The sequence below is a fragment of the Pongo abelii genome, chromosome 4 (genome assembly GCF_028885655.2).
Source record: "Pongo abelii isolate AG06213 chromosome 4, NHGRI_mPonAbe1-v2.0_pri, whole genome shotgun sequence".
NCBI lineage: Eukaryota > Metazoa > Chordata > Mammalia > Primates > Hominidae > Pongo > Pongo abelii.
In genome coordinates this window covers 16,474,085-16,762,442 of record NC_071989.2, presented here as the reverse complement: position 1 = coordinate 16,762,442, position 288,358 = coordinate 16,474,085, and the positions used below count along the sequence as shown (strand labels likewise).

Below are 288,358 nucleotides of genomic sequence, written 5' to 3'. Positions count from 1 at the left end.
CCATCCAGGGGCTCTGTCAAGAGTCACCTCATTAACATAAACTTAGGTAAGACTGAAAGGGGCTTATATAAATAATGAAACATGTTTCTATCACCTCTATCTACCCAGGAAATTACAAGGATTTAGAACCCTGTGCCAGAAACTGAGGATGAAGACGAAATGTACATTTCTTTTTTCTTTTTTTTTTTTGAGATGGAGTCTCGCCCTTGTCACCCAGGCTGGAGTGCAGTGGCGTGATCATGGCTCACTGCAACCTCTGCCTCCCAGGTTCAAGCTATTCTCCTGCCTCAGCCTCCTGAGTAGCTGGAATTATGGGCACGCGCCACCACGCCTGGCTAATTTTTGTATTTTTAGTAGAGACGGAGTTTTGCCATGTTGGCCTGGCTGGTCTCAAACTCCTGACCTCAGGTGATCTGCCCGCCTCGGCCTCCCAAAGTGCTGGGATTACAGGTGTGAGCCACCATGCCTGGCCAAAATATACATTTCTTAATATTACCACATCACAGTGCTCCTATCCCTCTCCTTTGTTTTATTATTTTCCTTAGATGTGCATGTCAAAAACTGCTTCAATGTTTTCCTGCCCCATTCGCTGATGGTGTTCATCTGTCCACCAGCTGCTAAACATCAAGAGTTCCTCAGAAGCACATTGTGACAACTTCTGGGATCCAGAACTTAGTTAAATGTGCTGAAGGAATACATTGAACAATAATGGCCTATCAAAAACCTGTGTGTGTATGTGTGTGTGTGCGCTCGTGTGCATGTGTGTAATTGGCAATGGACAAGGGATTGTACAGGGTTCTGGAACTGAGGCATTCCACTATGGAATGTTGTTGAGATTCTCAAGTAGGTAAATATTACTTAGGCACTCATGAAGCCTATAATGAAATCAAATGATGTCCTCTTCTTACTTCCTCAGATAAACCAGTACCCCTTGAAGCCTAGGACTTTCTCTCAATTTTCACATCCACTACCTTTTATCTAATTGAATAACTCCCAAGAAAAATTGAAAATATCTATATATATATAAACAAAACTATAAAATACCTGTACATTGTATATGTTATGGGTATATAGCATATATAATTTATTATATGTATATACTTATATGATTCACAGTACTTATGCACATAATATACAACTCTTTTTTGATATGAATACGTGTATGTGTTTGTGTATGTGTGTGTGTGTGTGTATACAGAGAAAAAACTGACTCCATCTTGGATGCCAATCCACCATGATGACTTCTGATTAACCTGTCTTGTGAATGCTTCCTGATTTCTACTTTATTTACTGTCCTTAGTGTAAGAACATGTACTCGCTATAAATACTGCCTGTAGATCAAAGCACCCCTGATGTGTGCACAAATTATAGGCTGTGACTCATCTGGCACTCTTGCCTGTTTTGGAAAGTGGCCCTTAATTGTCTCACACACAGCGTGTATTCCCTTTCCCTGTGGTCTGGGAGTAACTGGAGTGGAGGTCTATCTGTCTTGCAGTTGTCTAGGCCACATTTTTGTGTGTAAATTCCCCCAGTAAGACACTCTACCAACAAACTGGATTTGTCTGCCTCGTTCTTTGGTTTCTTGGCTCCTTTCTCATTTAGGGGCTGCTTTGCATATACAGCCTCTTCAGGGAACAACATGACAGACTAGGTATTAGTATGTTTATAAGTCTGATGGGATTCAAGACATACTATCCCAAAATACGGTGCTTTGGCATATTGCATATTTTAAGCTGAAGAAATCTGATAAAAAGCTGGTGCAGGAAGGACTCTGATCCTTCCCTGAGCGGGTCATAAGATTGTGAAAGTTATCAGTATCAAGACAGAGACACTAATGTCAAATCCTAACAAAAGGGAGCTGGGAGGCCATGAATGAGGAGCCCTCATGCACCTCCGCCTATGATGGGACCTATGCAGGAAAATCCACAAAACCTCAGGATACCCAGTAAGGATATTTTCCTAACAATTATTGTTTCCATTGATGAGCTAATGTTAATTTCTGCAACAAGTCCCTAAAACCAATGGTCTTTGTTTCAAAACAGTTTACAAAGACTTTTGTCTTTAAAAGCTTCCCCTTGCTCCAACATTGATGCGCCTATCATCTGTCATGGCACACGTAGCCCAGATTGCAATTCTCTGCTATTCCTGAATAAATTCTTTGCTTTGGAAAGTTAGTCTTTGTTGCTTATTTTAGGTTGAAAAGACCATTATGTGAAAGGTGTCCCTCTCTATACCCAGAGGAAAAAAAAGCATTCTTATCTCTGAAGAAGGAGGGAGGCTGAGAGGAATCTGAATAAACAGGACTTGCTCAGTCTCCCCTGGTTTACTCCTCTTAGCTCATACTCCTGTTTGTCCTATCATATTTTCCCACAACTTTCTACTCTTTATCAAACCTAGTATAAAAACACTCAGGGTTAACTGTTTCTTCTGGTCTTCACTTCATTACAAAGGCTCTGATGCCATGTGAAACTTGTATTAAATAAATTTCCATGTTTTTCTCTTGTTTATGTCTTTTGTTACAAGGGTACCATCTAGCTACATCAGTTGGTTGTTTCAAAGCTACAATCTACTGGCTCATTCAATTTTTAAAAAATTACCTTTAAAAAATACAAATGTATGTGTCTTTGTGCAGAAAACTTTAGAAACAAAATAAGCAAAAAGAAAAACAAACAACTCAGATAAACCACTGTTCACATTCTGATGTATCTAATTTTATATAATTTAAAAAGTCATTGATTATAAGATATACCACTAAGAGAGATAAAAACAATCAACATGAGGAATCCAATTGGAGCTCCTCCCCAATAAATCTGGGACACAAAAAATCCACACACAATACAGAAAGGAACAGAAGGAAACTTTTATGCTTAACTTAGTACAGGCAGAAGAAGAAAAAGGCTATCCCTTGAGAATTTGTATCACAAGCTGGTACTTATATGCAGGTTTGTGGTCTGAATTTACAGCTCCTATGTGGTCCAAAAGTGTTAAAGATAATTTAATTTAATTAAAAAACTCCCAGGAGCAATTCCAAATCTTTGGAAGAATTCAATGTCTTTACTCCAGACTGTCAACAATTGTACGACACACTTGGTTTTAAGATGCAGCCAGATTGTAAAAAAGGTGCATCTTTGAGTAGATGAAGCAGTTTACTTTGATTATGTATTTAAAATTTTTTTCTTAAAAATTATATTCTGTCTATTTTTCTGTACAGTGGTTTAGGGCGTGAATCAGACAGACCCCTGTTCAAACCATAGCTTTGCTTCCTTCTTACTGGGTCTTTGACTTTATACGAAGTATTTAATCACTTCTAGGCTCAGTTTCCTTATGCAAAATTAGGTACCGATACCATGTACACCCCAGAGGCTTGCTATAGGGGTTACAATGAGAAAAGCCCAGTAACCAGCACATAGTAGGCACTCAGGACATTTTGTAAAATATTATTATTCATTCTGATTTCTTTCTGATTTGGTAATGGGTCACAAACATCTTTTCATTACAAGATAGGTAGATCTAGATGTTACTATGTGAGAGCTGCCTGATATGCTGACAGGGAGAATAGGATGTTCCTCTTGTTTACTATTTAGAGGGTTTCCAATTTTGTAAATGTATAATCAAAGCTGGAAAGAAATCCTCATACACGCATTTTGGTATAATGTAACTTTAAAAAGTAATTTCTAGATGAATGCTACTCACTTTTAAAATGATCTCTATTTTAAATGATTTTTGTAGCCACATGCTTGACTGCTCTTTTTTTATTTTTTTAATTAAAAATTTTTTTGAGATAGGATCTCGCTCTGTCACCAGGCTCTGGAGTGCAATGGCATGATCACACTCACTGCAGCCTCTACTTCCAGGTGTCAAGCAATCCTCCCATCTCAGCATCTTGAATAGCTGGGATTACAGACATAAGCCACCACGCTTAGCTATCTATATATTTTACATTTTTTTTGTAGACATGGGGTCTCACTTGTCATCCAGGCTAATATTGAACTCCTGGCCTCAAGTGATCCTCCTGCCTCGGCCTCCCAAAGTGCTGGGATTACAGGTGCGAGCCACTGCACCTGGCCCTGCTCTGCTTTTAAAATTGCTCCTCATTTCCTTTGAATGGAAGCACATACCCCTCAATTTGTTCCTTTGTTTGAGCTCTTAGAGACCTTCTCTCCAACTTCCTCCAGAATCAGGCTGCATTCACTATCTTCAAACAGTTTTGGTGGGACTTTGTATTCAAAGCTTTCTTTCATTTGCAAATTTTCATTTTTATCCCTCCAGGTTTAATTTGCTAACCCTAACCCTAACCCTAACCCTAACCCTAACTAACTCCCAGCCTAACTCCCAGGCATTCTTTTCTACTGGACTGAAATCTGCTTCCATCCTGCCCAGCGACCTTCCTCTTTGCAGCTGGAGATCCTTGTACAAGAGAATCTTAAGCGGAGTTTTGTAGCTCGCAGAGGCTGGTCACTCTGTTTGGAAAGAAGAGTTAATTTTCACAGAGTTCAGGTCATGCATCATGATGAAAGTTTTCTAAGAGATCCTGATATTTTCATATTTTACTATGATTGAGAAGTAAGCCACACATTGTAGCAGCAATGACTACCAGATTCCAATAATGATTGTGAGGCTGCCAATGTTCTTCAACTTGCTGATGCTGCAATCTACCAAGTATCAAAACAACAGCTAATTTTATACTTAAAACAGTAAGTTATGTGAGGAATAAAACAAATTCCACTGTTAGTTTGACTGCTTTGATTTATTACACTTTGGTTAAAATGGGAGAACCGTAGATACAGGCAAAGATTGCTGAAAGAATGGTAGGACCAGGCTAACAAGATTTCAAGCATCCTCAGCTAACACAACAAACAATGCACCCAGTAATGCAGAGCACAAAATGACCCCAAGAAAATGTCTGTCACTAATTAATGGATACGGTACCAGCACAAGGAAAGAACAACAGCCCCACAGAAAAGACAAAGTCAAAGTAATAGGAAGAGAACAACACTGTTTTCAATACTGTGATAAGCGGTTCAGTTGGGTGAATCCAGTAGAAACAGTCTTAATAACAGAAACTGAAACTGTTTAGAAACATTTGCCATGGCGCAGGATAAGTGGGTATATTAGTTTTCTTTATGCTGCCTTAATTACTTATTGCAAACTTAGGGCCTTGGAGCAATACTATTAATTAATTCTCAGTTCTGTAGGTCAGAAGTCTTGGTGGGCTTGGCTGGATTCTCTGCTCCAGAATCTCACAAGGCTAAAATAAAAGCTAGTGGCTGGTCACAGTGGCTCATGCCTGTAATCCCAGCACTCTGGGAGGCTGAGGTGGGCAGATCACCTGAGGTTGGGAGTTCGAGACCAGCCTGACCAACATGGAGAAAGCTTGTCTCTACTAAAAATACAAAATTAGCCAGGCGTGGTGCCGCATGCCTGTAATCCCAGCTACTGGGGAGGCTGAGGCAGGAGAATGGCTTGAACCCAGGAGGCGGATGTTGTGGTGAGCTGAGATCATGCCATTGCACTCCAGCCTGGGCAACAAGAGTGAAACTCTGTCTCAAAAAAACAAAAACAAAAATAAAAACAAAAACAAAAAAACAACTAGCAACATACCAAGGTTACTTTCTTTCTAGGGGTTCTGGAGAAAAAACTTGCTTCCAAGCTTCTTCAGGCTGTGGGCGGAATCCAGTTCCTTACAGTTGGATCCAGTCTTTACAGGAATGAAGTCCCCTTTATGCAGCTCTCCATCTTCAGCCAGTGATGATGGGATGTTAAATCCCTCTCATGCCTCAGATATCCCTGAATGTCCCTTCTGTCTTCTGCTTTCCTCTTATGCCACCATCAGGAGAAAGTTCTCTGCTGTTAAGGGCTAATGGGATTAGATTAGTTTCACCCAAATAATCTCCCCATTTTTAAGGTCAACTGTGCCATACAACATAACAGAATCATAGGAGTGACTTCACATTCTCAGGTTCTGGAAATCAGGGTGTGAAATCTTCCAAGAAATTCTGCCTAGAAATTCAGTGGGGGTACTGGAAGCACACAGAAATCTCCAGCCTTATGGACACAGAAATCAGAGACTCCTTTAAAAAACACATTTGTGTAGAGATTTTGTTGTAGGACTTCCTTTTAAAGAATATTCCTACTTGAAAAATAACTTCAAGTTTTCATATTATTTCAGAATTTTTAGTTTATTTCTCCTTTCTGAGTATTTAGCCACTGGACTTTTCAAACAATATTTTTTAATATCAAGGTAACTATGGAGTCAAAAAAGAAGGGGCTAGGCTTTTAATGAATATAAATTTTGTATATAATAAGATCTTGGAAAAAATGCACATACATGCAATTATTATTATTAGAATGGATAGCTAGGCTGACATGAGCATGGCAGGAGAGCCTCCCACCCCCCTATCCCGCCCAACCTCAGGAATGTCAGGCAAACATCAGGTGATGTTCAGGTGGTTGTTAAACTGTCTCTCTAAAATAATAACTGGTCATAGGTGACGCCAGGGAAAGGCAGTCTCCCAGTGCGTAGAAAACACCTGAAGCCAGTGATCAGCAGCTTCCCACTAGGATCTCAGGAGTTGGGCAAGTGGGCTCAAGCATGCACACTAAAGGGCAAAATGATGGTGTTTAACTGGTCTGTGACCTTCCTCTAGGAATGCTTGACTGGTAAGGGAAAAAAGCCTTAAATGAGCATGTACACAATTTCAGTAAACACACTGCACATGTAGCCCCTCCCAAGTGCTGGGATGCCACTGTGCATGCAGACAGCTCCCCCTAAGGGAGAAAATCAAGGGAGGAGAGACACAAAATCCCAGAAGCATGCCAACATACAAAATTCCGAGTCAAAGGTCAAACAGCGCACTTGGATCTCTCAAGTCACCAGCTCTCAAGTCATCCTCTTCCCAGTGTACTTTACTTCCTTTCATTCCTGCTCTAAAACTTTTTAATAAACTCACCCCTTCTTAAAAACTTGCCTCAGTCTCTCACTCTGCCTTATGCCCCTTTCCTTCAAGGAGGCAAGAATCAAGATGCTGCAGGCCCATATGGATTCACCACTGCTAACATTACTGTAATGTCTTCATACTCATAAGGATAACATCTCCTTATGAGGTAGCATGGTCTACTAGAATTTTCTTATATGTAAGCTTTTGTAGTGGTCGTGATTTGACCTGAGAAATACCTGAATATATGTGATGTTGTGACAAAGTTTAATTATAGAACTATGGGATTTTTATTATTTGGGAAACCACCTGCTATCTTCTCTGGTCATAAATACACTTTCCTTTATTTTTCTCCTTGATTTATATCTTCTCCTGACATATATTTGTTTACTGTATATCTCTCCCCTGTTCCCCAGCTAGAATGTGAGTCCATGAGAGCAGGACCTCTATTTTATTGCTTCTATAATCTGTCTGCCTAGAATTATGCCTGCTATGTAGTAGGTACCCAATAATATTTGTTGAATGAATGAATAAATGAAAATTAGGTGGGACTCCAATTTTCCTAAAGGTAGTTCAAGCACATGAAACTGTTTTATTAGAAGCTTATGTTAGTGTAGGGATGAGGGGAATTTTCCTTCTACCTTCTGAAGGTTTGATAATTTAAGTCTCTGGAATAAACTAGCAGTTGGCAGATTAACAGGAGAAAAGGCATGTAAATTGATGACATGCATACTCACAGGAGTCTTGCAAAATAAAACTCAAAGGAGGGCCAGATGGTTGAAATTTTTATAGTATCCTGAGCTACAGAAATAAACAGGGGTTGAGGTTTCTCAGGGGAGGTGGTGACAAGTTATAGGAGGTTGAGGGAAAGCAAAACATGGTAAACAAAGTTTGTCTTGTTATTCAGATAAAGTCTGTCAGATAGGAGTCCTCAGAAGGATAGGTGGTATGAGCCTTCCCTTTAGTCTCCTTTCCGGTGAGTTAATCATCCCTGTTTGATGAGATTATAGGAAGGGGTATCACGACAACTGCATTTCTTCTGGAGGAACTTTCCTTAGGCAGATAAGGGAACATCAGAGTTCTGCATTTGCTGCTTCCAAGGTGTTCTCAGTTTGAAGTCCAAAGCAACATTTTGGGGATATCATTTTCTGACCCCAACATTAGGAAAAGTGAGATGTTTCTGATGACTTAAGTGCCAAATGAGGATGTATGTGAAGTTTGACTCTTGGCAGCTGAAATAAGAATGGAGCTGGAGGACATTATCCTTAGAAAACTAACACGGGAACAGAAAACCAAATACCGCATGTTCTCACTTACCAGTGGGAGCTAAATGATGAGAACCTGTGGACACATAGAGGGAAAAACACACACTGGGGCCTTTTGGAGGGTGGGGGTGGGAGGGAAGGAGAATCAGGAAAAATAATTAATGGGTACTAGGGGTAATACTTTGGTGATGAACTAATCTGTAAAACACCCCCCACCTTGCCGCCCACGTGACACAAATTTACCTGTGTAACAAACCTGCACTTGTACTTGTACCCTGAACTTAAAATAAAAGTTAAAAAAAAAAAAAAGAAGAAGAATCACCTCTACAGGATACTTAAGGGAAAGAGGCAGAAAGGTTTTCAGGGAATTGCAACTTTAAGACAGCCAGTGGGCAGCCAGAGGTGGGGGCCACCTGGCTGCCAGGACTAATTACTCAGGACATTTTTAGTGACCCAGAGACATCGATGAGCACCAAGATTAAAAGTACTCTAGAATCAACCAGTCTAGATTCAAATTCCAGTACAGCTGTGCATATTTGGGTAAATTTCTCAACTATCTTGGGCCTTGATTTCCTCATCTATTAAATAGGGGAAGATAATAGTATCTTCCAAAAGTATTAAATGAATTGTCATACAAAAAGCTGTTAGACTAGTGCTTGGCACAGAGTGAGAAATTTGTGTTACCTACTGTTGCTGTTGCTGTTATTAACTTCTGTTTTACTGGGTCTTGATCCTCCTGTTAGGATGTAGAATCTGAGTTTCCTGCACAGAAATACTGCAAAGTATTTTTCAGTGTTCTGGACACCATTTTAACTCCACAGGTACAAAGGTTGCCTGGTCTTCTATGATGTGCTTTCCTCTTCTTTGTCTTCTATCCTCTTTTTGCTACACAAGGCACCTTGTCTTAGCTTGGGCTGCTATGCTATAATGCTATAGCATAGGTGAGTGTGTTAACAGAAGACATTTATTTCTCACAGTTATGGAGCCCTGGGAAGTCCAAGATTAAAGTCCATCAGCATTCAGTTTTTGGTGAGGGCTCTCTTGCTGTGTTGTAGATGGCTGCCTTCTCACTGTGTCCTCACGTGGTAGAGAAAGAGGCTTCTCTCTCTCTTTCCCTCTCCTTCTTCTTATAAAGCATTGATCTCATCATGAGGACACTATGCTCATGACCTTATCTAACCCTAACTACTTCCCACTGGCCCTATCTCCAAATACAGTCACACTTAGAGTTAAGGCTTCAACATGTAAACTTCTGGGGTCCACAATTCATAGCACACCACCCTGTCAGTGGACATTGTGCTGCTGGTGCTGGTACTTGGGATGCTACTAGGCACTGCTGTCATCTCTGCTGAGAACAGTCGTATCTGTCTCACTCTGTCATGCATACAAGAACCACCATGTCAGCCACCATTTTTGAGATGCTACTATCTGCCACTGAAACCCTGGACATCGACCTGTTTTCAAAGTTGCAGTCTGCTATGATGCAAAACACAACAAAAAATGGCTCTTTCCAGTTCATCATGTTTCTTTTACCCAATGCCCTACAGAGTTTAGAGGTAAATAGTTCACATTAGGCAGGTTTAGCCACCAAATGCTGTGTGTCAAAGAACTACCAAATCTCAGAGGCTTACAACAACACACATTTGCTCATGCTTATGGGTCTACATGTCAGTTGTGATTTAGTTGATCTTGTCTCTACTTGGTTGGGCTTGGCTAAGCTCCATGCTCAGGTTGGATTCAAGTGTTCTTCAATCTGGTACCCACGCTGGAGGAGCAATGGAGAGTAAGACATGCTTTTCTTACAGTGAAGAGAACAGGCAGAATAAATTGATGCTTAAGGCTAGAATCTAGACTCCAATGCCATAGAAAAGAACAGTGACAATAAGAAACTAGGAGCCTGAGCAGATGGCCAGCAAACCACGTTGAGGGAAAAGCTCATAGCACATCACTGAGCCTTGATCCCTTTGAATCAGGACTTGATTGGGGCTGAATCTACATGTGGTCCAAGGGACTGGACAGGGAAGGGATTAATAATGGCAGAACAATAAGAGCCCAGGAGAAGCCATCTGATAGCCTAAACATTAAGGATATGGCCTTAGTCCATTTGGGCTGCTATAACAAAATGCCATAGACAAGGTGGCTTATAAAAAACAGAAATTTATTTCTCACCATGTTGGAGGCTGGAGAGTCTAAGATTAATTGCAGATTCATTACCGGGTGAGGGTCAATTTCCTTGTCCATACACTGCCATCTTCTCACTGTCACCTCATATGGTGGAAGGGGCAAAAGGAGAAAGAGATCCCCTTGGAGTCTTTTATAAAGAGGTACTAATCCCATTCACTAGGGCTCTGCCCTCATAACATAATTACAGGCCCCACCTCCAAATATGTTCACATTGCAGATTAGATTTTAACATATGAATTTTGAAGGGGACACATTCAGCCTATAGCAGGTGCTAAAAAAACCAAAGTTCAACAAAGATGACTCAGAAAGCAAATTTTTTTCAGCAACAAAGACTAGTTGGTAGTTAGATTATCAGTAACAATTAACTACTGCAGTGGGTTCTCAGATGGTTCCTCGGTTCCCTTCCTAATTGCTGCAGTTTTTCTTTACAACAAAATCAATCCAATTTGTTTAGAATAATCTAAGTGAGGAATCCACAGACTCCCCATCCATCAAGGAGTTTATGAATGAAATTCAGGGACCCTGAACTTAGATGAAATAAAGTTTATATCTTTATTTTTATTAACCTCTAGCCAAAATGTAGCATATCCTTTGATTATAAATATAAGCAACAATCACAGTAGTATTAGCTTTACTTGTGACTTTATCACCAATAGAAATCATAGATAAGTTTATACAATATTACATCTGTTACAAATATCTTAAAATACTGTTGATAGTCATTAGTACACTGAAATTTTTGTTATTAGACTTGTGATTATCATGTTAATAAAGAAGCATATACATTGCTGTATCATGAATTTATTTTTAAAACTAGTATTTTTTTAATTTAAAAAACTATGTATTTTTATTGTTTCAGACCAGTTTTAAGTTTACAGAAAAATTGAGTGGAAAGTTTAAGGAGTTCCCATATACCCCATACCCCCACACATGTACAACCTCCTCTGCAATGGGCATCCTGCACCTGGGTGGTACATTTGTTAAAATTGATGAACTTACATTGATACACCATTATCACACAAAGTCCATAGTTTATATGAGTCTTTACTCTTGATGTACATTCTACAGGTTTTGACAAATGTATAATGGTGTATATCCATCACTGAAGTATCATATAGAAGTTTCACTGCCCTAAAATCATTGTGCTCTGCCTGTACTCTTCCCTCTCTTCCCACTAAACCCTGGCAACCACTGGTCTTTTTATACTCTTCACAGATATGTCTTTCCAGAATGTCATATAGTTGGGATCATACGGTATGCAACCTTTTCAGATTTGCTTTTTTCACTTAGTAATATCCATTTAAGTTTCTTCCATGTCTTTTTATGTTTTGATAGCTCATTTCTGTTTAATGCTGAATAACATTTCATTGTCTGGATGTGCCACAGTTTATCTATCTACTCACCTATTGAAGGAGTCAGTGGTTGCTTCTAAATTTTGTCAATTATGAATAAAGATGCTATAAACATTTGTGTGCCAGTTTTTGTGTGAACATAAATTTTTCAGTTCATTAGGTAAATGCCAAGGGACATGCTTGCTGCATCATATAGTAAGACTATGTTTAGTTTTGTGAGACGCTACCAAACTGTCTTTTGAAGTGGCATTTTGCATTCCCACTATCAATGAATGAGAGTTCCTGTTGCTCCACACCTTCACTAGCATTTGGTGGTGTCAGTGTTTTAGATTTTGGCCATTCTAATAGATGTGTAATGGTATCTCATTGTTGCTTTAATTTGCAATTCCCTAATGACACATGATATTGAACACCTTTTCATATACTTACTTGCCATCTGTATATCTTCTTTAGTGAGGTGCCCCTTCAGGTCTTTTGCCCTTCAGGTCTTTTTCAATCCAGTTGTTTCTTATTGTTGAGTTTTAAGAGTTCTATGAATATGTTAGATAACAGTCCTTTATTACATATATCTTTTGCAAATATTTTCTTCAAGTCTGCAGTGAATATTTTCTTATTCACTTCACATTGTCTTTCACAGAACAGAAATTTTAAGTTCTAATGTAGGCCAGCTTGTCAACTCTTTTTATTAATGGATCATGACTTTGGTGTTGTAGCTAAAAAGTCATTGCCTTACCCAAGGTCATATACATTTGCTCTTATATTATCTTCTAGGAGTTTTATAGCTTTGTGTTTTACACTTAGGTCTATGATCCATTTTGGATTAATTTTTGCGATGGGTGTAAAGTTTGTGTCTAGATTCTTTTTTTTTTTTTGCACATGGATTTCCAGTTGTTCCAGAAACATTTGTTGAAAAGACTTTCTTTGCTCCATTGTATTGTCTTTGCTTCATCGTATTGTCTTTGCTCCTATATAATCAAAGACCAGTTGACAATATTTGTGTGTGTCTGTTTTTGGGCTTTCTAGCTTTCTATTCTGTTCTATTGATTTGTTTGCCTATTTTTGGCCACACTGTATTGATTAGTGTAGCTATATAGTAAGTCTTGAAGTGGGAAAGCGTCAGTCCTTCAACTTTGTCTTTCTCTTTCAATATTGTGTTGTCAGAGATTTGTAGTTTTCCTCTCATAGATCTTGTACATTATTTTGTTAGATTTATCCTAAGGATTTATTTTTTGAGGGATGCTACCATAAATGGTAATGTGTTTTAAATTTCAATTTCCACCTTTTCATTGTTAGTACAGTCAACCCTCTGTATCTGCGGGTTTTCACATCTGCAGACTCAACCAACAGTGGATAAAAAATATCTGAAAAACAAAACCCAATAATAATAATAACAATATACCAATGAAAATAGTACAAATAAAAAGAATGCAGTACAACAACTATTTTCCTGGCATTTATATTGTATTAAGTTATAGGTAATCTAGAGATAACAAAGTATATGGAAAGATGTGCATAGGTTAAATGCAAATATTATGTCATTTTATATAAGGAACTTGAACATTGTCACATTTTGGTATCTTCGTGGGGTCCTGGAACCAGTCTCCTATGGATACCAAGGGATGATTGTATACAGGAAAGCAATTAACTTTTTAATATTAATCTTACATTCTGCAACCTCACAGTAAGTGCTTATTAGTTCCAGGAGTGTTTTTGTCAATTCTTTTGGACTTTCTACATAGATGGTCATGTTACCTGCAAATAAAGACAGTGTTATTTCTTCTTTCTAATTTGTATGCCTTTTATTTCTTTGTTTTGTCTTTTTGTATCAGTTAGGACTTCCAATATGATGTTGAAAACAGTGGTGAGAGGGAGCATCCTTGCCTTATTCTTGATCTTAGTGGGAAAGCCTCAAGATTCTCACCACTCAGTATGATGTCAGCTTAAGATTTTTTGTAGTTGTTCTTTGCCAAGTTGAGGAAGTTCTCCTCTGTTCCTAGTTTTCTGAGAGTTTTTTTAAAAACCATAAATGGGTGTTGTATTTTGTTAAATGTTTTTTCTGATTGACATAATGTGATTTTTCTTCTTTAGCCTATTGATGTGGTGTATTACATTAACTGATATTCTAATGTCAAACCTGCCATGCATACCTGGGATAAATCCCACTTGGTAATAATTATTTTTATACATTGTAGAATATGATCTTTAATATTTTGTCAAGGCTTTTTGCATCTATGCTTGTGAGAAATACTGGCATGCAGTTTTCTTTTCTTGTAATGTCTTTGTCTGGTTTTGGTATTACAATAATGTTGGTCATATAGAATGAATTAGAAAGTATTTCCTCTGCTTCTATGTTCTAAAAGAGATTTTAGAGAATTGGTATATATATTTTTAAATGCTTGGTAGAATTCACCACTGAACCCATCTGGGCCTGGAGCTTTCTGTTTTGGAAAGTTATAAATTATTGATTCAACTTAATAGGTATAGGCCTATTCATTTTGTCTACTTTTGTATGAGTTTTGGCAAATCGTGTCTTTCAAGGAATTGGTTCATTTCATTAAGGTTATGAAATTTGTGGGCATAGGTTTGTTCATAATATTCCTTTGTTAACCTTTTAATGCCCATGGAATTGGTAGTGATGTCACCTGTTCCGTTATTGATATTAGCAATTTGTGTCTTCTCTTTGTTTTTTTTCTTTGTAAGCCTGGCTAGAGGCTTATTGATTTTATCCATTTTTTTCCCCAAAGCATCAACTTTTTTTGTTTTGTTGATTTGGTCTACTGATTTTATGTTTCCAATTACATTAAGTTCTGCTCTAATTTTTATTATTTCTTTTCTTCTGCTTACTTTGGATTTAATTTGCTCTTCTTTTTCTAGTTTCCTAAGGTAGAAAGTTTTATTAGTGATTTTAGATCTTTCTTTAACATATGTGTTCCATGCATATATTTCTCTCTAAGCACTGCTTTCACTGCATCCACAAATTTTGGTAAGTTGTATTTTATTTTAGTTCAAAATATTTTAACATTTCTGTTCAGGTTTCTCCTTTGACAAATGTGTAATTTAGAAGTGCATCGTTTAATCTACAAGCATTTGGGGATTTTCCAGCTATCATTCTGTTGTTGATATCTAGTTTAATTCCATTGTTTTCTGAGAGCAGGTGTATGACTCTTATTCTTTTAAATTTGTGATGGTGTGTTTTATGGCCCAGGATATGGCCTATCTTGTTGAATGTTCCGTATGAGCTTCAGGAGACTGTGTAATCTTCTGTCATTGAATGGAGTAATCTATAGATGTGAATTATATCCAATTGTTTGATGATGCCTTTAAATTCAATTATATTCTTAGTGATTTTCTGCCTCCTGCTGTCCATTTTTGATAGGGGTATCTTGAAGTGTCCAAGTATATTAGATTTATTTATTTCTCCTTTTACCTTATGAATTTGGATGCTGGATTGTTAGGTGCATACACTTTAAGAATTGCCATTTCTTTTTAGAATATTGACAGCTTTATTTTTATGTAATGGCCTTTTTTTAAATTTTTTAAATTTTTTTTTAGTTGCGGTCTTACTGTCTCCCAGGCTGGAGTGCAGTGGCATGATCTTGGCCCACTGTAACCTCTGCCTCCCAAGTTCAAGTGATTCTTCTGCCTCAGCCTCTGCAGTAGTTAGGATTTCAGGCATGCACAACCATGCCTGGCTAATTTTTGTATTTTTAGTAGAGACAGGGTTTCACCATGTTGGCCAGGCATTGTTGCTATTACTATTCTGAACAAATTGTCATCTGTTAGATCAACAAAGAACAAGAAAAACTGAATTTTGGGCCAGGCGCAGTGTCTCATGCCTGTTTCACCATGTTGGCCAGGGTTTCACCATCCTGACTTCAAGTGATCTGCCCATCTTGGCTTCCCAAAGTGCTGGGATTACAGGTGTGAGCCACCACACCCGGGTAATGGCCTTCCTTATCCCTGATAAATTTAATTGCTCTGAAGTCTGCTTTGTCCGAAATTCATATAGCTGTACCTGGTTTGTTTTGATTAGTGTTTGGCACATCTTTCTCTATTACTTTACTTTTTTTTTTTTTTTTTTGAGACAAGGTCTTGCTCTGTTGCCCAGGCTGAAGCACAGTGGCACAATCACAGTTCACTGCAGGCTTGACCTCCCAGGGAAGGGATTCTCCTACCTTAGCCTCTCGAGTAGCTGGAACCACAGGAACATGCCACCATGCCCAGCTATTTTTGTATTTTTTGTAGAGATGGGGTTTCTCCATGCTTCCTAGGCTGATCTCAAACGACTGAGCCCAAGTGATCCACCAGCCTCAGCGTCCCAAAATGCTGGGATTACAAGCATGAGACACCGTGCCTGGCTAGTCATTACTTTACTTTTAATTAGTAAGTGTCTTTATATTTGAAGTAGATTTCTTACTGACAACATATAGTTGCGTCTTGTTTTTTTTGTTTTCTATTCTAAGAATATCTGTCTTCTATTTGGTGCATTTAGACCACTGGCATTTAAAGTAATTAGTGATATAGTTGGATTAATATCTACTATATTTTTTGCTTTCCCATTTGTTGCCCTTGTTCTTTGTTCCTATTTTTGTCTTTCACACTTATTCTGCCTTTTATGGTTTTAATTGAGCACTGTATGATTCCATTTTCTCTCCTTTCTTAGCATGTCAAATATATTTAAAAAAACATTTCAAATAGTTGCTCTATAGTTTGCTGTATACACTTAACAGCTAATCCAAGTCCATCATCAAATAACACTATACCACTTCATGGGTAGTGCAAGTACCTTATAATAATAAAATTTCTTAAATTCTTCTCTCTAGTCCCTTGTATCATCGTTGTCATTCATTTCACTTGTACATAAGCATACACAGTTGAATGCATTGTTGGTATTATTATTTTGAACAAATTGTCATCTGTTAGATCAACTAAGAATAAGAAAAATATAATTTTGGGCCAGGTGCAGTGTCTTATGCCTATAATCCCAGTACTTCAGGAGGCCAAGGCAGGGGGATCATTTTGAGCTCAGGAGTTCAAGACCAGCCTGGGCAGCACGGAGAAATCCTGTCTCTACTAAAAATATAAAAATTAGGCAGGCATGGTGGCGGATGCCTGTGATCCCAGCTACTTGGGAGGCTGAGGCTGGAGAATCACTTGAACCCAGGAGGCAGAGGTTGCAGTGAGCCAAGATCACACCACTGCACTCCAGCCTGGGTGACAGAGCAAGACAGTCTCAAAAAAAAAAAAACCAAAAAAAAAAAACCAAAAAAAAAAAAAAAAAAAAGAGAGAGAGCGAGAAAAAGCCAGGTGCAGTGGCTCACGCCTGTAATCCCAGCGCTTTGGGAGGCCGAGGCAGGTGGATCACGAGGTCAGGAGATTGCGACCATCCTGGCTAACATGGTGAAACCCCATCTCTACTAAAAATACAAAAAATTAGCTGGGCATGGTGGCATGCACCTGTAGTTCCAGCTGCTTGGGAGGCTGAGGCAGGAGAATTGCTTGGTCCAGGGAGGTGGAGGTTGCAGTGAGCCAAGATTGTGACACTGCGCTCCAACCTGGGCAACAGAGCAAGACACCATCTCAAAAAAAAACAAAAAAAACAAAACCAAACCAAAAACAAGAAAAAAGAAAAAAAGAAAGAAAATTTTGTGTTTTATCTTCACTTATTTATTCTCCAGTGCTGATATTCTTTTCTTATGTGGGTCTGAATTTCTGACCAATATAATTTTCCTTCCTCTGAAAACTTATAGCAAGTCTTACAAGGCAAGTTTACTGGCAATAAATTCCCTTAATTTTTGTTTGTTTGAGAAATACTTTATTTCTCCTTCACTTTTGAAGGATAATTTTTCAGAGTACAGAATTTTAGGTTTTTTTTTTTTTTCTTCTCTCAATACTTTAAACATTTCACTCCATAGTCTCTTACTTGCCTGGCTTTTGAGGAGAAATTGGATGTAATTTTATCTTTATTTCTCTACAGGTAATGGTTTTTTTCCTCCTTCTGGCTTCTTTTAGGAGTTTTTTTTTTCTCTTTATCTTTGGTTTTCTAGAGTTTGAACAGTATATGCCTAGATGTAAAGTTTTCTGTTTTCTGTTTGTTTGGTATACATCCTCCTTGGTGTCCTCTGAGCTTTCTGGATCTGTGGTTTGGTGTCTGACATTACTTTTCTCAGTTATTATTGGTTAAAATATTGCTTCTGTTTCTGTCTTTCTTCTTCTGGTGTTCTTGACATGGATAACTTTTGTCTTTATCCCACGGTTCTTGGATATTTTGTTCTTTTTTTCTCTGTTTTTCAGTTTTGGACATTTATATTTTCTTAGCCTGAAGTTCAGAGATTCTTTTCCTAGCCATGTCCAGTCTACTAAAAGCCCGTTAAAGGCATTCTGCATTTCTCGTATAGTGTTTTTGATGTCCGGCATTTCTTTCTGATTCTTTCTTAGAGTTTCCATCTCTCTTCTTATTATCCATCTATTCTTGCATGTTGTCTACTTTTTCCACTGGAGCTCTTAGCATACCCATCATAGTTGTTTTAAATTACCACTTTGATAATTCAAACATCCCTGCCATATCTGATTCTGGTTCTGAAGCTTGTTCAGTGTCTTCAAACAGTGATTTTTTTTTTTTTTTTGCCTTTTAGTGTGCTTTGTCATTTTTTGTTATAATCTGGACATGAGTTACTGGTAGAGAGGAATTCTAGCAAATAGGCCTTTAGTTGTGTGGTGGCAAGGTATTGGAGAGGGGAAGCATTCTAGAGTTTCATGAGTAGGTCTCAGTCTTTTGGTGAACCTGTGTCTGGGACTGTGAATTCACCAGTGCCTCTCAGTTTTATTCTTCCTTAGATGGGACAGAATGGCTAGAGGGGGCTGGAGATTGGTATTTTTCTTCCCCCTGGTCAGCTAGGCTCTAATAAAACCCCAGCAGGTTAGGCTCTGGTGAGACAGATTCTTCTAAGGGCAGGCCTCGTTAAGAACAAAATATTATAGTGTATTTCAGAATGGCAATTTTTATCCTCCCCAGCTGGAAGCATGAGAAGATTTTTCTCTGATAGTCACTGTGAGGACCTGGTAGAACTCCTGGAGGTAAGACCCACAGAAGTGTGGGGGCCCAGCTATGACTGGGTTCCACTGGAGTTTGTAACTCTCTGACTTGTCCACACTGAGCCTCCAGCAGTTCATCAATTACAATTATGGTTTTCCTGCTTTTGTCCTGGTTCTTGCAAAAGTTTTTGGTCATAGGTTCTTGCTCTGGAATCTCAGTTGTGATTCTCTGTGTTAAGCTGTCTGTCTCACCAATTTTGTGGGAAGCAGTTTTCCCTGTGACCTTGCTTCTCCAACAAATCTAAGGAGAGTTGTTGATATTCAATCTGTAAAAAGTAAAAAGTTCAGCTTTTTACTTGTTGCTAAGATGGAGTGGTGGCTTCTAAGCTCCTTACATGCCAGACCGGAAACCCAAAGTATTACACATTTATTTGAAAATATTTCACTAGTGATATTTCCATATTATTGGTTTCCTCTACAATACTGTTTATTGTGTTTTATATTTACAAAACCCCCAAAGTATTAATCTGGGTGCTCAGACTTCACGAAAATGCCAGAGGGTTTCATAGTATACAAGAGTTTAAGAAGCCTTGATCTAAATGAACAGGAAATGAAGGAAACCTTATGTTGGATTCGATTTTGCTGTGTTGTAGGGTATTTCAAGTTTGGTAGAGATTTCATTGAGTTTTAAGACAATGGGCGACAATCAATATGAAGCAACTTCTCAAAATAAATTAATTCTGTAGCAACAGATAGTTGCTAAGCCCTTTTGTACATGAAGCTTACTCTCCACTCGTGCTGAGGCCTGGCTCAGAGCTGCTATAGCCTGACCAGGATCTCTCTCAGAGAACCATTGGAACATCAGTGAGAATGGGAAGAGAAAACAGTGGATGAAACGAAACATGATAAAAATCTGTTAAAGTAAACAACCCATTCCGCAGCCTGGGTTTGTAAGCCATTTAGCAACAGTTTCCAGATAAAGAACAGAACACTTGATCTTTCCACAGAAGCCACTCCAATTTTAACACAGATTCTCACTTGATATAGTCTGAGATCCAGAGTGCTGTTTAAAGCAGTTTTTTAAAAGCTCATTGCCAGAATAGGTGCTCGGTTATGAATCTGGCCAGCGTCTGTTTCCCAACAGCTGCTCCCATCTAATGAAGAAATGAAATGTCTCAGTGTCGGCTAGAACCTGGAGAGAGGCACACGGTGGAGAACTCAACACAGGGAGTTTTCATTGTTGGAAAGCCAGGGATCCTCTTTGTTTTTGGCAATGCCTGCTGCTTCTGTTGGTGAACCTGATGGCATGCTACAGGGGCATTGCTCCATTAAGGCTGCAGGCAGAGCCCAGGATTATGCCGCTTTCTATAATGGCCAGAGCAAATTAAATGTCTAGCAGGGAAGAATGTGTGTTGACAAAATGGCCCAAGCCCATTTTTCAAAGTAAAAACTAAAGCTGCGCTGTTGGAGGGATATTGATGTGGATCACTGAAAGAAGGTTTAGCTTCAAGGGAAAAAATGTAATAAAAGGGCACATCCTGTTTCCTGCTTTAGCTTGTCTATTTCTAAAAAGACTAATACAAGAATACACTCTAAGGAAATGGCTTAGTTCCCACCCACCCCCAACTACATAAGTTATATAACAGTGAGGCTTGTATCCTTTGTGAAAAAGAAGTCACCAAAAAGTTTCATGATTTCTTTATTCAAATTATGTTCTTGTTAAAATAGTTGGGCAGAAGAATTTTAGAGTTTTTTTTTTTAATCAACAACGTCAATAATCTTCAGTCTTTCAGCTCTTCTTCCCCACTTACCCTTTGTTTCCTGGCCATACAGACAGAAGTCAACGGAGCTAAAAAGGTCCAAATGATTCTGAGATCTTCTAGCATATTCTCAGTCTATGATAAAAAGAATTTTTTCCTAAGTGAACCTGCCTATGTTAAAAAGAAAGAAGAGAAAAACTGAGGAACTGATACACGCATGACTAAAAGATTGTACTTAAGATTTTGTTTTGGTTCAGGTGTGTGGTTTAAGCACTTTTGTTGAGGAAAGGCCAAACAGTTGCTACAGACATAGAGTAATACTATGGTTCATCATTCTACTTCCCCAGCTCAAAAAGTGTGGCTGATTAGAGGAAAAGGAAGGGAAAAGCATAGAGGTTCGGGTACTCAATAACTTCATTTTCATCTTACTTGCATGAGAGTATTCTACCTGGTGTTACCAGTTTGGGGAAAAGACCATATGAAGTTATTTAAAATTAGTTATTTATGGGAAATTTCTATTTTAAAAAATATTTGGAAGAGTAGAAGAATTGTGTGCAAGGCAGAGGGGAAAATATGCAACAGATCTGAAAAATTGTTTAAAAATTAAAAAGCTAGAATAAGGAGAGAACATTGCCTGCTTTGTAGACATAATGTACACACTTCAAATTGGTTTCATCAGGGCTTTATGTGGTGCCCACGTACCATAATATTCAGGGAAACTACAAACACGGATAGGAAAAAATGACCTTATTTTATCAAAACTCCAACTGAAATTTAGCTTTTCCTTCAATTATGAAGGTGGGTTTTATTAGGTTTTTAAAGGGATTTATGGCACAAAAGGGTTAAAACCTCTGGAATATTGGCATCTTCACCAACAAAAGGGAAAATAAGAGTTTCTCGTGTTTGCGTCAAAATATCAGTGTATTGAACTAGTAAATACATGAATTTAGTAAGACATGTTTCTAAACATCTGATAATGTTACTCACTACATCCTAAATATATATCATTTTAATCTCTACAAATGATGTTTTCAATTTTATTCTATTTGTTTACAGTCTACTATAAAGCAGGCATTATACAAAGCTTTGGGGGCTACAGTGATTGCAAAAGCTTCAGCGTTTGGGAGGATGATGCTGTGTACATGGTGATGGATAAAAGAAGTGATTTTTTTTTTTTTTTTAGAGATAAACAGCAATGATTCAGTGACTGAATATTTGGCAGGGAGCTTAGATCCTCATAATAGTCATGTATACTTTCCATTTTTTATAGACACATTTTTTTGAGCACCAACCTTATATAAGGCATGAAGCTGAGGTAGGGGATAGTATTTTGACAGTTAGCTGGAGACACCCACACTCACACTTCCTCACACTCCCCAAAACTAACACACTCTTCCTGGAAATCTCATGCAACCTTACCCAGGTAAAGTAATTTTATCTCCTTGAATCCCTCATCCAATTCTCCAGGTCACTTGCACCAATGCACAGGAGACTGTAGAGCAATTATCACAACCTGTTCAGTCTTCCAGACCATAAATACAAGCTCATTTCCCAAAAATGGTGGGCTAGAAGTATCATCTGGGTCTTCATTATATGCTGCTTTGAAATATCAAGACTTTGTCAGGGTTGGGTAAGGATGATTCATTTGATTCATGGTTCTTATTCAAAAAGGCATACTTAATGGGCAGATATTGGACATTTCACTTGATATGCTGAGTCTCCTGACTTACTGCTGAGACAACTACTTTAACTTAATTTTCAAATGAAAGTATAAAAGTTGACTTTTTAAAGTACCAGTTCAACTATGACAATATTTTCAAAATAATCAGCTGAGACAATAGAAACTTAAGGTCAATTACCATTTAAGCCATATATAAGCCAAGCTAATTTCATGTTATGCTTGTTTGCAAATGGGATACTTTTTTTTAAGTCCTTAAGTTATTTGTCACTTAGCATCCCTTGCCCAGGTGAGGATTTACATCTTTTTTCAATACCATAAGGAAGTTCTCCAAGCCCTGGTTCTCATATTCTTTCTCAAGCTAAGACATAGATGAGTGGAACAAGGCCTCTTGTTGCCTTCGAGTTTCAGTGTTGTGCTGATTACTAGGCCCTTATCAGTTCTTTCCTAGCCACATGATCTTAGTCAAGTGAATTTATCTAAACCTCAGTTTTCTCATCTGCAAAGGGGCGTAATGATAATGGAATTTACTTCACGGTGTTGTTAAGGTTATCAAATGGGATAATTCTGGTAAATAATGAGCAGATTGCCTTCTGTTTATGCCTTATCATAAACAATTGCCTTCATTATTGTCATCATAATTGTTATTATGCACTCCAAAAATAAAGCCATCAGCATACACTTTACCACTTTCCCAGTCTTTTCCCCATCTGTAAATTTATTTTCTCCATACCACACTAACATTATTCAGTTCAGTACCAGAATAAGGTGTATTTCCTCTTGATGAGGTTCATCTTTCCATCTGTGTACTTGATTTTATCTTTTCACCTCTCTTTTCTCTAGATCTCATTGTTTTCTGCCTTTTTGCTTTCTTTAGTTTATAAACATAGGCAAATCCATTTTAATTTGAACAAAATAAAACAAAAACACCTCCTCTGACCCTATAGCCTATATTCACATGCCCAACTGCCGTATCTCCTTTTCCATACACATTTCTTAAATTTTGGGGCACATAATCACTGTGTCTTAACTATTTTGAGCTTCTCACTTTGCCCTGTGAGCACACTATCTTACCTCGAGTATTTGCACAAATTCTTTTCTTGGTCAAGAAAGTCCAGACTTCACTTCTTAGTCTGAGTATCTTTTCCTCACTATGAAAGATTCATGTGGGTGGTTACACCAACAAGAAGTACTTCCTGACTCTTGTGGGCAGTGGGCATTGGAACCTCCTTTGTGAATCTATGTGCTTCCACCTCTCTGCTACAGTACTTATCCAATGTCTTCTAGCCCTTGTGCCCCTAAAACATGTTTTCTAGAGTTAACTGACATAAAATACCAAATTGAAGACCTAACCTTAATGATATCGTTTCTAGGGTGTCAAATTCAGTAAAAACTTCAATAAATGGACGAGGAAAAATTCCCTCTCTTTTCTTCTTCAGAGAAAGTACCCATTGATTAAACATGAAAACCTTTAGCTGAGAAATATTAACATAAGTACATTTCATCAATATGCTCATCATTAATAAACAAGTTATTACATATGTCAAAAGATTAATTGATAAATGGATGGATGTATTAGATTGATAAATGGTCTGCCAAAAAGGAGAACTGAGTTCTAGTCAACTGTATGAGTCAACTCTGCCATCTCAGAGAATATATTTTCTTAACGTGTTAATTCATTTTAATTAATATCTTAATGTCTCCTTACTAATTCCTTTCTTAATGTCACAATCTACAAATACAGAAATAAAACCATTTGCCCTATGTAAGTGACAAAATTGTTAAGAGGTTTAAATGAGACAATATATGTGAGACCTCTGTGTAAATGGTCATGTTGTCTATAATTGCACAATATTGGTATTAGTACAGATGGTTATTATTCCCAAATAATTTTATTCTCTAAAAATTTATAATTAATTGGGTGGTTCTTTCTGTCACTACAGTGAAATCATACCAAGACCTGCCACTGCTTCTGTGCTATATTTCCCTCTTTATATTAATATTTTCAGGGTAATTTAAATCCATACCCTGTATGTCAGAGATATCTGGGCTATAGATTTATTTCTAGTCCCACTCTTTACTATTCTTAGGTATAAATAAATACCTATTATGTTTTTCAATTAAAATTAAAATTAAATTTGAACCTCAATTTAGAGTTGTTAATGGATTTTTTTTTTGGTCTCATTTTACCCTCAAATCTCATCACTTGGAAGGAAGTAGATGTGGTTGGTTGCCTAGCCAACAGCCATTTTCCTTTCTTTATTCTTGGTCCTTATTCTTTATTCATGGTCCTTACATACAAAATACTGTTTTTTTAGGAACATAACCCAGCATAATTTGCTAGTCCCTTCCCTAGCCCTAGGAGCTGGATCATGATTGTTCTAAGCCAATCATAGCAATCCCATTTGTCTTTGTCAGTGATTGGTTTAAGGCTCAGCTTGTGACTCAGATCTGGATCATGAAACCTAAAAAGTCTGTTGTTGAGGAAATTGAGGGTATTCTGAGAAATATTTTCTTACCTGATAAAAATAAATAGACATGCAAGGAGAAGCCCGCTTCCTCATTCCTTCTTGTTTTTGGATATTGCTATGAGAGGATGTCTTGACCGGCACTGTGGCAGCCATCCTGAAACCAAGAAGGAAAAGTCAAGGGACTTCAGAAGAGTTGACATTGGCAAACTGCTGACTTAAGCAAACCTGGAACTGCTTACTCCTGACCTTTTATTATTTTAGACAATAAGCCCCTATTATTTAACAGGAATAATAATGTAAATAATAATAATAGCATCAATAATAGGAATAGTCTCCTATTTTCTAACAACAATTCTATCACAAGCATCTGAAAACATCCCAACTGATATAGTCAGGTTAGCAAGGTTCCTGTCAGACACAGTCTTCCAGTTTTTGTAAGATTCACTTACCAGCTGTCCATTATTTTAGACATCTCAAACCATAATTTAGAAATAATTCAGAACATTTTTACTATCATTGATGTAATTTGTTACTCACTTCTAATACCTTACTTCATTGTTGAAAATTGAGATACTCAGTAGGATAAAAGAAATGGATATTAACATTGGAAATGATTTTTGTGTATTAATTATTATGTAGCCTTAACCCTGAGTAGGAGAATCAGTATTGTTTTCAACAGAGAGTGGTAACATGGTGTAATGACTCTAGTGTTCGGTCTAATTGTTAAAACACAATTTTTAAAATTTTTGTTCCATAATTTAACAAAAAAATTATTGAAATAAGTGATACTGGGGCAATTGGACATTCACATAGAGAAAAATTAATACTGACCTCTATCTTACACCATATATGGAGTGTAGATATAAATAGAAAATTATGAACCTCTTAGAAAAGAATAGAAGACTTTGTGGTAGGTAAATATTTATATAAAAGGACACAAAAAGCAATAATCATACAGAAAAAACTGGATAAGTAGACATTAAAATGTAGAATTTCTCTTGAGCAAAAGACACATTACACGTGTAAAAAAGCAGGCCAAAGTGTGGGAGAAGATATTTCCAACAAAGATTATAGAGAATTCTTAAAAGTCAACAAGAAAAAAGAGAGATGAAAAATGGGTAGAAGACTTTGAATAGGCATTTTGCACAATAGCATATGCAAATTGCCTACAAATATATGAGATAGTGGTCAATATCATTAGCTTGTAGAAAAAATGCAAGTTAAAACTGCAGTGAGATACCACTGTATACCCACCAGAACAAGTGCAATTAAATAAGACTAACAAAATCAAGTGGTAGTGAAGATTTGGAGAAACTAGAATTCTCATAGACTGCTGCTAAAAGGGTAAATTGGTAACACAACTCTTGGAAACTCTTTGACAATATCTACTAAAACTGAACAATGCATACCTGTTGAACCAGCAATTCCACTCTGGGGTGTCACCAGCAGAAATGTAGACATATGTTTACAAAGAATATTTTATAGCAGAGCTCTTTGCAAAACACTCAAATTGGAAACAGCCCAGATATTCATAAGCAGTAAAATGGATGCATACATTATAGTGTATTCATACAATGGGATACTAAACAAAAATGTAATATACAAACTACAGCTGCACACAGCAACAGAGATTAATTTCATAAACATAATTTTGAGCGAAGGAAGCAAACATACTGTATGATTCTATTTATATGAAGTTCAATAACAAGCAAAACTAATCTTTGGTCTTAAGAGTTAGAGTAATGACTGGGAGGGAGCACAAAAGAGATTTTCAGGTGTAGGCAATGTTCTTTTCCTTGAGGTGGGTTTTGATTACGAAGAGTCGCAGAATATGCCACTTCAAAAATATGTCACTTTTGCATAAGGATTGTTTTGGGCTGAAGGCAATTGAGAAAAGGTAGATATAAGAAGAGCTCTCTGTCTTCCCACTACTTGCCTAAAATCAGGCCATAAACTTACAAACGTGTCCTTTCTCTCCACTCTACCAGGAAGGACAAAAGTTGATTACTAGAGATGACCTTAGACACTTGCCAAACTAGAAAAGGCACCAGAGGAATCTATATAACAAACATTTTTTACCATTAACTTCCCATATATTTATTTTCCCACAATTTACTACCCCTAGAGACTCAAGATCTTTTTCCATTGTCTAATTGCTCTCTAAAAATGTATTGTTCTTTATTGTAAATGGAGAGTAAGCCGGGGTGCTAACTCATATGTTTGACAGTTACTCTTTTCCTAAATGTTCTTCCATGCCTATAGGAAATATACATGTTAGTAAACTGTCTTGTTAATGTTTTTTCTTTTTCTTTTTAAAATTAATTTATATCTTAATTGAAAAACAAAAATTTTATATATTTATGGTGTACAGATTATAAAAAATTATGTACACATTGTGGAATGGCTAAATGGATCTAATAACACAGGCATTACTGTATATATTTATCTTTTTTTGTGGTAAGAACATTTAAAAATCTACTCTTAGTGATTTTCAAGGATGCAATACATTGTTATTTACTATAGTCACTATGTTGTACTCCAGATTTCATGAACTTATTTCTCTTGTCTAACTAAAGTTTTGTATCCTTGACTAACAGCTCCCAAGCAAACTCCACCTCACCTGCACCCACGGTTCCTGGAAACCACCATTCTACTCTCTGCTTCTATGAGTTTGACTTAGTTTCTAGATTCCACATATGAGTGAGATTATGCATGTCTTAGTCTGTTTTGTGCTGTTATAACAGCATACCTGAGATTGGGTAATTTATAAAAGAACAGAGATTTAGTTCTCATAGTTCTGGAGGCTGAGAAATCTAAGGTCAAGGGGCCTACATCTGGCGAGGGCTTTTTTTGCTCTGTTGTCTCATAGTGAAGGGTAGAGGGCAAGAGAACATGGGAGAGAAAGGGAAACAGGTGGTCAAACTCATCCTTTTATCAGGAATCCACTCCCACGATAACTAACCCACTCCGTCAATGACAGCATTAAGCTATTCATGAGGACAGAACTCTCAGACCCTAATCACATCTTAAAGGTCCCATCTCAACACTGTTGCATTGGGAATTAAGCTTCCAACATATAAACTTTGGGGGACACATTCAAACCACAGCAATGCAGTATTTGTGTTTCTGTGCCTGGCTTATTTCACTTTACATAATTTCCTTCGGGTTCATCCATGTTGTCACATATGACAGGATTTTCTTCTTTTTTAATGCTGAATCATATTCCATTGTGTTTATATATTATATTTTCTTTATCCATTCATCCATTTGTGGACACAGATTGATCCACATCTTGGCTATTGTGAATAATGCTGCAATAAACATGGGAGTACAGCTATCTGCTTGACATACTGATTTTATTTCCTTTGGATATGTATCCAGAAGTGAGATTACTGGATCATGTGGTAGTTCTACTTTTAAGGTTTTCAGAAAATTTCATACTGTTTCCCATTGTAGCTCTACTAACTTACATTCTCACCAACAGTGTGCAAAGGTCCCCTTTTCACCATGTCCTCACCAATGCTCATCTTTCATCTTTTTGGTAATAGCCATTCTAGCAAGTGAGAGGTGATATGTCATTGTAGTTTTAATTTGCATTTTCCTAATGATTAGTGATGTCAAGCATTTCTTCATATACCCTTGGCCATTTTTATGTCTTCTTTTGACAAGTGTTTATTCAGGTCCTTTGTAACTGATTTGTCTTCCTACTGTTGAGTTATTTGAATATCCTATATACTTTGGATATGAACTCCTTGCAAATATTTTCTCCCACTCTGTAGATTGTATCTTCACTCTGTTGATTGTTTCTTTTACTGCACAAAAATGTTTTTGTTTGATGTAATCTCAATCATCTACTTTTGATTTTGTTTCTTGTGCTCTTGGAGTTATATTGAAAAAATCATTTTCCAGATCAATGTCATGGAGTTTTCCCCTATGTTTTTGTCTAGTACTTTTAGAGTTTTAGATATCATATTTAAGGCTTTAATCTATTTTGAGTTTATTTTTGTATATGGCACGAGATAAGGTTCTAATCTCGTTCTTCTGCGTGTATATTTCCTTTTTCCCAGCATCATTTATTGAAGAGACTGTCTTTTGCCACGTGTGTGTTCTTGGCATTTTTGTCCAAAATCAATTGACTGTAAATGCATGGATTTATTTCTGGGTTTTAAATTCTGTTTTAATCTGTGTTTTGTTACAGAGATCCCAGCTAAGAACTCAGAAGAGTAGCAGAAAAATTATTCTCTCCCCTACAATTACATGTTTTGTTCACTTTATATATGAAAATTAACTGATTTATTTGTTTACATCCATATACTTTTTCTGAATGTATGTTTAGTTCAACACAAATAACATTTCAAAAATAATTGGAATAGAAGGAAAATAAGATAGAAAGGAATATCAGCATTGAAAAAGGAATGGGAAGTAGTGGAAGAGTGTCAAGGGAAAGTAGTCTGGGAGGGGGATACTTGGCATCTAGGGATCTGCAATCTAAGCAATGCTGTGTGAGGGCTTTATGGTATCACTTGGTACCTTTCATAGCCTTTTGTAGATTAAATGCTCCCAGAATTTTCCACCCAGACTTCGGCTGTATTTTGCTGTTGTTGAGAATGAAGTTACTTTATTTACTCTAAAGAATTAGGACAATTTAGAGCTATTTATCAGGCAGAAGTAGTCAAATTCTTGACTTACTCTGGTTCTTGGATTGTTTTATGGTTATAAGTCCATTTTATCTCTAGGTAGCACATACTTCTAGATGCATAAATTTAATTTGTAATGCTTGGACTAATTTGCTAACAAAATGGATGCATTCTCCTAATATATAAAAATACTGTTTTAGATACAGCATATATAATCTATTTGGAATGTAGATGAAGACTTTATTAATAACAAGTTTTTTTTAAAAAAAGTTGTCATCTCTTGATAACTGTCTTTTCTTTGAACTCCCCCAATGTTAGTCTTTAACTCACATTATTTACCAATAATTTATAGTCTATCTTGAGTTGTTGGCTAGTTTTGTTTTTTCCCCCCAAAACAAAAAAGTATCGTAGTCTTGACTCCCCATCTAGACCATGAACTATTTGGATTTAGTATCCATGTCTTAAAATCTTTCCAAAAATTCCCTAACCTTGGATTTGACTTATAGTAAGTGTCCAGTTTTCAGTGATTAGTGGCTGGCTACTCTCATGCTTAGGTCAGATGAGGAAAGACTGTGGTCTTGGACAATTGGAAGGAAATTTTTTGGCAGCATTTGAGAATAAAACAGGCATTCTTCTACTTATATTTTTAAAGAGAATAGAAGAAGTGATCTGGAAAAATCATGACAGTCTCTATGGGTTCTATGGCCTGTGTACGTGACAAAAATAAATGATTTAAATAATTAGGCAAATTATTGTTTGGCCTATCCAATAGCAAACAACCCATTTAACTTTTTAAAAAAATTGACGAAATTACCCAATTGTTTCATCTCTGTGTAGCCAGAGCCTGGGTTTCTATTGATGAAACTATATTTTATGCTCATGCTCTGAAACAGCTGTAGTTCAGCAATTTGAAATAACTTAATGAGGTATTGATTGTGTCTGTTCAGCATGTACTGAAACAACGACTGTGGTGGAAGGCAACATCATAAACGAAGAGGGAGAAGGAAAGGTGAATTTCTAATGAATACACTAGATGAGTTCCTATCAACTTGACTATTTGAATTGGATGCTTTAGAATTAGAGAAATGAATTAGAGAAATGAATTATTTAATTGTAGATGAAGAATATGAGTTCATTTTGCTCATTTGGAATTTGGAATCAGAACTGAATCACGTGCAGCTCAGGAAACACAAAAGAAAAAACTAGTTCAGAGATGAATCGTAGTGGCAAGTTTTTTCAAGCCAATTTTTAGTTGTTCAAACTAGAAGAAATGGGGAATCTTAGAGTAGAAATAAGGCTCTAGGGAAAGGAAATAAAAGAATTGTTCCTTTTGCATGTTTCCTAAATACTCCCTGGTGGCTCTTAATGAGCTACTTGATTGCACGTTGGCTCTGGAGTTGCATGGAGGTCTGCCATAAATTAGTGAGATGGAGAGAATTTGAATGAGGGCATTGCAGAAGGTGGCACACTGGAAACCTCTCCCCCATATTCCATTTGGCTAAACTCTGATTCTGTGGATGCATGGTTGGCATTCTCAGGGCTATCTCCAAGTTACCCAATTTTGCAAATAACTTTCTACAATCACTGGGCCAACAACTATGCTAAACAGGTAAATTTATGTTGACTGGGTACATTTACTTAAACAACTTCCCCACTCCCTTCCCAGTCACTGCCCTCTTCTTTCATTAAGAAAACCCAGCCATTGATTATTTGTCTGAATGAAATAAATATGGTGTTTCCTATGAACATAGAATGAAATAAATATGATGTTTCCTATGAACATAGAGTGCTTCTATTACAAAACAGATGAGAAACAGAAATGCTGGTACAGTGGACCACCAGAGGAAATAGTGCTAAAGCAAAGCAGCAGAGATTAGAGGGTTGTAAGGAAGAATTTCCAGAGATGTGCATATAAAGAGGCCATCTGGGTGAAGGAAATCGTTGAGGAGAAAATAAACAGCTAGTCCTGTTAGGGCTCTTTAACTTTCAGTGACATGGGAGGGTTCCCTGGTCCCCCTCACAACAGGGGTGTGGCTCTCTGTTCGCCTGCCATGAGCTCAAACCCCTTATGGGAGGTGGAGCATGCAGATGGGCAGGCACAGGAACTGTCTAGGGCTGCGAGTCTGTGACTCCCAAAGCCCAAGTGGGCACGTGTTACAGTGTGCTTAAGTGTTGAGCAGCTCAGTGGACCCTCTGCATTTTTGCAGGTGCAGAGAGCAAGTGTGACAGCTTTCTGTATCCCGAGTTCTTGTCCAGCATACTGGAAGAATTGGGTCACACAGGGACTTGAAGGACAAATGCAGGGGTTTTATTGAGTAATGGAGGTGACTCTCAGCAGGATGGATGGGGAGCTGGACAGGGGATGGAGTGGGAAGATAATCTTTCCCTGGAGTTTGGCCATCCAGTGGCTGATTCTCCAACAGTCCCCAGCCAAACCCCTCCCAATGTTCCTTCTCTCCTCTCCTTCTCTGCCACACCATTATGCCATTAATCTGCTAGTCTCCTCATCTCCCCATCTGCTTGTCTGCTTCTGGAGGGTTCAGGGTTTATATGGGTACAAGATAGGGGGAATGGTGGACCAAAAGGCAACTTTTTGGGTGCAAAATCAGAAATACCTGTTCTCACTTAGGGCCCTGGGTATCCAGGCTTGGGGGTGGGACCTTTGTTAGGGAACCACCCTCTTCTACCCAATATTTCCCTGTCTCCTGTCCATATCATTGGCTACTTTCTCAAATTTAAATTTAATTTAGCTTCTTGCTTTCTGGCGGCTTCCTTTAAAGTGGTTATGCTCCACTTGGGACACGGGTGATTTTTTGCCTCCCAGAGATATTTGAGAAGATCTAGAGACATTTTGGTTGTCACAGCTGGGGACGGAAGAGGCGCTACTGGCATTTAGTACAGACCAGGGATGCTGCTAACATGCTAGAATGTACAAGACAGTCTCCACAACAAAGACTGATTGTGCCCCAAATCTCAAGAGTGCCAATGTTGAAAGAAAGAGCCAATTTTTATGGTCATGAAAGGAAGGACCAATTTATATGGTCATGAACAAACTAATAGGAAATTAGGAAGGACTTAATTTCTGCTGACTAAAGGGAAAGAAATACAGGAAAGGAAAGGCAAAGATGTGACAAGATGATTTAATGTCCTTGTCAGGTATGTGTGGTCACATGACATAGATGTCTGGTCTGTGTGGCTTAGAATCACTTTGGCTACCTGCCCAGAGCCTCAGGGTGGTAACTGATTTGCATAGAATGATATGTCTACATAAAATGTGTAGTTGTAATAAATACAAACAATGATGGGTTTTTAAAATTTTTTTTAAATGCACCTCTTTTTTCCTGTGCTGGATAATTATCATTTACTGGGTACTTACTGCACTCTGGCACTGTGTTCAATACATTTAAAAAAATATTTACATTTGATTTCTTTTTGTTTTAAAACAGCAACCTACATCAGCTATCCTCATAAGGATAGGTCCATTGTTCCAGAAATAGAAGAAATTTATATTAGGTCCCTTGCTTTTCCACAGATATTGTAAATGAGTACAAAGGAGGTACAGCTTTGGGATGGAAAGACTTCCGGGTTTCTGCATGAGGGAAAATGGGCCTTATGCACTTAAAATATTAACAATCCTAAGGAGCTTAAAGGGATTTGCACATCACGACCTTAAACAACTTTGTTAGAGGTCTATTTCCTTAGTCTAAAATTAGAATTTGTCTCTAATGAGCTCTCCCTACTTAAGGGTCCAGATTCTGTTCTTTCCTGCCAATCAGCTCGAGGTGAGGCTGTTGGGTCATGCACTCATCTGAACAAGATGCAGGATTTGTTGATCATTTATTTCAAGGGAACTGGGTAACCTGGTAAAATTGGATGCTAAACTTTTTGAATATGGTAATAGGTGCATCTTTCTGCGATGAGTTTCTGTATCTTCATGATAATCAAAGTAGTCTATGGCTCTGAAAATGTTAGGAACCACTGCCGTGGTGTGTGATGCTAATAAACCCAGGATTACAAGTTTCTACTTTTTATGGCTATCTGCTGTAAATAGAAGAATCTCCATCCTGTAATCCTGGGCCTCACAATTGACCCTGAGAACTGCATGCAAATGTGCGTGCTATTAGTCACTGAGGGATCAAGAAAAACAGTATACGTGAATCAGAATCCCCCACTGCCTCCCCTTCACATGGTAATTGCCAACAAAGAAGAGTTGTTATGAAACCTCATCAATCAGAGCTACACGTGGAACTTCAATAAATGACACTCATCTTTCTGGTCAGATGTTGGAGCCAGTAGAGAGATGGGCTAGAGAAGACAGATGGGGAATAAAAGGAAAGCTGGCTTTATTATTGATAAAGCTGATGGGAAAACATGGTTTTAAATGTGGACTGAATTCCTCCTGAATTCAAAAGACTTACTCCAGCTGTCCCAGTTTCAGCTGAACAATCACAGGTGAGCTTCTTTCCTTAGCTGATTAGAATGTCTGATTTGCAGAAGGGGACCTCATCTCTGAGGGGGCTGAACCTGGCATTGCTTCCTTCTAATCTGATCTCATCCACTGGCTATTTTCTCCTCCCTGTAGGAGCAACGAGTGAAGGGTGGAGGGCAGTTTCCCTCAATAATTTCCTTCTGAGGTGTTGGATGCATATTCTCTGCTCTAGTGAGAACATAAACAGGAATAATTTTGTTTCCCAAATTTAAGTGAATCTCTTAATACGATCTTGGTGGAGAACTATCTTGAGTGGCTTATTTCAAAAACTAGAAATAATAGTCTATCAAGACCATGCAAAACACAAAATGTATTGATTAGAGAGGTTTCTGAGAGACTGCCCATAGAAGGGTGGATCTCTTTTGCCAATATCTCATAAAGCCAAATGAGGAGAGCTAGACCTTTGTAAGGAGAACTACAATTTGCTAGAAGGAAGGGCCTCAAAGTGAGAAGTGTGGGAGTGAGCCTCAGAAAAGTAAACCCCCAGGAAAAACTGTGAGCTGAAGATGGGTCACATTCTGGGAAGGACTTTCATTTGGGTTTTTCTTCTCTAATTTTATCTCTCTTGACTCTACAAAAAGTTCTCTGGATTTCTGTCAAGCACCCTGTGAAATTTAAATGCTTTCAAATTGTCACCCTTCTTAAATAGTAACAGTAATTACCTTTGGGAAAGGTCAGAAGAACCAGACTTTGGAGGCATGGTGTTCTCAAGAGGCATTGTAACACAATGTCCCAATTTGTCTGACCTGTCTGTCTCAGTTTATACCCGATGTCCTGGTATAACTATTAATATACTTTCATTCATTCTCAAGAGTGTCCCAGTTTGGGTAATAAATCATATAGTCATTCCACTTTTTCTTTAATGTTTAATTTTTTTCTTTTTTAAAAGAGGAATGGATTTATTGTTACTTGTATAATTAGAATTAGTTTTATCAAAGGCTATAACATGATTGTTGCCTCACAAGGGAATCAATTGCCTGTAGTAATAAAAGCAAGCATCAATATGGTGCTTTTCAGCTTACAGAAGACTTCTGCAAGTGCAGTTAAAGAGTTAAATGGAAGGGGTTCAATATATTCTGAATAGATGAGTGAACGGGTGAAACTAGAGTGACAGGTGTATTAGCTACACAAAAATTGCCAACATCATCTCATACTCATGTACTTTTGTTCCCACCCAACCTAGTGACTGTATTGTGTGGAACTTTTTCTTTCTTACCTTTTTCTATATGCACAATGACACTTGGAATTGTGCTGGTCTGAACACAAAAAGTTGGCCCTTCTCCCCAACTCCTAATTTGTACTTTCTTTAACCTCTAAGTTAAGCTATTTTTCCAGCTTCTATTACAATGCCAATTATCATAGGCATTACTATAAGAAGTAAGATAAAACATCACCATTTCCAAAGCAAGCTACTGTGGGGGTTTCTTTTGTTTGAATGGAGTCACTGAAGTCTCTGTTTGTATGAGACCCTCCAGCCCATCTTCCCTGCCATGTTTTGGGGCCCTGCCTGTTGTATCCCCATTTATTAATATGTCACACAGAAGAGAAGGAAGAACCCGGAGAAGTCAAAAGAGATTGCCCCTTTTCCTTCTTTCTGTTCAAACTCACTGTGAAGAAAGAGGATTACTGTGGTGGCAGTGGTGGTATTTGGATTCACATTAGTAGTTGTTTCCAGGACTGATAGCCTACCCATAGTCTTCAATTGTGGTAGTGTTGCTTTTTAAAATTAGAAAATATTTTTGAACCAGTTGATAGATAGCCATTGTCCCCAAAGTGCTGTAAGTTGTCTTGTGCCCATTTTTTTTTTTTTTTTTTTTTTTTTTTGGCTCTCAGGCACCCGTGGATGTCCCCGGATCTAGCAAATAAGGGTCAACATTTGACACAGCAAGGGCTACTGAGATCTTGCTCCAACCTGTTCTGATTAGCTGGTGCCTGTGCCATGTAGGTTGTCAAATAACCACCCCACTTGTTCTCCTGAATCTCCTCGTTAAGGTGCCTACACATGAATTAGGCATGAGTTTCCCTAACTTTAAAAGTAGGAAGCAAACTAGTACTTTCAGATCAAGCTTAATTCTTTTCTGGGGGGTGTGTGTGTGAGAGAGAGAGTGTGTGAGTGTGGGGGTGTGAGTGTGTGTGTGAGTGTGAGTGGTGTGAGTGTGGCCCTCTGTGTGCATTCATGCATTCAATGGCCCTGACATTGTCTATCTTTTAGAGTGTCCCCAATTAAGATTGCTACTCAACAATTTGACTGTTTTGTTTTCATTGAAAACACGCTTTAGAGGTAGATATTCCCTTCAAACAAAATATGATCTCCTATTTGACAGATGGTCATCCAAATTTTGGATAACTTTGGTGATGGAAGGTCACTGCCTCGGAGGTGATATCCCCTTCTGAAGTAAATTACACAGCACAGCCTACACTCATTTCTCAGAAATGTTATTTATTACAAAGAGCCACATATGATTACCAGCAACAGGATTAGTCTGTCTTTGCTTAAAAAATATTTCTCTCAAAAATCTTCTCTTAGCCAATCTTTCCATATTTGTATGCATGAGCACTTCATAACATTTGAGAAATGTTACAAACCTAAGGAGATCACATGGTGAGATTCCTATCTTGTGACTGAAAAGTATGCTTTGTACATATTTAGGTAATCTGTTATTGAGTAAGTCATTCCTGTAAAACGAATGAATGAATGAATGAATGAATGAATGGGTGAATGAACAAACAAAGGACCCCAGGCAGAGCGTTTTTGTTTTTTTTTTTTAACTTTTAAAGAGAATTTCCAAGGATAGAAACTGCATGAGCTCTGATTGGCCTATTTCTGTATTTTATTATAGTAATGATGATGAGTTTCTCCTTATGCCCAATTGAAATCTCTCCAGCTTTATAATAATTAAATTTCTTCCTTTACAGTACTCCAGGTAGGTTTCCTTTGTCTGGTTCCATTCCAAGATCAGCCTTTGTTATTGACATGGCAGGGGCAGAAGGAAGAAAGATCTAATATGTATTACAGGAGTCTAGTGTTCTAGAACAGAGGTCCCCAGCCCCCGGGCTACAGACTGGTATCAGTTCATGGCCTCTTAGGAACCAGACTGAAAGTAGGAGGTGAGTGGCCAGTGAGTGAGTGAAGCTTCATCTGTATTTACAGCCTCCCTGCATCACTTGCATTACCTCCTGAGCTCTGCCTCCTATCAGATCAGCAGCAGCATGAGATTCTCACAGGAGCACAAACCCTATTGTGAACTGTGCATGCGAGGGATCTAGGTTGTGTGCTCCTTATGAGAATCTAATGGCTGGTGATCTGTCACTGTCTCCCATCATCCCCTTATGGGACTGTCTAGTTACAGGAAAAGAAGCTCAGGGCTCCCACTGATTCTACATTATGGTGAGTTGTATAATTATTTCATTGTATATCACAATGTAATAATAAAACAATAAAGTACACAATAAATTTAATGTGCTTGAGTTATGCTGAAGCTATCCCCCTGACCCCTGGTCCATGGAAAAATTGTTTTCCACAAAACTGGTCCCTGGTGCCAAAAAGGTTGGGGACTGCTGTTTTATAGAATGCTATTACCAAATTTATCTTCCCATATAACAAAGGGGAGCATTTTCATTTATCATTCTAGATCTCTGATTGTTTTAATAAACAAAATGCTATTCACTTTCCCCTATGGCAACTAAGGCCAACTTTTTTTCTATACCAGGTGGTATTTCAGTTTGGGATATTCAGAAGAAAGGAAAAGGTTGTCATTATAAACATATAGGGAAAATTGTTTCCAAATTTTCTAGAAAAGCTATATGTTATAATTAGTGCTCAAACCTAAAAGAAAGAATAATGTATTTTGCCTCTTGACACTCTCACTTCTAATTAAGCCAACTAAGATACTCATGCTCACCTTCCCAGAGTATAATCTGAAAAGCACAGAAAGAAATTCTATCATGAGACTTCTAGTGACAGGACTTTTTATTCTGGTTGTCTAGAGAAATATATTAATAAATTATTTAATGGCAAAGCTCATGATTTTTATTCAACTTTTAGCTTCTACTACTTTGGAAAGGATGCCTATCTAAAAGGCTTTAGAGAATCCATAGCTTATTCTCTTGCTTTGCGGAAGAGGGGACTGAGGCTAATGCATTGCCTGTAAACAAATATCCTTCCGCAAAGGAGTGAGCATTGAGGAACAGTGCCAGACAACATTATTCACCTCTTTATCTATATGTGGGTCAAATCAATTTCCTGCCACCCCACCTCCATGGCTCGCCTCCATGGCTCCTTCAGTTAGAAAGGAGGACTACAAAGCATACGATGACTCTGACTTGGTGGAAGTGGCCCCTAAGGCTTCCAACACTTTTTAGTTGAACTCTGTGGTTCAAGAGGTTATTCTTGGTTTCTCAGCAGGTTTGCCTACTAGGAGAGAATTTCCTAAGCAAATGACAGATGTGGATCATTCTCCTGGTGCAAGATAACAAATAAATCATCACCATTCTGATTTTTAAATGTTCCTGTGAATTTGATGGTTTTGAGGTTCTTTAGAAAATACAAAAACCTCTGTGTAGATTTGAGTTTCCTTCACGGATTCTTTTTAGCATTCCAGGAGTAACAGAAGGTATGGGGTGTTAGAAGAACAGAAAGCAGGGGCTAGAGCGAAATGAATGGATTTGAGTAACATTTAAGAAGTAGAGACATGGGTGAGAAGAACAATTAGAGTGAGTGATTAAACATATGCGAAAAGGACAATTCAAGGGTGACTTCTTGAACTTTGGCTTCTGGATTCAGCCAACAAAAAATCTGAAGGCCAGACCCTGGACCTGTGTAATTCCTGTCCTCTGTTTTTATTCCTTTACATAAAGCCCCACCTCTAGAGCCACTTTGCTAGCTGGTCAGGTATCTCTTGCAGAACTTCATTCAGGCCCTACATCACAAGAGGGACTGTGTTCCAGTGAGACTTTTTGTTAATAAAGCCATTGAACCTTCTAGATAGGTTTCAATGTGGGCTGACCATCTTCTGGGTTTTACTCAAAAGTGAATATTGCTAAACTGAACATCTAGGGATGATTCTGTCAGTACTACTAATGGCTCTGTCTACATTATGCTAACAGTTGATCACTTAACTCATTCAAACAATTGCTCCACTCCAATAGTGGGCTTGAAATTCTGTTATCTCTTTCTGAATCGCCTGTTGTTTGAGGCCGAATTGCATGTTGCCCATTGCTTTTGTATTGCGAAAACTCAATATATCTATTCCCTACTGAGTCAGAAGGGGATAATTTGGATTAATATTTTATATTTTAAAATGCCTCCAAGATACTATCTGATTCATTCTCATAACAATTTTGAGAGACAGGGAGGAATCAGGTAAATGCACATTTCATGTAGTTTTCACTTAGTGGCAAATTTAGTGCTGTTTGGTCAAAGATGAAAAATGAAGAAATTATTCATGTGGAATCTAATTGAAGATCATCATTCTTGGTGACATTTATGACTTGCTTCTGGCAGGAACTTTGTTTGTTGTAGTAATATGAGGAATACTCCATATTTGAAGGTGACACCATTATCTCCCCCCATTAGTTGTGTGTGTGCTTTGAGATGTTTTTGTAATAGAAAGGACAGATTTTCATTAAGCAATTTGCACTCTCTCTTGACATCGTGACGGTTGACACACATTTCTGAGGCCTGACTTGGGATAAGTATTACAGCTATCACCACAAGCAGAGAAAAACAAGTTTCCTGCCTAGGGATTTGAACTTTTGCCACTGGCCTCATTAATATGGTGTCCTAACCAACTGAGGTAGCCAGGGGCCATGCAATTATAAAACAGCATGAATCAAACCTGGTCTAGGGTTCTGAAATTTAACCTTTGAATATATCCATTAGCTGTGACATATCTCTATGGAAGAATGTGGCCTTTCTCTAAAGATATTTACGGCAAAACGGTTTGCTGTGATCCTTCATAGAAATTTATTTTTCAAATTTAATAAAGACAGAAACATTAGTGAATCTTGAGGAAATAAAACTTAGTGCTTTGGTAATATTTTTGAATGATATTTATAATATGTTATTCCTCTATGATGATTGATCTCAATAACTTTTTAATGTTAAGAGCATACTTGAATGACATCTGAATTTATGTTCAGCTATTTACATCTCATTCACATGTAGGAGGGACTAACATTTTAAAATTAGGTCACAAATACCAAAATACTTCTCAAAATGGCAGCTTCATAGAAATGCTAGAAAGTGGAAAAAGATCCATGAAGTTTTTGTAGCCAACACATTTCTTCAAGCTACTTTAAAAACGAAGCACTTCATTACATTATAATTATTTAATTATATTAAATAATTTAATTTAATATAAATTAAATTTATAACCAGTGGAGGTTATATGGATATAAAACCATTCTAGGAAGTGAAGATGCTATTGGAATGATGTTATTTTTATAAGCTGAAAGCAGCTTGACTATTTTGACTGGCAAACAAATTTCTGTGTCTCCCTCACTTCCCTTATTCAATTGGTTATCAGGTCTGGCTGATTTTACCATCCAAATAGTTCTCTAATGCAAAGCTGGTGCCAGGGCCTCTGTGCTGGTCCAGACCACTCCCATGTCTCATGCAAATAATGGCAACAGCTCTCATCTTGTCTTCTGTCCCCAATCCTGCCTCCCTTTAGTCAATTTTCTATAATTTATCAAATGCAAATGAAATTATCTTACTTCCTTGATTCAATTCTTTCCAAACATTTCCAATGTTCTTATGATAAAGTCCCCCATTCTTATCATTCCTTCCAAGGAAGGCTTCATACATGGGTGTTGTATGGGCAGTGGGTGTATGTGTGTGTCTGTGTTTGCATGCAGTGTTTTGGGGGAGGTGGTCTCATATTAATAAAAGACCTCATGTTTAGATTTCTTTATTTCTAAAAAGATTACTTCCATAGCCATTGAAGTTTATATACTTGTGTTGAAGCATTCATTTAAGTGCAAACTTTTAAAATATCTAATTATTATAATCCTCTTTTGACTTTTCTTCATTTTTTAATGTCCTGATAGCCTAAGGGACAAACAGATTGAACTGGCCTTGACTTCTCTCAAATGAGAGGCCCTGTTCACAAGCAACTGCATATTCCCCAGACCTCCAGGAGGATTTCTTGCTTTGCTTTCCAAATACACCTGCACATCGTCAGCTCTACGTTCGTGAATGTGTTTTGTTTTCATAACTATTTGATGCTCTCTCTTGTCTGTGGAATTTCCCACAAAAGTGTTCTTAACAATGTTTTCTCTTTCCTAGCTGAATTCTACTCATATTTTGATCTTTCAGGTCTTAGTTTGACTTGAAGCTTAAACTAAGACAAAAACTTTCTCTTTCTGGAACTTTCCTTGATAAAGATAGGTGCTGTTCTCGGGTCTTCATGGGATAGAAGGTTGGGCATGCATAGCTTTATCACCTCCTTCAATAACCATTAGGCTTTCTTCCCCAAGGGCTAAACAGAAACCATCCCTTTCAAAAAGCTGTGCCGCTGATATCAAGCAACTGCCTGATGCTGCTCCTCTCTTTCCAGTTTTGGCACAATTTACCAGCATTCTTTCCTGATGAGAGATCACCGACCACAAAGTGGGTCTGGCCAGTCTACCGACGATGTGCAGTGAGGGCTTTCACGTCCTCTACTTCACATTTTGACATCAGAAGGCTGAAAGCTCCACCCTTGGATCGTGTTAATGCTGTCATTTTTTAAACATGGGTCCCAGGGAGAGGCATGAAACTCAATTGGGCATGTGTGTCTTTCTCCTTTCACAAGTATCCACGACTTCTCCTATAGCTGATGGAGTACGTACATTCAGCCACTGGGTTCAGCATAAATTCCCATTTCATTTTGCCCTCCCTCCAAGTGTCTGTTTCCAGCTTCTGGCCAGGAACTACACTTCCCAGCGTGTCAGAATGGTCACCCTGCTGGCTGCAACCCTTTATGAGAAATAAAGCTCTCCTTTCCACATTTTTAAAAAGATAAGTGCTATTATCACATGCCTCTCACTCAACCTTTGGAATCGCCTTACCTAACACCCTATGCTGGCCAGTTCTTACATACAGACGGTTCATGTTTCCCCCATCTAATTTGCAAGCTCTTGACATCCTTGCTCATTCTGGTATTCCTGAAGTCTAGCAGAGAGCTAAGTATCTCACAGGCATTGAATGTGTGTTGATTCCATAGGAGCTGCATGGGGGCAGGGAGTTTGTGTAGTTCACTGCTGTATTCCCCATGACAATGCCTGGCACATAGTAAATGCTCAATAAACACTTTATGAATAAATCTCACCTACATAATGGGACACAAATGACACCACTGAGATCTTTGATAAGTACTATAAATGTACATTATTTGTGTCAGGAATCAGAGTACAAATGTCGTCCCATTGTAAACATTGACACAGGAAGGGACCAACCCGCCATTTCTCTGGTCTATCCTTAGAGCCTATCTGTGGTTTGTCCTCAGAAAGCGGAAGCCATGCTTGTCAGCCACCAAATTTTTGAACTTTTTTTTCTTTTTTAATAAATTCACAGTAACTTGCTTCAGTGGGAAAAAATAATTGATGACAATTATCAACAAAAATGGATAGTCTTTAAATTTGTCTCATGAAAACTTGGCTGCATTTTTGCCTAGATAACAAAACGTTCAAATTATTGAAAAGACAGCCGACCCTAATTAGCTAAGAATACCAGTACAGCTTCATGTTTAAATTTTTCTACCATAGTTCTGAATTCGTAACTATGAAAAGAATGGCTTCTCACATGGCTTTTAGTGCATTAAAAATGGGAAATAACACTTACATGTTTAAAAATGTTTTCCAAGGCTCAGTTTTCTGATCTCTATGTCTATGATTTATAAAACTAGGAAATAAATCTAAATATTTTTCCATAATAGGCTGTAACATAGACTTTCAATAAAAATTGTCCAAGTTCTTAGAAGTTAAGGTCCTTATTGTGTAAGTGTTTAACAGGAATAACAGCTCATAACATCTACTAATACTTGCATCTCTGTTTTAATTTACTGTTATTTTTACATTTTTACATACATAAATATAATTTAATCCTTATGCTATTTTTAAGCCAAGTATAATAATTATTTTATTTTATTTTATTTTTGAGATAGAGTTTCGCTCTTGTCGCCCAGGCTGGAGTGCAATGGCATGGTCTCAGCTCACTGCAACCTCTGCCTCCCAGGTTCAAGTGATTCTCCTGCCTCAGCCTCCTGAGTAGCTGTGATTACAGGTGTCCACCACCACACCTGGCTAATTTTTGTATTTTTAGCAGAGACAGGGTTTCACCATGTTGGCCAGGCAGGTCTCGAGTTCCTGACCTCAGGTGATCCACCCACCTTAGCCTCCCAAAGTGCTGAGATTATAGACATGAACCACTGCACCCAGCCTATTTCAATTTTATAGAAAAAGAGACTAAAGATTAGAATGGTGACGTGGCTTGCCCAAGGGCACACAGGATGTTGTAGTAGTGGAGAATAATATCCTTTTTGTAGCTCAGCCCCTCCCTCTGAGTGTTTCTTGGACTCCAGATAATGACTCCAAAAAGCTGTCTGAATTATTGTTGTGTTACTATTATTTTGCTGCATCAGGTATTCCAGGAGACAAGTGAGCTGTCAGGGATGTAACCATCCCTGAGTAGAGTTTCTCAACTCCTATTCAGCTTTCATGTCAATGTCTTTACCAGTTTCATGATTGACCTCCAGATTGGCAAATTTGATGAGAACATTCTCTTTTTCTCTAGTGTTTGAAATTGCCAACTCAACTTCTTTGAAGAAATTTTCCCTCCCGCTGGCACAATCCAACAACACCTCTGTGATCTGCAACAGCCATATATCAATTCCTTCCCTCACAGCTGTTTTGGCTGTTTCACAGACATTTCCAACTCAGCGTGTCTGAACCTGAACTCATGTCCTTCTCAAGTGTTTTCCTTCCTGTGTTCTTGAGCTTAATGATCAGTGTCATCGTCACCTTAGTTGCCTGTGTTGGTTAATGTTATGGTCAGCCTGGCTAGGCTATGATGCCCACTTGTTTGGTCAAACCTTAGTCTTGATGTTGCTCGGAAAGTATTTTGTAGATGTGATGAACATTTACAATCATTTTAATTTAAGTAAAGTAGATTACTCTCAATACTGTGGGTGGTCTCATCAAAACAGTTGAAGACCTTAAGAGTAAAAATTGAGAATTCCCAGAGAAGAAGAAATTCTTCTTCAAGGCTGTAACATAAAAATCCTGCATGGGTTTTCAGCTTACCTGGCCAGCCTAATAGATTTCTGACTAGCATCAACTCTTACATGAATTTCTAGCTTGCAGTCTGCTCTACTTAAAATCTTTCTGTCTCTTTCTGTTCAATTATTTTCTGAACCATTGAACCATTGGAGGGTAAGTTAAAGTTTTAGTTTACTACTAGATACTTCATGTGTATTCCCTATGAGCAAGGATGCTCCAACTACCAAAATCACTGATGCAATACTGTTGTTTAAGTCACTGTCCATTTACCATTTTCTAATAGTCCCAATAATGTCTTTTGTAACTATTTTTGTTTCTGACTCAGAATCCAATCCAGGGTCGTGCATTGCTTTTTAGCTGTCGTGTCTCCTTAGTCAGTTCCTCAGCAACCCTTTGTCTTTTATTACCTTGGCAGTTTTTAAGAGTGCATGTCAGTTATTTTGTAGACTATTACTCAATTTGTTTTTGTTGTTGTTTCCTTGTGATTAGATTCAAGTTATTTGTTTTTGGCAGGAACATGACAAATGTGGTATTGAGTATGTCCCAGAACATTGCGATAAATAGTTTGGAGCCCAGCACATTAGGCTTCTTTGACATCCCTGACTCCTACATCCCTCCTACTTCCCCATCCCAACTTGGAGATAACCATTGTTCAATATGAAGCCTCCAGTCCTTTTAAAATATATTTATAAACCTATGTATATATTAAGAGACAATTTATAGTATTATTCTATACCCCTAAAGTTATACAAGTAGCTATACATACAAAATGTCTGCATGTGTCTGAGGCCCATCCTTGACGATGCATATAGACCTTATGTGATTCCTTTGACCAGCCTCCAGATTGTACAGTTTCATGTGGGCCAGGGAATTTTTCCAGGTGTCTAGAATGTAGATTCCACAAAATCATATCTATTTTGTTTGTTACTATGTCCCAAATCCAGGGTTGTTCCATTATAGGTGCTCAATTAATGTCTGCTGAATGGACTGGAATAAAGTGCTTTGATCAGAGGAATCTTCCAGGCCAAGTCTGGGGCAGCTCCCTATACAGAGTTCTGTCAGCAGCCAGAGGACTTATTGATCCCAAAGGTTGTGATGTTTGCTTTTGTATTCTGATGATTACAAGAGTTCTGATAGATAAAATCATCTTTCTGAAAATTTCCTTAAAAATTTATTTTTGAATTCACTGTGAGAGGGCAGAATTGGTAATCAAGATTAACATGAGTTGTTGGATGCACACACTTCTTTACTGTGATAAAAGAACATTATTAGTATTTGAGAACAGCAAGTCTCCATATATTGCTGCTATTAAAACTTCAAAACAAAGCTTTTTCAGGATGTTATAATGATCAGTGAATGACTTAATGAATGTTGAGCTGCGGGCTATTAACCCTGACTCTGACCTCTATTAGCTATGAATTAACGCAGAGATGTAGGCTGCTAAGAAGGGATCAGAGTAAGTATGGGGAGTAATGAAGCTTCAGCGGGTCCCTAGATTTTTGCATTTCTCATTGTAGTAACCTGTGTAATTGCCAAAGAGAGTTGATCACTCTGAACTTGGGAAAAATATTTTTTATTCTTTGATTCTTAATTTGCATGTGAATGAAATGGGGCACATTCTTCCTTTTCACTTTGAAGATAGTAGGAAAAGAACCAGGCTTCAGTAGAGGTAAAATTGATGATAGGGGAAAGAAAGCACATGCTTTCAACCATGTAACAGAATTGCCTGGGGGAAATGACTTAGTATTTATGTTTTCCCCATATAGACTTCTATAATTGGCCAAGTGCAAACACAGACGTTTTCACCTTCCCACAAGAAGCAGGCAAAGCATATTTCTCCTAATCAACAGAATATCAGATTAGGTAGTGTATTGTTCAACTCCGACATGTCATCAAACGCAATACTCTTTGCATATTTATGAAGCATCGGGAATTCTATTGGTCAACATATTTACTCTGTAAGATTTTACATTTGTAGTTTGTAGATTTTGAACAAAACAAAAACCACTCTCCAAGGGTGATTATTTGAAAGCAAATTTCCCTGTTTTAGGAACCAACTCTAGTCATTTTGATGACATTTCCTAACGTTTATTTGGTTTTCCAGTGTAGGATTCTAGCATTCTGGAGACTTTTTATGCCATTTTTCATTAGGAAGAAAGGAAGGAAGGAAAGAAGGAAAGGAAAGAAAAGAGAAAGAACAAAAATAGTTTTTTTCTGATTTTATAACTTTTATTTAAGTTCAGGGGTATATGTGCAGGTTTGTTACATAGCTAAATTTGTGTCTTGGGGGTTTGTTGTACAGATTATTTCATCACCCAGTTATTAAGCCTAGTAGCCATTAGTTATTTTTCCTGATCCTCTCCCTCCTCCCACCCTCCACCTTCAGGTAGGCCTGAGTGTCTGTTGTTTACCTCCATGTGTCCCTGTGTTCTCATCATTTAGCTCCCACTTATAAGTGAGAACATGCAGTATCCAGTTGTCTGTTCTGTATCTGATTGTTCCTGTGTTCATTTGCTAAGGAAAATGGCCTCCAGCTCCATCCATGTTCCTGCAAATGACATGATCTTCTACTTTTTATGGCTGCATAGTATTCTATAGTGTATATGTACCACATTTTCTTTATCCAGCCTACCATTGATGGGCCTTTAGGTTGATTCCATGTTTTTGCTATTGTGACTAGTGCTGCAATAAACATACACATTCAGGTGTCTTTATGATATAATGATTTATATTCCTTTGGCTATGTACCCAGTAATGGGATTGCTGGGTCAAATGGTAGTTCTGTTTTTAGTACTTGGAGGAATCACCACACTGCTTTCCACAATGGTTGGAATAATTTACATTCTCACCAACAGTGTATAAGTGTTCCTTTTTCTCTACAACCACGCCAGTATCTGTTACTTTTTGACTTTTGCCATTCTGACTGGTGTGACACGGTATCTCATTATGGTTTGGATTTGCATTTCTCTAATCATCAGTGATGTTGAGCTTTCTTCATATGCTTGTTTGCCACGTGTATGTCTTCTTTTGCAAAATGTCTGTTCATGTCCTTTGCCTACTTTTTAATGGGTTTGTTTTTTTCTTTTAAATTTGTTTAAGTTTCTTATACATGCTGGATAGTAGATCTCTGTCATGTGTATAGTTTGCAGAATTTCTTCCCATTCTGTAGGTTGTCTGTTTACTCTGTTGGTAGTTTTTTCTGTTGTTTAGAAGCTCTTTAGTTTAATTAGATCCCATTTTTGCTTTTGTTGCAATTGCTTTTGGTGTCTTTGACATGAATCTTTGCTGTTCCTATGTCCAGAATGGTATTGCCCAGATAGTCTTCCAAGGACTTTGTGGTTTGGGATTTTACATTTAAGTTTTTAATCAAGCATTCTTATACACCAATAACAGACAAACAGAGAGCCAAATCATGAGTGAATTCCCATTCACAATTGCTTCAAAGAGAATAAAATACTTAGGAATCCAACTTACAAGGCACGTGAAGGACCTCTTCAAGGAGAACTATAAACCATTGCTCAATGAAATAAAAGAGGATACAAACAAATGGAAGAACATTCCATGCGCATGGGTAGGAAGAATCAATATCGTGAAAATGGCCATACTGCCCAAGGTAATTTACAGATTCAATGCCATCCCCATCAATCTACCAATGACTTTCTTCACAGAATTGGAAAAACTACTTTAAAGTTCATATGGAACCAAAAAAGAACCCGCATCGCCAAGTCAATCCTAAGCCAAAAGAACACAGCTGGAGGCATCACGCTACCTGACTTCAAACTATACTACAAGGCTACAGTAATCAAAACAGCATGGTACTGGTACCAAAACAGAGATGTAGATCAATGGAACAGAACAGAGCCCTCAGAAATAACACCACATATCTACAACTATCTGATCTTTGACAAACCTGAGAAAAACAAGCAATGGGGAAAAGATTCCCTATTTAATAAATGGTGCTGGGAAAACTGGCTAGCCATATGTAGAAAGCTGAAACTGGATCCCTTCCTTACACCTTATACAAAAATCAATTCAAGATGGATTAAAGACTTAAACGTTAGACCTAAAACCATAAAAGCCCTAGAAGGAAACCTAGGCATTACCATTGAGGACATAGGCATGGGCAAGGACTTCATGTCTAAAACACCAAAAGCAATGGCAACAAAAGCCAAAATTGACAAATGGGATCTAATTAAACTCAAGAGCTTCTGCACAGCAAAAGAAACTACCATCAGAGTGAACAGGCAACCTACAAAATGGGAGAAAATTTTCGCAACCTACTCATCTGACGGAGGGCTAATATCCAGAATCTACAATGAACTCAAACAAATTTACAAGAAAAAAACAAACAACCCCATCAAAAAGTGGGTGAAGGATATGAACAGACATTTCTCAAAAGAAGACATTTATGTAGCCAAAAGACACATGAAAAAATGCTCATCATCACTGGCCATCAGAGAAATGCAAATCAAAACCACAATGAGATACCATCTCACACCAGTTAGAATGGTGATCATTAAAAACTCAGGAAACAACAGGTGCTGGAGAGGATGTGGAGAAATAGGAACACTTTTACACTGTTGGTGGGACTGTAAACTAGTTCAACCATTGTGGAAGTCAGTGTGGTGATTCCTGAGGGATCTAGAACTAGAAATACCATTTGACCCAGCCATCCCATTACTGGGTATATACCCAAAGGACTATAAATCATGGTGCTATAAAGACACATGCACACGTATGTTTATTGCGGCACTATTCACAATAGCAAAGACTTGGAAGCAGCCCAAATGTCCAAGAACGATAGACTGGATTAAGCAAATGTGGCACATATACACCATGGAATATTCTGCAGCCATAAAAAATGATGAGTTCATGTCCTTTGTAGGGACATGGATAAAACTGGAAATCATCATTCTCAGTAAACTATCATAAGAACAAAGAACCAAACACCGCATGTTCTCACTCATAGGTGGGAATTGAACAATGAGAACACATGGACACAGGAAGGGGAACATCACACTCTGGGGCCTGTTGTGGGGTAGGGGGAGGGGGGAGGGATAGCATTAGGAGACATACCTAATGCTAAATGACGAGTTAATGGGTGCAGCACACCAGCATGGCACGTGTATACATATGTAACTAACCTGCACATTGTGCACATGTACCCTAAAACTTAAAGTATAATAATAATTAAAAAAATAATAATTTTATATATAAAAAAATTTTTAATCCATCTTGAGTTGATTTTTGTATATGATGTGAAGAAGGGGTCCAGCTTCAGTTTTCTGCACATAGCTACCCAGTTATCCCACCACTATTGAATAGGGAGTCCTTCCCCATTGCTTGTTTTGTCAGCTTTGTGGAAGATCAGATGGTTGTAGGTGTGTGGTCTTATTTTTGGGCTGTCTATTCTGTTTCATTGGTTTATGTGTCTGTTTTGTCCCAGTACCATGCTGTTTTGGTTACTGTAGTTCAGTAGTATATAGTTTGAAGTCAGGTAACATGATGCCTCCAGCTTTTTTCTTTTTGCTTAAAATTTTCTTGGCTATTCAGTCTCTTTTTTTGGTTCCATATGAATCTTAAGATAGTTTTTTTTGTAGTTCTGTGAAGAATATCATTGGTAGTTTGGTAGGAATAGCATTGAATCTATAAATTGCTTTGGGTAGCATGGCCATTTAATGATATTGATTCTTCGTATCCATGAGCATGGAATGCTTTTCTATTTGTTTGTATCACCTTTGATTTCTTGGAGCAGTGTTTTGTAGCTCTCAGTGTAGAGATCTTTCACCTCCCTGGTTAGCTATGTTCCTAGGTATTTTATTATTTTACAGCAATTTTGAATAGGATTGCATTCCTGGCTTGAATGTTGTTGGTGTATAAGAGTGCTAGTGCTTTTTGTACATTGACTTTGTATCCTCAGACATTGCTGAAGTTGTTTATCATCTTAAGGAGCTATGGGGTTTTCTAGATATAGAATATGTCATCTGCAAATCAATAAATGTAATCCAGCATATAAACAGAACCAAAGACAAAAACCACATGATTATCTCAATAGATGCAGAAAAGGCATTTGACAAAATTCAACAACTCTTCATGCTGAAAACTCTCAATAAATTAGGTATTGATGGGACGTATCTCAAAATAATAAGAGCTATCTATGACAAACCCACAGCCAATATCACACTGAATAGGCAAAAACTGGAAGCATTCCCTTTGAAAACTGGCACAAGATAGGGATGCCCTCTCTCACCACTCCTATTCAACATAGTGTTGGAAGTTCTGGCCAGGGCAATTAGGCAGGAGAAGGAAATAATGAGTATTCAATTAGGAAAAGAGGAAGTCAAATTGTCCCTGTTTGCAGACAACATGATGGTATATCTAGAAAACCCCATTGTCTCAGCCCAAAATCTCCTTAAGCTGATAAGCAACTTCAGCAAAGTCTCAGGATACAAAATCAATGTACAAAAATCACAAGCATTCTTATACACTAACAACAGACAAACAGAGAGCCAAATCATGAGTGAACTCCCATTCACAATTGCTTCAAAGAGAATAAAATACCTAGGAATCCAACTTACAAGGGATGTGAAGGACCTCTTCAAGGAGAACTACAAACCACTGCTCAAGGAAATAAAAGAGGATACAAAGAAATGGAAGAACATACCATGCTCATGGGTAGGAAGAATCAATATCGTGAAAATGGCCATACTGCCCAAGGTAATTTACAGATTCAATGCCATCCCCATCAAGCTACCAATGACTTTCTTCACAGAATTGGAAAAAACTACTTTAAAGTTCATATGGAACCAAAAAAGAGCCCACATCGCCAAGTCAATCCTAAGCCAAAAGAACAAAGCTGGAGGCATCACACTACCTGACTTCAAACTATACTACAAGGCTACAGTAACCAAAACAGCATGGTACTGGTACCAAAACAGAGATATAGATCAATGGAACAGAATAGAGCCCTCAGAAATAACGCCATATATCTACAACTATCTGATCTTTGACAAACCTGAGAAAAACAAGCAATGGGGAAAAGAGTCCCTATTTAATAAATGGTGCTGGGAAAACTGGCTAGCCATATGTAGAAAGCTGAAACTGGATCCCTTCCTTACACCTTGTACAAAAATCAATTCAAGATGGATTAAAGACTTAAATGTTAGACCTAAAACCATAAAAACCCTAGAAGGAAACCTAGGCATTACCATTCAGGACATAGGCATGGGCAAAGACTTCATGTCTAAAACACCAAAAGCAATGGCAACAAAAGCCAAAATTGACAAATGGGATCTAATTAAACTCAAGAGCTTCTGCACAGCAAAAGAAACTACCATCAGAGTGAACAGGCAACCTACAAAATGGGAGAAAATTTTCGCAACCTACTCATCTGACAGAGGGCTAATATCCAGAATCTACAATGAACTCAAACAAATTTACAAGAAAACAAACAAACAAACAACCCCATCAAAAAGTGGGTGAAGGATATGAACAGACACTTCTCAAAAGAAGACATTTATGCAGCCAAAAAACACATGAAAAAATGCTCACCATCACTGGCCATCAGAGAAATGCAAATCAAAACCACAATGAGATACCATCTCACACCAGTTAGAATGGCAATCATTAAAAAGTCAGGAAACAACAGGTGCTGGAGAGGATGTGGAGAAATAGGAACACTTTTACACTGTTGGTGGGACTGTAAACTAGTTCAACCACTGTGGAAGTCAGTGTGGCGATTCCTCAGGGATCTAGAACTAGAAATACCATTTGACCCAGCCATCCCATTACTGAGTATATACCCAAAGGACTGTAAATCATGGTGCTATAAAGACACATGCACACGTATGTTTATCGCGGCACTATTCACAATAGCAAAGACTTGGAACCAACCCAAATGTCCAACGATGATAGACTGGATTAAGAAAATGTGGCACATATACACCATGGAATACTATGCAGCCATAAAAAATGATGAGTTCATGTCCTTTGTAGGGACATGGATAAAATTGGAAATCATCATTCTCAGTAAACTATCACAAGAACAAAAAACCAAACACTGCATATTCTCACTCATAGGTGGGAAGTAAACAATGAGAACACATGGACACAGGAAGGGGAACATCACACTCTGGGGAGTGTTGTGGGGTGGGGGGAGGGGGGAGGGATAGCATTGGGAGGTATACCCAAAGTATAATAATAATAATGAAAAAAAATGAAAAAAAAAAAAGATACAAGGCAGAGTATTTGTCAAAGTCACCACCACTTACATTTGATAGTGCAGCACTTGGCCCAGTGGCTGGTCAGTCTACTGAATTTAAGAGAATGCTTTTCCTTTGTTCTTATGAAAGTAACTACTCAAACAGCAAAGAATTAATATTAAATCACATAAAAATTTTATTAAACTAAGGATAAAAATTGGACGTATCAGTTAAAGTCTGCAGGGATAAAGTAATGTTATAATCAGAACTTCTTCCTTTTTTTTTTTTTTTTTTTTTTTTTGCTGTCACCTTTGATTTTCAAAAAGCAAGGAGCATCCCAGTGGCAAAGAGCATAGCCAGCAGCCAGAACTTGGTTTCTAATAACATTCAAATGAAAGGAACCAAGGCTTTGAACTGGCTAATTCTAGGACTGGGGCAAGAAATATATGAGATGAAGCTAGAGCATCTGGCAGCATTAGAAATCAAGGAACTTTCCTCCCTTCCCCACCAAAACCCCACAATAATAGGATATGTCAAAGATGCACAGGAACCAACTGAAAGAGTTCCTAGTGGCCAAAACTGGGACATTTTGAGCAATAAAATAAATAAAACAATATTTGATTGTAATTCAAAGTATGAAATAAGTATCTGTGAGTCCATACTGGTAAAAATAAAATGATCAAGTAAATTAACAAATGGGGGAGAAGAGACAAATCTGTGCAGAAGAATTCCAAATAATTTACACGGATACTTCACCTTCAAGGAGGGATAGCATAGCTTCCCATTCCTTAGGTGTAGGCTGCAAATAGTGACTTCCTTCCAGTATGGAAAGTTTAGTATGGAGAGGAATGGGGTAAAAGAGCAAATTTACTATGGACAGATCTGGTGATCAAGGTCAATATCAATAGTAGGAAATCATGTTGATGGTATGTGATGTGTTAAAAATGGCACTTTACCTCTGTGGTCTTCCTCTCTCAAACCCAGAATCCCAGTCTTATTATAAGAAAAATATCAGACAAATCCCAATAATGGAGAGGTCTACAAAATATCTGTTAAGTGTTCTCAAAACTGTCAAGGTCATCAAAAATAAGGAAAGTCTGACAAATAGCCACAGCCAAGGGGCGTTTAAGAAGATGTGATGGCTACAGGGGATGATGTTTTCTTGAACAGGAGAGGAACAAGAGGTTAAAACTGAGGAAATCTGAATAAAGTATGAATTTCAGTAAATAAGAATGTATCAATATTGGACCGTTAATTGTAACAAATCTACCCTACTAACGTAAGATGTTAATAATAAAAAGAAACTGAGTGTGGTGCATGCAAAAGTCCTCTACTCTTTTTCATTTTTCTATACATCTAAAACAGTTCTAAAAATAAAGTCCATTTTTATAAAAGGCAGGAAAGGTGTTTGTTAAATTGCAAAATGACAGAAAGGCTGGGACTAGGGTGAGACAAGGGAAGCACTAGCTTCAAGTGTAAAATTAAAGTCAGCACCAAACTCCCATGAATCAGCATAAATATTTCACTGTGATATTTTCAAAAACAAAATTAATGCAAAAAATTATGATGAACCAAGTGTCAAAAATTTAAATGAAGACAGATCAGAATCAGTGGCAGGGACCCACAGTGGATCCTGAAGCAAAACGAAAAAATTAGTAATGCAGGTCAAATACTAAATGTGTTTTCATTTGAAATTTTGATATTTTGTCTATCCTGGCTGTTTTACAATTGTTTGAATTGTAAAAATATTGCCATAAAGTATTACTTATGTTGATTCCTGAGTTTTTCTTTCTTTTTTTTTTATTATACTTTAAGTTTTAGGGTACATGGGTACAACGTGCAGGTTAGTTACGTATGTATACATGTGCCATGTTGGTGTGCTGCACCCATTAACTTGTCATTTAACATTAGGTATATCTCCTAATGCTATCCCTCCCCTCTCCCCCCACCCCACAACAGTCCCCGAAGTGTGATGTTCCCCTTCCTGGGTCCATGTGTTCTCATTGTTCAATTCCCACCTATGAGTGAGAACATGCGGTATTTGGTTTTCTGTCCTTGCAATAGTTTGCTGAGAATGATGGTTTCCAGTTTCATCCATGTCCCTACAAAGGACATGAACTCATCATTTTTTATGGCTGCAGAGTATTCCATGGTGTATATGTGCCACATTTTCTTAATCCAGTCTATCGTTGTTGGACATTTGGGCTGCTTCCAAGTCTTTGCTGTTGTGAATAGTGCCGCAATAAACATACGTGTGCATGTGTCTTTATAGCACCATGATTTATAGTCCTTTGGGTATATACTCAGTAATGGGATGGCTGGGTCAAATGGTATTTCTAGTTCTAGATCCCTGAGGAATCGCCACACTGACTTCCACAATGGTTGAACTAGTTTACAGTCCCACCAACAGTGTAAAAGTGTTCCTATTTCTCCACATCCTCTCCAGCACCTGTTGTTTCCTGACTTTTTAATGATTGCCACTCTAACTGGTGTGAGATGGTATCTCATTGTGGTTTTGATTTGCATTTCTCTGACGGCCAGTGATGATGAGCATTTTTTCATGTGTCTTTTGGCTACATAAATGTCTTCTTTTGAGAAGTGTCTGTTCATATCCTTCACCCACTTTTTGATGGGGTTGTTTTTTTCTTGTAAATTTGTTTGAGTTCATTGTAGATTCTGGATATCAGCCCTTTTTGCTTAGAGTTTGTGCTCAGATGAGTGCCTCACTCAGCCTTAAGTGTCTGTCATGCTTAGACTTCATCCCCCTCTGCTCCTGCCACAATTGTTCCTTTGCCCTCCCTGGAACATCCTAGGCGTGCTCCTTCATTAGGGGGTTTGCACTGGAATCCTCTCTGTCTGAAATGCATTTCTTCCTGAAAAACACATAGCTTGGTTCCTCAGCTCTTCTCAGTTTATTGCTCAAATAGCACTTTATCTGAAATGTCTCCTGTGGCCACTCTACTCAAATATAGTGTCTCTCGTGGTTCCCAGTTTTTCTTTTTTTTGCTATCTTTCTCTTTTAATCTCCGTGGACTAATCACAATGTAAACTACTTTATATTTTACTTACTTTTAAAAATTTATTGTCTGACATCTACTAGTTTGTAATCTTAGTGAAGGCGGAAGTTTTGTTTGTTTACTATTTTTGTCTATTCTGTTTCCTTCCTGATGCATAGTAGTTTCTCGGCAAATATTTGTTGACTATTAAACGAATAAGTAAGTAGTTTAACCACCAGCAGTTCCACTGAAAGCCTTGAAGGGGTCATATTTGACTCAGATAGACTTGAAATGTAAAACATTTAAGAATCTAGTAGAATAGACCAGTTTGACAGACTAATTGAAGTTAAGGAAAGTTTCTGCAAAATGATGTTGGTTGTCATCATTAATTTTTTTTAATATTGAAAGTCTTTATTTGTAATGACCTTCTGCAAGAAAACAGTATCTGACCAGGATGCTCCCAAAATAACTTGAAAAAAAAGATGTCAATATCGATACTATAGAATTCCAATATATCTGAAATCTGAAAATACACTTAACTAATAGCATGTGAGGAAAATATTGACTTATTTTATTGCTATTGGTGTTATTGATTTTACAGAACGTATCCAGCAAGGACAAAAAGTTGCTAGAAATGTGAAAGTATCTGATTCTGTTGACTTAAAAAAAGTCTCACTGATTATCTTCTTCCCCCCCAACAATAACATATTTCAAACAATTAAAAAGTATAAGTTGTAATGTAACGAGCATTTAGATTCTTCCCAATCAGTATGTCAAATCATACTATTTTTCCATATTTGCTGACGTTTTCCTTTGTGTTTGTTTCCCCTAAGAAATAGACCCTAATTGATGTGGTAGATCCTGTACTTCTCATTTTCCTGATCTTTACTCACTGTCCAGTTTTCTTTCCTAAATTTGCTTTTAATCATACCCCTGTATATTATTATACTTTTATTACTATGTATGTATCCATAAACAATTTATAGTTGCTTTGCAAATTTTAAAACTTTGTATTAATTACATCATTCTGTATATGTTCATCAGAAACTTTTTTGTTGTTAAAAACTATGTTTTTTTTAGAATCATCGTGTTGTTACATGTGGTTTTGGCTACTGTCAGTTTATATTGTATAAATACACCTTTTCACCATCATAAGCCATGCAGCACTCATGATTCCTTATACATATCTCCTTATGTCCACAAATGAGAGTTCTCTAAGATTGCTGCCCAGGGGTAGGTCTGTGTATCCTCCACTTTATTATAAATTGACTGATTGTTCTCCGAAGTAGTTATGTCAATAATGGGCATTTTACATTAGATCATGACATAGTTTCTATGAATTTGCTTTTTGTACAAATATGATACCATCCAATCTGATTACTCACCTCATACTCCACTGTTTTTTTTCTCAGTGACTTCTGACTCTATCCGGAAAGCTCAACATACTCAAAGGTTAAAGTTTTATTACAACTAACCAGTTTCTAAAGAATTTGACATAGGTTCTAAAAATAATTTCATCAGAGGAGCTCAACAAATATTTTAAGCAATAGTATTATCACTTGAATAAGTATGTATTTCCATTGCCTATAACTCTGATAGACTATGTCTCATGTTAAGGTGCAAGTGTGTTGTTTGTTTTAAAAAGTCATCACTTAACAGACATATTAGTAGAGAAAGATATAGAAAAAGCTTGGAATAGAAGACAAATGAATATACCTTAAAACTGATTTAATCAGCATCACCTGCAGATCCTTCTTTTTACCTTTAAACCTGAGAAAGGGAAGAAAATGATTCTTGGGGCTCCAATTAAAACCAAGTTTATTGGGAGCATTCTTGGGAGAATTGGCAAAGCAAGAAGTTTATCATTTGGTCAGTCTTCTTTGCCTCTGGCAACCTTCCCCACATCCCCCTCCAGCTGCCCATCCACTGATGCTTGAGGTGGAGACAGGTGGGAAGAAAAATAATAACAATAATAATGGTAATGATAACAATAATAATAATAACCAACTGTACACTGCTTTTGGAGGGCAACTTTTATTATATTTCTTCATTTCAAACAAAAGTAAACTTTCTGATTCCTCTTTTTAGCCCCACCCCATGCCATTTTTTCTCCCACTGTTCTCTGATTCTATCATCTTTCCCTTCTTTTCACTTTCCCCTCTGTCCTCAAAGTGAAAAATGACAGGCATAGGACAAGCAGGTGGAGGCACACGAGGATGGAGAGATTATATCCATGACCATGCTTGAATGAGGCTTGGAGAAGGACACAGTCTTTTCCTTCATCCCAGTGTTTGCTCCTCTGGAGGGCTGCAACATCCTTTGTCTCACTCCTTTTAAATCATTCAGCCTTATTTCACCCAGTGTCTTTTTGGGTTAAGCAATAACTATTGCCCTCCGAGTCTTCTCTTTCCACCTACAAGAGTGTGTTACATTTCTTTCTGTGCCTTTCTGTAGTGGGAGACAACCTGCTTAGACAGCTGCTAAGAAAAAGTCTTTGAAATAATTGGTCCTCAGTACAAAAGGCCTATTAGTGAACAAAGTACTATGGTAAAAAGCATCACTTTAATTCAAAAGACCAGAGTCCAGCTGTCAACCTACAGCTGCTGCCATTTCCCACATCCAGAAAGTGAGATTCAGGAGGTCATTTGGTAGAAAACGACTTTGTCAATATCATGCTTAATACCACCACTGCAGCTGAGTTCTACTCTCCTGTTCTAAAGTTCAAATGGAGTTTGTAAAAATGCTCAGGTGGATGGATGTTCACATTTTTCAGGACTTTAATTGAATTCCTGAACTCACTTTTCTCAAAGTAATAAGAGCACTTGACCTCAATGGACTAGCTGTTTAGAAAAAATATATGCAGGCTCCCCAGCTCTGCAAACACTAATGGGAAGAAATGGGGTAAATTAAGGGATTTATCTTTGTGTGTTCAAATGATTGAAATGATGTTGCTGAACTTTATGTCACTCACATAATGAGGAGGGAAATCGCTTAAAATGGTTCCCTGAATTTTTCTTAATATGAACAATATAAGGGGCTTTGCCTCCATAGACTTGAAAGTGGTTGGGTTAATCAACATACGTTTATTAATTGCTGACCTCATGCCCTGCATCATGGGTGACTCTCAGACAAAAAGCAACTCTGAAATCCTAGTCCTTTTACCTAGTAAGTGTTTTACCAAGTGTATTACTTTCCTAGAATGGAAGTAACAAATCAGCACAAACTGGATGGCTTAAAAAAACAAATGTATTTGTTCAGAGCTCAGAAGATCAGAAGTCCTAGATTGGTTCTTTCAGGAGGCTCTGAGGAAGAAGCTGTCCATGCCTCTCTCTTAGCTTCTGGTGGCTGCTAGCAGTCCTTGATATTCTCTGGGTTGCAGATGCATCACTCCAGTCTCTGCCTCCATCTTCACGTTGCCTTCTTCTCTTTGTGTCTTTGTGTCCTCTCCTCTTATAAGGACACCATTCATTTGGGCCAACTCTAAATCCAGGATGAAATCAACTTAACTTAAACTAATTATAGTAGCAAATATCCTATTTCCAAATAAGGTCCCATTCTGATGTTCCACGTAGACAGGAATTTTGAGAGGACACTAATCAACCCACTACAACAACCAAATATGCAAGAAACAACCTCAACAACACTTCCTAAAATACAGCCTAGGGGCCAGTTGTAGTTCATAAAAATGCTCTGTGCATTTGCCGTCTGCTGTTCTGTGAGCCGCTTGTGTTCATGGGAAGAACACACAATGGTATCACCTCTGCCATTTGTACCAATGCCAAGCTCAAGCCCAGGGGAGCTGAGAAGGAGACTGGATCATCCATATACTTAATGAGAGCATCAGGTCTAATTATGATGCATTACAAGCCACCAGAGATCTAAGTGTCGCAGGACACTGATTCCCATACATCTCCAAACCTGATGAATCACACAGTTCTCTGAATCTGCAACCCACTGGTATTAATGATCAGCCATTAGCCATATCCTGTACCTCAACATTTCTCTGTATGACCCTTCACCTTCTTGATTCAACTGAAACTCATTGCCTAAGGATTCTTATTCCCCTATAAACTACTCATATGGTGCTTTTCTTTTTTTCTTGTACGTGCCATGTTCCATGTGGCCTGAGGTTGTGTTTGATTGCTGCTTGAACACAATTTCTCCTCTCTTCTTCAAAATCCCTAAACCCCTCATCAGAATCCATCACCTGCTACATTTCCTAGTTGTGGTCATCCACCAGGATGTAGACATTTACATCCTCACTGAAATTTTTATTCCCTGGTTCATAGTCTTTTTTTCCAACACTGTTCCTGGTTATCTCAACATTCATATACATGATCCACCTAACATCCTAGCATCTCACTACCTTCACCTTACTTCCAGAGATCTTTTCCCCAGCCTCACTACAACTACTCTTCTGAGTGCAGTACAGTGGAAATGAAACGTGAGCCACAAAAACAAGCCATATATGTAATTTTCAATATCATAGTAGCTGCAGAGAAACAGGTAAAACCTACTTTTAGTGGAATATTTTATTTGACTCAATATATCCAAAATATTATTTAGACATGTAATAAATATGAGTATTAATGATACACTTTAAATTTTTGTAGCAAGTCTTTGAAACTGAATGTGTATCTTACATTTGCAGTGTATCTCAGTTTGAACTAGCCATATTTCAGTTCTCAAGAGGCACATGAAGCTGGTAGTCACAATATTGTGTAGCTCAGCTCTGGAGAATGGTCATACACTAGGTCTTTTTATAACTGTTAAGTGAACACCATCATCATCCTGACTTGAAGGGGCTGTACCTGGACTTACCTCCTAACTTCCTCACTTGTTAATCCTCGAACTCCCAGCCCAAGAATTTTTATACTCAATGAAGACCTCCCTTGTCTTTCTAATGTCCATACTTTTTCTGTTCTTTCCACTCTATCTACTCAATCTATAGAGAATTCTATAGATATATACAGCTATATATACCATTTTAACTATTCCTTTTTAATCTATATTCTGTCTATTCTAATAACTCTTTTACAAATAGCCTGTCCCTTGCCCCTCTCCTTTGCACTTGACCAGTAAAACGCTATCTCTAGTTAGACCCAACTCTTGACCTATTTGCTGTACGCCTGCACCAGAACAGCTGACTGTGGCTAGAGAAAACATATGACCACAAGAATCTCAAGTGGGAATTCAGAATTGCCTTGAAATATGCTGCATTTACCTGTTCAATGGCTTCTCCCATTCTCTGAGACAGCTGTTGACATGTTCTCCTCTCTTCTCAAACTGATTATCTAACTCTTCATTTTAGTTAGAAAATAGAAGCAATCAGAGGAGAACAGCCTCATTTTGCTACAGCAAATCTATCAGTCTAATGGCATCTAAATCCTGCTACTCTGCTGGTTCTCCTGTTGACAAGATGGAGACAGCCTGCTCCTATCTCAGGCCAGCCTCTCTTCCTGTGCTTGGATTCTATTCTGTCTCACTGACTCAAGGACTTTGCTCCTGCAACTATTGCCCCTCTCTTTCCTGCATTATAACAGTTGCTACCTCTCCATTGGATCCATCTCAGCCACATACAGAAAGGCTACAGTGAATCACAAGTTAAAGCAAAAATTCTTCATAGACCTCAGAATCTCCTCCAGCAACTGTCTCACTTCTCTGCTTACCTTTTAAGCAAAATTCCTTGAGGGAGTTGTCTGCATTTGCCACCAAGAATTCTTTGCCTCCAATTTCCTTTTTAGTCTCCTCTATTTAGGCTTTTGTCCCATGTTCACTCACCATTCCCACTGGAAATTCACTTGTTAAAGTCACCAAATGACTTTTATCTTGCCAGAGCCAATGCAAAACTCTAGGTCCTCATTTTACTCAAACATTTGGCACCTTTGACACCGCCACTGTACCCCTTCTTGAGACATTTTCTTTATTCGCCTTCTATGATTCAACTTTCTCCTTATCTCTGCATTGACTGCTTCCTTTTCACTTTCTTAATGGATCCATTATTTCTTTTTTTCCTCTTAATTTTGGAGTTCCCCATGGCTTAGTTCTCAAAACTCTTCTCTCTAGCTGATCCCATTAAATCTCTTGAATACCTATACGTGGTGATGTTTCTAATATTTTTTTCCTCTCTCTGAGCTCTCTCCCGAGCTCCAGACTCTTAAGTCCAACCCCCCATCAACATCTTCTCCTTGAGGTCTGAAACATATCTCAAACGCAACCTTTTCAGCTCAAACTTTTGATTCCATCTTCCCCAAACCACTCTTCCTTCAATGATTCATGTAAAAAAAGAGAAATCCCTACAATTTGACTGATTCCTTATTTTCCCTCAGATTTCATTTCTAATCCTTCAGCAAAGCATGTGTGTCTACCTCTAAAATATATATAAATCCAGCCCAATTCCTATCATTTCCCCCTTTAGTTCTCTGGCCTAAGGCACCGTGGTCTTCCTGCCCTATTCCCATAACTCCCACAAGGTGAACCTTTGAAATATAAGTCAGATTTCTTCCAACCCAACCCATGTCTTTCTATCACACATAAAATAAAATCCCAACACTACAATATGGGCTGTAAACCCCACCCATGTCACTGACCCCATCACTTACTATTTTTCTCCTTTGCTTGTTCCAGTCCATCCACACTGATTTTCTTGCTGATATTTGCATGTACCAAGGTTACTTCTGGATCAGGGGTTTATACTTTCTAGTCCTTCTCACTTGTTCTCAAATATTTTTTTAGGTCTCCTCTACAGTGTTACCTTCCTGACCACCTTAGCTAACAAGTAAACAAATGGCCACCCCCAGCACTGATCTTTTTATTTTAGTCTTGATTTATTTTGACTTGTAGCACATATTGGCACCCAAGGTTACATTCTATATTTATTTGTTTACTTGTTTATGTTCAGTATCCTCTTCTAAAATTTTAGTTAGATACATGTATGGACTTAATCCATTTTGTTTATTGATATATCCTTAGGACCTCGAATGAGACCTCAATGCTTGGAACATAATGGATGCTCAGTAAGTAATTACAGAATAAATGAATGACTCTAAGACATATTTTTCTCATAATGGTCCTTAATACCATAAATTATCACAGTAAAGTTTCACATAATTTATATGTCAAATCATGTTTGACAGAATTATAATTCTATAAGTCAGAAGCTTGTAATCATAAGGTTAGCAAGTAAGACAGGCATAGGCATCACTCTTCGCTTCAATTCAATCTAAAATTCTGTATTCTACTCGTTAATGCTTTTAATGTGACAGTGCCCATGTTTTAGTTTCTGACCAGAAAGAACAATGGACCAGTGATATTCCCTATTTTTTAGACAATAAAGTTACATTGTTGGTTGTGTTATTTGACCTCATTCAAAAGGAAAAATTACACCAACAGGGGAAAATTTAGTTGCAGGAAAAATTGTTCAATGGCAAAGGAATGGCAAACTGTCGCTATTTCTAGTTTTTTTTTTTTTTTTTTTTTTTGGTGGAGTTTCATTCTTGTTGCCCAGGCTGGAGTGTAATGGCACAATGTCAGCTCACAGCAACCTCCTCCTTCCGGGTTCAAGTGATTCTCTTACCTCAGCCTCCCGAGTAGCTGGGATTACAGGCATGCGCCACCACACATGGCTAATTTTTTTTTTTTGTATGTTAAGTAGAGACGGGGTTTCTCCATGTTGGTCACCTTCTAGTTTTTATATTTGAGACAGAAACACTGAAATATTTCAGTGTGAAGTTACACGATTGCCTAAGACTTGCTTTAAAATAATCTGGAGCTCTGGGGTGATGGTAGTGGTTATGGATGAAACAAAACTGCTGAAACAAAATATGCATCAAATTATTTTCCCTACTTTTGTGTATGTTTGGAAGTTTCCACACTAAAAATGTGTAAATAGCAATAATAAAAACATCTAGGAATTAAACCAAGTTTTCATGATACCCACAAATTAATACTTTAAAAAAAAACCTCCAAAATAACAAAAAACAAACTCCTCTTACCTTGCATGCACTGTCTTCCAGAGAGGGCCTTAGACCCTGTTTGAGGTCTAACTGTCCCTCCTGTTCAGACATAATTTTGGCACCGTCATTGTGTGGCCTTGGAAATGGTCCTCACTGGAACCTGAAAAGTCTGACCTGGAGGTGTTTGCAGCCAACTTTCTGAGTCTATCTCTGTGTTTGTTGTTGTTGGTAGTGATGCTTTGTTTGTTCATTTTTTGAGACAGGGTCTTGCTCTATTGCCAAGGCTGGAGAGCAGTGGTGCCATCATAGCTCACTGCAGCCTTGAAAACTCCTGGGCTCAAGCCTTCTTCCCACTGCAGCCTCCTGAGTAGCTGGGATTACATGTGCAAGCCACTGCCCTCACATCTTTGTGTTCTGGCTTCTGATCAGCTGTCTCTCTTCCTCACCAAGTTGTTTTCTCTAGTGCAAACTTTTACCTTTCCATCCCAAGGTCATTTCTACCTCAGAAAGGCCACTTCCTTTCAACTGTGTCCCTGATAAACTTCTGGTTTGACAGACTATTTGCTATGGTTTGGCTGTGTCCCCACCCAAATCTCAACTTGAATTGTGTCTCCCAGAATTCCCATCTGTTGTGGGAGGGACCCATGGGGAGGTAACTGAATCATGTGGGCCGGTCTTTCCCATGCTATTCTCATGATAGTGAATAAGTCTCATGAGATCTGATGGGTTTATCAGGGGTTTCCACTTTTGCTTCTTTCTCATTTTTTCTCTTGCCGCCACCATGTAAGAGGTGCTTTTTGGGGCCGGGCACAGTGGCTCACACCTGTAATCCCAGCACTTTGGGAGGCTGAGGCAGGCAGATCACAAGGTCAGGAGTTCGAGACCAGCTTGACCAATATGGTGAAACCTCATTGCTACTAAAAATACAAAAATTAGCCTGGCGTGGTGGCAGGCACCTGTAGTCCCAGCTACTTACTCCAGAGGCTGAGGCAGGAGAATCGCTTGAACCTGAGAGGCGGAGGTTGCAGTAAGCTGAGATTGCACCACTGCACTCCAGCCTGGGTGACAGAGCGAGACTCCATCTCAAAAAAAAAAAAAAAAAAAAAAGGAGTGCCTTTTCCCTCCTGCCATGATTCTGAGGCCTCCAAGTCATGTGAAACTGTAAGTCCGATTAAACCTCTTTTTGTTCCCAGTTTCAGGTATCTCTTTATCAGCAGTGTGAAAACAGACTAATACACTATTCCTCCACGACTTTGCCTGATGTCATCTTAGGCAGCCGACTTCTCACCTCTCTCTGTTGCCTGGGTGGGAGGGGAGTATACATTTGCAGGTTTGTTGTCATTCACTCCATATTTCCAGCAGCTAGGACAGGAATAAAGCCTTATGGACAACTCTACATAAAAGAGGTTTCCCAAAATACCTAGCAACCAGTACCAAAGGACACCTATCACTACTTATCACTGGAACAGATGCCCACTGTCAACACCTGATCAGGCCCATCCACTGGGGACCCCCATATCAGCCCCACTACTGGGATGCCCTAGATTTTCAAATGTAAATCCCTACTGGAAACTGAACTTCCCCTTTCAATTTGTTCAACAGAGGACCTGAAGAAGATATAAACAATCATAATCATATATGGGAAGGTAGCGATTTACCTTTGAGTAGGTTTAGCAGTGCCTGGGGGGTTGATATATTCTAAATGGAACTTTCCTTTATTTTTATTTTTATTTTTATTTTTTATTTTTTTTAGAGTGAAGCAGTTTGGCTTTATTCTTATTTTCTTTTATTTTTTATTTATTATTATTATTTTTAATTTTGTTATTATTATACTTTAAGTTTTAAGGTACATGTGCACAATGTGCAGGTTTGTTACATACGTATACATGTGCCATGTTGGTGTGCTGCACTCATTAACTCATCATTTAGCATTAGGTATATCTCCTAATGCTATCCCTCCCCGCCCCGCACCCTGCAACAGTCCCTGGTGTGTGATGTTCCTCTTCCTGTGTCCATGTGTTCTCATTGTTCAATTCCCACCTATGAGTGAGAACATACAGTGTTTGGTTTTCTGTCCTTGCGATAGTTTGCTGAGAATGATGGTTTCCAGCTTCATCCATGTCCCTACAAAGGACATGAACTCATCATTTTTTATGGCTGCAGAGTATTCCATGGTGTATATGTGCCACATTTTCTTAATCCAGTCTATCATTGTTGGACATTCGGGCTGGTTCCAAGTCTTTGCTGTTGTGAATTGTGCCGCAGTAAACATACGTGTGCATGTGTCTTTATAGCAGCATGATCTAAATGGAACTTTCAGCAGATTTTGTGTGATTATGAAGAAAGTTCTGACATTTTGGGGCCTCAATCTCCTTACCAATCTAATGGAGGTGACCTGAATTCCTGCCTACCTCACCTGTTCATAACAGGCATTCTAATACAGGTGTGATCAGACATGCAATACACTGTTGGTCTACACTGGCTGAGAGGTGTCACTACCTATATAGACAAAAAGGAGTACAACTCATTCTTTTTAAACACATGCTGACATGCATATTTCCACATATCTACTGTTCTTTTCACATGGGTAACAGGTAACACAGTTCAAGAACTCAAGACATTTCCTGCAGCTCTGTTTTGGGAATGGTTTCCCATACTTTCTTTGGAATATCTGTGATCATTGTGTCAGGCTGATTTACCATGAGGATAGATTCAATTATTTTAAACTACTCTATTAGGATTTTGGCTTGGCCTTAACTGAATCTGGTCATGTGACCTGATATGGTTTGTCTCTGTGTCTTCACTGAAATCTCATCTCGAATTCTAATCCCCACATGTTGAAGGAGAGACCTGGTGGGAGGTGATTGGATCATGGAGGCTATTTCCCCCATGCTGTTCTTGTGATAGTGAGTGAGTTCTCATTAGATCTGATGGTTTAAAAGTGTGGCACTTCCCCTTTGTGCCCTCTCTCTCCTGCCACCTGTGTAGAAGGTGCTCGCTTCTCCTTTGCCTTCCGCCATGACTGTAAGTTTCCTGAGGCCTTCCCAGTCATGTGGAACTGTGAGTCAATTAAACTTCTTTTCTTTATAAATTACCCAGTCTCAGGTAGTATCTTTATAGCAGTGTGGAAATGGACTAATGCAGACCAGTCCTAGCTAGCTCTATGGAAGGCAAAGAAATTTATTCTTATTGTCTGTGGTCATGTACTATATACCAGCTAAATATCAGGAAGTTTATTATCACAGAAAAAAGGGTGAACTACAATTGGATGATGACAATGGGCTTGCATCATCCTGTTGTGTATTATAAACTTGGATAATATACATTTGGTGAAAAATAATTATACAAAAATATCTAGAATAATAATATCATAATCAACTGGCTCTCATATACAGGTAGGGGTGTGTTTGTGTGTGTGTGTGAGAGGGAGAGAGAGAGAGAGAGAAACTCTTGAATGACTGAAAAACTCCCCCCAAAGAAGGATTCAAAAAGGTTTGGAGAGCATCACTGAGGTAAGTCCATAACCTCTCAGAGGAATGCCTTTAAGGAGGACATCAACAATCTGAGTTCTTAACACCTGCCATGTTGCACTTCATACAAATGCATGATGATGAACATCACACTTTGTGTACTAGGAACATAACATGATTTCATACCTGCATAATCAGATATGTGGTATAACAAATACCTTTTAAATTTTCTCATTGAAATAAGTGATCATGACTGTAAACAGATACTGGTATGATTGCAGGCTTTGGTAATAACAATGGATGATGCTGGGATGATTTGGGATGTAATGATTTCTCCCTCCTTCTCCCCCATCAGCTTTGCCTCTGCTGCTGTTAAATGCTATCCTTTTAATCAGTCTTGATTGCTTTGCCTTGCACTGAGACTTGCTTAGGGACTCCTCAGAGGCACATTGTTTTGTAGGAGACAGCTGTTCTTTACTAGCTCAGACTGACTGGAGTTATATATAGTGACGATAATAATAAATTGTCTACACGTACACACACACCACATGGGGACCCACTGATGAAAATTAGTATTTTATGTGTATGTGATGCTTCCTTTGCATTTACAAATATTCAGCTTAACTCTCCCCCTCCAGCTGCTGCAATGAACCCGGTTAGCTCACAGAAGGGTCAAAAGTTGCACCCTCAACTTCCAAGATTCCCCTGCAATTTCCTAACGAAAATATTTACTGTTTAAGTTCCCCCTTCCAGTTCTATTTAATAGGAAATGATACAGATTTCTAGGTTTTTAGTTCTTCTTTTATTCTGTGAATATAAAGCAATCCCCACTTCCAAAAATGCATTATGTGTGAAATTGCTGTTTGTAAAGTTCAGCTGCATTTTCTCTTCCTATGAGGCACTAGTGACTGTAGAAAATAAAGGAGCCCTTAGTTTAAAAACATTGATTCCCATTGGGAAGAAAAGTGGAATCAGATCCTCACTAATGTGTTTGATAATAGTTCTTCTTTGTTTAAAATTGCCAATCAAAGTTTCTTAATGGATTATATAGTAATTGAAATAAACGTATACTAGAAACAGATCACTTATTTGAAACAACATATAATAGAGTCTCATTATAATATAGTCTCATTTTAAAGCCCCCTCTCATGAGCCATGTGTGCCAGTCTCATCAGATCTCTTAGTTACAGTGACTAACATTCCCTCTCACTGCCGTATGGAACATGTAAAGCAGAAAACACAATTGTTCACACACTGGCATTTCAATAGCAATATATTTTGACGTTGACAGTGGTATTAAAGGGCATGATATTTACATGACAGCAAGTATTCTTCAGGGCTCTGGCTTTTATTTATTTTTAGGTCTTTATATAAATGTTATTTTTTCTCTAGTTTTGCATATCCTTATGCTAACTTTTCATTGGCATTGAAAATCCCATTGTTTTTCCTTTTGTTTTTTTCATTTTGGACATTAGCATACGATGTCACAGCTTCATTGCAACCATAATTTACCCTACAGTGTACAAGAGGAGTATAAATTGCAGCTATAATTTCTCTTTCTCCTGTCTGATTCCCACTGGGACCATTACAGCAGAGTGAACTAGATGGCCTTCCCCAAAAGAGGGAGCAACTGGTATCTCAGTCTAGAGGTGATTGCACTGGCCCCATTGCATATGGTGCCCAAGGATGATGTGGCCAGTAATGAAGGGGAAAGTTGCTTCTCCTATTGAGAGCCTTCTCACTATTCTTCCAGGCTGGCCTTCTTCTTCCTGTATCTCTAGCATGTACCTGTACCCCTGGCAGTTTTCTCTGGATGTGGTGTAGTAGACTGCACTGGTGAAGGCTTCTGCTCTGGGTTCCATCTTTTCTTATGCCAATTTTGATGTGATAGATGGCATCTCTGAGCTCATTGACTCATCTTTAAAATGGGTGTAGTGTAATGGAAAGAATCTTGGGATTAAGCAGACTTAGGCTCTAATTTCGGTTTTACCTGTGACTAGCTGTGTGACCTGGAGTAGTTTCCCTCCTCTCAGGGATATGGACACAATGTAGGAAGAGGGTCCTTGAAGGGCTGGCCTCCTTTCAGAGGTTTACATTTCTCTTCTGCTTTCTTGCCTTATTAACCTTCCATCACTTTTGTGAGTTTGGTGAAAATGTTAAGAAGATAAGAACTAAAATGGATAAATGGTTTTTAAAAATTGAGGGGAATAAATATCTATATAACATTAAACTCAACACAGAATGAAAAAAGTTTTCATAGTTAAAAAATAGGAGGAAGAAAGAAAAGGGTAATATAGATGCTCAGAGTTTTACAAGATCTCATAATTTATGCTAAGTGGCCTCCCAACCTTTGAAAAACTGAATGAGAAAAAAAAATTACCCAAGGCTTCAAGGAGAAGTTAAAGATAGATGAAAAAATTTCATTAAGTGAAAAAAAAAGACAAATATTGGTGGTTTTCTTTTTTTAAAAAAGACTAGAAATTGGCCAAGAAATTAAAGTTTAGAGAGAAAAGGGTAAAATATATGTGGTTAAAAAAATTAGAACACTAACATAAACAAAGTGGTTTCAACAATTTGAAAGCACTTCCAATAATAAAGTTAAAAAAAGAAGAATCTTCAGAAAAAAGCAGGTATGTTAATAAGTGAGACATAATTCCATAACCCTTTTTCAAATGGCTTGGTGAAATCGATATTCAAAGTTTTTATTGTTTGTTACAAAAATATCTGTTTGATATAAAAAAGTGAAAGGATACATGCTCCAGTAAATTGCCACTAAAAAGGAACTAATATCTCAAATGAATCATCTGTAAGGTCAACACAGAGCGACCCCAATGGATCCTGCCACTAAAAAAAAAATGCAAAATATTTCACAATTAATAAGCACTGAGAAATTGTCAGCTTCTGTATTGGGTTGAATTGTATCTCCCCAAAAAATAGGTTGAAGTCCTAACCCCAGTTCCTGTGAATGTGACCTTATTTGGACCTAGAGATTTGCAGATATAATCAAGTTAAGATGAGGTCATTAGGGTGGGCCCTAATCCAATATTACTGGTGTCCTTATAAGAAGAGGAAAATTTGGACAGAGACAGGCACCCACATGGAGAACACCATGTGGTAACAGAGGCAGAGACTAGAGTGATGCACCTGCAAGCCCAGGAACCCCAGGGATTGACGGCCACTGTCACAAACTAGAAGAAGACAAGAAAGGATTCTACCCAGAGCCTCAGAACTTAAGCCACCCAGTTTGTGGTTCTTTGTTACTGTAGCCCTAGCAAACTCACATAACTTCCTTTTCCTTTTTCTTGTCTTTCATGACAGTGGAGTCCTGAAGGCAGGGTGGTGAGTGGTAAGTGTGCTCTCTTCTGGGTGCAGGCAATAAGGGGGTGCATTGTTTACAGAGAATTTGTAAACAGTAGTAAAATTGGACTAAGAGGTGGCCTGCCCTTCATTATCACTGTGTGTCAGCAATTCTAAACCACATCACTGATGGTCAACTGCTTCTCCCCTCAATGGTGTTGTTGGTGTCAGATCTAAACATTTGCTGCAATTGATGAATTTTTAAAATACATATGTAAGCTTCAAATTGGCACATTTACATTCCATGTTCTTTAATAAAAAATCCATTCTACTTGGAAGTTAATTTGAACTCCCAGATACTCAGTTGGCCTGCAACCCATACAGACTTGGCCACTCTCATTGCTTTTGGAGTAAATTTCTAAAGCTTCAGAATTGCTTGAGTGCTCGTCAGGGCCAGCTTGTGTTTTCCACTCCTCTGATGCTACATATTCCCGTGTTAAAACACTAGATTTACCCTAACCAGGCATAGTCCTCTAATTGTCAGGATGAAACTTGAGCTGCTTTAATTCTACCTCCTATGTAACCTTGGAATTTTTATTGGTATTTAAAAGTTTTTAATGTCAGGGGAGGAGGAGAGGGAAAAATGGGAAAGCTGCTAGAAAGGTTAGAAAAGACATGGATACTGATAGCATCAGGAGGCAGGGAAATATTGGATAGAAGAGGGCAGCCCCTGATGAGGCCCCCACCCTCAAGCCTGGACCTGCAGCCCAAAGTGAGAACTTTACATCCCCGTTTTCCCTCTCAAGTGTTGCCTTTTCCAAAACCACCCTGGCCTGCCCTGCCCCCTATTCTGTACCTATAAAAACCCCAGGCACCACTGACAGTGGAGCGGCAGAGAAGGAGAGAAGAGAAGAAGCAGACATCGGAGAGAAGCAGCTTGATTTCAGAAGGACTGCTTGATGGTGGGACCTGAGGATGAGTTTGGCTAGGGATGGCCAAACTCCAGAAGAAGAATACCTTCCCACTCCATCCCCTTTCCAGCTCTCCATCCTGCTGAGGGCCACTTTCATTGGCAATAAAATCCCCACATTTATTATCTTCAATTGGTTCATGAGACCTGATTCTTCCTGGATGCTGAACAAGAGCTTGGGATACAGAGGGCTGTCATACTGAGCTGTTAAAAACTTAAGCAGTCTGTGGATAGCAAAGCTAAAAGAGCACACATGCCCTCTGGGTCTCCAGGGGTCATGGGTACCCCCAGATGCTGCTGCGGGCCGCACAGAGTTCTGCTTCTGCTGGCACTCAGAAGCCCTCATCCGGGCCCCTGTACTTGCTCACCTGTGTGCTCCTACTCCTGCGAGGGGTTGAGAGCTGAGGGCTGAGTAAATGAGCTACGCTGTTTGCAAGTCCCGCAAAGGGGTCAGGGAAAATTTCCTGTTTAAATACTACTGTGATTTCAGGAATTTATTGTGAAATAGGACTTTTATATGTCTCCACCAAACTTATTCTTGCATTTAAGATTTTTTAAAAACAACTATTTGTAGGTCTGTGGCTTAACATGAAAGAAGCTTTTCTAAAATAAAATAAAGTGTGATTCCATCAACTATGATTGTGAATAGATGAACGAATTTGATCATATTGTGTATTGAACATGAATATGTGAAGATCAATGTTGACTAAGTAATTGACAGATTTACAAAGTTAAGGCTGGAAATGTAGAAACTGTTATGTTATTATTCATTACAGTGACAGACCACTACATAGGCAATTTTTTGCCCTTTTCAAAAAAAATACTTTCTTTGTAATTTAAAAGTACCAATCCATTACTGTATTAGTCTTCTAGGGCTGCTATAACAAACTATGACAAACTGAGTGGCTTAAAACAACAGAATTATTTTCTCTTACATTTCTGGAAACCGACAGCTCCAAATCAAGGTGTTGGCAGGGTTGGGTCTTTTTGAAGGTGCTAACAAAGGATTCCTCTCATGCCCCTCTCAGACTCTGTTGGCAGCCTGCAGTACTTGGCATGCTTTGTCTTGTAGACACATCAATCTGAAACAAGAGAGTTCCCTGATCCCCTAGAGGGACTTGAGACAGGGATATGGCTCGTTTATTTGACCACTGCATGCTCAAACCCCTTATGGGAGGGGGAGCACACAGACAGGCAGGTGCAGATTTTTGGGCTCCAGTCCCACAGTAGCATTAACTGTAACAGTGTTACAATTAATGCTCTTTTAGCAGTTGCCATCTGTGAATACTTAAGTGTTAAATCAGGTCAGCGGAGAGTCAGGGTGACAGCCGTTAACACCCTGCCCTCTTGGTACCTGGGTCTTTGTCTGGCATCCAGGAAGAATCAGGTCACATGGACTTGAAGAATGGTGAATGCAGGGATTTTATTGAGTGGTGGAGGTGGCTGTCAGTGGGATGGATGGGGAATGGGAAAGGGGATGGAGTGGGAAGATGATCTTCCCTGGAGTCCGGCTGTCCCACAGCTGATCTCTCCAAATGTCCCCAGCTGAACTTCTCTCAATGTTCAGACACTTCTCTTCTCTCCTTCTCTGCTGCACCACTCTGTCACTCTGCTGCTCTGCTGCTCTGCCACTCTGCTGCTCTTCTGCTCATAGAGCCAGGGGTTTGGGATTTATTTGGGTACAGGATAGTGGGGCGCGGTGGGCCAAGAGGCAACATTTGGGCATGAAAACAGGAATGCCAGTTCCCATTTAGGGCCAGGGGTTTCCAGGTTGAGGGTAGGGCCTTTGCAAGGGACCTGCCCTCTTCTACCCAGTATTTCCCTGTCTCCTGTTTGTATCAAATCTGTGCTTCCATCCTCACATGCATTCTCCTCTGTGAGTCTTTCTTCTCTTCTTATAAGGACAAATCATTAGCTTTAGGGCTCACCCAGTTAATCCAGGATGATCTTATCTCATGATCCTTCACTTAATCACATCTACAAAGACCGTGTTATTAGGGTGAGAAATGGGACATATCTTTTGAAAGGCCACCATTCAACCCAACACAATGACTGTTTTTCTATTTTTAACTCTAATACTTATTTTATATTTTATTATTTTAATTTTTATTAGCATGATTTTTTATACAAATTCCATAAAAGAAAAATTTCACTGTCTTTTTCATTTTGAGCCATTTTTATAATTTTAGTTTGTAATTATTACTAAAAATATTAAAGCTAAGTATGATATACAGAGGAGAGGGGCGTTATAAAAGTGTCTGGTCTGAATGTCAAATAGCTGGGTGTGAATTGCTGACAGGCTGCAAGGTCAAAAGAACAAAACAGAAAGAGGAGCACAAGCTGGAAAACGGAGAGTTGAGAGAAGCATCGAAGAATTCAGCAGTGTGTGAAATGTGTGTAAGGTCTCGCTGTGTAGACCTTACAGGACAGGCTTTAGAGTTGGCCAACTTGATTCATAACCCCAACATGCTGTCCTTACAAAAAAATCTGACATTAGCATCTGTGACAAAAATTTAAATGCCTCTGAGTTCAACCAAGCACAGAGACTTTTCAGAAGAGGGTACAGCATAGGAAATTCATAATCATTTTTGTCTTGTGTATGTAGGTGTATTAATCAGGATTCTCTAGGAAAACAGAACCAATATACATATATATATAAAAAATATATATGCAGACACAATCATGTGTCACTTAACAACAGGAACATGTTCTCAGAAATGCATCATTAGGCAATTTCATCATTGTGTAAACATCACAGAGTGTACTTACATGAACCTAGATGGCGTAGACTACTACACACCCTAGGCTATGTGGGGACAGCCTTTTGCTTCTAGGGTAAAACCTATACAGCATGTGACTGTGCTGAAAACTCTAGGCAACTGTACCAGAATGGTAACTATTTGTGTATCAAAAGATATTTAAACCTAGAAAAGACACAGTAAAAATATAGTATTATAATCTTATGGGATTATATATGCAAACTTTCATTGACTGAAAGATTGTTATGCAGCATGTGACTGTATATAAAAAGAGATTTATTATGAGGCATTATTTCACATGATTGTGGAGGCTGAGAAATCCCATGATTTTCCATCTGTGAGCTGGGGACCCAGGAAAGCTGCTAGTGTAGTTCTAGTCCAAACATGAAGAGCTGAGAAGCACGGGTGCCAATGTCTGAGGGCAGAAGAAGATGCATATCCAGCTCAAGCACAGAGGGCAAATTTGCCTTTTCTCCACATTTTCTATTTGAGCACTCAATGGATTGGATGAGGCCCACCACATCAGGGGTGGTTTTTTTTTTTTTTTTTTTTTTTTTTTTAAAGAAATAGGGTCTCACTATATTTTTCTGGCTGGATTCAAACTTTTGGGCTTAAGTGATTCTCCTGCCTCAGCTTCCTGAGTAGTTGAGACTACAGGTACACTCCAGCTTCTTCTTTACTCAGTCTACTTGTTCAACTGCCAATCTCTTCCAGAAACACCCTCAGAGTCAGATCCAGAAATGATATCCTACCAGTTATCTGGGCTTCTCTTGGCTCAGTCAAGTTGACACATAAAAATTAATCATGAGAGTAGGTCTACAAATGTAGGAACTGTGTGGGCTCCAGAGTCCTGGCAACAACAAAATCAATCCTGGCTGTTGAAGGCAGAGGAACATTAGGGTTGAGAAAAGTGGTCATGAAAAAATAGAAGATATGAGGGCATTGGGGTGAAGAAGGAAGGAGCCAGCTACCTTTTCTTATTGTAGCATTTTTCACCTATGATGAGAAAGATGGAAGATGAAAGAACAATGAATGACATAAACAATTAGTAAGATATATCAGTGACAAATGGGCCTTTAATGAAGAAGTCATCCAAAATCCTTCATTTTTAAAGTGGAAATGGGAAGTCCACAGAGGTCAAAAGTGTTACCCAGGAAGGCTCATTGCCTTGGTATGGAAGCCAATATCCCATGGTGCTGGAAAGAAACTTTCAGTGCTTGTTCAGTATATTGTCATCAACTTACTTGGAGATTTCCCTTAACTCTTTACTAGATATTTATAAAGAATACCTGGCCCCAAGCAAATATACCTATGCAAATATTTCATTTACAGTCACAAATTTTACTGTAGGAAAAAAATCAAAATAAAGAAGAAAAAAATCAAATGCTAACTTAGTCATATACCATACTATTCTAAAGAATAGTTACCTCCTGTAAATTTAGTCTCAGATATGTTAAATGACAACCACTTAGAAATGCATTACAGAATTCTTTTAATAAAATGTAAAATCCAGAGTTAATAGCTATATATATTTTAAAGACACACATTTATTGCTACACATAATTCATTGCATACATTAAGCATGAAGTTTCCTGCGGGCAATAATAAATGTGATTTATAAGGTGCAAATTAGTGTGAAGTCTATTTCTTATTCTATTGAGGACAGTCTCAAAAACCATCCAAAATTAGAAAAAAAGTTAAAAAGAATTGAAGATTTATTTATTAGTTGAATCATCTTTGTTTTAGTTCTACAAAATATATTTTAAAATAAAATTTATGTTTACATTCCCATCATAAAGAGTTTACTAAAATGAAAGGTGTAATTTTAAGGCTTTCTTCATTTTAATCACCGAAGTTTATTGTCATTTTTTTTAAGGTTTTGGGTAAATAACTTCTTTCTGTATTTTTTAAAATTAAAAATGAACTTTGCCTACTATAAAATCAGTGAATGTATATTATAAAAAGCTTAAAAATCAAAAATTAGAAAATTAAAACATTTGCAACATGAATAGCATTTTAGTAAATGTAGCTTAAAATTTTTTACATAAACATTTTTTAACAAATGAAATAGTATGTTACATAATGTACAGTAATCTGCTTTTTGGTTAATATTTTCTCTTTTTTCATATAAATAAAATTGTGTCCCATCTAGTATACAAACCATATTACATTTGTCCCAATTATAACCAAAATGTCTTTACAGCTGGTTTGTTCCAAGATGAATTTACTTCAAGACCATACATTGTTTCTTGTCATCATGTTAATTGTCTGTAATCTAGAACAAGGCCTGCAGGCCCAATCCATCAGGCTGCCTGTTTTTGTAAATACAGTTTTCTGAAAACACAGGCACTCTTATTTGTTTAAATATTGTCCATGGTTGCTGTCTCTCTACAAAAGCAGAGTTGAGTACTTGTGACGGGGGCTGTATAGCCCACAAAGTCATAAATATTTACATCTTGGCCCTTTGCAGAGAAAATTTGCTGACCTCTGATCTAGAGCAGTCTTCCTTTTTCATGACACTGAATTGTTGATGTGTCTGGGCCAGTTGTCCGTCAAAATGCCCCACCTTGTGGATTTATTTGGCTGTTTCTTGCAGTATTTTAGCATATTCTTTTTATTGAATATTTTTGCTCATTGTACTACAAAAATTTCAATACCTTTCTTATAGACTAAAAGGACACTTTGAATGGAATGAATATAGGCAATTCTCTGGTCTTGCCAATTTTTTTTGTTTTAGTTTTTCTGTGAGATTTCTTTAACTGGTGTTAAGTCTTTTCAATTTATTAATAACAACAAGAGTTTTAGCATGAAAATGCCTTGGGAGAAAGTGTAATGGAGGAGATAGCATGAGTAAATGGCTTGATTTTAAAGCAGGGGATGTTGGGGGATGGAGAAGATAGAGCAATGTTGGAAACTCAATCATACTAACGTGTGAATGATTGATAAAACCCAACTCTATGAGCAATAGAAGCCAGCAGCCTACAGGATGCTTTTGGTTTCCTGAAAGAGTAGAAAGAAGAACAACTATAAGGAAGAGAAAATGGGAATTTCAAAGACAAACTTGCCTATTTCAAAATTTTCCCAGGGGCCAATTCTCAGCAGTTACTATTGAGCAGGTAAGACGATTGTCCAGACATTTCACACATGTTTCTATCTTCTCTGTAGGTGGCACTGAATAGTCATATAGAGAAATAAGGAAGCTGTATCACTTGCCTGGTAAAATTGTGATTAGATTTTTATAGTCCTGATATCTATAAACTCCAAGTAACTTTTAACAGTCTTTTTTCTCAAACTCATAACATGCTGTATTCAATAAATAATTTCAAAACTATCATAAAGTGTGCTACAACACTAGCTTTATGAATACTAGATAATTATTTTGTGATCTTGGATTATGGTATGTTGACTGACTTCTGCCCAAAGCTGAGTTTATTAAACTTCCTGCAGCAAGAGACATCTTCACTTTATCTTAAAAGGAGGAAGTTAGGGAAGAATTTTTTTAAAATAGGGTTTGGAGGTCTGAGCCAAGTGGTTTAATTGGGCAATGTCAATGGCGTAAAAATATAGGTTTGGTGAACAGAACAAAGCCAGGTCCTGACGATGAGCTGTTTGCATAGGTGAGCACATTGTTGTTCTGATAGGAGAGCTGTTTGCCCAGATGAGCCAACTGTTTGTCTTGATAAATTGGCTTGCAAGGATTTCCTGAAGCAAATGGTGCAGTTAATTATTGGCCTACAGTCTTATCTTCCTGGGTATGAATTACCTGAAACAATCAGGTCATATTGACATAGGTGGTCCCTGTTCTCAGTCCCAATGGCTGAGTTTTGTTGACTCAGGTGGTCTTTTATCTCAAGCACTTCATAAAACCTGAAATTAAAAAAACTATGATGTTAAATTATTGCCTTAATTGTTTCTATACACTTGTCAGAGTTATTTGTTTTGTGTTTACCAAAATTATGTTGTAAATTCTCCAATTTACTCTCTCTATAGCTATTTTATTTTGAGGGACCTGATTAGTTATTTACAAAAACAAATTTTAAGGTATGAAGATACTGGATCTTTTTCTTTAGTAATAAGCATAGCCTCCTTAGACTTTTTAATTTTTATTTTTAATCTTTTTGGGTACAGAGTAGGTATATATGTTTATGGGTACATGAGATGTTTTGATACAGGCATGCAATGTGAAATAATCACCTCATGGAGAGTGGGGTATCCATCCTCTCAAGTATTTATCGTTTGAGTTACAAACAATCCAATTACATGCTTTAAGTAATTTTAAAATGTACAAGTAAGTTATTATTGACTATAGTCCTTTTATTGTGCTATCAAATAATAGGTCTTATTGATTCTTCATATTTTTTGCTACCCATCGGCCATCCCCACTCCCCCACAACCTCCCAAATACACTTCCCAGCCTCTGCTAACCATCCCTCTACTCGCTATGTCCATGAGTTCAATTGTTTTGTTTTTAGACCTCACAAATGTGTGAGAATATGTGATGTTTGTCTTTCTGTGCCTGGCTTATTTCACCTAACATAATAATCTCTGGTTGCATCCATGTTGTTGCAAATGACTGGATCTCATTCTTTTTATGGCTGCATAGTACTCCATTGTGTATACGTACCACATTTTCTTTATCCATTCATCTGCTGATGAACACTTAGGTTGCTTCCAAATCTTAGCCATCGTAAACAGTGCTGCACAAACATGGGAGTGCAGATATCTCTTTGATATACTGATTTCCTTTCTTTGGGTTATATACCCAGCAGTAGGATTGCTGGATCATATGGAAGCTCAATTTTTAGCTTTTTGAGGGACCTCCAAACTGTTCTCCATAGTGGCTGTACTAATTTACATTCCCATCAACAGTGTACAAGGGTTCTCTTTTCTCCACATTCCTGCCAGCATTTGTTACTGCCTGTCTTTTGGATAAAAGCCATTTTAATTGGGGTGAGATGATATCTTATTGTAATTTTTATTTGCATTTCTCTGATAATCAATGATGTTGAACAGCTCTTCATATGCCTGTTTGCTGTTTGAAAAAGATTTGAATAGACCTTCAAATCTTTTGCCCATTTTAAAATTGGATTATTAGACTTTTTTCCTATAGAATTGTTTGAGCTCCTTATATGTTCTAGTTATTAATCCCTTGCCAGAGGGGTAGTTTGCAAATATTTTCTTCCATTCTGTGGGTTTTCTCTTCACTTTGATGATTGTATCCTTTGCTGTGCAGAAGCTCGTTAACTTGATGTGATTCCAAACTTTTTTAAATTAAAAGAATATAACAAAGCTAACATGCTCATCGAAGGCTTCTGAAGTGTTGTTCCTAGTAAAATATGAAGATGAAATCTGTTTTTGAAGAAATATTCTAAAACAATTTTGCCAACTAAACTACTTCTTAATATACTTTCTACAAAAAAGAAGCAGTTTTTCCTTCACCCTTTCTGTCACATTTTTATTTATTTATTTATTGGGTATCTACCATTTGCAAGGCACTGTATAGAGTCTCTAGAGAATACAAAGGAGAATTTTTCCAGGGCCCTGCCCTTCAAGAGCTGATAGTTTAACAAAATGTGTGGCACAGAAAATTCTGAATGAAGTGGGTGTTAGGTAATTAATAGGAATAATACAAAGTACTTCCAAATGATGGTATTTATGCATAATTTTCAAAAATTAAAAAAATTCAGGATTCTCATGCAAATATAGAACAGCATGAATCAGAGGTTTATTAACACATTAATGAGGGAACCACTCAGATGCACTCAGATGAATAAGGTGGTCCAAAGAGCATTTTGAAGAATTGGGTTTTATAGGCACTCTGAGAAAACAATGTTAGAATGTAATGGGTAGGTTAGATACAAAACTGGTTAATGTCCTACAGGGCAGCAAAGTCATAACCTTGAGGATGATCTTTTCTACCAGAATAAAGTCAACAAGTACACATGTAATTTCACAGAGCCTAAGTCCTTAATTAATAGTAAAGAGTAAAGTCAAATGTAGGCACTCCCCAGAGATAATTAAATAATCTTTTTATGAGCCAATTATATGTGGCATTGAAAGTAGTATTTTCATGTGGGAATTCCTCGACAACGTTTCTTGGAAATGTTATTCTAAATCCTCAATTCCCCCCAAAAATCAACCAAGATAATGGAAACAGAGAAAAGTATTATAATTCTCCTACAGGAATTAGAGCTAGCCGGGCACAGTGGCTCACGCCTGTAATCCCAACACTTTGGGAGGCTGAGGCCGATGAATCACTTGAGGCCAGGAGTTTGAGACCAGTCTGGCCAAGATGGTGAAACGCCATCTCTACTAAAAATACAAAAATTAGCAGGGTGTGGTGGTGCATGCCTGTAACCCCAGCTACTTGCGGGGCTGAGGCATGAGAATCGCTTGAACCTGGAAGGAAGATGTTGCAGTGAGCCGAGATTTTACCGCTGCACTCCAGCCTGGGAGACACAGTGAGACTCTGTCAAAAAAAAAAAAAAAAAAAAAAAGAATTAGAGTTTAACAATTTGTGTTGAGACATTATTGGTTCAAAAGAATCCGCTGACATCAAGCAGAACAAAAGTGCACTGAATGATTGATTATAGGCAGAGTAGAAGGTTAAGGTCAATGCTTCCAGGAATCGGCAAAGTTTTAGACAATTTTCCTTAACAGACATCAGCACGAGGATCAGAGCCTCAACAGTGGAATTTCCCACACTTGGGTTCTCTTCAAGCTTGGCTGTGACTTGGTCAATACCTATTGGCCGTTGGCATTATGAATAGGCAAGGCGGGAAACAGGGGATCTTTTAGAGATAGGAAGAAAATTGGTAGTGGGGAGGGAGAGTCTTGGCAGAATAATTGTTTTTTCCTGAACTTGGACAGCATAAGAAGAAATAGATCAGACCCTATTATATATCCATGAAAAAACCAACACGCTAAAATCAATACTAACCCTATTTACTAATGAATTCATTCAGTCCTTTGTAATCAATTCTTATTCTCTAGAATCTTGAATCAGTAATTTGCTTTCATGAAGTTTTTTTGTTTCTTCTGCACTAAAGAGATCCCTGGATATCTTGACTGTCCCGGTCTCTATATATCTCCTGACTCATACATATATAAATAAAATAAAGAGTAAAAGCATTTATATACACACAGAGACTCTCCATTAATTAATTCAGTTTCATTGTAGTCTAAGGTGTAAAGCTATCTAGGGACCTTGGAAATTAGGTTCCAGCTGACATAGTACAAAATATCATTACTGCTATAAGAATGTTTGTTAGAATTTTGTTTAAATTTATTTGAACACATGATTTTGTTTTTTCACATCTTAAGTATTATGTAGAAGTAATGTTAGCTATGTAATCAGTAGACTAATATTAATAGTTTAGAAAATAAGATTAGTCTCTGCATGAGAAAACAAAACAAAATAAAACATATACTTGAATTACGTGTCACACTGATAACCCCAAAGAAAAGATATAGAGTTGCTATTTTTAAAATTAATGTTTTAAATTGACAAAAATTGTATGTATTTATCATGTACAACATGAGGTTTTGAAATATGTGTATATTGTGGCATAGTTAAATCAAGCTAATTAACATATCTATTATCTCATATACTTAGTTTTTTTTGTGGTGAGAACACTTAAAAATCTACTCTCCTGGTGATTTTCAAGAATACAACACATTGTTATTGGTATAGTCGCCAAGTTGTACAGTAGATCTCCTGAACTTATTTCTATTACCTAGACCAAGGAACTGAAATTTTGTATCCTTTGTTTTTTCAAAACAAAATTATTACATCAGTCTGGCTTGTCCAAAGATTCACTTTAAATATGTTAACCTGGATTCTTGTTTCAGAATAGCTTCTAAGTCAGCAGTTTTTGACATGAGTTATTTCTTTAATTTTCAATAGTTAAGTAATCAAAATATTAGAACCTCAATTTCTTTATTTTCTGGGAATTAGAGCAAATAATTTACGTAAGTACCTATTTTTATAAACCAATCAGAAGTCCTTTAATTTAAGAGGTGTTACAATCTAATTTAATAATAACTTCTGGAAGTAGGAGGGTATTTAAGAAGAGGTGAAGGTCTTTCTTAGTTACAGACACCCCAGTATCCAAAGAGCTTGTGGCTGCGGTCATAAAACTAAAGGGCTCACAGGTCAGGGTGAGCACAGAAATGTGAAGACTCACCTGTCTGGGTCTCACAGAGCAATTTTTTTTCTGGATTTGAGTTACATATAGATAAGAAAACAGAAAAGACCAATGAAATGGAAACTCTGTCATGTTTCACCAGCTACAGCTCATCAAATGGTCAAACCTCAGACCAAATTCCCAATATTTATTCTCCTAAAGGGAGTAATTTATCAGCTATGTGCAAACACACAGCCACATAGACACAGTGAAAGCTTGCAGCTTTCTGCACAAACCAGAAACAGAACCAAATTTAGCCAAGAACTGGAAACAAAAGGAAGTATACAGACAGCATCAGGTTAAAAAGAGAGAGGGAGGCCATGCAAGGTGGCTCACACCTGTAATCCCAGTAGTTTGGGAGGCCAAGGTGGGCAGAGTACCTGAGCTCAGGAGTTCGAGACCAGCCTGGCCAACATGGTGAAACCCCATCTCTACTACAAATACAAAAAAAATTAGCTGGTGTGGTGGTGCATGCTTGTAATCCCAGCTATTTGGGAAGGTGAGGCAGGCGAATTGCTTGAACCCAGGAGGTGGAGGTTGCAGTGAGTGAGCTGAGATTGTGCCACTGCATTCCAGCCTGGGCCACAGAGCAAGACTGCGTCTCAAAAAACAAACAAACAAACAAAAAACAAAAAAAAAAAAAAAAAAAAAGAGAGAGAGAGAAGAAACAGCAAAAGTAAGGTTCTAGCATTGCTTGAGAGTCACTCTGGGTCCTAGAGAGGAAAAGCCCAGGGGGAATACTTTTTGGACAACACAGTTTAATTGGCTCTGGCATGGGATTCCACCTGGGCAGCTTGAACTATCTTCAAAGCAAATTTTATTTTCTTTGAAAAGTCAAAAGTATTATTTTCCTTCAAACATAGAATAAGTACACATCAAAAATTGCAATTTTGTTCATGAATGAGACTACCAGCAGGATCATAAGGCTGACTCAAAGAAGGATTCATGGAACAAAGATTTATATAATCAGAAAGTCAAAAGAATGTAGAAATTATTTCCTAAAAGACACAAAATTGGTTAGTGTCCTATAAGACAATACAAGTATAATAATTGGAGTTATGTTTTCTACTGGAATGAAATCTACAAATAAAATTCTAACTTCATAATGTCTATGCTTTAATCAAATAGTGAACAGTGAAGTCTCACACAGGGGCATTTCCCTAAATAATTAATTCTTGGGTAGGCCTGTCAAAGAATGACATGTGGGCCTCAAAGTCCTTGTATAGACTTTGGATTTTACCCAAAGTGCAATGTTTTCAAGACAGTGATGGTGGTAGCTTAGATCAGGGTATTGGCAAGGGAAACTGAGAATTCTCTGTGGATTCAAGATATATCCAGGATGATTGTCAGGTTACTGGCGTGAGTGACTGGGGTATGTGGGTGTCAGTTACTGAGATAGAACGGGAGGGAGAGCAGATGGAGAGGGGGTGAAGGGTGGAATTTGGGAGGCAGCAGGTTAAAGATTTCTATGAAAAAATCAAGAGGTTATTTTAAGTAGACAGTTGGAAATTTGGGTCTGGGGCTTAAAGATGGCAGAATAAGGGATAATTGGCAGACTGACTGGAAATGTTTTGGGCCTAGTTGACCTCAACAAGGAGGGACTGCAGAGTGAGATATGTGCTCAGAACGGAGACCTTGGTGCTCCAATACTGGGAAATCAAGTCAAGGAGGAATAGTCAACACAGGAGAGAGAGAGCAAGAAGCTATTGAGGTAGGAAGAGAACCTAGAGAAGAGAGTGGGTTTTGAGGGTTTATCAAAGAAAACTGAAACTCAGTCACTGTTATGGGTTGAATTGTGTTCTCCCAAATGTTATGTTGAAATCCTAACTCCTGGTACCTTGGACTATGAGCTTATTTGGACATAAGGTTGTGCCAATGTGATTAGTTAAGATGAGGTCATATTGGAAGGGTGGGCCCTTAATCTAATATGACAGGTGTCCTTACAAGAAGAGGACAATGCACATGAAAACACAGACGCAGGGAGAATGTTACGTGACATTAAAGGCAGGGACTGGAGCAATGTAACTGCAAGCCAAGGAATGCTGAGTTTGGATAGCCACCATCATGAACTAGGACGAGGCACGAAGGATTCCACCCAGAGCCTCAGATCTGCAAGAGTGCATTTCTGTGGTTTTAAGCCACTCAGTGTGTGGTTGCAGCAGCCCTAGGAAGCCAGTAAAGTTGCTTCTGGCTTCAAATCCAGCAAAGGAAGGCAAATGCCCATTAGAGTAATATTACGCTGAGCATTAGGGACTTGAGCAAGAGTGGCTTCGCTGAAGATAAGGCTGAGTCAGGACGGAGTGAGTGGAACAGTGAGCAAAGACAGGTGAGCAAGTGGAGGCTGCCTCTGTAGAGCAGAGGTCCCCAAACTTTGTGTGCTCACATCAGCTCTAAGAAGACCTGGGAGCTGTGTGCCCCAACACAGTTGTAAATTGATAACTTTTTGCATCATAACTTTAAGTAATTTTAAAATTTATGTATTTTGGCATACTATAACGACTGAAACTTTCCAATAAAACTATTATATGCTTCTTTAAACTATACCTAGTGGAATCAATAAAAAAAATCACCATCTGATATCCAATAATTCACTTAAAATATTCATGAACAAGTTCTTAAACAGTTGGAAATTCTATGCCATTTTTTCTCCTTGTAATCTTATTTTCATCTGATTTCTTCTATAGGATTTCATTGTAATATGTGTCTATGTTTAGAAATCTTTTTTTTGAGCAATCTATGCAATGAAATATAGAAATTAAAATTACATTTAAAAAAGTCTTCTGACCATAAATTTTAAGTACTCAGTATTTTTTTCTGGACTGGATTTGTTATTATTAATATTTGCATTCAATTGGTCAAAACAATATAGTGCATTATAAAATGATAAATAATTATTAAACATATAAAAGTTATTGGAAATACATCTGTTAATGAGATAGAGTTTTTAAAGTAGTTTAAGTATTCAAGGATCAATATTATTTTTTGCAAGGATGAGACAGTTTCATATCAATGCTTTTCCTACTTTTTCTTTTTGTTAATATGCTGTCTGATGTTCTCACTTATAAGTGGGAACTGAATGATGAGAACACATGGACATACGGCAGAGAAAAACACACACTGGGGCCTGTTGAAGGGTGGGATGGGAGAGAGAGATCATCAGGAAGAATAGCTAATAGATTCCGGGCTTAATACCTAGGTGATGGGATGATCTGTGTGGCAAACCACCACGGCACACATTTACCTATGTAACAAACCTGTACATCCTGTACACGTACCCCCAAACTTAAAATAAAATTTGAAAAAATTTTTTTAAAATGTTGTCTGAGAAACTTTTTCACACAAATAAGTAGATAAGAACAGAAGGACTTCTAGTAATGCCATTCAAAAAAATTTTTAAAATGCTCTTTTAGAGACAGAGTCTTAGTCACCCAGGCTTGAGGTGGCATGATCATAGCTCATTGCAGCCAGGAACTCCCAGGTTCAAGAGATCCTGCCACCTTAGCCTCCTGAGTAGCTGGAACTATAGGCACATGCCACCATAGCTGGCTAATTTTTTAAATTTTTATTTCTGTAGAGACAAAATCTCACTATGTTGCTCAGGCTGGTCTCAAACTTCTGGGCCCGAGCAGTCCTCCCCCATGGCCTCCTAAAGCACTGAGATTTTAGGCATGAGCCACCTCATCCAGCCCATTCAATTCTTTAAATGCCTTTGAGTATATGGCACAAATCAGAGTGTATATTATAAAGAATCATTAAGTGACCATTGATTGACAAAAGAATGAGGTTCTCCTTTAGTTGTGGCAAAAGTAATAATTGGAAAAGGATCTGTTACCCAGTTACTGCAGTTATGCCCTTTCTCCACACCTATAACATTTGGAATTGTCCCTTTGCCTGGCATGGGGGAGAGGGGTATTATGCCTGAAGGCAGTGAAGCTAATGAGGTTTAAGCCTCATTGCTCACTTGCACCTGCCCCAGAGAGTGGCAGGAGTCGAGAGCTTTGCTACTTGGAGTGTGGATTGTGGCTGGGCAACACCAGCATCACCCAGGCTTGCCCTGGGTGTTATCAAATATGTACAATCTCAGGTGCCTCTCAGACCAACTAAATCAGGATCTACGTTTTAATAAGTTCCCTGATATTTATATGTATTTTAAGGTTTGAGAAGCACTGCTATTGGGTATTCTAGGTTAGGAAGAAACACCAGATTGTAGTCCATAAACGTTTCTAGTAAATTGCCCAAAGATATCTCAGAAGAAAGGCCCTGGATTGCCAAGACTCTAATATTTGGTGTTTTGTTTGCTCATTCTAAGTGCATATTCACTTTCGTACCAAATTTTATACTTGTAAATTTTTTCTTAAAGGGGACTCCCCATATCGTCTAACCTCCAGGGCTTACAAAACCTGCTGCTGTTGCTGGCTAAGGCTGTATGCTACAAGTAGAGGGGCAGGGGAAGGTGAGGAGAGGCCCAGACAGAGAGGAAGCTCAGCGGGAAGTGCACCAAGATTGAGAAAGTTAACTGCTGACTTGAGCTTGGTGACACCAATATGGCTGTGGGGTTTTCTTTTTTTTGAAGTAAGAACTGGAGGCAGAGAAGAGGAAGGTGGGCGGGTGCATCCTTCCTGCATAAGAGTTTTCCTGGGTAGATGCAAGAGAGGTAGAAGAGGGATGAGAAAATTAAAGTTATGCTTCTCATTTTATCTCCAGGTAATTACCATTTTACAGCTGAAGAAACTGGGACTTGGGTCAAATAATTTTCTAAAATACCACACTGTCCCTGACCCAGTTTATCACCTGTGCAGATTCACCTTGCCTTGCCTGCCTCCAGGGATGTGACGTCTCACTCAGTGGAGAGACCGCTCCCCTGTGAGCCTGGAGGGGCAGGGGGTGCTGGTCTTTGGCATGGCCTCCATCATGCCTCTGAGGGAAGAGCTGCTCCTTTGTGACGCTCAACCTGGCTTAGCAGTAAGTTCCACATCCTTCAACCACCTCTAGGCTCCTGCAAGACACTGTGCTGTGGGCAATGCAATTGGGCTTCCTAACACCACTTAAGTGGTGTTTCCTGGCCCTGCTGGGAAGCTGTTGGGAAGCTCCATTGCACTGAGAGGCCACTGCCTCCTAAAGGGATAGCAGGAGCCACAGCCCATGGGGTAGATTGAGAGAAGAGATACAGGTAAGAACTGGCAAGTGGATTCCTTGCCCCTGATGGGTGGTTCTGAGGCTCAGGGCTTCTCCATGGTGCGTCTGGGGAGCATCCTGTGCTGAGAACCAGCTGTGTCTTTTTTGGATGCTCTGGCTCTCTCAGGAGCACACCACCTTCAATTTGCTTTCTACCCTTTCTCCACCATTCCTGATGCTTTGGGATTGTGCCTCTCAAGGAAGCCTTAGCACACAGCTCTGCCTCAACTTTTGTTTCCAAGAAAGCCTGGGCTAGGACACTTTTCTGGGAGGCAGCAGAGCCAGCAGTAGAAGCAAGTCCTCATTTTTGAGCACCCACTATATGCCATGCACGGAGCTAAGCTCTAGGAATGCACAGCAAAATAACAAAAAGATCATCTCTTTTTTTCAGGGGACACAAATCCAGGTTTTCTCATCTCCTGATCCTGCGCTTTCTGGACTATATTATAGTGATTGAAGTGGATGATTTTTCTCTGAAAACTGGATGGAATGGAAACTTTCACTAGACGGATCCTACTAGCAAAAGTTAAATTCTTCCCTTCACACTTTTCAGAATTCATAAATTTTGTTTTCCTAGTAGAGTGGATATGAAAGTACAGCTTTCTCTTTCCGTGTAAATATAAAACAGAAAGAGAGCAGTGAGCAATATACCCCACAAAAATAATTCACCTCAAATGGGGAGATTCTTCTTTCCCTAGAAAACATGCTGTTACTTCACACTGTTGATATATCTGAGAAGCCTTATGGTAATGTAGGTTAGAAGTCATTTTAACAATGAATGAATACAAATCAGGCTCTTCATTTCTTGTCTCCCACATAAGTGTCGTTATTTGCCCTTGATTCATTTCTTCACTTATTTATTCGTTCAGTAACTGAGAAAAGGTTGTGGCACTGAATTCAATAAAATGAACTATTGACTTCTGAAGTCATCTCGGCCTTTGGTGAAGAATTAGCAGCCTGCTTTGCACAAAGGATTTGGACATTTGGGAGAATTTGAAGCTGGCATAGAATAAGGATCAACATTTTACACAGGAGGAAACTAAGTCCCAGGGAGGTTAAGAGGATTTTCCGATATTAGTTAGCAGTAGAACCAGGACGACAGCCTACTCAGGCCCTCTTTCTATGGTGATGGTTGTGATCAGGAAAAAATTTTCTATTTTGATGTTTAAGTATTTATCCACCTACTACAATCCTCTCTTAAAAGCGAGCAACTGGAATGAAGTCTACTTCTTAAAGAAAGGGCCATAACCTTGGACTTAAACATTTATGAGGAAAGCATTCCTATTTGCAACTGTTATATAAGAATTTGGGAACAGCTGTAGCATAAGACCAGAGCATGTCATGCCTCTTCCCTCACTCTAATGGCAAAGCCAAGACTATCTTCACTACATTTTCTAGGTATTTCCTTGGCCTTATATTTTGTCCAGATTAAATATGTCCAGAACACCCTACATTTAATTTTGAAGAACTGACCATATTTAATGAAGATAGCATCTTGGTCATCATTACTTTGACAGTATACACCTAACTGCCTGATCTAAATTATGGAAAACGTTTGCCTCATAAGAACATTTAGTGGATTTTAGAAGTGGTTCGATCTACCACTTAAGAGTTTATATAAAATGGTTGTTTGTTTGACTCCTTTAAGCTAACTTTTTGAAATTTGCTGCATAAGAATAATGAAATGAACTCAATGAGATTTAGTATAATGCTTTCTATAATTAAATCTCAACTTAAGATTAGTACTGCAAATATGAGTGAGCAACCAAATTAAATACATTTTAACCAGGTCCTAAGAGTCTAAAAATCCAGCTGAACAAAGAACTCAGCTATTATGCAAATTGAGCATCTTTTATATGATATCAAACTATAACATGGAAAACTTTGTAAAAGTTTTGATAGAAATCTAAATACTTTACAATCTTACATTCTAAACCCCCACCCTCTGCAATTTTTAGTACTGACTATTTTAGTATGAAAAATTGAGTGAATATATTCATGTCAGTGTGTAGTTAAAAGAACCCTAGATTTTGATTTAGGGAACTTAGGTTCTAGTCCCAACTCTGCCACAAAACAGCTTATTGACAAAGCCACATACTTTCTGTTTCATTATCTGTAAAATAAGGGCTTTAGTCTACCAGACAATGTCTGTGTATCCTGTTCAGTTCAATGACTCAAAATGAATATCAGTCTTTGCTCTCATATTTAAATACACATTTAGCTGTTGCTGTTATTTTTATCATTACATGTTTGGGGAGCTTATACTGACTGAAGTAACGTTGAGAAATAATGCTATACAAGAAAATCATTTTACATATACACATATTTTGTAATCAATAATGGCCCTTGAAATTGTTCAATGTCAATCAGATTCTAAACGCTTCAGAAACATCATATTCTCAAATTATAGCGAAGTGTCTTCCAGGGGGATATTTTCAAAATGAAAGAAAATATTGAATGTCTGCAGTCATTTGCAATTCCTGAAGAATGCATCAAGTCTCTTATGGTTTACCACACTCAGGTGAAAGACTTAGTTGGCTAAATTGTTTATTTGGAATACACTTCATGATACAGCTTTCCAAGTTTTCATGCATTCAGTCAAAGATCTTGGGGGTCAAAGATACTCATGAGTAAAATATCTTTCTGTCAAATAAAACATGGTAGAAATATCACATTTGGTCATTGACCAACTGTGAATTACACAGGATCCATATTTGTATCCTAATTTTACAGAAGAAACTGAGTTTTTGAGAATTTGAGTACCTTGGCCAATATTACACGGTTATTGAGCTGAGACCAGAATCTAAGCCTTTTACTCACTTCTCTGTCCCCTACACAATAGGTTCTTCTGAGTTGCCTAAAATGAGAAAAAAAAGTAAATTTGGAAGGTAAGAAATGCCATATTATATAAATGGATAAAGAGAGCAACAAAGCGAAGATGGATGGTTTGCCCAATGAATCCCAGGGAATTTGAAAGTAGTCAAATGATTTCTCTCACATATAATTTATATTGCTTCCCTGGCCCTTAATAGAGATAGAATTTAATTGTTGAAATGCTAGCTTGCAAAAATCGCTTTTTTTTTTAATTTTTCTTTTTGAGACAGAGTCTCACTCTGTCACCCAGGCTGGAGGCAACAAAAATGTCTTCATAAGGAATGTTAAGGCTTAAATTAGGCAGTGGCAGCTTAAAAAGCTCAACTAATGGAGGAAATACTTCTCTCTTTCATTTCTAGGATGTAGGGAAAAGGGCAACATAGTGATGGAGTGCAGATGCCGATAGAAGTGGTTGGTTCTTCACAGAAAAGATTCCCAGGGCGATGAATAAAACTTTAACAAAAATAATTTGATTCACACATATGCAGATTAAAATTCAGAGAGTTTGGCTCACTCCTGTAATCCCAGCACTTTGGGAGGCCGAGGCGGGTGGATCACCTGAGGTCAGGAGTTCAAGACCAGCCTGAACAACACGGTGAAACCCTGTCTCTACTAAAAATACAAAAATTAGCTGGGTGTCATGGTGAGTGCCTGTAATCCCAGCTATTTGGGAGGCTGAGGCAGGAGAATTGCTTGCACCTGGGAGGTGGAGGTTGCAGTGTGCTGAGATTGCGCCATTGCACTCCAGCCGGGGTGACACAGCAAGACTCCTTCTCAAAAAATAAAAAAAATACAGAGAGTTGCTAGATATATAATGAAGTATTCCAAGTCAAAAAAATGATCAATAACTGATTGCAGAACAAATATAGTCTGTTTGCTATATTAAAGTTTCTTCAGAAAAGGAAAAACAACTTATCTTTATATGAGTAACTGTTCACAGAATTTGGCACAATTCAATCATCAGTGAACGATTATTTAAAAATAAATGCAAAGAACTCCACCTCTTTGTCCCACTATTTTGCCATTTGGCAAAATTTCCTTGAGAATGTAAGGATTTGTTAACTCTGCATTTAATAAGAAATGTTAACAGAGGTAGTATAATTCAGTGATTCTCAATCCCAAATGCCCATTTGGTGGTTCAAACATGACACTAGGGTGGAGAATCTCTGCTGTAGTAGAAAAGGCATGGCCCCTGATGTCAGATGGCCTGGATGTCAGTGCCAATTTTCTGATTTATTTATTTAATTTAATGGATTAAAAATATCAAATTGATTTTATTAATCTGCTGTCTATAACATATGAACAGTAGTTCTTATTCAGGGGCAAATCCAGGTGTGTACAGCCTGCAGCTCATGTAATTTATGGAAATCTTTAAGAAAGCAATATAGAAAATCTTTCATTGCAACTATTGGCAAACTGTACAATCAAAATGAACACAAGGTTAAGTGTCGACAGCTTCACAGTAAATCCCACTCTGGCTTTAGCATCAGATTAGTGAAGGTGTCTTGTTGAAGAGTAGATATAAGATTGCATTACACTTCTAAAGGACTTAGTACAGTATTATTATAACAATGAAAGAACAGAAGAATAAGGTTTTGAGAATGTCATTGTCAGAGGAGAGAGAGCCTATTGTAAAATTCCTAGACTGAGGTTGAATGGATTCTTGCTGAACATATGGTGCTACCCCATTAGTACAAGTACATTGAATGGATTTTTCCCCCTAGAATTTCACAATCAAGAGATAATCATTTACTCTTTTTATTTATTTATTTATTTATTTTATTATTATTATACTTTAAGTTTTAGGGTACATGTGCAAAATGTGCAGGTTAGTTACATATGTATACATGTGCCATGCTGGTGTGCTGCACCCATTGACTCGCCATTTAGCATTAGGTATATCTCCTAATGCTATCCCTCCCCCCTCCCCCCACCCCACAACAGTCCCCAGAGTGTGATGTTCCCCTTCCTGTGTACTCTTTTTAAATTGTTGTTCAAAATAGTTTCTCTTATGACTAAATGAAGTCATCCTTAATATCACTGTGAGAAGTTAGGTATGTATAACTTGGGCCTGAAGAAAGGAAAGTTGTTTGCTTACATGAAAATTATGTATACATATTTTACGTGAAACTGCCTTTGCCACTTTTATGTAATGTCATTTTATGTCTCCTATAGATCTCATCTATTCACATTCTTCAACAATGCATAGATCTTTTATCTCATCATACATATGATTGCACATTCAACTCATGTGCTGAGGAAGATCAGGTCTCAGTCTCCAGTCTTCCCTCCTGAGTTCCAGATACATACGGATGTCTTCTATACCTCCACATTCCACCCAAACCTCACTATTCACAACTGTCAGCATGGTAACTAATCCCTCCCTGACTGGGATCCCTCTCTTAGTGAAGGACACACTATCCACACAGCCACCTAAGAAGGAAGCCTTGGAATCTGCCAGAGTCCTTCCTCTTCCTCACCCCTGACATTTGATGAACAACTAAGACCCATGGATTCTGCCCCTATATCCATTATTTATCCCCTTCTCTCTGTCTCTCTCCATTGCCTCTAATTTGGATCAGGCCCACAGCATCTTGCCCTAAACCTTTGCAACATCCTATGAACAGGTCTACCGTCCTTCCAATGCACTATTAGAGTATTCTTTCAGTAGTGTAAATTTGATCATGTTTTCAATTCTTCAATAGTTCACCATTTTTAAATATAAAATTCTCAAGAGCATGCCACATTTATGATGTGGCCTCTGATGTACTCCTCCTGTTGCTCTTTGGTTCAATATGAAAGAGCTTCCTGCTGTTTTTAACACACCAGCTTTCTCATTTCTATGCCTTTGGCCATGGCTGCCTTTCCTGGTTTCTTTGCCTACTTCTTCTGCATACAACATGAGCTTGTCTCTAGGGCTCAGCATAGGCATTGTTCCTGGATAGAAGATTCCCTGCTTCTCCCCACATCCGGGCTGAGTTTGGTGCCTCGTTGCTAAGCTTCCTTAGCAATCTGTGTGCACCAGTACTTCAGCAATAATCAATCTCTGTTATACCTGTTCTCATGTCTGCTTCTCTCACTAGGCCATCAGCTCCTGTCCTTAACCTCAAAATCTCTGATGAGTGCCACATAGGCAAGTCAACACATTTTTGTTGAATGCATGAAAGGAAGAATGAGTATTGTTATGTACCAGAAACTGTATTGGAGAAGTGACTTGACGTGAGCCTGTATTGATGCCACCATGCAACTTCTTTGGACATTCAAAGGACTTGTTAGAAAGCCCTGTGGCATTTGCAAAATGCTAGTTCATTCTGAATACTCCAAGGTGCTTGAGAGCATTGACTCTAGGCAATACAGCAAAGATGAAGATGTTGCCCTCCAAGCTCCTCTCATCCATTTCTGTGTTACCACCTCCTCTTTGGCATCTTTTCTTTTCCTCTAGGGGACTTTTGGTTCCACCTGCTCATATCCTCATATTTGCTAAATACACCACCTTTGGGTCCCAAAGATAATAAAATTAAATGTGAAGTTAATATTTACATGAGCTATATTAGTCCATTCTCACATTGCTATAAAAAACTACCTGAGACTAGGTAGTTTATGAAGAAAAGAGGTTTAATTGACTCATAGTTCTGCAGGCTGTACAGGAAGCATGGCTGGGAGGCCTCAGGAAACTCACAATCATGGCAGAAGATGAAGGGGATGGGGGTAAGTGTGTAGCCCTTCTCCCTTTGCTTTCTCTCTCCTGCTGTATCTTACCAGATCTTGTGAGAACTCACTCACTATCATGAGAACAGCAAGGGGGAAATCCACCCCCATGATCCAATCACCTCCCGCCAGGTCCCTCCCCCAACATTCAAGATTATAATTCGAGATGAGATTTGGGTGGGAACACAGAGCCAAATCATATCATTCTGCCCCGACCCCTCCAAAATCTCATGCCCTCCCCACATTTCAAAACCATGTATGCCTTCTCCACAGTCCCCCAAAGCCTTAACTCATTTCAGCATTAACTCAAAAGTCCAAGTCCAAAGTCTCATCTGAGATAAGGCAAGTCTTTTCCACCTATGAGCCTGTAAAATAAAAAGCAAGTTAGTTACTTCCAAGATACAATGCGGGTACGGGTATTGGGTAAATGCTCCTGTTCCAAAAGGAAGAAATTGGCCAAAACAAAGGGGCTACAGGCCCCATGCAAATCTGAAACCCAGCAGGGCAGTCATTAAATCTTCAAGCTTCGAAATAATCTCCTTTGACTCCATGTTCCACATCCAGGGCATGCTGACGCAAGAGGTGGGCTTCCAAGGCCTTGGGCATGAGCACAAATGGTCAATCACTCACACAACAAATATATATTGAATGCTTCTTTTTTGCCAGGGACTACAGGTGCAGCAGCAGACAAAATAGTCAGAGCTCATGTTCTTGTGACACAGTCTAGAAGGAACCCAACCATAAGCAAACAAATGTATAATATAAAGTTGAGTAATGATAAATGCTGTGAACAAAAGTAAAGCAGATAAAGTGACAAGGGCAAAGTTTTGCTCTTTTTGGTGGGCTGATCAGCAATGACCTCTTTAATTCTGAACTTCTATCAAAATCTGAGTGACAGAAGGGACAGAAAACTGTGCTCTCTGTGGAAATGAGGTTTAGACAGAAGAATCAGAAAGTCCAAAGTCTTCCTGACAAAGAAAGCCTGAGGCTTTGAGAAACAATGAAGAGCCCAGCCTAGCTGAAATGGAAGAGTATTCAGAGAGTAGGCAGAGGCCAGATCACAAAGCTCTGTGGGCCCTGGAAGGTATTTGAGATTTTATTCCAGTGTGATCTGAAGCCATTGTGGCCTTCTGAGCAGGGACATGTGATTTACATTTTAAAAGGATCATCCTGGTTACTATATGAAGAATGGATTTTAATGGGACAAGAGTGGAAGCAGGGAGACCAGTAGAGAGGTTATTGTCATACTTCAGGTGAGAGATGATGATGAAAGATGGCCGGACTTAGAATATATTTTAAAGATAGAGCTGGCAGGATGTTTTTGCTGATATGATTGTGGATTTGAAAAAGAGAGGTATCAAGAATAATGCCAAGATTTTTACCCTGAGCAACTACAACAAGGTAGATTGGCTGAAGAGCAGGGTTGGGAGAGCATATCATAAGTTCTGCATTAGACAAATTACATTTAAATTTTCTTGTGGACATCTACATTCAAATTTAGAATATGTTGTCAGCTATAAAAAGCTAGTGTTCCTGGAAGTTTCAGAGCTGGGGATATAGCTATGGAAAATTCCAATGTGTAAATGCTTTTAAAAATTGGGAAATTGGATGGCTTAGCCTAAGAAAAGAATGTGACTAGAGAAAAGTTTCAAAACCTGAGGACTGGGGCACTACAACCATCAGAGTAGTATTTTTCAAAAGACAGGTTGTGAACCAGTAGAGGTCCTGAAATCAATTTAATGGTGGCAACAAGAGTTAAAAAGAAGTAGTAAATACCCTGTAAACCAAAAATTAAAATTCTGAGCCCCCCAGTTGACTGAATGGAACCATCTTCTCTGGCCAAGGACATTCCAAAGTAAACCTGAAAAACTAGTTCAGCCCATGATGGGAAGGAGGAGTTGGACATGCCTCATTATACACTCTTTCTTTTGGAATTCAGGCAAAACTCATGAGCATTAACATTAAAACAGAGATCTTAAGACTGATGAAACAAACTCTTTGTAGCAATAAGATACCAAATCCCAACCTGACTCTAGTGACATCACATGACAGACAGCAGGCCCTAAAATACATCAAGATATTTTATGCCAAAATATATTTATTTGACATACTTTGAAATGGCTCTGTAAAGCTGTCTCTTGTGGGGAAAATCTATATTCTGTAGAGCATTCCATTCTCTTTCCAGGTCTTTTTTTGATCCAGGAGAGATTAACTAAGAGTCTGGCATTTTTTTAGGTCTGATTAGAGACATTCACCATCTAGTATCTCTGAAGTTTACTATCTGGAGGTTTCATCTGCATAATTAGAACCATGGTCCCCATAATTCCTTATCTTAACCTGAACACTCCTTTCTATTGATTTTAGGTCCTTGGATAATAATTTAACTCTTTCAACCAATTGCCATTCAGAAAATTTTGAATCCAACTATGACCTGTAAACCACCCCCACAACCTCACAGCTCCCACCCTGGTTCAAGTCATCCTGCCTTTCTGGACCAAATCATTGCATAACCCATATGCATTTATTGATGCCTTATGTCTCCCTAAAATGTATAAAACCAAGTTGCAGCCTGACCACTTTGGGCACATGTTCTCAAGACCTTCTGGGGCTGTGTCATGGGTCATGGTCCCACACATTTGCCTCAGAATAAATTTCTTTAGATATTTTACAGAGTTTGACTCTTTTCTATCAACAAGACTAAAACAGATTAGATAAATCTGGACTAGAATAGACAATTGTCAACATATATATCATGTAGTAAGCATAAATATCATTTTATGAGAATTTTCTGTTTCTGATTTGTGGACTAGGTTGCATTAAAAAATTTATGTCTTGGTATTTTGAGGTAGAACAGGCAGAAAAGCTAGCAAAAGAGACAAAGAGAGAATAGCCATTGAAGTAAGAGGAAAACCAAGAGAGTGTATGTCCCCAAGTCCAGTAGAAGAAAGTGTTTCAAGGGGAAGGAACTATTCAGTGTAAAGATATAACAATTGGGTTTGGTAACAGGAGGTCATTAGTAACTTTATCAAGGGTAGTTTCAGTGAAGAAGTGGGGTGAAAGCTTGATTAGAGTGAGATCAAGAAAAATAGAAGAGGAAGTAGAAATAGCAAGTTAAGTCATAAGAAAGAGCAGAAAAATGAGGCAGTAACTAGCATTATGTAACTTCAACTCAGCATACTATAACTTTGTGACAAAGCACAGTAAAACATATCTCAACTCTCTGACCTCCTGAACTGGGAGGCAGTGGTACCCTCAGCCCACTGTCTCTCAGCTCAGGGAAGAATCACAAACATTAGTGTTTCAAATTAGAGTTCTTGTTTTGATTTAGTTCTGCTTCCTTAACCTAATTTTAAAGATTTTTTTTATAGTAGTCATATCATTTAGAGATTGAGCTGCTGTCTAAACCTAGTGCTACTTTTAAAATCAAAGAGTAAAGGCCAGGTGTGGTGGCTTACGCCTGTAACCTCAGCACTTTGGGAGGCCAAGGCAGGTGGATCACTAGGTCAGGAGATTGAGACCATCCTGGCCAACATGGTGAAACCCCATCTCTACTAAAATACAAAAAATTAGCTGGGTGTGGTGGTGTGCACCTGTAGTCCCAGTTACTCGGGAGGCTGAGGCAGGGGAATTGCTTGAACCCAGGAGACAGAGGTTGCAGTAAGCTGAGATCATGTCACTGCACTCCAGCCTGGTGACAGAGCAAGACTCTGTCTCAAAAAAAAAAAAAAAAAAAAAAAAAAAGAGAGGAAAAAAAAATCAAAGCCTAAAGACAAAAAACATACTTTGAACTCTATTCATTTTGTAAAATTGATATTATTACTTCCTTAATTGTTTGATAGAATTCATGTATGAAGCCATCTGTGCCTGGAATTTTCTTGGGAAGGTTTTAAATAAAAATATATGTCTTTATTATAGGACTATTCTAATTTTCTATTTCCTCTTCTGTCAGTTTTAGTAATTCATATCATTCAAGTAATTAACCCTTTAAGTCTTGATATAAAATGTTTATAAACTTTATTATTATTTTAATGTCTATAAATTGTTAGTGATATCCTCTCTTTCATAGTTGATATTGATAATTTGTGTGTTTTTTCTGTTTTTATCTTGATCAATCTAGGTAGGGTGTTATTGATTTTGTTAATATTTTCAAAAAAATCAAAATTGTTTCATGGTTTTCTATATTATTCATCTGTTTTCTATTTCATTGACATCTACTGTTTCCATTATTATTTCTTTTCTTCTGCTTATTTTGGGTTTTTACTTTTCTCCCTAGATTCTTAAGGTGAAAGCAATGACCATTTATTTTAATCCTTTCCTCTTTCTTATATAAGCAAGTCAAGATATAAAATTCTCCTTAAACACTGCATTCCAAAAATTTGGATATGTCTTATTTTAATTATCATTCAAGTAAGAATATTTTTTAATTTCTTATTTAACCCAGGGGTTATTAAGACATAGATTCCTTGATTTCAAAATATTTGGAGATTTTCTGTCTTAAAATCAAAATAGTTAACTTTGTTGTCAAAGGACATACCCTATATGATGTTAATTGCTAAAATTTGTTGTAGCTTGTTTTGTGGTACAGCATATGGTTGGTATTGGTGAGTGCTCTATGATTACTTGGAAAAAAAGGTGAATTGTGTTAGTCAAGTCAGTTGATAGTGATGTTCAAGTCTTCTATATCCATACAGAGTGTTTTTGTACTTATTCTATTACTGAGAAAGGAAAGTATACAATTAAAGGTAAACAATAAAAATATAATAAAATACAGTAAATATAAAATACAAGCATACAATAGTATACTTTCATTTGCCTCTGGAATTAAGCAATGAAATAAATTTTTCATACTTATTTACACATTATTTTTTCTGGAAATTTCCATTCCTTTATGTGGACTGAATTTTCACCTGATATCGTTTTCCATTAGTCTGAGGATTCCATATCTTAATATACCCTATAGTGCTTATCTGCTGGTAACAGATTATGTTAGCATTTGTTTGTCTGAACATGACTTTATTTGTCCTTCATTTCTGAAGGATAGTTTTTTGAGATTTGGATTTTCCCTTTCAGTACTTTAAAAATGTCATTCTAATGTAGTCTGATTTACATTGTTTCTAGTGAGGTTGGCAGTCTATCTAATGATATTAGAGTTATTATTGCTCCCTTGTAAATAATGTGTCTTTTTTTTCTAAGTCATTTTAAAAGATTTTTTTTGTTTAGCACTTTATCTATTTTGGAGTATAGTCTTTTCCAAAAAAGCAGTCATACTTTTTGAAATCCTTAAAGACTGAGATTTATCCCATGTTGCTAAAAATTAACTATTTAAATTTACTATGGAGTGACTTTTCTTTCTGTTATGTATCACATTTTACTGCTTCTTCACCATGTCTAGTAATTTTTTATTATATGCTGGATATTATGAATGCCATGTTGCTGAATACCTGGCTTTTTTATTCTTCCTTAATAGAATGTCAAGTTTTGTCCCAGCAGACACTTAATTTACTTAAGCTTAATTAATTCAAACCTTGTGTTTAAGCTATGCTAGGGAAATTTCAGATTAGTTTTTACATAGGACTAGACTAGCATGACCTCTCCTGGGTCTCTACTGAATGTTAGAGTTATTTAATAAGATGTCTCCACTCTGACTAGTTATTACTCAAATATATCCCAGCCTAGGTGTCTTCTAGTAGCTGTTCAACTCAATGTTTCTCAGCAGTTTTTCTTTCATCAGCAGTTGTTTTTCTTTTTTTGGCCCCACGTTATGGATTCTTGCTCCATATATGGAGAGTTTTGTATTGGATCCAAGAATAAGGAAAACCACATTTGGAATCCTGGAGTTCCTTTTCTGCACAGGTCTCCATTTCTGTTCCACAATATCTATCTATCTACCTTAGGACACCAAAGGTGTGATATCTGCATCCTCAGGGCAGAGACTTCTGCCCTTTCTTGCCCTCCACCCCACTGTATTTGTCAGTGCCTCCAGGAAGGAAGCTGGGGTAACTGTGGCAATCATCTTACATTTACTTTTCTTAGGGATCACAGATCTGTGCTCCCTGTTTTCTAACATCTAAAAAAATTTCATATATTTTGTCCAGTTTTATTGTTGTTTATGGTGAGAGGGCTGGTCTGGTATAAGTTACTCAGTGATGGCCACAAGCAGAAGACCTCTAATATGTTTTGAAATGTGGCTTGTGAGGTTATAACATAGCCATCTTTGCAAGTTTTAAAAATTCATTTGTCTTATGAATGTTATATGAAGAACAGTTTTCTCTATTTTGACAAAATTGACTAGACTCTCTCAAGTCCCAGGAACTGCAGTTTTCACTGCATAAAACTTGGACACCTTCCCAAGGTTTGCCCTTTCAAAACTGAAATAGCAAAAAGGAAGGAGTAACCAAGAATCTATAAGCAATTTTATACTCTGGACATCCCAGTGCAATCCAAGTGCTGATTTATAAAAAGCAAGGGAATATTTACTTTTTGAGCTTGGAATGGTTGATGAGTTTCAAAGAACACTGGACTAAATATCAGAAGATTTGAGTCTTGTCCTGGTTCTATTGCTTACTAATCATCTGATCCTGGATAAATGTGACAGTTTCCTCATCTGTGAAATCTGCCTCATGAGATTAATATGTAGCTTAGATGTAGTCAAATAGATTGAAAAGAATATTGTAGACCATAAAACATTATATAAATATAAAATACATGGTTCCTTATACCTTGAGAAATATGAGCCAAATTTATGAGAAGATATGACAATTTTTCTAAGTGTAAAACATTTAAAGTGCAAAGCATTCAAGGCAAAAAGGTCAATAATGGAATGGAAATAAAAATTTATGTAGAGGGGATAACTTTTTTTTTGTTTGTAAATTAATTGAAAACTACTGGGTGCTCTTAGAAGCAAGAAAACTTCCCTCAGTCTAATAAAAATGTTTAAATTTGGTGTGATCAATTGTTTAATAGTACTTTAATCTTATTTTAGTTTTAATTATGGGAGTGTATTCTAGAAATAGTTATTACACTAAAAATTTCATAGGAGAAAGGAATATCTCAATAGTTATAATTTATTCCAGTAGTTCTAATAAATCATAGATGCTATGCCTTCAACTTTTCACCCAGATTCAAAAGAACATTTTCCTGCTCTCAAATAGCCTTTTCCAAAAAAAGCAATTATACTTTGAAACCTTCAAAGATTGAGACTTGCCTCATGTTAAGAATAAGCTATTTACATTTGTAAGCCGAACAGGACATCATCAGGGATAGAACTTTTCCTTCCCCTACTTAATGGGCTTATTTATCTCAAAGTCACAAAATCATAAGACATAAGATCCAGAAGAGATTATGGATATCATTGGAGCCATGATTGCATTTTACAGAATTAAGCACTGATGGTGACCCACTAGGGGGTCCATATGCAATACAGATGGAAGGGGGCTCAATACAAAATGGAAAAATAAATCAATGCCATGTTCACTCATGTCTATAGAACATATCACAGGTTATTTGGTCTCTTAACATTTTTGAATACTTTTGCCATCATTAGTAGAGAGCATTGTACTCAGTATCTTGGGAAGTAACAAAGGAAGTGAACAACAGAGGTTCTTGCCTCAAATATCTTGCCCTGAGATGAGAAAGAAAGCCTAGTGCAGGAAGGTGTTATTGTCATTTCTATATATATGAGTTTGGTCAGCTGAATTAAACTGAAGTTTCACAAGGCTTACCATGTGCCAGGTTGATGTTGTTGTAGTGGGTTCAAAAAATAAAAATAAAAAAGAGAAGGTCTTTACCCTCTTGTACCTTGAAGTCTGGTAGTGATGAAAGATAAAGACATAAAATCTAATGCACTACATGCGTTAATACGAACAGGTCCAAGATTAAACATTATAATAAGATAAAAGGGAGGCGATGGGCAATAAAGGTAGAGAAGAAGCCAGTGGCAGTGGAGATGCAAAGGCTACAGATCTGTGAGGTATTTAGGAAGTAGACAACAGTAATTTGTAACTAAGTGGATGTGGTAGGTAAGGGAGAAGGAGGTGTCTAAGATGGCAGTGATTTGTTTGTATTTTTAGGTAGATGGTTATGAAATGGTGTCACCAATCAACAGACAAGATGCTAAGAGTTTTAAAAATGAGTGGCACTGAAGACAGAAACAATGAGTTCCATTTTCTAACATGCTGACTTTGAATTTACTGTGGAAAATCCTGGTAGAAATGCCAGGAAGACCTTCGGAGATATATATCACCATAGCCAAGAAAAAAGAGGTGAACTCAAGAAAATGATTTGGAGATTTATAATGTTTAAGGCATAATGCAAACAATGGACATGAGTGAGGTTATCTAAGAAAAGGGGACAGGGAGAATATTAGTCCGAGAAAGAAATCCTGGAAAAAAACAAAATTTGAGGGCTAATTGAAGTAAGTGGACATTAGAAGAAGGCTGAGAAAGGACATTCAGAAAGATAGAAGTGAATGTTGTCTTCTACGCCTGCCTGCATGGCTGACAGAACCCTGTATGCTTTGGAATAACACTTTTCCATCATCCCTGGGGAGGTGGATAATCAATATCTTAGTCTAATCATAGACTAAACCAATCACAGACATTCCACCTTGCTAGGATTGATAATCCAGGAGCATGTGATGCAGTCCTGGTCAGGAAGATATAAGGGGAAATCTGAGGGCTACCATTATTTTTCTTGCTCTTATAAAATAGACCAAGGACATGATTTTCCTGTTTTCAGTCTCTCAAGGAACATGTCTGATGAGATTATTATGACTATGGCATCCCTCTTGAGATTCTGAAGTAGCAGGCCTGGAAATAAAAGCCAACAACTCACTGAGGAAATCAGAAGAGGAAGAGGGAAGAACCTGAGGGGTTTTGTTGAGCAAACCTGAAACTGCTGGTCTCCGCCTACTTTTTGTGTAACAAATTATACCCTGTACATTGTTGAGAGACAGAGAGAGAGAGAAGAGAAAGAAAGAAAAAGCAATGGAAGGAAGGAAAGAACGAAAGAAATTAGTTAAATTGGGAAAGAGTGATATGAACATGAGGGAGTATTATTTACAAAGGATGGAAATAATTGCAGAGGATCATTGGTAACTCTAACAGCTGAAACCATTTGAGCAATATCCAGTTGGTGGCAGAACAAGGAACAAGTGGGCATTGAGCAAGAGAAAATAAATATTGACAACATTTTCCAGAGGTTGGTTGTAAAGGGAAGATAGGGAGACATCTAAAGAGATGCAAGGAGAATAAATAATTAATTTTTAGAATGAGAAAATTTTTCCCAATGTTTATAGGTGGGGTCAAGAGTTATGGAAGAGGGAGTAGCAGAAGATATAGCAGAGAGAGAATGATTTATGGGGAAAGTCTCTGGAAAGTAGGAAGGGGCAGGCTTAAGAAGAAAGAAGAAGGTGGTGACTTGGAAGAACAAGGACATAGCATTCTCAGGTCTTGGAGAGGAGAAGGTCAGAAGTGGGCTTATACAAGTGAGAGGACGGAACGGACAGTGAAAGCCAGAAAGATGATGATATTATCCTTTGCCCTAAAGTGGAAGAGAATTTTGGTTTTGGAGAATGGAAGGGGTGAGTGTTGGAGTGGAAGCAGGAGTGGCCACATTCTGCATCCTTGAATGTGCTCAAGCAGCTGTCTCTTGGCTGACTGAAGAGTGGAATTAGCCCAAGAATGTAGCCCTGTTAAATCATGCATTTCATTGTATCCAAATGAATGACAGGTCAGTGGATTTGTTGCTATTGTTAGGTTAAAGTACATACCACAGGGCCTTATCAAGATTTGTATGAGTCCCAGGAGATAAGTGACCACATCTATAAAAAAACAAAAGATGAATTAATGTGTTAAAGATAAGGAGGTAATTTTGCAAGATTACTCCTAAAAATGAATAGTATCTCTAGATTTAATATCTTGTGACCCAATTCTATTAGCCTAGTACCTAGACACATGGAATGATAAACAGTTTTTTTTTTATTTTAAAATTAAACACATGGATAGCAATTTGAGCATAAGCTGTATTTTTTTCACCCATCTGTCTCATTTAGGCCATTTGCCTTGAAGAAAGCAGGATCCTGTCCAACTGGTAAAACACTTAGGAAAGGTGGGTGATAGTGTGGTCCCTAAATGAGATCTAGGGCCACTTGTTCAAAATGTTAAAACATTAGCATAAGATATGGCATGATATTAACTGTTCCTTTCTATTTGATTATTAAACATTAACAACCACCCACTTGGGCTTTTCTTTTTGTACTCATGGTAGTTATTTGGAAATCTATTGCTATGTAATTAATTGCACCAAAACAACAACAAAAAAACAAATAATTAGTATTTCCTCTCGCAGTTCTGGGTGTTGACTGGGTTCCATTAGGCAGTTTTTTCTTGGGTACCTCCCATGATGTTGCAGCAAATGGTGTCTGGGGCTAGAGTTATCTTGGGGCTCATTTACTCACATGTTGGTACTCTTGTATGGCTATTGGCTGGGATCCCAACTGAAGCTTTATGCCGGAAACCTGGCCTCTCTGTGGTCTTGCCACATCCTCATAGCATGGTGGCTGGGTTCCAGAAACGAGTGTCCCGAGAGGATCAAGTGAAATCTGTATTGCCTTTTATGTTCCACGCTCAGAAGTTCCAGAGCATCAATTCTGCTGTCATTATAGACCCTCCAAGATTCAAGGGGGAGGGACAAATCCCCGCCTCTTTTTAGGAGGTGTGTCAGCATCCACAGGAAGAAAAAATGTGGGATGGGAGCTCTTTTTGCAGCCGTTTTGGAAAATAACATTTGCATACTGCCCAACAGACAGAGTGGCTCTGTCTAGACTACAGTCTTAAGGCAAGTGCTTTACATCTCTTCCAACCCCACTATCCCATAAGCCTTCTTGAGAGATTTTGTCTTTGTGGACCTATGTCTGCTCAGGCCATAAATGGCACCCATATACGCCATCTGACAAGTTAAGGCTGAAGTTATTCCTTGCCAGAGACATTTTGTAAAAAGTAGAATTTATTTTTTTGCAGCGGATTTAAGTAAATAGCAAAAGTGAACAGAAAGTACAGAGAGTTCTCATGTATCCTTCCCCGCCATACATGCGCAGTCTCCCCCCATTATCAACATCCCCCACCAGAGAGGTACACTTGTTAAAATTGATGAACCAGTAATCACACATCATTATCACCCAAAGTCCAGAGTTTACATTAGGATTCACTCTTGGTGGTGTACTCTTTGGGTTCTGACAAACATATAATGACATGTATCCACATTATGGTATCATACAGAGGAGGTTTGCTGCCAGAAAAATCCTCTGTGCTTGACTTATTCATCCTTTCCTTTCTTGCAAGTCCTGGTAACCACTGAGACTTTGTAATTAAGATATGCTGACTCTTCTTCCTGCATCCAGTCCTTCTTTTTTTATCTTCTTTAATCTGTATTGTACTTTGTTGTTAGAATTATATTTCCCAGGAAAAAAAATTTAAACAGATTTATCTCCTGATCAAAATGTCAATGATTTTTCATTGCATAGAAATTAAGTTGCAAAGTTTCATTATTTGTCCTTATGGTACAATAATTAAATTAAAGTCAGTGTATTGACAAATAGTCGGCATGCAATAACGTGGTTTAAGGATTAGTAATATAGTGAAATGGTATTTTTCTTCCTCTTCTATTCCTCCACTCCTAACTGAGCTCCTTTCTGGGACACGGGACTCACCTAGCTCCATTCTCAATCCTCAGCCCAAATGAAGCTAAGTTAGCAGAAAGATATGTTTCATAAAATCAGAAATAAAGAGCCATACTTCAAGCACAGTAACACCCTAGAGTTATGATAAAAGCTCTGTCTGCTAGATGCTTCATCTTTGGGGTCATATTAGAAAAGACTGACTTTTTTTCATCCTTGCCTTCCAAATCAGGTCCTGTCCCAGATTCCTTAGTGGAGAGCATGGGGAGGGATGTGATACTTTTAAGTAACTAACAGTCTGGACTGAAGTCAGAGAGTAGGAGCAACTAGGATTCTTTGAAGAAGACAGAGAAGTCCATACACCTAGAAGAGGAGTTCACACACCACAACCAATGGTCCAAATCCAATGTGCCGTCTGTTTTATTTTCTTTAATTTTACAATATTTGGTTGACAAGTAAACGATACATATATATTCAAGGTGTACCATGTGATGACTTGATATACATTGTGTACTGATTACCACAGTCTAATTAACTGACACATCCACTGCCACCCATAGTTACCATTTGTGTGGGTGTGTGTGGGGGTGGGGGAAGGCAAGGGCACTTAAAATCTGCTCTTATCAAATTCCAAGTAAGCAATACAGTATTATTATCTATAGTTACCATACCATTCATTAGATCCCTAAAACTTTTTCATCTTAGAACTGAAAGTTTTTACCCTTTGACCATTTCCTCATCCCACCTGGCACCCACTAACAGCCCCTAGAAACTATCTTTTTACTCTACTTCTATGAATTCAACATTTTTAGATTTCACATGTAAGTGAAATCATATATGTGTTAGGGCATTCTTGCATTGCTATGAAGAAATATCTGAGATTGGGTAATTTATAAAGAAAATAGGTTTAATTGGCCCATGATTCTGCAGGCTGTACAGAAACCATGGTGCTGGCATCTGCTCAGCTTCTGGGGAGACATCAGGGAGCTTTTACTCATGGTGGAAGGTGAAGCAGGAGCAGGCACGTTACATGGCCAGAGCAGGAGCAAGAGAGGGAGTATAGGGGGAAGGTGCTTCACTTTACAACAACCAGATCTCGTGAGAACTCACACTATCGTGAAGACAGCACAAAAAGGATAATGCTAAACCATTCATGAGAAATCTGCCCTCATGATATCATCACCTTCCACCAGGCCCCACCTCTAACACTGAGGATTACAATTCAGCCTGAGATTTGAGCAGGGCAAATATTCAAACTAAATCAATACATTATTTGTCTTTCTGTGGCTGTCTACTTTCATTTACTGTAATGACCTCCAGGTGCATCCATGCTGTCACAAATGGAAGAATTTCCTTCTTTCATGGCTGAATAATATTCCATGGTGGATATAAGTCACATTTGAAAAATCCATTCATCCATTGATGGACACTTAGGCTAGTTTTCCATATGTCGGGTATTGTGAATAGTGCTGCAGTAAACATGGGGGTGCAGATATCTATTTGGGGTGCTGATTTCATTTCCTTTGAACATGTACACAGAAGCAGAATTGCTGGAGGGTATGGTAGTTCTATTTTTCATTTTTGGAGGCCACTCTATACTGTTTTCCATAATGTCTGTATCAATCTATATTCCCACCAACGGGGTACAAGGGTTCCCCTTTCCCCACACCCTCATCAACAGTTACCTCTTGTTTTTTTTTTTTTATAATAGCCATCCTTACAGGTTTGAGGTGATACCTTATTGTGGTTTTGATTTGCATTTTTCTGATAATTAGTGATGTTGAACACCTTTTCATACACCTGTTGGCCGTGTGTATATCTTTTTTGGAAAAATGTTTTTTCAGGTTCTCTGCCCATTTTTTAAATCATGTTATTTGGGGCTAGAGTTATCTTGGGGCTCAACTTTTGTTATTAAGTTGCGTGAGTTCCTTATATATTTAGTATATTCACCCCTTATCAGATATATGATTTGCTGATATTCTCTCCCAATATCTAGGTTGTCTTTGTATTTTGTTGTTTCCTTTGATGTGCAGAAGCTTTTTAGTGTGATGTAGTCCCACTTGTTTATTTTTGCTTTGTTGCTGCCATCTGTTTTTTAAATAAAGTTTTATTGGAACACAGCCACACCATTATTTTATGTATTGTTTATGACTGCTTCTGTGCTACAACAGCACAGTTGAGTAGTTGTGACAGAGACTGTTTGGTCTGTGAAACTTAACATGTTTACTCTCTGGCTCTTTGAAGAAAATGTTTACTGGCCCCTGATCTATAAAACCATGGTAAAGAGAAAGGGTATCAGAAGCCACAAAAAGGAGACTGCCATGGGACTCCCCGAATGGTCTCATTACTGGTGACAGGTCATCAAGAGGAAAGGCACAAACTGTTTGGCATCAACTTCTGAATTCTTCACAGTGGTACAGTAGCAAGACACCTTCTGGAGATGGACTAGACGTTTATGCACTTCCAAATAGTGACAACAAAAGGGGTTACACAAAGATGAGACCTTTCATCCTTGGCAGTTTCATCTCTCACTTCATCACATCACATCCTCTATCCATCCTTCACTGTAGCCTTCTTCCCAGAATGAGACCTGAGCCTTCAGGTTGCTGGGACTGTTCAAGTTTCTTCCTGGGCCCATAGTGCTTTTTCTCTTCATGGAAGACTTTGCAGCTTCAACTGAATCACCACCTCTCCAGAAAGCTCCACATCCCTACCACCCCCAGGGGATTTGAGCTTCTTTGGTACCACTTGGCACAATTTGGTGTATACCAGATTATTAGTGCATGTTTCTCTCTCCCCGACCAGATCATCAGCAACTGGATCTAATCCCTGTCTTCCAATTAAAACAGTGCCTTATAGACTGTAAATATTTAGTAAAATAAGAATTATATCATTTTAGTAAATATTTATTAGCTTGAAATGAGAGTTTTGAAAATAAAACCATCTTAGTTCCATGCCTTTTTCTTGTAGAAATATAGAGTACTTTGGCTCAAGAGTTTTTTTGTGCAGCTGTTCTGAAAAGTAAAAGTAAAAATTATTCTTTGAATAATCTTTAGAAGCTTAAAATCTGTCATCCAATGAAGAAATGAAACCTCTGTGTGAGTGATGCTATGTCCTGAAAGCAGGGGGCTAAACAGATATTATGACTGGGGCAGAAGACCACTTAGAGCAGCAGCTACCATCACTTTGCTCAGTGGAGAGATCAGCTGCTCCTCCTTCACTCATATCTACTCTGTGATTCCCACCTTCAGTTAAGATTAAACCAGATGGAAGGCTGAGCACAGGAAGCCTGAATGGGATTTTTCTATCCCAGTATGTACATTTTGAGCTAAGAGGGAAGAGAGTACTGATTTTGTGCCTGAAAGAAAGTGGATCCCATTCAAATATAAATTAATATCCTCTCTTCAATGGTGGTTGCCATTATCCCCAAATTGATGTCATCATTATAGCCATTTTGGGCTTTTAAATGGCATAGGAGAAAATGACTAACTCAATTATATCAAAATGTTCAAAAATAGCATTATTTTAGACATGAATGAATGATGAAAAGTTTAAATCCAAAGTAATTATTTATTTTACTTGTATTTTATAAATTTTTTTATTGATGTGTCACAATTGTACCTATTCTGGGGATAGACATGATGTTTTGATGTCTGTATACAACCTGAGACGATCAAATTTGGGTAATTGAGATATCCCTCACCTCAAACATTTTTATTTTCTTCGTGTTGGGAGCATTACAATTCTCCTGGATATTTTGAAATACACAATAAATTATTATTAGCTATAATTTCCCTACTGCACTCTCAAATAGTAGAACTTATCCTTCAATCTAACTGTGTCTTTGTACCCGTTAACCAACTTCTCTTCAACCTCCTCTTCCCTCTTCCCTTCCCAGCTCTGGTAACCACCATTGTACTCTCTACCTCCATGAGATAACTTTTGTAGCTCTCATATATGAGTGAGAGCACGATATTCATCTTTTCGTGCCTGGCTTATTTCACTTAATATAATGACCTCCAGTTTCATCCATGTTGCTGCAAATAACAGAATTTCATTATTTTTTATGGGTAAATAACATTTTATTGTCCATATATGTCACATTTTAAAAATCCATTTATCTGTTGATGAACACTTAGGTTGATTCTATATTTTGGCTACTGTGAATAATGCTGCAATGAACACGGGAATGCAGTTATTTCTCCAATAGACTGATTTCCTTTCTTTTGGATATATAGACAGCAGTGAGATTGCTGGATCATATGGTAGTTCTATTTTTAGTTTTTTAAGGGTCCTCCATACTGTTTTCCATAGTGACAATACCAATTTACATTTTCACCAACATTGTTTTGAGGGTTCCCCTTTCTCCATATCCTTGCCAGCATTTGTTATTTTTTTGTCTTTTTGATAACAGTCATTCTAACTGGGGTGAGATAATACCTCATTGTTCCAATTTGCATTTCCCTGATGATTAGTGATGTTCAGCCTTCTTTTGTATAGCTGTTGGCCATTTGTGTGTCTTCTTTTGAAAAGTATCCATTTGAATATTTTGCCCATTTTTAGTTGAATTATGTTATTGTTGTTTGTTTGCTTTTTTTTTTTTTTGCTTTGAGTTGTTTGAGCTCCTTATATATTTTGGTTATTAACCTCTGGTCAGATGGATAGTTTGCAATTATTTTCTCCCATTCTGTGGATTGCCTTTTCACTTCGTTGTTTCCTTTGTCATGCAGAAGCTTAGAAACTAAAATACGAATTATATCATAAAAAGTGTTTTTACTGACCTGTATAATATTTGTTGTTCTAAATGTCATATAGCTGATTTGTTATTCCTAGAGTTTAGTCTAATATCAAATGAACCAAAAAAGGCTAAACTGATGGCACTCAGAAGGATGGATATTAGAAGGATAGTTATAGTCAAGGTAGTTGCAGTAACAGCAGCAGCAAGAGCCTTTTACATTGTTGTTGTTTTTTTTTTCTAAAAGGTGAGTAAATAGATTTTGTTTAGAAAGAATTAATATTTCATATAAAATTTACTTATATGTTTTAGAAGAATTTTTTTTAATGAAACACATTTTGTTCCTAGGAGTCTATTATTTCAACATTGTTTACTATCCTCATAGAGTTAGTCATAGAATATGCTCTATTCTTATTCTAGCAAGGAGTTGTAATGTTTATTTTGATATGAAGAATAGAAAAAAGCATACTATATGCAAAACTAAATCCCTAAATAAGACTCTACTGATAACCGTCATCTTGACATGCAATCAGTGTTTTCCTGGCTTAGCTCAATGAAGGCAGAGCTCAGTGTTTGGATCTCAGCCAAATTATCTCTAATAGCCATGAACGTACAGACACTAAATTTCTCTTTACTCAAATATAAATCCACTGCCTAATGTTAAGCAATCTTCATTGAATTGATATTCTTCCTCTCAACTTATTTTACTTAATCATATTTATTAGAGAAGTTTAGTGCATCAGAAATGCATTTAAAAATATTTCCCATGATTAACCTTAGGGCGAAAAAGTTAATGCAGGCTATATTGCCAAGTTCATTAACTATCTTCTTGATAGGCTAACAGCTGCATGATGAAGACAGTTGCTGCCAATTAAATGAACAGTGATTTTGAGACCAGAGTTTTCAACAGGGAATAGTCAGTTAGGTTGTGAGCACTGAGGAGTAGCCACTGGGTGGATACATTTTCAAGCATTTTAGTTGGATACTTTATGGAAAGTATTTGTAAGAAGAAAACCTAAGCAACTCTGTCAATTTTGAAAAAAAAAAAGAAATCAAAATACACTCACATATCTTGGAAGAATTTTAACAAAACATTAATTTTTAGAATAGCATTTACCATATCATATGATTACATATTTGTATGCAAAAATTGTTATTTATTTAAGGTATAGGCAGATGTACATAATAAGAAGTATAAAGTATCATGTTTGCAGGTATCTTTATTCCTTTAAGGAAAGATGTCATTAAATACAAATGCAATTTAAAAGAGACTGCTAAAACTTACATAACTGATATTTTTTGATGCAGTCAGCAGTATCCTATTTTGGGGAACAGAGTTGACCAACATCTCAAAGTAAAAAAGAAATGCTGTGAATTTCATGTTTAAATTGATAAAGTGGTACATTATAACATGGCTGTCCCAGGGAAGAGATCAACCACCCTTGAAAAGTAATGTATCAAAGCACCTCTCTCTCTTTTAGAGATTCAAGAGGATTAAGAGGGAAGTTGTTTAAATGGTGATACTTGTAAAAGGCATATTCCCGAGGGTCAGAAACACTTGCTCAAAGGCAGCAGAAGACTCTTTTCGTCATAAGACTTCGGACAACCCCTGAGCTGGTCCATGTGAAGTACACAGCTCAGGACCCGGCACTAAGCACCTGCTTAAGACATTTAGCTATTATCATTGTTAACCAATAAAAATAATGGCATAAAATCTCTGGGTTGCCTATTACCACCTTAAGATATGACTTCTTTAAGGATGTTGATTTACTATAACATTACACTATTGACAGAAAGAAAATCAAGGGTGTAATGTGAATATTATCCCTTGACTTTGCCCAGGGAAAATAAAATTCTGCTTAGTCATTTATCAAAATTAAGAAGTTTCATGAAACCTGAGATTATTTTATCCAGAAGAAATCCAAAATGTTATTAGGAAGCAGAAATACTAATTTTATATTATATGTTCATCAAGAAATCTGTCATTCTAGAGAGAAAAATAAATAAATAAATAAAACGTTCTAAAAATGCTATTCTCACCTAGGATAGAAAAAGACATTTGTTTTCACCAACAACGTTTACTAGTGCTGGCTTTGGTCATATGAGAAATGAGTTAGGTGTTCATTCATTCAGAAAGAATATTGAGTCCTCTCTTTTTTCTAGGTTATGAAGAGTGTGTAGAGAATAAGAAAGCCAAGTTGCTTGCTATCAGGGAGCTTACATTCCAATGGGGAATAGGGAGAGTTAAAGATAGACAATAAACAAAAAATAAACAATATGCAATAAGTAATTGCAATATGCAATAAACAAAAATCAGGAAATGCTGAAATGAAGAAAGTAAAGTCAAAGTGACAGTAGGTTTATTTGAGATACATGGGGTTGGTGATGGCCTTGGTGATGACGTTTATGCTGAGTGCTGGATAGTGAGAATAAGGCCAGGGACCATGTCAAGATCTTTGGAAATATTAGTAACATTTCAGGCAGAGGAGTCAGTGTAGTAAAGTCTCCAAAGATGGCTTGCATCAAGTCCTTCCCTTCCTATATGGACATGTTATTCTACATATCAGGAGGTGGAGTTTTTTCACCCTTCACTTGAATCTGGACTGGCATTATGAATTGTTTTGGCAGATATGTAGCTGTGCCAGTTCCAGGCCTGTATGTTTAGAGGCCTGGTAGTTTCTGTTTTCACTCTTTGAGGCCAGCTGCCTGTGAAAAAATTTAACCACTCTGAAACTGCCAAGCTGTCAGGAAGCCCAAGCTACAAGGAGGGCTATGTGGAGCAACATGTAATTGCCAGACATGTGGGTGAAGCCTTCACAAACCTTCTAGCCTATCCCGCCTGAAAGCAACCACGTGAGTGAACATAATCATTATTGAGGAGAAGAACCACCCAGCTGAGCCCAGTCAGCTCACAGAATTGTGAGAAATAACTTGTTAACTCACTACTTTGGGGGTTGGTTTTTCATACAGCAATGACTAACTGAAGCAATCAGAACAGAACAGCCAAAGGAATGGGACTTTCCTTTTAGGTTGACTAAATCCTCAGAATGGAAAGCAGTGAGTAATGAAGCCTCCTCAAGTGCCGAAGAGAGGGTCTAGAAACACTCCCTATATGACTTGCCAGGAGGTAGACAAGAAATTGCCAGATTGTTACCAAGTACAGCATTCTTTGAAGTGTATTTGTAGGGAAGAAAGTGCAGTGGTGTTTCACTTTCCTTTCTCTGTTGGAGAGGAAGGAACAAATCCTGGTTCCTTTTCTAAGTCATATGGAGGAGGCAGCAACTGAGTAACTTCCAGGGGCCCAAGGGAGACTGGACTCTTGTTTCCACTCACAGAGCTTGCTTACAGAAGCTCAGAGACCCAACTCTACTGCTGTCAGCACAAACTAAAAGGCAATTCTTGGAGAATCAGATTTGATTGGCTACAAGGCTGTTGCCCACCTTCTGGGTGGAAAAGTCTGAAGATAGAGCCTGGCTAGAGGCTAGCAATGGTAGGATGAGGAGAGTGTGCAGCAGTGAAAGATTCTGCATGTCTAGGGGAGGAAAGGACACACATGTGGGAATGTGCCCAACAGTCATACAGGCTTTATGGAGGCTGCCTGAAAAGACCCCACCCAAAGCCTGCCTGCTGAGGGGGAGGATCCCAAGCAGGTGCCATGAGATGGATGAGTGGTGGAGGTGGGGCTGAATAGCTAGCCAGGGAATGCATTGCTCACACTGGGGAATGGTGTGGAGCAGGGGCCTCTGCAGTAGTGGCAGTAGGGTGGAGGATGTTTCTGAAAAATTCATGGTAACCACACAAGGCAGAGCTGGCATTTAGGTGTCAGCCTCGGCAGAGCACATTAGAAAGCAAGAGATAACTCAAGTAGCTCCAGGTACGTAACCAGTTGTGGCATCTATTATTGCTAATCTCTCCTCATTCTCCCCATCCAAGAGAAGCCAGATGCTAGAAAGGAGTAGATAAAGCAAGGAGAGGGAAAGAAGGGGACCCGAGCTGCCCCCTTCTGCTGGTTCTCGAGCAGAGGACCAGACCTGAGCTTGGGGGGAGATGACACTCTTTACACTGGGGGTGAGACCACACTTTTTATTTAGAAAGTGAGTGGAAAGCTAAGGGCACTGTCTGACATAGCTTGAAAGGGAAGGGAGGAGAGGTTCAACAGAGTCTTTTAGAACAGTGGTGGGTGAAGAATCAAACTCTCTCCTGATGGAACCCTCCCAAATTTAGCCCATTCAATAGACCAGTTACCAGTTTGAAAGCCATACGGGAGGAGCAGGTTTATTATATTTGAGGATCTGAAGGAAGGCGACTGTGGCAGAAAAAGAATGAGCTGAAAGCAAGGGGGAGAAAGGGGAGATGGGGCTGGAGGGGAGGGCGGGGCAGGGGTGAAGTCAAGTTGCTTTGCCGCCTGGGAGAAGCATTTTGAATTTTACTCTGAGTGTTCTAGGAAACCACTGGAGAGTTTTAGGAAGAAAAATAATAGAATTTTATTTTTATTTTTTAAAAACCTCTGGCTACTCTGGGGAACGGGCGGTAGTGCATAAGAGTGGAAGCACAGACCTGCGAGGCAACTGTTACAGTAATTGCGGGGAGAGACGGGAGATACTGAAGAGAATGCTACCAGACAGAGGGGGTTAGTCAAGTGTTTGATAACTGAATGAATAAGTAAGAGAAATATTTGGTAATGTTTCTGGACAAATTAAAGGCCGTCAATGTTTCTGGACAAATTAAAGGCCGTCAAGACCATTAGGGGTCGGGCCAGTGCTATTTTTCAATGTGTTGGACTTAATATATGAGCGGCTCTCAGATTTCATTGCACATATGAATCCTCTGGGACTTGGTTAACATGCGAATTCCTGGGTCTCCTCCTTAGTTCTTTTGATTCGGTAGGAATGGTGTGAGGACCTGGAGCATGCACTGTTAAAAGCATCCAGGTAAGGTTCAGGGACTCTGAAAAACCCTGAATCATTGCTCTGAAAGACTTTCCACTTCCTTGTGATTTTTGCTTTCTCAGATGTCCAGTTAACTCTGCACTCTGAATTTCAACATTTACTATACATTTTCTTACATTGGTCTATTTTTCTTCATCTCATTTTTTTTAACCCTTGAGCATTAAACGCTTTGAGGACCAGCTTTTTTTCTCTTTCCTACTTCTTTTTTGTTTTAATTTACCTTCTTATGGAACAGAATTCTAAGTGCATAAGGACTTTTTAACTTTTTTTTTTACATTATCATCTGACTTCAAGATTCAATTTTTTAACTGTTTTGAAGGCAACATAGCCTTCTTGATGTAAAAGCATTTAAAAGATAATGTATCGATTACAAGCTGAGCAATTTAGAGAGACAGAAGAAGGGGCTTAGTGGAATAAATAAAGAACTCATTTTCTGTAGTATATAACAGAAAACTGTCTCCATTCTTTCCCTTTCATAACCAAGGACATTTTGAGAGAATAGACTTCCAAGTCATAGGCAATAAAAGGCAAATGAAAATATACAAATGTCTTTATCAGACATTTTAATCTGAAAAGTAAAGAACACGCCTAAGGTAGCAGACGTTTAATACTGTGCTATCGGGCCTAATGCAGGACAGCTTGCTTTTACCTACAACAAAATGGAATTTGCTGCAGATATCTGGATAACCTTGATGCAGCAGGAAATATGTGATTCAATCACGTGGGGCATAATTACTCAGATTGGTACAAGGCAAAGTTGTTAAATGTTCTAAACTGTCTCAGACAAGATCATCTAGAGGCAGATTGGATAGGCATTATCTTTTTGATGCTCCTGAAGAGATGAAATCATCCAAGTCATTATGGAGACAGAAACACAAGGCAGGTGTTACAAGAAGTCTATTCTTTTCTTCCAAGTAATCAGCTTTTAAATTTTATTTTTTACCAAAGGAAGTCTAAAGGACACTTTAGCAACGAAATATTTTTCTAACAAAATTTGTCTAGGAAAAATCAAGAATTAGTTATATCTAATCAAAGCTAACAGCTAATCGAAAGTGTGAGTGTGTTTACTGCTAGTCAGATATAGACAATTTGATCATCAAATTATCAAAGAACACTTATTTACCCAAAACTGAGGCCAAATCAACATAAAACAGCTCACCAAAGTGCGGTTTATTTGCCATACTGGGAAAGCAGGTGGGAAACTGCCATAAAAACCACTGGATTCAACTTTGTATTTTACACAGCTATATCTCAGACAGGAAAACACATGAAACGGACACTCCAAGCTGAAAAAAATTCAGTATGCCTCCTAATTGTTCGATTCTCATAATAGCATACAAATGAAAAGTAAATAGGCACATTGTTGTTTCAGTAAGCTAGAAAAACATCAGTCTCAAACAAAACTAAGATAAGACACTTTCAGTTGCAGATCAAGAGCTGGATGGTTAATTGATACATGTCTGGACTATATTAACAACTTTTTTTTTGGAAAAATACTTTTCCAAATAATAAGGTGTCTTTAATATCATTGAATTCTAAAGTAGAACATTATATCTTTTTGGTGCTCAGGTTTACACAAAAGTAGAGCACCACTTTTCCCATTTCTTGAGGAAGACTTTTGATCCTTCCTTTGGGCAAAAAGGAATGTTTGATAAAAGGTACTATAAAAGTTGAAATATTGTTGTTTCTGTCACAGCGTGGAGTCACAATGTTAAGGGAAGAAGTGAGGTATTTGTCAAGCTAATTAAGTTTTTTTTTTAAAAAAAAGCTCCAAATCTTCTTAATAATTATTTATAAAATATGGTTTTACGCCTACTTGGAAACAGCCTAAAGTACAGTAAGTTATTTCAATGGCATTAAAATCAAGATGATGTAGAAAGGGTTGAGATGATTGATCTGTTATCTCAAAGTCATATCTTGGCCAGAATCTACTTGATAGTTCTTACTAACTCTTCAAAAACATTCAATTCGGGGAAAAAATTTGATATGTCTGGACTATGTCTGAAAGTATTATGTCATTCACCTATTTTCTCAAAAAAAAAGTATTTGGGAGCAGAATGATTTCTATTTTTGTATTATCAGATTGATCAAGCCATTGGAGCACAAATTTTCAATTGAAAAAGGAATGTGTCCAGTGTTGTTAATTAACACAGCAGAGTCGATTACAATGGGCAAGCCAGGCTTCTAGCATCAGAAAATGACATTTACAGGAACACACTTCACCTCCCCTGTCTCTTGGAGGCATGTAAATCTGCAAGCGAACTTCAGGAAGAGGGAAACTGTCTCTAAACAGGTGATTTACAAGATCTTCCTGCTGGAATCCTCACACTTTGTCCATCCTTGTAGCCTTCAGTTCATGAGAAATATTTCCCTTTAAGAAAAGAATATCTCAATTTGTCCTTCAGCCTGAATCACAGAAGACTTGACATAAGCAATAGGAAGCAACTACACATGACTGAGTCTTTTAAAAATGACACAACCAAAATATGCTCTAATTTTGATATGCTATGTTTTGAGATTATAGGGCTACATGAAGAGTGGATGGAATTTTTTTTGTCATCTAGAAAAGTTCAAGAAGATATTTGGCCAGGGAAACCAACATATAAAAAGGAGAAACCACTGTTTAATTTTGTTTGTTTGCTTTTGTAGCTAAATAAAGTGATTGTCCTAGATATGCTCAAATTTACCATCTGGTTCTCATTCCATATTCTCTTGGTTTTAAAAAAAAACCGCTAGATCTAGGACTGCCTATTAGGGCTATTCTGATTAGGAAGAGATGGGAGGACAGATGGTAGAATTAGGTGGTGGAGGAGCTGATGGGACAGTGAACTACTTATCGTTTATACTCTGCTTCCAGAGAAGCTGCCAAATAGTTGGGCGGAAACTCTAAGTTGAATGTCACACCTAGAAAAATTCCTCTGCAAAAATTATCTCTAATTAAAAGTAAAATTTTGACCAAAATATATGTATATTAATATAAAAACTTTTCCAATTATGCGTGGACCATCATTAGGGTTGTTTGTTTTCGTCAACATTTATTGAGAATTTAATTTATCTCAGCATGCTCTGTCTCATTCATTTCTCAACACTAAGAATTAGTTACTCCTACTATTTCTGATTTTGAGAGGAAGAAACTGAGACTTTGAGAATTACATAACTTGCTCAAGGTCAAACAACCAGTAAGTGGCAGAATGAGAGACTCAAAGCCAATCTGATTTTGAAGTTCTTACTTACTATGCTACACTGCTTTCTGCAATCTTTAATAAATGCTAAAGCAGCCAGATCATATTTATCTACTTTAATCCTCCATTCAACATGGTTTTGCTAATGTCAGTCCTCTCTTTCCACTCTTCCTTTGATATATGATTTTAACCTCTCTAGAATTGAGCAAGTTTTCAAATAATAACACATCCAGTACAATATCGAATTCTAGACGCCATCTTACCAATCCTTTACATTTTCCTTCTTTACTTTATTTCCTTACTTGCTGTACAAAATAGCATTGATCATTGTCTAGCCCATCTCATTTCTGCTAACATGCACAATTAACTTTGCCATCACCCTTAGGCCTTCTAGGACATTAACATTTGACTGACTTCACTCATCTATTGACAGTCCATGTTTTGAATTCTTTTTTAGTTCCCAGATATATTAGATTGTAACTTGCCAAGTTGAATTTCAGTTACTCTGTGGTTTTCTCCTCAATTTATTCCTCTGTCATTGAAGCAACTCCCAGCTTAGAATCAGATTTTATTACAGTGGTGTTTTCGCATTCTTCCAGATTGCTAACAAAGATGTTAAACCAGACCAGACCTTCCAAGTGACCCTCTGATTGCTATTTGTATGCTCTTTCAGGGAGATCATGAATAGCTGAAAGTGAATACAAATTGTGAAACTGGATTGCAAGACGCTTCTAAACTTGTTATCAAGGGTCAAAATAATTCCCCATGTGACAATCAAATGGGAATGGCTTGGGATAGCGGGAATAGAACATGAAGTTAGAAGTGTAAGACAGAGGGAAGTGGATGAAACAATTTCAGCTCTTGCTGCTAGAGATGACATGAAGAACAACGTCTATAATGCCAGGATATTGTTTTTTTTTTAAATAATGTTTTCCCCAATGTTAAGAAATAATTAATGTCATATGACTTTCACAGCACAGGTTATTTTTCATCTCTTGGAGATCACAATACCATAAGGTGAACATTATTTCCATTTGATGCCTAGAAATGGTGAAGCACACAATGGCCCTATACAGTCATTCTCTCTTTGGCATGAGATCAAAGCCTATTAATTTCCAATGGATTTTGACAGGTGTCTGAAATTTAGCAATGCAACTAAGTGGCTTGTATATAATAAGTGCACAATAAATATTTGTTAGTAAAAAATCCTTTATAATCAAATGAGAAACTCTGCCATATTAAAGAGGTGTTCCTACAGGACATACTACTACCTTGTTCCTCCCTTTATCTCCCTTTTCACCTTTATCTCTGTGGGGCATTTGACTTCTTTATTATACCTAAAGTGAAGACTTGCTGTCTTAGACTGCTAGGGTTGCCGTAACAAAGCACCACAAACTGGGTGCTTCAATGACAGGAATTTATTTTCTTACAGTTCTGGAAGCTGAAAAGCCAAGTTAAGGCACTGTCAGAGATGGACTCCGGTGAAGCCTCTGTTCCTGGCTTGTAGATAGTAGCCTCTCCCTGTCCTCACATGGCCTTTTCTCTGTGCCTGCAGGAGACACAGAGCTCTCTGGTGTCTCTTGCTCTCCTTGTAAGGACATCATTTCTATGGGATTAGGGCCCCAGCCTTATGACTTCATTTAACATTAATTACCTTCCTAACAGCCCTATCTCCAAATACAGTCACATTGGAGATTAGGGGTTCAACATGTGAATTTAACCTAGTCCACAACATAATCAGTTTATCACACTTGCTGATACTGCCTGTCTCCTCCACAGTTGAGCTGGAATCTCAATTTAGATGTACTCTATTTCTCCTCTTTTCACCTCTTGCTATTGCTCAAGCCACACCCCCACTCTCCCAGGGCTAGGAGCCAGAGTGTCTGTGTACCTAGCCCTCCTTACCACCACACTGCAATGCGCTGCTTTGGAAGATGTGAGGCAGTCCTTAGCCTCATGAGTCTGGGGTGACACCCCTTGGCTGCTGTCCTGGGTTGAATAGTGTCTCCCTGAAATTCTTGCCCACCCAGAACCTGGGAACCTGTTACTTTATTTGGAAATGAGGTTTTTTTTTTGCTGATGTAAGCAAGTTAAGATAAGGTCATACTGGGGTAAGGTGGGCTCTAAATCTCATGACTAGTGTCATTATAAGGAGAGGGAGGTAGAGACACAAGGACATGAAGACACAGACAGCCATGTGCAGGCAGCCACGTGAAGATGCAGGCAGAAGTAGAGCAATTCAGCCACAAGCCAAGGAAAGCCAAGGAAGGCCGGCAGGCACCAGCAGTGAGGAGAGAGGCATGGGACAGTTTCTCCTCCAGAGCCTCCAGATGGAACCAACCCTGCTAATACCTTGATTTTGGACTCCTGGCCTCCAGAACTGTGAGAATAAGTTTCTGTTATTTCAAGCTACCTGGTTTGTGGGACTTCTGTTCCAACAGTCCTAGGACATTAACACAGTTGCTATGCCAACTGGAGCTGCAATCCTTCCTAACACATCTCATGCCCTAGTCCACCCCCAGTGATCCGGCATCCCGTGGCCTATGCACCCTACACTTCCCTGTACAGCCACTAATTGGAATGCATTTCTACCCCTGCCTGTCCCAACCTTCTGCTGGGCCGTTTTAAGTGTCCCTCATCAGTCCCTGATCTATAGAAGCTGTTTGGTCAGATCATAATCACACTGTTTAAATTCCTTCATTGCCTGAAACGGTACCTGATTTGTTTTCTTTATCATTTGTTCATTTTTCCCCTCCTCCATCCAGAATGCAAGTTCCTTGCAAGCAGAGACTTTGACTGCCTTGTTCATCATTGTACCCACACACAGTAGTCAGAACTCTGCCCAGACCAATGAGTACCAAGACATCCAATGAGTATTTCTTGGATGATATGGAAAATAATCTGTATCTATCATCAAAACTTCCTCGGTATTCCTTCTTAACCTCTTTTCTGTGTCTTCTTCTTGCTCTATAACACTGCTTCTCTGGTAAACATGTTGAACAGAAGATTTTTAGTCATCCACATCCTAAAAAACTTTGGACTTGGCATTAGGAATATCTTGCATTTTCTTGGTTGTTGCTTCTACACAATTTCTCCTTCCCTTTCTTCTAAATCTCCAGCTCCCTCGTGTCTCTGCCATTAGACTGTACTACCTGCATTCCTCCTAATTGCTACCTTCAACCCGTATCCAGTTACATCCCATTTTGTTGAATTGTTGATGACTTTACCAGACTGTCTCTTCATTTCAACCCCTCACCATTCTTGATGACTTCAACATCCATGTATAGGACCTATCCCCGCGTTTTGGTTTCTTAGTTCCTTAGCCATTCACCTCTATTACTTTTTCTCCATCCACTCCAGCAGTTCACTCTTATGGTTTCACTCTTGACATAGTCACCGTCAATAAGGAGATTACTTAATAAACTTGACATCAAGCACTGACTTGTAACTCCCACCTTCCAGCCAACCTTCTCTATTCCTTCCACTTGAGCTATTTTTCTATCTCAATTCTTCCATGTGTAATTCCAAAAAATTCTCATGACCAGTTACAAACTATTAGTCTGTTTTCATGCTGCTATGAAGAATTACCCAAGACTGGGTAATTTATAAAGAAAAGGGGTTTAATTGACTCACAGTTCTGCATGGCTAGGAGGCCTCAGGAAACATACAATCATGGTAGAAGGCACCTCTTCACAAGGAAGCAGGAGAGAGAATGAGTGCCCAGCAAAGGGGAAATGCCTTATAAAAACATCAGATCTCATGAGAACTCAGGCACAATCACGAGAACAGCATGGGGGGAGACTGCCCCTATGATTCAATTATCTCCACCTCATCCTGCCTTTGACACATGGGGATTATTACAATTCAAGGTGAGATTTGGGTGGGGACACAGAACAAAACAATATCACAAGCCTCATGCCATCACTTTCTTTCTTAACCACCCTTGCTTTCAGAACTTTCATTTTAATTACTCCATCAAAAACTCTTACTTCTCTATATTGCTCTTATCTACAAATCTCCCATGTAGTTCCAATTCAGCTGTTTACTTTCTCCATGCTGAACTCAAGCAGCTAAACATTACTGGAGAAAATTATACAGTGATGTTGATTTGGCATACTGTAAATGATTTCAAATAATTATCAACAAATCTTCAATGAATAGTCAATATTGTCCCACGATCTTACTGCATTTCCCTAGCGTGTATAATTTCTCATTATCCAAAATGTCTATTTTACACCCTTTAATCTCTTTACATGTTCTTCTCTGCCTCTCAGCAGATGACCTTATCTTATAATTTATTAACAGAAGCATTCAGATGGGAATTCTGCTCCTCCCACCATCAAATCTGTCAATTTATTTCCATCTCTCTTGTATTTCCTGACTTCCCTCTTTTTACTGTGGACTAAGGGCTCTTGTTGCTATCTAATGCCACTTTCTCTACTTACACCCTGGATCCCAACACTTTTTGAGTTCACAGGCAGTCTATACCTGCTGTTATCCACATCCAACTCCTTCATGAATTTCTTTCTGTCTACTGAAACAGTGTTCCAATATCATCTATCTAAAAAAATGCTTTGACCTGACATCCATCTCCTGTTACCTGTTCATTTCTTTCCCTTCCACATCTTAAATGGCTATCAGTTGATGCTGATACAATATCTGCACATCACACTGCAATATTCAACCCCTACTGACGGCACTTTCATCAATACTACTCCACTGATGCTCATTTTGCCAAGGTCACTAATGACTACCATGTTGCCATGTCCAATAGTTACATTTATCTTTTAATTTCCTTTATCTTTCAGCTGACTACTTCTTTCTAAAACATGTTCTTCTCTTGGCTTCTATGATGCCACCCTCTCTTGGTTTGAGTTCTTTTCAGAAGCTTTTCCTTCTCAGACAACAAGTTCTCAGAGAGCCCCAGGAATCTCTCCCATCTCCTTTGCCACAGACACTGCTACAGATCTCATCTACTCCATGAAATTTAATACTATCTGTAAACCAGTGACTCTCTCTCACATAATTACCTCTGACATCTTCCTAAGCTCTGGGCTGGCATATCTAACTATCTAATCTCCTTTTGGATATATCATAAACATCTCAAACTTAATGTAGCCAAAGAGAACGCATATCTCTACATCTCCTCAACAAACTTTTCTTTCCCAGTATCTCTGTTTTAGTTAATGCACCATTATCCACCCAGTTCCTTGAGCAAAAATGTATGATTTGATTCCCCCACCTTCTCAGTCCTTTTTATCCAATTCATAAACAACATCTGTTGAGGGCACTGTAAGGTGTGTCCTGAGCCTGACCGCTTCTGGATAGCTCTATTTCTATTGACCTAATCCAAGCTGTTGTCAGCTTTCATTTTGCCGGCTGTGTTAGCTTCTGAACTTGTCTCTCTGCTTTTCCCCTTGACACCTTATGACCCATCCTGTGCACAGGGGCCAATATGATCCTTTAAAATTTAAATATGATCGATTACTCCACTTCTTAAAAGCCTGCAAGAGCTTTCTATAGCAATTGGGATAAAATCCAATCATTTTTCCTCTTATACTACCCACTTTCTATGATCTGGCCTCTGCCTACATTTCCAATTTCACCTCATGCCCTCACACCTGACTCACTGCATGGGCCTCCTTCCCTGCTTAGGGCACCTATTTCCTCTGCTGGGAATGTTCTCCCTCCCAGATTTTCACTTGGCTGCCTCTTACTGCCATGCATGCTTGCTTAATTGAAATATTACCTCTTGGGAGGGACCTTCTTTGACCACACAACTTAAAATTGCCACCTAGTTTTGATCTATTGCATCAGGTCTCTGTATAGCATTTTATCACCTGCTGACATGTTTCTTGTGTATTTGTTTTTTTGCTTTCCTTTCTCACCTGTAATGGAAAGCCCATGGAAACAGGTATCTATTTTTGGTCTTGCTCAGTTCAGAGAACAAATGCTGTAAACATGGCCTGACCAGAGTAGCTGCTCAGTAAGTATTTGTTGAAGGTGTGAATACATAAGGAGCTGAAGGAATTGTTACCATGTTGTATTTATGCAGGTTTCCAAAGATCACCAAGGCGCAGACCACCTTCCTTTCTTTTGCTGAGAAGATTTCCTGTAGCCCTCTGCTTGCTAATGGCCATGATGTTATTCAGTTTTGGAATACGCTTATACTCTTACCATCCCGAACTTTTCATTTATTGAATTCTAATATGGTTAAGTTATCAGCACTGTGAAGTTATAATTTTTGCCTGCCTCTAAAGCTACAAGATAATTAAAAATGTGTAGAATGTACACAAGTGATGGTATGTGATAGATTCCATAGGCTTGGGGAAAAAACTTTCCTGTTCAGTGATGCCTGAAATTGCTTTAACTGGGCAAGGCTTTTCATTCCAAATCAGAGATAAAGTTTAAAGATAAAAGACCTGGGAGAGGTCTTGGTGGGCAAGCATACAATTGGCACCTAAAGAGGGGGAAGGGAGAAGCCATCTAGCAGGACAAGAAGTAAAATCGCATCTGCATCGAGCCTCCTTTGCAACTTTATTCTGGTGTAGAAGTAAAAACTTGAGTCCTGAGAGCTGTATAATTCGGAATTGTTTGTACGTAAAGATATAACACTATGTTATGCATCATAACTGTCTTTAAGTCCCTTCCTTACCTTCTCTTAGTAAGTTTTTTTTCTCTCTTGTTTATATATTTTCTTTTCTTCATTTTTCTCTAGATCTTGATATTCCCTTTCTCCCTATAAATTTTCGTAGACTGCTCCCTATGTGTGAAAAACATGTTTCTCTTAGGCTTTTCTCATCAAAATCCCTCTCTTGCAAATTTGTTTTCAGAATTATGTTTCACCAAATCTTTTCAATGCAGTCCCCTAATAAAATTCTCCCCCTAGGAGAAGGCATGACAGATGGCTCAAGGAAGAAGAAAAATGAAACTGAATGTCAGTAATACCTCATCCGGGAAGCTTGCCTTCCTTCAGACTCATGTTTTTGATTTGCTTATTTAGCCTGTTTCCTCTTTTGTCCTTCAACCACGGTCCCAGTGGACAAGGGCTGTCCCTTCTTTATGTTCTCAAAAGCACCCTATAAATAATAAGCACGCCTGTTTTGTTGTAATTTTCTAATGTTATCTGAATTGCTTACCTTACACATATTTTTTCACAATGATAAATATTCACACTTTCCTGATTCAATGTCTATTTTCAGTGAGGGACATAGAGTTAATGGTAATTCAATTGTTTAGAGCACCGATCACAAAACTCAAGATATGGATCTAAATGTAGTAGTTGCACATCCTTACTCTGCACCTGAAATTGAAATTCAAGCCATATTTTATCTGAGGACCTCTATCTTATATGTAAGTAAAAGAAAAAAAGCAAGATGAGAGTTGTATTGAGACTCTAAAGTAAGATAAAAATAGACGTTAATAGACTTGAAGGAGTATAGATTCACTGTATAAAAAATATTTGTATACAAATATAAAGCAATAATGTATTATACTGACAGTTGATTTTGTCATCTTCAGACTAACTGATTGTTTTAATCTTTCAGAGAAAAATGCTTCAAATTTTCTACCAAGTGGAATAGGAGGAAGGCATTAAAAGATAACTTAATTTTCTCCTCTCTCTGATTCTCGTTGGGGTTGTTGCAACTTGCTAAAGAAAATAGATGGAAAATATACTTATATCCGTAATATAGTCTAAATATTGCTGTATTATCTTTATTTCCTCAAGTTATGCATAAATCAGTCAAATCTGTGTCTAATCTATGTTCTATTCTCATAAAATTATTAACACATTAAACAATATGTCATTAATAATCATTGTTTAATTGAAATCAATTGACATTTATAATGTTAAAAATGCTGAACATTTGACTAGTTTAAAATTTCCATTTTATTTTCTGTTTATTTTAGTTAAATCTCAATATCCGTGACAAGAAAGGAAAGCAGAAGTGTTCTGCCCACTTAGGGATGGGCAAACTGAGGGCCAGGGAAAAGTAAACTAGGATTACAATCAGTGCTGTGCTGTGACATGTTTAAGAACCAGGTTTCCTGGTGAGGGGTGGGGGTCGACCCCTGAACTCTGATCTGTGGTATATGCCAATTCTTGTGATGTAAATACTCTCACTATGGTCGATTTCAACTTGTCAATGTGGAGTCACTGAACATAAAGTGGGGAAGATCTGTGCATGATTGGTTCTTGCAGCTTCAGCCCAGCACCCCATTGCATCCTGGCAACTGAGTGCAGCACCTTCAGTGAAAAGGGAAGGATTCCTTGGGCAGCTATGGTGTATGATGGTATCTCCTGGTACACGAAGAAAAGCTCACCTATGGGGTTTGTGATGTGCAGGGACTTCGGTGGCTCTTGGGGCCTCTGCAACGCAATTTGAGGGCCTCCCCTCTAGAGTGCTGCCATTTACTTGCCACTGTTACTGATAACTCCTAATTCTGTCATCTCAGTTCAAAGTTGAAACTCCAAAGGGAGAAAATCTGATTGGCCCAGTTGTGTTCCTTGTTCAGGACCGAGGGCATCCATGGCAGAGATGCTGCTGTTGGAGCCTCATCCTCATGTGACAGTTGCAGTTTCCAGAGAAGAAGGAATCACAGTGCTTTTGGAGCTCCTGTTAAATTAGGTATTAGGTATCTAATATGTTTTATTGCTTGGTCTTCCAGCCCCCATGCACCCTCTTCCAGCTGACACAATGTCAATGCATCCCCCCTATTTGAGGCCAGGCCTTTCAGGATCTCCCATCTTAGGCTGAAATTGCAAATCTAACCATGATCAGTATTCCCTATATGCGACCACTGGAGAAGAGGGGAAAAGAGAAAGAGAACTTCTGTTTTCAAATGAGTAAGGAAATAAAAAGAGAGACTTACAATTACACATGCAAAATTGATTACATATGTACCATTCTGACCTTTCCCAAACCCCATTAAGATGACAACTGTAGAGATTTGAAAAGCCAAAATCCCATAGAAGAAAGAGCACAAGAGTGAAGAGGAGAACAGTAACACAATTAGCAATGAATTAGCAATGCAGAGGAAATGGAAATATAAGCTGAGGAGGGGAAGCCAAGTCAAGTTACATCACAGAAAGTCCTGAAATGGAAGTTTATTTTATTTTATTTTTATTTATTTTTAATTTTTTTATTTCCATAGGTTACTGGGGAATAGGTGGTGTTTGATTATGAGTAAGTTCTTCAGTGGAGATTTATGAGATTTCGGTGCACCCATTACCCCTGAAATGGAAGTTTCTGAAAACGGAAAGTATCATACACCTCTGACAATGGGGCGTGGGGCTAGACACAGAAAGGTTGTCTGAAAGTTTTTATGAGAAGCAACTACCCCAGACACCTCCCTCATTCCATTTTAATCTGGATTCCAGATTGAATCCAGACTGGATTCTCTTTCCCTGGCAGAAGACTAGAGGCTTATGCTATGAAGAATCTGAAGCAGAATAAATCCAGGCTTGAGAATTCCTGGCTGAGAAACTGGGTACTGAAAACAAGGGCATTAAATGAAACACCATGCAAACTTTATGTAAACAATGAGACGTCCTAACTCCCTTTCCATACCTAGCTCTAGAATTCCTACAGATAGGTTTATTCCCCTAAGAAAGAGAAAAGCAGTTCCTGGCAGCTGAGAGCTGACCTGGCCACATCAGTGGGTTGTCAGTGCGGCCAAGAGCCAGGGCCAGCTGGGTGGTGTGTGACTAGGGTGGTCACACAGGACCCCATGCACAGAAAGGCCCCTCACTAGGGGTTTAGAGCTATGCAGTTGCCATCTTGAAATTCTTTATTCTTAATTAATGTGAATTTGTGTTTTGCAAGTGAAGCCAATGGGACAATGCAGCATGCACTATAGGCTTGGAGCCTCCACTCAGGTGTGCACCCAGGCTCAGAACAGGTTCTCTGAGCCTCTCTGCCCCATTCAGCATCCCCACCATGTCTATACCCCACACCTGCTGCTGTCCTCACTAGGGACTGAGTTGCATGGCGTCAGCTGGGATAGGCCACCCTCCAGCTGGAGCAGGGACCTGGGTGCAGGTGTTAAGAGGGTCGGGCAGGGTAGGAGGCCTGTGCTGGCAGTGCTGTGTCATGTTGGAGGGAGTGGTGACTCTGCAGAACCTGTCATCTAACCAACCCTTCAGGTACCGGTGCAGAAATTGTCATCTCTCAGTCTTATGTCTACTGTGGGTTGCGCCTTATTTCCTTATTTTATTAGATTATTATTGTTTTCATTTGTATGTATTTATGGGGTACAAGTACAATTTTCTCATGTGCATAGATTGTATAATGGTCAACTCAGAGCTTCAGAGTATCCATCCCTCAATAACATAAATATTTATTATTTTTCATCCTCCTACCCCTTCACCCTTCCTAGTCTCCACTAATGGTCAAGTCAGGGCTTCAGAGTATCCATCCCTCAATAATATAAATATTTATTATTCTTCACCCTCCTACCCCTTCACACTTCCTAGTCTCCACTGTCTATGGACTCCATTCTCCACATCCATGTGTATGCATTTTTTAGTGCCCATAGATGAGTGAGAACATGTGACATTTGCTTTTCTGTGTCTGCTTCTTTCACTTAAGATAATGACTTCTAGTTCCATCCATGTTGCTGCAAAATACATGATTTCATTCTTTTCATGACTCAGTAGTATTCCATTGTGTATATATGCCACATCTTTTAATCTAATCATTTTTGAAATCTAATCATTTGTTGATGGACATTTAGCTTGATTCTATATTTTGGCTATTGTGAATAGTGCTGCGATAAATATATGAGTCAGGTATCTTTTTGGTATATTGATTTCTTTTTCTTTGGGTAGATACCAAGTAGTGGGATTGCTAGACGGAATGGTAGTTGTATTTTTAGTTATTTGAGAAAAAACTCCATATTGTTTATTTTTGACTATGATTTTCTTATTTTCCTTTGAGAATTGTAAAAATGTTTTAAATTCGAGATAAAGGTGGGTTTCTCTGGGCAAATTTAGTTGCATTTTCTCATGGGCCTAGGAGTGCGGCCCATTTATGTCAAATAAGTGTTTCTCAAGGAGTATGATGTTAGCATTTTGGATGGGACATTTCTTCATTATGGAAGTTTCCCGTCTCTATTTGCCATCTGCAAAATGTTTGTAGTGCACCCAGTAACTGTGAGAACCCCCAAACATCCCAAAATATTTCCAAACACCACCTGTGTTAGGTGGTATCCTCATTGGATGAAAACCCTCTTCTAAATTAAATTTTTGGCTTGAGGCACTCTGGACCTCATGAGGAGTTTGAATTAGGGCTTTATATACAGGAATCAACTGGTGGGCTCCAAATTCTCCAGGGCGTTTTTCCTATGCAATCTGCCCAGAGTCAAGGGTTGAGACAGTTGATCTTCCCTGTAGTAGCATGAGTCTGAGGGTGGAGTATTTATTTATTGTTTTTCCCTATCCTGTATTAGGTTGTAACATTTTGGGATCCCATCTTCATCTGAACCATCACCTGTGACATCCAACCTGGGTCTGACCCTGGGGTGTTCTGTTTCTCATATCCCTTGAGGCTGTGAAAATTAAGACTCAAGTACACCTGGCTTAGCAACAGACCCCACTGCAAAGCTGGATCTAGTGCTCTTCTGACCTCTGCTCCTGGCTTGAGAATTAATGTCTTGTTTTTTATATTTTATCCAAGATTTCTAGTTATTTTCAAAAGCTGGAGCAAGACAGCAATCTAACTCTATACAAATCTTTTAAAGGAATCAGTAGTCACAAATTTTCTAGCATGATTAGGAAAAAGGTGGTTATAAAATATGTCATAGTAGCTTTATAATAAAGGGAAGGAGAAAACATAGAACTTAAGAATAATGCTAATAGCATAATATGTTAGTCTGTTCTTGTGCTGGTGATAAAGACATAACTGAGACTGGGTATTTTATAAAGGAAAAGGTTTAATTGACTCACAGGTCCACATGGCTGAGGAGGCCTCACAGTCGTGGTAGAAGGTGAATGAGAAGCAAAGTCACGCCTTACATGGTGGCACCAGGCGAGAGAGCTTGTACAGGGGAATGCCCACTTATGAAACCACCAGATCTTATGAGACTTATTCACTACCATGAGAACAGTATAGGAAAATCTGCCCCAATAATTCAATTATCTCCACCTGGCCCTGCCCTTGACACATGGGGGTTGTTACAATTCAAGGTGAGATTTGGGTGGGGACAAGGCCAAACCATATCACATGGTATAGTGTAAATGTATTGGGCTATTCTTGCATTGCTATGATGAAATACCTGAGACTGAATAATTTATAAGAAAAGAGGTTTAATTGCCTCATGGTTCTGCAGGCTCTCCAGGAAACATAGCAGCATCTGCTTCTGGGGAGGCCTCAGGAAGCCTTTTTTTTTTTTTTTTTAACTCATGGCAGAAGGTGAAGGGGGAACAGGCACATCACATGGCAAGCAAGGAGCAAGAGAGAGAGATCGAGAGACAGGGAACGAGATGCCACACTTTTAAATGACCAGATCTCACGAGAACTCACTCACTATCATGAAGACAGCTCCAAGCTGATGGTACTAAACTATTCATGAGAAATCCACCCCCATGATGCAATTGTCTCCTACCACGCCCTACCTCCAATAATGGGGATTGCAATTCAACATGAGATTTGGGCAGGGACACAGATCCAAACTATGTCAGTAAATATGAGAGTGGGGGAGCCAGACACATTTGTGTTTGAATCCCCACTGTACCACTTAACATCTCTGTGACCTTGGGGAAGTTACAGGATATCTTTAAACCTCAGTTTCTTTCTCTATAAAATGGAGCAAAAATAACACTTGTCAAGGTGGATGAGAGAATTAAAGAGATAGCATATGTTAGTTATCTCCCTTTCCCTTCTGCTTTGGTTGTCAGGGCTCCCAAAATCCATTTATCTGTTTTTTCTTTCTTTTATCTTTTTTCATTAAAAAATCTTGTCCTTCTTTTGTTTTTGCAGGGGATCTGTCAATAAGAACTAGGCACACCTGGATGCAGATGGAGTTTTAATTAAATTTGGAAGTTCAGAACTCCAGAACTCCAGAGCCAAAATCAGACTTGTGGTGGTTAGAAATGGAGAACTGTTGTAATGGGATGAGTTGATAGAAATGCTCTTGGTTTCAGCTGTGTTTGTGATAAGCCATCGAGAACAATAAAGAAAAGTTCCAGTGTAGTCACAGAACATGCACATTTGACTCCTATGAATTATCCAATTTGGGGCAGCGAGTGGAGAGGAGAGAGAAAGAGAGAGAGAGAGAGCGGGGGAATACTGTAGTGATTCTACATACTCTTCCACCAAAGACCATGTACTCCTAAGTGAGAATGAAATGGGCAGGGAATTTGTTGTCAATTCCAGTGATCCTGTGTGTCTTTGGTTGTGTGAACATCTCAGGCTACTGAAAATGTCTTGCTTTATAGATATATGCTATTCATATCAAGTAGCCCTTAAATGCAAGCCAGTAACTTCATTTGGTATCAGACTAAAAAAACAGCAATCTGTGGTAACATGAGAAAAAACTTGGCTGTGTTGCACTTGGGAGAGAAGGAAGGTCTGCTTTTGTTTGGGTGATTGTCAAGGATCATTTTTTTCACACATGGTTTTTGCCAAAAAGGCTGACTTTAGAACACAATTGGGTTACAATAGAACTGTATTGTGATTGAAATTTATATTCTTGACACAAACTCCGTATATCACTTTGATTAGTAAAAGCAAACATGTTTTCATATCTACTAGAAACTATAAAAGACTAGACATAAATTAGATGAAATTATCCAACAGCTGAAGCCATCTGCCCTCAAAATCATATGAAAACACTTTTTGTTTCCCAAATCTCAATCTAGGGCTTTCATCAAATATTGAGATGATGAAGTTATAGCTACTATGAAATAAATGTTAATGCATCTAATTGTAGAAGTTCATGAAAATGTCTTAAAAGATGTGTGAAATCTCAGGAAAAATTCAGAATCAGAATTTTTCAGGGCTAAGTAAACAGTATCCAGGATGTACAGAAAGGAAATTTTTTACTTTCTATCACCCAACAGATAAATAATGCATAGGCTTACTGAGGAAACAATTGTAGCAAAGAGTTGAATCACTCTGTAAGCTATTTTATACAAGTTGTGGTAGACTGGACACTCTGGCTATGAAAAATTATCCTCCTAGGAGGCCCTGATAGAAGATAGCAGGTACCTTGTACAAAATCCTAACAGAAACAATGCAAGCTATTAAGTATGGACTAGATGCCAAAAGGCTCTGCAGCAATTTGCTGTTTGAAAGGATGTATCCCATATAATTACAAAAGTCACAACTAACCATCTGTTTCAATATCATGGCATTATGTCGTTGGTCAGCATTGTAAAAATGAACATTTTGTTATTTTTGATGAACACCATTTAGGTTTATCTGAGCATATGAAACACAAATGGTGATATAATTCAACATTTATTGTATGTCTAGAATATGAACAGCATGGTAGTAGACAGTGGGAGATAGATTTTTTAAAAAGAATTCTTATTCTCAAAGTGTTTTCAGGCCAGCACAGGAGGCAAAGAATGCATGCAAATTGCTCTCATAGAAGGTTCAAGGGGATTATTTATTTAAGACATTTATTGAACAACTACTATATGCCTGGCACTATGCTACAATATAGCTGCGATTACAGACAGAAGAGGTACAATCCCCGCTCTCAAGGAGCTTGTGCACGGGCAGGCCTACAGAGAGCAACAATACACTTTTCTAAGTGCTGTAATAGAGAAAAACCACGGGGAATGCTAAGTGATAAGGGGGAGGGGCCTTACTCTATCATCTGTTGGGAGCATCAGGGAAAGCTACGCCAAGACTTGACCATTGGGCTGAGGTTTTTTGTTTTTGTTTTTGTTTTTGTTTTTGATTTTGAGATGGTGTCTCGCTCTGTTGCCCAGGCTGGAGTGCAGTGGCATGATCTTGCTCACTGCAACCTCTGCCTCCCGAGTTCAAGTGATTCTCCTGCCTCAGCCTCCAGAGTAGCTGGGACTACAGGTGTGTGCCACCATGCCCAGCTAATTTTTTGGATTTTTAGTAGAGACGGGGTTTCACTGTGTTAGTCAGGATGATCGCTATCTCCTGAATTCGTGATCTGCCTGCCTCGGCCTCTCAAAGTGCTGGGATTACAGGCATGAGCCACCACGCCCGGCCTGGGCTGAGTGTTTTAAGATTGAGCACAATTAGCCAACTAAGAAAGGAGTTGGAAGGAAGAAAGATATGCCAGAAAGAAGTAAAAGAAAATAATACAGCAAAATATTTCATGGTCTAATTGTAGGTGTGAGAGAGTATAATGTGCTCAAGGATCTGCCAGTGAAATTTAGTGTGGCCATTATGTAGGGGGTGATACAGTCAGAAATGGAGTGAAAAAGGTGAGCATGAGGCCCTGGCTGCCAACTCAAGGAACTTGGACTTTGTTCTCCAGGGGGACTTAGTCTTGATCAAATGTGTATGTTAGGAAGGTGAATTTGGCAGCAGAGTGGATAAAGCCTAGGAGGGAGGGCTGAATTGGAGATGGCAGTGGGTTAGAAGGCTGCTGCCAGGGACAAGGGAGAAATGCTGAGGGCCTGAGCTAAGGCAGAGCCGGTGTTGAAGGGCATGAACCAAATAACTGGAGGCTGAGTCCATAGACTTGGTGGCTCTTTTGGGGTGGCTCCGTGGGGGTGGTGCCTTCCTCCAAGATAGAGACCACAGGAGGGATTTACTTAAACACGCAGAGGATGAGTCCAGTCCTGCACCCAGAGTGTTTGCTGTGTCTGACCGCCAATACCCAGGAGGCAGTGGAATCTGTGGTTCAGAGCTCTCCAGAGTGGTTGAGAGTGAGAAACATTGAGTCAGGAGGTACCTGTGGTGACTGAAGCTGTGGGTATTTTTGAGATCACTTTTCTCCCCAAGAAGAGAAACAGGAACTAGGGAGAAGAGAATCTTAACATTTATGTGCAGAGGGAGAGAAGAACCCCCAAAAGAGACCGAAGAGGAACTAGCTGCAGGGGAAAGGTATCTTGGGAAGCCACAGGAGTTGCAAGCAGGACGCAAGCAACTGTGTCGATTGTAACAGAGGGAAGGGAAATGGAAACTGAAAATTGTCTGCCAGTTAGCAATTGTGATGTGTGTGGTCACCTTCAACAGCGATGCTTTAGTAGAATGCATGTAAGATGGGATGAGGCAGAGAGCTGTGTTTAGCGATGAGAAAGAAGGAAATTACAACATTATGTCAGAGAATAAATGAGGGAATCAAAAAGTGGGCCAGGCGCAGTGGCTCACACCTTTAATCCCAGCACATTGGGAGGCTGAGGTGGGCGGATCACCTGAGGTCGGGAGTGTGAGACCAGCCTGGCCAACATGGTGAAACCTCATCTCTACAATAAATACAAAAATTAGCTAGATGTGGTGGCACTTGCCTGTAATCCCAGCTACTCGGGAGGCTGAGGCAGGAGAATCACTTGAACTCAGGAGGCAGAGGTTGCAGTGAGCCGAGATCGTGCCACTGCCCTCCAGCCTGGGTGACAGAGTGAGACTTGATCTCAAAAAAAAAAAAAAAAAAAAAAAAAAAAAATAGTGGAAACAGTGTCTGGAGATAACCCTTTCAAGAAAGTGGATGCTGAAAACAAGGAGAGTGAGTAGAGCTAGTGAGAAAAAAACAAAACAGAATAGTTTTTTTTTCCTTTATTCTCACACAGTCATTCAACATACAGAACACTTCTGTGAGCAGACATTTAGGGGTTTTCTTTCACACACCAAGCAATTCTCTAGCAGACATCAACTGAGTGTCCTATAATTTAACTTGGTTCTGATACTATCTACCTGGAGATAGCATCAGACACACCATGGGTTGAGGATTCAGTCCCACAAGGCTTCCTCCAACTTCAGATGCCAGTCCCAAGCAGTACGTCGTCACCTACACTTCTGCCCAATTGGCTATTATTTGGCTCTGGCCAGGCACAGTGGCTCATGCCTGCAATACCAGCATTTTGGGAGGTCTGGGTGGGAAAATAGCTTGAGGTCAGGAGTTTGAGACCAGTCTGGACAACATGGTGAAACCCCAGCTCTACAAAAAATACAAAAATTAGTTGGGTGTGGTAGCATGCACCTGTAGTCCCAGCTACTTGGAAGACTGAGGTGGGATGATCGCTTGAGCCTGGGAGGCAGAGGTTGAAGTGAGATTGTGCCACTGCACTCCAGCCTGGGCGACAGAGAGAGTCCATCTTAAAAACAACAACAACAACAACAACAACAACAACAAGGTTTCCCACAACCCCTTCCTTGAGTTGGATTAATTTGCTAGAGTGGCCCACATATCTCAGGGAAACACTTTGCTTATGTTTGCTGGCTTCTTAATAAAGAACATGCTAAAGGATACAGATGAACAGTCATATGGAAGAGAAGCATAGGGCAAGGGATGTGGGAATGGGCACAGAACTCCCATGCCTTTTCCAGGCACCATGCCCCCCAGGAACTTAGTGCCATGTGTCCCAGGTGCTCCAGCCATGACTAAAAGGGGCCAAGGTATAGCTCAGGCTGTGGCTTCAGAGGGTGCAAGCCCCAAGCCTTGGCAGCTTCCACATGGTGTTGAGCCTGTGGTTGCATAGAAGTCAAGAATTGAGGTTTGGGGATCTCTGCCTAGATTTCAGAAGATGTATGGAAACGCCTGGATACCCAGGCAGAAGTTTGCTGCTGGGGCAGGACCCTCATGGAGAACCTCTGCTAGGGTAGTGCAGAAGGGAAACGTGGAGTCAGAGCCGCCACACAGAGTCCCTACTGGGGCACCACCTGTGGACCTGTGAGAAGAGGGTCACCATCCTCCAGACCCCAGAATGCTAAATCCACTAATATCTTGCATTGTGCTCCTGGAAAAGCTGCAGACATTCAACACCATCTGGTGAAAACAACCAGGAGAGAGGCTGTACAATGCAAAGCTACAGGGGTGGAGCTGCTCAAGACTATGGGAACCCACCTCTTGCATCAGCGTAACCTGGATGTGAGACATGGAGTCAATGGAGATCATTTTGGAGCTTTAAGATTTGACTGCCCTGCTGGATTCTGGACTTTCGTGGGGGCTGTAGCTCCTTTGTTTTGGCCAATTTCTCCCATTTGGAATGGCTGTATTTACCTAATTTCTGTGCTCACATTGTATGTAGGAAGTAACTAACTTGCTTTTGATTTCACAGACTCATAGGACTACTCATAGGCAGAAGGGACTTGCCTTGTCTCAGATAAGACTTTGGATTGTGGACTTTTGAGTTAATACTGAAATGAGTTAAGACTTTGGGGGGCTGTTGGAAGGCATGATTGGTTTTGAAATGTGAGGACATGAGATTTGGAAGGGACCAGGGGCAGAATGATATGGTTTGGCTCTGTGTCCCCACCCAAATCTCATCTTGGAGCTCCCATAATTCTCACATGTTGTGGGAGGCACCCGGTGGGAGATAATTGAATCATGTGGGCAGATCTTTCCCATGCTGTTCTTCCGATAGTGAGTCTCAGGAGATCCGATGGTTTTAAAAATGGGAGTTTTCCTGCACTGGCTCTCTCTTTGCCTATTGCCATCCACGCAAGATGTGACTTTCTCCTCCTTGACTTCCACCATGATTGTGAGGTGCCCCCAGCCATATGGAACTGTAAGTCCAACAAACCTTTCTTTTGTAAATTGCCGAGTCTCATGTACATCTTTATCAGTAGCATGAAAATGGACTAATACAGAGTGGTTTTCAATTGAAGAAGGAACATCTTGTTCAATGCAAATGGAGTTAAGAAGGTAAGGCAGGGTTGCTTGCATCATGGGTGTGGATGAACATATCTGTGAATTGGGTAGTCAATACTCATGGGTTCTATTTTCTCTATAAAGTAGGAGGAAATGCCAGATTCTGAGTAAGGATGATAATATATCAAATTAGGAGTTGGGGAGAGGGGAGAAAAAAGTGAAATGTCAAAGAAGGGATAAAAGTTATTCTGACTAATGCATCAAAGGTTTGTGGAGGAGGTGGTATTGGACTTAGTGCTAATGTAGGCAGAATTCAGGAAAATAAAGAGAAAAGAATAAGTTTCAGGAGGAAGGTTATCATAAGCAGAAGCAAAAACCTGAAAAGAGAGATCATGTTAAGGTCAGTAACTCACAAAAATGAGAAATGTTGATTAGATCACAGAGTACATAAAGAAAACTTCACAGATATAATGATTTTTAAGATGTCATATTTAGCTATGTGTATCTAGGATCCAACATGGTTCTTGGCACAAAGATGGGTCCTCAGCAAATATTGGTTAAATGAATGAGAAGATGAATGCATTTATAAGGTCATTTGCTCTATGGCAAATTACAAAAATTAAAATAAGCATCAAAGGGTAAGCAACAAATACTATTTTTTGTAGAAAAAATGTATTAAAATATTATTAGTTCACTGTTCATCTGAATAGGTGCCCCAGTTCTCATTGTTATGTAATGAATCATCCCAAAACATAATGGGGTTAAAGAGTAGCCTTTTAAATATAAAATTTCACAGATTCTGTTGGTGAGGAATTTAGGCAGGGCTCAGCTGGGAAATTCTTCTGCTTTTGGTGGCATTGATTGATATCGCCCCATGATATTCAGCTGGCAAATGTGCTGGTCTGGAGGATCCAACGTGGCTCCACTCATGAATCTCACACCTTGGAGACAGTGGCTGGAAGGCCGGGCTCCAGCTGGGACTTTTGATGGAGCACCTACATGTGACTCTCCAGCATGGTAGTCTTGAGTACTCGGGATTCTTAAATGTTGGTTGGCTTCCTGTGTAGTGGTGGTTCTCAACAAGGAGTGATTTTGCCCACCCAGGAGACAACAACTGCAATACCTAAAAGTAGTTTTGGTTGTTACAACCCAGGGGGAGAGTGCTACTCTCAATGCATGGGTGGAGGCCTGGGATGCTGCTAGACATCCTACGATGTGCAGGACAAGCCCAGCTTAACTGCCAACAAAAAATGTTAATGAGAAACTCTGCGGTAGATCAAGTGGTCCAAAAGAAACAGGCAGCAGCTGCAAGGCCTTCTCGAAGTCATGTGGAGTCACTTCCACCAAATTGTATTGGTTACAAGAGATTCATAATTGTATTGGTTACAAGAGATTCACAAAGCTGGTTTACAGTCACCAGGAAAGGAATTGTAATTCACCTCCTGATGGGTGACTGGCAAGGTCACATTGTAGTACAGGATACGGATGGCATATTTTTGGAAAACATCAGTTACCACAACAGGGATGGAAGCATAAAATAAATGTCTTGGGGAAAGAAGGGGAAAACATTTAATGGCAGAAAGGCCAGAATCGTGAATATATGTAACATGCAGATGGGAAAAAGAGATGAGTCAAGTCAACATGCATCATAGAAAAATCCTCCTTCTTATAGGAAAACAGAGGGAAAACTGCCTCTCTCATATCTCTGGTCCAACTGACAAGCAACAGATCAGTGATGAGTGGACCCAGTGGGAAAAGTTAGACTTCTCCTCTTGCTGATCCCTTGAGACACCAAGGCCTGTGGTCTTCAATGATGCTGAGAACACTGAGCTGAGATCACCAGCATCTTCACCAGAGATACTCCCTGAGCTCAGGGTGCCCATGGAGATCAGTTATTCAATCTTTTATTGTCTTCCTCCCAGGACCCGGACTCAGGTGTGAGAACTTGCCCACTGGGCTGAGAAAAACCTGAGTGATGACCTCAGTGTTCAAAATCACCCCCTCCCTGCTCTTCCACCTGGTCCTGCCATCCTTTCATCAAACCTCTGAGCTCCACTCTGCCTTCCATTAGCAGGGATGATTTCCCAAGAGAAACCTTGGTCCCTTATATTGCTTTTTAAAAAATAGTTTATTGATAGGGAATCTTTAAAACATATTCAAACAGGTCATAATATCTAAAAATTAGGAAATTTTACATAAAATGAAAAAACTTTCATCTCTGAACACATTGGAAGTTCTGCAAACACTGGACCTACAGTCGTGATGGCAATAAGCGTTTGGAGTTGGGTTGTCTGTCTTGGGAGATACACTATACTCAAAAACATTTGAAATACTACATAGGAGATTCCCTTATAGGGATGTCTGTAACACATTGGCATACTAAACTCCCTAAGAACCCCTGAATAATAATAATAATAATAAATAAAATGATAATAACAGTATTTAGATTTGTTTAATGAACCACTTTCCAATTAGCGAGCAAACGTTTCCTTTTTTAAAAAAATGTACTTTGAGACATGTGGAAGCAAAATGTCAGCAGGCTCCATGGTAGTCAGAGTTCCCGACCTGCACACAAATGCTGGAATCTGAGAACCTTGGCACAGGACACATGGCATATTTTTGGCAAAAGTGGCTACAAAAAATACTCTCCTTGTGTCTGTTTTCTCAGTCACCTTCCACAGTGACTTTGGCTTTGGCCTAATGATTTGCCTTGGCTAATAGGGCAATAACAACCATGACACAAGCACAGACTTAAAATTCCTGAAGCCTCAGGGCTTGTCTTCATTTGCTGCACTTAAAATTCTGAGACTGCCATTTGAGTAAGCCTGAGCTAGCTTGCTAGAAAGGCCACAGGGAGGAGAACAGAGGTGTCCTAGTCTACAACGCAAGCCAAGAGGTAGAAATGTGAATGGGGTTCTCTGAGACCAGCCAGCCTACACACAACTGTCCAATAGACTGTAAATGTAATCAAAATAACATGTTGTATACCTCAAAGATATGTAATAAATTTTTTAATGGAGTGGAAAATCTTAAACTACACAAAAGTAGAGAGGTTAATTTCATAAATGCCTCTGAAAATTGATTTCTCACTTTAATAATTATAAATTCATGGTCAATATTGCTTCATCTATTCTGAGAGAAACTATTTCCAAAATATGTGAACATGGCCACTTTATTAGATCCACGGTATGTGTATCTGTTTTTAAAATGTAATTGAGTCTTACTGTATGAGAGAAAAAAATGATTTAAAGCCTTTGTAATTTTTTCTGAGATACAATATTACAAATAAGGCAGCCACTCTCACTCATAAAATTCCAATCATTTCAAGATATTGGCATATTATTTTAAAGACTGCCATAGATTAACTGCATATTATTAACTCAGTCCAGTCTTAATGAAGATAAAACTCCCACTTGAATGAAAAAAATTGCAATTACATTTAACTGGTAAAAAAAAAAAAGAGTGAAAGAAAATACATAATTAAAACCAAGATCATTTCTGTATGTGCCATCAACAATACAGGTGAAATTATTTTGGAGCAAAGAGCAAAGGCCTGACATTTTGTGAGGAAGCCAAAGAAGGTACCAGATGTAGGTTGTGGATCTCCATCCGTATGTGTGGACATGTGAGCCTACATGTTCTTGACTGGACAGCTCTTTTTTTGAGACGGAGTCTTGCTCTGTCACGCAGGTTGCACCAGAGTGGCGCGATCTCGGTTCACTGAAACCTCTGCCTCCCAGGTACAAGCAGTTGTCTGCCTCAGCCTACTGAGTAGCTAGGATTACAGGCGCCCACCACCACACCCGGCTAATTTTTCTATTTTTAGTAGAGACAGGGTTTCACCATCTTGGCTAGGCTGGTCTTCAACACCTGACCTCAAGTGATCTGCCTGCCTTGGCCTCCCAAAGCGCTGGGATTACAGGTATGAGCCACTGCGCCCAGCCTGGAAAGGTTTTTTTTTTTTTTTTTTTTTTTTTTTTTAATGTAATCACTTCAAGTTCTGAATCAAGTTTAATTTTAAAAGTCCAACATTCCCTTGCTCTTCAAAACTATATTTTACTATTTAATGAATATACTGTCAAGATGACTCTGCAGACAATTTTACTTCCATTATTTTTTTTAAACAGCCTTCATTCAGTTTATAAAATTCCTTGGGAATCTTAAGATCAAAACCTGTGCAAAAGTCCCATTATTTCTGCCTCAATTTTCACCATTAAAATATATAAGCAAAACAGTTGAAACAACACCTGTATATAAAAAATGAGCAAATGTATTGATGTAACCTCATTGAAACTTTAGTTCTATTTATAAAATTCTGCATATGGTCAAATATCAAATGTTACAAAAAGGTAGATAGTAAAAAATGGCTCCATATTCCACCCTTGCCCGCCTGTCCCCCAGTACTTTTTTGAGGAGTCCACAACATTAGTTGCTTCGTATATCCTTTTAGAGATACTCAATGCACACACAAGCATTTAGGCAGGTGCCTCCTTTTTCTTTCTTTCACTCAGGTGATAGCATGATACAAACACTACCCAAAACTTGTGGTGTTCTTTTCCCTTTTCCTTCCTCCTTCCCCTCCCCTCCTCTTCCTTCCTTCCTTCCTTCCTTCCTTCCTTCCTTCCTTCTTCCCTTTCTCTCTCTCTCTTTCTCTCTCCCTTTCTTTCTTTCTCCTTCCTTCCTTTCTTCCCCCCCTCTCTCTTTCTTTCTTTCTTTTGGAGTCTCTGTCACCCAGGCTGGAGTGCAGTGGCACGATCTCAGCTTACTGAAACCTCCACCTCCTGGGTTCAAATACTTCTGCCTCAGTCTCCCAAGTAGCTGGGATTACAGGCATGTACCACCATGCCTGGCTACTTTTTGTATTTTTAGTAGAGACGGGGTTTCACCCTGTTGGCCAGGCTGGTTTCAAACTCCTGACTTCAAGTGATCTTCCCACCTTGGCCTCACAAAGTGCTGGGATTACATGTGTGAGTGGCCATGCCTGGCCTCTTTTCCCATTCTTTCTAATATGACTTGGCAATCACTCTACATGAGAACAACTAGAGTTATCTCATCTTAAATGTTGTGTAGTATTCTGTTGTATGAGGTACTAATTTATTTTATCATTCCCCTACAGATAGATATTTAGGCTGTTTTTAATCTTTTGCTATTATAGAAAGTGCTAGAATTAATAGTCTGGTACATTGTCTTTAAGGGTACATGTAAGGATATCTATAGGATAAAAGTCCTCAAGTGGAATTGCTGAGGCAAATGGTACATGCATTTTACATTTTAATAGTGACAACCCTGATAGAGGTTGTGGAAAAACTGCACCACCAATAGCAATGTGTGATGTCCCATTTCTCCAAACTCTTGCCCTCTCAGTGCGTTACACAATTTTGCCAATAAGATAGGTAAAGATTAGTATTTTATTATAGTTTCAGTTTGCAGTTCTCTTATTTTGAGGTTAATATTTTTTCATAATAGATTTATCTTATATATATCTATGTATAGATGTAGATATATTTTAAATATATTAATATATGTTATATGTCTATATATGTAATATCTATCTATCTATCTATCTCTCTATCAGTATTTTTTTAAGAGGCAAGATCTTTCTCCATTGCCCAGGCTGGAGTACAGTGGTGAAATCATGGCCCACTTCAGACTTAACTGATTCCTCCCACCTCAGTCTCCATAGTAGCTGAGACTACAGGTGTGAACCAACATGTTTGGCCTATAACAAATATTTATATTTACTTTTCTGTGAACTACCTATTCATGACCTTTGCCCTCATCAGTAAGATTATTGATTTCTTCCTTATTGATGATTTATAACAAATCAATAATATTTATCGTAAGTGTAGAGGAGGAAAAAATGTTTTCCTTCTATCTATCTTAGATGCATTGGTTGAGGCCTTGTGAATTACACTAACAAAAGACAGATTAACAGGAGAAAAACATACCAATTTATTTAATGCAAGTTTTATATGACACAGGAGTCTTCATAAGGAAAAAAGACCTGACGAAATGGTTAAACCTGGGTGTTTTCATACTAGGTTTGATGAAGAGTGGAAAGTCGTTGAAAAATATGACAAGACAAAACGTTTTGAGCTGAGGGTGGTAAACTCAGGGAAACGTAGCACGTCCTTATCATTCAGATTCCTCTCATCGTGGCTCTTCTTCAGAGATAAGGATGTTACTTTCCTGTGGGCCTAGGGAGGCCTCCTCTCACATGAAGGTCTTATGATGTGCTTCAGGGGATGGTCAGAGAGTCCTTCCTTGTACATGCCATTTCTTAAATTTGTTCCTCTTAAAATATCCCCTAGGCCAAGATGCCATACTAGTGAGTCCAGAACCCTATCATAAGCACTGTATGTTTATGTAATTGAGGACATTAAGCTCCACATGAATACTACCAGTTTTTTGTTTGTTTGGTTGGTTGGTTGGTTTGGTTTTGGCAGTTTGCTCTTTGTCAGTTGACTTTATTCATGTCACTGTAGAATTTTTAAAATATGGTTCACCTATTTTATAAACAACCTATTCTACCTTTAAGTTTCCTGTCTGAGAGTCAAAACAGTAAAGGATACATATATTATATTTGTCCTGAGAATTTAGAATTAATACACATTTAAAAAAATGTTTGCTAGGGGCCGGCCACACATACCAACACGTTTTCTAGGTTACATCTCAGGAGATTTTAGCAGCAATCAGATAGACAGTGAATATTCTCAAGTAGAACTGAGCCTCAAAACAGTTGATCTTTGAAACAACTCTGCATCTCATATGAGAAAGAACATAGCACTAAAGATATGAGTCTACATTTAAAAATATTTATATTGGAAAACAAGAAAATTTGGAGAAACGTTTGCTTTCATGCTCAATAAAATTCAAGAGTAAGTGAATTCTATGAAATTACAGATTGATGATGTGGTGAAGATTACATGAATAGGCATACATCTGAGGGGTAAGTAAGAAATAAAAAGACAACTGGATGAAATAAGAAAGATTAAAAACCATATGAAGATAAAGTTACAGAAGTCAGGTAGCCATTGAAAGACTAGTTGATACTGCAAAAAACTAAAATATTAGGTGAAAGACTACCACAAATGTCTTCAAATGCACAAAAATCATAGAAATATGATAAAGATGAGAAAAGGAAAATGAAAACAGAGAATGGGGTGCTGAGATGGAGAGCTGCTGATCTTTAAAAAGACACTAGGGAAAAAATGGAGTTAACACAATAATGAGAACATTACAACATTCAAATTTCTTAGCTGCAAGCTGCAGAAAACAACTCTGGCTAATTTAACCAGAAAAGGAATTTACTTGAAACCATTGGTTAGCTCACAATGTCTCCAAGAAGGTCCCAGCAGAATCACGTGTGGAGTCTAGGTTAGCAGGAACCAGGCAGATAATCGGGCAGAGGTATTCAGTTAGGACCACAGGAACAATGAATGCAGAATCTGGAACATCTCTGCTACACTCTGGGGCTTGGATGTGGCTGCACCATGCTTCCTTCATCAGTGGCTTTCGTTTCGGTCTGCAGTGGTATCTTCAAGTGGGCAAGTGTAGATTAGGTGACTGTATCCCAGCTGCTAGGCGGGCAATGAAAGGGTGGCACCTGTCATTTCCACTTTCTGTAGAGGAACAAGAGCTCTTCCTGGTTCAAAGGGGAAGTCTTCTGTCATAGAAAAAGCCTTGAGTATGGGCTAGACCCGAGGACTCACTTCTAACAAACTGAACACAGCAAAAAGGATGGGGCATCACTTCCGAGATGAGGTCACTGAAGACCGGCTCCTTCCTGCTGCACTCTCTCTCTGGCTTTTCTGGCTTGCTGGGTGTGTGAAGTGAGTTGCCGTGCTGATGAAGCATGTGGCAAGGAACCGAAGGCAGTCTCAGGCCAATACCCAGGGCAGAGCTGAGGCCCTCAGCCCAGGATTCTGAGGAAAAACTGAATCCTATCAGCAACCACATGAGTGAGCTTGGAAGTAAATCCATTCCCATTCGAACCTTGAGGTGACTACAGTCCCGACTCTCTCCTTTAATTGCAGCCTGGGAGACCCTGAGCCAGAGGTTCCCTGCTGAGCTGTGTCTAGATTCCTAACTCACAAAAACAGTGTGATAATAGATATTGTTTTATTCCACTAAGTTTTAGAGAATTTTCTATGCAGCAATAGAAAACTATTTTTTTAAAAAAGCCAACATACTTCAATGATTCTTAGGTCAAGATTTAAGCTAAACTAAAAGTATTGATTATTTAGCAAAAAAAAAAAAAAAAAAAAAAAAGCAATGAAAAAAATCACATATTAAAACCTAGAGGTGAACTTTCACTTTTGATCTCAATGGAGTACTTTATAACTGACCAATGCCTCAGCGTGAACAACCAGAAAAGCTGCATACACTGGAAAATTCAGAAACTTCTGAGGCAGCTTGGACTTGAGGGGCTAAGTTCCTAGAGAGAAATGATCTTACTGAGCTGGATTTCTGCAAGGCTGGGAATTGAGGGGATGATATCCCAGAGCAAAGGAAGAAAATGGAAGCTGGTAGATGAAATATTCCCCTTCTTTTCCCTCCCTTCTCTCCTTGCCATGTACACCCCCTCTGTAAAAAGACCACCCTTAAAAGTGCAGTTCATACAGCTCCTCAAAGTGGGTCCCATCCACTGAGCAGACCTGATGGCGGAAGCTATCCCCATAGCCCACACCCACACGTGGTGAGCGAGGCTCTGCCTTCTCCACTCTCCCATCTCTTCTGCCTCCCTCTCTCCCCTGTGCCTCATTCCTGCTCCCTGGGATGTTAATTCCCAATAAAGAAATAGCTCATAAGCCCTCTGCCTGAGGCTTTTCTCAGTATTAAAACTAAACTCAAAATAAATGAACAGAAACTAAAACATTTTTAAGACACCAGCAATAGCTAATTAGGAAACATAATGAAAAAAGTGCCCCATAAGTTTTATCATGTTGTGTTTTCATTATCAGTTCAAAATATTTTCTAATTTCCATTGTGACTTCTCCTTCTGAAGGATGCATTAATATAGGTGAGGTGCTTAAAAGGCAGATGGTGAGCACGATGTAAGTGCTAGCTTTTATTATTGAAAAGCACAAAAATAAATATGCACACACATGCACACACACATACTTCTGTATCTCCACACACACACGCATACGGTATCACAAGTAAAGGACAACTTTTAAAATATTAAGGTTTAACAATACATGACATAAAATAACAGCTGGCATTTATGGAGTATCCTATACATGTCCTCTGTATGACAATTCTAGGGACTATATACTACTATCTACATTTTACAAATTAAGAAACTGAGGCACATTAATTTGTCCAGATCATACATTTAGAAAGTGATGGAGCCTCATTTTGGACCTAGGCAATCTCATTATACTAAGAGCTTTTAAATTCTAGTAGTTTAAATAATGAAAGGCATGGTCATCACTTTCTTTTTTCAAGTCCTATTTAAATAAAATAAGAACTATCTAAGTAAATCTACAAGACATTGGAAGTCAGTGGGGGTGCCAGTGGTGTAATAAAACAGCAGATTCTGGAACATAGAAAGCAGTTGGATTGATAGCAGCAAACGCTAACAGAGTTGAGAACCTACAACCTCACCACATTGTAACCTCAGCTCCAAAAAAAAAAAGATTTCTTCCTGATAAATTCTGGAACCAGTGGCACTGGGAGAAAGCAAGGACTATGGGGCCTGCCAGGTACTGAAGAGGAAATGGCTGAGGAAGAACTGTTTTGTCTCCAACCTCACTCTTAGAGAAAGCTGGCTCTAGAGTTAATTTCCAGGCTGTTGGTGAAAAGTGCCAGTTCTGACCCAGGAGGCCCTGGGATGGGTCCTGGGCTGGAGATGCAAGGCTCCTGAAGATCCCATGATGCAAGGCTCACAAACTCCTGATGCCAGGCTCTGCCCTCTTCCCTCTCCCACACCCATCCAATACAGCTACCAAAGCCTGGCCCTGTATGATCTGCGTGCAGGTAGCTCTTCTTCCCTGGGCTGCAAAGCAGTGTTGCCAAAGCTATCCGTCCAAATCTTCATCTCAGAGGGTGAACAGACAGCTAAGAACACCAAATATTTGAGTCAGAGTATGTATTATTCTGTTCTCACACTGCTATAAAGAATTACCTGAGACTGGGTAATTTATGAAGAAAAGAGGTTTAATTGACTCACAGTTCCACATGACTGGGGAGGTCTCTGGAAACTTACAATCATGGCAGAAGGCAAAGGGGAAGCAAGGCACGTCCTTACTGGTGGCAGGAGAGAGAGATAGTGAAGGAAGCCACAGACTTTTAACCCATCAGATCTCATCACTCACTCATCAGAACTCACTCACTATCACAAGAACAGCATGGGGGAAACTGACCCCAAGATCCAATCATCTCCCACCAGGACCCTCCCTTGACATGTGGGGACTACATTTAGATTACATTTCAAGATGAGATTTGGGTGGGGACACAAAGCCAAACTATATCAGAGTAACAACATGGAAAGAAAAAATTAACTAAACAAACAAAAGCCATCCCAACCCAAATTCCTACAGGAAATAGAATTAGCTTAATAATAATAATAATACAATTTATATTAAATTATATATTACACATAATATATTTATATCACATTATTGTTATTTTCATCTGGTTACTATTAATGAAATGTACATATAAACATATATTCCACATACAATTATATAACACATAATTAATACTACTTTAAATTAATAACATATAATATGTATGTTAAATAAAATTTAAAATATAAATATAATAGTAACAATAAAATGAGCTGAATAATAAGAATTAGTCTGTTCGGTGAGATTCAATCTATAGCTAAATGAATAGAAATCCAACAGACTTATGGGGAGATTTTAATAGCTAACTTAAATATCAGCATGTCAAAACAGTATTTTTTAATGATTCAAAAATTTCCAAGGATGAAATGTTTAAGAAAATACCAGGCTGCCTAAAAAATCTTTCATATTTTGAAATACAGGAATTATGCTTGTTACATTCTTCATGTATATTTACATTTTAAAGAACAAACAAGCAACAAAATGTAGGGTATTTTCTTAAACATTTCATCCTTGGAAATTTTTGAATAATTAAAAAATACAGTATGAGTGAAAGAAAAAAACATAAAATTACATTCTAGTTAGAATTCAATGAAAATACTCATTGAGGTGCATCCAAAGTAGTACTCCAGAGATGATTTACACTTTTAAAAAATAGAACGAAATATATGTAAATTAAAATAAGAGCAATTAAATCAAAACTTCAATCTTTGAAAAGTGGCAAGTAAGATAACACAAATAAAACACACTAGGCTTGAGAAGAATATTTTTATAAATATTTTACATGATTTTTTAAATTTCCGACTTCTAAGTTCAGGGGTACATGTGCAGTAAGTGCAGGTTTGTTACATAGGTAAACACGTGCCATGGTGGTTTGCTGCACAGCTCATCCCATCACCCAGGTATTAAGCCCAACATCCATTAGCTATTTCTTATCCTCTCCCTCCTCCAATCCTTCACCCTCAGACAGGACCCAATGTGTGCTGTTTCCCCCACGGTATCCATGTGTTCTTGTCATTTAGCTTCCACTTATAAGTGAGAACGTGCAGTATTTGGCTTTCTGTTCCTGTGTTAGTTTGCTAAGTTATCCATGGATGGCCTCTAGCTCCATCTATGTCCCTGCAAAGGACACGATCTCATTCCCTTTTAAGGCTATACATAGTATTCCATGTTGTATATATACCACATTTTCTTTATCCAGTCTACAATTGATGAGCATTTAGGTTGATTGTGTGTCTTTGCTATTGTAAATAGTGCTGCACTGAACATATGCATGCACACGTCTTTATACTAGAACGATTTATATTCCTTTGGATATATGCCCAGTAATGGGATTGCTGGGTTGAATGGTATTTCTGCCTCTAGATCTTTGAGGAATTGCCATAATGTCATCCACAATGGTTGAACAAATTTACACTTCCACCAACAAAGTAGAAGTGTTCCTTTTTCTCCACAACCTTGCAAGCATCTGTTGCTTTTTGACTTTTTAATAACAGTCATTCTGCCTGGTGTGAGATGGTATCTCATTGTGGTTTTGATTTGCATTTCTCTAATGTTCAGTGTTGTAGAGCTTTTTTTCATGTTTATTGGCCATATGTATGTCTTCTTTTGAGAAGTGTTTGTTCATGTCCTTTGCCCACTTTTTATCCGGGTTATTTGTTTTTTTTTTCTTGTAAATTTGTTTAAGTTCCTTATAGATGTTGGATACTAGACCTTTGTCAGATGCATAGATTTCAAAAATTTTCTCCCATTCTGTAGGTTGTCTGTTTACTCTGTTGATAGTTTCTTTTGCTGTGCAGAAGCTCTTTAGTTTTATTAAATCCCATCTGTCAATTTTTGCTTTTGTCACAATTACTTTTTGCATCTTCATCATAAAATCTTTGTCCTTGCCTATGTCCTGAATGATATTGCCTAGGTTTTCTTCTAGGGTTTTTACAGTTTTGGGTTTCATATTTAAGACTTTAATCCATCTTGAATTGATTTTTGTATATGGTGTAAGGAGGGGTCCAGTTTCAATTTTCTGAATAAGGCTAACCTGTTCTCCCAGCTCTTTATTACATAGGGAATATTTTCCCCATTGCTTGTTTTGTCAAGTTTGTCTAAGATCAGATGGTTGTAGGTGTGTGGTCCTATTTTTGAGTTCTGTATTCTGTTCCATTGGTCTATGTGTCTGTTCTTCTACCAGTACCTTGCTGTTTTGGTTATTGTAGCTCTGTTGTACAGTTTGAAGTCAGGTAGTGTGATGCCTCCAGCTTTGTTCTTTTTGCTTAGGATTGCCTTGGCTATTCAGTCGCTTTTTTGGTTCATATGAATTTTAAATTAGTATTTTCTAATTTTGTGAAGAATGTCAATGGTAGTTTAATGGGAATAGCCTTGAATCTATAAATTGCTTTGGGCAGGCTGGCCATTTTCACAATATTGATTCTTCCTATTCATGAGCATGGAATGTTTTTTTATTTGTTTGTGTCATCTCTGACTTCTTTGAGCAGTGATTTGTAGTTCTCCCTGAAGAGCTCCTTCACTTCCCTTGTTAGCTGTATTCCTAGGTACTTTATGCCTTTTTGTGGCAATTATGAATGGGAGTTTATTTGTGATTTAGCTCTCCACTGGCCTGTTGTTCATGTATAGGAATGCTAGCAATTTTTGCACATTGATTTTGTATCCTGAGACTTTGCCAAAGTCGCTTATCAGCTTAAGAAGCTTTTGGGCTAAGATGATGGAGTTTTCTAGATATAAGATCATATCATCTGCAAATGGAGAAAGTTTGACTTCCTCTCTTCATATTGGAATACATTTTATTTTTTTCTCTTGCCTGATTGCCCTGGCCAGAACTTCCAATACTAGGTTGAACGGGAGTGGTGAGAAAGGGCAACCTTGTCTTGTGCTGGTTTTCAAGGGGAATGCTTCCAGCTTTTGCCTATTCAGTATGACATTGGCTGTGGGTTTGTCATATATGGCTCTTATTATTTTGAGGTATGTTCCTTTAAACCTCGCTTATTGAGAGTTTTTAACATGAAGGGATGTTGAATATTATTGAAGGCCTTTCTGCATCTATTGAGATAATCATGTGGTTTTTGTCTTTAGCTCTTTTTATATGATGAACCACATTTATTGATTTGCATATGTTGAACCAAACTTAAATTTCAAGGATGAAGCCCACTTGATCGTGGTGGATAAGCTTTTTGTTGTGCTGGTGGATTCAGTTTGCCAGTATTTTGTTAAGGACTTTTGCACAGATGTTCACCAAAAATATTGGTCTGAAGTTTTCTTTCTTTTTTTTGTATCTCTGTCAGGTTTTGGTATCATGATGATGCTAGCCTCATAGAATGAGTTAGGGAGAAGTCCCTCCTCTTCAATTTTTTGGAATAGTTTCAGTAGGAATGGTACCAGCTCCTCTTTGTACCTTTGGTAGAATTCAGCTGTGAATGCATCTGGTCCTGGGCTTTTTTTGGTTGGTAGGCTATTTATTATTGCCTCAATTTAAGAACTCATTATTGGTCTATTCAGGGATTCAGTTTCTTCCTGGTTCAGCCTTGGGAGGGTGTATGTGTCCAGGAATTTATCATTTATTTTAGATCTTCTAGTTTTTATGCATAGAGGTGTTTATAATATTCTCTGATGGTTGTTCGTATTTCTGTGGGGTCAATGGTAATATCCCCCTTATCATTTCCGATTGTGTTTATTTAAATCTTCTCTCTTTTCCTCTTTATTAGTCTAGCTAGTGTTCTATTTTATTAATTTTTTCAAAAATCCAACTCCTGAATTTGTTGATTTTTTGAAGGGTTTTTCATGTCTCTGTCTCCTTCAGTTCAGCTCTGATATAAGTTATTTCTTGACTTCTGCTAGATTTGGGTTTTGTTTGCTCTTGGTTCTCTAGTTCTTATATTTGTGATTTTGGGTTGCTAACTTTAGATCTTTCTAGCTTTTTGATATAGGCATTTAGTGCCGTAAATTTTCCTTTTATCACTGCTTCAGCTGTGTCCCAGAGACTCTGGTACATTGTATGTTTCTTCTCATTGGTTTCAAAGAACTTATTGATTTCTGCCTTAATTTCATTATTTACTCAAAAGTCTATCAGGAGCAGGTTGTTCAATTTTCATGTAGTTGTATGGTTTTGGGTGAATTTCTTAATCTCGAGTTCTAATTTGAGTGTGCTCTGGTCCAAGAGACTGTTTTTTATTATTTCAGTTCTTATGCATTTGCTGAGGAGTGTTTTACTTCTGACTATGTGATCAGTTTTCGAGTAAGTGCCATGTGGCAATGAGAGTAATGTATATTCTGTTGCTTTTGGGTGAAGAGTTCTGTAGATATCTATCAGATCCACTTGATCCAGAGCTGAGTTCAAGTCCTAAATGCTTTTGTTAATTTTCTATCTCAGTGATCTGTCTAATGTTTTCAATGGAGTGTTAAAATTTCCCACTATTACTGTGTGGGAGTCTAGGTCTCTTTGAAGGTCACTAAGAACTTGCTGTATGAATCTGGGTGCTCCTCTGTTAGGTGCATATATATTTAGGATATGTTGAATTGAAACCTTTACCATTACATAATGCTTTTGTTTGTCTTTTTTCATCTTTGTTAAACTCTGTTTTCTCAGAAACTAGATTTATGACCCTTGCTTTTTTCTGTTTTTCATTTGCTTGGTAAATTTTCCTCCATCCCTTTATTTGAGCTCATGTGTGTCTTTGCATGTGAGATGGGTCTCTTGAAGACAACATGCTGAAGGGTCTTGGTTCTTTATTCAGCTTGCCACTCTGTGTCTTTTAATTGGGGCATTTAGCCTATTTACATTTAAAGTTAGCATTGTTATGTGTGGATTTGATCCTGTCATCATGAAGCAAGCTGGTTATTTTGCAGAGTTATGTGGTTGCTTCATAGTATCACTGGTCTGTGTACCTCAGTGTGATTTTGCAGTGGCTAGTATCAGTTTTTCCTTTCCATATTCACTTCCATTTCCTGAAGTGCTTCCTTCAGGAGTTCTTGTAAGGCAGGTCTAATGGTAACAAGTTCCCTCAGCACTTGCTTGTCTGAAAAGGATCTTATTTCTCCTTTTCTTTTGAGGCTTTGTATGACTGGATGTGAAATTCTGGGTTAGATTTTCTTTTATTTAAGAATGTTTAATATTGGCCCCCAATCTCTTCTGGCTTGCAGAGTTTCCACTGAGATGTCTGCTGTTAGTCTGATGGCCTTTCCTTTGTTGGTGACCTGGCCTTTCTCTCTGCCTCTCCTTAACATTTTTTCTTTCATTTCAACCTTGAAGAATCTAATTATTATGTGTCTTGGGGGTAATCTTCTCATGGAGCATCTTCCTGGGGTTCTCTGCATTTCCTGAATTTGAATGTTGGCCTGTCTAGCTAGGTTGGAAAAAGTCTCCTGGAGGATATCCTGAAATAGGTTTTCCAAATTGGTTCAATTCTTCCCGTTTCTTTCAGGTACCCCAATCAGTTGTAGGTTTGGTCTCTTTACAAAATCCCATGTTTCTAGGAGGTTGTATTATTCCTTTTCATTCTTTTTTCTCTATTCTTGTCTGCCTGTCTTATTTCAGAAAGACAGTCTTCAAGCTCTGTGATTCTTTCCTCTGCTTCACCTATTCTATTAGTACTTGTGATTGCATTGGGAAATTCTTGCAGTGTGTTTTTCAGGTCTATTAGGGCAGCTATGTTCCTCTCTATACTGGCTATTTTGGCTGTCAGATTGATATGATTGGGCTGTGTCCCCACCAAAACCTCATCTTGAATTCCCACATGTTGTGGGAGGGACCACATGGGAGGCAATTGAATTATGGGGCTGGATCTTTCCTGTGCTGTTCTCGTGATAGTGAATAAGCTTCAAGAGATCTGATGGTTTTCAAATGGGAGTTTCCCTGCAAAAACTCTCTCTTTTCCTGCCACCATCCATGTAAAATGTGACTTGCTCCTCCTTGCCTTCCACCATGATTGTGAGGCCTCCCCAGCCATGTGGAACTGTAAGTCCATTAAACCTATCTTCTTCCCAGTCTCTGATATGTCTTTATCAGCATCATGAAAACAGACTAATATAGTAAATTGGTGCCAGTAGAATGGGGTGTTGCTGAAAAGATACCTGCAAATGTGGAAGTGACTTTGGAACTGGGTAACAGGCAGAGGTTGGAACAGTTTGGAGGGCTCTAAAGAAGACAGGAAAATGTAAAAAGTTTGGAACACCCACAGACTTGTTGAATGGCTTTGATCAAAATGCTGATAATGATATGGACAATGAAATTCAGGCTAAGGTGGTCTGAGATGGAGATGAGGAACTTGCTGGGAACTGAAACAAAGGTGACTCTTGTTATGTTTTAGCAAACAGACTGGCTGCATTTTGCCCCTGCCATAGAGATTTGTGGAACTTTGAACTTGAAAGAGATGGTTTTGGGTATCTTGCAGAAGAAATTTCTAAGCAGCAAAGCATTCAAGAGGTGACTTGGGTGCTGTTAAAGGCATTCCATTTTATAAGAGAAGCAGAGCATAAAAATTCAGAAAATTTGCAGCCTGACAATGTGATAGAAAAGAAAATCCAATTTTCTGAGGAGAAATTCAAGCCAGCTGCAGAAATTTGCATAAGTAACAGGCAGCCGAATGTTAATCCCCAGACTATGGGGAAAACGTCTCCAGAGCATGTTAGTTACCTTCATGGAAGCCACTTCCATCACAGGTCTGGAAGCCTAGGAGGAAAAAATGGTTTCATAGGCCAGCCCAGGGTCCTTGTGCTGTGTGTAGCCTAGGAACTTGGTGCCCTGAGTCCCAGCTGCCCCAGGCATGGCTAAAAGGAGCCAAGGTACAGATCAGGCTGTTGCTTCAGAGGGTGGAAGCCCCAAGCCTTGGCAGCTTCCACATGGTGTTGAGCCTGTGGGTGCACAGAAGTTAAGAATTGAGGTTTGGAGAGCTCCACCTAGATTTCAGAAGATGTATGGAAATGTCTGGATACCCAGAAAGAAGTTTGCTGTAGGGCTGGGGCCCTCAAAGAGAACCTCTGCTAGGACAGTGTGGAAGGGACATGTGGGGCTGGAGCCCCCACACAGAGTCCTACTGGGGCACAGCCTAGTGAAGCTGTAAGAAGACAGCCACCATCCTCCAGACCCCAGAATGGTAGATCCACTGACATCTTGCACCATGCGCCTGGAAAAGCCACAGACACCCAATGCCAGGCCATGAAAGCAGCCAGGAGGGGGACTATACCCTGCAAATCCACAGGGATAGAGCCACCCAAGGCCATGGGATCCCACCTCTTGTATCAGCGTAACCTGGATGTGAGACATGGAGTCAAAGGAGATCATTTTGGAGCTTTAAGATTTGACTGCCCTGCTGGATTTTGGACTTGCATGGGGCCTGTAGCCCCTTTGTTTTGGCCAATTTCTCCGATTTGGAATGGCTGTATTTGCCCAATGCCTGTATCCCCATTGTGTCTAGGAAGTAACTAGCTTGCTTTTGATTTTACAGGCTCATAGGTGGAAGGAACTTGCCTTGTCTTGGATGAGACTTTGAACTGTGGACTTTTGAGTTAATGCTGAAATGAGTTAAGACTTGGGGGACTGTTGGGAAGACATGATTGGTTTTGAAATGTAAGGGCATGAGATTTGGGTGCCATGCTGGGAAACCACCTTTGCCCCAGTCTGCTTGGGCTCTCCAAACCCCATGAGCTGGAACAACTGATTTGTCCAAACAACAAAGATAGTAGCCTGACCCTCCCCCACCACTGCCCACACTCCATCCCAGGGAACAATCAGAGCTCTGTCCAAAGTATGTGGGCAGTTGGGGGTAGCTAGATGCCCCTGCTGGGAGGTCTCGCCCAGTGAGGCAGAATGGATAGGGATCCCACTTAAAGAAAGCAGTCTGGCCAAGTTCTGGCAAAGTCACTGTGCTGTGCTGGCAGGACCCTTGCTCATCTGGACCGTTTGGACTCTCTAAAGCCTGCAGGCTGGAATGGCTAAGTTGTCCAAACAACAAAGATGGTGGCTCACCCCTCTACCCAGGGGCTTTGTCCCGTCTCAGGAAGGCTCCATCCTGTTGCCAGTGGCTGGCTTGGATTCTAAGCCAATAGGTCTTATCTTATGAGGTGCCATGGAAGTGGGGCCCACAGACTGATGCTGCTTGGCCCCCTGGATTTAGCCACTTTCCTAAGGGTATGAATGTACCTCCTACCTTGCCTGAGTTGCAGTCACCTTTGTCGGGGCTCCCTGGGTTGAAGTATGTAAAGCTCCTGAGTCTCTGTGTATGCCTGAGCAGCTGCTCTGCTGAGACTCCACACAGCTCTATGTGCTGGACCCAAGGCCCTGGTGGCATGGGCTCACAGGGGGATCTCCTGATCTGACCATTGCAAAGATCTGTGGGAGAGGCATGGTTTCCCAGGGTCGGACGTTCACTCACCACTTCCCTTGGCTGGGGATGGGGGTTCCCTTGGCTCCATGTTGCTTTTTGGGGGGCGTTGCCCCACCCTGCTTTTCTTCATTCTTTATCGGTGGAGTTGTTTTCCTGATCAGTCCGAATGAGAGTACTTGGATATTTCAGTTGAAGATGCTGTATTCACTCACCTCTTTTATCCCTCTAATGAGTGCCACACACCTCAACTGCTTCTAATCAGCCCTCTTGGCCCCCTAGTATAAATATTTTAAAAACAAGATGTGCAACTTTTTAAAAAATAAATTTTATTGTGCATATTTGAGCTTTACAACATGATGTCATGTGATACATAGATAGTAAAAGGGTTACTTTAGTAAAGCGAATGACCATATCTATCATCTCACATAGTTACTTTGTGTGTGTGTGACAACATCACGAGCGTGGTGGTGCTTGCCCGTAGAGTCCCAGCTACTTGGGAGGCTGAGGCAGGAGGATCGATTGAGCCTGGGAGGTAAAGGCTTCAGTGAACCTTGATCATGCCACTGCAATCTAGCCTGAGCAACAGAGTGAGACCCTGTCTCAAAAAAAGAAAAGCAAACAGAAAGCCAACTTTCTAGTAAAATAGAAATAATCCATATTAAATCAAGATGAGATAAAAACTGAAATAACTGAAATTATTTCACAAAGAGAGAGAGCAAAAAAATACTTGCTATATAAATAGCATTAAAGATTAGTATCCAACCTAGACAAAGTGCCCTGAAAAAATGTAAATAGGCTATTCACAGAAAAGGGAAAAAATAAGTAACAAACAGATGGAAATGATGGGGTGCAGGAAGTGCTGCTCCAAATATGGCACCTTGGAAATTAAGAAAACAGCAGAGGCAGGAATGTAACTGCTATGGTCTGAATGTATCCTCCCAAATTCACATGCTGATATTTAATGGCCACTGTGATAGTATTAAGAGGTGGGGTCTTTAGGAGGTGATTAAGTCTTAGATGGAATTAGGGTTCTTATAAAAGGGCTTGAAGAAATGAGGTCACTCTCTTCTTCTCTTCCATCATGTATTCCCCTTCCATTACTTCTGCCACGTGAGGGCACCTAGACAGGGCCATCTATGAGTTATAGGCCTTCACCAGACACTGAACTTGCTGGAGTCTTAACCTGGGACTTACCAGCCTCCGGAACTGTAAGAAAATACATTTCTGTTCTTTGTAAATTACCTAGATATTTTGTTATAACAGCACAAATAAACTAAGACAGTCATTCTCTGACTTTCTCTCACTTTTCTCCCCTGAAAGCTGGCCATAAAAGAATCCTCTGACCTTCTTCCACTGAAAATAAGTCATAAGACCCTGATTCTTGAGGGGGTTTTCTGCCCTATACTGGAGGGAAGTGGAGAGGCCAAATAGAATCTGAACAAATAGGCCTTGCTAAGTTTCCCATTTATTTCCATTTGACCTCCAATCATACTTCTGCACAACTCTCCAGAAAAATACACTTCCTCTGGGTCTTTGGGCCTTTATTTCTGAAAGCTCTCGTGTCACATAAAACTTTTATCAAATAAATTTGCTATGCTTTCCTCTTGTTTATCTGTCTTTTGTTACACAGGTTTCAGCCATGAGCCTTAAAATGGTTAGGAGAATATACAATTTTATCTCCGCTACAGAAAGTAGAAAACGTTACTGGTCATCAGGGTTATGCAAATTAAAACAAGAAGACCCTATTTATTTGTCTTCCCTGCCCACATTAGATTTTCAAAAATTCGAAAGATTGATTATATCCTGTTCTGTTGAAAGTGGAGGAAAAAAAAATTCTAGGTGAAAGATAAATTAATAAAAATGTTTGCAATGCAATTGGCCAGCATCTATCAAAATTTAAACCATACCACCCATCTTTTGCTTTAGATTTCCACTTCTAGAAACCTTTTGTATGAAAATAGCCACACTCAGATATATAAGTAGAAACATCCTATAAGAAACAATGGGCAGAACCTAAATTATTTTGGATGCACCTAAATTAAGATATATTCATAATATGGACAACTTTGCAGCTTTAAAAAAGACGATATTCAGCTTGATGCAGTGGCTCATGTCTGTAATCCCAGCACTTTGGGAGGCCAAGGCAGGGGGATCACTTGAGGCTGGAAGTTTGAGGCTGCATCGAATTATGATAACATCACTGCACTCCAGCCTGCAGAATGAGACCTTTTCTCAAAAAACAAAAACCAAAACCAAAAAAGAGGATGATACCCAAGGTATTTCGAAGACATCTTGATTCTACATTCCCTCTCACAAAATGCCCTGTGAAGCCATAGAAACTGCCCCTGCCACAGAGCAGGAGTTGCTACAGCCCAGGCCAAGACAACGTGGGAAACAGAATCTGACATCGATGAATCAGTAGCAGAGCGGAAGGCGCAGGACTCCACACAGTGAGCCCCGCCAGCATCAGCAACGAAAGCAGATGAAGAATCAGCTGAGAAACTGAAGCAAGATGGAGTGGTAGACCATGTCCAAATTAGGTCATTGAGCCATTGTAGAGGTTACTACAATCACCATTAGGATTTTGTCATCTGAAGGCCAGATGTCTACAAGAGCCCAGCTTCAGATACCTCTATATTTTGGGGGAAACCAAGAGCAAAGATACATCTCAGCAAGTACAGCTAGCAGATGCTGAGAAATTCGAAGGTCAGGGTGAAGCCAACTGTAGCACATTAAAAAGCACAGACTCCAACAGTGCAAGAGGAGATGAAGTGGTGGAGTGTAATGAAACAAATGTGGAAGTTAAGGGCATAGAATTCATTATGTCACAAACAAAGGGGTGAAGAGAAAAGACAGTCTGAGTCCTGAGGAACAACAGTAATGACACTATAAACGCTATAATGGAATTAAAAAGGGAACCATCTGAAAAGGAGGACTCTTTTTTATTTATTTATTCATTTTGGTGTTTCAAAAGAGTAATTGCAGCTTGTTTTTAAATTTGACTGTTTCTATTTGTTAATACAGTTATAACTTCTCGGCAGTTTACTACTGCTTGGCCTTGGGAGAGGGTGGAAGATGAGGAACCTGATCAGACATGGAAGTGATCAGATATCTAAAGCAGGTTCTCACTGAACTGACTTAGCAGGGTTTTTTTTGTTGTTGTTGTTAAAAATGGATTTTACAAGGAAGTGCACAGATGGGCATAGGAGAAGGTTCAGAAGCCTGATTAAAGTTTGGTCAAGCAAAGAATCTTTGTCAAGAGTTACTATCCATGATCTCTTTGACTATTGGGAATTTCTTCTGCATGTATTTTTGGTTTTAAACTTCCTTGATTAGGATCACATTTTCCTGTATAATTCAAATTTGTTCTTTTCACCATCACCTCTCCTAAAAATGCAGGCATCATTCCCATTGCTATCATGAAAAGTTTTGTTTTTTTAACACATGGATTTCAGCATAAATTATATATGCCTGTCCCTATATCCTAGGAGTTACTAAATCTAAATGACTAGGGGTTCATAATGTTTAAAGTCTAATTTTTAGCTTTCATAAAGCTAGTTTCAAAACCAAAATATCCTTCAAAATCAGTGGGAAGTCTGTTCATAGAGCATTAAAGAAAATGAAAAATAAGCTCAAAGAAAGTGACTGTCACCAGTTTGTGATGGCTTATCTCTTGCATATGCATTACTTTTAGCCTATTTCATATTAGTTAGCTTTTAATATTATGTTCTTGTATTATGCATAGCCTGTCCAATTAGTTTTGGGCACTGTCTTTACTTCTTAATTGATTCTACTTCTATCAAGTTAAAAAATATTCAAATTCTCATTGTTACATTTTTTTCACTTCTTCTGAAACTTTTCTTTTTCAGAATAATCTTCTTTGTGTAGTTTATCCCTTTAGTGGTATTTTAAAAAATTTTAACTATTTCTCCTGTACTCATATCTTGGTAAGAGTTTTGCTGTTATTCAGGCTGGAGTCTCTCTACCTTGGGCTTTCTGTGCATTTCAGGATGTTTAACAGCATCCCTGGCCTCTACCCATCTTGATGTCAGAAGAACCATCCCACTAATTGTGACAACCAAAAATGTCTCCAGACATGGTGAAATGTCCGCTGGGAGTGATGGGGTAAAAGTGAGCAAAGCCACTACCATATAGGAAGCACAGAGTTTGGATGAGCTTTAGGTTATATTATCATTTTCCATCACTACTTATAAAAATTATTGCCTGAAACATGAAGATGAACAGGCCTTTTACAGTAGGGTATTGTTTTCAGACAGTACACAGGTAAAAGCCTAGGAAATATTAGTTTCTAAAGTCAGTGGCTTGCCTCTCCTGTTATTTCTCTCTGCCAGTGCCATCCAAAGACAATGTTGAAAGGGTATAGCTATGATCCTTCATGCTATCAATCTCAAAAGGTCGGGTATGGAACCCCTTCTCCCCACTGCCACCTCTTTCCATCCTAGCTTTCCCTGTTATTCAGGCGTAGAAAGCGGAAAATGCGGATGAAAGCCAAGCTGACCTCTGAAGCCTTCTTGACTCTCCTTCCCCTTTGGTTCTGGTCCTTCTCCTACTGCTTGGGTCTTAATTATATCTCCTTTTGCTAGATTGGCTCAGAAATGGAATATTTTCCTTTATGAGGCATGTTAATCTCCCTGAGTCTCAGATTCCTCCTTCGTAACCTAGGGACACTAATATACACCTTGCAGGGCTGTTTAAAACAGGGGCCAGCAAACCTTTTCTGTAAAAAGCCAGATAGTAAATATTTTATGCTTTAGAGGCCACAAACCATCTCCGCATATTCTTTTTTTGTTGTTTCGTCCACTCCTGCAAGTCTTTTAAAATTTAACGTATTCTGGTTTAGAGGTTTTAGTACACTATTGTCATCGCCCCTTGGGTACTGGCATCCAATTACAGGGTGCTGTGTCTCAGTGCTCAAACCCTGGCTTCCCTTCTGGGTGAGCATGTGCAGGTGGTAATACAGACTGATGGGGTTCAGGATACCCTACCCCAAACTATGGCACCTTCGCATTTCAGAAAACAGCAGAAGCAGGAAGGTCTCTGTCCTTCTCCCAACCTTCTCCCCAGAAGCAGCCCAGAAAATAATTCTTAAGTTTCCTCTAAAGAAGGTCATAAGACTCTCACGTGAGAGGTGCTCTCCCCTATACCCAGATGAGAGGAGCAGCCTTATCTCTCTTTTATATATATATATCAAGTATTATATATATAAAGTATCATATATATATAAAGTATTATATATATATAATACTTTAAGTTCTAGGGTACATGTGCACAACGTGCAGGTTTGTTACATATGTATACATGTGCCATGTTGGTGTGCTGCACCCATTAACTCGTCATTTACATTAGGTATATCTCCTAATGCTATCCCTCCCCCCTCCCCCCACCCCACGACAGGCCCTGGTGTGTGATGTTCCCCTTCCTGTGTCCAAGTGTTCTCATTGTTCAATTCCCACCTATGAGTGAGAACATGCGGTGTTTGGTTTTTTGTCCTTGTGATAGTTTGCTCAGAATGATGGTTTCCAGCTTCATCCATGTCCCTACAAAGGACACGAACTCATCCTTTTTTATGGCTGCATAGTATTCCATGGTGTATATGTGCCACATTTTCTTAATCCAGTCTATCATTGATGGACATTTGGGTTGGTTCCAAGTCTTTGTTTATTGCAGCACTATTCACAGGAGTAGCCTTATCTCTGAAGACACAGGAAGGCAGAGGAGAATCTAAACAAACAGGCCTTGCTAAATTCCCTGAGTCTATTAACATTAGATCTATGCACTTTGTCCAGTCATACTTCTCCACAACTGTCCACCTCTTCATCCAACCTAAGCATAAAACACAGTTTCCCATGTTTCTTTAGGCCTTTATTCTAAAGGTTCCCATGCCATGTAAAACTTATATTAAATACATTTGTGTGTTTTTCTCTTGTTAATCTGTCTTTTATTATAGGGGTCTTGGCCATAAACTTAGTCATGGGTGAGAAAGAAACCCTGTTTTCCCCTACAAGACCCCATATCAACTTGTCTATCTTCTAGAAAATTATTATTATTTTTTTTTGTAAATGTAGCTGGCACGTAAGGCAAAAAAAATGCCTGCAGAGTTCTAGGTATGGATTGTGATGAACACATTCATGTTTCACTTCCCCTGAACACTAGGGCAGGGCTGGTGAGTTGTTTCTACCCTGGATGAAGACGTGGACAGGCCTCACAGTTTCTCTGCTTGTTTTCAGGTAATTGCCCTACAGTCATTTTTATTTGCACAGTCTTAGTTCAGGAAAATTCAAATGAGTATATAGAATTTAAATGAATATATAGTATATAGAATTCAAATGAGTATATACAAAATTCAAACCCATTTAACCCAAGCTGTTCTCTACCCTCTTGAGTAGGTACACTTCCAGAAGGAAGTTTGCATGTGGAAGGGGAGGTGGGGTCTGCTGCATTCAGCTCTCTCCCTGCTCCCCTCTTCACCTATGCCCCAGCTCTCTCATGACCCAGATGGTGCCCTGGACCAAAGTGGGAGAGAAGACAGAAGAGGTGAGGATAGACAGCAGCTCTCACTTGCTGAGTGGGTTTGTCCTAGGCCTGATGTGTGCTTAGAGCTGGAGGTACCCCAGTGTGACTCATCTAAGCTGACTCCTTCCTACTTTTTTGAGTTCTCTGGAGGTCCTCTGCTTGGCTGATTGCTCCCTTGAATTTTAGGTTGGACAGTTCCTAATGATTCTCTTCTTAGCCTGTGGCCACTGGGCAGTCCATGTCCACATTTTTTTTTTTTTTTTTTTTTGAGACAGAGTCTCGCTCTGTCACCCAGGCTGGAGTGGTATGATCTCAGCTCACTGCAAACTCCAACTCCTGGGTTCAAGCGATTCTCCTGCCTCAGCCTCCTGAGTAGCTGTGACTACAGGCGCGAGCCACGATGCCAGCTAATTTTTGTTTTTTTTTTTTTTTAGTAGAGACAGGGTTTCACCATGTTGGCCAGGCTGGTCTTGAATGCCTGTCCTCAAGTGATCCACCCGCCTCAGCCTCCCAAAGTGCTGGGATTACAGGCGTGAGCTACCACACCCTGCCCATGTCTACATTCTTAGTGTTGGAGTTTACTTGCTCCAACAAAGGACCCAGCTGGGCAGCAGCCAAGAGGACACCCTGCTGACTCACTCTCCTGCGTGGCTCATGTTTGAGTGATGATCAATAGTCAGGATCCTTTGATGTGCAAACCAAAAGGGGAGGCAGATACAAGACGGCAGCAGGCTCTTGCCTCTAGCACCAATGCCTGTGGTCCTCAGGATTTCCTGGGCAGGAGTAGACCCAGTTCACCATCTACCTCACATCTGTCAAGTGTCAGTCAGTCACCAACTAGCCCTTTGTGTGTCCAAATTGCCAAGAGGCTCCCTGAATGGAGGCGGTCCCCACAAAGCTCCACTGGTAAGGTTTGGGGCGAGAAAAAGCAGCTTTCCTCCAAAGCGTGGAGTAGAGCAGACGCACATCCATGATTCCCTCCACACACATTTATTCAGCATCTGCTGTGTCTAGACGCTCCCAGTTGCAGGTGCTGGGAATACAAACCCCTGCCTAACGATGGCTTCTAGTGCCAACATCTCTGTATAAAGAAAGCTTTCCTCCAATGCTGCCTTTCTAATGATGGGGGAGTGAGTTCCAGGGTTGCAGCATCAAGTCTAGTTGTGCTTTTTGGTAAATTCTGCATATGGGAGTGGTCATTGGCTTCACACACACTCCAGAATCAAGGCGATCATATTGGGACTCAGGTGGAAAATGAGGGAGGATGACCCCACTGTAACACTTTCAACCTAAAAAATGGCTCTAGTGCTGGAAACATAGTTCTCATGGAAGGCAAATACAAGGGAGCTTCAGGAGGTGCCTAAGAATCTAGACTCTAGGTGCTCCTCATTCGCCAGTCACTCATGCAGGGAGGGCCTGGATATAGCATTACAGAAATACACCCCAGGATTTAAAAAGAAACTTTTTTATTGTGGTAAAATATACATAACATGAAAATGACCATTGTAACTATTTTAAGTGTACAACTTAGTGGCATTACATACATTCACAACGTTGTGCAACCACTAAGATTTTTTTGTAAACCGGCGAAGCTACATTGACGTTCTCAACCCCTTTTAGCAGCAGTGAGTCGCATAGGTTTCTTTTTTTGGTCTTCTATGAATAATATAACACTGGAGGTATATGACAGAGTGGATAGGGCATGGGCTTGAGAGCCAGCCTGCCAGAGTGTGCAGGCAGCCTCTGTCATTTACTGGCTGCCTGCCTGGGCACAGCACATTGTCTGGGCCTCACTGTCCTCCTTGGTATAGGGAACATAATAGTGCCTGCTTCACAGCACTGTGGTGAGGATTAAATTCACATGTGTGAAACGCTTGGAACAGTGCCTGACCTAGTAAATGATCAATCAATTTTAGTTTTCATTGGTGAGTGCAAAAGAAGTGTTCGTGTAGTGGGAAGCTCATTCATTTTTAATATAAATCTTCTTTAAAAGTGTTACAATCACTTCATTTTCCTTTGTCCATTATATAAACCCTTTTGAATACCCGTTATGTGTCAAGGCATTTGAACTAAGCACTGGGGACAAACTATAAATGTTACATGAATATAAATGACTTGCCCTCAAGTGACTTACGGTCGGCTGGAGGAGGGTGGTGAGGGTGCATGCTCACAGGGGCACTGCAAGGCTTAACAGGTGCACCCACCAAAGCTTGGAGGTGGAAGGAGGGGAGTATGGTATGAGAAAACTTTTTTATCTGGTTATTTTACATGGTAAAAATCTGCAATTAACCATACTGAAAGGGAATCTTCTGAATAACCCTCTCATCATCCTTTACTGTTTAATCAACAAGGTCTAAACTTTTCTTGGAGACTCAAATGCATGATGAATGTCAGGATACAAAGCAAAATAAAGCCTCCAGTGGCTACTCAGCTGTGTATAGAGCTGCTTCTTCTTAAATGAATGCTTCCTGCTGAGGTTTTAAAATTATTGCGTCTGCTTTCTTTGGGGCAAGGGCAGGAATATTAGCTGTTATTTCATAATGCTGCTACTCTGCTTACATTTCCAGATTTGTTATTTGCAATTTGCTGTGGACAGGAAAATCAGGTGAGCATATTTATTAGTATTATATTTAAAGTCAGACATAGCACATCTAGCGGTCTCACTGGAGACGAAAGTGGAAGCATTAGTAACTGGATTTTTATGTGATTGTGTGGGGTGGGCTGTGGTGGTTTTTTAGAGGCCGATTTGCTTATTTCTTGGTATTTCGATGGCTCTAGGTTGCATTTGATGGAATAGTGACTTCTTGGTAATTTTATGGACAAAATTCTTCCCACAGTGATCCTTTTCCAGCAAAAGGTGTTTGTCTTCTATTATTTCAATGTGTGGTAGGTTTGTCCTACTTATCACTTATACTTTTATGTCACCTCTTTCTTCTTTTTTTTTTTCTTTGAGACAGGGTCTCGCTCTGTCACTCAGGCTGGAGTGCAGTGGTACAATCACAGCTCACTGAACACCCAACCTCTTGGGCTCAAGTCATCCTCCCACCTCAGCACCCCTAAGTAGCTGGGACCACAGGGGTGTGTCACCACCTGTGGATAATTTTGTAGTATTTGTAGGATGGGGTCACTTTAACAACTACAGCAGTTTCTCTGTCTCTTTGATTTTGTTAGTTGCTGATATGAAGCACACCTGACATACTCCTATTTAGCCTTCAAATCCCAGCTCAAATGACCCACTCTGAGGAACTTTCTTATAATAAATCATCTTTCTTCTGCAGAACTCTTATATCTCTGTACTTGTATAACACTTTTAATCCTCCAACTAGAACTCAAGCTATGTGACATGTTTATGTCTATGTCTCTGTCTTCTTAGTTGTGCCATGAGTTTTCTGAGGTCAGGTACAATCATGTATCACTCCAAGTGTATTATTAAACATTTGTCACTTTCTAATTGTTAATTGTACAAATGAATGGTAGTTTTGTTTTTGGATTGTCTTTCTTGATGACACCCATCATCAGTGGGATTTCCCCCATCCACCCACCCACTCACACACACATACGCCAGCACATTTGGCTCATGTCCAAAATATCAAATATTGTTTTTCTTTAATTGTATTAACTTGTGTCCACTTATTCAAAACTTCCTGCATTTAAGAAGTCTTGTCTGTGGCTACAGTTTATAACTCTTGGTTTTGCATTTCAGTAAATATTCACTATCTTTTGGGGCGCAGTTTCATGTTGTTAGCTTAGCTAGGGGTGGGGTGGCACGTTTAGGAGTTCATCTGGACAAGAAGGTGATGACAAATATGGTCAATTGTGGAGGTTAGAGGTCAAATTCCAAGATGTGGGGATACTTGTGTCTCTTTTTATTTGTCAAGCAGTCATTCCCCTGGAAATAGAATTTCTCTTCCTTCAAGGAATTACTATTTACTCACATCAGCTATGTCATTTTTTTGAAGGGATTTTCAGTGACTGCTCAGCAGCTCATGGTCCAGGCTGGAGCAATCATGATCCTTTTCTGGGATGTTTTAAAGTCTGGAAAAAGGGTGGGTTGGGAGTGGTGTGTGAGGCTGGTGGTTTGCTGTAAACTTGGAACTGCCTCCTCTTCTTATCTGAAGGAAGATTCTTCTAAGGTCAGGAGCCCAAGAAAGAGGCAGGGACCCTATAGCAGCCAGGATTCAGGCCAGCACCCCAACACTTTCCATAGAAAGATTTGTTTCAGTCTAACAAGTTCTCTGTCTAGAAAAGGAATCCTCTGCTCTCCACCCAAACTTCCTGGAAACATAGTGACCTTTAAGTTGTTATTTGTGTAGAACTCATTGATAACTTTAAAAAGGTAAGTAATAGTTCTTTTGAATTTTCTCATTTAATCCACATTTACTGAGTTCTCACTGATGTCAGCCATTATGTTAACTAAATGCTTTAGAGAAAAGGGTCATTGAAACAGACAGACTCAAACCAAGTGACTTACTATCTAGCACAAGGGGATAAACCCAGATCTGTGCATGCCTAACACCACAACGCAAGGCATAACATAATAAATATCATAAAAATCATGTTTAATTTGTGAGTTTGGTAGATGGATGATTTTCAACTGAGGAAGATCAGGGTTGGCTGTAGTTGAGATTCTTCTAAAGTGTGGGTGGCTCCATCAGGTCAGGTTGATTCACCTGCATTCCAGATGTCAGGCAGGTGTAGGATATCCTGTGCACACAGCCATTCAACATGTTTTAATGCCTTCGCATTGCTTATGTTGAAAGCACTTGTTTCCAAGATTCAAGGCAGAGACGACTAAGGGGAGAAAACAATGCTTGGTCATTACTTTTAAAAAAATGCAATATGATCCTCTACAAATCAAACATGCTCTTAATATACTATTTTATTGTTTTGAAGGTCTTAAAACATTTGTGGGAGGTTGAAATAAGTATTTTTGGTAGGACTTAGCGAGTATTGAATGGTATTTGTATCTAGAATTTATGTATCAGTGAGCTTTCAGAGAAGATACTAGGTTCTTAGAGAAAAGCCAGGTTAATGTAAGTTGGTGAGGACCAAGGCACCCAGTAAGGGAAGAGAGAGGACTGGCCGGCTGACTTAGATTTGGAAGCCCATATGAGTGGAAGAACCAGCAGGTACAGAAAACAATGAGAGAAGCAGGAGGCAAAGCTAGAAAGATTGGCAGACTTAAGTTCTACCAAACTTAAGGGTACAATTGACAAATGCTGGAATTTCTGACATGTCTTTGGTGAACATGAAATCAAGGTGATCCAAGACGACCTCACTTATACAAGGCAACAAATGAGTAATTAACACCATTAGGCAAGCAAAATACACACAATATATCCATATATAATGTCGAGTAGTAAGGTGAGATGAAAAAGAGTAAAACTGGGAAAATGAGAGTGGAAAATTCTACATCAGATGGAAAATTTATGGAAGGTCTTTTTTTATTTTTTATTTTTTTATTTTTTGAAATGAAGTCTTGCTCTTGTCACCCAGGCTGGAGTGCAATAGTGCAATCTCTGCTCACTGCAATCTCCGTCTCTCGGGTTCAAGTGATTCTCCCGCCTCAGCCTCCCTAGTAGCTGGGATTACAGGTGCCCACCACCGCACCCGGCTGGTTTTTTGTATTTTTAGTAGAGATGGGGTTTCACAATGTTGGCCCATGTTGGCCAGGATGGTCTCGAACTCCTGACCTCAGGTGATCCACCCGCCTCGGCCTCCCAATGTGCTGGGATTACAGGCGTGAGCCACCGCACCTGGCCGGAAGGTGTTGTTTTATGAAATGCAGAAATCTGCGTGAAGTGAGGGAGTGAGACATAATAATTGAAGATGGGTAGAGGGGGTGTACTTGGGATATAGCAAGGATGCCAGTGTAGCAGAAACGAGTAGCAGGTAGGGTAGGGTAGGCTGGGGGGAGGGTATGGAGAGGTCTTTAGAGAGGCAGCCAGAGGCTACACTGGGGACTTGCAGGGGCTGCTAAAATTTTTGGTATTACACTAAGTGTGATGAGAAGCCATTGGTGGGTACTGAGTAGAGGGATGACATGACTAGACTTAACGCCTGAATCGGATCATCCTGGCTGGTGTAGGGTGTAAGCTCAAGAATGAGAAGCAGGGAGACAGGAAGTTGTTTTGACAGTTTTGTGCATTATAATGGTAGTTTGAATTGGGATGGTGGGGACGGAGGTGAAAAGGTGTAGTGAAATTTGGTGAATATTTTGAAAGTATATTTGAAAGAAATTTTTGTATACTGAATGTATGATGTGAAGTCAAGGATGACACCTAGGATTTTGGCTTAAACAACTAAATGAATGAACAACTGGTTTACTGGCATCATGAAGATTTGATCATCCTTTCAATATTTGCTCAAATTTGATAAACCTGCATTTCCCCTCATTCATTTTCAGTTGGCAGATGCACCTTGCTACTGATGGCTGTCAGTGACCACCGACGCACTGCTCTATCTGATGTCTGTGTCTCCATCTCTCTTCCACTTGGGTGCCAGCAGCTGAGAGGAATTCATCCTTTCTGCATTCCATTATTTTATAATTTTATGACAGAGGATGTAGCCAAAGTTAGAAAGAAGGTGTTTTTCCTGGACCCACTGAAAACGCAGTGGGTTAACTGAAGATCACGAGCAAGTTTCCCATCTTCAGGGACTGGTCAGCTTTGGAGGTCATTGAAACTGGGAAGGAATCTTACGTGGCTATCCAATTTAGCAAGCAAACTTAATTTTTTTATTTTTCAGAAACAATTAACTGAGAGGACACATCTAGCCTTGTGGCCCTTTTCTCCTTTATCCATGCTTTGTTGTCTGAATTATTCTACACCGTTTGTACAAAACCCATAGCTTTTATGCTGTCCTTCGAGTACCGATGCACTTTATCACACCTGGTAGAAATTTACTAGTCATAAATGGAATTATTTAGGGGATTCTGTACAAATCTAGACAGCCTTTAACTCGAGAACTTATGAAGAAGGTTTATGATGATCATAAGGCTTATGATTATCTTCACTGCGGCAATACACAAACTTGTGTTGTCATCCTGACAGGTGAAGACCAAAAATGAAAGCATACCTACAACCACATTTCTTCAACGTGATAAGTTCCTGGAGATTATTGTTTTAAAAATGTGCTTGCTGTCTGCCACTCTGCTACCAAAAATAGCCAGTCTGAAGGGGCTAAGTGTTAGAGGACATTCCAGGAAACTAGTTCATCAGAGACCACTTGTGACAAAACATTCTTGAATTATTTTTCACTACCTTCTCTCTCTGGCAAATGAAACTAATTTCTGTCAAAAGAGGTAGGTCTTCTTTAAGAATCAAATATGCTTCTTCTTACTGCCAAAACGTGAAATGGAAAAATGAACTTAAGCTAGTAGTTTATCTCAGCCATTACAGAGTAACTATTAATGGGAGTCAATGGCGCCAAACACACAATGTACTGCAATACTATTTTAGGAGGCAGAAGAAAGGATTGGAAGAAAAAATTATTGGCATTTGAACCAGAAAATCTGGTGTCAGGGAACACAGATGTTCTTTGTTAATAGTTCTATAACCTTGAACAAGTTATTTTGCCTTTCTGATCCTGGGTCTTCGGCTGTGAAACGCTGCCAAAAATGACTGCTCTGTGTCTTTGTGTCAAAGACTGAAAGCGTCACATCAGTGAAAATTCGGATAGACACACTGCCGCATATAAATCCGGTGCTTTATGATCTCACACTGCACGGATTTGGAAACTACTGCATGTGCACGATTCTCAGTCTAGTTCCCTGCAGGTGAGGGATTTTTTTTTTTTTTTTCCGGAAAGAAAACTGTAGCTCTGCCCTGAAGATGAGTCCCACAGAGGTTTTGCAGGGTGGAGTTATCGAGAAATTGACTTCGGGGTGAGTAAAACTAAGATCCGGGGAAGGCTGCAGCCACTTTTCCAGGGTAAGGGGCGGTGTCATTTGCTTCCTCATGCGGCGAGGACGAGAGAGATTATAAGCCACAGAACGTGGCGCCAGGACTCACTAGTATAAACCATTTCAGGAGACGAAGCTCCGACCTCCCAGGGACCAAGATCTTTACCAACAACCCGGGATGCTCACTGCAGGAGGGAGCGGGTGAGGAGGACACAGGGATTCGAGGGCGGGACAAACAGGGAGAGGACACAGGTTCCAGAGACTTCTGTTTTAAGGCTCTGGGGATCCCTGAGAGTGCCCTTGAGGGCTCCAAGCGCGGGGAGCGAGAGCCGGGAAGTGGCGGTTACAGTCCCGGGTCCCGCGCCCTTTCCCGCTCCACTGCTCAGCCAGTTCGGGCGCGCCCAGGGCACCCGCCTCGCGCACCCCTAAGCCCACGCGGGTCTCGGCTCAGACTGTCGCACCCCACCCGGGCGGCGCCACATCCCACCGGCCCATCCAGTAACAGTTTCTGCACCCGCGGCCTCTCCCCTCCCCGCTCCTTCCCCGCTCACGAGAGCCGCAGTGCTGCGCCGTTTGGAGAGGGGTCATCCGCCCCGGAACCGACGTGAGCGCGGGGCCGGCCCGTGGAGGCGGCTGAGGGATCCCCCACTTCCAGCCCACCCGCTCGGAGCCGAACACCGAGCTCCGTCCCGCTGATCCGCGCCCCCAACCCACCCCGCGCCCGCGCCCGCGCCCGCGCCCCGTCACCCCCGCCGCGCCGCTCCTCCCTCCCGCCCCCTCGCTTCCCCGGCCCCCCTTCCGCGGCGCGGCTCTCACGCGCAGCCGAATTCGGCGCCGCCTCCTTCAGAGCCGAGCCGGCGGCTCCACCGAACAGCCGCGCCTGCCGCCGCCGCCGCCGCCGAACCTTCCGCATTCCCTCCCCGTCCCGCCCCCCAGCCCCAGGCGCCCGGGACCCCTCCCTCCTTTTCCCCTCTCCCTCCCGCCCCCTCCGCGCTCTCTTTCCCTGCAGCCAGAGCCCGGCCCGCCAGCCCGGCCGGCAGGAGGGCGGCGGCGGCACAACCATGAGCTTTGAGGGCGGCCACGGCGGCAGTCGGTGTCGCGGGGCGGAGAGCGGGGACGCCGAGCCTCCCCCGCAACCTCCCCCGCCGCCGCCGCCGCCGCCGCCAGGAGAGCCGGCCCCGGTCCCCGCGGCCCCGCGCTACCTGCCGCCGCTGTCCGCCGCGTCCCCCGAGACCCCCGAGCGCGCCGCGGGGCCAAGCGAGCCGCTAGAGGAGGTGGCCCCGCGGTGCAGGGGCGCGGACGAGCTGCCGCCCCCGCCGCTGCCCCTGCAGCCCGCCGGCCAGGAAGTGGCGGCGGCCGGCGACTCCGGGGAAGGTCCGAGGCGCCTCCCGGAGGCGGCGGCAGCGAAAGGCGGCCCCGGGGAGTCTGAGGCCGGCGCGGGCGGCGAGGGCGAGCGGCGGGGCGCCGGAGACCAGCCCGAGACGCGCTCGGTGTGCAGCAGCCGCAGCAGCAGCAGTGGCGGCGGCGACCAGCGCGCTGGGCACCAGCACCAGCACCACCAGCCCATCTGCAAGATCTGCTTCCAGGGCGCGGAGCAGGTAAGGCCCTGCGGGACCCCGAGGCAGCCGGTGGCAGCCCCAGCTCGCGCCGGTCAAGCTTTCAGCACCACGGACAGCGCACGTATACCTCCCAGTTTGCCTCCAGTGAGGCTCGTCAGATTCTGCCCTGTGAGCGCTGGCTCCAATATGCCTTCCCCTTTCCCTTCCTGTGAAGGCAAATAAAAATGTCCCAGTGGCGAATACTGGGTTTAATTTCATCTACACTTTCTTTTTCCCTCCTGGCTTAGCAGCTACATGTTCCTCAGGTGCTTTAGTGATAATGCCAAAAGTAGCTTTTGTGAATTATTCGATGGATTTTGGTTTATGCTTAGAAGCAAACCTGTCAGATGTAAGGTGAAGTCCGTTTTCTACAGCTGTATCTTGAGACGGATGTCATATCAACCAGAAAGGGCAGAGTCTTTCCTTACTGCAAATTTGGGTGACTTAATCTCACGGATGTGAAAAGCATGTGATAGTTTTTACAAGAGAAATAGGAATGGACTTTGAAAGAAGGGCTATTACGCCAACAATTTATATTTTGTCAGCAACACAATTCTAAAATTATAAACACCATTGTAGGTGCATGCAAACTTATATGAGAGTAATCATGCAGAGGGAAGGATAGCATATGTCCCTTACGAATGCGTGGTCTGAGAAAAGATTAGGTGTAATGTTTTTAAAAGTAAGGAAATTGCATAAGAATATACAGGCTTTCAGGAATATAGTGGCCTAAGTCAATATTTATGATGCTACATTTAGAAAAAAAAAGCATAATGCCGCTTTCTGGGATGCCATGCGTTTCTTCTTTAGCAATGATTAAGAATAACTGCAGAGGAAATGCATCTGACCATCCACTTAAAAGTTATTAAAGAGATTTAATAGTACAGCTTTCCCCCATGGGTATTGGGAGCTATATCTTGCAGACATTTTGTATGTTGGTAGAACATTTATGTCATAACTCTAAACAATATCTTTGAAATAGTTTTAAGACTTTAGTTTCATTCCAATCAGAGGTATAAAATTTTAATTTCATTTCCTAGGATAGAGCCTGATGCTGTATCCTGAGTAAATGGCTTTGAAAGAAAAGAAAGGAAGCATTAGGTTTTTAAAATAGAGACACAGACACAAATATTCACACTGAGCTGTTTTCTTTTTAGGGTGAGTTGTTGAACCCCTGCCGATGTGATGGGTCAGTTCGGTATACACATCAGCTGTGCCTGCTAAAGTGGATCAGTGAGAGAGGTTCCTGGACCTGTGAACTCTGCTGTTATAGATACCATGTTATAGCCATTAAAATGAAACAACCTTGCCAGGTAAGCAGTTGCAACATTTATTTTTCCTGAAATAATTTTGTTAACATGAATGCACTTAAGCTTAGTTATTACTAAGGATATTTACTTATGCTACTTGAAAACATTTTGTGAAAATTACACTGAAACCAAGATTTAGAATTTGTAAACATGTGTTTTGAGAAAGCCATGACATTTTATCTGAGAAACTCAAAAGACATTTTAATCGAATGGTTTCCTTTATTAATTTTTTACTTATTGATAAAATGATACCAGTCTTTTTTGTAAAAAGGCAAGTTGGTAAAATGACTTATACCACACTTAAATCAATTTTATTCATTAGAAATGTTACACAATTGATTTTATTAATATTTTGTTAACTTAAGCATTTAAGCTCTAATGGGCTCCATTTATGGAGCACAGATACAAGTAAAACAAAACTTCACTGGTATGAAAACTTTGGTTGAACCTATTAGTTCTAATCTGAACGTTATTTCCACTTAACCAGGCTTGCTTTTTCATATGCTGTTCTTTCGCAGTTAAATTTTGACTGATTTTCTTCTTTGCTGTGTTCAACTACATAGTGGATGCAGAAGTATTCCCAACAGTTACTCTCAATAATACTACTGAAATAGTATTCTTACATATTCTTAAACTTTTTGTGTATAATCACATAATAACATAATACACATAAATCTACAAATGCCCTGGAAAATAGGCCTAAAATTTATTATGAAACAGATTCAGGTTCTTTGAACAGACAGGTAGAATATAAAATATTAAGAATGACATCTTAAGGAAAAGCAGAATAATGTGTAATTAATGTTATCTGGTAGGCTGAAGTTAAGTAGACATAAAAGAATAGGGTTCAAAACAGAGACAAAGGAGTAATAGAAGGAAAAAGAATAGGGAATTGCAAAGTTGGGAGGGGAAAAAGTAATAAACTCTCGTGTTCCCTGTTGCTATCTAAATCACCCAATTTGGTTTTTATTCAGCAATGTAATATAGGTGGAACTACCAGTGTTTTCAGAAGGAACCTGGAAGCTGAATTACTAGTGCATTAATAATTTAAATTTCATAGTTTAAAATTTTTGCATCCTTTATATAGTTTGCAATTAATTTGCATCTCTGATAGTCTCCATTTAATGCATGATTAGCAAGCACAAAATGAAAATATGTATTTCTCAAGCTGACCTAGGGCTTATGAATAATTTGGAAAGAGAAAGCATAAATAATATGGATGAGTGATATTATCATGCTGAAGACAGGCAGAAACCTGACACCTTTTCCCAGAACCTCTGATTGAACTACTTGGGTATCAATTGATGAATCCATCATAGTTGTCTTGAAAAACAGATGAAACCATTTTCAAAGACTAGTATATAGGTAGTATAATTGGATCTACAACAGTTTTATCAATAGAAGTGTGTGGGAAAATAAGAAATGAGAGAGTTTTGGGCTCTAGAGAAAAGTTCCATGAGAAGAGCTATGGTCAGACACTCATTGGCTGACACAGAAGACTATTTCAAGAGCTTGAACTTATGACAACTATATGTTAATTCATTTGGAATGATGAATTTTGAAGTAAATAGAGATAAGTACCTGATGGACATTTTAAAATAGAGAGGAGATAAAGAACTGGGGCAAAAAAAAATACTATTTACTAATTTTAATCCTATAGCAAAAAGAATTGGTTACTAATGTCTCTTGCTTCATTTAAAAAAGATTCAATAGTTATTTTTAAAAAGTAGCTCCCAAACTGTGCATATGATTTTCCTTTTCCCCAAAAAGAACTAAAACCCCAAAACTAATCTGGTACTACTAGCATATTTATGATTAATTTTATTATGACATCTGTAAATACTACTATTATCTGTAACCTGATCTGATTGTTGTAGTGACCTACAAAATCATATGTAGAAACAAAGTTGATATGAATGTGATGATGATAGCTCAGAACATGCTGGAGATGAAATAACTTTCCAGGACTACATCAGATACATATGTATCTGTGTGAGGCCAATCCCTTGTGAATAGGTGATTTCCTGGATGTAGAACAGAACAGAGAACAAATATTAATATTCACAAATACTTTGCCATGCACTGTTCTAAATGCTTTACGTATATGGATACTGATATTTAATCTTCATGACAAATCTATGAGGTGAGGAATATTTCTATTTTACTCAAAGGGAAACTGAAGCACAGTAAAGTTAAGTAACTTCTACTAGGTACCTATCTAGTAAAAGGCAAAGCCAAGATTCAGACTTAGTCAGTCTGGCCCAGGGTCCACTGTCTTAGCCGCCCTGTTGGAGAGTGTGCTTCTCAGTCCCATCCTAGCCACCTTCATGTTTCTGGATCTGTCAGGACTTGTCCTGGAAAAGGCTGTAGCAAGCAGGAAATAGTTTCAGCCTGGGTCTCTAAGATGGTTTGGGAAGGTTTTGACTGTCTACTGTTGCATAATAAACCACCTCAATACTTAGTGCTTTAAACAACAACTGTCATTTGTGATCTGTTAAGAGTCTGTGGGTTGATGGAGGTCAGCTGAGATGTCTTTCTCTGCATGCACCATCACCTGGAGCTATCATCATCCAGAGGCTTAACCAGATTGGAACATCCAAGAAAGCTTGCTCATTTGACCTGGTTTTCGTGCTGGCTGTTGGCTGGAAGCTCAGTTGGGGCTGCCACCTGGTGTGTCAGTTCTCCCTCCATGTGGCTGCTGCTTTTCACTGTGATAGCTGGGTTCCAAGACCATGAAAGTGAAAATTACAAATCTCTTTAAGGCATAGCCTTGGAAGTGATGTGGTTCACCATCTACTGCATTCTTTTGTGTAAAGCTAGACAGAGGCCTAACTCAGATTCAAGAGAAGGGGAAATAGACTCCACTTCTGGAGTCTGGCACTTCTTTTAAAGAGAGTGGCCATCTTTATCCACCATAGGAGTTAGCTTCTAAAATGGCCATGCCTTCCTGACCTGGTCTCTGCATTTGGTCCTCATGAAGTCCAGGTAGATCAGCACATATCACCATAACTTCCTTTCCAGGGCTCTGAACTAAAGGAGGTTAAAACAATGTATGCAAGAACTCACCAGTGGTGCTTGATGTGTATCCTCAAGCACTTTCACAAGCAAGTATTGCCATGTTGTATTTCCTTGTGCTCAGAGGAAGGTGAGGACAGAGAAGGGCAAAGAGCAGTTATCAGGCAGTAGGTATGTGTGAGGAAAACACGCTGCGGTGAGCCTAACACCTTAGTTTCCCTTGTTTTTCTCATTGAGATTTGAATTCTTTGAGAATTGGAGTCTAACCTCCCAATTTCATTGGATTTCAATGATGCCTGGCAGCATGACCCAATAGAAAGCTAGCAGATGTATCCTGTACAACGTAGTTAAACCTTAATTGCCATATCATTAGCAGTAGGAGTTAATTAAGACATTTGAGGTAACTAAAATGCATTTACCTTCCTATCTACTGGCAGAATCTATTTTATTTAGTAACGTATCCAAGATGATGCATTAAGGGCAATTTGAGAGTAAAGGCTAGTTCCGTTTTGAATCTGGCCTAAAATTAGTGAAATACATGGACATGTAAGATCAATTTTATTTTGAAATGTTGGGAGCATTATACATTAATTAAGCCATATTCCAGTTTATGAATGGCTTCAGTATTTTTTCCAGAGGCATGGTGGATCTTTGAAGATATAACATTTATGGGATAAAGTACTGTATGTGAAATTTTAAACTTTCTATAAAAGACAGACTGTACTGCCTAAACAAAGAAAAAGCTATGTAAATGGAAGGTAATATCTGTTAGTTTAGATAAGCTACTTAAACTCTTTGCATCTCCATTGACTCATCTTCAAAAAGGAGATGACAGTGCTACCTGTCTTATACCTTATTTTGAGAATTAGACATATAAATATGTGTGAAATGCTTAGAGTGACACCTGTCCCATATCAGGTGCCATTTAAATGCTGGCTCTGGATATTATGATCTGTTCAGTCAGCTAAGGGATGGGACCTTCACTTGCTCACTGCCACAGGTCCTTCTTGTTTATTTCTCATTGTGTCACCAAAGTGAAGTTCATGGCTTCGCTTTCCATATCCTTCTTTACCCTTGGATTTTTATTCCCTGCTTTTTCTGGGATCCCACCTCAGTTTCTGACCAAATCAGTGGACATCCGTGATGAATGAATCAGCATTTTTAAAAGCAGGTGTAATGAGATATGATGATCTCAGTGCAGTGAGCATATTTACTCTCCAGATGTCCCTCACCGTGGGTCTTATTTATGTCCTTATTGGAGTCTACTCATAATTGGAGCAAGGAGATGCTCTTAAATGTGGCCAAGCACAGGGCAGCACTATTCAAGGTCAGGCAGCCATACTTTGTTTATGCTTTAGAACAGCCCCTGTCAGGTGGGGTGCATGTAACCTGTGAGTAGGTAGGAGGTCAGAGAAGTCTGAGATTTCTGGGGGACAGTCACAGAAGGGGTAATGGCTGATCATCAGTCAAAGGGAGTCAAAGGGAATCATGGTGTTCACCAACTTTCCTTCTTCCTCCTTCATTGCTTGGAGCACCGAAGGCCTGCCTTGCCTACTTGGGAAGGGTTAGAAACTTGCGTGTGGTCCATAGACCTTTTCAGGGATTAGTCTTTGGCCATTGTTATTGGCCTATACTGTTTTTTATTAGCCTTTCCCTTACTCATTTTCCTTTAAACTCTTCTAATGTGCTGTCAGCAGCAGATCTTCTTATAGCAGTAAGAATGACTGGGAAGTCTCTTAGCAAGGAGAAGGACTTGAGATTATTTTTGATTTTCATCCATGTTCTTAAAACCCTGGGATTCATCATAATGGATTTGAATCAGAGGGGAATTAGATAGCAGGTGGGTTTATTTGGCTGTCCTTCTTAGGTACAGCTTCCAGACCTTCTTGTAAGACATACATAGAACTTTAATTAACTTTCTGAGGAACGCGTGGTCATTACTTTTCTAAATGGGGCTCCATCATGAAAGGGGCATTTCCACCTTCAGAACTGATTGTTAGTAGGATGTAGCTGATGCACTAGGAGGAGCTGACAAATTATCATTGAAAACTGACTTTGGTTTTGAAAATGTATCAAGAAAACATCAGAGCATGAACTGTATCAGCATTGCGTGCTGTCATTTGAAATCATTCAAGACATTTGCATTTCATGGCTTAAAAATGTCTGCATATGTGCAGCCTGTGACATGGTGAGCCACCCCTTTGACTTTTTCTCTAACTGCTGCTCTTAGTTCCATTCTCTGCAGATTTAATAGCAGATGACAAGCTGAGGGGAGATGTTTTTTATTACCATGGCTGAATAACTAAAAAACAATGCTGAGATGTAATATTTAAACGTCTATCCTGGCATATTTTGGAGGTAACTAAAAATGTCAAAATGAGCAGCACATCACGAGGCAATTTTCTCACCTTAGGAGTTAATTTTGTTTCATTTGCTTACTAATTTTCAAAACATAAGAATGTGTATTTTACTCACTAGAAGAAATGAATGATTTTCTGCTGAATAAAATATGTAAATTTTACTTTGTATACTACTATAGCCATCTTATTTACTGTACAGACTACATATACAGTGATTTCACAATTTCTCCTAAGCCAGATGGTTCTGAAACACTGGTAAAAGGAGCCAAAGGTCATTTAGGGCATTGTGCCCTGGTATTTGCTTTTAAACTATGTAGAATGAGGCTTGGGGACAATGTGTACCCTATAGGTGATACCCTTCAGGACTTTCTTCTCTACATATCTTCTACTTTTCTACATTTTCCAGCCCTTTTAAGTGCATTTCCCTTTGGACACCTTCCTCTTCTGTGCTTTGTTTGCCCCTCCACCCAGCTTCCTGTAGAAGAAAGAACATCCTAGGCTGAAATGGGTCGACTTACGGGTTAAAGCAAGTCAGGATGACAAGAAGATTTGGCAGTTGTTGGGTAGAGGAGCCTTGTCATGGCTCCAACCTGTCTTCACTTGATAACATTTGTATTACTATTTAAATTAGTGGTTAGAAGGCTTTTCCTCTGAAGGGTCAGACAGGAAATATTTTAGGCTAGGAGGGCCATTATAAGCTACTGTCCTAGTATGAAAGCTGCCACAGACACTGTATAAATAAATGAGCATAGCTGTGTTCCAGTAAAACTTTACTTATAGCGACTGAAATTTGAATTTCATATCATCTTAATGTGTCAAGAAATAGTATTCTTTTTTTAAAAAATGTTTCCCCTGCCATGTAAAAATGTAAAAACTCATGGGCCACACAAAAACAGGTAGCGAGCTGGGTTCACTCAGCTGCATTTGGTAGTAATTTAAACACATGGAGTATTGATTTGGACTTAGGTTTTTATAACCTCTTAGAAAATTCAATGGGTGGGATGTTTCTAAATTTCTATGTTTCTTTGTAATTTTGAATGAACTTATTATAAACTTATATTATTTAGAAAACGGTGGCATTTTAGCTCCATAAAGAAATGCTATTAACTTTTCCATATTAAATATTGAAACCATTGCTTCTTTGAAACAGTTTCTTGGTCGTATCAGATTCAAATCCTAAATTCTGAGGAGTCACTTTGGTTAAGTCAGGAGTGGAAAGCAGGGGCATCTCAGAATAAGTGTCCTTGGAACAGGCCACTGTCCTCCTCTCCGTGAGTCCTGGAATACATTTTAAAGAATGCTCTTACCCCGCCCCAGGCTGTCTGCAGTGCAGTAAATATCCTTGGAATATTCCCTTCTGAATGTCTTGAAATGAGATTACTTTAATTTGCTTAGAGTTTCTGGGCTTGTATTCTGAGGGACAAGCATAGCAATGAGTGGGACAGGTTTTAGAGCACATTATATAACACAGCTCAATATTGCTGACATTCATTTTCTTGGTCACTTTGTGGGCATTCAGTGAATATTTGTGTTATGAATGAATAGATGCATACCTGAGTGTTTTTTTAAGGTGGCAAGAACCATGGAGGTTATATTATTTCTGAGTGAGAATATGATTTAGGGAAAACAAATTGCATTCATTACTCACACATTAGCCATCTAATAGTTGTTAATTTTCAACTTGTATCTCAAGTTGATCTTCTAATAATGCTATTCTCAAGTTGCCTTGGCAAGTATGTTCAGTTCTTCAGACCATAGGAAAAAAGCCTTGAGAGTAACACAGGGATCTATTTTTTAAAACCTAGAATTTTTTTTTTTTATAAAAGCTTCCAGTGAGACATATCTGCTCTTTTCAAAAAATAAAATGTCATGAAAAAAGTCTGTGAATGTGGAATTACCCATGTGTGACACCCTCACTTTCTTGAGATTGTCACTGGTTGAAGGGTTTCTTCTAGCATTTGTTCAGGGAATTTGAATAATTTGCTGGAAATTTTACTGTATGATCATGGATATAGATGAGCTGCTAAGAGCGTCTACTGGATATAAATTTTTGGTGTGAAATCTGCCACCTGGCTGAAAACAAGGTGACTTTTTTGATGAGCAGTTTGCACAGTTGTAACATAACTTCAAAAATGATTTTCCACCGGTGAATACAATACTCAAACCCAGGGAGATGTAGCCAGAGAACAGGCTATTTCCTCCTCACTAATTTCCTGCTTTGCCTTGGCGTGTAGCTGTGCTGTGATGTGACTGATGTTTTGCTAAAGGGATTGGTATAAAGGAAACTCGTCTTCTTTCTATTTTTGGACCTTCTGAGAGTAGAATGGGATGACTCTGAGGGCAAAATGAGAGTACTTCCGACCCTTCAGAATAGCAGGGAATGGACTGATGAGTAGATAATCACCTACAATTACAAGTAAATGGATGGCAGACACAGAGGAGTTGGCCAAGAAAAACTGCACTGTGGTTTGTGCTTTCTGTATCCTTGGATATCTGACAACATCTTCCCTGTGAGCATAACTCATAATTCAAAAGCTGTTCCACATGATTTAGCCAAATGAAATTGATGTAAGAAGAGGTGGACTGGAACCTGTTATATGATAAGACATGACAAGGACCCGGAAACATTTCTATATCAGCAAAGTCAATAAGGGAACTTATTTAGGACACATTTCTTATTCCATCCTTCCCTTAGGAGTGGAATGCTTTGCAAACTACTATCTAAAAAGATGCTTTCTCTTTAGTTTTTACCTCTTTGAGTTGGTTCATTTTGACTGATGGCACCTGTACAATGGATGTCCCTTCCTTATAATGATAGAGTTCCATTGTTGCCTTAGTGTGTCTTTTAGTTTTTCTTCCTTTTCGGTATACTGATTTGGTGCAGGTGGCCAAGTGCTTAATTTGGGCATGGGGTGTCGGGGGTGGGGAGGATGCCGCCCATAAGTATCCAGCTCTTATTCCAGGAACCCGCCTGGCACTCCTTTGTTTGATATGATCTTGTGATTGTGCAATATTTCATCTCCTTACTCCATTTGTGTCATGATTCTAAGCTATAGAATCATTCAAATGAATAAAGAATTGTTTCAGAACACTTACACAGGCTTGCCTTGGTTTGTTCAACCTGTTAGAAAAGATTTTAAGAAGGAAGCATCTTTCACACAACGTGAGGGGATTTTTCTTATATTCTTATTAACCAATCTTCCAAAGCCCGCAGGAAATAATTTTGCCCTGTTCTCTTTCCCCCAACTCTCTACCTAGTATTAACTTGTTTCCTATGTTATATTTGTAGATTTTTAAAAAATCATAAATATGTATACAAGTGCCCTATTTTTTTAAATAAAGGAAATAAAAATCTTAGAGTAGTGAAGAACACAGGATTTGCCAGGCCTGTATTGAGCATTCAGTAAATACTGTCTTATCCTTCTTCCATCTCTTTCTTCCTTTTCCTAACATCATCTGACTCTCATTTTTTGTGTGGGAATGAGTAGGTGGGAGGTTTCCAGTGAGACCTCCAGCCCCATGGAAAGAAGGAGAAGGGCACAGTGAATAGGGTGGAAGTCTTTGCCTGCATGGCATTCTCTGGACCAACCATGCCACGCTTTCTTCCCCTGGAAGCAGAAAGAAATTTTGAATGCAAAACCACCTTTCTGTCTCCTCCTAAACAGTCTTTGCTTTCACAGTGGGCTCTCTCAGTCAACACTACCATCGCTTCTATTAAATTCATTTTCAAATCTAGACAAGGTTTTCAGCAATTTGAGAAGTAATTGAAAGACATTAAAACATGCTAAGCCAACAAGATTACAACTAACTGTGCCAAAATTTTTTGGGTAGCTGTGGGTGACATGGTTCCTAGGCTATGGAGTGAAAGACACTTTGATATTGGAAAAATTTTGAGTGATTTGGTGAAACATATAAGGATGGGTGATGAATCTCCCTGCCTCCTGTCTGCTTACTGCCCTCAACCTGAATACTACTAAGACTGAAAGTCATATTTGTTACAGAAAAGAAAACTTGAAAGATAAATATGCTTCTTTATTTTGGACGTGATTAAGCTCTACTACAGTAAGCTTCAGGTAAAAACACCAACCATCCCTTGAATTGCCTGTGGGGAGAATTCCAGTATGAAGTGATGATGGATGCATGATTATTCATATAATGTGACACAGTGACAGATCGGTGTGTGTTTATTTTTGGTCTGGAAGATGATTTTACTCATGTTCTAGAGGTAACCTCAAAGTATTCTTTGTTGTTTTCTCCTATGTTACTCATAGTAGAAATTGGTACTTTTAAATTGATAATTGGTACTTTTTCATTCTTCTTTCATTTATTCAACACGTTAACCACTACTACATAGCAGACACTGTTCTAGGCTGTAGAGTTACAGAGTTGGTTAAAACAAGCAGGGCCTTTGCTTCTAGACCTTAAATTATTGATAGTAAGGAACAGAAGAAAAGCAAGTGAGCAAACAAATACAAAAAGTAGCTAATTATAGATTGTGTTAATGATGCTAATGGAAATAAACTGGGTGTGAGAGTTAATTTTATGTGTCATGGGGAGCCCAGGTATTTGGTCAGACAATATTCTGGGTATGTCTGTGAGAGTGTTTCTGGGCAGATGAACACTGGAATTGGTAGACTGATAAAGCACACTCGAAAGCAGATGGCCTCCCTCATGTGGGAGAGCTGCAGCCAGACAGTTCAAAGCCTGACTAGAACAAAAAGGCTGACCTTCCCTTGACTGAGAGAGAACTCAGCTTACCTGTTTTCAAGCTGGAACGTCATTATTTTCTTTGGACTTCAGCTGAAACACTGGATCTTTCTGGGTCTGGAATGTATCAGCCTTTGGACTAGTAGGCTTTCAGATCTGTGCTTTCAGCTGTCTTGATTCTCATGCCTTTGGACTTGAACTGGAACCGCAATCTTGGCTCTTTTGAGTGTCCAGCTTGCTGATTGCAGATCTTGGGACTTGTCAGCTTCCATAGTTGTGTGAGCCAATTCCTTATAATTACTCTCTTTACACACACACACACACACACACACACGTGTGTATACAGGCAGTTCCCAACTTACAATGGTTTGACTTATAATTTTTCAATTTCATGATGGTGTGAAAGTGATATGCATTCAGCATGCTCCTCAGCTTACAATGGGGTAATGTTGGGACATAAGTAAATGAACATCGTTATATGTTCCTCACACTCATATGTATACATATACACATATGTACACACACACACACACACACATCCTATTGGTTTTGTTTCTCTGGTGAAACCTGACAAATATACTGGATGATTAAAAAGAGTATGCTAAAATGGATCATGTGATACTTGATTAGAGTGGGGTACATTCTTATAAACTCATGCTTTGCTTAAGCATAAGTTTATATAAACTATACATTTGTAACTATTTCTATATTGACAATACATTTGTAATCATTTCTATATTTCATAGATATGTAACCATTTCTATATAAATGATTACATATAGAAATATATGTAATCATAGAAATTTACATATCTTTGAAATGTATATACATGTTACATATAGAAATTTCTGTATGTATTTGTAAGTGTTTCTATATATATCCATTTCTATGTTGATAGAAATGGTTTATATAGTTTATATAAACTCAGGCTTAAGCAAAGCATGAGTTTGTATCGATGTACTCCACTCTAATCAAATATCACATGATCAATTTTATCTCTATTGATAGACATGGTTAAATATAGAAATATTTACACATATGTGCTTATGCTTTGATTAATTTACATATATATGTTTTCTAGCTCTTGTCTGTTGAGGGGGTTCAGTATTAGTGGCACCTGAGTGAGAATAAGCTCACCTGGCACCAGATCTCAGTTTCTAACATCATTCTCCAATTAAAAAAATAGTCACATGCAATATGAGACTGGAGCTTCTTGTAGTGCCAGATTGTAAAGAAGTGCTCAAAAAACAAAAGAATTGGGGATAAATCATCAAAGGGACACAAGAGCCAACCTGGAAGAACCCCCAGTGACTAAGGCTGGAAATATTTGAGCAACAATTTAGTTTGGATTGTATCTTGAACTATAATATAAAAATCTGTAGGTGAACACCAATATAAATAAATCATCAAACAAATAAGTAAATGGGAGAGAAAAGACAAGTCTCCCTTACAGAATTCCAATTGCACTGGTGGTTCAATGGTAGAATTCTCGCCTCCCAAATAATTTATGTATATAATCTTCCCTCCAGGAGGTAGAGCTCAATTCCCCCTATCCTTTGTACTTAGTGACTTGCTTCCAAAGAGTAGATTGGTAATAGAGTGGAAAGGATGAGAAAATACCTTTACAATTGAGAAGGCTAGCAAATTCTATGTAGCCAGGCGATCAAGTTTAATATTATCAGTGATAACTGATAGCATTATCACTGATAAGTCATGTTGATAGCATCTGCCCCTGGTATGATGTGATGAGATTATTTCACCTGTGGTCTTCCTCTCTAAAACCCATAACTATAGTCTAACCATGAGAAAAACATCAGATAAAACCAAATTGGGGGCAATTTACAAAATAACTTGAGGAGTACTTCTCAAAGCTGAAGAATAAACAGGGTAAGTCTTAGAAACTGTCACAAACCAGAGACTAAGGAGATATGATGACTAAATGTAATGTGGTCTTCTGGATATAGGATCTTGGAAAGAAAAAGGTCATGAGACAGAACTAAGTATGGAGCTTAGTCAATAGTAATGTACCAGCATTGGTTTATTAGTTGTGACAAATAAGACTATAGCAATGTAAGATATTAACAGTAGGGGAACTGGGTTCAGAGTGTATGGCAATTGTTTGTACAACCTTTGTAACTTTTATATAAATAAAAAACTACTCTAAAATGAAGTTTCTTCAAACAAACAAACAAAAATAATGTAGGGAAGGCTAAGAACAGATAGAAGGGATAGGGAAAGTCTGAGGAGGTGACGTCTGAGATTAGACCTAAAGGTTGATGACGATCCTACATTTGAAAAATTATTTGAAGAGCATTCTGGAAGGGGAAGAGTGACACCAAAGACTCTAAGCAGGGAAGGACTGGGTGTTTGAGGGAATAAAAGGACCATGTGGCTGGACGGCTTTGAGTGACGAGGCCTAGGAGATGTCATGAGGAATTGGAGTTTCATTCAAGAGCAGTGGGAAGTTATTGGAGAGTCTCAGGCAGAGAAATAACATAATAGTAATAATAATAGATGCCTTCAGTTGCTTTGTGGAGACTGGACTGGAGAGAGGCAGGGATAGAAGCATGGATGCTGTTAAAATGTTCCTTTAAGGACAAAAGGGACAAAATGGTGACTGTGCTAGGATGATGGCAGGGATGAAGAAAAATTGATACATTTGAAAGATGCCTTTAAAGTAGAAGCAATAGGTTTTTAATTTCATTTTATGATTTATTTTTGGCAAAAACATGTGGACTTTAACTTCAAGTTATTTATAGCCTTTATCTCATTTATTATCAATAGTTATTATATATTTTGCTGTAGAAATATTGTGATTGGCTACAGGGTGCTGACCTAAATCCTGATGGTGGTGTGGATGTTTTATAATCACTGAAAGTGCACCATATTATATTTTTAAAATCCAGACAACTTGGGATCCTGAAGCACATATGGGCCAAAGTGTTTTGGGTAAGAGACTTTGGCCTAACACACGGCCTGTCCTAGAGAGTGGAGTGCTCTATACGTGTCTGTATGGTGTACTTGATTTATAGTGTTAGGTGTGGTGGTTGATAGTGTTGTTCAAGACTTCTATTTCCTTGTTAATCTTCTGTCTATTGAAAGTGGGGTATTGAAGTTTACAACTATTACTGTTGAGTTGTCTATTTCTCCATTCAATTATGTCCATTTTTTCTTCACATATTTTGGGACTTGGTTGTTAGGTCCAAATATGTTTATTAAGTGTTATATCTTCCTGAGGGATTGACCATTATATTATTGCAGAATGTCCTTTTTCTCTATATCATAGTTTGTTTGTGCTGTTATAACAAATTACACCAGACTGGATAATTTAATAAATAACAGACATTGATTTTCACAGTTCTGGAGGCTGGCAGGCCATGATCAAGCCACTAGCAGGTTTGGTGTCTGGTGAGGGCCCAGCCTTCACTTCCAAGTGGGACTTTGTTGCTGCATCCTCTGGAGGGGACAGACACTGTGTCCTCACTTAATGGAAGGGACCCAAAGTCAAAAGGGGGATAAATGCCATGTTATCACATGGCAAAGGGCAGAAGAAAGCAAACGTACTCCCTCTAGCCCTTTTATAAAGGCCCTAATCCCATCTGTGAGAGCTTTGCCCTCATCACTTAATTACCTCTTAAAGCTCCACTTCTTAATATTATCACATTGATGATTAAGTTTTAACCTACAAATTTTAGAGGGGACATCATCATTCAAATCATAGCACTCCAATAACAAGCTTTGTCTTCGTGTCTATTCTTTCTGATGTTAATATAGCTACTCAAGTTATCTTTTATTTACTATTTGCATGATTTATCTTTTCATCCTTTTACTTTCAACCTATTTGGTTTTTGCATATAAAGTGTGCCTCTTACAAAAAGCATATAGTTGGATTATAGGGTAATGGATTTTGGACCTGTATGACGTTATTCCTGGAATACAGCCTTATGAAAATCAGCAAATATTGTAGGAATTGCTTTCTGATTGTGATGTTATCAATTTAGCACAGTCTAAGATTCCCTAATCATGGTGAATAGGTGCTGTCTGAGATTGTGTTTTTTTAATCCCTAGATGTAATTGCTGTGAATATTCTGTTAACCTATGAATTTATGCAATTGTCCTCTTCCATAACTTTGAGGGAACTATTTTGTTTTTCCCTATTTTCTCCTGCCACCACCTGAGACCTGTTATGAGCAATGGAGGAGTTGTGGAAACCTGTTCTTTTCTAGTAAACAGGAGATTCTTATTGCCATTCATAGTCAGTTGCTTCTTCTGCACCTCCAGAGTGTCTTGATTATGAAGTTACGTTGACACAATTAGCTTTTGTAACTTAAGCGCCCTAATGTTAAACATTTGTTACACATCTTTTAGAAGAGTTGAGATAGTATGAGGATCAGTGTAATATAATAAAAAAAGCATGGACTTTGGCAATATGCAGACCAAATCCAGATTTGAGCTCAGCCACTTACTCAGCTGTATAAGCAACAACACTACTCTATGTTTAATTTCTTAATGTTATTGGAAGGATGATATCAAGTAACATTTTCAAAACGCTTGGCATTTGATGGTCTCTTATTGATTCTTGACTCCTAGTCTTATTAGAACAAGACTTGCAATACATAAAATTGTGTTATATTTTGGATTTGCTATGTATTCATTTATTTATTCATCCATTTAATATTTCAACAAATACTTATTAATTACCTACTAGATACCAGTATTCTAGGCACTGGGGATGAATAAAATAAACAAAAAAGACAAAATCTCAGCCATTAGGCTGATACCTTGCAAACAGACTGATGATATATAAGTAGAAATTCCAAGTAAAAGAACTAATCATAAGAAAAAAACATTGGGCAATGAAGAGGGATATGAATTGTTGAGAGATATTGTTAAAATTTTAGATAGAATGGTCAGTGAAGGCTACCAATCCATGATCTTTGAATTGATTGACAGATTTTAAAAAATATGTTGCCTTCTAGAAATAGGATGTGCCAGTGAATATTTACCATGGTTTGTTTTCCTACTGAAGTATATTTCACTCTGGGTTTTAGTTTTCCATGAGTTACCTGGAGAGGTCAATATTTACAGCTTATAGTTTGATAGCTTATATCAATATGTGAAAAGCCTTGATAAAGGCTCAGTTTTCTCAATCTATTTTATATCTAGCATGTTCTAGTGAGACGTTGGTTTTAGGGGCATGGAAAAAATGAGTACAATCAGATAGACATTAAGAGAAAAAGAATAGTGAAAGTGGATTCTGGATTCTGAGAAACAGGTGGTCAATTTGCTCCTCCTGAGTTATTTAAAATATTTATTTACGTTGCCATTTTAAGCATTTAACTTATAGAATTATCAAAGCGTTAGGATCTCAAAAACCTCTGTGTATGATAAATTGGGTCTACCTGGGACTATAATTATTTTTAATATCGATTTTTATAAATACAGTGATAATACAACAAGTGAAAAATAATTTTAGACCTGTGTTCTCCTGGGACAAGTACAGTTTTTCTATTAAAAGCCCACAGTTTCTGAGATGGATTATTTTGAAGAGAAGCTTCATCATCTCATTGAATGCCGTCTAGGAACCTGGCTATTTGGAGAATGAATATTTGAGGCTGTAATTTTCAAGATAATATAATTGGGAGATATTGAAGTAGCTTGTACATGACTTGGCCACTGGAAAAGACACACAATGGCTTAAAGAGGGGAAATAACTTTTTATGTTGCTCCTGGAGCTACACAAATTGATATTTGGGCTTCCAGACTCCATTTGAAATAAATGGCTTCCATTTATCAGTGTGGTAAGATGCTGGGAAGCTCATATCTTTTGAATCTTTGCCATTGACAGTGGATATGAATATAAAGGAGTTTTGAAGGGTGAAGATTCCTTCCTCTGCAAAACTCTTAACAATATGGAGACATTTTGTTTGAGTTTATGGTACTTAGTCAACCAAAATGGAATAATCCATTTCCCAAATAAGATGGGAAATGTCATCCATAACTTAAAACCTTTAGCTCTCAGAGTCCATAAGCATAAGTGGGTTATTAAAAATCTTTTATTCAGGAGAAAAGCAATGGTCATTTCATGAGGAATAAGATGTGCTATTTATGAACACATGCAGGAAGGAAGACGGATCATTTTTAGGATAAGTACTCTCAATGGAGCCCTTGTCTGGGTTTCGTGAATTTGGCTGATTGCTTTCATAGTGGACTAGTTTAGATTAAAAGTTTAAAACCTTTCAAAATAAGCCAGCGTGTTCTGAGGGTTTACAGGAGCAAGTATCCTAAGTGTTGGTATCCATTTCCTCAGTTAGGTGTCAGAAGAGCTTCACTGTGAAACTCTGCCCTCTAGTGTTTCACATGAACTACAGTTGTGTTCTTGGAATTTGACCCAGAGTGCACAGAGCTCCGTTAGGTTAGACATTTCTATGCTTTGTTTTTCACCTTTTTGGAAAATAAATTTGGCCCAGTTTCCATTTACTTAAAAAGCTTTGCCATTTGTTATTGCTCACCTAGTTTGTTTAAAACCGAGGTGTCTATTTCTCTATTTGATGAGATTTTGATTTAATCAATCATTTTCCATTTTCTTTATTCCACTTTGTAATCTGGGCATTTAAATCTTTACTCTGTTCAGATACTTTGGAACAACTACTTCTTAACTATCTTAAGAATATAAAGCATGTGACCTCAGGCATAATATTAAATCCATTTAAAGTTATCATAGTGAGTACATTCAAATGTTGATTGTCCATTGTATAGCTGGGTGCAACAAGTTTAAGTAAAAGATAATTATAACATCTAGTGGTCTCTGGAAAAATATTTGTAATATATTGATGATCAAATATTTTAGATATTTTTCTCAACTAAGAAAAAATTCTTTAGAGAATATCACTTATTTGGATTAATGTATCTAAAAGCAACCACTGACCAGTTATAGGGGAAGTTTTGTTGTTTGAAAGAGAAACAGTGGTTGTATTTTGGCTTCTTTTGTTTGGCTTTAGATTTTCAAATATGGCATTTTATTTTGCTTAGGGCAACATTTTTAAAGAGAATTAGATGAGAAACCATTTTTATGATGTAAAACTTATGAACTATATTTGAAAATGAGATTTTTAATTACTAAGGATTATTTTAGTAATGACAAGCCATCTTGCTGGAGGGAGAAATTTTTTTCCAGGCAGCTTAAGTTCTTAGTTAACAACCAGAGGAACATTAATTAAGCAGTAACTATTGAGGCACCAACCATCTCCTGAGGATCAGTCATTGATGGGAGGATGTATGGAGAATGAGCCTCTCTGGCAGGTTGTGAATCCCTGAAAATGGCTCTGTGCCCTGGAAATAACTGAAAATAAAAAAGAAATAAAAGAAGAAAAAGGAAGAGATAGAAATAATTTTCTTTTTCTAAATGGGAAATATAATTTTATTTCAGAGTATAAAGCAATTCAAGAACATTAATAATGGGTATTAGACAAACATTTGTCTGGAAGCACATGCATATCCTTTCAGATCAATGAGGCCAAAATTGCTCTTGGTTTGATGCACAGAGAATATGACCTATTAGTTACTGAAAATGAATGGTGTGCAAGTAGCTCTAAAGAACTTGGTTTGTTGTACTGTCTCTGCCTTATTATCTAACTCCTATACCAAGAACTATTTGAAAATGTGGCAAAAGGTAGAAGGAATGCTATACTCTATCAGGGAAAATCAATTTAACTGTAGGTTTCAAGGGTCTTTCAGGTGGAGATGGGGCTTCTGGAACTGACTTTAGGAGCAGGAAGCTTCCGTTGTATGATGGTGTGTCCATAAAACTTATTAAACTTATTTTATTCATTTATATAATTTTTCAAGATAGATCATCAAATTTTTATGTTACTGAGTATGAGAAGTTTGTCAATATGGTTTTTTTTAATAGGTACTTTAAATTGATGAATAGAAGTTGTATTTATTTGTTATGTACAACATGATATTTTGGAATATGCATACGTTGTGGAGCGGCTAAATTGAGCTAGTTGGCATATCCATTATCTTGCATACTTATCATTTGTTGGGGGTGAGAACACTTAAAATCTACTCTCAGCAATTTTCAAGAATGCAATACATTGTTGAGAACACCTGGACACAGGGAGGGGACAACACACACTGGGGCCTGTCGAGGGGTGCGGGGAGGAAGAGCATCAGGAAAAATAACGAATGCATGCTGGGCTTAGATACCTAGGTGATGGGTTGATAAGTGCAGCAAACCACCATGGCACACTTTTATCTATGTAACAAACCTGCACATCCTGCACATGTACCCCGAAACTTAAAATATAATTTAAAAAAAGAATGCAATACATTGTTATTAACTATAGTCAACATGTTGTGCAATAGATCTCCTGAGCTTATTTTTTCTATCTAATCTTTATATTATATTCTGTGACAAACATCTTGTTACCTTCGGCGCTTGGTAACCAGCATTCTACCCTCTGCTTCATGTGTTTGACTTATAGATTCCATATACAGGTGAGATCATGTGGTATTTGTCTTTTTTGTGCCTGGCTTATTTCATGTAACATAGTGTCCCTCAGGTTCATACATGTTGTTGCAAATGAAAGTATTCCATTATGTATAGATGCCACATTTTCTTTATTCATTCATCTATTGATGAACATAGGTTGATTCTATATTTGGCTGTTGTGAATAATGCTGCAATGACTATGGGAGTGCAGATATCTATGGATCATATAGTAGTCCTATTTTTAATTTTTGGGGTAACCATCATACTGTTTCCCATAATGTCTGTACTAATTTACACTCCCACTAACAGTGTGTGAGCACTCCCTTTTTTCCATATCCTTGCCAACACTTATCTTTCGTCTCTTTGATAATAGCCATTCTAACAGGTGTGAGGTGATATGTCATTCTGGTTTTAATTTGCATTTTCATAATGATTAGTAATGCTGGGCATTTTTTGTATGCCTGTTTCATGTCTTCCTTTGAGAAATGTCTTTTTAAGCCCTGTGCCCACTTTTTAATTGGATGATTTGTTTTCTTAGTATTCAGTTGTTTGAATGCCTTATATGTTTTGGCTATTAACTCCTTATCAGATAGATGGTTTGGAAATATTTTCTCTCATTCCATAGGTTGTCTCTTCACTCTGTTGATTGTTTACTTTGCTGTGCAGAGGCTTTTTAGTTTGATATAATTCCTGTCTATTTTTACTTTGTTGCTTGTGTTTTGGTATCATCTCCAAAAAAATCATTGCCCAAATCAATCTCATGGAGCTTTTCCTCTGTGTTTTCTTCTAGCAGGTTTACAGATTGAGTTCTTATGTTTAATTTGTAAACCATTTTGAGTTGATTTTTGTATGCAGTGTGAGCTAAGAGTCTGACATCATTTTTTGCATGCAGATATTCACTTTCCCCAAAACCATTTATTGAAGAGACCATCCTTTCCCCATTGTGTGTTCTTGCATCTTTGTCAAAAACCAATTGATCATGAACGTATTATTTCTGGGCTCTCTGTTGTGTCCCATTGATCTATATGTCTGTTTTTATGCTAGCACCGTGCTGTTTTGATTACTGTAGCTTTGTATTATATTTTGACATAAGGTAGTGTGATGCCTCTAGCTTTGTTCTTTTTTCTCAGGATTGCTTTAGCTATTCAGGGTTTTTCATGGCTCCATACAAATTTTAGGATTTTTTTTTCTATTTAAGTGAAGAATGACGTTGGACTTTTGATAGGGTTTGTATTGAATTTGTAGATTACTTTGTCCAGTATGGACATTTTAACAATATTAATTTTTCCAATCCACAAACACAGGATATCTTTTCATTTACTTGTGCCTTCTTCAATGTCTTTTATCAATGTTTTGTAGTTTTCAGTGCACATTACCTCCCTGGTCAAATTTATTTCTAAGTTTTTTGTGGCTATTGTAAATAGGATTGTTTTATTGATTTCTTTTCAAATAGTTCACTGCATTTTGCATGGTCAATAACATGTTTGTAGCAGTTAAACATTTAGCAAAATGTAGAGCATATTAATTTTTATGACAATAAAATAATTACAGTAGGCACTACCTAGCAAGGTTTCCATCAGTGATGGACCACATAGATTATTATGGTTCCATAAGATCATAATACTGTATTTTTACTGTAGCTTTTCTATTTTAGATACACACATACCATTTTGTTTCCATTGCCTACAGTATTCAGTACAGTAATATATTGTATAGGCTTGTAGTTTAGGAACAATAGGCTATACCATATAACCTAGGTGTGTAGTAGGCTATACCATTTAAGTTTGTGTAAGTACAGTCTGATGTTCATACAAGGATGAAATCACTTAATGACACATTTTTCAGGAGATATCCTCATCATTAAGCAATTAATGACCATATTATTATTAAATATTGCAGCAAAGTATTGGTACAAAACTGGGACAATATCCAATGAAACAGCATAAAGTGCCATTAAGAGTGAGGAAAGACATGCTCACATTAACATATCTGAATTGCATGCTTGTATTAAAATATATTCATTGAATCATTTCCTAGTAGTTCCTCACTGACAAAAGATTAGGATAGTTATAAAGAACTACATGAATATTGGCACTATTAAAGGCAGTTTTAGTTTATATTTTGAAGACAAAGTCCTAACTTGAATCGTGCTAACTATGTATGGGTGACAGTTCTATGATATGAAAAGTAGCACAGAATTTCTTATCAGTTGTGAGTCAGAATTTGGCCAGTACTTTAGAATAAGAGAACTCATTTCTCATATCACATCAGAGTCTAATAGTGAAATTTCTCTCAGATGTCTGATCAAAACCAAACAGTGTCAACGAAGAGATATCACAGTGATTAAATTATACAGTTATTAAGTTTACAGTAAATACATTCAGAACTCAGTACAAAGAATTTATTTCTTTACAGACTTATAGATATTCATGGATTAAAACTGACTTGATAGCATAGCAGTGGAAAATGCAGTGGAAAATGATGTAGATTAGACAACCATTTACTTTACGATAATCTCAACATGTTATTTCCAGGACTGAAACATTTATTAGGTATGTTTGAGAGCCATCTGGAGTAGGAAGTTACGAGTATTCTTGGGCGTTTCTCCCTCAAAGTGCAGTTTCACAGGCTGACTACGGCTGAACTTTTGGTGAGCTCAGAAAAGAAGCACATTTATTATCGTTTGTGTTACAATGCAATGACTACTTCTAGAAATACTTGCTGACAATAATAGCTGCCATTTATTGAGCTCTTACACATCAGGCTCCTTGCAAAGTGCTTAGTAGGAATGCCTGACTTAATTCTCAAAAATCAGGCAAGAACAATCAGTTTAGGAAGATAGTATTTTACTTTTCAGTGCTTCGGTTGTACCAAGATTTACAAGAGCAGTCAGACCTCTGAAATTCAGAAAAGTTTAAATCAGTTTAGGAAAATGGAAAGAATTCTGTCCAATCAGTTAGGGAGCCTGAATCCTTTTTCATGCACCACTGTGTAACACTGTGGGAGTTGGGGGTAAATATAATAATTTACTCAACTGTTTTAACTACATAAATACTTAGGAAAAAACAATATTGTTAATATGTATTTTAAATTTTAAATAATTCAGGTAATACAGATACCAATAGGGTAAAAATGGAAAATCCCTTCTTTTACTTACCTCTCAGTCCCCACCCTAATCCATTTTGCCTCCTGGTGGTAATCGCCATGAAAAACAAAACAGTCTATGGTCTTCTAAGAGGTTTGAAAAATACATTTACATGTATATACATATGTTTCTGTGTTTATAGTATTTCTTTTCCACCAAATGAGAAACTTCTACCTGCATTGTTCTATAGTGTCTTTCACTTAATAGTCTAGTAGTAAGTACGTATGGCTTTCTACTTTTTTTAACCAATGCATTATATTCTTTAGAATGAATTTAACAGTTTATCTAACAGTTTTCCCAGTTAGGAACATTAGTTTCTCATTTTCCTCTGTAATAAAAATGATGTGCCAAACCCTAAACACACATCAGGTGTATCACTGTAGGGTTGGGTCAGATGTGGTGGGAATGTTGGGTTTTGAATATGAGCCATTAAACTTTTGATAGATACTTCCAAATTGTCCACCATCAACAGTGCGCTGGTATGAGCCTCCATCAGCATTGCAGGATAGTGCCCATTCCGCATCCTCAGGAACACAGACATTATGAATTGTTATTAATAAATTATGAATGTGGTATAAAAATGATATGTTGTTATTTTAAACTTGCATTTCCCTGATTACTAGTGAGGTTGAGCATTGTTTTCTCTTTGCTGACCATTTGCAGATCTGTGTATGTGTGAATTATATGTTTATATTATTTGCCTGGTTTTGATTGAAATCAGACATTAATTTTTAAATGTATATTCACATCATTACAAAGTTTCCTCCCCCCTCCCCACTTTTTGGGAGGTGGCAGCTTGGTCTGTCAGTTGCTGTTACGTAACTTACAATGTAATTGGGAGATAGACATGAACAGATCATCACACAGTTACTTTTTGAACATCTGAGGATTACCTTTGTATTACTAATTTCTAGCTTAATTGCCTTGTGATTAGAAAACAGAAAATATACTTGGCATGAATTCAGTCTTTCAGTATTACTGAGGCTTGAATATTGGCCAAATAACTGGATAATTTATGTAAATGTGGCCTGTGTGCTTGGAAAGAATGTGTTCTCTTCAGTGGTTGGGTGCAGTTTTTTGAGTTTAATTGGATTGTCCAGTATGGCTCACATTATTCCTTACAGAATTCTGTGAGTTCCCAAGGTGAACCTAACAGATTTGCTAGACATGTAGCTACAGAAAATCCCTGGCATCACTTTCCCAAAAATACCAGATGGGATTTGGTTTAGATGCTAGTGATGGAAATCCAAAATATCTGAAGCTCAGAAAAGGTCAAAATTTCTTTCTTTCATAACAGTATCATGTAAGGTGCACCACGGCTGTGAAGTGCTCTGTGTTATCAAGTCCAGGCTCTCCTATCTCATTGTCGTGATACATGTGGCCTCCATTCCTAAGTTTATCTGTCTGCCCAAGATGGCTGCTTTAGCTCCAGACATCACATCCACATTCCCCATGGAGTGAGGAAAAAGAGGGGAAGGCACATCTCTTTAGAGATGTCTAGAAAAGTCTACAGGTTATTTCTCAGAAGTTGCACACAGCACTTTAGATTACATAGCATGGACCACAACCTAGTCATATGATCACATCAAACTGTAAGGCAAGCTAGAAAATGTCATATTTATTCTAGTTAGCCTGTGAACTGTTTACTTTTAGGATTTTGTTTGTTTTTACTAAGAAAATGATAAATAGATGTTAAGCCACAATTAGCATTCTCTGCTGTAACCAATTCTATCAATATGTACATCCATCAATAAATAGTTTATTGAATACAAATGTCTTGCCGTGTAAAGAATACTGTGCTTAACTGCATGTGATCTTTGTTAAAACAATTAGAATTCCACCCTTTCTGCATTCTAAAACACAACACTGAGTATGCTGTTGCTTTCTTAAGAGCTTCTTTGGCAGCTCCCAGTTGCCTGCAGTGACAGTCATGCTTCCTAGTGTGGTAGTCAGGGTCTTCATTGGGTTAGACACATCTGAAGTTACTAGATATAAGCCCACTTCCTGTGCTTCCTGTAAACCTGTGATCCTACCAAACCAGTTGTCCTTGTTTTCACAGCACAAACCGGACTCCCAGTTTAATTCCTGTTCTAGAAGCACTTTTTTCTCATCTAGGAAAGCCTTTTCTCTATTTTCTACATGGATAAATCTCCTCTTGCTTTTCATGTCTAATCCAAGCCACTTGTCCTCCAAGACATTTCTGATCACGTCACATTACCTGTCTGTAATCTTCTCCCTCTTGGAACGTCCATGGCCCTTATCTTTTCTGTGCTTCTGCCATTATGGACAACTTTTTATCTCTCTGCCACATTGTGAAGCAGAGGGCAGGATCAGTGCCTGACATCTGTTTCCATCCTCTGTGGTGCCTTGCTATACGTGGAACATTGGACAATGCATCAATAAGGGAAGTTGAAGTGAATGATTTATTGCTCTTAAAATGTGTGTCTTTGGTGCCATAATATTTACTTTATACCATTTAAGTTATCATATTACATTAACATAATTTATACTCTATGTGGTCCAGATGACATTATTGGTGCTTAATCATAGTAATAAGTAGAGAGATACATTTAGTTCAAAGACAGCATAACTAGCTGCAGGTGGTGAGAGAACACATGATGCCACTTACTGGCGTATCTTAATATTTTAATAGATTTATTCTTAGCCAAATAGAGGAAGCAGAATTTAGGAACAATGCCAATTCCTGCAGTTGGATTCATCAGAGGGCACTTTATTTCATAAACTTTGGGGAGGGAGTGATGAAATGTCTTGGGCTCCATTTGCGTCTCTAAATCAGGGTAAGAAATGGATGTCTGATTTTGCTGTGAAAACCATTTGTAGATAATCTTATCCTGTGCTCTTAACACCTATCCTTCTTGTCTTAGTCAGGCTTTCTTTGCATCAGACTGGATCCTGACAAAATTTGGCTTAGTTTCTTTAAGATGAATTAATTAACAGGGTTTGATATGGTTTGTAACATGGATATTGATAACAGTTATTACTTTTGTATTATGGATATACTTAGAACATGTGTTGTAACTATATTTTTGAGACTTGCTTGTCCCAGAAACTTGGAACAAATCTCAGCTTTAGAAATGGGAACAGTTCTTTAATAGACAGATGGATGAGCAGGTAGAAACTGTCTGGTTTATATCATATCCATCAGGAGTATACCAGTTATGTATTCGTCTTGAGAGATACAAAAAAATGCATTTGGGAGAAGTCATTTGTTCATAACTGAGAGTAAAATAGAAATAAAATATAAAGCTCAACTGAAAAACCTTTTCATTCTTAATGAGTGAGATACTGGAAATATAGCTATTAATATTAGGATCAAAACATGAGTTTCTACTATCCTCACTGTGATTTGAAATTGTTCTGAAAGTGCTAGCTAACCATATTAGGAAAGAGACCAAAAAAAATGGGTATAAGTTCTTTTTCCACACACTTGCATTGACAAAGAATATTACCTTTTGTCTTCATCCCCAAATGATAACAACAACAACAACAACAACAACAACAAAACTAAACTAAAAAACTCATTATTTTATTTGCATTCCTTTGCTTAATGGGAGCTTGGATTTCTTTTCAAAGATTTTTTGACAATGTTAAGAGTGAGATATGAAATGTTTACTTGCAGCAATAACTGGAAATAGGGAAGGAAGAATTCTGATTGACATCAGCTTTCAATAGTTCCAGACACACACCCATGCCCACACGCACACACATGTACTCACGCATGCACACACACACACAGACATGCTCCTGATGCCAAGATACACAACCATAAGCTGTCAGGTTTTTGTCCTGCTAGGAGACAAAAAAAAAAAAAAAAAAAAAGGATCAGCCTGAAAGCATGGGATGTGGCAAGGGAATGGTTTTTGGGAAAAGGATTTGGGGCCTATGAGCTGATACTGTGTTTTTGGAGATAGTCTAGGAATGTTTGTGTGAGTATAAAATGTGCAACTTTTTGACTTCACAATGACACCTCAGGGGGCTTATGCTAAGGATGTAATTATGCAAGTTTGAAATAATGTATGCATGAGGATATTGATTTTAGTCTTGTTTTTGATAGAGAAATATTGGAAAAGACCTAAATGCTCATCCACAAAGGCTGGTGAATAACTATGTAAATTATGGCAGCCGAATACAATGGGTTACTATGAGGCCAATCAAACTTATTGACTTGGAAAGATTTTTCACATCCTATTGTTCAGGGACAAAAATCAGGTTACGGAACACATATATGCTCTAACCTCTCTTAGTAGTTGGATAGATAGATAGCTGTTTATCTCTATATGTCTAAGCATTTCTGTGAATATAGAGCAATAGCTAGAAAAAGACATTTACTAGAATATTGACATTTGCAATTAAAATTTAACTGGGAAGATCAAACGAGGGTCTCATGCAGTGGAAAGCACTTGAGTTGATTCATTTATCACAGTTAGGATCTGAATGGGTGTAGAGGCAGGAACAGCATTTTAGGTATGGGGAACAGCATTTTTTCCCACAATGTTCTCTTGAAGCTGGTCCTCAGAGTTAATATGTTATGGACTCAAGAAGCTTATAGAATACAAGCTCATAAATTATAATCCAGTGTGGAAAATGCACCATGAAAGATGTGCCCAGGGTACTGTGGGAGTCCTGAAAATAGGAACTTACTTAAGCCTTGGGTATAGGGATTAGAGGTGGAGGGCATGGGGCTGTATGGACAGAGGTGAGCATGAGAGGAAATTCAGAGGATGAGCTAGCTATAGGAGAGTAAATAATACCAGAAAAAAACCATGAATGTACTGCAGACCTGACCATTACACTGATACAAAAGGCCACCTCCAACTCAGTAACAGGTAATGAGTTAAACCTGCTTGTAGATCCCAATACTTATGCCATTTACAGAGACAATGCAGGGTTCTCAGGCTTGCCCATGGAAGCCATTTAGCCTGCCTGTTCTGTAGAACCACATACTATGTTTCTAAGGTGGATTGATTTTTGGATTTAGGCAGGCAGGAGCACATTTATCCTCAACTCCGCTCTTTCCAGCTTTGTGACTGGCTTCCAGGGCCTGGAAGGGCAAGACTCTCACACTACATACTAGTTTTGAGCAGCACAGACTGCAGCAGGAATTGGCTCTCATAACTCCCTGCTGTCCCTTCTAAATTCTAAGAATTATATAATCTATTTGTAGTGAGGTACTTTTTCATTAAGGAATGACCCACAGAGGATAAAGTACATAAATCTAAAGTGTATAACTTGGTAAATCTTTTACATGTGTACACCTGTGTCACCACCACCCAGATCAAGATAGAGGAAGTTACAGTTCCCAGCAGGCTTCCTTGTATTCCCTCCGAGTAGACAGCCCCACAAAGGTAACTCCTATCAAAATGGATTAGTTTTATCTGTTCATGGACTTTGTATAAATGGAATCTCATGGTGTTTATTGTCTTGTCTTGGGCTTCCTTGGCTTAACATTACGTTTGGGAGATTCATCTGCGTGGTCGAGTGCAGCAGTAGTTTGCTCTTTTTTATTGCTCTGTAGTAGTCCATTGTATGGATGTACCACAGGTGCAGGTCCACTGGTCAGCTATGCAGCTGTCTTTCTCCTGGGACCAGTGGACTTCTCAGGGCATGTTGTTCATAAGGAGATGGTTGAAGCACAAGAGAACATAACAAAGCAAGCAAGTACACATCTGCTAACATTTCACTGGTCAAAGCAAATTCCATGGCTCGGTCCAAAGTCAAGGGGCAGGGAAATGCATTTCTTCAATGGAGGTGGGAGAAACTGCAGGATTTCATGGCCAAAGGCATGAACACAGGGTGAAGTGAAGAATTTGGGCCATCAAGCAGTCAATGACAATGGGTCTTAGGGTATATGTATGTATGGCTTTAGTAGATATTACCAAAGAGTTTCCCAAATGCTTCTACCAGTTCATATTCCCACCAGCAATGTAAGTGAGTTTAGTAGCTCTGCATTCTTGCCAACACTAGGTATTGAATTTTTATGATTTTTCATTCTAACCATACCAGCCAGGAAACATCCATAATGTAAAAGGATTCCCTTCTCATCTCAACTTTCTATTACCCTTCCTCTTCGTTTAATTCAGGCCGTAGGTCTTTAAAACAAGATGCAGTGGTGATTTTCTGAGAAGACCTCACATTTCAAAGGAAGGCCTTGGAAGTTGAAGTTAGGGCTTCCGTGGGGAGTAGTGCTGCTCTGGGTAAGGAGGACACTGGGCAAGGAAATGAGAAGGGATTTAGCAGTGATTTTTAAATAAAGGGCTGTATAGTTTGAGCATAAAGAGAGACTAAGTACTGATTCTCAAAGTGTTCTTAGAACTCTCTACAGATTGACCAGCCCAAACCTGTTTTCTTGTGGCTGTGTCCACCTCTAAATCCAGTCACCTCAAAGAAGCCATCTAGTGTAATATCAAATGAAAGATAGTTTTTCAAAATGTTCCTTTCTTTTGAGAAAATTTATCTGAGAACTATTGAGATACTTTCAGTATTTCCATCCTGAGAAACTTAAATGCAGTTAGCTGAGCATGCCTGTCTGTCCCTCTCTCTCTTTCTCTTTCTGTTACTCTCTATCTCAGTCTCTTTAAGATTTTTAGCACAAAATAGCTAAGCTAGGGTTTCTGGTTATGCCTCTTGCTAGCTAGTCTCCTACAAAGCATTATAATGGAGGACAAGAGTTGTTCTTGCTTAAGAAGTGTGGCTGCTACAGCCTGTATGTCTGCTTTTGCACTAGCTGGCATGCCTGAAAACTGCTAACAGGTGGCTAACAGTTGGCTGGAGAAAGATCCATAGGTCAGGTGGGGACAGGCAATGAAAGGGTCAGATGCTTATTCCCTCTTCCTCTGTCTTCATCACCAAACCTGCCATTCTGCACTTGCTTTTGGACAAGGATCAATACTGATTAGGTTCGGAAGTTGGTACCAGGGAAAGATTGCCATATGTTAGTGGGTCTCTGTAGGCCAGTGAGGAAAGAAGGAAAGAGATGAGGAAAATCCCATGTAGCCACTGAATTTGGTTAATTTCTAAGGGGTCTCTAAAAGTAGGATTATGAAATATGTTCCATTTATGATGTCTATATGGTTTTACCCATTATAGGTACTTTTTTTCATAAATTTAATCCTACCAGCTAGTTTTCTTTTAACATAAAGTAAATTCATGCCGTCTGTTTCCTAGCAGTTTGTATACTTAATTCCTCCTCTGATCATTTATTAAATGGATATGCTGTTGAAAGTTATAGATTGCACTCTCCTTAAATTTTTCTTTAATTTTCCGAAGTGCATAATATAAAAATGAGGCAGAAGATGAAGAAAAACGTGCATTATGGAAATTCCCCCATGATGTGTTGGTGTCATGTAGCCTACTTGGTGACATAGATATTCTCTGGAATATACAATTGTATGAACCATGAGCCAGCAGTCTCCCCTTCATTCATCTCATTGGAAGTACACTCGTTGAATGCATAGAACAGGTAAGGCAGTGGCTAGCCAGTATGGAGGAATACAATGATGAATTATGTTTTCTGTCTTGAAGAATTTCTAGTAGTACTTAGGCAATGGACCCAAATAACTGCAAACCAGTGTGCAGTGTATTAGGATTGCTATGTATGCTATACAGCATTTAGTTGCATAAACAGGTCCGGTAGATCCCACTGTCCAGGAATGACTCGTGTGGAATAACTGAGGACAGAGTCATGGTCATTCAACATATCTGAGAAATCCCAATTTGATATTTCTATCGCACATTCAAGATCATCTAGACCAAGCCTCTTTACTCAAAGAGGAGATGAGGTAGCCAAGCTCCCAGAGATAGTGCCCAGGCCGTGTCTAGAACTAGGACCTACTATATCTTACAAGTGATTTCATAGTTGAGGGCATCATTTAGTAAGCCCACAGATCAGGTTTCAAGTCTCTTTGCATTTACTTGCTTGGTAACCTTGGGCCAGTATTTTAACCTCTCAGTGTCCCAGTTTTTTTCAGCTATTAAATGGAGATAATAGTAGTAGTAACTACGTCACAGGGTTTTGGGGAGAGTAAATGAAATGATGCACATAATGCATTTAGCAGAGTGACACATGGAAAAAGCACTGAGTAAATGTCAGCTGGCTTTAGCAGTGATTTTTAAATAAAGGGCTGTATAGTTTGAGCATAGAGACTAAGCACGGATTCTCAAGATGTTCTTGGAACTCTCTACAGATGCACTAGTCAAAACCTGTTCTATTGTGGCTGTGCCTGCCTCTAAATGCAGTCACCTCAAAGATGGCATCTACTATAATATCAAATAAAAGATAGTCTTTTGAAATATTCCTTTGTTTTGATAAATTTATCTGAGAAAACACTTCCCGAATTTTCATCCTGGTAAACTGAAATGCAGTTAGTTGAGCATGTTTGTCTATCTCTCTCTGAGTCTCTATCTCAGTCTCTTTAAGATTTTTAGCATAGGATAGCTAATCTAAGACCTCTGGTTATGCCTTTTGCTATTTCATCTCCCACAAAGTACCACAATAGAAGAAAAGAGTTGTTCTTTCTTAAGACATGTGGCTGCTACATCCTGTATGTCTGCTTCTGCACTAGCTGGCCTGCCTTCAAAGTGTGTTATTGTTGAAAGCTAAATTGAGATTGTTGATTGTCCTCCCAGTTTAACTACTGTGCCACAGACTTAAAAATTTGGAAACAACCTACTCCAAACAGATTATCTGGCTTCTCACAGCCTTTCAAATCAAAACTTTGAATCATTTTCAGGTCTTCAGTCCTTGGAGCTGCAAGTGCCTTAGAGAGCATATACTCCAAACTCCCAAGGTCGTAGAATTGGAGGAGAAAATGAGCCGTAGAGTCCTGGTCCTTGAGTCCCAGGGTCTTTCTACTGTTCTCCAAGTGGTGATGAATCAGAGAGAACTCTACACTTTTGAGTTGAAATCATCCTCAACGTGAATACTCTTTTCAAAACCATCCGTGGAAAGAGAAGAAATAAAATGCTTTCAGCAAAGGAGAAAGGCTTTGCTTAACTGCACCTTGTTTTGCTAATTTTTGGTTTTAGTGGGAGCTAACTGATGAGTAACAGGTGTCGACTTCCATGTGTTTGAATGATTTGGTGTAATATAAAGAAGGCCACTGTGAGAGGTCACAGGGACACTGCCTGCTCCTTTATTTTAATAGAATAGAAACAAAAAGGTTCCTGACATTTGGACAGGGAGATTCACAAGATTATCATCCACTCGTGATTGAAGAGATTGACATTATGTCTCAATTATTTAGATTATTTACAAAATCAAGAAATTTTCTTCTGTTCTTGAAAATTATTATGAGCTTTGGTTTAAGGTGTTCCCTAAATCAATGACACTGAATGGTACACTCCATTTATGGAATTTGTGAGTGTTGGGGGTAGTGTTTACATTGACCATAAGGGATTTGAAATGCTTTCACATAAAACCCTCTCAGAGGTTCAGTTCATAAAAAAGGTGACATTGTATGTAATTCTTTACTTTGGACAAAAGTAGATAAATCTTACCTAGAAACATAAGAAAGTTTACTACCAGGACACCCATTTGAGGGCCGTGTGTCATATCTATGTTGAAATATGGAGATGGTGATTCTGTGAAAAGTAGCACATCTTTTTGTATTTTTTTTCATAAAATCTTGTACTGGAATGAGAAAAAAGGGACATTGTTTATATTTTTCCAGAATCCGCTTCTATCATTATTGAGACTGGTCTTTTCAACACATGTGTCCTATTATATAGCATACATATATTTTGTCCCTAATTCTAAAAGGACTTTTTTCCCATAAAGAACTGTTATTAGTCTGCTTGGATTGCTATAATAAAATACCATAAACTGGAGGCTTCAACAACAGAAATGTATTTCTCACAGTTCTAGAGGCTGGGAAGTCCAAGATCAAGGCACCATCAGGTTAGAGCCCAGTTTCTCTGATTCTAAAATGGTGACTTGGTTGCTGGGTCCTCCAGAGGGAAGAAAGGTCCCCACATGGTGGAAGAGCAAATGAGAGAGCAACTCCCCTCCTGAATGCCCATTCTGTAGCAGTATTAACCAGTTCATGAGCACTCTGCCTTTCACCCGGCCCCACCTACCAACCCTACTGTGTTGGGAATTCAGTTTCTAACACATGAATTTTGGGGGACACGTTCAAACCATAGCATCTTGGCCAAGGTAGTGTTTGGCAGATTTCTCCACTGTAAAATTATTCCTTCCCTCCCACCTCTTTCCATAATCTGCTTTTTGAAATTACACAGTAAGTGCAGCCCACACCCAAAGGGTGGAGGATCTGTGACTTTAAAAATGAATGTATTCAGCTCTGTTCTACTAACCTGTAATGTCTAAGTGAATCCCAATTCTATCCATTATCCTAATCCTAATGAGAAGATTTTGTCTAATGATTTTCCCACAAACTCCACCTACAACCTCTTTTTCTCATTTCTATCATCTGTCACTTTTCATTTTGCTGGTGTTCTGTGGCATGCACATGGCATTTAAAACTCAGATTAAGACTGAAAAATCGAGTTAGCTATCCCCATGTTCCCACTTAATTTAAATGTTTGCTTAACAGCCTAAAAATTCAGATAATGAACTGAAAATTATTTTTTAATCACAGTGTTTGCACTGTGAAGTGATATACTTACTTTGGCACTATGACTTCCTCACTCGGCTAATACATTTTGGTATAATTTCACTGGGTGCGGAGCCATGTGACTCATATCTGTGCATTTCTCTGTGTGTTTTATACACAGATTTCATTCCTTGATTAAGAATCAGAATGTACGCCTTAACGAAAAGTTAAAACCCCCAAATCCATCAAACTAGCTGATGAAGAGGGAGGATTGTGGGATAGGAGACAGCATAAGTGAGCACATGTTGAATGGTTAGTCCTGGAGATTAAAAAAAAGGGAGAATAGAAGTTCTGCAGAGTGATGCTGTTAGAAAGAGAGGAGGGCAGGGAGGACCTGCTGATGGCTGAACATTGCGATGACTAACACCACAGGAGAGTGTGCATGGTCTGGGTATCAAGGAGCAATTTGTTAAAATCCATTTTCAAGGGTACTAACAGTTATCTTAATTAATATTTAGAGGCTATTCAAGGACATATTCTTGACTTTTATGTTTTCTCATGCTTCACAGCATTCATTCTGAGTTTCTCTGAGAAATAATCATAAAGATTTGCTTACTGTGTTTCTGTGTATAAAGTGCTTTCATATGTGTTAGCTCAATAACTCCTTATTTCAAAAATCTGTGCTGTTAGTTGTATTATTAGTCCTATTTGAAAGATGGGTCCATTAAGGCTTAGGGAGGGTAAGCAGTTTATTCTGGATTACTTGGTCAGAGATAAACAACTAAGAAATTCAGCTGGCTTCAATGAAATTCAGTTAATTTTAACACAGATGGAGTGAGCATCGTCACTGCTAGGGACTGCTGGACCTGTGGGATCTACTGACTACAGGCCTTAGACTCTTAAGCATAATCCACTTAAATCAAACTACTTCTGAAGTCCTGCCAGTATTTGGAAAAGGTTTTGCTACAGGGCTGTCCAAGCAGAGTCTCTCGCTGGGGGTGTCACCCAACCCAGGCCAGGATTCTGGCTGTACCTCTGCTCCATGCCACACTCCCCAGGACCCAGACAAAAATTTCTCAAATACCTGCCTTTTGCTCTTTGACCTTGCAAAATTTTTCAATTAGTCTCTCTGGTTTAGGCAGAAAGACAGAATCAGAGCTGAGGAAAAAATGCCTTTGTTCGTTGGAATGCAGGCCAGGGCCTAGCCCTTGCTTAGGACAGGTCTCCTCCAAGGGCACATTCCAGATGAACAGTGTATCAGCTTAGCTGTTACACTAATGGAACTCGAAAGAAATAGGTCGAAAGGAGTTCCTGTTGGATGGGGAGAATATCGACATCCAGTGGCCTGGTGAACCAGTTCCTGGGAAACAGTGAGGAGGAACAGGCTAGTCAGAGTGGGCCAGGGCAGCTGAATTGCCTTGGCCCAATGGGCCAGACCTAGCATTGTTAGAGGGAGCAAGAATGACTGGCAAATAGGAAATGAGGCCAGGTCAAGACTTGTCTCCCTGTCAACTGTCCTTTCCCACATGACTCTGCCTCCCTGACTCCAGCATATCCGTGGGGGTCTCTGACTCTATACGAGGCTATTTTAGGAGTCAGAACTAGAGACAGAGCAAAGGGGTCACGTACAAGGGCTTCAAACAGAATGAAGAGCCAAGGGCCAGTAAGGAAACGAAGGAACAGAGAAAGGAGAGGGGAGGAGAAATGGACCTAGGGTATTCTGCCCCGTTTAAAGTCTGATACTATTTGCTTTTATCCATTAAAAAGTAAAATATGGCTAGGCATGGTGGCTCACGCCTGTAATCCCAACACTTCGGGAGGCTGAAGCGGGTGGATCACCTGAGGTCGGGAGTTTGAGACCAGCCTGACCAACATGGAGAAACCCCATCTCTACTAAAAATACAAAAAAAAAAAAAAAAAAAAATTAGCCAGACGTGGTGGTGCGCATGCCTGTAATCTCAGCTACTTGGGTGATGTCTGTAATCTCAGCTACTCGGGAGGCTGAAGCAGGAGAATTGTTTGAACCTGGGAGGCAGAGGTTGCAGTGAGCCAAGATCACGCCATTGTACTCCAGCCTGGGCAACAAGAGCGAAACTCCATCTCAAAAAAAAAAAAAAAAAAAAAAAAGCTAAAATAGAAAAAGTGTACACAGGGCTTTCCCTTTAAGTGGAGCTAACAAAAAACAGGGAGGCTGGGGTAGTGGAAGCCAGAAATGTGGGCGTCCCCTAGTTCACCAGACTGCACAGCTCACCATACTCCCTCGAAACCTGCATCCAAAACTTGCAGGTAGTTTGATTCCTTACGGCAAAACCAGCCTGCATGGTAGTGCCCTAGAATATATTTTGCTATGTATTTACCCTATGAGCTGTCTACTTGGCTTAAGACACTATTGGGCTCAGAAGAAGGATTTTTTCAAATCCTCCCCAATGCTCCTAGAATGCCATTACTTCCAGCGTGACTATTTTTACACTAAAAGTGAACATGAGTGGAGGAGGTGAGGACATAGGTCCTAGGTGGAAGAGAAAACCGTATCATGATTATGAGTTCTTGGATGCTTGTGCCTCTTAAAATCTTAACTTGGAAATGGCTTGCCTCTAAAACATGATACAATGCAATCTTCCCCCGATTTTAACCACTTGTTGATAACTATTTTGGTTTTGGAAATAGTGAAGCCAACCCTTCAAGTGTTTTGTCATTTTGGCCTGAGTTGATAACTCTGTGTGACTAAGATAGAATCTGCTAGTTTTCCTCTTAAAAATGATCACAAGTCTGTCTTCTGAATTTTTGGCAATGACTCACGTGGAAACCATGGGTTGGCTCTGTTCTGCCCTTTAAAATATTTGTTTGAAAAGTGATTTTCCAGAAAAATGGGAAGGAGATCCCCCACGAATCCAGCAATGTCTTGATGGTTAAAGGCCTTGAGGGGGTCCTCATGCTGTGAGGCAATGAATGTGAGGTACTTGGATACTGGAAAGTGCTTTGCACAAAATAGATGTTTTGGAGACTCAGAGTCAGCATGTAGTGTTCTCATGTGTTTTTTTTTTGTTTGTTTGTTTGTTTTTGTTTCTGGCTCTTGAGTTTCAATTCACATTTTCAAGGTGAATGGAAAGTAGATTTTATTGGATTTTAAAAACATCAATTTACTTCAAAATATTACAGTGATCGTGCTGTGTAGACAAGGGTGTCCCAAGCTGTTTAGCTTCTAATGGCTGTGTTTCTCTCACATTTTTATTTGATGACTTTCCAAGGACATCATTCTTCCAAGGACATCATTCTTTTATTTTGCCAACAGAAGATGGCTGAGCTTTTTGCAGTTTATCAGTTTCCAGATGGCTTTCACATCCTTGTGGACACTGTGCGCTTCTTGGGAAAGGGCCACAGTTTTGTTTTTATTTTCCTCAGTGCCTGAAACTTTGGGAGTGTTGACTGCTGAAGAGGATTTGTGCTGCTAAATGCCTCTTGGCTTTATATTTAAGACCAGAAAGTAAGACAGATGAGGACAGCTTCTCTTTACTGGTGTATGTACAGCGCCTAGAATAGTGTATGGCCCCACGGAGACACTCAGTAAATATTCGCACCCTGAGTAAGTGTGCCTGCACCTTATGCGTCAGATGTCAGTCATTAGATAAACCTTCTCCAATGCCTCCTGTTGAGAGGGTGGGAGGAAGCACGGAGATGCTGTTAGAGGTTTGCTCCTCTGTTGATCTGATAACTAGACAATTCTCCAACTCACAAAATAAATCCGGAGTCCCACAGCTTTGGCCCAGCCCCCACATCCTCTACAGTTCCACTGCTATTGCTTGACCTCAGCATTACTTTAGGAAAAAAGAAAGAACAATTTTTGAATAGGCACACATTTGCTTAGGATGCCAGGAACATAATAAGCACTATATAAATGTTAGTATTATGATATTAGTGATGTCTCCAAGTTTTTCTATTTTATTAAGAATTCTGAAAAATCAAGAATGTATAAACTTTACGTTTTAATAAATTTTGTCAAATTCCTTCCCAACATTAATGGAGAAAATATTTCTCTCCTTGTACTTACTAATATGAATAATTATATGGACATATTTTAAAATGTTGAACAGTGTTGCACAATTTTGTTCACATAGATTTAGTTTAAGATTTTTTATGTTGAGAACGTAAGGGAAGTTTGTGGTTTCCTTGTGTGCACGTGCTGTCTTTGTAGGGGGTTGGTGTAGTGGTTATGTCGATTTCATAGAAAGGTTCAAAACCATTCCTTCCTTTTCCATATGTATTGTAAATAGCATTGGAATGAGCTGTTTCTTTAAGAATTCATAGAATTCACTTGTGTGAAGTTGATTTTGTCTGGTGCATTTCCGGAGGGGTATTCTTTGACAATTTATTGCAGTTTCATTTGTGGCAATTAGCTATATATACAATTACCCATCTTTCAGGTTTTTGCATTTATTATAATATTTTTAAGCCCAGGAGCTTTTATCATTTATATAGTCTGTGAATAATCTGTGGTTATTTCTATATTCTGACTTTTATATTTTTTCTTTATTTTGGTTATTTAAGGGTTTATCTCATTTATTGGCCTTACATTTCTTGAATTGAATGTTTATTTTCTAAAAAAATTATGCATTTTTTTCTTATTTACTAGCATAGATAGTTTAGGCTGTGAATTTTCCTCTCAGCCCATTATGGCTGTATACAGAGATTCCAGTAGAGCACATTCTATTTTCACTATTTTCTGCAAATACTATATTCTTGGTTTTGATTTCGTTTTTGACACAAAGTTTATTTTGGGGAACTAAAATTTTATAGATGGCAGGGTGTTTTGGTTTTTTGATTTGTTATAGATTTTTGTTACATTGTCAATAGAAAGTATTGTCTATTTAATTTCTACTTTTGTAATTTATTGAGGCTTTGTTTTTCTATTGATAGTGAAAACATTCCATAAAAATTTGTAGAGAAGTTGCGTGCTCTATTTTAAGACATGTAATTCCATTTATATATCAATTAGAATGGCTTGGTAATTTTATTCTTATTTCTTACTCACTTGATCATTCTTTGTCAGGAAAGAGATTAATTTCAACATTACTATATTTTTTATATTTTTGTAGTTTGGATAGGTTTTGCTATGTAAATATCGATACCATATTTATAGTTGTTAGATGTTCATTGTGAATTATACTCTCTACAGTTTTAAAGTAGCTTTTTTTATTGGATGGTATTTGCTTTGAATTTAATGTGTCTGATAATAAGATTAAGATTCTTGATTTTTTTGTTGGTACTGGTCTGGTATGCTTTTGCCCAAGCTCTTATTTTCAACTTTTCTGAGTCACATTATTTTAGATGTTCCTTACATATAGCATATGTATTAGTCCATTTTAATAGTGCTACAAAGACATACCTGAGACTGGGTAATTTATAAAGAAAAAGAGGTTTAATGGACTTACAGTTTCACATGACTGAGGAGGCCTCACAATCATGGCTGAAGGCAAATGAGGAGCAAAGTCACATCTTACATGGTGGCCAGCAAGAAAGAGCTTCAGCAGGGGAACTCCCATTTATAAAACCATCAGATCTCATGAGACTTATTCACTATCATGAGAACAGCATGGGAAAAACCCACCCCCATGATTCAATTACCTTCCACCAGGTCCCTCCCACAACATGGGGACATTATGGAAGCTACAATTCAAGAAAATATTTGGGTGGGGACATAGCCAAGCCATATCATTCTGCCTCTGGCCCTTCCCAAATCTCATGTCCTCATATTTCAAAACCATTCATTCCTTCCCAACAGCCCCCCCAAAGTCTTAACTCATTTCAGCATTAACTCAAAAGTCTACAGTTCAAAGTCTCATCTGTGACAAGGCAAGTCCATTCTGCCTATGAGCCTGTAAAATCAAAAGCAAGTTAGTTACTTCCTAGATACAATGGGGGTACAGGCATTGGGCAAATACACCTGTTCCAATTGGGAGAAACTGGCCAAAACAAAGAGGTTGCAGGCCCCATGGAAGCCCAAAATCCAGTAGGGCAGTCAAATCTTAAAGCTCCAAAATGATCTCATTTGACTTCATGTCTCGTTTCCAGGTTATGCTGATGCAAGAGGTTGGCTCCCATGGCCTTGGGCAGCTCTACCCCTGTGGCTTTGCAGGGTACAGCCCCTATCCTGGCTGTTTTCATGAGTTGGCATTGTCTGCAGCTTTTCTAGGCATGTGATGCAAATTGTCAATGGATCTACCATCCAGGGTTCTGGAGGATGGTGACCCTCTTCTCATGGCTCCACCAGGTGGTGCCACAGTGGGAAGTCTGTGTGGGGGCTCTGACCCCATATTTCCCTTCTACATTGCCCTAGCAGAGGTTCTCCATGAGGGCTCTACCCCTGCAACAAACTTTTGCTTGGACATCCAGGCATTTCCATACATACTCTGAAATCTAGGGAGAAGTTTGCAAATCTCTATTCTTTACTTCTGTGCACTTGCGGGCCCAACACCACATGTAAGCTGCCAAGGCTTGGGGCTTGCACCATTTGAAGCAATGGACTGAGCTGTTTGTTGGCCCCTTTTAGCCACGGCTGGGATGCAGGGCACCAAGTCTCAAAACTGCACACAATAGGGGGCCCTGAGCTCCTCCGCTGATGTAACCATTTTTCCATCCTAGGCCTCCTGGCTTGTGATGGGAGGGGCTGCCATGGAGACCTTTGACATGCCCTGGAGACATTTTCCCCATTGTCTTGGCGATTAACATTTGGCTCTTTGTTACTCATGCAAATTTCTGCAGCTGGCTTGAATTGCTCCTCAGAAATGGGGTTTTCTTTTCTATTGCATCATCAGGCTGCAAATTTCCTGAACTTTTATGCTCTGCTTCCCTCTTAAACATAAGTTCCAATTCCAAACATATCTTCGTGAAAGAAGAAAACTGAATGCTTTTAAGAGCACCCAAGTCAGATCATGAATGCTTTGCTGCTTAGAAATCTCTTCTGCCAGATACCCTAAATCATCTCTCTCAAGTTCAAAGTTCCACAGATCTCTAGGGCAGGGGCAAAATGCCACCAGTCTCTTTGCTAAAGCATAGCAAGAATCACCGTTGCTCCAGTTTCCAATAAGTTCCTCATCTCCTTCTGAGACCACCTCAGACTGGACTTTTTGATCAAAACAATTCAATAAGTCTCTAGAAAGTGCCAAACTTTCTCACATCATCCTGTCTTCTTCTGAGCCCTCCAAACCATTACAACCTCTGCCTGTTACCCAGTTCCAAAGTCACTTCCACATTTTTGGGTATCTTAATAGCAATATCCCACTTTACCGGTACCAATATCTGTATTAGTCAATTTTAATACTGCTATGAAGAAAACTTGCCTGAGTAATTTACAAAGAAAAAGAGGTTTAATGGACTCACAGTTCCACATGGCAGGGGAGGCTGCATAATCATGGCAGAAGGCACAGCAGGAGCAAAGGCATATCATACTTGGCAGCAGGCAAGAGAGCATGTGCAGGTGAACTGCCCTTTATAAAACCATCAGATGTCATGAGACTTATTCACTACCATGGGAACAGCATGGGAAAAGCCTGCCATTATGATTCAATTACCTCCCACTGGGTCCCTGCCATGACACATGGGGATGATGGGAGCTACAATTCAAGATGAAATTTGGTTGGGGACACAGCCAAACCATATCAGTATACCGATTTTTCGCCCTTGGGGAGCCAATCTATGGGCCTTTTTCTTCTGAGTTTTGAACATAATGGAGGCTTAGTTACATAATAGATGTGTTAGTTTTAATACTGTAACCATATTTTATGTTATTTGTTTTATTACTTAATTTTTATCACATGGTCTAGATTTGATTTTATATTTTTTATTGTTATTTAGAAAGGTCATGTAATGTTGTAACTCTTTTAGATTAGATAACTTTTGTAATTAGAGCTTCACAGATCTATTTAGTTCATTATGTTTCTTTAGATGCTACTTATATCCCTTTAGACCCATGAAGAAATAAGCATTTTTGAGCATATTTCCACCTTCCATCCTTTCTTTCTGATTTTATTCGATTGTAGTATATATATTTTTAGCTATCCTGCTATTTACTTTTATATTTTTAATAAACTTAAATTGCTTTTCCTTTACCAGATTTAAATTTTATGTTTTACATTGGCTATAAAAGATGAGTCAATTAATGCACTTCATTCTCCACTTCTCTTCCTGTGTACCCCCAAGTTTTGTTAGTTACCTCATTTCTACATTTGTCATAGCATAGCCCCTTTCTGTTCTATAACCATAGTTCTCACAGTTGCATTACTTTTCATTTTTTGTTTGAATGCATTCTGTAATCACTGCTCGTCATTTTGCTATTGTTTCTCATTTGTCTCCTGACTTTCTTTGCCTGTGGACCTGGGATGCCTTCTGTCTTGTCCTGATACTGAATGTTGCTGCAGAGAAGCCCACAGTTGCTTATGTGTTTCCCTTCAAGATAGATTTATCTTTCTATCCTGTCTGGATGCCAGAAAGATCTTTCTTTATCCCTGAAGTCCACTTACTTCATGTTTGTTGTTACATATCAGTTTTTTTTTTCTGGTACCCAATGTACCCTTGAATATTTTATTACTCAAACATTTTCTTGAATTATACTTTGTTTATTTATTTAGTCCTATTTGTTCTGTTTTCTTTTTCTGGGACACCATTTATGCATATATAGAATCTCCTTCTCTAACTACTATCATTTTCTTCCTGAATTTTTAAGAGCATGTTTAATTTATTATCTTCCTTAATTTGTAGATGAGAAACTGAGGCATAGTAATAGACAGGAATGGCTAGGAATCAAGCCTTGGTCTGCCTTCCCTCTTTTCAGAATGCCTTTATTCCTGTTGAAGATCTTCCCACATGATTTTACTCTTTGTTGCCCTCTGTGCTTCCTTCTCCTTTTTTTATTTCTTTCTCTTTCCCTCCCTTCCTTCTTTTTTTTTTTAAAATCTCTTTCACTTCCTCCCTTCCCTCTTTCCTTTCTTTCCTGTGGTCTTTGACGTATTTTTCCACATCTTTGCATTAAGGAGAGTGTTCCAAACAAAAGTGTGGCTGTTCCAAATAAGTGTTCCAAATAAAGCTATGTATGTATTACGTAGTGTGATTTACTCATACTTTTTGGTATTTTCTCAGTAGGCCTGGAGACCATCTGGCATTGCCATCTATGCAATGATTGCTTTTTATCTATATCAACACTTGAAAATTTTTGCAACAGTGTTTTCTTCTTGAGCTACATGATCTCATTTCTTAAAAGATACTATTATTTGTAATGTTTTTCTTTGAGCCTTTCTTTTTAAATTGTAGACCCCAAAACTGTAGGCAATATTCAGAAGAGACTGTAGATGGCCAATAGGGTGGAGGGAATTAATCTCATGTTTAATTATTCAATTTTGGTTTTTTGATTTTTTTAATTCTTTAATTCTTCAATTTTGGTTTCAATAATGTACTTAATTTTATGCACCAGCTTTCCAATTCATGTCCAATTTTGGCCCACTAACTCCTAGATCTGTGTCAGACACATCTGCAACTCATTCTCTACATTGTCTTGTGTAATTGGTTTATCCTCTGTAAATGACCCAGCAGGGGCCCCTTTTGAATCTCATCCTGTTTATTTCTGTTCACCTCAGCACTTAACAATGTCAGTCTGAATTCATACAGCCTCCTGGTTTAGTAACTGGCCCAAAGCTGTTAAGTTTATATGTTCTGCCATTATGCAGTCATTGATGAAAAATATTCTAAAATGAGCTGGCCAGGAACTGACCTCTAAGTTCACTCAAAACTATGTTGTGTGCGTGTTTGTGTGTGTGTGTGTGTGTGTGCGTGTGAGAGAGAGAGAGAGAGAGAGAGAAATCACTCATAATCCTGCAGGTATAGAGACTAGTTGGCATGATTTTGTGTTTCCTTCTAGATTTAACTATACGTGCACACATATAATTTTATTGAATTGTACTCATGTTTTATATACCTAAATTTTTTTATCAAGTTTTCTCTTTGTATTATGCTTTCTCATGTTGGTAAATATTCTTTACATATGGATTTTGTAATGGCTGCATAACTTTTAAATATAAGGATATTCCAGAACTTATTTAGTCACTTTCTTATTGTTGAAATTCTTATATTATCAAATTCTGTCCTCATTTATAACTATTTCATTAAGATAGCATTTGAGAAGTATGGCTAATAGGTGAAAGAACATGAGAATTTTTTTGGTGATAATTTCTTCTGTTGTTTTATTTCAAAATACTGCATGTATAGCTATATAATGCAAGCATTAACATTTTGTGCCTCTATAACAGAATACTACAGACTGGGTAATTTATAAAGAGCGGAAAGTTATTGGCTCATGGTTCTGGAGGCTGGGAATTTCAAGACTGAGGAGCTGATCTGGCAGGGCCTTTCTTGCTGTGTCATCACATGGCAGCATGCAAAGAGAAGGCAATAAGAGATCAGACTTGCAGCCTCAAGCCCTTTGTAATTGGCAATAATCCACTCATGAGGGTGGAACCCTCATGACCTAAACCTTCCCCATTAGGTCCCACATCCCACACGATTGTATTACATTTCCAGCACATGCTTTTTGAGGAACACAGTAAACCACAGCGATATATAATGGGAGATGGCTTATGAGAGCGCCTCTGCCATTTTACATTCCCACCAGTATTATGGGTGACTGCCTTTCCATGCCAGTCTCAACATTGAGCCTCATGAGTTTTTAAATTTGTTTTGATTTAATATAGGAACAATGACATTCCATTGCTTTAACGATTGTTTCTTTTTATCAATAGAGTTGACTAGTTTATGATGTTTATGAGTCATTTGTATTTCTTCTGAAAATTTACTGAACAGGTCCTTTGGCCAATTTTCTGTGCACGTATTAGAGTTTTGATTATTTCCCTTAAGGACATTTTAAACCAACCTTGTACAACCCGTGGCCCATGGACCACAAGCAGCCCAGCACAGCTTTGAATACAGCCCAAAACAAATATATAAACTTTCTTAAAAACCTTATGAGATTTTTTTTTTAAGCTCATCAGCTGTCATTAGTGTTAGTGTATTTAATGTGTGGTCCAAGACAATTCTTCTTCCATTGTCACTCAGGGAAGCCAAAAGTTTGGACACTCTGTTTTAAATATTTCAACTTTTTTCATATTTTTGCAAATGTGTGTGTGTGTGTGCATGTGTATGTGTGTTTATGCATGAGCATGTGCATGTAACATTTTTTGTTTCTATTTATGTAAGTTAGTTAGCTAGTGCTGTGTAAGAAAAGATCCAAAACTCAGTGGCTTACAACAATAATTCTTTGTTATTATTTGTCAGTTTTTATGTATCTATGTAGTCTTTTGGTCTTGTTGGATTCTCTCATGCCTCTGTGGTCAGATGTGGGGTGAAGAGATATTTCTGCTGATCTTAGCTGAGATCTCTTGCATTTTGGGCATTGGCAGGCTGGCTGATCTCTGATGGCCTAGACTAGGGCAACTGGGCTCTCTCTCCTTAAGCAAGTAAGCTTAGCTTGTTCAAATGATGGGGTTCCAAGAAGGGTTTAGAACTTGTGCACAGCTACTCCTGACACATTCTGTTGGGAAAAACAAATCAGAGATGAAGACGAAATTCCAAGGATGGGGAAATAGACTCTACTTCTTAGTGGGAGGAACTGCAAATTTTATATGTTGCAAAGGGCATACATCAAGGAAGAGTGAATAATTGGGGCCACTTTTTTTTCAATCTTCCACAGTAGGCAACTTAAAAAAATCATTTTAGGATATCTCTTCATCCTTTTGATTATTTTTTCTAAGATATGTCAAATAAACTTTTTTAAAATTAATTTTACTCTGATTAAGTACATGAAGATTTCCTTCATTACGTCTTTATTTTTGCATCCATTCCTATTGTTCATGTTTATGTCGGTTGCTTACTGCAGTGTGAATTTTGATTTGCCTATCATGTTTTATTATTTTCTTGCAATTATTTATCTTTATTTCTATTGCAGCCAATTGTGTTTTCCTCTGTTCCTACTAACTTTTCATTTGAAGAGTTTTCTCTCCATGTTATTTTCTGTTCCTGTTTCTTATAAAGCATAGCTTCCTTCATATTTGCTTAGATTTCCAAGAAGTTTTCCAAAATGTCCTTGCATTTTCTTTAATAAAACATTAGCTCTCTTATTCTTGGTGTCCAGGCCAACACTTCACCCTATTTTGTTCCCCCAGCACTTTGTATGTAAATCATCCATATCCAAATACAACCCTTTGTTTGCTTGTCAGTCAAATGTTTTTGCATTATCCTAGTAGTTTGCTTTTTAAAAAACATTCCTTCAACAACCGGAGTTCCATGTACAAACTGTCCATCATTGACTGTGCCATGTCAGGCACTGTAGAAGGGTCATGAGGTCCATGTTAAGGAGGAAGAAGCTAAAGACAAAAGTGAAGTGAAAACTTCTAAACCAAAAAGAGTGGAACCCTGGCACAGGTACTAAGTTGGACTGTTGGGACCCACCTGGCTGGCCTGAAGGTTGATGAGATCAGACGAAAAGGAACATAGCCAGCTGGCCACTCATCACACCGTGTCACTTCTCCTTCTCAGCTGTATACTTATTTCCTCTTATTGTTGCTCTTAGGCCATTTAAACACCTGGAGAATATCTAATTTGGTACTTGGCTCTGAACGTGGCAGTAAACCTGTTTATAGGCTTGTACACATCCTGCATCCCCCTGCACCATCTGGGCAGTCTCCACAGTCACAGTTGGTAGATGCTCTGAGCCCTTGCCACGGGGCTCTGGATCAGGGATGAAATGAATCCCTCGTAGCCAGCCTCTGAACGATACTCATGGATTGCAGTCAATGGCTTCTTCACTGCTTTCCTTTTCGTTCTTTCTACGTTGGTGAACTTTACTTTACCACAGAGCACCTGCTACTTAATTATTGTGTCTCCCTTTAAATGATGCCACATCACCACTACTTAATATCTGACACCAGACACCAGCAAAAGTTAGAACTGAGTAGGTATTTAGAAAAACAAAAGGACATATGGTCCAGTTCCTAAGCACGAAGTAGTGATCTTTCCATTTAAGCTGTCCATCGTGAAATGGCAATGTTCCCAGAATGTTTGAGCTGAAGTGGATCTGGGAGACCACCAAGTTCAACTTCATCATTGTATCGGAGGAAACCGAATCCCAGAGGGGTTGAGCGACTCATTTATGATTCCAGAGTTGGTCACTGAAAGACAGGTCTCATACCCAGGTCTCCTAAATCCGCTGCCTTTTTCTTCACCACTCCCACCCCCGACCAGTTCTTCTCATTGCTTTGCTGATAACATGACATTTTGTTTTAGATTGCATTTTTTCTTTCCTTTCTAGTACCAAGGTCCACATGTTTTTCACCCTTCTTTTAGTATAATTACACATTTGTATATTTATTCTAGTTCAAAATGGATTGAATATATTTCCATAATTGATTTCTTGTTGTCTAGAAAATTACAGATAACAAACTAGTTTATTAGGTAATTGTTTTCTACTCCCATTTCTCCATAGAAGGTAATTCAAAGGGGATTATGTGACTGCTTACTGAACCAAACTGCATTGCTGCACGTTATTTCTTCATGATGGTTATTTGCTTTCTTCCTTAAACATTAATTAGGAGTCATTGCCATCAGAATCAGAATCTTGAACTTGTTTAAGGAATTACTTTGAACTGTTATAGCACTTTCCTTAATATTACATGTTGATTTGTGTTAATTTACCTTTCCCTTCTATCTATTATTCAGGCTATCCTCTGCTGATTTAAATATTCAAGGTACTGCTGGCTTTCACATGTATATTTAAAGGCACGTGTAAATATTCAACATTATCTTATCAACTTAAAATGAAGAAGATATCAGATCATATTTGCCTGGTAAATTAACAGGAGCCCTCAGGCGTATGCATTAAAATAATTTGTGTCAGATAGAAAAAGAGTTAGAAGGCGAACTAATTTCAGTGAGAATGGAAAATGTGATGTCTAGTAAAAATGACATAAACATATTTGGGGTTAGACCAGCAGTTCATGGTTTGATCCCTGGCAGTAGTGCTAAGATTAACCTGTGATGGCATTTGTCTTCTACCCCTAAAATGACAATACAAATTAGAAGTGTACCTTGAGCATTCCTGACTCCATTCAATGACACTTCTGGGTTGTTTACACTGATAAAATTGCTATTTTTGTTTGTCCTTTTATGTCTGCTCCTTTCATGTATGCTATCACCAAGAGAATTTTTACCAGAACCAAGAAGTTTTCTTTTCCAAGAACAGTTTATCCTATTTAGTAGCACCCTGCAGTCATTATATTCTGTAACTGCCCAGCCAGAATCTTTACAGAAGTGTACAAAACAACAAAACTATATTCATAATGCCCACATATCACCAGCACATTTAAAATCACAATTTCCTAATTATTTAGCATAGCAAACGTGTTCAAGTTCAGGATCTGAATCTTATTGAAGTGCTCATAACCTTTATTGGCTAGTAAGACAGAGTAAAGGTTAACAAAGAAGATGAACACATCTTTTGTGTGTGTGTGTGTGTGTGTGTGTGTGTGTGTGTATGTACCTGGAATTTATGGTCTTTTAATCAGCACAAGAGTTACTATGAATTGTTAGCTGAGAAGTGGACCAAATTTCCAAAATGAATCGGGATATAATTATTAAATTTGTTAAAATGAGATTTTACCTGTATTTACCCAATGAAGTTAGACAGAAGATTAGTGGGCAATAAATAATTATCTCTCATTTGTCTGTAATTGTTAAAATAATTTGCCTGTATTGATTTTCTTGAAAATGTTATCTTGAAATGTTAAAAATGGAAGAGATGGTAACTTTATCAATTTCAGATTTCATAGCATAAATTTGACTCCTTCCTCATTTTAAAATTTTTTATTGATTTTGTATCCTGAGACTTTGCTGAAGTTGCTTATCAGCTTAAGGAGATTTTGGGCTGAGACAATGGGGTTTTCTAGATATACTATCATGTCATCTGCAAACAGGGACAATTTGACTTCCTCTTTTCCTAATTGAATACCCTTGATTTCCTTCTCCTGCCTAATTGCCCTGGCCAGAACTTCCAACACTATGTTGAATAGAAGTGGTGAGAGAGGGCATCCCTGTCTTGTGCCAGTTTTCAAAGGGAATGCTTCCAGTTTTTGCCCATTCAGTATGATATTGGCTGTGGGTTTGTCATAAATAGCTCTTATTATTTTGAGATACGTCCCATCAATTCCTAATTTATTGAGAGTTTTTAGCATGAAGGGTTGTTGAATTTTGTCAAAGGCCTTTTCTGCATCTATTGAGATAATCATGTGGTTTTTGTCTTTGGTTCTGTTTATATGCTGGATTACATTTATTGATTTGCGTATGTTGAACCAGCCTTGCATCCCAGGGATGAAGCCCACTTGATCATGGTGGATAAGCTTTTTGATGTGTTGCTGGATTCTGTTTGCCAGTATTTTATTGAGGATTTTTGCATCAATGTTCATCAAGGATATTGGTCTAAAATTCTCTTTTTTTGTTGTGTCTCTGCCAGGCTTTGGTATCAGGATGATGCTGGCCTCATAAAATGAGTTAGGGAGGATTCCCTCTTTTTCTATTGATTGGAATAGTTTCAGAAGGAATGGTACCAGCTCCTCCTTGTACCTCTGGTAGAATTCGGCTGTGAATCCATCTGGACCTGGACTTTTTTTGGTTGGTAAGCTATTGATTATTGCCACAATTTCAGCTCCTGTTATTGGTCTATTCAGAGATTCAACTTCTTCCTGGTTTAGTCTTGGGAGGGTGTATGTGTTGAGGAATTTATCCATTTCTTCTAGATTTTCTAGTTTATTTGCATAGAGGTGTTTGTAATATTCTCTGATGGTAGTTTGTATTTCTGTGGGATCGGTGGTGATATCCCCTTTATCATTTTTTATTGCATCTATTTGATTCTTCTCTCTTTTTTTCTTTATTAATCTTGCTAGCGGTCTATCAATTTTGTTGATCCTTTCAAAAAACCAGCTCCTGGATTCATTTATTTTTTGAAGGGTTTTTTGTGTCTCTATTTCCTTCAGTTCTGCTCTGATCTTAGTTATTTCTTGCCTTCTGCTAGCTTTTGAATGTGTTTGCTCTTGCTTTTCTAGTTCTTTTAATTGTGATATTAGGGTGTCAATTTTGGATCTTTCCTGCTTTCTCTTGTGGGCATTTAGTGCTATAAATTTCCCTCTACACACTGCTTTGAACGCATCCCAGAGATTCTGGTATGTTGTGTCTTGGTTCTCGTTGGTTTCAAAGAACATCTTTATTTCTGCCTTCATTTCGTTATGTACCCAGTAGTCGTTCAGGAGCAGGTTGTTCAGTTTCCACGTAGTTGAGCGGTTTTGAGTGAGATTCTTAATCCTGAGTTCTAGCTTGATTGCACTGTGATCTGAGAGACAGGATACAAAATCAATGTGCAAAAATCACAAGCATTCTTATACATCAATAACAGACAAACAGAGAGCCAAATCATGAGTGAACTCCCATTCACAATTGCTTCAAAGAGAATAAAATACCTAGGAATCCAACTTACAAGGGATGTGAAAGACCTCTTCAAGGAGAACTACAAACCACTGCTCAAGGAAATAAAAGAGGATACAAACAAATGGAAGAACATTCCATGCTCATGGGTAGGAAGAATCAATATCGTGAAAATGGCCATCCTTCCCAAGGTAATTTACAGATTCAATGCCATCCCCATCAAGCTACCAATGACTTTCTTCACAGAATTGGAAAAAACTACTTTAAAGTTCATATGGAACCAAAAAAAAGCCCGCATCGCCAAGTCAATCGTAAGCCAAAAGAACAAAGCTGGAGGCATCACACTACCTGACTTCAAACTATACTACAAGGCTACAGTAACCAAAACAGCATGGTACTGGTACCAAAACAGAGATATAGATCAATGGAACAGAACAGAGCCATCAGAAATAATGCCACATATCTACAAGTATCTGATCTTTGACAAACCTGACAAAAACAAGAAATGGGGAAAGGATTCCCTATTTAATAAATGGTGCTGGGAAAACTGGCTAGCCATATGTAGAAAGCTGAAACTGGATCCCTTCCTTACACCTTATACAAAAATTAATTCAAGATGGATTAAAGACTTAAATGTTAGACCTAAAACCATAAAAACCCTAGAAGAAAACCTAGGCATTACCATTCAGGACATAGGCATGGGCAAGGACTTCATGTCTAAAACACCAAAAGCAATGGCAACAAAAGCCAAAATTGACAAATGGGATCTAATTAAACTCAAGAGCTTCTGCACAGCAAAAGAAACTACCATCAGAGTGAACAGGCAACCTACAAAATGGGAGAAAATTTTCGCAACCTACTCATCTGACAAAGGGCTAATATCCAGAATCTACAATGAACTCCAACAAATTTACAAGAAAAAAACAAACAACCCCATCAAAAAGTGGGCGAAGGACATGAACAGACACTTCTCAAAAGAAGACATTTATGCAGCCAAAATACACATGAAAAAATGCTCACCATCACTGGCCATCAGAGAAATGCAAATCAAAACCACAATGAGATACCATCTCACACCAGTTAGAATGGCAATCATCAAAAAGTCAGGAAACAACAGGTGCTGGAGAGGATGTGGAGAAACAGGAACACTTTTACACTGTTGGTGGGACTGTAAACTAGTTCAGCCCTTGTGGAAGTCAGTGTGGCGATTCCTCAGGGATCTAGAACTAGAAATTCCATTCGACCCAGCCATCCCATTACTGGGTATATACCCAAAGGACTATAAATCATGCTGCTATAAAGACACATGCACACGTATGTTTATTGCGGCATTATTCACAATAGCAAAGACTTGGAACCAACCCAAATGTCCAACAATGATAGACTGGATTAAGAAAATGTGGCACATATACACCATGGAATACTATGCAGCCATAAAAAATGATGAGTTCACGTCCTTTGTAGGGACATGGATGAAATTGGAAATCATCATTCTCAGTAAACTATCACAAGAACAAAAAACCAAACACCGCATATTCTCACTCATAGGTGGGAATTGAACAATGAGAACACACGGACACAGGAAGGGGAACATCACACTCTGGGGACTGTTGTGGGGGTGGGGGGAGGGGGGAGGGATAGCATTGGAAGATATACCTAATGTTAGATGACGAGTTGGTGGGTGCAGCGCACCAGCATGGCACATGTATACATATGTAACTTACCTGCACATTGCGCACATGTACCATAAAACCTAAAGTATAATAATAATAATAATAATAATAAAAAAAAAAAAAGATTTGGCATGTAGAAAAAAATAAAAAAAAAAAAAAAAAAAAAAAAAAATTTTTTATTTATGTTTTTTGACCCTGATCTCATTGATAGGCTTTCCTCGCTCTGGTAACACATCTCTAGTGCCACTTAAGATAAAAGTAAGTTGGTCCAAGTGTCATAAAATGGTTTCAAACAAAAGAATTTTGTAACTTATTGGAATAAATCTCAATTGGAAATCACTATGTCTTATTGAAATACCTGAAAACAAACTCAAGAAGGGTATTGCAAATATCTTATTCCATTCTACAGTTAATTTTTACAAAGCCTTTTTAGAGTTGCTAAAATTCAATGTAGAAATAAAATATTGCTGAGCCAACAAGTTGTTTGAAATATAATTTACTTAAGGCATAATGGGAATATAAAATAAGTCTAAAATAAATATTATGTGAACATCTTTAAGTTAAATTAAATTTGGCTAGCTAATTCAATATAAAACAATTGACTTAACAATAAAGAATTTGTTCCCATTGTAATGATGATTTTAAAAATGGTTTATTTTAATATGCTGCTTGATAGAAAGAAACGAAAGACACGTTTTATTCTGGAAAAAGCTTTCCTAAGCAATGCCAATATAACCAAACAAACACTGCTAATCATGAGAAGATGACAGAAAACATTTCCAGCCATTCTACAATCTTACATACCTGTAAATATCTTTGGACAGTCCCAACTTACACTGTTAAATTTGTAAGACACCCGACTCCAGAGATGAAAGCAATATGGTGCCAAGATATACAGCAGAGTGCCAGCTTATGTCAGTTTCATGCCAATGGCATGAACTACGGTGAACGATGTGTAAGTTCTGATTGCCACGTAGAAGGGCTGAACGATGCTGTTAAAATTAGAGCCACTCAAGCAGTAAGCTTGTCTTCTGACCAACCCTCACTAATCAAGGGTTAGTGGGACTTCTTTGCATAAAAATATAAATGTTGAAAAGGGTGTGGCCATATGTGCAAAATAAAACACAGTTTTGAACATGGAAGTAAGTACAACAGGGCAGAATAAGTAAATGTCTAAGGCTTAAATATCCATCTACAATTGATGGTTTATGAATTACTGGCATGAACAGATGGCCAAGCTTGCTCACATTTTTCTTCTAAATTTTTGAGTATTGAATACATTTTATTATGGACTTTGAATGACACATTTGAAATGGTGTTTTCACACACACATGCATACACACACACAAACAGTCAAGTTTGGCATATAAACAGTGAACTAAAATCCACTCCAAAGTGGTTATTTCTTTTGTTAAGACACCTTCTGTGTTCAATGATTTTTCCCATAGCAGCTTCTTCTAAAAAGGATTATTTCTCAGGTCACACCAGCTTAGAATCACGTAAGTGGTAATGAAGAAGGTTAAATTCTATTTCCCTGGTTCTTGCCCCTCCTTCTTTTAGTGGGACCCTGATCAACTTTAAATCCTTTCCCATCTATTTCTGGGTATCCCTAGGGGTTATCTCAGTGGCTTTGGGTATGCTTTGGGTGTGCTTTGATAGCTCCTCAGCAATTTGCAAAGCTGTGCAGAAGTACCCAGCCACATTTTTGTGCCTGTATTTGAACTGCTTGCAGACAAACGTGATCCCTGCTGGGTCCTTTTACCTCCAGAGATATGGGTGTTATTCAGTTGCTCACAAGTGCCAGTGTGTGTCTGGGAGCCTTCAAATAGCCAAGCTGCACTGAGCCTTGAGTCAGAGTAGGGAGGACATCTGCCTTTTCTTGTTTGGTGGTGCTTCACCTGATAAATAGTGCTACCTTGTGTTGTGAAATTTCAATAAAAATACAGGTAGCCTGCATCAGCCCTGATAGGAAGCAGATGGAGCCCTCAGCAGGTTTTGTGGGTGGTATGAGTAGGGTTAGAAGCAGCAGCAAGAGATGGCAGGCACCCAGGGACTGCACTAGCACCTGGGAGGCACAGAGTTCCTGGAGGCTGTAGCTGTGAAAGAGGGGATGAGTGGCATGTAGGAGAATGTAGCCACTGCCAAGTTCATGGCCAGAAAGGGAAAAAGCAAGTGGAGCAGCTACCCTGACTTCACTCCACTTCCTCCGTGTGATAGTCTAAAATCTTCTCCATTGACCCCGTTCAACCAGAATCCAGAGGGGCGGGCAGCTCCTGTGATTGAGAACAAAGTGGAGAAAGACAGACGTGAGGTCTGGAGGCCAAATCAAGAGTATTTGGCACATCTCTTCTCCCCACTTCTCTCCTACAACACACTAGGCGTGTGCCTTAGGAGCTGGTTTGGAGTAGAAATCTGAAAAGCAGATGCCTCACTACAGTCAGGACGGTCCCTCCCTGCTAGGGAACAACGACAGATTGTAATTGTGGTCCTTGATTCCTTATCCAGAAGTTATTTGAAGCTACAAATAAACTTCTACTGTGTTGACCCAGGCAGTTCACCAGATCTGTTCAGATAATGCCTTGTTAGGTGTTGATTTGGGGGCAAATCTCAAAGTCTCATTGGCTTAATCCAATAAAAAGTTCCGTTCGCTCACATTCAAGCTCTATATGAGTCAAGGTCTTCCTCCGTCTTGTAGATATCCCCCCTGGAACTTGGGGCCTCCAAGGTCACCACGAGGGAGAGGATCACATAAGATGTTTTTTTATGGCCTGCCCTTGTGTGACCAACATCTGGTCACTTACATCTGACTGACCACTTAGTCACGTTGCACCAACCTGACTGCAGGAAAAGGCAGGATGTTTGATGAGCATTGGCAGTCCCTGTTCTGTGCCTGAAACTCAGCAATGACTATAATGTCTAGTAAGCCTGGCCTCCTTAACACATGCTAATTGAGTATTCAACCTCTGTGACTGCACATATCCATTAAGTCCTGTTGTCCACCTAACCCTGTGAAACTTGAATATTTTATATTACTCTAGATATGCTACTTTAATTATCACCATAACTCATTATTTGGACGAGCCACTGGGGAGATGCCTTTTTGCCGACTGAGCTAAGGTGATGTAAGCAGGTAGATTTATGTTGTTATTAAAAATTTATGACCCCTTAAGAATATTCCCCCAATTTTTAATGCCTGAATCAAGTTGTTAATTTGACTTCTTCTAAAATGTTAACACCAGTAAAGGTAGATGCTAACAAAAGCAGAGCTTTTGAAAATACCATTCCTTAAGGTTGGAACACACAGTGAATTTTATTATGGTGAGTAGTTCATAGGGTGAACTGATTTCATGTCAGTATTCATAAGAATCTTAACCCTGTGTGTCCCATTGCATGACAAACTTTGAAATATTTGAAATGCTGTACACAGGACCAAAGACTGGAGAAAGAATATAGTATCTTTTAGCTTTTTTGCCCTAGCGAATTTAGAACCACCGTATACTCATAATTTTTCCCTATCATTATAAGCAGTCAGTTCTTCTTTATAAAATGTCTATGCAGGGCATAAAGAAGTAGCTGTTATAACAATGAGAAGTATTAAATAGGGGCTTTGCAGTTAAGAACTTAAGCTTAATTCCAGATGCAAAGTATTATAACTTGGAATGAAGTACAAAATAATTCATGTGTTAAAAATTAAAAACTAGTTTATCTGCCAACATTTTCTAGTAAATTATTTTGTTTTTAATTAGTGGCATTTGTATGATACATTCTTGGCATGTTGCCTCATGGAATTGGGGAGCACCATGCTAATCAGAAAATGATTTATCTTAATTCTCAATTCTCTTTCCTTTCTTTCTATGTCAGATGATCCCTGCCCCTTTCACTCACTACCCCAGCTTAAAACCATTTGTAGTTTATGTTGCAATGATGGATTCTTTATCCCTTCATTAACAATGACTGCTTGACTGTACTAGGTTACAATACTTAATTGTGGGCAGTAACTGTTGGCCAGAGTGATGTTATTTAAGAAACCAGCACTAACAACTCTAACAGTTAAGGGATTCATCTGAATCCCTTACAGTGAACACTTATTCGAATTAGTCTCTTAAAGCTTGCAAGCAAGAAGTTATGTTCACAAATCAGAATGAGGAAATTCTCATTACATTGACTTAGTATCTACAGATTTCAGGCAAAACACTTCTTTGCTGTGCCTTCCTTATGGATAAAAGTAAAAGTGCAGCTTACTTTGCACACCTACTGGTGTGTGTCAAGTTAACCCATAAGGGATTTGTATTACATTTCCTCTGCCTTTCTTATGTAGCTTTTCTTTCCTTCATAGAACAAATGTAGTTGGATTTCCTCATAATTGGGCCACTTATTCTTGGCTTCTTGACATGGGCCCCTTTGATATTGTAATAAAGCAGTGGTCAATATGAACACACACACACACACACACACATATATATATATATATATATATATATATATATACACACACACAGAGAGAGAGAGAGAGAGAGCGCCAGGGTGCACCAGCTGAGAGGTGACCATGAAGGAGCTAGTCCTAAGGTCTTGGCTGCCTTTAAAAGCTCAAAGTCCATTCCTGGGGACTAGGCTTGAGACTGGATTCCTCATGGCAGCCCCAAACATTACTGGGAAGCTAATTCTATGCTTTAAAACCCACATTGCAGGGGGCCATTTTGGAGACTCTTTATAGCACAGAGAGCTCCAGGATAATGATGATAATAGGATGTGTTGAACATGAACTGTGAGATATCCCAGTTCTGGATAGTGACATATATTATCCTCAATTCATACCACAGCAGCTTTACCAATCTTTAATGTACAGATTGGCTTTGGGGCCCAGTATTCAGTTCAGACATCAGATGGCCATCAATAAGCTATCAGCAGTGTCACCCTTATGTGTTACATTTCAGCCTAGCGTGACATATCACAGTTATCGGGGAGCTATTGAGTTGGAATTGCAAATTACAATGTATGGCTTAAACACCACTTTGCTGTCACACAACTGCCAAGAGTCCGAAAAATATTCTTGCGAAGAAACCTCAGATTGAAGGCAAATATAATAATGCCAACCTAATCAAACAATAAGAACTTGGCCAAGCCAACATTCCTGACACTAGTGCAGCCATGTTTCTAGAGAAAATAATGACAGTCTAATCAGATCGACAGAATGTCAGCCAAAAACTTAGAAACGACTAAGAGGTTATTAGAAGTATGGATTTACATATTCTATTGTTAATTAGTAATCTTGCCCCTAAGTGTGTTGTGTTCAAGATATAAACTAATGATACAAACTCAGATTTTATCTTGAGATTTTAATTGTCCTGAATTGGTGACTGCATGTCTAAGAATTCTCTCTGTAGGTATCACTGACATGAATGGAAGTAAAGTTCCTTGAGATAGCATCTTTTACCCTTCTCTGTGGGAAATAGAACATGCCTCCAGTTTTGACTCCATTTCTAGAAAACATACTATTGTATTCTCTGCAAGTCTATTAAGCAATCCCTTTCCCAGACCCATGTAGAAACTTCATTGGTGGCTGTCTGCAACCTGACTAATGGTTCTGTCTTCTCCTGGGGTAATGAAGAAAGGCCAATTTTGCCTGGATTCCTGTGTCTTACTTTTGAGTTCAGGATGAACTAAACTCCCTGAAATCCTGTCCCCACTACATTCTAACAAGTGATATCCTTGAACCGTTGTCTGGAGCTGTGTGTGAACTTTTCTTCCTTTTCCGTAACAGAAATCAATTCCAAAAGTTTATCCAACAATCCAGGTCATCCAGTCCTGCCTCATCCTTCTTTCTAATAGTCCCTCCTGTGAGTCACTTTACATAGATACTTCTTGGTGTTCAGAACTCTCAGGTTTTAGGTAGCAGTTCCTCATTTTCTTCTTCCATTTTTTTTCCTTACAACTTCTCGTAAATTCTCTCCATTGTTCCCAGGCCATGTTGCTTCCCATCCTGGTCATTCCATGCTCAGGAGCTCTTAAAATGAACTTCCCAGGCCTGCAACGTCACTCTCGTTGTCTCCTGAGTTCAAGCTAGCCTGTTTTAAAGATTTCAGCTTGATAACTTTGTAAACATATAAAACCTGATATGTTGCAATTGTTGTTTTTTTTTTTGGAGGAAGGTAGTGTGCTGGACTTTCCCCACACAGTCCTGATTTAAACGTTCTATCCCATTGATCCATACATATCTGTGCATTTTTCGTGCCACATATTGACTTGTGAAAGGTGGGTCTCATCTTGGCTAACACGGTGAAACCCCGTCTCTACTAAAAATACAAAAAATTAGCTGGGCGAGGGGCGGGCGCCTGTAGTCCTAGCTACTTGGGAGGCTGAGGCAGGAGAATGGTGTGAACCCCGGGGGGCGAAGCCTGCAGTGAGCTGAGATCACACCACTGCACTCCAGCCTGGGTGACAGCAAGACTCCGTCTCAGGAAAAAAAAAAAAAAAAAAAGGTGGGTCGCTATACCTATTAATTAAAGAAGGCTGTGACATATTTAATACAGCAAGGCAGCACATGTTAAAAATAGTCTCTTGCAAATACGTCTTTCATTCTGCAAATTCTGCTGAACACTGACATTGTGTTGATGATCGGAGATGCTGCAGCAGGTGTCTATGAGGCAGTATATGAATATGTGGCTTCTGGCCTTATAGCTTGTCATAGAAATGAGCCCACACAGTTTAAATAATAATACAATTCACTGCAACACCACCATGCAACCAAATCAAGCTATAAAATAAAACTCTTAAGAGTTCAGTGACAAGGCCACACAGGACTATCTCAAAACCAAGTGTGGTGTATTAGTTTGTGTGGGCTACTGTAACAAAGTAAACTGAGCAGCTTAAACAAGAGAAATTTATTGTTTCACACTTGTAGAGGCTAGAAATCAGAGATCAAGGTGTCAGCAAGATTGTTTCCTTCTGAGGGCTGTGAAGGTCTGTTCAGGGTGTCTCTCCTTGGCTTGCAGATGGCTGTCCTCCTGGGTTTTCACGAGGTCTTCTCTCTGTACCCATATCCTAATCTCCTTTTCTTATAAGGAGGCCAGTCATTTGAGATTAGGACCCACCCGAATGACCTCATTTCACCTTAATCAATTTTGCAAACACCCTATCTCCAAATGCAGCCACATTGTAAAGTACTGGGGCTTAGGATTTCAACATATAAGTATCTGAGAGGTCACAGTTCAGCCCATAACATACTGAAAGCGGGAAATAAATCGAACAGACAAGAAGCAAAGGGTTCGGAAGAGGGAATGGGCTTGCGCTGGAGGAGCTGACTTCGAAGAGTAAGTAGTTTTTCAGTGGGAGGGATAAGGGCCAGCTCATGAGGAAATCCCACTGCATTTACAGCCTCACAGCATCAACACTGAAAGAAAGACTTGTCTGGGCAATACATGCGAAACTAACATAATATAATCCAGCCTTTCTGGCTTAGCAAAGTGTGGCTCCTGGGAAGGTATCTTTTAAGGGACATGGGCAAAGTGTAGGGTCTGATGGTTTTTAAACATCTCTGTGGCCCTCTCCTTTGATGATGTGCTTTCCACTCTGAAATGAGGCCAGCAAACCTTCATCTCATCCAACTCCTCACTTTACTACCATGGGGGTTTAATCTGTAACAAGGAAGGAGTGGGTGGCGAGGCTGAGGGCCACTGCAGCACGTGTGGTGTTGGGACAGGAGGCTAGAGACAAGGAAGGGAAAACCACAGGATTGCACAAGGAATACAGATGGTGTGGAGCAAAATTGTTATGGGCATTATTTTGAGATAGAAGGGCAAGGTGGTCATTGGACATGGAGACAAGAAAGCCATATTGTGAACTGTTAACATTTGTTGGATTCTTCTTGTCCTAAAAATATAAATATTACTTATTTCTGCTTGGCTTTAAGCTAGTAAACACAAAGACCACACATGTGATGAGCACTGGTATTCCAGATTGCTGACCAAAGGAGGATCCTGGAACTTGGACAGTAGGTAGCATGGCAAGCCTGGCTCTCATATTGAAGACTGTGGAGAAGCGTCTCAGTTCTCTCCTTGGAGGAACTCCTTTTTCTGTCCAGACTCAGACCCGGTGCATGCTTTCCCAGGGAAAGCATGATGCTTAGGGACCAAGGCCCAGAAGTTTCCTTCTGTCAAAGTTCTGAATAAGGCATTGGGTGATTGGTGTGGGTGATTGATGTGAAGTCATGTACAGTGGGTGAGAAAGCGTAGGGGTGTCAGAGACAAATTGCCTATGTATAAATCCAACCCTACTGCTTTTTAGCCATGTGCCTTTGGACAGAGTACCTAAATTCTCTGTCTTCTAGTTTCTAGGAGAATTAAAAAGAGTACCAGTGAGTACTCAAAACAGCATCATAATAGCACCAATGAGCTGCAGTCTATATTGTGCATAGACTAGTACCTGGCAGAGTGCGGTTGCTCAAAAGTGTTAGCATTGTTATTATGGACAGCTGTGATACTATTGCTACAATAATATTGATAGTAGGATTGATGGAGTGGTGAAGACAAAGTCTGCCTGCTTCAGGAGAGGTAAGCTTATTTTACTGAGCATAAACACATTAGCTTTGCTTTTTGGATCTATGAATGGAAACTGTTCACTGGGCCATTGCAGCACAATTAGCTGTCGTTGAGAACAGCAACACTGCTAATGTGACACTTATTTGTACCTTGGCCCGTCTGTAATTAGAAGAACTTGAATTTATTCAGGTATCCACTCAAATGTCACCTCTTCAGTGATGCCTTCTGTCACTAACGAATCTAGAGTAGGCTTCTTCTTCCTACTACCCATTCACCTTATTTTAAATCTCTCTGTAGTAGTTATTGCTATTTTATATTTTCTGATTTGTTTCATTCATTTATTTACTTGTTCATGTAACCAATATATACTGTGTTCCTATCATGTGCCAACTACTGTGTTAGTTGCTGGAGACACAGGGATGAATAAAACGAGAGAAAGTCCTGGCTCTCATGAGACTTACAGTCTAATGGGCAAGGCATATTACAAATGAATAAATAAATAGTAAATATAGTATGTCACATGGTGACAAACCTCAGGCAAAAAAAGCAAAGGAATGCTTGGCTGGAGTGGTGTTTGTACTTCTATATAATGACTGTATTAAGGGAGAGCCTCACTGATGGATCATAGTTGGGCAGAAATCTGAAGGGAGTGATACATGTTGGCTGTCTGTGTGAGGGATGCTATTAAGTATCAGGAATAGCAAGCACAAAGTGCAAAATATACTTGTTGTATTTATTTAACAGTAAGGAAGTCAGTGTGGGGGGAACAAAATGGATAAAGAGGGATATATCAGTTAGTTTTTCCACATAACAAACCATCCCAAAGTTAAGATTTAGAACAACCACCATTTATTTAGCTCACTAGCCTGTTAGCAAGTTGACTGGGCTCAGCTGGGCAGTTCTTCTTTTGGTCTTGACTGGGCTCATGCATATCTCTAGAAGCTGCCAGGACACTGAGTGCTGACTGGTCTTTGAGATCTCAAGTGGGGTGGCTTATCTCTGGTCCACACTGGCCTCTCATCCTCTGAGAGGTTATTTCATGCTTGTTGACATGGCAGGTGACCTCTGTCACATTATATTGGTCAAAGCCAGTCTCACAGCCAACCCTAGATTCAAGGGATGGGGAAATAGATTCCAGCTCTTGATGGGAGGAGCTGCCTCTCATGTGGCCAGTTTTGCAGTCTACCCCAGGGAAAGTGACAGGTTATGAAGTCAGAGAGTGGTGGAGCCTTGTAAGGTGTGAAGGTAAGTTTACATTTTGTTCAGAATGTCCATTGTAAATATAAGTTGGAAAGCCATCTGAGCGTGTGAAGCAGAGCTTTAGCAAGACGTGACTTAACAATTGAAGAGCGACTGTCTGGCTGCCCTGTGGAGAAGAGACCCTAGACGGTCCAAGTGAAAGTTGAATGACTAGGTAGAGGGGGCTATGGTAGCAATCTAAGTGAGACTTGTACAGGGGAGGTAGCCATAAAGGGGGTGAGAAGTTAACACTTTCCAGGCATGCACTGACTGCCCTTTTCTGTTGATTCACTCTTTCAGTCATCTTGAGTGGAAGCTCATTCTGGGCAAGGATTGTTTTATTATGCAGTGTTCTCAGCACTTAGAGCCATGGCTAGCACATGGTAGATATCCAGTACATATTTGTTAAAGAAGGAGCAAATGCTTCTCTGAAGCTTTACATTTCCAAGATTAACCTCCAGAAACCAGATACAGCCCCATTCTCAGAAACTGTTTAGGAGACCCCTCTGGCTCCGGGCTGTTCTTGGCCTGCTGCACAGATACAGGCCTCTGCTCATGTCCTTGGACCATCTGCTGGGATGGGAGTGTCCTTGAGTTAAGCACTTAGCGGCATATGTACAGACATAAAGCCTACGGGAATTCATTTGTTAAGGGTTATTTAGTAATGCATTTTAAGCACATTCATTTGACTTCATTGCATTCTGCATTGTTTATTTGAATCTGTGGATTGGGTTTTTACTACTATAAATAGAAATAATAAAACACAGAGCCTTGGGGGGTTTTTTGCCTTAGAGGAATAATTTGAGGGCTCTTAAATGGTATTGTCAGCAAATCAGTAAACATGATTGTTTTGTTAGCTGATAGGACCTCAGCATCCCAAAACATATAGTGTTCATGAATAGGCATTTTTTTTTTTAACATTTTAAAACCTATAAGGCTTCCAATTATCATGGCTCTGGAGATTTCGAAAAATTAAAATAATGTTTTTTCTTCCTGAAAGATCCCTTGTGGAGCATGTCGGGGCTGTGGTCCCTGGGTGATGTCTCTCCCAGAGAGGCATCTGGAGGTACCAGATGAGGTACCAGAGAGGAAATGCCAGCCTCTTCAGGGTACATCCTTCTATTCCTGCTCCAGAGCTCAGCCCTGTTGGAAGCTCAGAGCTTTTGTTCCTCAGTTGTTTCTTCTCTTCCTTGACTTTTTTTTTTTTAATTGAGATGGAGTCTCACTCTGTTGCCCAGGCTGGAGTGCAGTGGTACAATCTTGGCTCACTGTAACCTCTGCCTCCTGGGTTCAAGTGCTCTCTTGCCTCAGCCTCCCGAGCAGGTGCAGTTACAGGCGTGAGCCACCACACCTGGCTAATTTTTGTATTTTTAGTGGAGATGGGTTTTCACCATGTTGGCCAGGCTGGTCTCAAACTCCTGACCTCAAGTGATCCACTCACCTCGGCCTCCCAAAGTGCTGGGATTATAGGCATTAGCCACTGCGCCCTGTCACTCTTCCTTGACTCTTAAGTATCTCTCGCTATTGGATTATTTCCAAGACTCATTACATAGAGTTATGTAGCCTCTTACCCCCTCACTCTAAGAAATAGAGCAGAAAAAGCAAGAACCTAACAGACAAAACTTCCCTTGACCCAGCCACTGCTATAGTCTCCTTTCCCAGCCACTCTCCTTAAAAGTGTTATACACACTTCACTCCTTCCGCCTCTTCACTGCCCTGTCCTTCCTCAGTCTACTCCAAGCTAATGTATTACTCCAGTGCTTTCTCAGAACTGCTTTTGCCAAAGCCAATCATGACCTGGGAGAGAGATCCTAAGATGCCTCTGAACATGGTATGTGACGTCCTTCTTTGTCCACTTGCTTTCCTGATTCCTCTCTCTTAGGTTCCCTTTATCTCGCTGATGGCTTAGTGTAGTTTGGATTTCTTAAATCCTGATCCCTCCTCTATCAAATGTGGCAATTATTTCATGCTCATGAATCCCACTCCCTAGTTGACATTGTCTCTTGCTTATTTAATGAGAATTTCAAACTGAATATGTCTATAACAGAATTCTTGGTCTTTTTCTCAAAACCTTCTTGTTCTCCAATCTCCTTGTCTCAGTGCATAGCACCCCTGTTCACTTGCCTTTGCAAGCCACCATCTGGTTCAAGTCATTCCCCCCCCTCTCCCCGCCTCTTATTGGAACCAGTTGAATGACCTTCTAAATGGATTCTTGACTTCCCCGTTGCTCACATCCAGTCTGCATTCAGCAGTGAAGGAGACATCACTTCTCACCTTAAAACCCATTCGTGATTGGTTCCCCGATTAGCTTGGAAGAAAACTTCAAATCCCTTTGGAAGGACTCACAGGCTCTGCCTGACTCGGCCATGCTTACTGCTTTGAGCTCCTTTCATATAGCTCATCCTTTCCCCCTGCGCATCCCGTCTATGGTTCTGCGTGTTCCTCAGGATTGCCACAGGTGCTTGGCACTCTTCTGTCTGCCAGGCACACCTGTCCCCTGTTCTTCTTTAGGTGAATTCTTACCCATCTTTTAGCTGTCATGATAAAATGCCTTTTGATCAAAGAAGCCTCTCTCAACTATGGTTGAGGAACTATGGTTCCTCTTTTTTCCCTCTTTTAGAGCAGCCTGTGCTTTCTCATAAAACTTGTCACGATGTAAAGTAGCATGCGTACTCCCTTTTTGCCATTTGTGGTTTAACATCTGCATCTTCCAAGTACCACATGAGCAGGAACTTGCCTGTCTTTTCAGCAGTGTCTGAGCAGCATCAAGAAAAAATTGAACACTAAGTTACTATAGGATGAGTGAGTAAATTTTATGTCATAGGTTATTTTGGAAGACAGTTGAATTGTTTTTGCCTTTTTTTGAGATTGGGTCTTGCTATGTTGCCCAGGCTTGTCTCAATCTCCTGGGCTCAAGCCATCCTCCCACCTTGGCCTCCTGGGTAGCTGGGATTACAGGTGTGTGCCACCACAACCAGCTGACAGGTGAGTTTAAGTAAACAGTCACCAACTTCTGTTGGGCCTGTTGCCTTCCTATGAGGCCTTCCTGTAGGCTCAAGACCAAATGTTGCTTTGCAAATCATTACCTACATGTATGCCGTTTGTCTCTAGAGGTGTAAATGAAAGTTAGTTCAGGAGTGCAAAGAAGGAAGCTGGTCCTTACACATGTCTACCCAAATGAATCAATTTAAGAAAAGTTTGCACCATTTTATCAGATGGCTGTAAAAGGTTAGTGAAAACATGCCAAATGGATAGATAAGAATGAATAATTCACAGCATCCCAAATGAACCCTATTATAGCACAGCCAATTCAGTCATATTTTATTTATCTCTGTATCGAAGAAAATCAATTTGAAAAATTTCCAGAGCAATCCTGGTGCTTAGCTAGACCCCCTCCTCTGTGTGTGGAGTTAGATTGTTCTTCTCAGATAGAGCTACTGCAAAACTCATCTATTCTCTTGCTCTTCTTACTAATTGGTAAAATTCCTGCTGCAGTTACTACTGCGGTATTGGTGTGTTTGTCCTTCTCAGTGTCTTTCCAACTTGTCACTTAAGTAATAGCTCTAAAATTAAAATCTCCAGCATGATTTATATTAGTGTTAAATTCCCTCCCATTATCTCTGTCCTTTTGAAATGTCCCATCTGGGCAGCGTTCACGCTTCTCTTTGAGTTTTTATTCCCTGTACTTGAAATAAGTCTTAGCACCTCCCATTCTCTGACCATACATGGGATGGAGGGACTGTTTCAGAGAAAGCAACTTCTATTATAAAGATGCTGTTCACGCATTTTCCCCAAATCCCATTTCTTAAACATTCATTTGTAGGTTTAGATATTTTTATGCAGCTGTTCATCATTGTATGATATATCTTTGCATTCTTTCCAAATATTCCAAAATGTAGTGCCATCATGCTTGGTAGGCAAATAGCAGCTTTTACTTTTTTTTTTTTTTAATCCCAGTAGCCTAAGATTAATTTTTCTAAAGTCACTATGGCATGTTTTTACTCTGTCAAAGTAGACAGAGTGAAACCAATGGCACAGCATTTCTTTTTTTAGAAGTTCATATAGTAGCAGAAACGATTTTCTAAATCACTTGTAATAACAATTCTCTGCAATTGGGGGGTGGGGGTAACACTGAACTAAGCTATTTGAAATATTCAGAGTTGTTTGATGAAATTGTAGGCATGGAAAACTGTGCAATCTCAACTCCTTGTTAGGTAGAGCATGGTATTGGAGGTAGTGTAGTGGATGCTGTCTATTTCCTGGGGAGAGAGAATTCCTCAGGCCCTGGCACTGAAGTGTGGTCAGTTTGATTTCACAGAAATTGATTCAATTTTGTGGCTGTACAGAGTTAGACAGACAGACAGAAAGCCTTGTGTGATTGAAATGCTTCATTTGAGGATACTATTAATAAGTTCAAGAATACTATTCATTGACTTGGTGATTTGGTAAACAAAAAAAGCATGATTTTCTTTGTTACCTGCAGTGTATCTTCTGGTGGTCATAAATAAGTACATTCATGTTCCAAAGGCTAGAATCATGCCACTAAATGTTTGCCATCTCACTGCGAATGATTCTCTGCCTCACAAAACGCATACCAACCCAAAAGTCACTTTCATTGAAACTTTCCTAGAGAAAGATATGAATTTAAAAAAGTAAACAAGCACCCGGGCATGGTGGCTCACTCCTGTAATCCTAGCACTTTGGGAGGCCAAGGCAGGTGGATCACCTGAGGTCAGGAGTTTGAGACCAGCCTGGCCAACATGGTGAAACCCCATTTCTACTAAAAATACCAAATTAGCCAGGCATGGTGGCGTGTACCTGTAATCCCAGCTACTTAGGAGGCTGAGGCAGGAGAATCTCTTGAACCTGGGAAGTGGAGGTTGCAGTGAGCCAAGATTGTGCCACTGCACTCCAGCCTGGGCAACAAGAGCAAAACTCCATCTCAAAATTAAAAAAAAGCAAACAAGCTCCAAGTTTCAATTAAACTGGTGCAAAATTTGTGTACATCTTTTTATTCCTTCCCTCTTACTCAGTGTATTAAAAGTACTAGATGCTTGCTACCACGCAAGCTTTCTGAATATGCTACGCTAAAATAAAAATTGTCATTGCACACTGTTGCCTCTATCCTTTCTTCCACCTTCCAGGACTCTTTATTCAAATTTATTGATGAGTTAATTCTTTTCTCATAAACTGATGAGGCTGTGATATCAGGCTCACTTGACAGTCGTCCTCAACTGAGAAGGAAGCCAGCACCCAAAATATGAGATTCACAGACGCACAGAAGTGGTGCTAAGTGCATATCTAGGGCAAGGGTTATGAAGGAAATTGACAAATTAAGGACTGAGAAGGCACTTATTACAAAATAATGGTTTAAATTAGACTCACAAATTTTATCTTACGTAAATTGGCTCAATACTTCATTTTAAGTTATTCTTCTTGCAAAATGCCCTTTACAAAATCCCTCAGCTTCCGTTACAAGTGATACTGCAGTCAAGATTCATGATTTAATTCCTGAACCTCACTGAAGGCAAGACATTTTTTTTTACCTCAAAAAGATGAAATAATCATAGCAGCCTGACACACGATGTGCAGTTAAATGCTGTAAGTAGAGACCATCAAGTAGAAGAACTTAGGTAAATGGTTTTTGATTCCACATCACAAGTTCTTAATTCTTAAACAACCATCCAAATAATCAAAGTAAATTTAATCAGTGGAAAAATACAAGAAACTACACTATATTTCATTCTATATTAATAATTATGGTAGCCATTTCTTCTTGATTATAAAAGTAAAACTGCTGACCAGGCATGATGGCTGATGCTTGTAATTTCAGCACTTTGGGAGGCCAGGGTGGAAGGATCGTTTGAACTCAGGCGTTCGAGACCAGCCTGGGCAACATAGTGAGACCTCATCTCTTAAAAAAAAAAAAAAAGTAAAGCTTGTAAGAATATCAACCCTTGTTACACACAGGCAGTGGATCCTCTGATCCTACTGGTTGGGCTATAGAGTGATTCTAGACAAAAAGGGAAGATTACCACTGTACCGAGGGTAATGCTGCTTTCTGGGAGATAGACAAGCTGGAAGTAAGAAAAAAATAAAACAAAAACATTTAGGACATGTTGGCAATTTACCTGCAAACATAATCTCTGCAAAAATGAAACTCAAAAATTTCAGATTTTAGACTTCTGTATTTTTTCTTTAGTTTTGTAATCTCAGTTTTCATCTTAAAGCCAAGGTTTCTGTTACTTTAAATTGTTACATTATAAACTAGCTCTCTGAAAAGTAAGACCATTGCCTTGTTTTGAAAATAAAATACTCTCAATATAAAATATTAGAGTTAAGAAGGAGGATTGTATTAACAGTTTCCCAAAGATATCCTGGTGTTGATGGTAGCCAAGATATGTAATCAACCTAAGTGTCTGTAAACAGATGAATAAAGAAAATGTAGAATATTATTCAGCCATAAAAAATCTTGTCATTTGCAGCAACATGGAAGGAACTGAAGGTTATTATTTTAACTGAAATAAGCCAGGCACAGAAAGACAGATACCACATTTTCACACTCATATGTGGGAGCTAGAAAAAGTTGATCTCATAGAGGTAGAGAGTGGAATGGTAGATACCAGAGGCTTAGAAAGGTGGGGAGGGAGTTGAAAAGAGGTGAGTTTCCTCCCAAAGAGATAGGTTTGGGTACAAACATACAGTTAGATAGAAGAAATAAGATCTAGTGTTCAATAGCACAGTAGGGAGACTGTACTTAACAACAATATATTGTATATTTCAAAATAGAAGACTTGGAAAGTTCCCAAAACAAAGAAGTGATAAATATTGGAGGTGATGGATATCCTAAATACCATGATTTCTTCATTGCACATTGTATGCATGTATCAAAATACATGCCCCATATGTATCTATAAATATTATCTTTCAATAAAAATACTGTTACATTTTTTTAAAAGGCACTATAGTGTTGAGATTCTAAGAAGTGTCATTCTTCAATTATGCTCCTTTAATAGCCTTATTCAAATATTAGCTTGGTGCAAAAGTCATTGTGGTTTTTGCCATGTACGCGCGTTTCATTTAGGGAAGGTAACCTTTGATCTAATAAGACTTTGTAAAATCCTAGTTTTTAAAGTCAAACCATAATAACATTGAGTCTCTTCAGTATGTTCAGGAGTATTCTGCCAAATTTTGGTCATACTTTTCGTGTGATCACTAGTCAATATTAATTATGGTTGTTATTGAACACTATTGAAATAGTGAACAAATCTGAGATATAGATTGCATCCTTTAGAAAGGAAATATCCTCTACTCTCCAATTCTGAAAAAAAATTATAAGTTACAATGAATATTGTCAATCCAATGTATACAGAGCTTTCTATAGATCATGGCATCTACTAATGATTTTGAGGAAAAATAGTAGATCTGCTGGAGCCAAGTTCATTTTGAATATATCATGCATTTTTTGGTCTTCAGCACAATGGCAATGTATTAGCAATTTCCTATCATGAGTACCATAAAATTCATGCTTTCTGGTTATGTATTAGTCTGTTTTCACACTCCTGATAAAGACATACCTGAGACTGGGTAATTTATAAAGAAAAAGAGGTTTAATGGACTCACAATTCCATGTGGCTGGGGAGGCAAGAGACAGAATGAACACCAAGCAAAAGGGGTTTCCCCTTATAAAACCATCAGATCCCATGAGACTTAGTCACTATCAGAAGAAGTATGGGGGAAACCACCTCCATGATTCAGTTATCTCCCACCAAGTCCTTCCCACAGCACACGAGGATTATGGGAGCTATAATTCAAGATGAGATTTAGGTGGGGACACAGCTAAATCAGATCATTCCACCGCTGGCCACTCCCAAATCTCATGCCCTCACATTTCAAAACCAATCATAACTTCCCAACAGTCCCCCAAAGTCTTAACTGATTTCAGCTTTAAATCAAAAGTCCACAGTTCAAAGTCTCATCTGAGACAAGGCAAGTCCATTTCACCTATGAGCCTTAAAATCAAAAGCTAGTTAGTTACTTCCTAGATACAATGTGGTTACAGGCATTGGGTAAATACAGCCATTCCAAATGGGAGAAAAAAGCCAAAACAAAGGGGATACAGGCCCCATGCAAGTCCAGAATCCAGTGGGGTAGTCAAATCTTGAAGCTCCAAAATGATCTCCTTTGACTCCATGTCTCACATCCAGGTCACGCTGATGCAAGAGGTGGGTTCCCATGGCCTTGGTCGGCTCTGCCCCTGTGGCTTTGCAGGGTATAGCCCCACTCTTGACTGCTGTCATGGGCTGGTGTTGAGTATCTGTGGCTTTTTCAGGTACACAGTGCAAGCTGTCAATGGATTTACCATTCTGGGGTCTGGAGGATATTGGCCCTCTTCTCACAGCTCCACTAGACAGTGCTCCAGTGGGGACTCACACCCCACATTTCCCTTCTGCACAGCCCTAGCAGAGGTTTTCCATGAGGGCACCACTCCTGCAGCAAATTTCAGCCTGAACATCCAGGCATTTCCATACATCTTCTGAAGTCTACGTGGAGGTTCCCAAACCTTGATTCTTGATTTCTGTGCACCTGCAGGCTCAATGCCATGTGGAAGCTTCCAAAGCTTGGGGCCTGCACCCTCTGAAGCCACAGCCCAAGCTGTACCTTGGCTTCTTTTAGCCATGGCTAGAGTGGCTGGGACACAGGGCACCAAGTCCCTAGACTGCACACATCATGGGGGCCTTAGGCCTGGCCCAGGAAACTATTTTTTCCTCCTAGGCTTCTAGGCCTATGATGGGAGGGGCTGCTCTCCAAAGGTCTCTGACATGCTCTTGAGACATTTTCCCTATTGTCTTGCTGATTAACATTTGGCTCCTCATTACTTATGCAACTTTCTGCAGCTGGCTTGAATTTCTCCTCAGAAAATGGGTTTTTCTTTTCTATTGCATAGTCAGGCTGCAAATTTTCTGAACCTTTATGCTCTGTTTCCCTTTTAAAACTGAATGCTTTTAACAGCACCCAAGTCACCTCTTGAATGCTTTGCTGCTTAGAAATTTCTTCCTCCAGATACCCTAAATCATCTCCCTCAAGTTCAAAGTTCCATAAATTTCTAGGGCAGCAGCAAAATGCTACCAATCTCTTTGCTAAAACATAGCAAGAGTCACATTTACCCCAGTTGCCAACAAGTACCTCATCTCCATCTGAGACCGCCTCAGCATGGATTTCATTGTCTATATCATTGTTGGCATTTTAGTCAAAGCCATTCAACAAGTCTCTAGGAAGTTCCAAACCTTCCCGCCTTTTCCTGTCTTCTTCTGAGCCCTCCAAACTGTTCCAACCTCTGCCTGTTACCCAGTTCCAAAGTCGCTTCCATATTTTCAGGTATCTTTACAGCAGCACCCCACTCTACCAGTACCAATTTACTGTATTAGTCTGTTTTCACGCTGCTGATAAAGACAAACCCAAGACTGGGTAATTTATAAAGAAAAAGAGGTTTAATGGACTCACGGTTCCAATCATGGCAGAAGGTGAAAGGCAGGTCTTACGCTGGCAGCAGGCAAGAGACAGAATAAGAACCAAGTGAAAGGAATTTCCCCTTATAAAACCATTAGATCGCATGAGACTTATTTACTACCACAAGAACAGTATGGGGGAAACCACCCCCATGATTCAGTTCTCTCTCACCTGGTCCCTCCCACAAAACGTGGGGATTATGGGAGCTACAATTCAAGATGAGATTTAGGTGGGGACACAGCCAAACCACGTCAGGTAGTGTCATTTTATAATTTGGTAGTTTTCGATATGATACAGATTATCTTGTTAGACTTGGAGGCTGGATATTAGAAATACTTCATAGGCTGGATATTAGAAATATAAATCCACACTATTGTCTGAATCCGCTATTGATAATGATAATGTAAAGACCTATAATTTTTATTATGTTGGCCATTAGGTGTATGACCTTGGGTAAATTATCTTACCTTTGTCCTCAGTTTCTCTAAAATAGGAGTTTCGACCAGATCATTTCTAAAAAAAGTATTTAAAAGAAACCTGTAATACCCTCTAATTCAAATAAATATCCAATTTTTATGTTTTTGTTGTGTTATATTGTGATCATGCCCTTCATATATGAAGATGCTGCTCTTTGCTCATGACTAGCAGCCTGTAAGTCAGCAATGCAAAAATGCAAAAGTAGGTGGACTGGTCAGTCTCCAGCATTATATCCAGTCTCCTTTTAATGATTTATTTGTGCAAAACAATTTTATGAATATAGACACTACATGATGTCTCACTGCCCTAACCCAAAACTCTTTGCATTATGATTTTTGTGATTTAAAGGGGACCTTTAAAATTGTATATATTATAAAATTTTCTAAATTTTAAAAAATCTGAATATAATTTGCCCAGTTTTTCTAGAGAACCAAGAGAAAAACATATTCCTTAAATGAGACTTCACTTGTATGTTACACTAATGGGCCTGGAGAAAAATGTGGCAGTTACAATAGTTGCCCACTTGATAAAACATCACCGGGATTGTTTTCTATCAGAGCACGGTGGAGGAATTTCTGGGAACTTGGCCCTCTTAACAATTAATAACTGGAAGCCATTCTTTGAGCACATATGTTCCAGAGATGGTGCTGCAGGTGTTATGAACATTACCTCCTGTGATGCTGAATTAGAAAAGCTAGTGCTGTTTCTTCTCTATACTCATGACACTTCACTTCTGGCACTAGGCATGTGGGGCATTTTCCACAAGCAATTCTTCAATTCTGTGTGCACAACTCAATTCTGACACAGTTGACCTGGAGTCAGCATCAGATTCTACAGGTTGAGGGCTGAGTCCAACAAGACTGCCCCCACTTCAGACACCAGTCCCAAGTCCAGGTTGTCACCTCAGCTTCTAATGACCGGCTATAAGTTGTGGGTTTCCATGCCTCCCCCCACCTGCCTTGGGTCCAGTTGTTTGCTGGAATGGTTCACAGAACTCAGAGAAACACTTTACTTACGTTTTCCCTTTTGCTATAGAGGATACGACTCAGGAACAGCCAAATGGAAGAGAGCTGTAAGGCAAGGGATGTGAGGAGCACACAGAGCTTGCATGCCCTCTCCAGGCACCATCCTCCGGGCAGCTCCATGTGTTCACCCACCCAGAAGTTCTATGAACTCTGTCCTTTTAGGACTTTATGGAGGTTTCATTACATAGGCATGATTGATTACATCAGTGGTCATTGGTGACAGACTCAACCTTCAGCTCCTCTTTTCTCCCTGGAGTTCAGGAAGCGGGGCTAAAAACATTAGCCCTCTAACCATGAGGCTGGTTCCCCAGGCAACCAACCCCCATCCTGAGTCCATCCAGGAGCCACCAGCCATCTTATTAGTGTACAGAAGACATTTAGCACTTTGAAGATTCCAAGGTTCTAGGAGCTGTGTTCCAGGACATAGGGCAAAGACCAAATGTGTGTGTGTGTGTGTGTGTGTGTGTGTTTGTGTGTGTGTGTGTATTTCTTATGTCACAGATGCTCCAAGCAATTCATAATCCCCGAAGTGGGTATTATTATCCCTGTTTTGCAGATAAGGAAACAGGATCTGAAAGTCAAGTGAATTTCCAAGGTTATATAGGAAATGGCAGTTAGGACCCTCATCGAGGTTTTTCTATCTCAAGGTTGTGACCTTGGCCGTCATCACCAGCAGGTAGAGAACGTAGGCAGAGTCATGCATGCATGCACTTTACAAATGTTGTCTCCATAAAGCACTCCAAGCAGAGCTCTGCTTCTGTGGCTGCAGGAGAAAAACACCCTGGAGCACAACATCCTCAGGTAACTCAGCTACTTGGAGATAAACTGGTCTTGTTCTGTGTTGTCCACTCTCCCACCCTCCTGGCCTTGTAATCTAAGGCCAGAGCAGCTTCCAAAGATCCTGGTGTGTGGCTTTGCAGCTTTCTGTTTACTTTCTCTCTCTCCTGCCCCAGGCCAGCTGGGGCGTCTGGAAGCAAACATGTCTGGTCCTTTGGGCCTCATCTTTTCTCTATGTGAGCCTGGCAACAGTTCTGCCTCCCACAATCCCTTCCTGTCCCTGGCAGACATCAAGACATGACCTTCCAAGTTCTGTACCCACCACTGCAACCCATAACTGTCCTCCCTTTCCTCTTTCTTAGCTTAGAAATGTCCAGATATAAGCTTATTTCTTTTAATAAAGGGCACCTTTGAAACGGGAGAGTTCCCTGGCCCCCCTTCGCAAGACATGTGACAGGGGTGTGGCTCTCTGTTTGGCTGCCTTGAGCTCAAACCCCTTACGGGAGGGGGAGCATGCAGACAGGCAGATGTTGGAGCCTAGGTGAGTGCTTTGGGCTCCAGCCCTGCCCAGCTCTGGTGGGCAGGCACTTTGGGCCCCAGCCCCACTCCAGCTCTGATTATGTCTAGAGGTGGGTGCCTGTGACTCCCAAAGCCCAAGGAGGCATGTTACAGTGTGCTCTTTCAGCTTTGCCATCCACGGATGGCTTGAGTGTTTAACCAGCTCAGTGGACCCTCTGTCTTTTCACAAGGGCAGAAGGCCAGTGTGACAGCTTTCTGCATCCTGAGCTCTTGTCCAGTGTCATGGAAGATTCAGGTCACACATGGACTTGAAGGATGAATATGGGGGTTTTACTGAGTGGTAGAAGTGGCTCTCAACAGGATAGATGGGGAGCTGGAAGGGGGATGGAGTGGGAAGATGATCTTCCCCTGGAGTTTGGCCATCCAGCAGCCGAACTCCTCTCTGACCACCCCCAGCCAAATTCCTCTAGGCGCTCAGACACTCTTTCCCTTCTCTGTTTCTCTGCCACGCCATTCTGTCATTTGTCTGCTTGTCTCCTCATCTCCTCATCTGCTCCTGGAGCCTAGGGTTTGGTATTTATATGGGTACAGGATAGGGGGGCGTGATGGGCCAAAAGGCAACTTTTTGGGCACAAAACCAGGAATGCCTGTTGTCATTTAGGGCTGAGGGTATCCAGGCTTGAGGCTGGGGCCTTTGCTGGGGAACTGCCCTCTTCTACCCAGTATTTCCGTGTCTCCTGTCTGTATCACATTTTATATTGTTGTAGCTCTTTAATAATTTGTTAATTACTTGGGAGATATAAGCTGCCTTAATTTACTATTTGCAAAACATGCTTAACTCTAGTACTCCCAATCACAAAACTTTTGTCAAAGACGTTTTTTGAAGAATAAATTATTCTTAGTAGGGACATAACTGCCTAAAAAGCAATAAATGGTAATCTGATTTTCAAAAAAAAAATCAATAGTGCTTCCATCAAGCCCTCCTCTTTTCCAAACTACTTAGTTCATTTCTTCACTCTAAGCAACCCTTGGGAGAGGAAAAACTCTAGAAAATTTGCCTGCACATCTTATACAGATAAGCCCTGGTCCTAAGTAAAGTTGCTTATAAGGTGGTTCAGCCTGTTATGTGGATACTGTCATCTTCATTTTTCTGTAATGTTTGTTATTTTGGAATGTTTGTAGGGACAATTGAAAATGTTGTAAGAAGTACAGGTAGTACAGGTGTAGCTTCATAACACACCTCACCTGCAGCCAGGGCCCAGCCACATCTGACTTTCATGCGGCAGGTGGTTTCTTCCATTTCCATGAGTAATGGGCCACCTCCCTTGAACTGACAAGAAAGATTAAGAATGAGTAGGAGTGAGAATATATGACCCCAGAGAGAACCAGAACACCCACAATCCAAACACAGCACCTGTTTTAGTCTTTGTGTGTGATAGACTGGAACAGGATTTCTCAACCTCAGCACTATTGACAGTTTGGGTCAGAAGGGTTTTTTGTTGCAAGGTCTGTCGTGTCCATCGTAGGATGTTTATCAGCATCCCTAGCCTCTAGCCCCTAGATGACAATGGCACCATCTCCAGTAATGACAACAAAAAATATCCTCAGATATTGTCAAACATCTCCTGGTGATAGGGTAGGGTAGGGTAGGGCAAAATCATCCTTGGTTGACAATGACTGAACTAGAATTAGAAGCTAAAGTGGCTTCTGGGATCCTTTCATGCTGTCACAACAAGTCACTCATGTAAAGAAAGAAAACAAAACCACACTTCATGCATGGGCCCAATGTGTCTTGTGTTCTGATGCTACCATGGCATTGGGCCAAGTCACAGAACTCAGACATCCTGCCTGTAGAGAACTCACAGTGTGGTCAGGGAAGCAGAGATGTCAAAGAACAATCATATTTTAACAGGATTTACAGGGAGAAAATTGGTCATATTGTTGGATGTAATGTAGATAGAGCTATCAGACTGCCAACCACACTTTCTACTTTTCAAATGAACTCTCTGAGGTTGGTAGACATAGGCTTATTTTGAATGGGGTGCCACAGAGGCACCCCTTGCTCATTCCCCCTTCTTGGAGCCTCATTCAGGTTGCTCCTGCCTGGAAGGTCTCATCTCAGACTTTTATATCTCTCAATATGCCCTGCCATTTACAGGGAGGTCTGCCTCCTACAGGAAGCCATTCTAAATTGCTTTAGCTTGCATTGACATCTGTCCACCCAGCTCCCATTATGAAACTCATGGTCTCTTCTACACAGTTTATGGCTCTACATGCAGTGTTGTTTGGTCCCCTCTGTTTCCCATGCCATGATTTTATCAAGTAGATTGTGAGCCATTTGAAGGTAAAAATCAGATGTTATACTGGATTATTTGCATAAAAGGGCTAAGCAAGTCACTGTTTGACTATTTGTCATTGACTTGCAAAACCAGACATGGGAAGGGAACTCAAAAGTGTGGGAAGGGAACTCAAAAGTATGGGGAAGGCAAGTGAAAGATAAAATGAAATTGAAAAAAACAAAACAAAACAGGAAGCCAGAGATTGAGAGGTGTTTGGCATTCTGATGGGCACATTCCTTTCTGCCTAATGATCTTTTACAGATGCTTCAAAACCCCAGAGCCCATGTTACCTTCTCTGAGCTTTCTGTGGCTTGAGGTGACTGGGGGATCCCCTGCAGCCATTGGCCAAGTGTCTCCTCTATTCCTGGACTGTCAGGTGTTCTGGCCAGGGCTGGGGTATCTCAGTACATTTCTGCTTGGCTTGGCAAATAGTGAGTTCTCAGTCAAAATATGAATGATTGCCCTAAAGTTTAAGCAAGGGGAAGATCTCCTTAGTGAGGAAAAGCTTGTTCTTTATTAATACTATAAAACCCTTATTGATGGGAAAACTAAAGGACTGCGAGGGATTCTAGGAACTCATAGAAAGGCATTTGTTTGTTTGTTATGTTAAAATAGTATTCAAAGTAAAGGATAAAATATGAGACGGTATCATAGCTATCCCTCCCTTTCCCCATTCCTTACTGAGGATTAATGAGCTGCCAAATCTCACATAAGAGATTTACAGTTCTTTATGTCAGTGGAAAGAATTTCTTTGCACTTCAAGCAATGTGATATGCAAGCCACAACAGGATGTCAGGAAAGGAGACATGATTTGGAGTTTAACTGGGAGATGGGCCGGGCAGCAGAGCCCAGACACACTGGTGATTATTCTTCCATCAGACTTCATCTAGAAGCCTCCAGAAGTGAAGGGCTAGGGGATTTGCCTTACTCAGAGAAGTTATCAGTTAGCGCTCTGTTACCTTTGAAGAAAAATTACAGCTATGTGAACACCCACTATGTGCCCAGGCACTGTGGGATGTGGGATGTGTGTGTGTGTGTGAGTGTGTGTGTGTGTGTGTTTCCTTTAGTCCTTACCATAACCTTATGTAATAATTACTATTATACAATTTTAAAGGTGAGGAAAATAGGTTCTTTTTGCTCAAAGCCATACAGCAAAGAGATGGAGTAACAGACCCTCGATTCAAATCTGACCTCAGAGTCCAAACTCATTAGCCAGCCTACAACCTTGCAGGAAGCAAAAAAAGAAAAACAAAACAAAACAAAACAAAAACAAACAAAAAAAACCTGAGCTTTTTTTTTTTTTTTTGAGGTAAATGGCCTTCCTTGGGGTTCCCTCTCTGTTGGGTTGTGCCAGGAGCTAGATTTACTTTTAAAAATTAAGTGTATTTCAAGTATTCTACAATTGGAGATAACACACACCAACCAGACAAATAATTGACAAAAATATTTTATTCATTTTGCTATTTTAAGGGCTTTTTTTCCAGGGCCTTAAAAATAGTTTTATTGAGATGTAATTTATATGCTATAAAATTCCCCCATTTTAAGTGTACAATTCAATAATTTTTAGTAAATTTATAGACTTGTTCAACTTTTATCACCATACAGTTATAGAATATTTTATCACCCCCAAAACATTTCTCATCCTTTTAAGGGCTTTTTGTTACAGAATTCCTAAGGTAGTTGTGGGGAAAAGGAGATGGAGGAGGAGGGGTAAGGGGAAAAGGTGGGAAGGAAAGAAAGGTTGAATAATAAAGCGAAGTGAGTACTCTAGGGAATTATAGAGCAGAAAGGGGCCTTAAAGATGGTTTAATCAAAATCTTCATTTCAAAGATGAGGAAGACAAAGGGTCGAGAAGTTGGGCAGCTCAGTTGAGTTGGTGATACACGAAGAGTCTGGTTTTCTGAATTTTAGCCTGTTTCTCCTGCAGTTACCATGACACAGATATTTAGTGGTTTCAAACAACTATTTTCCTTTTGCTCACAATTTTATTGTCCGAAAGGGTTCTGCTGGGTGATTTGTCTGTGGTCAATATGGCATCTGCCTAGGATTCTTGGGCAGGAGGATGCACTTCCATGAGAACTTCGCTTACATGCCTAGTTCCTTGGTGCCCCTTGGTCTTCCTCTCCACATGGCATCTCATCTGCCAGGGCCTCTCTCATGTGTCTTGAGATTCTCATGGCATGGTGGTTTCAGTAATTCTTATGTGGCATGACTTTTAAAAGAGGGGAAACAGAAACTGCCAGGTCAGTTAAAATCTGTGTTTGGAATTGACACAGAGCCACTTCTGCCATATGCTGTTGGTCAAAGCATCCCCTATATTCTAAGGGGTGGAGAAATGGGCACGGCTTCTTGATGGGGAATGGCAAGAGCCACATGGCAAAAGAGCACATGGACAGGATGTATTATTTTAACTGTCTTTGGAAAATACAGGAAGCAAGAACAGGACTAGGCAGGTGAACATCTCTGCAACATCCTTCCACATTTAAACCTGGTTCTTTCTTGTGATTTTGTAATCGTCATTGCCTTGTAGGATAAAATTGATACTCCATAGTTAATCCTAGAAACCCCCTTCAAGCTTGCTCACGTGGATTCTACTCTCTAGCAACAAGAAAACCCCAGTATTTCCCAAACACACTGACTCCTGTGCACATACTTCTCCTTGTCTGTCCTTCACCTCCCCAGGTCCTTGGCTGTCTCTCCACCTAGCCAGCTCTTCTGACCCATCCTGTCAAACTCAGCTCAAGTGCTGATGACTTGATGACCACGGCAGATGCAGTTTCTCCATTCATCAAGCACCATATTCACTTTTCTCTATGAGTGCATACCAAGCTGTATTGTGATTTTTAGACTTTTGTGGAGTTTTTTTTTTTTTTTCTGCCTGGGCAGTGATCTCATGGTGACTTCTGTAGGTTCTGTCATGTACCAGACATCTGATAAGTTGCATGTTGTATGAATACATTTATACATATTACATGCTTAAAGGGGTCAGAATTCCACATGTATTTTTACATTGGTGGTGTTAAGACAAGATAGTTCCCTTGACCCCTTCGTGGGACTTGTGAAAGGGTGGCTCCCTTACTCAGCCAACAATGCTCAAACCACTTGCAAGAGGGGGAGCATGCAGGTGAGTGGGAACAGGAGCCAGGGCAAGTGCCTTTGGGTCCTGGCAGGATCAAACCCCGAACTGGCCCAAAGCAACCATTAAACAGCTCAGTGGAAAGTCAGTGTGACAGCCTCTTGACCTGCACCTGGGTCTTTGTCCAGTGCCCAAGAGGAATGAGGTCACACAGACTTGAAACATGGTGAATGTGGAGATTTTATTGAGCAGTGGAAGTGGCTCTCAGCGGGATGGGGAGCTGGAAATGGGTTGGAGTGGGAAAGCAGTCTTCCCCTGGAGTTTGGCTGTCTGTGGCCGAACTCCTCTCCGGCCATAGTCTCTGATATCCAGTTGCTGCTTCTCTAGACATTCAGACACTTCTCTCTTCTGTGTGTGTGTGTTGAGTCTGGGGTCTGGGGTTCTTATGGGCACAGGACAGAGGGCGTGGTAGACCGGAAGGCAACATTCAGGCAGGAAAACAGGGATGTGAAGTTCTCATTTAGGATCACAAGTCCAGGTTTGAGGGTGAAGTCCTCTCCAGGGACCCCACCCTCTTCTATCCAGTATTTCCCTGCCTCCTGTACGTATCAGTGTCATCTTACAGTGTGACTTTAACCAAGAACTGAGTCAAAGCCTAGTTCTATGTAGTAGCAGACACTGCACGTTCAACTCAGCTTAATGGGCTATGTTTTTTCTGTTACTGACTCAGCCACCTTATGATCTTATAGCCATTGTTTCATTCCTCAGAACCCCAATTAAGGAAGGAGACCAATGCATGGAGGCATCAACATACAATTATTCTAAGATATACCAAATGTCATTTTATAAAGAACATTGAGGTCCTTATGAGAAGAATTACCTGCTCGGTAGCAGTGCCAATTCACAGCTCTCTGCTTGTCCCAACATAGTATGCTGCCTCCCTGTAGCCAAGAGAAGCCGCTTTGTAAAAGATTCTGCATAAATTTCATGCAAGGGCTAATCTGCCTCATGCTATGGTCCGTAATTACTAACAGTGTTGTTCTGACTACCAGGAGAAATTGCATTGGCCTACATGAACTGAAATATTTCATGTAGGTCATTGCTTTCAATGAAAATTCTGCTCCAAAATTCTGCTCCAAAAGCAAGGTTGAAAACAGCAATAGTCTGTTGAGAGTTTAAATAAGCTCCTTTAGCAAAGATAGCTTTCAACTCCTGGTGGAGAGAACAAGTAAATCTAGTTATGACCGCCTACTAATTAGTTAGATAGGGCTCCCCTGGGGAGTCTGTATTTAAACATAATTAATACTGAATATTGAGAGGAGTAATGAAATAAAAATGCGTCACATGCAGACACACTTTTAATTCATATGGAGCAAAATCTAGTTACTAAGCCTAATCATATTAGACCATTGACACTTGGGGAAGATTTCCCTGATTTGAAATAATAGCTAGCACCTGCTTTTGTTATGAGACAATTAAAACTGAGAAGGAGAAGGCAGCATAAATTGAAAACTGAAAAACTAAAATGCATTTTTTTTTTTTTTTTGAGATGGAGTCTCGCTCTGTCACCCAGGCTGGAGTGCAGTGGCAGGATCTCAGCTCACTGCAAGCTCCGCCTCCCGGGTTCACGCCGCTCTCCTGCCTCAGCCTCCTGGGTAGCTGGGACTACAGGAGCCTAAAATGCATTTTTATTTCAACTTTTAGGCTGTTAAATCTGGACTGATAAGCCGCTGTCAAATATGAAAATCTACAACAATCAAATAGGAGATAACATGGAGAGATGAGATGTGGATGGTTCTGGAAGAATTAGAGAATGCAAATAAAGGAATAAATATGCTTTTTTTTTTTTTTTTCCCTGTGAGATCCAGAATCTTTGGTGTTTCTTCTGTGGACTCTGTACCCTGTAGTCAGCAAATTAATGCTTGCAAGTCAGTCCAAATAGTTGTTGCTCCTGTTAATACTCAGTTATTCAGGGATTTTTCTCAGTTAGACATAACCTTCTTTGTAAGACGCTTACCCTGTAGTTGCTAAATTACTCTGTACCCTATAGTTGCTAAATTAATGCTTGCTAGTCAGTCCAAATAGTTGTTGCTCTTGTTAACTTCTCAGTTAGACATAACCTTCCCACTAAGCATCTTTATTCCTTCTAAGAAAACTTTTTACACCTTCTGCTGCTCTGATATACCTTCCTCCTGTGAATGGAGACAGACGGATAGGAGATTCTGGAAACAGGATTCAACTCCTGTTTCCAAAGACTTGGCACCTGGGTAAAGGGCAGCCTTTGATGGAAGGGTTTTCTTGGGTAGACACTTCTTTGTAAGGCCCATCTCACTAATGTTGTTCATGTCCTGTTCCTTGGCCACCTACAGCTGCCTCTGCCACTTAGGGTCACTCTCCACTCCACATCACTGGGCTGTACTGGTCCTGATTCTCACTTGATAACGAAACCTTCACATTGTATTAATTTTCCTCCTCCTGGAATTGAATTTTGGAACTTCCCAGGCTCATCTGGTCTCTCTGGCCCTGGCCTGGTATTCCTTTTGCTGCCTCCATGGCCTTGGGCCAGTTTTACCTTTGTTCTGATTGATCTAGGACTTTATTCTTCTGGTCCTGGAGTTAAAGGGCAGCCTCGCCTACTCCCGTGCCCACTTCACTTGAGTCCAGTACCCCGAGGAAGGTGGGGAAGAATCTCCTTAGTTAGAGCGAAGTCTTCCTAGAGGCTGTCTCCTCACAGGGCTTCTTTTCTGGGGAAAGAAAATTTCTCTCCTCCTTTGCAATTCTGGGACCCAGGCACATGGTCTTGGACACTTATCCCAGGAACCCCCAGTGTAACCCATCCCTCAGGGTGCTTAATTTCGTCGTCTTGAGCAGCAAATCATACTGAGCACATTGCCATATCCTGGGTCACGGCCCTTCAAACCCCCTGGGATTTCCAGGTTTCTGGAAGAAAATTTGTATTGACGTTCTAAATTCCACACAATAACATGAAATCCTGACAGCATTCCCAAGTACACATCGGGAGCTTCCCACCCACCTCTCTGCTTTTCTGTTGGTGCCATGATTGAGTTCAAGGTATTTTAATGAACAAAATGATGATCTATGGTCAAGATACCATCCCTCAAAGGATGTGCATTACCAATAGCTGAAGAAGTGGAGGAAAGATCTTTTCACACAAGAAAGTGAGTCTGGAGCATTTTCTCATGCCTAATTCTTTTGGAAATAGCAACCAACAATTTTCTTTTTTGATTTCTATGAATTAAAATTATACTGATTAACTTCAAATGAGTGGTCTCTTTTAAAAAACTTTTTAAAAAACCAAACAAAACAAGAAGCGTTTTTTTTTTTCTGTTACTATTTTGCTCCTATTTTAACTTTTGAAGTTAAAATGGAGGAGAATGACTGTTTGAACAATGGTGAGTCTTTTTAGCCACAACTGTAATTTATATGAGTCTTATTTCTTTTTGGCATTTAAAAATGTTTTTAATGAAATTACATCAGTGAAAAATCAACAAAGTGATAGTTTGCATTATAATATGTAAGCAGTTGAGGAACCCTTTTTTCCCCTCTCTTTTATGGGTTATAATGATTCTATAAAAATTTGAAACACTAAATATATCTCCATACAGTATCAAATTTCTACCATGTGGCTGATGTGACAGGAGCTGATTCATAGTTGTCATAGCCCAAATTCATATTTCTTAGAAATTAGAAATAAGTGGGTCATATTTCTTGAAAATTTGATCATCTTTCTTGAAAAATTTCCATTAGTAAACCCATTTCTAATAGGTGTGCATTCCTTGTTTAATGTTCACATCTATACTTTTCTTTTCTTCTTTTTACAAAGAAAATGGCTTTTATTAAGCTAAAAAGTGTATACATCAAAAGTGTAGAAACAGGGAAGAAGAGGTTTGGAGGATCATTTATCAAGAACACTCCAACTTTTAAAAAAATAAATCTTATATAGTTCTTTTTGAATTTTATCTAACCACAATTTGTAGATTATCTTTTTAAAAAATTAGTCAAGTCATTTATGATTTTTGTTGTTTATGTAGTATTGTTTTTGTAATTTCACTTTTCAACCTTTTGCTGCTGATATTTAAATATAATTGATCATTGTTATCTTGTATTTTTTTTCTTTTTTTTTTTTTTTTGAGATGGAGTCTCACTCTGCCTCTCAGGCTGGAGTGTTGTGGCATGATCTCAACTCACTGCAACCTCTGCCTCCTGGGTTCAAGCGATTCTCCTGCCTCAGCCTCCTGAGTAGCTGGGATTGCAGGAGACTGCCACCACACCTGGCTAATTTTTGTATTTTTAGTAGAGACAGGGTTTCACCACGTTGGCCAGGTTGGTCTTGAACTCCTGACCTCAGGTATTCCACCTGCCTCTGCCTCCCCAAAGTGCTGGGATTACAGGTGTGAGCCACCACACCCTTCCTGTTATCTTGTATTTTGAGGCTTTGCTAAATTAATTTACTAATTCTAATAGGTTTTCTTGTAAATTCCCTAGGATTTCTACGCAGATAATCATGCTATCTAAAAAGAGAGAGAGTTTTAAAGTTTTTCCTTCATAATCTTTATACTTTTCTCTTTTTGTTATTTGGTTCATTGCATTGAGTAGGACACCCAGTGCAAGGTCGAATAGAAGTAAAACAGGTGAAAATCTTTGCCTAGTTCCTGATCAGAGAAAAGATAGCATTTCCCCTCCACACAATTAGGTATGATCCTATCTGTAAGTGTTTTTTAGATGCCCTTTTCAGGTTAGGGCGTTTTCTTTCTCTTCATAGTTTTCATCAAGAATGAGAGTATACCAAATGATTTTACCACATCTATTGAGAGGATATTTTTGTTTCTAATATGGTCTGTTGCATTGATTGCTATTTGGATGTTATAGTGACCTTGCATTTCTAGGGTGAACCTCACTCACTCATGCTGCACTGTTGTTTTTATATATTGCTGGATTCAATTTGCTAATATCTAGTAGAGGATTTCTTCTCATCCATGCTCATAAAGAATATTGGCCTGAAATTTGTCTTTTCTTACAATGTTTTTGTCAGGTTTTGGTATCAGTGTTGTGTGGCCTTATAAAATGAGTTGGAAAATGTTCTGTCCTCCTCTCTTTTCTGAGACAGAATATGTCAGATTGATAAAATGTTGTCTTTAAATGCTTTATAACATCTGATGAAACTGGTCCTGGAGGTGTTTGTTATCTTGTTTGTGGAAGGCTTTTGATGACAACTTCTGTTTCTATGTAGAATTATTCATACGTTCCATTTCTTCTTGAGTCAGTTTTGGTAATTAAGTTTTCCAAGGAAGTTACCTATTTCCTTTATGCTCTGGGATTAATGGGCATACAGTTATTTATAGTATCTCCTTGTTGCTCTTTCCGTCTTTAGGATCAGTTATTATATTCCTCTTTCATTTAACTAATTGTTAACAGTTTTTCCAGAGAAATGGTGCTATGTTTTCTAATGATTTTCTCTAGGTTGTTTAATTTCCTCTTTCTTAGGCAAAGCAAATTCCTTTTGTCTAATCTTTAGCTCAGCTCTGATAAGTTTGTGAAAATGCTTTTCTAGCAGAAAAGACTCATACCAAATCATGAAAATCACTTTTAATATGCAGCCTATAAATACAGCTCTACAAAGAATGGGCGTATAATTAACTGAATTTTCTATCTACATGTCAACTTGATTACACATTGAGATGTTTTCTGCCAGCATTTCAAATCCCAACTTTAGTGTTGCAATTTGTACACCATCTAAAGATGACTGAATGTAAGTTTTAGCTAAATTCATTTTCTGAAGAGGACACCTCTTAAGAGCAGGTGTTCTCTCCTGTGACACTGTTGAGTAATCCCACCTGTCATAGCGCACAGTATAAATCATCATACTACAAATCTATTAACTTATGATTCATTCTGGCCTGCTTTGTAAAAACAAAAATGAAACAGTACCCGAGACTGAATGATTTAAGGCACCCTGAACAGGTCTTCTCTCCCTCGGAGTTCAGCCTAGTTCCCTCTGAGCATGTGCTATTTTCAGAGAGGAAATTTGTTCCTAAATTGAGAAGGTTTATTAACTCTTTCAGACAACAGAAAGGTCCACCTTTTTCTAAATAGCTTCTTAGAGACCTGATGGAGTGTATGTCTTTCTCAAGTGCTTAGCTTACTGGCTGGAAGGGATTTGTACAGGAAGAGACTTGGAGTATCCTGTCATTTCCTTAAAGAAAATTCATAGCTTTTTCTTCCCTCCTTTATTCTCTGAAGGCAGTAATAAACCTCCACTAATTAGTCACACTTCATTGATAAGAACACAGTATTTGCCTGGTTTCACAGCAATCTGTGGAAATTATTGGAGTGCTTTTCTAATTTCTCATGGAGAATACTCCACTAACATGGAAACTCCCACACAAAGATACCCAATTCTGGGCCATGTACATTTTCAGAATCTTTGTAGGACTGGTGGACCCTATTGATACATCTCTAGGCACTTACATGTAAAGAGAATGTTACATAATTTCCAATGTGAGTTATTTAATTTCTCCCAAAATTTCATTAAAATTAAAGAGATATAACTCCTTGAGCTTGTCGTCTTCGTGTTAAAATTAAAAACTGCAGCTTTCAGATTCAAGAAATATTTGGAGATGCCATTTAGAAAGGTATGAGTCAGATTTTGGAACTTTGTTGGACTGCTTTTGCAGGTGTTGAATTTTTTCCATTGCCACAGCCACCTTTCAAATAGGTATGACTGAGCCCGTGTTGTTTTTCCTTTCAGATACAGGATGTGTCAGTTTAAGTAGGGAATTAAGGAGTGAGAGCAGAGAGAGTAGGCGGAGAGAAGGGCATTTTAGAAAGAACTGAGGCTTTGGAGACAGATTTGAGTTCTCACTTCTTGACTAACTGGTGGCTTGGCCAGAGTGGATCTTTATCCCATAGGCACTGACAGGATGGATGCAGAGAATGCAAATTTGGCAGTTGGATGAGTGGTGGAAACTAAAGTCAGAATTCCATGTATTTCCAGCATTTCCTGGGTGTACTCAGCTCTGTGGTGCACAGGAGGGGGCATGAGACTCAGCTTCTGCCACCGGGAAACCTGCAGTCCAGGGACAATGGGGACGGACACGGCTATCTGGGATTTGAGTGTGAAGGAAGGAAGCCAGCTTTCCCCAGAAGTATAAATAGTGGACAGTGGGGGCCCAGATGGAAGGATCCTGTTTAGGAGAGGAAGTGCAAGAGAGGGTGGCTCTTTAGAAGAAATGGCATTAGTGCCAGGTATGGACAGATGGATCAGTTGAATAAAGAGGAGGCAGACATTGCATGCTGAGGAAAGAGCGTGCTCAAAGACACAGAGGGACCAAAGTAAACAGTGCATTTGGGAGAATAAAAAGAAGTCATATGAAGCTGAATTGAGGGGTCTCCCTCCCTCCTTCCCTTAGTTCCTTCCTTCCTTCCTTCCTTCCTTCTTTCCTTCCCTCCTTCCCTGCTCCTTTCCTCTCTTCCTCTTAATCGCCCTCCGTCCCTTTTTGATCCTTCTGCCAGACGCTGAGGATATGTGCTGAACCAAACATTTAGCCCTCCTCGCTGAAGCTTAGAGGGGCAGCTCCCCTTGCAAACGTTTAGCCCTCCCCACTGAAGCTTAGAGGGGCAGCTCGCCTTGCAAGCATTTAGCCCTCCTTGCTGAAGCTTAGAGGGGCAGCTCGCCTTTCAAACATTTAGCCCTCCTCACTGAAGCTTAGAGGGGCAGCTCGCCTTGCAAACATTTAGCCCTCCTCGCTGAAGCTTAGAGGGGCAGCTCGCCTTTCAAACATTTAGCCCTCCTCACTGAAGCTTAGAGGGGCAGCTCGCCTTGCAAACATTTAGCCCTCCTTGCTGAAGCTTAGAGGGACATCTCCCCTTGCATTAGGAATGAACCCCGGGGAATTACTCTGAGGAGCAGGGAATGACTCACAGCTTCAAGTTCAGCTAGAAATCTCTCTCAGTAGCCTAGAGAAGACAGACTGGGAAGCTTCATTAGGAGAACTGTCATGGCACTGCAGAGACGGGGTGTATGCCATTAATTGTTATCAAAGCTCTTGGTGGAATTATTACATAGTCTAGTATAAGTGGTAAAAGCATGAACCTGGAAGCCAGACTACCTGGGTTTGTACCTCAGCTCCAGTCCTCACTGGATGTGTAACCTTGGGCATGTTATTTAACTTCTCTCTGCCTCAGTTTACTTACCTGTAAAATGGGGATAACAATAGTAATTCCCTCATAGAGGAGTTGTGGGAATTAAATGACTTAATACAAATAAATAACTTCTTAGAAAAGTGTCTGGCATGTATCAGTCCTGTACAAATAGAAGCTATAATTATTAAATTTAGTAAATTACTAAATTACTTCTTCTAGTGTACTAAATGAAGGTGAACTTTCAAAAGAGGTGCCAGTTGGTCCCACTTTTGCTGGAAACAGTAGATGAAATTGTTTGTTTTGTAGAAGTAAACAGCTTTTCAGGAATATGAAAGAATCACACATATTCAACTATTACGGAAAGAAAGAAAGCAGTAGCAACTATTTAAAATCAATCTGGCTATTGTTATATTACTTTTCTTTCCAAATGTGGGAAGAAAGTTAAATGCAACACACACACACACACATGCGCACACACACACACGTACACACAGACACACACACTCCTATGTATCTCTTTAGAGGAGACAGTGAAATATTTCGCTGAAAAGTTTTGGAAATAATCTCACAAACTTAAATCCTGGCCTTTGGATTATTTCCAAAACATATGGATATAACACTGGGGTAGACAGAGAAGTCCCACGAGACTTATTTTCTACTTTTATCATCGAAGCAAATGGCCCATTAACACAGCTCCTTCAGGCTGAGCCCATTAGATAATGCACGCCCTCCAAGGACAAGGACACTGGGTGAGTGTTTTCTACTGGTCGAAGGCAGAATTATTTCTTCTAGCGGAAGAATGAGAACAACCCTCCTTTTTGCACATAATGGTAGATATAAGAAAGCACCATATATAGTGGGCAGAGAAATTACCAAGATGATAGCTGTCTTCAAAGGGAAATTCCTGTGTTTATAATTGAGTTTAGTAATTTTGGTTTCAGTAATGATGTGTCCCCATTAACTATTCAAAAATGATGTTAATTTTAAGGTTCATCAGTATATGAGGAATGCCTGTTTACTTGTAAACACATTTGCATATTTGCATTATTAGCAGAGTGATATAAAACCAAAAAAAATTTCAGGGAGCTCACTATAGATTTTGTACAATTTAACCTTCTTTAAAAAATAATCTTCAAAAATCCCAAATTATTTCTTATATTTACAACAAAAATAACTTCTATGATGACAGTGAATAGTTAAGCTTCCCAGTGCACTGTAATCAAGGGTTGTTCTTTTTTCCTTGCCTCCAGACATAATCTTAAACACTTCCATTCCAAACTGCCAAGCATTTGAATTGTACACAAATTTAAATTTGCTGTCACCAAAACAAGTGTGAAGCGTCCCTGTTTCTTGCTTCTGGTGAGCCTCTCCCTTCATTCATTCACCCTCCTCACCTAGGAGCAGCCACACCTCGTGTGTCAGAAGCATGCCATACAGAAAATGGAAGAGGCTGGCACCTCAGGGTCAGTGCATGGCCACTCGATTTCCTGGGTCCCAGGAAACACTACAGCCAATGCATCCAACCATCGCTTCCATCTTGCCAAATCCAAGCATTCAGTAGGGCCTAGCCACACTATGTCTGCAGACACCATGGTGAATTATCATGCAAGGAGGCTTGGATCAATTAATCAGTAGGCCTAATTGAAGCCAAATATAATTCATTATGCAGTTTTGAGCTATTCAAATTTACTCCCCTAAGATTACATCATAGACTTATTGGCAAACAGAAAATAGATATCAGTAAAGTCTCTTCTTGGTGAATCCTTGTTACTCCCCTTTGGTTACCTAGGACTCCTCCAGTTTTGGCATACACATTTTGTACATGCGGCCTGCCATATGAAAGTCAAACACACACACACACACGCCGCATGGACTTAAAGGATGCTTTGTTTTTCATCTATCTGATGTGAGTAATAAATTGCTAAAGGGTAAAGTAACGTGTATAGACATGGTAGCACCCATTTAGGTTGGTTGATAGCTATTTTCTTCGTTGCTCACCATATTGCATTTAAAACAAATTTTAATGAGCATCAAAACTGAACAAGAACAAGAAATACTGACACTTCACATCTGTTTGGTGACACCAGATTTAAAATGGTTAAAGATATGAAGGCCTGGCAGTTTGGAATAAATGTACTTAAAATTATGTCAGGAAATGAGGAATAAAACAACTTCAGACACATCTTGGAATACAGCCTTGATTCATTTGTAATGACAAAATAATATCAACTAGTTTAATTATTTTTAATTTTCTTTATTTTACTTTTAAGTTCTGGGATACAGATGCACAACGTGCAGGATTGTTACATAGGTATACATGTGCCATGGTGGTTTGCTGCACCCATCAACCCGTTATCCAGGTTTTAAGCCTCGCAGGCATTAGGTATTTGTCCTAATGCTCTCCCTCCCCTTTTTCCCCACCCCCCAACAGGCCCCGGTGTGATGTTCCCCTCCCTGTGTCCATGTGTTCTCATTGTTCAACCCCCACTTATGAAATAGTTTAATTATTATTCATTCAGAACTGTAAAAGCACAAACCAATTCTCACTAAATTAATCTTTACATTAAAATGAATGGAAATCTCTTTCTCACAGTATTTCATCAAACTTTGTTGTTTGGTTCTGTTTTTTAAAAGAAAAATAAGGTAAATGACTTTAGAGAATGAAATATTTCAAATGTATGTTGGTATTTAATCTAATTTAACAAATGTAGAATTTAATAGAATCATGAATATGCAATGTCACATACATACTTAAAAATGTTACATGTAAATTATTTATTTATGGTATGTGTATGAGAGAGAGAGAGTGTGACAGACAGACAGACAATGAGGGAGAGAGGATCAGTGTCATAAACTTGCCATTTGGGGATGCATAAGTTCAGATTGAAGGTAAGTAAAGAGTTTGACGAAATTTCAGATTCATCCGATGGACACTGATTGCTTAAGCTCATTTTTTTAAAGATTTAAAAAACTGTTTAAGAATTCTTCTGAGAAGCCATATGTTGCCATAGCCGGAGCTCTTCCACATGGGATGAGTAAATTATGCAGGTTGTTTTGAGTTTCATGGTTTACTGGCAAACCTTAATAACAATTCTGGTTTCGTTTCTGCTTCAATTATGCAAAAGTGAGAACATGATTAATTAATCCTCTCCAGTCAATAGCAGTCTTGAAGGATTTTTGATCATTTGTACTGTAAATTCTTTTGAATATTGATACTTAGGGCACCAAATTATTTGCCCCACTGAAGAGTACATGCTGAAAATGGTTGTGAGTTTCAAAGATTACTTCCTGTAGGTACAAATTCTAAATCTTGACAAAAATACTTCATGGCTTACCCATTAGATAATAAAAAGTCAGTAATATCTGAGTATATAGAATGTACCAATAACAGATAATGCACAATTTTATACTTCCCTTATGATTATTCTAGTGTGTTATCTTAAATGACTTTTTCAATGATGTTCTTATATAACTTACTTGCTTTTTACATTTTTTCCTGCAAAAACAAGAGACAGTTCCCTCTTTTTGCAGTAGCCAAATGTATTAAGAGCAAACTAAATTACCAGATAGAGAAGTTCTCACTATGTATGGTCAGAGTGTATTTAATTTCATTCATGCATGAAAGATAATAATGTGATTTCCAGGTACTAAATATTCCTTAGCCATTCACACTCAGTACTATTATCTGGAATCAAACTAGATTAAACTTACAGAATGGTGAATTACTGAAAATAATGAAGTTAAGGCAAGTCATTAATCTTTATCTGCTTCTCTATTTTTTATAGCATGGACGAAATGAAAAAATTCATTTGGGGGCTCATCAGATTTCAAAGGGTCTAACATTATGAAAAGAAACACAGGACTGAAAATGTTTTTTTTTCTTTTTTAATTATACACAGCACCTTTCTTACATGCCTCTGTTTTTCTTTTAGTGGCAGAGCATTTCTATAACACTGGTTGAGAAAGTTCAGATGATTGCTGTAATCCTAGGATCCCTGTTCTTAATAGCCAGTGTGACTTGGCTCCTCTGGTCAGCCTTCAGCCCCTATGCAGTGTGGCAGAGGAAGGACATCCTTTTTCAGATCTGCTATGGAATGTATGGTTTTATGGATCTAGTGTGCATAGGTAAGACCATGACCTTCAATGTTAACACACTGTCAGTAATCCATTTCTTTCAGCGATTACGTTTTCACCACTCGGATCTAATAGAGAATGTTGTGGATTGACTTATCTCAGTTCTCCAGTTAATGAATTAGCTGTGGTTCACGATTGGGCTGCTTTTCTAAGAAAGCATAGCATCTATATTCCCGTGTAGTTTGAAAAAATATTAACAGGATAATGCCCATTTAAAGTGAGATATTGTGCAACTGAAAGAAAGGAGGAAGGGTTGAAGAAATTATTTGGAGTGAGTGATATAAAGAGAGTCATTTATTTCTAAGGAATAAGAGCAAACCAATTTCCCTTTACAAAGCTGGGGAAGTCTTGGCTGATGCAAATGGCGGTACTGTATTGTACGTTTGGGGAGAGGACAGACATCTCGATGTCTTACGTCATGATGACTGTGCAGATTCTCTGAGGGCAGAAAAGGGCCCCTTGGAAGGTTATGGACTTGGGGACTGTTTTCCTTGCTGGCCTGTGTCTCTTTGTTTTACTTAATAAATTCAGTGACTTAGAAGAGAAAAAGTATCGAACACTTTAGCTAAAATAAACCCTACAAAAAGGTTACTTCTGTGTTTCATTTGATTCATCTGTTGTTCCCTAGTACTGTGAGAAAAAGGAAGCCAATCATGCAGCATTTATGTGGCATGTGTGAGGTGCACAGGCATCGCGATGGTGACTAGTTGGCGAGGGGTAGAGCGGTGTGGGTGGCTGTAGGGAGGTACCATGGCATTGGGAGCATTTTCCTGCTCTGATGTGGCAGAAATGCACAGGCTCCACCAAGATCTACTGAATTAGGAACTTCAGGGGTGGGGCCCAGCCATCTGGGTTTTACAGCCCCTCCGAGGTTCTGATGCATGCTGAAGCTTGAGGACTACCAGCTTCAGCGGATGGATGCTAAGCTTGGGATCAAGAGACTTGGTTTCTAATCCAGGCCTCTGCTAGGGCAGGTCACCTTCATCCCTCCATACTTCTGTTTTCTCACCTATAAAAATGCAAAGGATAATTCCAACCATGCAAGTCTAAATAAAGGAAATAATGATTATAAAACAATTATGTTATTAATTAGAAGTTGTAGATTAAGTATATTTGAGTAAGTTGGAAACATTGAATAACTTTGAGATCACTTCAACTTAATGCCTCTACTTACTAGAGCTTTAATTTGACTAGCAATTTTAATATATTCAGTCATTTTTTTCCAAAAGAATTCTATAAATGTTTAAAATATGATCAGCATGATTTTTTTTTTTTTACTTTTTTCTTTCCTCCTTTCTCACTAGTGCAAGTCTAATAGGAAAGAAAATGATCAAATTTCAGGCCAGAAAGAAAAAAATAAAAGAGCAAAATGTTTTGAATAATATATAAACTGAAGAGATGTTGCCTGAATAATTGAGCTAATCATGTATATGAACAGTTTGCATGAAATGTGATAATGCATATGAAAGCGTTTGGAAGTTCTAAATCTTTATTCAAATATAATCTCTAGGGCATTGCTCTAATAAAGAAGAATCACAAAATTGATGCACAAATTGAATCCCTTAACACATTCAAAGACTGTTTATTCTGTCTTTCAGCATGAATGATATAAAATGAGGTGTTCCATTGATATTAAAAAGGGAGATGCAAAATAAAAGAGCCAGTTAGCTCCCAATCCAACCTGGAAAGGAAAAAAGTCCAGTTGACTTTCTTGCCCTCAATGTAAACACTCAAAAAGACCATGCATTTCCTGGTCAGGAAATGATTTTTTTTTTTAAATTTCACAACTTGCATTTAGTGCTGAGTTATTATATCTTAAATTTTGATGACTAATGTTAATATTTTGATCAAGATTATTACAATTCTGGTTTCAAGAGCACAGACATATGAACAAATAATCTTTTAGTAATACATGACAATTTCAAGCTTCTCTTTTGAAATTTGAGCATTTGCCCATTTTATAAAGTCAAATTTCTTAGAAACAAAAACAGTTGCCATTTTTCTGGAGATACTTGGGAGAATGAGTATTTTATCTGAGTCTTAAATATTGACGGCACTTTTCATTGTGTTTTGGCTCATCAAATCCTAATTTTATCATTCCATGATCTATTTGTATATTGTGAAAAAACTTAAAGAATTCTGATTGAACATTGTTTATTTTACTTGGCAGTTTCACTAATTAGTCTGTCCTGGCTTGGAGAATATCTTAATTTTTTTCCCCAAGAATTGAGAAACTATTATAGTAAAGAAAGCAAAATACTCCTAGTCTACCAATAGCCAATTGGATTGCAGCCAGGAAGATCTCCTGCTAATATTTCAAATTAATTCAAATGTCTGCAAATTAAATGCAGACAGTAACAAAGATTATATTGATTGTACCTTAAATACTCCTGACTGGAAGATTTAGAGGCAGAGTTAGTGTGAAAAGCAGGTTTACAACTTTGTGTCCCATTTCCTCAGCTCAGTTTCATAAATATTTCCTAGGAACTTTCTATGTGTTGAACAGTGCTAGGTTCTGTGAATAAAAATAAGAGTCACCCACTTTCCTTCCCCAAGGAGCTCATGAGGAGGACAGGCAGGTAAGTAAGTGATTAGAATACAGTGGGATGTGCACAGTTGTGGACGTATGCACAGGAAGGGGTAGTTGAACACCAGGAGGGATGAACTCTGCGGTGCTGTGTGTAGGGAGGGGAAGGTTTCAGGCTGATTTCTTGGGGAAGCGATAGCCAAGCAGATGAACAGATACTTGGCAAATAGAGAGCTGGCCTCCTACTTGCCGTGGGAAGATGTGAGATTGGCTCCCCGTTCAAAAGATTTTAATATAATTGGAGACATCACTCTTTCCTGTCTGTCCAAGCTTTCCAAACTTGATTCTACCTAAGTAGAAGAAACAGGTTGGCAGCTTCATAAATATTATTTGAAAAAATAATTCTGAAAATCCGTAGAAGACTATTCCAGAATCCAAAAATGTTATAATCCAGGCAGTCTATGTAATGGTTAGGAGAGTTGGATTGCTAAATAGAAGTTAAGATTTGGAGAACATTTGTTTACTTGGGGAAATTTATTTACTTATTCCTAGGTACAGTGAATTTGTTTGTTGCTTTCATTCATAATTAATACATTTTCTTCTTTCCCAATACTAATTTTTTTTTCTTGCTATTAACATTTTGAGTTTGCTCAAGGGTCTAGCCACTATTATAGTTGAAACATCTAGATCAGGGCTGTTCAAAGTAACTTTCTGCAAGGATGAAAATATTCTGTATCTGTGGCATCCAATTCTATTGACAGTAGCTAAATTTGGCTATTGAGTACTTGAAATATGGCTAGTGAGACTGAGAAGTTCTGATGTTTAAGTCTTTAATCCATCTTGAATTAATTTTTGTATAAGGTGTAAGGAAGGGATCCAGTTTCAGCTTTCTACATATGGCTAGCCAGTTTTCCCAGCACCATTTATTAAATAGGGAATCCTTTCCCCATTGCTTGTTTTTCTCAGGTTTGTCAAAGATCAGATAGTTGTAGATATGCGGCGTTATTTCTGAGGGCTCTGTTCTGTTCCATTGATCTATATCTCTGTTTTGGTACCAGTACCCTGCTGTTTTGGTTACTGTAGCCTTGTAGTATAGTTTGAAGTCAGGTAGCATGATGCCTCCAGCTTTGTTCTTTTGGCTTAGGATTGACTTGGTGATGCGGGCTCTTTTTTGGTTCCATATGAACTTTAAAGTAGTTTTTTCCAATTCTGTGAAGAAAGTCATTAATTTTCAATTTAATTTAAATAGCCACAAATAGCTAGTGACTATTATATTAGACACAGATTCTACATAGTGGAATGGTAAGTGTGTAAGAGCTTGAATAACAGGTTTCCCTTTGTCTATATAAATGGATTGCATTTCCTAAGTGATAAAGGAATTCTTTTCCAAGAGAGGTGAATAAAGTGAAATGAGTTTGAGAATTAAGAGAAGGGTGTTAAAGTATGTGTGATTGCCAAGAGTTAGACAGTGATGAAGGAGAGACATGTTTGACAAATGACTCTTTGTTACTGGACTTTTTAAGAATATTTCTGTGGATCAAATGTGAATTTAATTTTCAATCTGTACTTATTACAAAATTCACATCTGTTTTAAGGAAATTAGAATGTAAAGAGATTATATCTGGGGAGTGCTTCTACATGTTTAAATAGATGGATGATTGTAAACCAGTAAAACTGATAGAAAGGATTTAAGTCACTTTAGGATTTAAGCTAGTGGCAGTAATTTAGGGAGAAGTAACAGCCGAGGAAGCTCATGTTGGCTCCCCACTAAAAAAGATTTGCACAGTGGACAAAGGAAGATGAGCAAACTCAGAAATGAAGTGCACCTGCCCGGCAGAAGGCCTTGGGCAGAGGATTTGCTTCTTCACTCCACCCTGGACACTTTGGGAAAAAATAGAAAACCATCGTTTCCATTGACCCTTTGATTCAAGGGAAGCTAGTGCCACAAGAAGAATATGTTTATTAATAACTAAAAGTTTGAGGGACCAGAAGAGGGCCATGTGATGACAGGAGTTATTTGATTAACTTGCATCTAAAAAGTGAAGGCAGTCACCGAGTCATTTTGGCATCTGATAGAACCAGATGAGGTGAGTTCAAGTTCTGGTTAATAGAAGCAGCAAACCAAAACTCTGTTATCGTCAGTGGTATTTGCAAAATAGAGATAGTAGTGCTTGTACCAGCTCTAATCAACACCGCAAGTTAATGGCAAATCCAAGTCTGGAAATGTTTTGATCTTCCCTCAAGTACTATGGGAAGATACTGATTATGTTTATAACACTTAAAAACATGGATTGCTTTGGTCTGTTAAAATTTTTCCTAATTGTCCACATAATATATGAACACATGTGAAATTTGTATTTATAATTGTGAAATCTATAAAGTTAAAAAAAGACCACTTAACTCACACCCCCAATTCTGCTTTGCTACTCCCTTTGCAGAAATGTCCCCTTTCTACATTTTGATGTTTATCGTCCAGATTTTTTCATTAGGTTTACATGGGTTTAGGTACATGGATACTTCCACATTTTATTTATTAGTGAGATCATACTGTACATGGTGTTGAGAAAATATTCTTTTTCTCTCAACGATATAATCTAGAGATCTTTCCGTTATAACAGATGTACAACAATGTATTTAAACTTTTTTCTACTGATGAATTTGTATGTTGTTACCAATTTTTGCCTTTAGGGATCATGCTGTAAAGGACATCATTTTACATAAATATTTCTTTTAGCATAATTCTGAGAAGTGGAAAGTCTGGGTTGAGTAATAAGCTTTTTTTTTTTTTTTTTTGAGATGGAGTCTTGCTCTTTCGCCCAGGCCAGAGTGCAGTTGCACGATCTCGGCTCACTGCAAGCTCCGCCTCCCAGGTTCACACCATTCTCCTGCCTCAGCCTCCTGAGTAGCTGGGACTACAGGTGCCCACCGCCACGCCTGGCTAATTTTTTGTATTTTTAGTAGAGATGGGGTTTCACCATGTTAGCCAGGATGGTCTCGATCTCCTGACCTCGTGATCCACCCACCTCGGCCTCCGGAAGTGCTGGCATTACAGGCATGAGCCACCGCGCCCGGTTGAGTAATAAGCTTATGTAAATTTTGATAAGTCCTTTTACATTGCCACTGAAAAAGGCTTTATCAGTTTATCCGCCCCACCCCCCCCACCGATACATATAAGGTCCTTTTTCCTCATACCATGCCAACTATGGATATCATCACTTGTGTGACATTTTAATCAGTGTATTTAACTACATTTAACCATTCGAGTAGTTTTCTTAAAACTAATTCCATAGCTATTTAAGTTTGTGGGACAATTTTATCTAAAAAATAAAAATAAAAATGGCTCACATAGGTCATGCCAATGTGCAGCACATCCTGCCTGATGTTTTTTGGGATCGCAGGGATGCGACATGCAGGGACATAGACGAGCTCTAATCTGTAAACACTAAGAACTGATCAAGATCAGAGACCTTTGCCTCTCAAAAACCCTGCATTCTTCAGCACACTTTAGGAGTTTTTGGGTCACTTTTTAAAAAAAAAATCTATTATACTTTTAACGCTAAGGGGATTTTATTTCTCAGTTTGTCTCTTTTTAGTGTAGAAAGTGCTCCCTGAAATTGCTTCAAGAAAAATAGCTCTCTCTGTGGCTAAAGTATTGATCCTGTTATTGCCTGTTCTTCATATTATTTTATTTCTCAAAGCCCAAGCATGGACAATGGTGGAGATATAGGCACACACACACACACACACACACACTCACTCTGATCCCTGATTGATCCCTGATATATACCCACGAGGAACCAAAAATATCTCTCTTGAGGCTCTTTTGAAACAATGAATTAAAGTATAATGTAATTGTTTATGTTGTCTTTCTTTTGAAAGCTACAGAGATTAGGGAATTTTAAAAAATAACCTGAGATATACCAGAATGAGGATCAGATCAAAATATCTTCTTATTGTACCAGTTATATTTAATACTAAAAAAAAAAAAATTGCTCCTTCTACAGAAAGTTCACGCTCTCCAACAAACCTTTATTTTCCTGTACTTTGAAATGAAATAATTTTTCTTTAAATCCATGTAAATTCTTTTTTTTTTTTTTTTTTTTTGACACAGAGTCTTGGTCTGTCACCCAGGCTGGATTGCAGTAGCATGGTCTTGGCCCACTGCAACCTCCATCTCCCAGGTTCAAGCGATTCTCCTTCCTCAGCCTCCTGAGTAGCTGGGATTACAGGCATGCACCACCACACCTGGCTAATTTTTGTATGTTTAGTAGAGACGGGGTTTCACCATGTTGGCCAGGCTGGCCTTCAACTCCTGACCTCAAGTGACCCGCCTGCCTCGGCCTCCCAAAGTGCTGGGATTACAGGCATGAGCCATCGCACCTGGCCTATGTAAATTCTTACAGTTATTATTATGGCCTTTTAAAAAATCTGTTTGTCCTATTTGATTATATATCTAGCTAGAGCTACTTTGGCACACACAAGAAAACTACTTTGAATTACCAGTTGGTAATACATTCACATTTCATTATAGAATTTCAGAATAATAAATACCATGTATTATTATGGTCTTAGAAGGATTATATTGGACATATATTTACATTTTTTAAAGTGAGGGTAATATTTTTCTCCTGCTTAACTTTGCTACTTTTTTTTTTTTTCCAGATAGAGTAGCTAAAAGTTTCACGTAATCTAACATTTTATTGACACGAAACTTAAAATATACATTTACTAACTCTGTGTTGTATGAATAAAGGTGAAGAATTTTGAAAATGAAATTCAGGATAATCAAACTCTGTGATCACAAATAAGTTTCCCACATGGAAGATGAATACTTGTCTATTTAAAACCAGTGTTGCTTCCCCCTAAAATGGTGCCTTTAGGTCATCATCGTCCTCGTAGTTTGCTTTCTATGAATATAAACCAACTAGAATAAGGAAAGCATAATTAAGTAAATAAATCTACTGCTAAAGAAAAAAATTCTAATCCATTTCAAACAAAATACACGTGACTTTTAGACTATCTCCTTTAAAAAATTTTTCATGCCCTCCGGTATCTCTTAGCATGATTCAGGAGTTGACAATGATTTATTAAATTATTTTAGGTTAAAAACTTACTTACTGAAAGGAAAGAGAAAGAAATTAGAATTGGAAGTTGAAATATGCCATAATTTACAGCAGAAAAAAATGAGTTTGCCCAAGACCACAGGAGAGCCTTAAGTTCATTGCCACACAGGTTCATCAACCATAGACGAGTGTGCTTGAAAGTGTAATTGTTGGTAAGGCCTTTGGATCGTTGTCGATAGGTAGCAATTTCTTAAGCTGTAAAATATTTATGAATAAATATGAAATTTATCAGGTAGTTTCAAGTGAAGAATGTAAAACTACCAAGAGAACAATCAAAATGTCCACTGAAGACGTTAGGGCCTATGTGGTTCGAGGATGTCTGAGTAGACTAAGCTCTTTCCTGGTCTCCCTGTGGAGAGCCAAGACCACCAGAATCCAGTGTGGTCTGATTCGGGGCCACTTGCACAGTGAAGATACTTTCTCTACGGGAAGTGGAGACCACAGCTGCCAACCACCAACAGCCCCGTGCATCTCAGAGCTGTACAAGCAGAGCAGCTGCACACCATTCAAAAGTGTCATCAATTTTCATCAAAAGACTTTCATCACAAGACTTTTGGAGCCCAAATCCAACCATTCGATTACCACCCAATCACCGCCACCACTACCAAGCCTGGAATCTGAGCTCCTGGGGTCACCAAGGATAGCCAAGCTCTGGAAGTTGACAGGTCAGCATTCACTCATGGAGTGGGGGTGCAGAAGGCTGCTTACCTGCTGAGGCTGACACTTTGGGTTACATGGCAGGCGAGTTGTAGGAGGTGGTGTTGCTGTGTCTATCTCATTTTGAGTTTCATGTGAAGTATTAACGTGGATGTGTCTGCATAAATCATAGGGCACGTGAAGAATGAAGCTCACTTTAAACACTGTTTAGCTTAATAACCAGGATAGTTGATTAGCCTAGTATTTCCTTTTGGAGACTTCATATCACTGCAATTTTCCCTCCAGACAGAAGTATATCACCCACCTCTGCTGCAGGAAATGCTTCCATTTCCTGATTTATGATTTGATCTGGGAACTACATCTTCCCGAGCACCACAATTTGACTACTAAGGCGACCTTTGCACAACTGCTTCTGCAGGAAGGACAGGAACATTCTTCTCCTCTTGCCCAAAGCCCTGTGAGTTTTCCTTCAAATTTCATCCCAAGTGGAGGAGCCCTGGGCTGTGAGGTTGGCCGTGCCTGGTGTCTGTTACTTGCACAGACATGACTGTTGCAGGTTGGCATGTTCTGGTAGCTCATTAGGAATCATTTCTTAAATTGAGTAGAATTCCTTTACAAGCACAGATCATTATTTCCTGGCTTCAGACTATCTTAGCATGCTTCGCGCCCCAGGAAATGCCTCAGCTTCATTTAGAGAGAGTCTGATTCAACGTGATGAGCCTGAAACACAAGCAGCAGCTTATCCTCCAACAGGAGTCCCTGCCTCGGATCCTTCATGCTTTGAGCACATACTGGGAAAGCCCCTGGAAAGCGGAGGCAGAGCAGTCCTTTGTGATGTGAAACTGTCAGAGGAGAAACAACGCTTTATCCTTTATATGCTTTGAGAAGTAAGCCATTATTTTTTCTCTTCTCTGGAGGTACAAATTATGGGCTTTTCTATGCCTTAATCATACTGATGTTCACCGATGTCTCTAAAGATTATTATCATAGTTGGTTATGAGTGATACCATTGCCTTTAAAATCCTGGGAAATAACAGAGAAGGGAACTTGTTTTTGCTACTTGCCCCTTAGTGCTGCACATGGAATGGTCTCTCAAGGCTAGTTAACCCTTTAAGGCCCCCTCAAGGGGGGAAAACACCCCAACCTAACACTTTGCTCTTATTTGACTCTGTAAAATTCAACTTCTTATGGATAAATGTTAATATAATTAGCAGAACAGCAGACCAAATGTGTTATTGTTGAGTTTCTTCTCCTCCATAGGAGATAGTGTGACACTGTCAGTTGTCTCTTTCATTGGGGGCAGTCTAGCCAAAACAGCATTAGTAATCTGTCGAGCCAACATTCATTGCGTATTTACCATGGTGCTGAGCCTGGAGTGCAGGATAGAGGTATAAATAGAACAAGCCTTGGCAAATTGCAGCCCGAGGGCCAAATGCAGTCCACCGCCTGTGTTTGTACAGCCCAGGATCTAAGAATGGCTTTTACATTTTTAAATGGTTGAATACATTTTTTAAAATATTATTTTATGACATGTGGAAATTGTAGCGAATTTAAACTTTGGTGCCTTTGGATAAAGTTGTACCAGGATGCAGCCATATCCATGTATTTATGTGCTGTTGATGAGAAGTTGTGACAGTGAATGAAAGGTTAGCACAGCCTGAAAGATTTACTATCTGGCCCTTTACAGAAAAGGTTTGTGGAGCCCTGGAATATAACAATTCTCTACTTTCCACCTGAGGAAGAGGAGACAGCCAGGGAACTAAGCAATTATAGCCTGAAAGTGCCAGGAGAGAAATGTATGTGGGAGCTAATGGGGGAGGTTAATTACACTTAGGACCAGCAAAGTCTATGGGGGAGAAGAATTTTAAGGAAGAGCAGGAATTAGGATGGGGCCCTGAGACAGGCAAATGCCTAGACCTAGTAACGTATGAAGTCCTGTCATTTTGAAAGACATCGTATGAAATCTGGTATGGCAAGAACAAAAGATGTTTGTTGAGGCATAGCAGTAAGGAAAAGGAGCCTGTGGGTGGAGCTCGGGAGGGAGACTGGACTGAATGCTCAGGAAGCCCCAGAAGGATCCCTGAATGTGGCTGATAAAGCTTAATATTAAAGAGAGGTGTTTGATAGTGTGGAAGCATAAAGGACAGTGGGGATGAAAAAGTGAGAAATATAATAACCCAGGTAAGTGATTAGGCCTGCATTAAGACTGCTGGGAAGCTGCTAGAATTAAAAGGGATTAATCACAAGATATGGTGATCAGCTGGATGGAGGTAGGATGGAAGGGGTTGGGGGGCTAAGAGCAAGAGGCCCTCAAGTGTCATTCACAGAGGCTGATTGGGAGATGGGCCATCAGTTGCTAAAACACTGGCTATCAGAAGAGGGCTAAGGGAGAGAAAGGTCATAGGCTCATTCTGAATGTTTTCTTTTTGCAGAGTTTCTGGGGAATCCAAGTGGATGTGGCCAGTGTGCACCCAGATTTAAGGGTCTGGAACTCAGGCTAGAGATTGGAACTGGAGATTTGTATCTGGTAGTTGAAACCAGTGTCTGCAGGGAAATGCCTTGGTGAGAGGAGCAGCAGTTTGGGGAACACGGTGGAGAAACAGGAAGGGGAGGGAGTGGCTGGAAAAGGAGTGGGGTCAGGCAGGCGAGGAGGAGGGAACTTCTAGGAGGAGGAGCAAGTGGCCAACAGTACCAGATGTCCTGTCAAGGGTTAGGTGAAGTCAAGCCAATAATCACTCACTGGACTTGGCAATGTGGGGGTTACATGGATGGATGCGAGACCGCAGTGAATTGAGAATGGCTGGGATAAGCAGAAGGGGGTTCAGAGGTGAGTTCACAAATCTTAGCTGACAAAAGACACAGTTAAATGAGGGTAGAATCCAGAGGGAGGTGTGGAATCGACAAAGGTTTTTGTTTGTTTTCTTTAATAGGATTGTTAGGCATGGGTGGGTGCTGAAAAGAGAGACCCAGAAGAAATCAGAAGAGTGAAAATCCAGAGATGGGAAGGGGCAGCTTCATGTCCCTGGGACTGAATTGATGAGAGCCCCGCACCTAGGAAGGGCTTTGCCTTGCACAGGAGGGACCCTGTGTCCTGAGGGGAGGCAGGCACAGCTGGAGGCAGCTGTATATTCTGCTCTGAGAGAATGAGACATTGAGAGGCCTCCTTTCAAAAGACACCTTGTTTCTCAGTAAGTAGGTATGTGGCCATCTGCTTAGACAACAGAGGCACAGTATGGGAAAAGACTCGGAGGAGAGCAATGAATGTGATTGTCAGCTGCTGAGGGCCCTGGGGAGAGGAGGCTGAGCCCCCTGCAGAATCACTGGGCATGACTGAGCACCTCCTTGAGGCTGGAGCAAGGCCGCCAGATCCACAAGGCCATGTGGCTATGGGCTGTTGCCCAATAGGGATGAAGAGTAAGTGCAGAGAGGTGAAGTGGTGAGACTGGGTTATGATTGGGTCTTGTTCTCCAGAGTTTCTGGAAGGCAGAGAAGCAAGATCAACCTTGCCTTTCCCCTCAAGTGAGGAGAGAATGGCTCCAGGATGGGCTGAGCTTTCTAGGCTGCTAGGGAAGGAGCCAAAGCCAGAAAGAAGCTGGTGCATTGGGAAAAGATCATGCAGTCTAGGGCCTCAAAGTCTTTAGAAGGTGGAAGGGAGTGCATTGAGATTAAGAAGGTGGGTGAGTGGGAGGCATTGGAGGTTGTTGTCAGCAATGGGTTGGGAGAGCTTCAAGAGCTTGGAATTAGAATGGTTTCTGGAAGAGCAAGGCCCAGGCTGGGGTGAAGGATGAATAGTAGAGGGCAATGGGTTGTGTAAGTTAGGTCAAGCCATCCACATGGACCCTGAATCACGTGAGTCTAGGGGGATGGAGGAGGTCCAGGAGCCAGGGGTCAAACCATCCATCACCGTGGAGGGTAGCTGAAAGGCCAGGAGGGCACATCTCCCATGGCTTTATTCCATAGATGAGTGTGCACGTGTGTGTGTTTTGTGTGGCTTTACCCTGTCACTCCATGGCTTTCCAGAAGAGAGGCTGTGGGAATTCCAAACACATGAGGCTCAGGAGCAACTGCATAGCCTCAGAGAGATCTGAGTGTATCCCCAGGAAGTCTAAAGTGAGCTTATGTAAGAGGCCAAATCAACATGGGAGTGGGAGGCTTTCCTTGGAAGAGAAAACAGAAAGTAGACTGTGCAGCAGTGAGGTCACACCATTACAAGAAGAGCCACCTGTCCCCATCCCTCACTGGGGAAGGCCCAGAGGAGGCTACTCCCTTAATCTGAAAATCTGAAGATTGTTCTTCGGAACGAACCCTGCCCCTCTGGGGAACTGTTGGATTTGTACTATTTTGCACCAAAGAACTTTCTTTCAAAGAAATGTGAACACCACCATTCTTCTAAATGATGCTTCTATGCAAGAACACTGAGGGTGTGGAACCGTGGGCGCCAGCAGGGCAGGGGAGACAAACTCTGGGCCATCGGGAACCACACGGCTGAGCATAGACATGAAGCCCATAAATGTTTTCAGCCGCTTCCAAGTAAAGAATTTGACATAGGATTTTAAAAAATGCATCTCCACTGATATCTAAGATTGCATTTACTGTGATCTGGGCAACATTCTGAGCACTTTACCTTGATTTTCCCACTTAATTTTCACAACCACTTTAGGAGGCATAGATGCTGTTATTCTCATCTGAGAGGTGAGAAAACAAAGGCACGGATGAAGCAATTTCCCCAAGATCAAATAGATGGTGAGCAGGACCCAAAATAAGAACCCAGACCCTGTCACTCCACAGCCTGTATAATGAGTAAGATGACCCACGTACTTCCATTTATTATTTGGTAAACACCCCTCTTTATATGCTGAGCTTGAATAACTTGAAGAACTTACAAAATGTTTTCTATATAAACAATAAAGTGAAGCTATTTAAATTTCTGTCTCAAACACCTAATACATGGTATAGGGAGTAAATACCTTTTTAAATAATAGATGAACTGATTTTAGATCAGAAATGGAGAAAACATTTTCCTTGAAAGCCCAAAGTATTCATTCATTTATTCTAAATTAATAGAGTGCAAAAGAGTCTAAAACAAAAGGAAACATGAGTAAGGGGAATGGAAAACACGGAATACACCATACCAAAAACCATTTCTCTCTTCCCACGGTTCTGAGTGAAATAATTTCTTAATAAGAATTATCTATGTAAAAAATCACATCCCAATCTTGAATTTTCTTACTAGGACATAGAATAGAATATTAAGAAAACTACTGTCTGAGCATTTTTATATTCAGGTTAAAATTTTCATTAATAATTTTAATTATAAGCATCTTACTGATGTCGTGCAATGAAATAGAAGAGTTATAAATTTTAATTATACTTAGATGGTAGTTTCTGTTTGGAATTTTTGCCTTCTTCCTGTAGGATTTAAGAGAAGTGAAAAATGAAGCCACCAAAAATGAAATAGCTTATTACTAGTCACAAAGATAAACAGGTTTTCATTAGACATTTCAATTTAGATCTTTAAAAATATTATTTTTGCTCCCCCAAAACAGAGCAACAAATACGTGTATGGTTTACTGTGAAAATTATTAAAATCATTTTTTTTGTGAGTTTGCAGTAGACAGTTTATCCGTTGGGGAAAAATAGACAATTAGTTGTATTTATTTTCACTTGCCACTAGGAAAAGCCCACCAAGTCTCTTAGAAAAAGATCTTAGAAAAACTTTCTAAGAACTGGCTTTAGTCCGTATACTAGAGTGTGGGAAACAAATGGAAATCTACCGAAGCAATTCCCCATGCTAAAACCTTAAATTAACACAGAAGATAGACACTGATAGGCTTTTTAAACCAAATACAGTTTTCATTGAATCAGAGGTTGCAGAGTTATTTATACTCATAAATTGCGAAGGTTGCCATAATCCTCCTATGCCCTATCCAAATGCTGCAATGTACCCTTTAGGATAAAGGCCAGAGAAAAATTTACCCATCAGCCTTTGCTGTTACAGAAAAGAGATTTTAATTTAATTCTGTCATCTCCTTCATAGTCAGTGTAATATCCCTTCTGGCCACTGGCCATTTCACAGGCTGAGGAGACACCGGTGATAACTGGCTTTGGCTCCCGAGGTCTGAGTTGTTGCAGAGCAAGCACACAGGCATCCTGTGTTTGACTCTGATTCTGGGCTCAGACACTTCCTAGGTACAGGCCCCTGAGCAAGCCACACTACATCACTTCTTTGGGTCTCAGAGTCCTTATTCCCCAAAGTGAGAGGGTTGGATTAAATTATATCCCCTACTTCTTAATTTTGAAATTCGGTGACTGTGCTTGTCCACCAGGCTCTTGATGTTCTTACCCCTGTGATACATGATGATCCCCCTTTGCTGCAAGGTGTTTCATCTGTCCAAGGATTGAGAGACAGAATTGAAACTTCATTCAACTAAAATTTAATTGATTCCAGTCCATTCCACCAATTATAGGAGAACTCTGGGATATCTTTATGATATTTATTATCTACAAAAGTATTGGACATGTTCTTTTATTTTATTGAAAAAAATATATCCATGGTTTTTTTTTTCTAGAGCACTGTAGGGAAGAAACTTAGATAATATAACAATTTTTCTCTCCTGTGAAATCTGTTAATCCATTTAAAAAAATTGATAAAAAAGATATACCATATTTTTTATAATATATAACCTTCACAGCTTTTGATAAATATTCTTTGAATGTGCCAGTAGTGGGTTTGTGCTCCAGGGTTATTAATTAAAAGATCAGGAGATACTCCCATCTACAAGGAATTTTAAAAATCAGTTAAACGAATGATTGATTCATTGGCTTCTTAGAAAAGCAAGAGGTCAGAGGAATGGACAGTTTCCTTTTTACTCTCTCCATTTTGCCTGAAAAGGCAGGGAGGAATCCATATCTGTCTCCTAGGTTTTAGGCCTGGGCACAGCCCAGTATCTCAGTTTGTGATTGATACAGCAAACATTTGATGACCTGGCCAGCAAGACAGTGGGGGAGGCAGCTACAGTTTGCTGGGGCTGAACACAGATCCTTTTAAAGAATTTTAGTTCTTTTGCCCTGGCCATGTCCTCTGCCCTGCCCATATGTTCCCCTCACCACCATTATCCCCAAAGACCAAAACCCACTCGTGAACTATGGCCCTCAATCCCTAAACTCTTTTCCAATCTCATCCTGAACTGCCTGTCTCAGTTTCTTTGGCATCTGCAAATATTACTTTAACCTTTCAAAGAACAATACTCAAGATCCTTTTCTATTTTCATGGAGCGGTCACAACTAGATCAAGTCATTCCTTGTGACCCCTTAGATCCCAGTGATAGCTACTGTCCTCTCTCTGTCTCTCTCTCCCTCTCTTTCAGCAAAGACTGAGTTTTGACCTGGGTACTGAGATAGGAACAGGTTCCCAAAGGCAAATAAGACATGGTTCTGTTGTCAGGGAGCACACAGCTGATTAGGGATTACAGGCATAGAAGCAAATTGTTATAGTAGAGGTAGTAAGGAAATCAGTGCAGATATTTCTTGTGTAGAGTGGTGGGCAGTAGAAGGAGGGAAAGATTGATTTTATTTGAGTACATCAGAGAAGAAATTATGAGAGAATCTGGATCTTGAAGCATAATTAATACTTCATTGTGCAAATGTAAGAGTGGGCATTCCAGGAAATTATCCATCTTATGCTTTCAGCTCAGGTTTGCCAAGAAGACAGAATTAGCAGAAGTTTGTGCAAGAGGAGAGACGAGTCGTGGTATCTCCTAGGCTTCTGGTTTAATTGACGTGGGGGATGGTCATTAACTAAAACAGGGATGGCAAGACAAGGACAAATTTAACCCGTGTCAGAACCTTTCAGAAAAGGGTGTGCTTCATTCACTGCCAATTAGTAGAAGATGAGACTCCATCTGACAATTGGGCTTTGCCATCTTGTTCTTCCAGGCAGTGTTGTCATCAGCATTGGAGATCCAGCACAGATGTGCTTTTTGTGTCCAGGCTGATAGCTGCAGACTTCATGAAGCAGACAGTGGGGGCATAGTGTCAGTGTCATAGAATGAACACTGATTTTCTTGTGTGTGCTTCTGGAGAAACTCTGACATCATTTAGGATCTTCATTGTTGCACTAATCATTTCTTCATGTGTGCTTTTATCTACTTGGGGGTGGGTTGGTTCATCAATATTTAGAAATTAATCAGCCCTTTCGTGTCAAGGGTTTTATTGTCATGGTAAGTTTCACAATAATTCATTGTCCTTATGTTTCTTGCACAGAGGATTTTATTTTATCAATGGTAATGATGCATCTGTGTTTGAGCCTTTGAGCTGTGATGATCAACATGCCATTCTCAACCTGGTTCTGTGAATTTTACATGGTTCTCGGTCATTCTGAGAGCAAAGCTCTATACCATTTATAGTCAACAGTAGAAAAACCAACATATCTTGGTTAATCTCGCTAATGGTCTATCAATGTTATTTATCTTTTCAAAGGACCAGCTTTTTGTTTCATTTATCTTTTGTATTTTTGTTTCAGTTTCATTTAGTTCTGCTCTGATCTTGGTTATTTATTTTCTTCTCCTGTGTTTGGGTTTGGTTTGTTCTTGTTTCTCTAGTTCGTTGTGGTGTGACCTTAGATTGTCTATTTATTCTCTTTCAGACTTTTTGATGTAGGCATTTAATGCTATGAACTTTCCTCTTAGCACCACTTTGGCTGTGTTCCAGAGGTTTTGATAGGTCGTGTCAATATTATCCTTCAATTCAAAGAATTTTTTAATTTTGAACTGTATTTCATTGTTGACTCAATGATCACTCAGGAACAGGTTATTTAATCTCTATGTATTTGCATGGTTTTGAGTATTCCTTTTGGAGTTGACTTCCAATTTTATTCCACTGTGGTCTAAGACACTACTTGATATGATTTCATTTTCTTTCTTAAATTTATTGAGACTTGTTCTGTGGCCTATCATATGGTCTATGTTGGAGAATGTTTCATGTGCTGATGAACGGAATGTATGTTCTGCAGTTGTTGGTTAGAATGTTCTGGAAATATCTAGTAAGTCCATCTGTTCTAGGGTACAGTTTATGGGTGCGTTTTATGTGGGCTACTTTTTTACATTATTTGTTTTTATATGGACAACAGTGGAGATGCATATTCACAAAATGCTCATATATAATTAAGACATTGTAGTTCCCAGATATTTGGGTTTTAGGATATCAATTTATGACAACTATGTTTTGTGAGCTTAGTGACTTTTGTGATGACATATGTATATCTTCCAGTCTTTATATCTTTACATTTTATCTTTTGCATGTTTTGCAAATATATTTGGATATAGCTCTATATATATTATTATATATTATATATTACTTTACATTATATTTATATATAGTTCATATACAGTTATATGTCTATAGCTTCATATATAGTTCAGTCCAACAAAAAACATTCAGTATATATGGAAGTAACCGTGACTTATGGTTATTGCTTTGATGCATGTTAACAAGACCCAACAATAGATGAGTGACTTTTAAAGTCATTACCTCTACACTCACATTTAAGTTTCCACAACTCCTGGACATTTAAGTTTGGGGTAGGTTAAGAAGTAGCATCAGGAGGATTCATGCATTGTATTATATTCTAGCAAAGATCATCACAACAAAGGGTGTCTTGGGCCACAGTCTCGTTTCATTAATCCTCTTTGAAGCAACCATGCTCTGGCCTTCACCAAGTAGCAGCAGAAATTAAGGAGTCAAAAGTGGCACCAGGTTATTAGATGGGCTCTAAAATGCTCTTCTAGCACATGGGATTAAACAGAGCCCAAAGTCCTCATTTGCTTCCTGTGCACACTGACTTCTCAGAATGACATGGGATTATATCTATGTATTACAGATTTTGGGTGTGTAAATATATGAGATGTATTGGGACTGTAGGTAAACTGCATCACCCTCATTTAAAACATGAGTAAACTAAGTTCTGGAGTTTGTGATTTAAGCAAAGTTTATACAGTTAGTTTCTATCTTTACCATCCTTGTGTGTCACTGACATTATTATACCTCTAGGAGTGCAGGTGAAGCAGCCACTCCCTCCTCTCCCTTCCCACCCACGAGGAGAAAAGGGTTGGCAAGGCTTATTTGAAAGCAACACTGTAGATGATGAGAGCTTTGCCTGGGAAGCCACACTCACCCCCAGCCCTCCCAGGAAATGCAAGCCCCTGATGAAACCGCAAAGGAGTGCAGGGCAATACTCTGTGTGCTGTTCAATCAAAATAACCCTTGGGAAAGCTAAGTAACACAACTGGTGGCAGATATTTGGCCAGCAGCATATCTGGTGTCTGCTGAAGGCTCTCTTTCTGATTTGCAGACCACCATCTCCCTGTTATGCCCTCACATGGCCTTTCCTTGGTGTATGTACACACACACACACACACAGAGTGAGAGAGAGTGCTGATGTCTCTTCTTTTTGTTGTAAGGGCATTAATCCCATCATGCAGGCCCCATGCTCACAATCTCATCTAACCCTGGTTACCTCCCAAAGGCCTCACTTCCAAATACCATCACACTGGGAATTAGGGCTTCAACATACGAGTTCATTGGGGACACAAATGTTTAGTCCATAGTAACCTCTTTTATTTGATTATTCTGTGATTAGAAAAGACTTCTATACTTGAAGATTTAGGATGGATGGCACTGTAGTACTCAAGGTTTACATTTTAGACAAATTTGTGTTCCAATCTCAGCTCTGATTCTTCTGTCTTCATGATGTTGGACAGCTCTCTAGATCTGAATTTTCTCAAGTGTAACATTGTTTAAAACTAGTACCTGTTTGTATTTGTTAGTCCCAGCTACTCAGGAGGCTGAGGCAGGAGAATGGTGTGAACCTGGGAGGCGGAGCTTGCAGTGAGCCAAGATCACATCACTGCACTCCAGCCTGGGTGACAGAGGGAGACTCCATCTCAAAGGAACGAACAAACAAACAAAAACAAAAACTAGTACCTGTTTGTACAGTTGCAGTCAAGATTAAATGAAAATTGTGCATGTAAAGCTCTTTGCACAGTATTTGGCACAGAATAGGTTCTTGATACAAATTTATCTTATGAATTAGAAAAACAACCAAACTTATCCAAACAAAAGCTGAGACTGGTAACACAATATGGAATTTTTTGACCAGTGGTTTGGTAATTAATATCAGTTAAAATTTGTTTGTATTTGATCATACATTTTGTAAGTCTCTGTTAATTATAACACCTCACATGTTAAAGTAAGCATAGACAAATGGTGTGCGTGTGTGTGTGCACAAGCATGTGAGCATGTGACCATATGTACCTTGATAGACTTCCCCATCACTTATTTGGGTAAATAGCTTAATACCAGAAAGAATTTCAAATAACACATCACTTCAAAATTTTGATTTTGTTTTGCTTAAATTAAAAACTGTTTATTCAATGAAACCAGAAATTATTTAAGCCTGCTTTTTCAAGATTAATCTCTAACAAAAATGTTTCTTTGCACTTCAGTAAGGCGACGCTCCAGTTAAACATTACTAGTAAGAAAATGACAAAAACCAACCAACCACACACACACATGCACACGCTCAACTCTCAAAACATTAAAGTCTCATGAATCACATTTTTTTATATCCATGCGGTTAATAATGTAGTGTTAATAATGTAGTAGCCACTAACAATGTAGTGGGTATCCTAAAATTTATGTTTTATAGAAGTGATCATTGCTTTTCGCTTCATGTAAGCTTAGTGACTCAGATGAAAAAGTACGTCAGCCTGTTCGCATATGACCTGAAATGTCAAGGCGACAATTCATTTGATCATCAGTAAGAAAGCATACTAATAGAGTTTTTAAAAGCTGGATTTTCAACAGAATGAGCCAGAGTTGAATGAATCCTTACCCTGGCTTTGATGATCATAGTAGTCACAGCTGATAACCACTAGCACAAAAGGCGTTTGCCGTATCGCCACAGCATTTAAAGAAAAAGGGGGGAAAAATGCACGTTCCAGAGAACAGCCTTGGGGATGGGAATGGAATTCATTGCATTTCAGTAAAATCTGAGCTTGCAGAGGCCAAGGAGTAATTCTGAATGCTCGTGGGGAATAAAACAAAATCTAAACATCGTTCATAACCTATGGCAATTAAAAAGCAGCCTAGGGAGCTGGAAATTCAGAAGGACTGTGTCTTCATGAAAACTTCAAGTAGTTCTCTCTCTTTAAATTTGGTTCAAAATGTGCTATAAAGACCTGTGGGATTTGTTTCTGCATATTGGTTAGATTCGTGTATTTAGAAAAGAGCTACCAGGAATATATTCCCAGAAAGTGACTTTAAGCTCTAGTAAGTGATCTGATTTCTGGCCTTGCAAAGGAAATCAATAAAAAAAGAATAGGATCTTGCAAAGTCAGTGGTTTCCTCTGGCGAAGCTGTGCCCCTGCATCCTCCATCACTGCACTTGCCCAGAATGAACCTGTCTCGGGCTGTAATTGTTTTGTGATTAGTGCGAATGTGTGTTCCCCACCACATAGATTCACTATTGATCTTTAATTAATAATAATGTCTTGTATTTATAGAGTTACCATCCCAGAAGAAATGTGAGGGCTTTATAGTTGATGAATTCCAATTTATTTTTATACTGCCTGGCTGAATGTAAAGATTAGGTATTCCGATTTCATTTTAAGGAGGAAAAATTGAACCTGAAATGTTAAATTATTGACCATGGGGAATTCAGCAAGCTAATAATAGAACCACCAATTAAAATCTGGTAGTATTGACTTTTCATTCTGGCTGTTTCCTGAAAATATCTGATCGGTTAGGTCAACTTTGATTATTCCTTTGAAAAAAGAAGTTGATAAAAACAATTATTTGAAATTGTTATGGTGAACAGAAGTCTACATTTCTCATTATTTTGGTCATATATAGTAACTGGGCTTAAGATATGTTTGCTTGTTAGACCACATGCATTTTTTGTAGCCTATATTAATATATTTGGAATGCTTGTAAGTCACATGTATCTTTACCTCCTGGTAAGGGACCAATGCAAAACTTAAGTTTTGACATTAGGTAGGTGTCATTTTTTCAAGGACTGGGTAGCTCTGTCACCACCTGGCATTGTTTTATCTGATGGAAAAAGGTAATAGTCTCTCCAAGAAAAACATGCTCAAAACACTTACCTCATTGTACCTATGGGAAGGTTACTAGCAATCTCTCAATCACACATTCCTCCAGCCTTAAAAACATGGGACTCTGGGCCGGGTGTGGTGGCTCACACCTGTAATCCCAGCACTTTGGGAGGCCGAGGTGGGCGGATCATGAGGTCAGGTGATCGAGACCATCCTAACACGGTGAAACCCCGTCTCTACTAAAAATACAAAATATTAGCCGGGCGTGGTGGCGGGCGCCTGTAGTCCCAGCTACTTGGGAGGCTGAGGCAGGAGAATGGGGTGAACCCAGGAGGCGGAGCTTGCAGTGAGCCGAGATTAGCACCATTGCACTCCAGCCTGGGCTACAGAGCAAGACTCCGTCTCAAAAAAAAAAAAAACAAACAAAAAAAACAAAACATGGGACTCTGATTTTCCCCCCTTTCTTCCATTACAGTTTCTGTCAATTTTCCCTGGGAATTTATTACTTTATTTCTCTGTCCTATCCTTACTCTTATCACTCTGCTCTTCATGTAAATGCAGTGACCTCCTTACTGTCTCCCCAACTCCCCAAATCCACTTTAGATTAACTTTTCTAATTAATTATCCGTTATTTTTGAAATTTTGAATTATTCAGGCACCAAAAATACACAGAATAATATGTTGAGCATTAATATCTCCACCACCCAGTTTAAAAAATGCAACATTTGGGACACCCAAATGTTGAAACCCTCTTTGAAGCCACTTCCCAATTTTGTTTCTTTCCTTCCTTCTTCACTACCATGAATTTAATGGTTATTATTCTCATCAATGCTTTTATATGTCTACCATATATATATATATGTGTGTCTTCATTAAAGTGTATAGTATTTATTCATTCTGGTTGTTTCTTTCTGGAACTTTCATTTTTTCATTGTGACTTTGGGATTGTCGTTATGGTTTCAGAGGTATCCACATTAACGCATATGACTATATTTCCTTTTATCTCATTATTCTTATCCATTGGTTCTACATACAATTTATCCATTCTTCTGAGAATAGACATTGAGATGCCTTGCAATTTTTTCCTTCAAATACAGGCAATTAGGTAGTAAACATTTTTTAACTTGCTTCCTTGTTCACATTTGTGAGAGTTTCTCTAGGGCATATACCCAAAGGTCTAACTGCTAAAAGGTGGGATCTGCTCATTTTTAAATTTATCATTAAAACATGGTTGTGCCAGCTGACATGCTCTGCTCACATGCCGTACTTCATCTACCAAAGGCTATTCATTGATCTCTCCACCAACTTCAGTGGACTTTCAGCCTCCTCAAAGAGAAGAGCTCTTCCTCACTTCTCTGAGAGACCTTCCCCGGGGACTACTTTTTTGTGAGGGATCACAAATTCAAAAGCCTTTGGACTACATGCTGAAATGTAGATGTGTGAAATGCAGGGTGTGTGACAGATCTGGAGTGGATAGTGGAGATGGCACATGTGCTAGTGCATCCTGTCTGACTTAACGGTTTCCAAGTTTGCTGTATTACTTTATTTTCCTGAGAGTCTGTCTCAGAAATGTGGAAAGAGCTGATTCACTTTATAGCAGCAAAGAGCAAGGACCCTGGAGCCAGCCTGCCTGTTTTTGAATCCCTGCTCTCCATCGCTACTAGTTGTATGTTTTTGAGCAAGTTTCTGAACATCTCCAAGGCTTGGTTTCCTTGTTTGTCAAACGGGGGAAATGCTAGTACTTAACTTTATATGACTACGATGAGTACTACATGGGATAATATTCATAAAGCTCTAAAGTAACTGTTCAATACATTTTTGTTGAATTGTTGAGGAGAGTACAAATGACAAAATTTACCATGGTTTTTACTGTGCGTCAGGCATTGTTTTAGGAACTGGGGAAACAGTAACCTTAGTATCTGTAAGGACACTAACATCTGTCTCTTTCTCAAACTAAACTGCCAGCTGGGTTTGAGCCCCTAACACATTGCTTGGCCACACAATAGGCACTCAAGAATATTTGTTAAAGGCATAAATGAACCTAATGATTCTCCTAAGGCAATATAAATTCCCAAAGCAAAATCTGAGCCATGATGGGCAAGGAAATTGTATCCACAATAGCTTGATTCTCTACATATTAGTGTATTCTTATTCTTCAAAAATGGATTATTTCTGTGTCATATGGGTAGTAACTTGCCATTAGCCATAATATTTGAGTAAACAGAATACCATATCTTTGCTGATGATGAATAACATAACTATTTTTGGATCCCTTACTTGTATACAAAATAACACTCCCAACCTTGGATTATCACCAGTCTTTTTGGTTTTCTATTTCCTCAAATTTTAGGTCTCATTGTTCATGAAGGAGCAGCAGTTTACAGAGTGTTTAAGCGCTGGCGAGCTGTGAATTTGCACTGGGATGTGTTAAATTATGACAAAGCCACAGACATCGAAGAAAGCAGCCGGGGAGAGTCTTCTACAAGTAGGACTTTGTGGTTGCCGTTGACAGCTCTGCGGAACAGAAACTTGGTCCACCCAACTCAGTTAACCTCGCCAAGGTTTCAGTGTGGCTACGTGTTATTGCACCTATTCAATCGGATGAGGCCCCATGAAGACTTATCAGAAGATAACAGCTCGGGGGAGGTTGTGATGAGAGTGACTTCAGTGTGACAAAAGCATAAGATGATGCAGTGTGGACCACCCTGCACATTTTAGAATGTAATTGCAATGAATGGCAAAACCATAGCACTTCTAAAAACACATCTATGAACTTTTTAAAATTTATGCTTTTTATATGAACATTTGAATTGCAAATACATTTTTCTGAGAAAAAGAATCCTCTTGTTCTTCGTTGTCTGGTTTGTCACATCTTTTATAAGTTGGTACTTGAAATCATTATACGTATAATTTAACTATACTTGGTAAAAAGAATAATGAAAGTTATCCTTAAGGCCAAGACTATTTTTTCTTGCTTGTTTTAAATATATTTTTATGAAAGCTTTCGCTCTGTGTGTAATTTTTCAGACCTGTTACAAATGGTTAAAAGTTTAGGATGCTGTGGGCAGATTCCAAAGTGCCTGTCAGTTCTGCAACATAGAGAGCTCTGAGGTGAGGCTCTTGTGCCTCGTGCTGGTTGGTAAACTGAAGCATGACTTTTTGCTGTGTTGAAGCAACCAGTCACCAGGAATGCATGGTCTAGGACTTATGTCTTGTTATCTAATTTCTGAAACAGAGAGCTTATAGAAAGATAAAAATGAGTGAAATAAAAATAGTTTTACTCCAGTACATATTACATAAGCAGGGCATCTTGCATACTTATAACCCCAAAAGCTCACCAAAATGTCGTGTCCTAGTACCTGCAATAATGATAATGACTAACATTTGCATAGCCCTCTGATAGACCTATCACAATTAATTTAGTTAATTATTAGTGTCTTGAATTCTTTGAGCACCATCTTAATTAGATTTTCTTTTTGTAAAAC

General features: G+C 39.0%; 1 protein-coding gene and 2 long non-coding RNA genes across 4 annotated transcripts; 1 reads left to right on the top strand and 2 right to left on the bottom strand.

Moving 5' to 3' along the window:
• Positions 1 to 166,915: 166,915 nt before the first annotated feature.
• LOC129059337 (uncharacterized) lies at positions 166,916 to 171,022 on the bottom strand. Its single transcript, XR_008525149.1, has 2 exons — positions 170,828 to 171,022; positions 166,916 to 167,164 (listed from the first exon to the last, which is right to left on the bottom strand). It is a non-coding gene; the product is annotated as an uncharacterized LOC129059337 (long non-coding RNA).
• Positions 171,023 to 171,305: 283 nt separating this feature from the next.
• On the top strand, positions 171,306 to 287,712 carry MARCHF11 (membrane associated ring-CH-type finger 11). The gene is made up of 4 exons (XM_024247355.3): positions 171,306 to 171,874; positions 173,032 to 173,187; positions 263,256 to 263,448; positions 287,224 to 287,712. The coding sequence occupies exons 1-4, from the start codon at positions 171,338 to 171,340 to the stop codon at positions 287,544 to 287,546; spliced, it is 1,209 nt and encodes a 402-aa protein (XP_024103123.2). The 5' UTR covers positions 171,306 to 171,337; the 3' UTR covers positions 287,547 to 287,712.
• On the bottom strand, positions 187,154 to 212,985 carry LOC129059338 (uncharacterized). Of its 2 annotated transcripts, XR_008525150.2 has the most exons (5): positions 212,857 to 212,954; positions 204,425 to 204,557; positions 200,988 to 201,135; positions 197,127 to 197,278; positions 187,154 to 190,608 (listed from the first exon to the last, which is right to left on the bottom strand). It is a non-coding gene; the product is annotated as an uncharacterized LOC129059338 (long non-coding RNA). The 2 variants fall into 2 exon arrangements; XR_008525151.1 differs by lacking the exon at positions 200,988 to 201,135 and having other exon boundaries at positions 212,857 to 212,985.
• Positions 287,713 to 288,358: the final 646 nt, after the last annotated feature.

What these genes read in the sequence shown, in the direction of transcription:
- MARCHF11 (XM_024247355.3), top strand. Translation starts at nt 171,338, where the DNA reads ATGAGCTTTGAGGGCGGCCACGGCGGCAGTCGGTGTCGCGGGGCGGAG. An exon ending in AAATGAAACAACCTTGCCAG is followed by an intron (nt 173,188 to 263,255) that starts GTAAGCAGTTGC and finishes TTTTTCTTTTAG; the next exon opens with TGGCAGAGCATTTCTATAAC. An exon ending in TATGGATCTAGTGTGCATAG is followed by an intron (nt 263,449 to 287,223) that starts GTAAGACCATGA and finishes CTCAAATTTTAG; the next exon opens with GTCTCATTGTTCATGAAGGA.